Below are 279,411 nucleotides of genomic sequence, written 5' to 3'. Positions count from 1 at the left end.
CCAGCCAGGGAGGAGGGCACAGAGGGGAGTTTACCACAAGGAACCCCACTCACTCCCAGGAAGACCTAAGGATTGGATGTTCACAATCCATTTTTACCTTAAGCAGACCTCCCTACTATCCGCCTCCCCATTTTACACATGGTGAAACTGAGATTCAGGGAGCCTGGCGCACAGGGCTCCTACCCTGGGGGCCACCAGAGCTCCCCAGTCTGCAAGCTGCTCCTGCCCCTCCTGAGATCAGAGTTTTTCCCCAGGCATTTCCATTTTCAAAGTTACATTTTCAAGTCCTGTGACCAAGCGACACCAACCAGTGCTGCCTGAGTGACTGCCAGGCTGGTGCCAGGCTCTGTGGGCTGGGCTGAGAGTGCGGACAGGCAGGGCCGCTTCCCACCGGACACCTGCCTGCCCAGCCCCAGGCAGACCGGACACCTACCTGCCTGCCCAGCCCCAGGCAGACGGGGGAGCCGTGTATGCAGATGTGGGACTCAAGCAAACTGCCATGAATGTGGTTTTGCAAGTTTTGCCACATCCAGCTCTTGAGACAAACGGGCTGATTGGGGAGCTTCCTGCAGGGTGGGGCTGCCGGGGTTGGCCATTCACTCCTTAGAGGTCAACTCACATGCCCCAGGTACAGCTGAGGAAACTGAGGCCAGAGAGTGGGACCTGCTCAGAGAGCCAGAGCAGCCTCCCATCTTGTGATGTGAGGACCACCGCAGGGTTAGCAGTCCCCCTGAGATCTCTGGTAGGAAAGTGAGCAAGGATTCCCCTGGGTGGACAGGCCACTGCCTCCCCAGACTGTCCCAACCTTCGGGCAGCAATTCTGATCCCCATCCCACCCCCAGGAAGCTGAATTCCAGAGTACCCTGGCTCCCTGTCCCTCCTACGGCCCAAATACCTTCCCTGAGCTTGCTCCCCATCTAGAAACCAGGCTCTGAAGCCTGGGCTGGGCACAGACTCTACAGACTGGCTGGGGCTGTGACCTTACACTTGTGAGGGGAAGAGCTCAAGGGGCTCTGGCCTCATCCCTAGATACCATCCTGGGTTATTTCTGGGGCGGCAGAGTAGGGAAGGCCAGGTGGCCTCTTGGCAGCACAAGCCCTGGGCACTAGTGCCCTATGGGTCGGGGAGGACTGGGGAGGTGGGGGCCAGGCTGGGGCAGCCCCACCTCCTGCCCAGCTGGCTGAAAGCTAGAAGCTACTGAACCGTGTATATCATGCCATGCACTGTGCAGGTAGATTCGCCGGCCAGCACAGAGGAGAGCACCTGGACACGCCTCTGGAGCAGGGTACACAGATGCACACGTAGCTGTAGTGTGGGGCTCCGACACAACACCTGTACACGTGTGCGCACGCGAGAGCACCGTCTGCAAAACGGCGACCTGTGGTGTGGGTACACACCCCGCACCCGCGCCCCGGTGGACTGCGTGTTTACACACACGCGCGCACGCGCGCCAACATGTCCACGCGCAGCGTGGCGCGTGCGTAAATACAAATGCACATGTACGTGGACACGCGCCGCCGAGCTGTCCAGCCCACACGCAGATCCTCAGACCCTGAGACCCACCGGGCGGCTCCAACCGCGGGCTCGGGTCTCCCTCATCTTAAACCCGCAGCTCCCAAGGCGGGGGCGGCGTGGGCCCAGCTCGGCCCAGGCCTGGGGCGTCCTCCTTCCGGCCGCCCGCCAGTCTGTCCGTTTGGGCCTTGGCGCCGCCCCGCCCTGGCCGTTACCCGCACAAAAAGGGGGGCCCCCAAAACCGATCGCCCAGGAATTTGGGGGGCGGGGATTCGGGCCCGGGGGAGGCAGACTGCCCCTTCCGCCCACCCCGAGCGGGCGGCGTTTCCGGGGACCGCGTAGACGCGGCCGCGCCGCGGGCCTGACCCGCACGCCGCGTGTGTGCTCTGCGGCCCAGCCGCCGGGGCGCGCGACCGCCGGGGCTCCGGGCCGAGTGCGCGGGCCCGACCCCGGCCAAGCGCGCCGCGGCACGTGTCCACACCGGCCCGCACATGCTCCACTGCACGCGTAGCCACGCGGGACGGACACCCGCGCCCCGGCCCCAGCCCGGCCGCGCACCTCGAACTGCCAGTGGGCCGCCTGCAGCAGCTGCTTCGCCTGATCGGCTGCGCAGCCGGCCGTCAACACGAACTGGTTGATCATGACCTGGTGCTTGAGCTCGTCCATGTTCACGGACATGGCGCCTCCGCCGCCTGCCCGCTCCGGCCTCCCGCCGCCGCGCGCTCCTTCGCCTCACGCGTCCACCATTAGCGAGCCGGCTCCGGCTAATACAAATATTTACTGTGCGGCTCTGACTCACCGAGCCTCGCCTCGCTCCGGGCCGCGGGGGGCATGCTGGGAGATGTAGTCCCGCGCCGCTTCCGCCGCGCTCGGCCGGGAGCTGCGGGCCGGCCCGGGGCCAAAGGTGTGTCTGAGCGTTGGGCGCCTACTGTGTGCAGAAGCTGGACGGGCATGTACCCAGGCCCGTGACTGAACTGACGGGGGTCAGGAGACGGGGGCCATAGACACTGTGCATGGGCGCAAACGCAGCCTCAGGGTATTTACCAAGATCCCAGTATCCCGAACCCCAATGTGATTGGCATCCCTCTGTGTTGAGTAGGCGCACTATTGGGGAGGGGGATGGGCCAAGAATTTTGGCACAAATCAACAGCACTAGGGCCATAAGGCCCCGAAAGCCTGGCACACAGTAGGCGCCTACAGATACTCGTTCAGTGAATGAATTAATCTGCCCTTTAGGGTTCTGCCTAAAGTCACCGCCTCCAGGAAGCCTTCCGAGTCACCCCAACACCCAGGGCACAAGCTCGCGTCGCCCACTTGTGACACGGGTCCCTCCCCGGCCTGGCGCTCCGCCAAGCACACAGTAGACCCAAGGAACGTCAGAGGAAGGGATGGCGACCGAGACAGGTAGGCGAGACCAGCAGTCTCTGGAGCCTCTGCATACTCTCTGCGGGATGCTTGCACTTTCCCACGCAATATTTCGTGCGCTTTGCCGGAAATCTCAGCTTTTAGTAGGCGGACTCTAGGACCGCGCGGCGCCAGTTCCGGGGCGGCCCCGAACTCCCATTCCCAGAATGCCCTGGTTTATTTGCATCGCTCAGTCCTTGTGACGTCAAGTGAATGAGGCCGCGTCTCAGCCAATGGGCTGTCGGGAGGTGTTAGGACCTGGCCATATAAGGTAAACAAAGCTGGCCGCCCAATGAGGCAACAGCGGGGGCGGGCACTGGGTTGGGGCGGGCGGGGCGCGTCACGTGGAGGGCGGGGGCGGGGCTGAGGAGAGCGCTAGGTAGGGTGTTGAGGGTTGTGTTTACAGCTCCGCACGCGCCGCTTCCGGTTGACGTTGCCGCTCGGCAGTGTAGGGGCCGGGCGGATTCGGAGCTGGGGCCGGGGGCTTCGTCACTGCGGCTCAGAATGACCTTATCCCGGTTCCCCGCGCTCCCTGGACACCAGTTTCATTAGTTGAGCAACTCTTTATTGGGCCCTTACTCTGTTCCTGGCTCTGATCTGGCCAGGGATGCAGAGAACAAACTCTAGAAGGGTCGGCTGGTGCGTGGGGTGGGGGCGTGCATCAAAAATCCCAAGAACAGGGACTTCCCTGGTGGCCCAGTGGTTAAGAATCCTCCTGCCAATGCAGGGGACACGAGTTCGAACCCTGGTCCGGGAAGATCCCACATGCCACAGAGCAACTAAGCCTGTGTGCCACAACTACTGAAGCCCGTGCACCTAGAGCCTGTGCTTCGCAAGGAGAAGCCACCACAATGAGAAGCCTGCGCACTGCAACGAAGAGTAGCCCCCTCTTGCCACAGCTAGAGAAAGCCCGTGCACAGCAACGAGGACCCAATGCAGCCAAATAAATTAAAAAAAGAAAAATCCCAAGAAGAGATGTAGAATTGCAAGTGTGGAAAGTACCCTCAGGAAGCAGGCACAGGCCTTGGAGATGGTGGGCTAAAGGCCATTGAGGGGGTTTACTACATCTGATCCGTTGTGTGCATTAGGATCACTGTGGCTGAGCAGTGTGGAGACCAGATGGTGGCAGAGAGGACCAGTCCGGGTCAGGTGATGTTCTAGGTTAGTCTGGTTCCAGGGGAGTCCGTCCCTGCCCAGGGATTTGTTGCAGAATTAGATTGAATGGAGGGAACTGTCCCACCCTGGGGGGAGGAGGAGGACCTGCAGGGCTCTGGGAGGAGCCCTTCCTGGGTCCCTCAACCCTTCCAGGGGATTCTGGCTTTGACTGGTAAGAGGAGGAGGATGGAAGATGGTGGACAGGACCTGAAGGCTCCCAAGGTTATGGGGGCTCCGGGGAGGCTGGGGCATCGGGATAGCTGGGGGAAGGAGGGGAGCCTGGAGCAGTGGGACTGCTAAAAGGCCTCTGAGGGCTGGAGATGGGAGCTTGGCCCTTTGGCAGGGAGAGGACTCAGTGTCCCCTTCAGGTGGGTGCCTCAACCCTGGCAGAAGTCACCTTGGGACTTATTTCCCAAGTCCACTCAGGAAATAAGGTTTCAGCCCCTTTCTGCCACATGGGGATCACTCAGGCTGCACCATTTTTTGCAAATCTTGATGGTGCCAGGAGAGTTCTGCTCGTATTAAAAATGGCCCCTCACCTTCACAAAGCATCATAAGTGTGAATTAATGTGGACAAAGTGCTCAGCACAGCACGGGGTGGGCAGTTCTGAATGTCATTACCTCTATCACTATTACTACTGGGACAGCAACAGGGTATGGTGGAAGGTGAGCAGGTTCTGGAGCCAGACAGACCTGGCTGTTAGTCTTGACTCTGCCACTTAATGACTCTGATGTTGGGACAAGGTTCTCTGGCCCTGAGTTTCAGTTCCTTCATTTGTAGAACCCAAGGTAGCAGCTTAGAACTCTCCCAGGACTGCTCTGGGGGATTAATGCCTGTGGTGCTCAGAGCACCATTTTAGCACTCACCTCTTTGCCTCCATCTGGACCACTGTAGGGAACCCAAGCCCCATTTTACAGATAAGGAAACCGAGGCTGGAATCCAAACTTCCTTACACTCTTGACAGTGTTCAGAGCCAGTGGAAAAGAGTAGGCACCCAGTGGGCCAGCAGGGTGTGTTTCTGGCCAAGGAGGGTGGGCACTGTCCTGGCAGGGACCACTGGGGGCTTTTCTTGCTTAGGGAGGCAGGAAGTACCTTCACCCCTTCCCTCACTCTCATCTGGGCACTACTCAGTTACCTGCCTAGACTTGCTCAGCCCAGAAGGAGCTCTTCCAGGCCAGCTGGCTGGCTGGGTGGGGCAGGTGGGGCTAGCAGGAGCAAAGGTCACCCCTCTGGCCCCTATGGCCCCCCAGCCAGCTTGTTTTCCCAGGGGCAGCGGGAAGGAAAAAACAACCTTGTTTTCAGCCAGGATCAGCCTGGCTAGAGAGTGGACTTTGGATTTCTTAGCAGGCTCGGATTGGGCCTGACAGCTGGGGCCAGTAGATGGGGGGGGAATGGAGGTATAAAAGGAATTTATGGCAATGCCTTCATCTTACCTGAGGTCCAGGGAGGTTGAGGACCTTGGCAAAGTTGGCATAGCCAGTTGATGGTAGGCCCAGGACCCCGGGCTCCTCTCCCCCTCCATTCCTTCAATCACTCCACAGATGTGTTTATCAGACATCCACTGGGTGCCTGGCTCTGGGAGCACAAGAATGAATAGGCAGGGATCCTGCCCCCTCAGAAGGCTTGAGAAGCCGACTTGAGGGATTCATACTAGCCATGAAGTATGCCTAGGGTCTTTCTTCATGTTTCAAAGGACCCGATACTGGCTGACTGAGGGGCCTTGAGATCCGGCCACTGCCTCACTCCTGACCTCTGTTCCTGAACTCTCCTGCCTACTTGATTCTAGCCACACTGGCCTTTGAGCTCATTGATCTTACTCAGCTCCTCAGGGCCTTTGCACATACTGCTCTCCCTGCCTGGAACCTGGGCTGCCTACTCCCTCAGCGTTTGCCTGCTTGGCTCTTACTTGTATTTCAAGTCCTAGCTTAAATGTCACTTCCTCAGAGGAGCCTTCCCTGATTCCCCTATGAATAGTAGGTCTCTCCTAGTATTTCACTGCACCTCAGTCCATTCCCTTATAGCACCCACCACATTTTGTATTTATACACTTGTTCGCCTGTAGTGTCTGTTTCCTCACTAGATGTTTCATATCTGGTGGTTTCACCATTTAATCTCTATTTCCTGGCTCTTTGCCTGTCTCATTGCTTTTCACATTGTAGCTGCATGATAAATATTTGTTGAATAAATAAGTGAACCAGCGAAGATGTTGATAGTAGAACCAGTATCAAATCAAAAAGGGCCTGTCTCCCACCGGGGCATGGATAAGCACAGAAAAATATACCCGAAGTCCAAAGCTCTATTAAGAGGAATGTTTAATTGATCAAACATCAGCCCATGGAAATGACTGCCCTGGCCCACTATCTGTAGGGAGGACATGCTCTTAGGGTTATTTTTCAGTGGGAACATCTAGGCCCTCAGTACTCTCCTTCCCTCCCCACAAGCAGAGAGACCGATAAATTGAATGCTGTGTTGGTATACCTATTTGTGTATATATGATTCAACAGTGTTATGTGATTCAACAGAAAGAAATTTAAAGTAAGGGAAGAAAGGTCACATGGGGTGGGGATGTCTTCAGGCCCATCTGGGAGCAAGAGACAGGGAATCTGGCACTGGAGCATTCCTGTCTCTGGGGTGGTAGGGGCTGGGGGTGGCAGGGGAGTGTGGCATTAAGAGGAGTGGCCTGGTTCAAATTCCAGCTTTATTACCACTTATCTACTATGCAAGCTGAGTGGGGTACTTCACTTCTTCTGGCCTCTTTCCTCTTCTGTAAATTGGGAATGAAAGTAGAACCTACAACAGAGAATTAAAAGAGAGAATATGTGCATAGCCTTCAACACCAATGTCTGGCACATAGTAGGTGCTCAGTAAATGGGATCTTGGTTGCAGGGCAAAGAGGTTAAATCAGGCTCCAAGACCTGGACTCTCCCTTATAATAACACAAGTCCCTCACTTCTTTTATTACTTTTGGCTTCCCAGGTCCCCTGAAAATAGGAAGGTTGTATTCTGGGTTCTGGTGTCTGGAAAGTTGTAGGACTCACTTTAATGTGGACTGTGGTGAATTTACCATCTGAGACTCTTAGACAGCCTCTGCCCTCCCTAGCTCCTTTCTGGATAGACAGGCTTGTCTTGGGAAGTCACTTTCTTCCTCAGAACTGCTGTTTCTCAAATGAAAAGTAGGTAGAAACAGATCCTCACTTGGCCTTACAGAGTTTTGTGTGAGTCACAAAGCCAAGAAAGTACATTGCAATCTGCGAAGAGGCTTTAACTCTAACCCTGATTCTTGTAAACTTGAGCACCCTTATGTGTGGCCCCCTCCCTTCTTTGTGCCTCAGTTTCCCTATATGTAAAATGGGGAGAGGTCTACTGCCTCCACGGGGGACTTTAAAATTATGTCTTCAAAGAATTATTCTGGACGTGGAGCCAAAGAGATGCCTAGAGTTCCGGAAAAGTTGCTTCCCTTCCCCTGTGTGCACCGCTCCAGGTAATCTTGGGTTCCATCCCAGCTCTTTGCGGGTGGCAGGTAAGGGTCTGCCCTCTGCTGGCCGGGCCAGGAGATTAAACCCAGGGAAGTGGGGAGAACCATGCTCCGGGAGATATTTCAGAGAGGGAGTAAATGGAAGGCGTTGGTTCCTAGCAAGATCTATGTATGAACAGATTATTAAAAGGCTAAAGAGTTACAATGTTAGTCTTGTGCTTGGAATGCAAAGGAAAGGATAGTTTGCAGTGTGGTTGATGGTTCCTCCCCTCTGGACTCAGGTCCATTTGGTTTGTCCCGGACCGTTTGTCAACAACTTCAGCGAGCCCGGGCGAGGAGCTTCCTGGGAAATGTAGTTCCTAGGTGGGTATCCCGCGCCGCCGCCGGGCACCCTCGGCGGCAAGGGGACTCCATTTCCCGAGGTGCCTCGGGCCCAGGGGGCGGAGGGCTGCCGTGGCGTCTGGCCCCGAGCCGAGCCGGGGGTGGGGGCTCGGAGGCCGAGCGCCCGTGGCAGTGGGCGAGCGTCCGTGCGGCCTGGTACCGGCTATGTCCGCGTGAGGACGCCTCCGGCGCCGCCGCCGCCCCCATCCCATACTCGGCCCGGCCCGCCTTGCACCATGGGCTCCATCCTGAGTCGCCGCATCGCGGGCGTGGAGGACATCGACATCCAGGCGAACTCGGCCTATCGCTACCCCCCGAAATCCGGTGAGCGGCCGCCCCGGCCCGGGTCTCGGTCCCGGTTGCGGACAGCGAGGCGCGGGCTGGAGCGCGGGGCGGGCAGGGGGCGGCGGGGCTGGGCGCACGACCCTCCTCGGAGGGTGGGCTGGGGGCTCTGCTCGGCCCGCGGCCCTTCCTGCAGCTTCCCTGCATGGAGCTCCACGCGCCCTCCATCCGGACCCCGGGGCGTGGGTCGGTACGGCGCTGACTGCCTCGTCCCGGCTGGGTGACCTTGGGTCAGTCAGCTCACTGCTGCGCGCCTCAGCTCCCTCGTATGCACACTGGGGTATGCTCAATAGGGATCCCCCAGGGCCGGCGTGAGGTTCCGGGGCGCGACGCTTGGGAGGGCTTAGCACGGTGCCCGACGCTTTTGCTTGTGCTTACAAAGTGGTCATTGTCAAAAGGATTGACATCATTCCATCGCCGGTTTTCCCTTTCTTTGGTGGCTTTTTGTGAAGACCCGGCCAGTGGTTCTGGACACTATCCGTCCCGTCTGGACGGAGGCTTAGCTCTCCTGTGACCTGGCGCTTGTGTTTGGGGGGGGGGGGTCTGGGCCCAAGGAGGCATTACTGTCGGTGGAAGAGGAGCTGGGAGGCCGTGCTAGACAACCAGGGAATGGTTGGAGGGGACCTACCAGGTTCTCCAGTCTCCTTTTTTGTGGCTGAAAGACCTGAACCCCAGGGAGGAAGTGACTTTTCCAAGGTCTCAGAGCTGGATGGAAGCTCATCTGGGTACAGGACCATGAGTCAGACTACCAGACCAGTTGTACCCATCCACACTGTTTTTCTGCCTCTGATGAGGAGTGTGGCCTGCCCTGGAACTTTAGTTTGGGTTCCTCATGCTCCATCTCCTCGTCTGGTCACTTGCCTGGAAAGGAGAGAAGAAAGAGAACAGGGCATTTGGACATCATGGAGACTTTCAGACTGGAGCCTCTGATCCTGGCTTCTGAAATATCTGATCCCATCTTGTGGTCTTCTAGGCCTCACAGTTGGCCTGTGGGCATCCCCTGGGCCAGGTTTCCTCTGAGTATGGTCCAGCACCACCTGCTTCCAACAGTGGGGAAGCTTGTTTAACATGCATTTCCCAGGCCCTGCCTCAGACTTGTTGGGGTCTGCTGTGGCCTAGGAACCTGCATTTAAAACCCACTCCTAGGGTGAGTCAGATGTCCACTCAAGTTTGAGAACTGCTTCACGCTCATTTTGGAAGGTGAAAGAAGGCAAGTGTCTGGGACCACCAGAAATAAAGGGAGTGGAGACTAGCACAGTTCGGGGCAGTCAGAGGGGATGCAGTCAGAGCTGGGCAGAGGGCTCTGTTCCCTACTAGGCACGGGAGATATCCACGCCTGCTTTTTCCCAGGCACAAGGACAGGGCAGCCCAGCCTGGTATAGAGATCCCCTGGAGGCTGACATCCCCAGATCTGATGGAGCAGTTGTTTGAAGTCATCCTCTTCCATCTCTGATGTTCTTCCAGCCCGTCTTTGGCTGAGTCATCTTAGGCAAGCTGCTTAGCCCCCTGGGTCATGGTTTCCTCATCTGTAAAATGGGCTGATCCTCATACAGTGCTCAGAACAGTGCTTAGCGCCTAAGAGGTCCTTGAAAAATGTTAGCTGCTATAATGGCTCAAAAAATAAATTAAGTGAACAACTTAGACTCTAATAGCAGTTAGCAGTGTCTTGGAAGAGATATCAAAAAGTTTAAGGTGGTACCTCCTGTCGCCTGGGACCAGAGCAAACCTGATGTCCCTTCAGTTGGGCATTTGGACAAAATCACAAATACAAGGCACTTACAGCACTGCTTTTGGATTCTGTTTGGTAGACCTTATTAATCAGTCAGGTCAACTCTGTGGACACCCGAGTCAACCACAATCTATTGGGGCTGGCACCCAGGTGAATACCATGGGCCACCTCGATTTTGCTGCCAGTGATTAGAGTGCTCAGCCTCTCCAGTTCAAAGGCTGTCTTTTCTGCTTCCTGTCCCTCGGGCCACCTTATTCCGGGAGGCAGTCTGGAACCTAAGCAGTACTTGAGTATGTGTTCCCAAGCGTGGACTGGGGACGGAAGGGGGGTTGAGATGATTTTAGGGACCATGGACTGTACAATCAATTTATGAGACAGTTGTTATCTTTTCAGGTCTCTGTCAATTTTGTTGATTATATTAGAAAGAATCATTGGGTGCTAGTATTTTTTTAACACCTCTGTAACACTGTCCAATTTTTTTCCAGCTTTACTGAGATATAATTGACATATAACGTTGCGTAAGTTTAAGGTGTACAGTGTAATGATTTGATATGGGTATATATCGGGAAATGATTATCACAATAAGGTTATTTACACATCCATCATCTCATGGTTACCTCTGTGTGTGTGTGTGTGTGTGTGTGTGTATGTGAGGACTTTTAAAATCTGTCCAATTTTTTTTTTAATTAATTAATTTATTTAATTTATTTATTTGGCTGCGTTGGGTCTTCGTTGCTGCGCGCGGGCTTTCTCTAGTTGCAGTGAGTGGGGGCTACTCTTCGTTGCAGTGTGCGGGCTTCTCATTGCGGTGGCTTCTCTTGATGCAGAGCACGGTCTCTAGGCACACAGGCTTTAGTAGTTGTGGCTCGCGGGCTCTAGAGCGCAGGCTCGGTAGTTGTGGCGCACGGGGTCAGTTGCTCCGTGACATGTGGGATCTTCCCAGACCAGGGTTAGAACCTGTGTCCCCTGCATTGGCAGGCGGATTCTTAACCACTGTGCCACCAGGGAAGTCCCTGTCCAATTTTCTTTTACTTTGAAGTTTTCAACATGCCCTGCAACAGTACCTAGCTTGAATTTAACAGCATTTGCTTGTTTTTATTGTACTTATTTACTTTACTCATAACAGCTTTATTGAGATATCAATCGTGTGCCATACAACTCATCCTTTGTAAACCTATGATCTGGAGAATTTTAGTAAACTTATAGAATTGTGCAACCATCACCACAATCAGTTTTAGACATTTCCATCATCAGAGTTTCCTTGCCTTGTGCCTGTTTGCAGGCAGTCTCTGCTGTCACCCTCATCCCTACCCCATCACTGATCTCCTTTCTGTCGTTAAAATTTGCCCTTTCTGGACATTTCATACAACTGGAATCGTACAGCATGTAGTCTTTTTTTGTGTCTGGCTTCTTTCACTTAGCATTGTTTTTGAGGTTCATCCATGTTGTACTTTACTGTATGGTTATAGTACACTTTGTTTATCTTTTCACCAGTTAACGAATACTTGGGGTGTTTCCACCTTTTGGCTATTATGAATAATGCTGCTGAACGTTTGTTTGGTGTGTTCAGTTCTCTTTAGTATACACCTAGGAGTGGAATTGTTGGGTCATGTGTTTAACTTTTTGAGGAACTGCCAGACAGTTTTCCATAATGGCTGCACCATTTTACATTTATTCCCACCAGCAGCGTGTGTGGGTTCCAAATTCTCAGCATCCTTGTCAATACTTATTATTGCCTACCTTTTTAATTATAGTCATCCTAGTGGGTGTGAAGAGGTATCTCACTGTGGTTTTGATTTGCATTTTCCTGATGATGTTGAACATCTTTTTTTCTTTTTTTTTTTTGCGGTACACGGGCCTCTCATTGCTGCTGTGGCCTCTCCCGCTGCGGAGCACAGGCTCCAGACGCGCAGGCCCAGCGGCTGCGGCACGTGGGATCCTCCCGGACCGGGGCACCAGCCCGTGTCCCCTGCATCGGCAGGCGGACTCTCAACCACTGCGCCACCAAGGAAGCCCTTGAGCATCTTTTCATGTGCTTATTGGCCGTTGTATATTGTGTGTGTGTGTGTGTGTGTGTTGGGGGGTTGGCTCTTTTAGTCTTGTTCACTTTTTAAAAGTTGGATTGTCTTCTTTTTGAGTTGTAAGAGTTCTTTATGAATTCTGGATACAGTGATACAGTTCATTTATCAGCTCTGTGATTTGCCAATATTTTCTCACAGTCTGTGGTTTGTCTTTTCATTTTCTTAATGGTGTCTTTTGAGGAGCAAAATTTTAAGTTTTGGTGAAGTTTGATTTATCATTTTTCTTTTTTTTTTTTTTTTTGGCCACGCCACATGGCTTGTGGGATCTTAGTTCCCCAACCAGGGATTGAACCCGGGCCCTTGGTGGTGAAAGCACAGAGTCCTAACCACTGAACCACCAGGGAATTCTTATCAATTTTTTTGATGGTTAATGTTTTTGGAGTTATATCTAACAGATCTTTGCCTACCTCAAGGTCACAAAGATTTTCCCCTATTTTTTTTTCTTGAAGTTTTATAGTTTTAGCTCATACATTAAGTCTTGTGATCCATTTTGAGTTAATTTTTTAATGTGTGGTTTGAGGTAAAGATTTAGGGTTTTGTGGTTTTTTCTGCATATGGATAGTCAGTTATTTCAACATCATTTGATGAAAAGACTATTCTTTTCCCATCACATTGCCTTTTTACCTTCATTAGAGATCAGCTGACCATTAATGTGAGAGTTTATTTCTGCACTCCACTGCCCTGCAGTCCCTTGCCCGGATCACAAGGCTGGCTGGTCCCCAGCCGAGGGTCACGCAGGCATTAGGACACCTCGGTCAAGTTCTTAAAGAGAAGATGGCAGACGGAAGCCTGGAGCGCAGTAGGTCCCCACAGGAGTGCCTGGTCGTTGTTGTTGGCTGCCACGGTTGGTTGTTCCTCCTCCTGCGTTATTATTGTTACTCATGTGTCTTAAAGCCATGTGGGCTGCCCTGCCCTGGTGTTTGAGGGAGGTCATGGTAGGGACAGGTCACCCAAGAGAAGCATCAGGAGGGGCAGTCAGCCACGTGATCCACTAACCCTGGAGGTGGGGGTGAACTATGCCCCAGACCTAAACCTTTTGTATATCAGTGCATGTACTTTCAGAGCATTTTTACCTCCTTTATCTCACTGGAACTTTGCCATGTCCTTGTGACACTAGACTTTTGTCCTCTTTGGCAGAGGAACTAGAAATCAGGCTGATTTTGTCTCCTAGCACCTGGGCCTGCACACGGTAGGTGTTTAATAGATGCTTGTGCAGCAGGCCTTGCAGAAAACAACTCCCCTCTCCCTAGTGTACAAGCTGCTCAGACTGGGCTGCATCTTATCCCCTGGGGTGTCAGGCGGGGGTCCGGGGACTCCTGGGCCTGCTGCCACGCGATGAGGGGCCTGAGGTGTGTGCCAGGAGACTTTGGTGTGTACTTTTGTGCTGGTGGCAGTCTAGAGACATCTGCTCATGAGTGCTGCCGCCTGTGTTGGGTTTGCCCTTTCTGAAGTGGGGCCTTGCTGACTCTGGATAATTGATGCCTGAAGGAAAGAACCGAGGCAGGTGTTGTAAGACGAGGGAGGACTTTTTGTGTCACCGAGGGCGTCCTCTGTCACTGGGGACATTCCGGGTCCCTGGGCCCCATCACTGTCCCTAGGCAGTGAGCTTGTGCTCCGAGCCCCAGGGTCAGTGGCAGAGGGGTGGGGTGTGGGGAAAGGGCTCCACCTGCACACGGGGGTTTCACCTTCGTGCTCAGAGTCCTGCACCATCATCGCTGGCATTGTGCCACCTGTGCCCGTTCACATAGCAGAACTAGTTCTGTGCTTCTGCTCACATGAATTCGGTTTGGATTTTATCATTGTAAGAGCTGTATAAATAAGCTGTATTTTCGGAATTTCAGTTGTTACATTTTAGGTAAAAACAACAACAGCAGAACAGCAGAAACAAAAACCCTTTAAGTTGGCCATGGTGGGTGGGCGTCTGAGGACCTGTCTCCCTGAAGGAGAAGCCAGTTGCTTGGGTTTAGAAGCCTGCAGTGGGCACTTGGGCCCTGTGCCCACTGGAGCTGAGGTTTGCTGTGTCGCCTGCCCTTGGTGTTTTGAGCACCCGGAGGTCCCTGCATCCTTCTCCCAGCTCCTGGGCTTTGCTGTACTCTCCTGTTGGTCAGTAGAAGAAGCCAGGCTTGTGCTGGTTAGGCTGGCCAGCCGGCTGGCAGGCCTTTCCTCTGGTGCCAGGAGGTCGGTCGTGGTGCGGAGGGCCCAGCTGTCCAGCATCAAAGGGGGGTGTGTGCGCGTGTGTTTTCATCCGCACTGTTGAGGTGGCCTTCGCTGTGCTGACAACACACCCTTCCACCAGCAGGGTGGGCACAGGCAGAGCTTAGCTCAGCACTGTGAGAGTGAGCCTGCCTCGAGGGGTCTTCTGCCCCCACCCGCCTGTAGAGCCACGGCGGAGCACTGGATTCAGAGTTCAGCGGCCCCATGCCAGTGACTTGCCCTGTGGCCTTGAGCTGGTCGCTTGTTCCCGGGCCCCTTTCAGTCCTGACTCTGTGAGTCCACGGGAGCTGGCGGGGAGGGACCAAGCCCTGGTCCAGCCGAGCCTGTGTTTTTCAGGGGCCTGGCAGTTTCCTGGGAACGTCCTGCACTTCCTGGATGACCCTGCGGGCAGTGACCACTGCTGCCTGCCTCGCCTCCCAAGTCCGGTGCCGGCGGCCAGACGCTGGCACGGGGCCACGTCCAGTGGGCGTTTCCCATGCGTGTTTCCATGTGGTCAGGTACAGCCATCAGGCCTCACGTTTCTGTGTTGTTTCTGTGTTGTCCTGTAAAGGGCAGTGATGCCACACATGCCACCCACACAGCGTCGGACTCAGGCTCAGTGAATAACAGTGGACTTGTTCAGTTCTGCCAACTGTCCCCGCGTCTGCCCAGCTCCCCAGAGCTGGGGGAGCCAGGCCCAGCCGCCGCCTGGCCCGCACCCCTGCTGTTTGCAGACAAGCCAGTGGTGTGGAGCAGCATGGGGGGGCCACTCGCTGTCTAGAAATCATGCACGGCTCTCTCCAAGCTGGGAGGGGAGGTAGAGGCTTGGGAATGACTGACAAGGGAACATCTGTCCACCCCTGTGTGTGCAGTGCTTGCAAAGAACCCATTTTCTCATCCTTTCATCCTACTCGGCGTTGGCTTGGTTCTGGGGGCCCGGCACCCGCAGAGCAGGCCTTCTGGGGGGGTCCACTGTTCTGATAACTGCCGCATTCTGTTATCTGGGTCTCCTGCCCCTGTGATAGTCCTGAGTGACCAGATGCCCGCAGTGCTTTAGGGGTGAATCGAAAGAAGGAATTGTATTCAGTTCAGTGCTGTAGAAAACGTGTGGTGTATGCACGTATGTACGTGTACAGCCAAAGTGTAACATATTGAGGAGACGTACAGGTCAGGAGCTTCCGCTTGATGAACCATCACCAGGTGGGCGTGTTGAAGGAATAGAAGAGTAGCAGCCCCCAAAGGCCCTGGTGCCCCTCCCCAATCTCTGCCCCCTCCTCCCTGGGAGGCCCCCTCTGGACTCCAGTGGAGGTGAGTTTTGCCTGTTTCTGAACTTGATATAAACAGAAGTGGATGCTCTTGGCTGCACGTTGGGGGATGAGAGGGTGGACGCTGTCAGTGGGACTGTCTCTGCTGCGTGACATCCCAGTGTCTGCTGGCGCTACCGTGTGTTCATCCACGAGCTCACGTGGAGGGCGCTCGGGGAGTTTCCGGTTTGGTCTCTCATGAATGATGCTGGGTGGACACTCTTGTGACTGGCTTTGGTTCCCAGGAGTCTGATTTCTTTGGGTCCATTTTATTTTTTTCACTTTTAAAAGTAATTGTGGTAAATTCCACATAACAATTACCATTTTACCCATTTTAAGTGTGCAGTTCAGAGGCATTAAGTACATTTACACTGCTGTGTAGTCATCTGCACCATCATCCCCATAAGTCTTCCTCTTGTGAAACTGAAACCCTGTCCCCGTTAAACAGTAATTCCCATTGCCCTCTCCCCCAGCCCCTGGCAGCCACCACTCTACTTTCTGTGTCTCGTCTTGACAATCCCAGATACCCGTCTCTTTGGGTCTGTTTTCGTACCTGGCAGTGGGTCTGGCACCCTCGGGTGCGTGTGTGCGGAGTCCACAGCTTTTACAATGTTGTGGCGGGTTGAGCCCGTTCACGCTTCCATCAGCAGAGCAGACTACTACTCTGTCTGTAGTCTGCAGCCCGTGGTGTTCACCGAGCCCTCGTGTTACAAATGGGGACACTGAGGCTCAGAGAGGTTGGGCTGCGCTGAGTCCCCCAGCCTGAGTGTGGGGAGCAGAGAAGCTATTCTGTGCAATGTGTGAATGCGACCCAGGGGAATCGCTGAGCTGCGTGATTACGGGGGGTGGGCCCCGGGTGTCAGTCTCCTTAGACTGTTTGGGAACAGCCTCTTAGCCCAAGGGGCTGTCTCTCACCTGGCAGAGTGATCTCATGGGCCTGGAGATGCTTCCCCGAGATCGGCCCTCTCTGAGGGCAGTGACATCCTGATTCCCTGTTGTTCAGGCCCAGCTGGGGCTTAGTGGCAGCGGATGTCAGGAAGCTGGTAACCCGGAATATCTGTGCTGTGGTAAAATGAGAAGAATTTTTGGCCAGTGGAATCAATGAACTGTTCCCAGACTTCTCACCTTCCCCGCTCCCCTCCACGCAAGTGGGAATGATGGAGGCAGCTGAGCGAAGCCACACCCGGTGCCCAGGTTCCAGGGCCACCTGTGTTTCTTAGAAGGGGGCCCTAGGGTGTCTTTGTCCATATCACGGTTTACCCGGCGGGGGTATCGTGATTTATAATAAGAAATACAAATTTGGTCTTCATCCGTTTCTGGCACAGAACTCCTCAAACCCTTGGAATTTCCTAAGGGATCAGTGATAATGTGAAATGGGTGTCTTTTGATATTCTTAACAGATCCCTTTCAGCCACACCTGAGTTTATACTAATGAGGTGACTTTTGGAAAGCACCTGAGGTTGGGGGCTAGTTGCCGGTGGAGCCAGCCATGAGCTGAAGAGGGCTGGAGATTGAGATGATGGCCAGTGGCCAATGATGTAATCGGTCTTATCTATGTAATGAAGCCTCCACAAAGACTCAGAGGGGCCAGGTTTGGAGCGCTTCTCAGTTGGTGAACAATGTGGAGGTGCTGGGAGGGTGGCACACTCGGAGGGCATGGAATTTCCGCAGCCCTTCCCACGTGCCTTGCCCTGTGCATCCCTTCCATCCAGCTGTTCCTGAGTTGTATCCTTTTGTAATAAACTGATAATTTAGCAAATGAACTCTTTTCCTGAGTTCTCTGAGACACTCTAGAAAATTAATTGGACCCGAGAAGGGGGTCCTGGGAACCTTTGATTTATAGCTGGTGGGTCAGAAGCATAGGTGATCGATCACCTGAACTTGTGATTGGCGTCTGAAGTGGGGTAGGGGTTTGCAGTCATATCGGCTGAGCCCTTATCTTGTGGGATCTGACAGTGTCAACTGTGTCCAGGTACATGGTGCCAGGATTGAACTAAGTTTGTAGGCCACCCGGGCAGTGTTGGCTGAGAATTGGAAAATTGCCTGGTGGGTTGAAAACACTGGCTGGGCTGGCGTCGTTGAGGACGCAGCTCTGGGTCAGCATGGGTTGTCAATGAGGACACCACCTCTCACTGGTAGTGTGGCTTGAGCAGTTCCTTGACCTCTCTGTTCCTCAGTTTCCATGACTGTCACATAGGAATAAAGGTGTCATTCATCCACCTTCATTGGGCTCCTGCTGTGTCCAGGCCAGGGTAGTGATTACTGGGCTTGTCGGGATCAACACCATGCAGAGAGTTGGGCAGAGGCCTGCCAGGAGGGCACGGGAGGCCTCCGGGGAGTTGCAAGGCAGGAGCAACCCATTGGGCCAGAGGGGATGGAGAGAGCTCTGGGATCCGGGACAGGGCGGGGAGATGGTGCGGTGAGGTGGGCAGCGCAGAGCAGAATAAGAGTCTGCAGAGTGATGAGCCGGAGCCTAGCCCGTGGGTTGAGCAAGGCATGTTTGCCCTTGAGGATAACATCAGTGTCCCTGGTCCAGAGTGTCTGGAGTGTGAGGCGGGGAGCCTGGGTTACCTGAAACTGCGCTGGAAAGGGCACTGGGATCCCATGTTCCTGAGACAGACGACCCTTGGGCCTCGTGGGGCTTCTGGGGATGTGGGCATTCCATCTCCAAGATGCACAGTCCTGCTCCTGGGTCGAGGAGAGGTGAGGGTCATCTGCGTGGGGGTCCCTCCGTGTTCTGCATGCTGTAGGTGCTGAGCAAAGGCCTCTCTGAGCACATGGAGGTCTGAGCAATGCACGGGGTGAGCCAAGGACAGTTGGGGTGTGAAAGTGTGGGCAGAGGATCAGCCCGCAGAGACCTCGAGGCCAGAGACACTGCTGTGTAGGAAGGACTTGGAAGGAAGGTGGGCCGCTGCTGAGACTGGAGGTGGGAGGTGAGGGGCTCAGGCCTGTGAACCCCTGAGGAGTCGGGGTGCGGGTGGGAGCTCTGAAGGGGTCCCGGGTTGTGTGCAGACATCTCATTTGCGTTTTAAGGGACCACCTGGAACGGCATCTAGTCTGAGGATGTCCTGCTGCAGGAGCTCTGCCTCTGACGATGGCTCTTCACTCAGCTCTTGGGGGAAACCAGGAGTTGATGAAGCCATGGAGCTGCCCTGTGGCTGTGGTGGTCGTAGTGGTGGCTGTCCCCACAGGGATGCTGGGTGGCACCTGTCCTGCCCAGGTTCTTTCTGTTGTGGGTGTTTCAGAGGTTGGGAGATTTGGGTAAATCAGGCAGGATCACCTCCCAAAGGCCCCACCTCCTAACACCATCACATTGGGGCTTAGGTTTCAGCATGTGAATTTTGGGGGATACGAACATTCACTCTATAGCAGGGTTCCAAACTCTGGTCTCTTGATAAACTCAGGTTTTAATAGAACTCTAGGGCTTCCCTGGTGGCACAGTGGTTGAGAATCCGCCTGCCAATGCAGGGGACACGGGTTCGAGCCCTGGTCCAGGAAGATCCCATATGCCGCAGAGAAACTAAGCCCATGCACCACAACTACTGAGCCCGTGTGCCACAATTACTGAAGCCCATGCACCTAGAGCCCATGCTCTGCAACAAGAGAAGCCACTGCAATGAAAAGCCGGTGCACCGCAATGAAGAGTAGCCCCTGCTCGCCACAACTAGAGAAAAGCCCATGCACAGTAACGAAGACCCAATGCAGCCAAAAATAAAAATAAATAATAAATAAATACATTTATTTTTAAAAAAATAGAACTCTGGGTGCATAGCCAATGTTCTTGGGGAGAACATTGAGGGCATGGTTTACTGTTCCCGCTCTCTCCCCGCCTTCTCAGAGATTCCTGTCTGTTTGGCATGGATCCTGCCTGACCCTTTCTTTCCCCTAGAGTCCATCTGTGCTCTCTATGCTGACCAACACTTTGCCTTTTGACTCTGATCTCAGGGAGATCTTTGCGTGTCCTGGCACCTGGCTCTTTTAGCAGGGTTAATTCATTTAAGCAACTAGAATGTTTCCAGTTTTCATTTGTAAATGATGATCATCACACACATGCGCACAGCTAGACGTGTAAAAGTGGAACACACAAAGCAGAAAGGAACCCCAGAAGTCTGCTCGGCTCACTCTGTGGCCCGTGAGGAATGGGCAATACCTCTCTGCCTCCACCTCCACAGGCCGTCACAGAAACAGCCTTGATTTTCCTCATCCTGGAAGATGATGAACATGTGTCTGCCTTACACCTGACTTGTCCTTCCACGCCTGACTTATGTAAAGGAAAACAGCCAGTTGAGGGGACGCTGGGAGCCTCCCAGGAAGGGCACTCTTGGTCTTTGTTTTGGTGGCTGTTCATCTGTTTGTCATCCAGGTCACTGGGACACCCATAAGTAGGGCAGAGAGGAGGTGAGCTGTCTGAGCCCGAGTGTCCCTTGGCTGCGACAGCAGAGAGGGGACAGAGACATGGATTTGTTTTAGCCATAATTAAAAAAAATTAAAGTATAGTTGATGTAACAAATAACAAATGCTGGAGGTGGGTGTGGAGAAATGGGAGCCCTCCTGCACTGTTGCTGGGAATGTAAATTGGTCCAGCTACTATGGAAAGCAGTATGGAGGTTCCTTAAAAAACTAAAAATAGAGATGCCATATGATCCAGTGATCCCACTCCTGGGCATATATCCAGAGAAAACTCTAATTTGAAAAGATACATACACCCCAGTGTTCATAGCAGCACTATTTACAATACCCAAGACATGGAAGCAACCTAAATGTCTATTGACAGATGAATGGATAAAGAAGGTGTGGTACATACATACAATGGAATATTACTCAGCCATAAAAAAGAATGAAGTAATGCCATTTGCAGCAACATGGATGGACCTAGAGATTATCATATTAAGTGAGGTATAAAAACATACTAATTATCACTAATATGTGGAATCTAAAATATGACACAGATGAACTTATCTATGAAACAGAAACAGACTCACAGACATAGAAAACAAACTTATGGTTACCAAAGGGGAAATTGGTGGGGGGGATAACAGGAGTTTGGAATTGGCAAATGCAAGCTAATGTGTATAAAATAGAATAACAAGGTCCTACTGTATAACACAGGGAACTATATTCAATATCTTGTAATAAACTATAATGGAAAAGAAAAAAATAAGACAGGTGAAAGCAATATGTGTATTTATAAATATATAGATAGATAGTTGATATACAATGTTATGTTAGTTTTGTACTGTTGATACATAGTGATTTGACACTTGCACACATTATGACAAGTCTAGTAACCATCTGTTCCTGTACAAAGTTATTACAATATTATTGACCATATTCCTTATGCTGTACATTACATCACCATGACTTATTTATTTTATAACTGGAGGTTTGTACCTCTTAATCCTCTTCACCTATTTCACTCAGCCCCCTCCCTCTGCCAACCACCTGTTTGTTCTCTATATCTATGAGTCAGGTTTTGTTTTGTTTGTTTGGTTTTGTGTTTTAGATTCCACACTTAAGTGAGTTCATGTGGTATTTGTCTTTCTCTGACTCATTTCACTTAGCATAATACCCTCTAGGTCCATTCATGTTGTTGCAAATTGCAAGATTGCATTTTATTTATGGTCCAGTACTATTCCATTATATGTATATCTATCTATCTATCTATATATATATATCAATCACATCTTCTTTATCCATTCATCTATTGACAACACTTAGGTTGCCTCTATACCTTGGCTATTATAAATAATGCCGCAGTGAACATTGGGATGCATGTATCTTTTTGAATTAGTGTTTTTGTTTCCTTTGGGTACATACCCAGAAGTGGGACAGCTAGATCATATTGCAGTTCTATTTTTAATTTTTTGAGGAACCCACATACTAGCCATAAAGTTTGAGGATGGCTCCTCTGAGGCTCTGGAGTACTGGAGTGGGTTGTGCCAGGTAGCTGGGGCTTCTAGGTCAAAATCAGGACCCGTGTCCTCTGGCAGGCCGTCTGGAAGGATTTCACAATTGAGACGCCCTTCTCACGTGGCTCATTATGTGTGACCGGCAGTGACACCACTGACTGCCGTCCCCTGTCTGTCAAACCGCGCTGTGGCAAAGAGTAGCCCCCGCTCGCCACAACTAAAGAAAGCCCGTGCGCAGCTGCGAAGACCCAGCGCAGCCAAGAATAAATAAATAAATTAATTAATTAAAAAAAAAGACACACGGTAGGCTTGGTGTCGGCAGGTTTGAGCCGTGACTCCATCACTAGCTTGGTGATCTCTGACCTCAGTTTCTCACATGGAAAGTGGGGGCAGGCTCCATCCCCTCTCAATGGGTTCTGTGGGGAACCCAGGCTGGGGCACTGACTCGGGGGCATGGAAGAAGAGCCTGGGGGCTGTGGGGGTGGTTTCTCTTCTCTTCCCATCTCCAAGTCTTCCTTTTTGTTTCTCCCCCTCGGTTGTCTTGTCTTTCTCTTTCCCTCTCTCCTCTTCATAGCCCTGCCTGCTCCTCTTGGTTCCAAAGTGTGCACACACAGATGCACATGCATGCACACAACACATGTACACCGTATACATGTGTACATGACAGATGCATGCACACACAAGCACAACACATGCATGCATGTGCACATACACACACACCACACACATTTCGATATACACACACCTATCCACACATATACGTATGCACGATACACCTGTACACACACAGGCACACACCTGGGAGCTGCTGCCAGTTCCCTAGGATGCACATTCCTCCTTTAAAAGTTCCTTTCGTTAAAATGTGAGCACTTAGGGCTTCCCTGGTGGCGCAGTGGTTGAGAGTCCGCCTGCCGATGCGGTGGACACGGGTTCGTGCCCCGGTCCGGGAAGATCCCACATGCCGCGGAGCAGCTGGGCCCGTGAGCCATGGCCGCTGGGCCTGCGCGTCCGGAGCCTGTGCTCCACAACGGGAGAGGCCACAACAGTGAGAGGCCCGCGTACCGCAAAAAAAAAAAAAAAGAATCCGCCTGCCAATGCAGGGGACACACGTTTGAGCCCTGGTCCAGGAAGATCCCACATGCCGCAGAGCAACTAAGCCCGTGCACCACAACTACTGAGCCTGCACTCTAGAGCCCGCGAGCCACAACTACTGGAGCCTGCGCACCTAGAGCCTGTGCTCCACAGCAAAGAGAAGCCACTGCAATGAGAAGCCTGTGCACCGCAACGAAGAGTAGCCCCCGTTAACCGCAACTAGAGAAAGCCTGCGTGCAGCAATGAAGACCCAACACAACCAATAAATAAATAAATATTTAAAAAGTGTGAGCATCTAAAAACATACAGGAAAATAGAGAGAGGAATATAGGGAATGCCCTCCATTCAGAGTCCACAGTTTACATTTTTCATATTGTGGACTCAGGCATGTCCTCCCCACGTTGGTTTCTTCCTCCTCCAAATGTGGGGTCCCACCATCTGCGCTGTAGGGCTGCGTTGTGATATGTTTTCACGTCCTCCGTGTTTGAGTTGTGTTGGTTCTGCATCTGCTCTGTGCTGATACTCGGAGACCCCGCTCCCTCCTTTACCTGATGTTTGATTCCATCCTGTCACTGCCACGGTGTGTTGGACCATTTCCTTATCGAGCATGTGAGGTGTTTCCAACTTTTTATGCTTGAAAGTCTTTTATTGGTCCCTATATTGTATGCAACCAAAATATGTACATAAATTGAAATTAGAATCTTAAAAGGGAGAATTTTTCTCCTGATTTGAGTGGCCATTACAAATAACCAGTTGGTCAAAACATCACAAATATTACAGTTTTTTTTTTTAATGTTTATTTTTATTTATTTGGCTGCATCAGGTCTCAGTTGCGACACTCGGGATCTTTGTTGTGGCACACGGCCTCTTTTGTCGTGGTGTGCGGGCTCAGTAGTTGCGGCACGTGGGATCTTAGTTCCCTGACCAGGGATGGAACCCGCGTCCCCTGCATTGGAAGGCGGATTCTTAACCACTGGACCGCCAGGGAAGTCCCTACAGTTTTTATAAATAACAAACATAAATAGTAAAAAAAAAAAATTGAACATATATCTCTTAAGTCAGTGGATAGGCTGCTTTCCCCCCAGTTAATACATGTAGTCACAGTTGAATAGAACCTGTTGCTGGAATGAGACGACTCAACAGCACTTCTAGTTCTGTTTTTCATTTTAAGTTAAGAAACTTTGTTCACATAAATAGAGTAGATGGGAATTAACAGGGGTTTGATTTAGCAATAGCATCTAATTCCAAGTTACTTGCCAAAAAATAGAAAGATCATATAAAGATCTAATACCAAAAAAATTTGTTGATGATTTACCAGCTGACAACTGAAGTGCTTCCAGTTCATAATAACAGCCTTGTTGAGATATAATTCACATGCTACAAACTTCACCCTTTTTTTTTTTGCGGTATGCGGGCCTTTCACTGTTGTGGCCTCTCCCGTTGCGGAGCACAGGCTCCGGATGCACAGGCTCAGCGGCCATGGTTCACGGGCCCAGCCACTCCGCGGCATGTGGGATCTTCCCGGACTGGGGCACGAATCTGTGTCCCCTGCATCGGCAGGCGGACTCTCAACCACTGCGCCACCAGGGAAGCCCAAACTTCACCCTTTTAAAATGTACGATCCAGTGGTTTTTCCAGAACGCGGTTCCAGTTTTGTGATTTTTATGGTCACTGCTCTAACATCCTTGTCCCATGTCTCCAGTCTTTTTTTTTTTTTGGCTACGTTGGGTCCTCGTTGCTGCGCGTGGGCTTTCTCTAGTAGCGGCGAGTGGGGATACTCTTCGTTTCAGTGCCCGGGCTTCTCATTGCGGTGGCTTCTCTTGTTGCAGAGCACAGGCTCTAGGTGCGTGGGCTCAGTAGTTGTGGCTCATGGGCTCTAGAGTGCAGGCTCAGTAGTTGTGGTGCACGGGCTTAGTTGCTCCACGGCAGGTGGGATCTTCCCAGACCAGAGCTCGAACGCGTGTCCCCTGCATTGGCAGGCGGATTCTTAACGACTGCGCCACCAGGGAAATCCCCCTCCAGTCTTTTAAAAATAATTTTTCTTGTTTTAAAGCAATACACATTAGGGAATTCCCTGGTGGTCCAGTGGTTAGGACTCCGCCCTTTCACTGCCAAGAGTGCATGTTTGATTCCTGGTCCAGGAACTAAGATCCCACAAACCTCGAGGTGTGGCCAAACATGAAAAAAAAAAAAAGGCAATACACATTAATTTAGAAAAGAAACAGTTAAAGCCTCCCCCCAAAAAACCTAGCCCCCCCCAAAAAAAACCCTCATCCGTTGCCTCTTAATCCGGAGGTTTCCGTTTGTAGCATTTATACCTCTGAAGTTATTAACGCTTAAAACTACACTAAGACGTGCAGGCCTCCTGTGTATCGTCAGGTTGTGGGCAGAGCTGTGGAGGAGAATAAAGCAGGGAAGGGGGCTGGGAGTGGGGGGTCAGCAGGCAGGGTGGAAGGGTGGAAGTTGCAAATTTTGAAAAGAATGATCAGAAGAGGCCTTGTTGAGGAGGACACGTGAGGTCTAAAGATCAAGGCAGACTCTTGGGGAAGAACTTCATAAGCAGAGGAAACAGCAAGGACAGAGACCCTGGGGTTACGGACGAGGTTGGCAGGGTCCGCCGCAAGCCATGGGGAGGAGTCTGGGACTTGTTTTGGTGTGATTAGGGAGGCATCAGAAGGCCCCTCATTATGAGCACTGGGATGTGGGAAACAGCCTTTGGGGCTGTGGAAGTGGGGAGACCGGGGAGTGGATTGCAGGACTCCAGCAGTAGATGGTGGTGGTGTTGAACAGCGTGGTGGCCACAGAAAAATGTTATTTTCAGGAGCCCAGAGAGGGTCACTCAGACTGGATTTTGAAGCCCATCATGTTAGTTATCTCTTGCTGAGTAACAAATTCAAATTTTAGCCATTTATAACAATAAATGCTTATTATCACGGTTTCTGTGGGTCAGGAATTTGGGAGTAGCTTCGCTGGGTGGTTCTGATTCAGGGTCTCCCTTGAGGTTGCCGTCAGCTGGGCTACAAGGTCTGATTCCCACGTGGTTCCCTCGCAGGGCTGGCAGGTTGGTGCTGGCCGGTGGCTGGAGGCCTCAGTTTGTCACTACATGGACCCCTTCATGGGGCTGTTTGAGTGTCCAGCACGGCAGCCGGCTTCCTCCCCCAGAGCCTTGGAAGTCCCACTCCGTCAATTCCACAGTGTCCTGCTGGTTACACAGGTCAGCCCTGTTCAGTCTGAGAAGTCTCCCCAGAGACATGAATACCAGGAGGTGAGAACATGGGGCCTTCTTAGAGGGGAACCTCCTCACCCACTTTCTGCTTGTGGAACGGAAATTCTGGAGATTTGTTGGACATAATGTGATTGGGCCTTGGGGTCCCCCCAGGGCGAGGTTGGAGCAGGATTTTCCGGGCCAGGGGTCTGTCTATTCCTGGAGGGCTTTGCAAGGATGGCTGGGCCCCAGGCCTAGTTCCGCCTCGCCTGGAACCTTCCCTCCAGACCAGTGCTGTGCGGCCTCTGGATCCACCTCAGGGCCTGTGAGCAGTGTGGAGGTCCTGGCAGGGTGGGGCCCAGGCAGCCGCTGGGCTTTCTTGCACCCTCTGTCACATGCCACTGCGGCCCTGACTTGTCACAGAGCCTAGTGCATGTGACTTTGCTTGTCAGCTGTGCTGTGTGACATTGTCACGGCCTATCGTAGTCCTGGCGGACCAGGTGGCTCTGAGCTGGCTTCCCCCAGAGCTCCCAGCTGACACCCTTCTCAACTGCCCTGTGATTCGGGCTCAAGGTTGGGTGGGCCACAGGCCCACCTGTCCAGAGACAGGTCCAGAGACCGCCTGTGCCCCACCCCAATAGGGCCAGTGTGGGAACAACCACCATTTTAAAGCCTTTGCACATTAAAATCCACTGATGCTCTCAGTGCGGTAGACGGGACTGAGTGCAAATCCCAGGTGATTTTGGAAGGGCCCAGGTGCTTCCCTGCATCACACTTAGTCTTTTTATTCTGATAAGTGCACCACGGGTGGTTCGTGTTCAGTGAAAAGATCTAACATGGAGCAGAACGTCTGGGCTTTTGTCCATGCCGCACCTGGTCCCGACTGACTTCTCAGCAGCTTTTTGGGTGCGTCCTTTTGACCATTCTCTGTGTACTCACAACTTGCATCATGCACGCCTAAGTGTGCAGTTACCTCTCAAAAGGGGTTCTGGAATGCATCCAACAAATATTCTGTGAGCATCTTTCTGTGTCAGTATCCAGGTCTGTTTGACCCTCTTTAGCAGCTATTATATGGTGTTCCATAAAATCAGGAGTATTGTATTTATTTAACTAGTCACCACTTTATTCTTTTTCTCTCACTGCAGTTGGCTCTGTCTGGTTCCTGGTCCACGCGTGGGTTGGGGTTACGCCCTGGCCTGATATGTCCTGGCTATGTTCCCTTCAGTCAAGAGCCACCAGGCTGTACTCCTGGTTCTGGGCCTCTCGGCCTAGGCAGCCAAGGCTGTGTCCCGCGTAACTGGGGTTGTGGTTCTCAGGAAGGACACACAGATCCATGCACGGCACCCACCAAAGCTCAAGGGGCCCAGAATTCCCTCTGGTCCACAAAATTCACAGGGCCCTCTGGTTACCTGGCCTTTCTCTGTGCCAGTGAGAAGCGAGGGACAGTGGGCAAGTATCAGATCAGGAAGCTTGGGGGAGGCGGTACTTCTAGTGTTTCCCCAGCAAGGCTGTGAGCTCAGTTCTTTGAAGCTGACCCATGTCCGATGCCTTGTAGCCATCTATGTTTACAAGAAACGTGAATTTAGTGCCTAAGTGTGCCAGGGACGTATAGCCTCAGTCTTCATGGAGGGGAGCCAGATAGAAATGAAATAACTCAGGTTCACACAGTTTTAAACTGTGGTCAGCACTGAGGTGAAAAAGTTCTCAGGGCTCGGATTTGGGGCAGGGAGGCTGATTTAGTCTGGGGGTCAGAGAAAGTGTATTCGTTTCCTATGGCCACTGTAACGAAGTGCCACAGACTGGGTGATTTAAAACAACAGAATTTATTCTCACAGTTCTGGAGGCCAGAAGTCCAGGATCTAGGTGTCCACAGGGTTGGTTCCTTCTGAGGCCTCTAGGGGAGGCTTCTTCCCACCTCTCCCTGCTTCTGGAGGCTCGAGGCACTCCTTGATTGTAGCTGCGTCACTCCCATCTCTGCCTCTGTTGTCAGACAGCTTTCTTCCCTTTGTGTGTGTCTGTGTCCACATCTCCCTCTTTCTCTTATGGAGACACCAGTCACTGGGTTTAGGGGCCCCCATCCAGTCTGACTCCTGTTAACTGGATTCCATCTGCAAAGTACCTATTTCCATACAAGGTCACAGGTGCCAGGGGTGAGGACTGAGACATGTCCTTGTAGGGGACGCAGTTCAACCTGCTGCAGAAGGAAGTGATATTGGAGCGGGGGTCTGGATGAGTCCAGGAGTGGGGAGGAGAGGCCCCGGGCCAGGTGGAGGGGCCGAGGCCGTGTCTGGAGCTGGCCTTTCTCAGGCTGAGCTTCTTGGCCATGAGATGCTCCCATTGGGCTGTATTGAGCCTCATCGTCTACAGTTGTGTTTCCTTTTTTAACCAGGAAACTACTTTGCCTCCCACTTTTTCATGGGAGGTGAGAAATTCGACACCCCCCACCCTGAAGGTTACCTCTTTGGAGAGAACATGGATCTGAACTTCCTGGGCAATCGCCCAGTCCAGGTGGGTCTCGGTGGGGCTGGGCACGTGGGCAGTGGTGGCAATGCCCCTGGCTGTGAGCAGGCACCGAGTCTCCCCAAACGGGGCGGAGGTGCCATCTGGACGTGGGCATGTGATGTGTGCGTGAGGCCTGTCCCCCCTTAGAGGCTGGATGGCCGAGGGTTGGTCCCTGGGGTACAGAGCAGCTGCTACTGAACCCAGTGCATCCAGACTGTGGGGCTGAGGAAGGCTCTGGATTTCATCCCAGGCCTCTTGGATGGCTGTCTTTCAAAAGAGAAAAGAACATCCACATTCCATAGGGCAGTGGGCAAGAGATGTGATCCAAAGCAGAAACGCAAACAGCCAGGACTCTTTTTTACAAGTTCGCCCTCACTAGTCACCAGAGGAGTGCACTCCACACACTGCTGTCCCTTCGTTCAACGCACATTTGGCACCTGCTGTGTACCTAGGACTCTTCCAGGGGCTGGAAGGACAGACCCTGCCCTGTTTAGTATGTGGGGTGCAGGCAATAAAGAAGGGAATGTTTGATGGATGGAGACTAAAGAGAGAGAGAGGGCTGTGGGGGATTGCTGAGCAGGGGCCTGGGTTTTGCATCTTGAGATAATGGTCCCCTGCGTGGCCAAGGGCCCAGGCAGGAGGCCCTCTCTCTCACGAGACACTGGACTCTGTCCCCTAAGGCTGCTGAGTCCTGGGCCTGGTGGGGGTGCTATCCCCTGGACCAGGGGTCTCCAGGCTGTTTTAGCTGTAGAGCAGCTGGTTGACATGAAGTCTTGGTCCTTTAACTGGCCTGGGGCCCAGAGTGCTGGTCCCCCACCCATGGGGCCAGTGGGGCTTCCACGTTGTACTGAGCTCCCCACCCTCCTGAGTTTGTGACAGCAGGAGCAGAACCTGCCTTGCATGTCTTTGCAGCCTTGGCTCAGACCCAGGACCTGGCTCTGCAGGCCACCTGTAGATCTGTTGTCTTGTGTCACTTTCTCCTTGAGACCATCGTAGAGTCACCTGCAGTTGTGAGAAGTGATGGAGAGACCCCGGGTGTCCTTTACCCGGCTTCCCAGTGAAAACATCTGCTAAGACTCAGTGCGTTGTCACCAGCAGGAGACTGACCCCGTGCCCAAGCCTTCCAGACACCACCAGTTTTACAGCACCCGTGTGTGTGTGTGTGTGCGTGCGTGTGCGTGCGTGCGTGCCTGTGTGGGCGCAAGTCCCTTCCGAAATCTGTGTTGACTATCGTCCTTGTGTGGAGAGCCTGCCTTGTTCAGGGCAGCAGTGAGACGACAGGTCCCACCTCCAGGAACGTGGCCTGAGAGCCCCAACCCTAACCTCTGCCCCGGGGACCTAGCTGAGGGTCCTTCCTGCAACTGGGGACCCAGAATCCTCAGGGCAGTTCCAGTCCCGGCTCTCCCACGTGCTGGCCGTGTCGCCTGTGGTTTCCTTGGATGTGGATGAGGGGAGTGCTGTCCTGTGGTCAGTGCGAGGGCCCAGGATGATCAGGCAGGGTTGTGACCATTGCTCTGATGAAGCCCTGTTTTCCCTCCGCTGCCATGCCCTGGGGGTTACCTGGAATTGCTCTTTCCCTCCTAGTTTCCCTACGTCACCCCTGCCCCCCATGAGCCTGTGAAGACACTGAGGAGCCTGGTGAACATCCGCAAAGACTCCCTCCGGCTCGTGAGGTAACCCTTCCCCCCCGCCCTGTGCCGCGCTGTGGCCCCCCATGGGCCCCCTGGTGCTTGGGAGAGAGTGACCCTGGGCCCTACTCCCCCTTGTGTAGAATCAGGACTCGATTCCCTGGGGGGCGGGGGGGGAGGGGAGGGGCCCGCAGGTTCTGCCTGTGGAACTCCAGCCTTAAGCCGGGCCTCAGCCTGGCACCTGTGCCCCAGGGGTGTTGGGCCGGGTCTGGAGACAGTCTTGGTTGTCACAGCTGGGGGTGGGTGAGGGCGGTGCTACTGGCATCTGGCAGGCAGGGACCAGGGATGCCGCTCGGCACCCTACGGCGCTCAGCACACCCCCACTGCCTCGAGCAGTCCAGCCGGCGCGTCAGTGGGCTGAGAAACCGCCTCAAACCCGGAAGACTTGAGGGATCGGGGCCATTTCTAAACCCAGAGGACTAGTCTCCCTTTCTGTGAGCAGGAGACAAGGGAAGGAGGACCCTGCGTTGTTGGGCCTTGTTGTCCAAACAGGGAACGGCCTCCACGTTCCTAGGAAGGTGGGATGCAGCCAGGCAGCTGACTCTGGGGCCCCTGCGGGGGCGGGGGTGCTGTATGGGGTGGGGACACCGTCGCAGGCACAGCCCCTGACCTGCCCTGTTCCTCTGTCTCCCGGGCAGGTACAAGGACGGTGCTGACAGCCCCACTGAGGACGGCGAAAAGCCCCGAGTCCTCTACAGCCTGGAGTTCACCTTCGATGCCGACGCCCGGGTGGCCATCACCATCTACTGCCAGGCAGTGGAGGAGTTCCTGAATGGGACGGCTGCGTGAGTCCCCGTGGGGCCTGGCAGGCCCAGTGGTTCTGCTTCTGTCTGTATTGTGTATTTGAACTTTCGGAGCTTTGATTTGAAATAGGGCCCTGCTGGCCCTAAAAGTTTGAAATCTGCAACTTCAGCATGACCGTGGCAGGCCTGCCTCCAGGCTGTAAGGCCAGACCCAGGCAGGATGGGCAGAAACGCACCCACTTCCGTCCTGTCAGAGGAAACCCCTCGGAGGCCAGATTTGATCCGGGGGTGGAGTGGTGGCTGAGAGCTCGGTCTGTGAGTCCCTGTTCGTGTAAGAGCAGCCCCTCCCCCAGTGTCAGTCTCAGGCCGGACGTGCCAAGGCCCTTGAGAGTGTCCTTTGTCCTAGAGACTGAGTGAGGCCCCAGGGACAGCAGGTGTGGGGAGGTGGGTGAGGGTCTTGGGTTGGATTCCTATATAGGGAGATGCCAGAGCCTACCAGGATTGAAAATGTGTGTGCTGCTTGACTCAGCCTTTCCTTTCCTGGGAATTTATCTTGGGGACATGCTTGCATGTGTGGTTAAGATGTGTGCAGAGGAGAGTCCTGGAAGCTTTGTTTGGAATAGCAAGATGTTGGCGACCGCCTGGTGTCCACCACTGGGGGCCTGGTTGAATCAATTAGAGTAAAACCGTGGTGGAACCCATGCAGTGTCCCAAGAACACGGCACCTCCATCTGTGATGACTGTGGGACAGCTTCGGGCACACAAGTGGTCGGAGCAGATTGTAGGTGGACTGCTGTTTGAATATTAAAGAAGAAACACCTGCTCATGCAGGCATGATTATGCCTCAGCTTTCCCAGGAGTGACACACGGGTTGTGGACGGGGCAGAGAAGCAGGTGGCTGGGAGCACGCGTGAGGCCGGGGCTTGGGGTCACTTTGCACTGTGCATTTTTGTACTGTATTCATTCAAAAATGTCAGCAAACCATAAAAGCCTAGTGGAAAGTTGTAGCCAAGTCTGGAAAGGTAACAGTAATTGGGCAGGTATGGGCTCTGGGAGAATGGGATGCGGCAGAGAGTTTGTCTCACTGTCCTTTCTCTCTCGGCCCTTTCAGGTACACCCCCAAGAGCCCGGCCCTGCAGTCCGAAACTGTCCACTACAAGCGGGGAGTGAGCCAGCAGTTCTCCCTGCCCTCCTTCAAGATCGATTTCTCGGAGTGGAAGGATGATGAGGTAACAGCTTGGCTGGGCCCCCCTTTCCCCTGGCCCCTCCCCGAGTTCCTTCCCCTGGAGGGGGGCAAGCACAGTGGGGCCTGTTCACTCAGATTCCTCACATGGTTGATAAGTGTCAGGAATGGCTGCTGACCAAGGTCTGTGTGCCCAGTCGGGGTACCTGGACTGTGGATTGTGGTCGGTGCAGGCATTGGCTGGACTGGATGATCGTGGCCGGGCGGAGCAGCAGCAGTTAGAAGCTCCGTATGGGCTCTGGTATGGTTGTCAGGGCCACGGGGCTGCAGCCTGGCAGGATGCCTCCCACCCAGTGGTTCTGTAGCTAAGGACAGTGATTTACACCATGTGGAGGGTGCTCACTGCAGCTCTGTCTGTAGTAGTAAATTGGAAACAATCTACATGTCCATTACGGAGGTATCGCTTGGTTCACTGACATCATGGGAACCCCCTGTATACATAATGGGGGCACCATAGTCCAGCTCCGTTCTGGGATGTCGTGAGCCTTAGAGTAGCTGACAGAGCTTATGTCTGCTGTACGTGCTGATGTGGAAGCACCTCCTGGGCTTGGAGAAAAGCACATTACAGACAAATACCATGTAATCGCACATATGTGGCAGCCACAGATGTGCACAAGACCACTTCTGCAGGTACATGTATGTGTACATAATCCTTGAGGAAAAGCCAGAGAAGGTTCCCCGTCAAGCTTAAGACAGTAGTTATTTCTGCAAAGGAGCTTGGTATAAGGAAGACACACACAAACACACTACATGTGTACAGTGTGAGTATCAGTACTGTGTACACCCCTGAATTATTTTGTTTTTTTTAAAAAAACAGGTTATTAAGTTAGAGTTTATATATCATAAAACTCACCCATTTTAAGTGTTCAATTCAGTGATTTTTAGTAAATCTGTGATCACAGCCATGACCACAATCCAGTTTGGGGATGTTTCTATCCTCCCAGTAGGATCCCTCATGCCCTTTACAGTTGATCCCTGTTCCTGCCCCAGCCCCTGGCACTAATCTGCTTTCTGTCTCCCTGGATCTACCTGTTCTGGACATTTCATATGGATGGAACTGTACAGTATGTGGCCTTTCATGTCTGGCTTCTTTGACGTAGCTGAATTCTCTAGTTTTTTTTGACAGAGGGTAGTCCCGTCTTATGTTACTGAAATACATGAGTGGGAAGGATTGGAGGTAGCAGGGTATGGTGTGGTGTGGGAATTGCCAGGAAGGTTCTGGATCACGGGTATGTCAGACGGTGAAGGCCACGCCCTGGTAGTTACTCCCGGCCGCGTGTGCTTGCTGGTCAGAGCGCTTTGATGTCGAGCAACAGGAGCCCCCTCTGTTTTACCACGTGAGAAGGGCAGGTCTTCTGGAAGCCAGGTGGGGCCCTCGAAGTCAAAGGCCAAGCTGAATAGCAGTCCTGGGGGCCCCCTGCCCACAGCCCCGTGCCGTCAGGATGGTTCCGTCCCCGTGTGCACACATTCCCGGTTCAGATGCCCGGCAGGTGCATCTGGTCCCACCCACCCTCCTGTGAATGGGATGGGGCAGCTCCCCTAGGGCAGAGGGGCTGGGAGGGCAGGTGAGTGGGTGCCCCCACCTATGGTGACTGCGGGGCGGCTGGGCTGAGGCTGCACCTCAGCTTGGTGACCTCTGAAATAACCCAGTTTTGGCATTTTGGCCCTGAAACATCCCCTGTGCGTTTGCAGATGTCCTGTATCACCAGCGGTTTGGGTCACTTGTCCTGAGCGCACACCTGACTTGTAAGCCAGTCTTGGGTGTTCCACGAGGGCACCCCCTTGGCTCCCTCAGTGCATCAGGGAACCTGCGTCCTCGGCTTGTCAGCATGTGGCCTGGTGGGCCTGTCCAGTGTTGTTATCCTGGGACCCCGTCCTCATCTTTGCCTTTTCTGATTATCACTTCAGCTAAGATGTTCTTTTTTTTGGGGGGGGGGGGCCACACCACAAACCTTGCAGGATCTTAGTTCCCTGACCAGGGATCGAACCTGGGCCCTCGGCAGTGAAAGTGCAGATTCCTAACCCCTGGACCGAAAGAGAATTCCCACTAATATGTTGTTGAAATCAGCTCAGTTTTTCTTACAGGTGTTTTTTACTGTGATAGAATACACACAATATAAACTTACGTCAGTGACAGTGCATTCATAGTGTGTGACCACTGGGCAGTTCCAGGACGTTCTCATCACCCACAAGGAAGTCCTGCACCCATTAAGCAGTCACCCCCAATTCCTCCCTCTATTACATGTATTTTTATTTATTTTTATTTTTTTTATTTTGAATTTATTTTATTTTTGTCTGCGTTGGGTCTTCTTTGCTGCGCGCGGGCTTTCTCTAGCTATGGCGAGCGGGGGCTACTCTTGGTTACGGTGCACAGGCTTCTCACTGCGGTGGCTTCTCTCGTTGCAGAGCACGGGCTCTAGGCACGCGGGCTTCAGTAGTTGTGGCACACGGGCTCAGTAATTGTGTCTCACAAGCTCTAGAGCGCAGACTCAGTAGTTGTGGCACACAGGCTTAGCTGCTCCGCGGCATGTGGGATCTTCCCGGACCAGGGCTCGAACCCACATCCCCTGCATTGGCAGGTGGATTCCCAACCACTGCGCCACCAGGGAAGCCCTATTACATGTATTTTTAAATGGAAACTTCATCAGTCGTTACTGTAGCTAGGAAACGGCTAAGATTTGCCATAAATAGAAGGTTCTGGAAGTTAAGCTGTACGGAGAGCAGAAGGATGCTGTTACATCCTGGCATGACGTCCTTGCCAGCTGAGGGCATTGAAGCGGGTGTTGGTAGGTGTTAGAGTTGTGACAGACACTCTGGCACCAAACTCAGGTTTCTCCTTTATACCAGGGTTTCTCAGCCTCGGTGCTGTTGACATTTGGGTCCTGGGTCATTCTCTGGCAGAGACTGTCCTGTGCTCTGTGGGATGTTGAGCAGCCTCCCTGGCCCCTGCCTACCAGGTGTCAGGAATGTCCCTTGCTGCAATTGTGACAGCTGAAGATGTCTCCAGACACAGGCGTCCCTTCAGCTGCAAGCATTGTGCCATCAGAGGCCTGGCGATTCTCCCTTTTTTTTTAGCCGTTTTCCCCAGATTTGCCTATTTAAAGATTATAACAGTAATGTATGCTTATAGTAAAATGTTCTGATTACACAGAATCTGTCAAGCAAAATGTTCCCAGTTCAGTCTCCTTTTCCAGAAGTGACCACTTCTGACCATGTGGGGTGTATTTTCTAGACTTTCTCCTGTATGCATTTGTTTTTTACAAAAATGCAGTCATACTTTACAAATATTATTTTGTAGCTTGTTTTTTTTAAAACAACTTATCGAGACATAATTTGCATACTATACAACTCACCCTTTTATTTATTTTTTTGTTTCTGTTTTAATAAATTTATTTATTTTGTTTATTTATTTTTGGCTGTGTTTGGTCTTCGTTGCTGCACACGGGCTTTCTCTAGTTGTGGTGAGCGGGGGCCACTCTTCGTTGCAGTGAGCGGGCTTCTCATTGCGGTGGCTCCTCTTGTTGCTTTGGGTGCACAGGCTTCAGTAGTTGTGGGACGTGGGCTCAGTAGTTGTGGCTCACAGGCTCTAGAGCACAGGCTCAGTAGTTGTGGCGCATGGGCTTAGCTGCTCCGCGGCATGTGGGATCTTCCCGGACCAGGACTCAAACCCGTGTCCCCTGCATTGGCAGGTGGATTCTTAACCGCCGCACCACCAGGGAAGTCCCCAGCTCACCCTTTTAAAGTGTATAATTCGGTGGTATTTACTATATTCATAGAGTTGTATAGCCGTCACTACTGCCTTACCTCCAGAACTTTTTTGTCATCCCCAAGAGAAACCCTCTACCCACTAGCAATCACTCCTCATTCCTCCCCCAGCCCCTGGCCACTGCCCATCCACTTTCTGTCTCTTTGGATTTGTCTGTTCTGGATATTTCTCATAAACAGAATCAGACACTATGTGACCTTTGGTGCTGGCTTCTTTCACTCAGCATCATGTCTTCAAGGCTTGTCCAGGTTGTAGTATGTATCGGTGCTTTATTCCTTTTTATGGCTGAATAACATTCCACTGGATGGATGGGATCATATTTTGTTTAGCCCTTCATCAGCTGATGGACATGTGGGTTGTCTCCGCCTTTTGGCCATCATGAATGTTGCTGCTGTGAACATTTGTGTGCAAGTCTTTGTGTGGATGTATGTTTTCATTCCTCTTGGGTGCAGTTTGCTTTTTAATTGAATTTAAATTAATTTAATTGTAAGACTTTTTTAGAGTAGTTTAAGGTTCACAGCAAAATTAAGAGGAAGGTATAGAGGTTTCCCATATGCCCCCTGCCCCACACATGCGTCATTTTCTTTTCTTACTGCACCATGATGTGGAGTCTTTCCAGGTCAACACCTACAGATCTCCTCGTGGCTCGTGGGGCTTCTTTGCAGTTTTCCCACTAGCTCCTCATGGGCTTCCATTTATTTCAGTCAAAGCCACGTCCCCTCCTCCCCCACCCCTTGCCTTTCCCCTATTTCCCAGTGTCCATCTGACCTAGGCCTTGCAAAGACCCTCGTCCACGGCTCCTCTGTGACAGCAGAGCCTGAGGGGAGCCTGGGCGGGACTCCTGCTGCCGTCAGCTGCTGCTCTCTCTCCTGACCTGGCTGCCTTTTTCCCTAAGAAAGCCTCACTCCCTGCATTAAAAATAAGTGTCTCCTGGGACTTCCCTGGTGGTCCAGTGGTTAAGACTCCAAGCTTCCACTGCAGGGGCGCGGGTTCGATCCCTGATCAGGGAACTAAGATCCCACATGCTGCCCGGCGTGGCCAAAAACTAAAAAGCGTCTCCCTCAGACTCTCTGGGAGGGTGGAAGTCTCTGTCCTCTCCCCGCATGCTTGGCTCTGGGGCGTGACTCATGTGCCAAGCTCTGGGGAGCAGGAGTCTGGGAGGAGGTGGTCCTTGCTCCCTAGGTCCCTGTACTCCCAGGGTTTCCCCCCCACCCCTAGGCCCTGGTGTCTGGGGAGAGCGGGGGTCATGGTGCCCTGTCGTCTCCACCTCTGTCCCTGGCTCAGCACCGCGTCTTCTGTTGGGTTTGCAAGTCTGTTGGACAAATGTCACATGTAGTGTGCTGCCCTGTGGTCTGGGCACTGAATGTTCGTGGGAGGCGCCGGGAAGGCTGCTGCGGCAGAGCCTTCAAAGTGGTGTCTGTGTCAGGACTTCTTTGGTTGCAAGTGACAGAAACACCTCAGTCTGACTTAAGAAAAGAAAATCAGGAACTAATTGGCATAGATTCTGAAAAGGCTGGGTGTCTGCAGGGGCCCGTGTCATCAGGAAGGGTATGCTCCTGCTGAGCTGGCCTCGCTCTCTGCTGGCGCCCTGCAGACCAGTGAGAGGTGCGGTCCCCGCCTGCGTCCCAGAGTGCTCAGGTAGACATACCATCCTCTGGCCAGGCCACACAGTACCAGGCTAGGAGAGAAGTTGTTCCCACATTTCCTCAGGGAAAGTCGGGGTGCTGCCACCTGAAAAGTGGGACAACAGTCATTTGCACCTTTGCAGTAGGGTTTGGACAGGGCTGGACAGGAGGCCCCAGGTGGGTCAGGCTTGATAAGAGCAGAATCTCCAGGACAGAAGTACCAGCGGCATCTAGGAAGTAGTGATGGCCTTTCCCAGGAGCTGGGAGGACACAGGTGGGCGAGGCCTGGAGGCAACCCTGGCTCTGTCACTCTGTCTATGAAGCATCCAGCAAGTTATGCCACCTCTGCGAACCTTGCTTTCCCATCTGTCAGCTGGAAATAGAAACAGTCCCTCCCTCGCAGGTGGCCGCAGGGGTCCATAAAGTCGGGGTGCAGGGTGCTTACTTAGCCAGGCTGTCCATCGTGAACCCGACGGCCAGCGGGGCAGGAGCCCCCGTCACACCTCCCCAGACCAGTGTCTTTTATTCCACCCGTCAGCTGGTGCTGAGGCAGCACTCAGTGTGCAAGAGAGAAAGAAAATGCAAATCACTGGCAGCTCCTCAGAGCAACCAAGTCGCCACGTCAGCGCTGACGACTATATTTCAGCAACAGGCCGGAAGCGCGGGGGTGGCAGGGCCTGCACTGCTCCCCGTCCAGCTCTGTCACCTGAATAGCTCCCCTCCTGGGCCTGATTACAGCCTGGGAAGGGCAGTACCTGCGCATCACACCCACCTCAGCTTCGTCATCGTCGTCATCGTCATCATCGTCATCGTCGTCACCGGGGTAACTGCGGGATGGTCGTTGGCAAGATGGCTCCCTGTTCCCTGGCTCGGTGTAGGGAGGGCAGAAGCAGGCGTGTGGGAGGCCCCTGGCCCCGGGATAGCTGTAGAGGATGTGTGACTCCTGTCTCGGGCGGTCACCCCCCCACCCCGTGGGGCACCCCCGAGCAAGGCAGGAGCGGGGAAAGCGGGTCCCTCCCTCTCCCAGGTCCAAGTTTTGGTGGTGCAGCCCTTCTACCCTGAGGCTGTGGGTCCTGGGTAGGCCTGGACACCTCTCCGCGTGTGGATCCGTGCGCACACGTTCCTACCAAGCCCCGTGCCCTGGAGTCCCTACCCAACGTGGTCCTCCTGGGCCAATTCCCTCCCCGGCTCCCGCTGCCTGGACACAAGCAGCTCCAGGGGCTGGTGCTCACCGCGTGCTCTCTCGGCCGCCTGCTCGGAACTTTTGCGTTAGGACCGGGACCTGATGCTCAGGTTGTAGAGCCAGACCCGAACCTGGCAGTGCTGAGTATGCCCTGTCCCAGCACTGGCCCCGGCCCGGCCCTGCCCGCCCACCGATGGCCAGGGACCCGCTGGGCACCCTTCCCGTGGTGGGTGTGTTTGGCTGAGCGCCTCTGCCCTGCAGGCTCTGTGTGACCTCCCCACGGTCCCCACTGGGGAGAAGCCGTGGAAGCTGCACCTGAGTGGACACGTGGGGAGGAGCGTGGCCTGCAGCCAGAGGGCAGCGGAGATCCCCGGAGGACTTAAGCAGGAGGAGAAGGAAAAGTGAGAGAAGGTTTCTCCGTGAGCTCGGACAAGCCACGTGGTCTCTCCTTCACGTTGGTTCCGTCTTTGTTGCGGCCGAGCTGGGTGCCTTTCTTCACAAGGTTAGACGCGGGATCTCTGTGGGACCCGGCACTCCCGTGCCTAGGGGTCCACCCAGCAGAGTCCAGCAGAGGCAGCCCCGCTCAACACAGCCGAAGGGGGGCCTGGTGTCTGAGCAGGTGAATGGGTGACAGTGAGGTCTGGCCAGGCGGGGAGTGCTACTCGGCCTTAAGGGGGAGGCGCCTGCAGCGTGATGATTCTGCCTGAGAGACACCAGACACAAAAGACAGATACTGTGTGCATCCATTTCTGTGAATGTCCAGGGGTCGGCCCATCTACAGACGCAGCAGCATGGAGGTTCAAGGGCTGGGCTGGGCTGGGCGGCCCGCTGAGGGCTGGCGAGGACGTTCCAGGAAAGATGGTGCTGACGGTCGCGTGACCGTACGGATGTACTTAATGACACTGAGTTACACTTAGAACACAAATGTGCCCTTTTAATCTGCTTTACCACAAAGAAGAAAAGGGCGCCTGTCTGGCCTCAGCTCTGTCACCTCAACGCCTCCTACTCATCCCACCCACTCCCTCCAGCTCAGTCTGACTGTTGTCACCTCCTTTCTCTGCAGCTGAACTTTGACCTGGACCGGGGCACGTTTCCAGTGGTCATCCAGGCTGTGGTGGATGAGGGGGACGGTGAGTGGCCCTTCCCTTCGGTCTCCCTTCCAGGCGTGCACACTTGGGAAGAGGCCTTCCTCACCCTAGTCAGCCAGGTCCGGGGATCTCAGTCCAGAAACAGCGGACGACGTCGGCTCAGCCTGCTGGGCGGGCTTGGGGCCGAGGGGCTCGGGCGCCGAGCGCTCTGTCTCCTGCTGCTGGTGCCGTCCCTGCGCCCCTGTGGCAGAGCCTGGCTCTCGCGGCGCTGACAGTGGCAAGACAGGCCTCCAGTGCTGGTGTCCACCCCGCAGTGGAACGATGAAGGCTGCCAGTGCCACGCTGACCCCTCGCCGCCTGCCTCTTCCTGCCAGTCCTGCTGGCCTCTCCTTGCCCCTGCTGTGGGCTGTGGGGTCCCGGGCGAGGGTGCAGACACCGGAGCCCTGCCCGGCCTAGGCTTGTCCCCATGCCGAGTGAGACGGGAGCAGAGCCAACCGTGGGCAGCCGGCAGTGGCTGCTTTGGGGCCGGGTGAGGTGCGCGGGTCGGAGGGAGCTGCAGGCAGAGGAGGGCGAGGCAAGGACAAGACCTCAGTGGGTCCTCAGAGGACCAGGCCCTGCCTGCAGGCTGAGAGCTGGGGACGTGCCAGCTGGAAAGAGGAGGCCTGAGGCAGGGGGCCAGGGGTGGTAGAGGCCGGCTCTGACCACTCTCCTCTCTCCCGGGCAGGTGTGGAAGTGACCGGCCACGCCCACGTGCTCTTGGCCGCCTTTGAGAAGGTAAGTGCCATCTTGCTCCTGATCGTGCAGCCGACTCCTCATTTGTCATCGCATCCTGCACGCAGTGCCCAGTAATTTACTAGGTGCCCAGTAAATGCTGGTGGGGTGGACGAGGGTCTGCCACCTGCCTAGTACGGTCCTAGACGTGACATACATACTCTCCTGGGGTCCCCGAGTTGGGGGTGCCCCGCATATAAAGAGACCATTTACATGGAAGGATTCATTTACTACTACCTTTTTAGCATTATGTGTATTTGAACTTAGGTGTTTGCCCTTTTTTCCACCAGACCTGAGTCCCCAGGCCCCTGACTGTCCATGCTTTGTGGCCGTGTTTATGGTGTGTGGTGGGGGTGTTGGCTGGTGGTGAGGACAGTCAGCCCCACCACTTACTCTGCATTAGGGTGTCTCGGGTTCTAGGGATGGTCCTCTCACCGGGGTCCAGACAGTTCCATGCGTCCGTCCATGCAGCGAGCGAGGGCCAAGCTGTGTTGGGACAGGGTCCCTGGTCACCGAGAGTCCTGCCAGCGTAGTGGGGTGTGTCCCCTATTTGAAAAGGCTACGGCTGATCCCCACCTTGTAGTGTTCCTTGACGTTGGTCGGCACTGTGCAGTTGTGTTTTTAGCACCGGCCTGTGGCCCAGATGGACGAGGAGCAAGGACCTCACGAGGAAACCAGTCTCAGACCGCTTGTTCTGGACGTCCTTCCAAGCCCTGGCTTCCTCAGCCCAGGGTGTACCTGTAGCCCTGAAAGCCTTAAGTGCAGAGCCCATCTCCTCCCTGTGATCTGGGTCTTTCCAGATGCCCCAGGGGGTCCGTGGAGCTGGGCCTGAGGCCCCTCTGGCGACGTTGGGTCTGTGCTCTCCCTGGCCTCCTGGGGCCGTGGTGGAGGTGGCCCTCTCCATCTCTGGGCTCACCAGCTGTGCTCCCCAGGCCAGCCTTGTCGGAGGAGATGGTGACTATTTACCATCTGTGTGCTCTGGCAGGGCGATGGGCCGTCACTGGCAGACACTCCATTCTGTGCTTCCAGTGTAGAGTCCAGTGAGAAACTACCTTATTTTTGGAGTGCAGCATGCTAGAAACTTCTGTCAGAACCCATCAGCCTTACAGAAAGTGCCAGGTGCTGGTCTCAGTGGGCTCAGAAGGGGTATTTGGTGAGCGAGAGTTCAGATCTGGTACCGTGCTTAACTGTGTGGACTCGGAGCCGTGTGCCTCCCCAGGTACCACCAGACGCATTTGCTCTATCTTGTTCTCACGGCTCTCAGAGCTTTGGGCCTTCCTGGTACGTAAGGCAGTGACATCCTTGTGCTGTCTTCGCGATTCGACCAAGCCCTTTGAGGGCTGGAGCCGTCTGTCTTGGTTCTTGTCATCCAGGTGCTGCTTCTTGCAGCTGGGGAGGCGCCTATCCATTGTCAGAACTTGGCTGATGGTGGTGAACTTGAGTGTTCTTGAGAACGACCCAGGGAGAGTTGGGTTTTGTAGGTCAGGGTGGGACCCAGGAGGCGATATTTTTAGAAGATTTTCTGGGTAGTTTCGAAGCCAGGTCAGAGGACCACAGTTGGAGGATCCCTGGCCTGTCTCTCGAGTCTTTGTGTGGCCCCTTCTTTTTTCAGCCGTAGATGTGGGTTGACCGAGGACGGGCCTTCCGCATGGCCGAGTTAACCTCTCTGTCCTTCTTCCCTGCAGCACGTCGACGGCAGCTTCTCTGTGAAGCCTTTAAAGCAGAAGCAAATCGTAAGTCCATCAGAGGAAATACCGTGAGCCCTTTTGATTTAAAAGACAGGCGCACACATGTGACCCAGTGGTCTCTGTGGATTATTCTCCCCGGGCCACCATGGCCGCTGTGGAAGTAGCTGGTGACACCACTACTGTGGGCCCTGGGCTCTGGGAGTCAGGGTCGGGGTCACTGGGTGTGTCCGCGTGTCCTGCATACCCACCACGTACCTGCATTGACCATCGTAGCCAAACCTTGTCCAGCTTGAACCGAGTGAGTGTTCAGTAAACACTTGCCGAGTGAATGAATGGACAGATGGAGGAAGAAGGGAAGGAAGGGAGGGAGGGATGGAGGAAGGGAGGGAGGAAAGAAGGGAGAAACACTGCAGCCTCCCCTCCTCTTCACAAATTGCTGAAATCACCTCTGTGTTGGGCAAAGACTTAGATTGACTTAATCCATATTTGAGAGAAGGATGGAATATCTTGGAACCAATGGGAGCTATAGACCAGTACAGCCTTTCTTTGGGGTCCGTAATTCCATGGTCTAACACCAGGAAGAATTAGCCCTGGTGGCCTCCGACTTAGGTACGTTCTGTGAGGATTTAGCGGACAGGGTCCCCTGAAATGAGCCTGGAGACTGATTTAACAGCGGCCGTGGTGGGGTCTGTCTCCAAAGCTGTGATTATCAGATTATCCTGTGTGTAGCTGCTCAGGTGTGTCAGCCACAACCCAGGAGTGGTGTTGCTGAGTTTTTTAAAAGAGGGGTTGAGAGAACTCTGGCAGGTGCAACACCTGGAGGGGGCAGGAGGGCAGGAGACCCCAGTGATGGTCTGGGCACTTGTTTCAGGAGAGCTGACCGGCAGGGCCGTGGCTCTCAGGAGGAGTATCTGACCCCTAAACTGTGGTCAGCTCGAGGCCTGACTCTGGTCACTCTTGTGGGGCTGGTGTTTTCCTCTGGGGTTGGGCACAGTAAGGTGGGCAGAAGATGTGGTCGCCAGGTCCGGGTAGAGCTTGGCTCCACGCCCTCCGGGGCAGGCAGAACCTGGGCCCAGCCCAGTGTCCTTGATACCAGTCGGCTGGGCAGGTGACGGTTCTCCCTGCCTGTCTCCAGTAGTGCCCGCTCCCTGGGGGTGGGGCTAGACAGAATCGCCAACCACACCTGCCCCCAGGACCCGAGCCCGGCACCTGGGAGGGGTTGTCGGGAAAGGTGGGTGCAGAGGAGCCATTGAGTTGGGAGCAAGTGCCCAGACACCTCTCTGCTCTCCAGGTGGACCGGGTCAGCTATCTGCTGCAGGAGATCTACGGCATTGAGAACAAGAACAACCAGGAGACGAAGGTGCGTGCTTGTGGCACCACCGGGCCAGGCTGGCCGTGCTCCCCTGTGCTCCTCCCAGCTGCTCGGAGGCAGGCCTGTGGGTGACCTGCTTGGGGCCCCTGTCCTGGCCAGGGCCCTGCAGGTTGGTGGCAGATGAGCCAGTTCCCTGCTGAGCCTTCCCCTGGAGACCCCAGGCCCCCAGACTCCATCATTTTTCCTTAATTTCTAGAGTTAGCAGAGTCTGTGGGACATTGTCCTTTTTCCAGCAAATTCACTGGCTTGTTACCATCACTGGGCAGCTGGCCATCAGGGCAGCATGGGGATGCCGGACCCCCTCCTGCTGCCCCCTTCCCCGGTGCAGCCTTGGCCTTTCCCTTCATCAGCAGTTGAGCCCGTGCTGCACCCGTGGGCCGGCTCGCCTTCCAGTGCCTGTGACAGGAGCCTGGTGGTCCACAGAGCCAAGGTCTGGCACAGCCAGGGAATTAGTCCATGCCTTTGTCATTGTCTTAAGACACAAATGAAACTGCTGCCTTTTTTAAAAAACCTCTGGGGTCTCAGGCCAGCTTCCGTGGTGGCTGGAACTGGCTAGATGCCAAGTGCTCTCTGCCCAGGTCATGTTTCTGCATCAGAGGTCATCTGACTTCTCATAGAGGGCCTGGTAGTTAATGTTGTCGACCTCTATGGCGTCTGTCACTTCTGCTCATCTGTCTAGCACTGCCGGGATCATGCAGAAGCAGCCACAGACATACAGAAACACAGGGGCAAGGCTGTATTCTGGTAACACTTGGTTTCAGAAGCAGGCAGCAGGCTGGACTTGGCTGATCCCTGTTTAGGCTGTTGCTACCTCTTGATCCAGAAGCTAATTTTGTTTTCCAGAAGGTGCCATTACTTAAGGAAAACATTTCAACAAGTTAGACTTGCCTGATTTATTTTTGGGGGGCCGCACTGCGCAGCTTGTGGGATCTTAGTTCCCCGACCAGGAATGGAGCCCAGACCCCAGCAGAGAAAGCACAGAGTCCTAACCATTGGACTGCCCGGGAACTCCGTTGCCATGTTTTTGTTGTTGCTGTTTTAAGCAAGTAAATGGGCAGCCTTGGCAGACGCGAGTCTTCCCACATTTCCTCTTTGGTTCTGGGGAGTAGGAGACCCAAGATCTCTCGATTTGGGGAGGTGTCTTGGGCTAGGGGGGCGTCCTGCTCTTTGGTGATCTTCCTCTGCCCCTGGGGCTTCCCTTTGCCACCGCAGCCCCCAGGGGAAGTGGGAACAGGAAGGCCCCTGGAATCTGGCCTCGGGAGCCACTGACCCTGGGACCCTCGGTGTACCCACAGCCCTCAGACGAGGAGAACAGCGACAACAGCAACGAGTGTGTGGTGTGCCTGTCAGACCTACGGGACACGCTGATCCTGCCCTGCCGCCACCTGTGCCTCTGCAACTCGTGCGCCGACACGCTGCGCTACCAGGCCAGCAACTGCCCCATCTGCCGGCTGCGTGAGTGGGATGGGCGGGCGGGCGGGCGGGCAGGGAGACAGGCACGGTGGCAGACGTGGGCAGGGACATCCGTGGCGATGGGGTGGTGCCGTCTGCCTCCAGGGAAGTCAGATGCAGGGCAAGTATCCAGGAGGGGCTGCAGGGCAGTGTGTGGGGTGAGCTGCACAGAAGTGATCAGCAAGTCAGATCTTTATTTCAAAGAGTATGTGGGAAATATTTTGATAAAAAATTATAATAAAATGAAAAGTGTGGTGGGTGTAAATGATCAAGGAGTTAAATTTGGTTTCCTTGAGCATCTGGACTTTCTCAGTCAAAAGTTGTCACGTTGGGGGAATTCCCTGGAGGTCCAGTGATTAGGACTCTGCGCTTTCACTGCTGAGGGCCCAGGTTCGATCCCTGGTCAGGTAACTGAGATCCCACAAGTGGCGCACACGGCGTTAAAAAAAAGAAAGTTGTCATGTTGGGCCTAATTCTGAACAAAATATTCATCCTCCAATAGAGAGTAAACATTCTCAGGTTGTAGGTCCTGCTGGTGGGTCAGCAGTCCTGGGCCCGGTTCCTGCTGGTCCTGGCAGGGACTGGGTGTGAGCGTCAAGAGCACCCTCCTATGGGAGCTGCAGGACATTTTCTCTGAGGAGATAAATGACAGCTTTTTTTTTTTTAGCATAGACAAAGACTGTCAGATTTACTGTCACTTTCAGAAATAATGTATTGGTCGATTTAAAACTCCAAGTGTGAAAATATCTCTTTATTGCTACATTTACTTCCTAGGTTCATGACTGTTCATTATAAAACTCTCTTTTGTTGAGTAGTCTATGGCTACATTAAAATTATGCTTCACAGCAATTAATCAATATACATGGCCTTGGGAAACCCTGGGGGAGAAAAAGAAAGTGTGTTTTAAAAATAATAAAGCTTAGGGAGTTCCCTGGTGGCCTAGTGGTTAGGATTCCCGGCTTTCACTGCCGTGGCCCAGGTTCAGTCACTAGTTGGGGAACCAAGATCCCGAAAGCTGCACACCGAGGCAGAAAAAGACAAAAGAACAAAGCTTAGGTTTATCATTTTTTTAATGCAAATTGATCTTTGTAATGAAGTGTTCTTTGCCCTGTGTTTAGCATACTCAAAAACCTAACTTAGATTCAGTGAGTCTCTGTTGGTAACATGTTATTTTACTTTGTTTCTCAGTTTGATTTACTTTAGTTGTTTTTAGTGAATTGCATTCCAGGTTAAAGGTATTCCGTTGTTAGTATATACAGTAAGAGGAGATAAAGGGAGGGCATTTTGAAGGCATTTGTTCTAATTAAATCATATTTTCATTTTCAATAATAAGTTAATACTCTTTAATATCGCATGGACTCTTACTTCACAACCAACTTACTTTCACAAAGCAAACTCTTTACGCATTTGAAAACTAGAATATAATTGTGGTTATCTATTTCATCAGCTATATTTGACTGAGTAAAATTCCTTGTATCTGAGAATTACTGTCTTTAGGAAATCATTCTTACTATTTGATTCCAAGAAGGTGTCTTGCTTCCTTTGAGCTTCTGGCTTACTACCGGGAGGAATCTATTCATGTTGTTTCTGTTCTTTTTTTTTTCCCCTTTAACCTTATTTTTAGATTTTTTATTTCTTCTAGTTTTATTAAGATATAATTGACATACAGATCTGTATAAGTTTAAGATGTATAGCATACTGATTTTTTTTTTTTTTTTTTTTTTTTTTTGCGGTACGCGGGCCTCTCACTGTTGTGGTCTCTCCCGTTGCGGAGCAACAGGCTCCAAACGCGCAGGCTCAGTGGCCATGGCTCACGGGCGCAGCCGCTCCGCGGCATGTGGGATCCTCCCGGACGGGGGCACAAACCCGTGTCCCCTGCATCGGCAGGCGGACTCTCAACCACTGCGCCACCAGGGAAGCCCAGCATAATGATTTGAGTTACATACATCACAAAATGAATATCACAATAAGTTTAGTGAACATCCATCATCTGATATAAAGAAATGATAGAAATTAAAGAAATTAAAAAAAATTTGTGTGTGTGTGATGAGAACTCTTAGGGTTTTCTCCCTTAACAACTTTTATGTATAACACACAGCAATGTTAATTATAGTTATCATGTTGTACGTTACATCCCTAATACTTATTTATCTTGTAACTTGAAGTTTGTACCTTTTGATGGCCTTCATCTAATTCCCCCTCCCCCTCCCCACCTCTGGTGACCACAAATCTGATCTCTCTTTCTATGTGTGTGTGTTTGTTTTGAAGTGTAACTGACCTACAACACTGTGTTAGTTCCTGTTATACAACATAATAATTATTTTCTGTACATTTCAAAATGATCATTACAGTAAGTCTAGTTATCGTCTGTTACCATACAAAGGTATTGCATAGCTACTGACTATATTTCCCCACATTGTACATTTCATACCCATGACATTTATTTTGCAGCTGGAAGTTTGTACCTCTTCATCTCCCTCACCTATTTCTTCCTCTCCCCACCCACTCTCATCTGGTAGCCAGATGTTTGTTCTCTGTATCTATAACTCTTGTTTCTGTTTTATGTTTGTTCATTTATTTTGTTTTTTAGATTCCACATGTACGTGAAATCATACAGTATTTGTCTTTATCTGACTTACTTCATTTAGCATAATACCTTCTAGGTCCATCCATTCTTTTTTGATGGTGTATATACATATACAATAGTCCATCGTATATACACCACATCTTTATTATCCATTTGTCTATTCATGGGCACTTTGGTTGATTCCATATCTTAGCTATTGTAAATAATGCTGTAGAGAACATAGGGGGTGCATCTATCTTTTTTTTAAAAATAAATTTATTTATTTATTTTTGTATGTGTTGGGTCTTCGTTGCTGCGCGCGGGCTTTTCTCTAGTTGCGGCGAACGGGGACTGCTCTTCATTGTCGTGCTTGGGCTTCTCATTGCGGTGGCTTCTCTTGTTGCGGAGCATGGGCTCTAGGCGTGCGGGCTTCAGTAGTTGTGGCTCACAGGTTCTAGAGTGCAGGCTCAGTAGTTGTGGCGCACGCGCTTAGTTGCTCTGCAGCATGTGGGATCTTCCCGGACCAGGGCTCGAACCCATGTCGCCTGCATCGGCAGACAAATTCTTAACCACTCGCCACCAGGGAAGCCCCTCTGCCCATTTTTTAATTGGGTTGTTTGTTTTGATGTTGAGTTGTATGAGTTCTTTGAATATTTTGGATTTTAACCCTTTATCAGATATATTGTTTGCAAATATCTTCTCCCATTCAGTAGGTGGACTTTTCATTTTGTTGATAGTTTCTTTTGCTGTGCAAAAGCTTTTTAGTGTGATATAGTCTCATTTGTTTATTTTTGCTTTTGTTTCCCTTGCCTGAGGAGACATACCCCTCAAAATTTTACTGAGACTGATGTCAAAAAAAAATACTGCCTTCAACTCAGAAACGTGGCTTGTCCTGGGATTGCTGCGGGGTGGGTGGGTGGTCAGTGTCCCCGAAACTTGGAGGGTCTCAGTGGTGCTGCCCCTTGCCTCACATGACCCTGTCCTTCCGCCACAGCTTTCCGGGCCCTTCTGCAGATCCGGGCAGTGAGGAAGAAGCCAGGAGCCCTGTCCCCCATCTCCTTCAGCCCCGTTTTGGCCCAGAGCATGGACCACGATGAACATTCTGTAAGTGCCTCTTCCTTCCTGCATTGGAGGGTGTGGGGGTGGAGACAGGAGGGGCCTGGAGGAAGCCCCTGCCTACTGTGCAGGGCCCGCCTTCATGTTAGGACAGTGCCTGGCTCCTGGTGGGGCTGGTCAGGTGGGATCCAGTAGGTCAGGAAGCCCTGGAGGTATGGCCAGGAGGAGGCTGCCCAGGCTCTGCCCTCAGGGTGGTGCCAGGCCAGGACCCAGACTATCTGGCCAGCACCCCTGCCTGCCAGCTCTCTGGGCCTCTGGCTCACCTGCCTGGTCCCGACGGGCAGCTGTGAAGATGCGTGGGTGGTCCAGGCTGGGCCCAGTGAGCTCTGGCTGCCGGATGGCGTTGCTTTTGCCAATAGCAAGAGCCTAAGATGCAGGTGACCCTTCACTGAGTCTGAAGGGTCGTGGTGTCATCACCTCTGCTCCACCAAGGTGACCTTGAGAGAGAGGTGGGCAGAGACAGAGATGGGGAGGGAGAGACACAGAAATGCAGAGACATGGAGAGACAGATACAGAGAGAGAGAGAGAGAGACAGATGGGGATGAGGTTCAGAAGGGAGATGCTGAGAGATGGGCAGACAGGGAGACACAGAAAGAGATGTGGAGAGACACACAGACAGGGTGGGGTTTAGGGGGTCGCTGAGGTGGGCAGGTGGGGGCAGAAGGACCGAGGACGGACAGGAGTAGGCCCGGCTCCCGGCTCCTGGGTCCCAGCTGACTTTGAGCATTGTCAGCCAGTGAACCTATTTTCTGGGCTCTCAATTGAGGTGGTTTGGATCCAGTGATTCTTAGAGGCCCTGCCAGCTCTCTAAAAAGGAAAAAGAGGGGCTTCCCTGGTGGCGCAGTGGTTGAGAGTCCGCCTACCGATGCAGGGGACGCGGGTTCATGCCCCGGTCCGGGAAGATCCCACATGCCGCGGAGCGGGTAGGCCCGTGAGCCATGGCCGCTGAGCCTGCGCGTCCGGAGCCTGTTGCTCCGCAACGGGAGAGGCCACAACAGTGAGAGGCCCACATACCGCAAAAAAATAAATAAATAAATAAATAAAAATAAAAAAATAAAAAGGAAAAAGAGGGCTTCCCTGGTGGTGCAGTGGTTAAGAATCCGCCTGCCAATGCAGGGGACATGGGTTCAAGCCCTGGTCTGGGAAGATCCCACATGCTGCGGAGCAACTAAGCCCGTGCGCCACAACTACTGAGCCTGCACTCTAGAGCCCGCGAGCCACAATTCCTAAAGCCCGGGCGCCTAGAGCCCATGCTCTGCAACAAGAGAAGCCACCGCCATGAGAAGCCCACGCACCACAACGAAGAGCCCCCGCTCACCACAACTAGAGAAAGCCCACACACAGCAACAAAGACCCAACGCAGCCAAAAACAAATAAATAAATTTATTTTTAAAAAAATTAAAAAGGAAAAGGAAAAAGAGCCAAAGCCCTCTGGATTGGCATACCCACAGAGGGCGCCTGCCCCAGGCCAGCAGGTGTGATGTGTTCAGCCCAGCATTTCTGAAAATTGGGCCAATGTTTAAAAGTCTAGGAATTTTCCTTAAGACTCAGATTTCTGGCTTCTCTTTCAAAATCTGAAGGTGTGGTCTTGCTGCTGGATCAGGAGCAAGGCTGCCCCTCAGGTTGGGGTGCCCATCACCCCACTTCTCCCGGGCCAGCCACACTGTTTAGCCTGTGGGGCCCATAGGCATCAGGGCTTCCGGCTCTGAAACCAGGCCCTCAGCCATTTAACAGTGGACTTGTTTTCAGAACAGCGAGTACTTTCTCCAGCACCATGTTTTTGGTGGAGAGAAAAACAGTACTGAGTTGTTCCTGACCCCGAGAAAGGAGCTTTGCTCTTCCACGGAGGGTGGGCTCAGGTGGTGGGTTTTTATTGTCGCCTCTCTGGGTTTCTGCCCTGGCATCTGAGGGTCAGGCAGGATCCTCCCATGTTTATCCTTCTTGTCCTGAGAGCCGAAGTGCCTCCCACAGTGCAGGGCAGCCTGGGGCTTGGATGGTAAGCTCGCACTCCAGAGGGCCACCGCCTTCCTCTCTGGAGGTTACAGTCCCAATTAAGTGGCCCTTGTTCTCTGCCACATTCCCTGCACGAGCAATTTCCACGTAGTACTAGAGTCCAGATTGGGCATTTCCTCCAGTGAGTCTGTTAAGATCGCTGCAGAGTGGGGGTCATCGGGGGCTTTAGCCCCACCTTTAGGAGCTAGACTTGGTGATGAGTCAATGAGGCTGTGCTGGGACCTCCAGGTCCCTTCCCTGTGCCCAGCCAGGCCCGCTTGTGGGGAGCGCTTGGCCACTGTCAACACCTGCCCTGGCCAGGACCTGCTGCTCAAGGTGACCCAGACCATGAGTGGCCGCTGCGGACGGGGATGGGCTCTTCCAGAGCTGCAAGGATGTGCAGGCGCAGCCAACCCAGGCCCAAGGCAGAACCCATGCTCGGCCAGGTCCCCACGATTTACATGCACGTAGAGTTTGCGAAGCGCTGGCTCATGGCACACCTGGAGACCAGCAGACCAGGGAGACCCCAGCCAGCCAGCTCCAGCGCCGCATGGGGGGTGGCAGCGGTAAAATCTATGATTTTTATCTTGACAGTGTCCCTTTAAAAAATCAAAGTCGCACCCTGCCTCACTGGCCAGCAAGAAACCTAAAAGGGAAACAGTAAGTGTGTTTGGCCCTGTGGCTACGTCTTTGCCCTGTGCCCTGATTATTGTACCAGTGACAAGAATGGGAAGTCACTTTCACCCCAGGCTAACGTGTTCTGTTCATTTAATCTGTCAAATCCACTCTCCCCAGTCCCGGCGTCCCTGCCCAGGAAGGGAGTTTTGTGGAACAAGCAAAGCTCAAGGTCTGTCGGCAGAAAGCCCCGGGCACCCCTTCTCGCCAGCTCTGCTTCTGCCCATGGTCTCCTGATGCCCTGTTTCCCTTTTTTTTCTTGCTGGCAGTGGAATGACGGAGGCGGAACTAAGGCTGCCGCTCTTGTTGCAAACGTCCCTCGTGCTTGCTCACCCTGCATCCCTGCTCTGCAGGCCAACACTTGTATTTCTCACATTTTTCCTGCATCTCAGGGAGCAGACAGCATGTGGCTGGGCCACATGTGGCTGGGCCAGGCCTCTGCCTGGGGCCTCCGCTGAGCCCCGGGCCCCTTTGGAAAATGGTAGAGGGTTGGGGTCACTGAGGGTCAGCCTAGACAGAGAGGTTTTCTCCCTGTTTCGAGGGGCAAGGGGTGGCTTGGGACAAATGCAGACACCGTGGTCCCAGGGAACCCAGGAGGTGCTTGCTGAGGACAGAGAGCACCACCTGGCTCCTCTGCCTCCCCCTGGTCCCTAGGGTCACTCTGTCACCTCCCTGAAGGGCAGCTCCCTTCCTTCTCACAGGTCAGCCGGGCAGGCAGGAGTCCCATGTAGAGAGCGTTGCCCTTCACCTTGTTCACGAGAGTGAGGGCAGGCGGCTGCCCAACCCCCCGGCTTGGGAGGCCTAACATCTCCCTTTGCCTTTAACCCTAAAGCAAGACTCAGCCTATTGATTGGATCTACTCCCAGAGAGGGTGAGACTGGTCCTGAGGAGGTGCCTGTTAGGCTCCCCGGAGCCCATATCAGCCCTGCAGTTGCTTGTCCGGCCCAAGGAGGATCTCTAGGCTGGGCCCCCGTGTCGGGCAGGTCCTCCTGGCCTAGGCCACACACTCCCACCGGCTTCTCCCGCCTCTGCCATGGCTTTGCTCCCCTCCTGCCCCTGCCCCTGCCCCCTCCTCTCACTAACACCTCTCTCACTCTCTGCGCCCACCAGGCAGGAGCAGAAAGCCAGGTAGGGGCTGGCCAAGGCCCTCTCTTCCTCCATCCTGGGCACCGAGTGGGCCACTTGGGTGTCCGATGCTGCTCTGGAGTTCTTGGCGCCCCTCTGAGGGAGGGGGATATGAGTCTCTGGAAGGTGGAGTGGACAGGAGATGGTCAGAGAGCAGGTTCTGGGGAGCAGACCATCCCTGGGGCGCCAGGCCGGCGTCTGGGGCTCTGTGGCCATGGGCAGTGGGCAGGGTGCCTGGCCGGCCCGTCCCTCACCTGCTCCTGTCCCTGCAGAGCTCCGACAGCATCCCGCCTGGCTACGAGCCCATCTCCCTGCTCGAGGCGCTCAACGGCCTTCGGGCTGCCTCCCCAGCCATCCCCTCGGCCCCCCTTTATGAAGAGATCACCTATTCAGGCGTCTCAGACGGCCTGTCCCAAGCGAGTTGTCCACTTGCTGGGATCGATCGGATCATGGAAAGCAGCCTCCAGAAGGGCAAGCTGAGGAGCAAATCCCCCGACAGGTGAGACCACCGCCGGCAGCCCCCTGGGGAAGGTGTGCGGGACCCTCCAGGTGCACCTCATCCACCTTGTTTGTGCCCCACGAGCCAGCCCTGGCCTTGCTTGGCGATTACAGGATCATCATCACTGATGTAAGGGACTTTCGAGGGCCACATGCCCAGGGGCTGGGCAAGGGTCAGTCCTGGTCCTTTGGACACTTGGAGGTGCCAGCGAGCAGCCCTGCTGTGTTTAGTCTTTGCTCAGACGTGTGTTGGTTTTCTAGAAAAGTATAAAGAAGGCACAGGTTCTATAAAACTCCCACAGCCCGTGCGCCTTATACGTGTGACAAAACAACTCCAAAGATACAGCAGGACACGTGGGTCTCTCCTGCTGTTGCTCAGCCCTCCCCCCAAGCCTATACCATCGCGGTTCCCCTCTCCCCCGCAAACAGTGCCGTGTGCAGGCTGCAGGTGGAGGGCCACCTACTCCCCAGGCCTAGCGCACGTTTGCTGGCCCAGCTGGGGCGTTGGCTTGGGTGGGGTTGGCGTTGCTCATCCTCTGTCCTCCGCCCACTCTGTCCCCAGCACCCTGCGGTCCCCATCGTCCCCCATCCATGAAGAGGATGACTCGGAGGCCCCGCCCCCGCCGAGCGGGGCAGGGGTGGCGCTGAGCAGCTCCCCAGAGGTGAGGCCCCTGCCCGCCCTCCTCAGGCATGCCATTGCCATTTGTCCTTCCATCCCCACGCTCCACCACTCCCTCGCGCTCGCTCGTTGACCTTGGCTGCTGTGACTTCCCCCAGCCTCCGTTTCCTCATTTGTCGGGTGGGTGCTGTTGGGTGGAGTCCAGCGAGGGCCGTAGGAGGAGCTGTGTGTGACACACCCAAAGGCGCCGCCTGTCCTGGACCCGACTCACCCTGTGTCCTCCCCGGCCACCTGCAGCCTGGTGCCCAGCTGTCAGCACCAGGGTCCAGGCATGTTTTTCCTTTGTTTCCTAGAGCTTCATAACGGAGGAGGTTGACGAGACTTCATCACTAAAGCAAGGTGAGCCCTCTCCTCCCTGAGGCCCTGGTGCTCCCTGCCCGGCAGGAAGCGGGGCCTCCAAGTCTCTTCCGGAGGTTCCTCCAAGCTGTGTTAGTTGCCCTCCTGGGACCACACACTTTGGTTCCTACACGGTCTCATGGAGGACAGCCCTGGGCCGCTCCTGGTTTTCCCTCCTTATCCGTCCATTTAGTGGTAGCAGCCCTTTTTCTTCCCGCCTGGATCATTCTGCCCATGGTCGGTGCTCCATGCTCCTGGGCTTGGGCTGTGCCCCTCCCTCCAGGGCAGGGTCCCACCGGGGTCTCTGGGCCTTGCCCAGGCCTGGGGTAGCCGATGGCCGGTGGGTGCGCAGCTCAGCCAGGCCCCTCCCCGGCGTGTTCCCTGTGTAAGGGGCCTGGTGTCCCTCCTGAGCAGAGGTTTAGCACTTGGCAGCCCCCTGGGGTCCAGTCCCAGCCGCCGCTGCCGGCACTGGCTGTGAGTGGGGAGGTGACAGGAGGTGGGAAGACGCTGTTCCTCTGCAGGCCTGGTCTTTCCTCCCCGCGTCAGACAGATGAGGAGACTGAGGCTCAGGGTTGGTGTCGGGGGAGGCCCAAGGCCCTTTAGTTGAGAATGACAGAGCCAGGGGGTAGCCAAACTGTGGTCAAGGCCCCCAGAGCAACCTGCAGCCACCCTGGCACTGTGACCCCCTCCCTGCTGGGTGGCCCCTGGCCAGTGCTGCGCTGGGTGACCCATGTCTGCCTGCAGGCCGCTGGGCAGGGCCTTGGGCCTGGGAATGGTGCCAGGGTTAAGGTGTCCCCCAGGAGCATGGTGTTGTCACTTCCCACCCGGCGTGCAGGGCCAGGTCCCTCTGCCTCTCAGGCCTAAGCTTCCCTACCTTCCATGGCTGTGGCTCCTTCCCACCTGCACATAGCATGTGCCAGGACTGGGGGCCCTCCGGAGGCCCTGTCACAGGATCCAGGTCCCTCTTCTGCCTGAGGGGATGCCCCCACAAGCACAGTGCAGGTCCCGGGCTGAGAACTGATGTGTGAGAGAGAGGACACCCCCCTGTTCCCCGACATGTGAGCTCCCTGCTGCGGGCCTGGGGGTCAGAGGGCTGAGCACCCACCTGCCTGTCCAGGAAGATAGGAGACAGTCAGATCTATTACCATTCCATGTTGTCTTTTAAATGTGGCTATGTGATGTTTTTATAATAAAAACAAAATAAAGCCCCACGCTGGTGGGTAGGAGAAAAGGAAAGAGAAAGAAAATAGACGTCTACCTCTGGGTCCTGGGAGAGCAGAGGGGGAGTCAAGGGTGGGGTCTGGGCCCCAGGGTGGGGTCTGGGGTCCCAGACTCCTGCCTGCCGGTCCCGAACCTGCCCCTTCCTCTGCAGGGAGCCGAGTGCCGTCTATCGAGAACGTCCTGCAGGACGGCAGCCCCGAGCCCTGCAGCCGAGGCCAGCCCAGCGCAGCTGCAGACATCTACCTGCCAGGTAACGGCACTCGGCCGGTGGCGCTGGGAGCCTGCCAGGCCTGGGGGAAGCCCACTTCCCCATCCCTGGCTCTGAGCGCACGCTCCTTCCATTGACCCCCAAAGCACGGCCAGGCCCGGATTACACAGTCACCCTGCAGCCCCTGGTTCTTTGGGGCAGAGCCTGTGCCTGAGGCTCCTTTTCATCCCGGAGCCAGCTCAGCCTCAGGAAGGCAGAAAAGGCTTCTTGTTTAAGTCCAGGCGGGCAAATCTGGTCCCACTGCCACTGCTGTCTTCCTTCATCCCTGGGCTGTGCTGGGTGCCCCAGCAGCCGGGCCTCTGCCCAGGCAGCTGAAGACGGAAACCTCCCCGCTGGCTGCAGGCCTGGCGAGGGCCAACAGGCTCCACCACTGGCCTGGGGCTCACAGTCTCCCTGGGCCCGGGTGAAGCAGCACATCCAGGCCAGGGCAAGGGACACAGGCTGGGGCACTAGGTGCCAGCGAGGCCCAAGGGCAGCAGGAAGGGGTCTTGCGTCTCCTCGCACCCCTTCCCAGGCCCCCACCTAGGGCCCTGTGGCCTTAGCTCTGCTCGCTGCTCCTCTGGGTCAAGATCCTCAGGTTCAAGTCCTGGGCTCCAAAGACGGGACGGGAGTTGGGGTCTCTCAGACGCTTGTGCCCAGGCCTGCTGGGACACCACCTGAGGTTTCCGGAATCAAGATAAAAAACCACGTTGCCCTCAGAGCCTGGCTGCTTCCTCGTGGCTGGGAAGCCCCTTCTCCTCGCCCCTACCTGTCTCGGGAGCCACCACTGCCTGGTCCCCTGGCCTGGGCATTGGGGGAACTGTGATGTGCTTTGGTCTGGAAGGGCCTCTTGTTCCTGGGCTTCTGGACGAGCAGCGGCCTGTGCAGACAGAGGGTGTGGTTAGAGGACAGTGGGTCCCCAGGTGTGAGGAAGGAGGGCACTAGTTGGTTCGTTGACACACACGGGCCTACCCAAAGGAACCCCTGGGTGAAAGCTGTGTCTGGGACCTTAGATTAACACAGGATTCCAGAGGACTTAGTATATCATGAGGATGAAAACCTGGTCGGGGGCTGAGGGGTGGTCAGGAGAGGGACTCAGCTTCCTAGAGCCCTGAGTGAGTCCTGACCCTGCAGGCAGCCCCTGGGTGTGGGTGAGGGCACCCTGAGTGCACGCAGCCTCTGCAGTGCCACCCCTCACTTCCCACACCTCGAGTGCCCCACGGAGTGTCCAGGAGCTCAGGACAGGCCACAGCCGGCTGGCCCAGCCCACGGGTGAGAGCAGGACCTCTGGCTCTCTGGATCCCCCAGTGCATGTCTCGGGCCTTCTTTAGGTCCACACTGGGGGTGGAGGCAGTCGGCTTTGGAGGTGGTAGAGGAGAGGCCACAGAGGCCAAAAAGCTGGCTGTGGGGCCTGACTGGACAGCAGGGTGGGGCTGGTTCTCGATGCCAGAGCAGAGAGGAGGCTGCACGTGGGTGTCCTGTACCCCCTCCTCACAAGCATGGCTGCTTGTACCTGGGGGGCAGGCAGGGGTCCTCGTGGACACACACACCTCTGAGTCGTCCATTCCCACGCCTCTTCCTCTGTTTTCTCCGGGCTTTTTTGCTTAGCAGAGACCCTACACATCTTCCACATCAGTGTGTGTGTTTAAGAATGCACACACGCAGGGATCTCCATTCTTTTTAACAGCACCGCGTTCTCTGGCTGGCTGGAGCGTGATTCAGTGAATCTTAGTGTATCCCGTAGATAGGAAGAAAGGAGATGGGGGCAAATCCATAAAATGGAGAAATCCTAGATGTCCGGCATCCCAGCAGCCCTGCGGGGTGGGGGCCCTTCCTGGGCTCCACTGCGCCCAGCCTCCAGCCCTGCCCCAGCTACCTGCATCCTTCCCTGGGCTGGGTTCCTCTTCATTAGCACTGGGCCCAGAGCTGTTTCTCAGGTAGCGTTTTCAGCACGTGTCTCTTTTGTGTCAGCACATCGGTTTGTGTGGCATTTATTTCCATCATATCCCACCCCCACCCTGGCACCTTGTCCTAAAGCCAGTGCCTCTGCCCTGGAACGTGCCGGTCCCTCTGAGCGCTTTGCTAACCGAGCTTCCGTCTCTCTCCTCCTCTGCGCAGCCCTGGGGCCCGGCTCCTGCTCCGGTGGTTTAGAGAAGTAAGCTGGTACGTGACGCCTTCGCACGCGGGGCGGGGGCTCTGCGGGCGGCCTTGGCAGGGTGCTGGAGAGAGGGCCCCAGCCACCCTCCCTCTCCTGCTCCCGCTGGGGGTTCCTTCCCATTTTCCGGGCTCCTTCCACAGCCGTGTCTTCTCCGGGGCCCTGGATTCAGAATCCAGAGCGCTCCAAACACCAAAGCAGAGGTGCCCCTGAGAGGTGGTCGTGTGGGGTCTGATGCTGGCTTTTGGAACCAGAGGATTTCCCATCTGGACCAGGCAGCCCAGTCAGGCTCTTGCAGCCTTGAGGGTCCTGGGATCAGTGACTCAGCCCTAGCTGAGACCCTCCCATCGCTGACAACTAGCCTGTTCCCCCACCCACCTCTGGAACCTTCCGGAACACCAACATGCCCTGATGTCAGTCTGTGAGGCGGCTGCGTGAAGTGGTCTCCCCACCTAACAGGGAGGTGCCCTCTCCCTGGGCGACCCAAACAGACGTTTTACAGAAGACAGTTCTGCGAGCACCACTGGGAAGGGACGCGCTGGGGCCCCTGCCCCTCCCTCAGGTGACAGCAGCCTCACCAGCAAGTCTGGAGATAGAGAACCTGGCTCCTTCGGTGGCCCAGGGTTTCCAGACGAGTGTGGGTGGGGTCGCACCGCGTGCTGTGTCGGCCTTGTGGGACGCAGCCCTCCTCCCGGTCAGCCGTCTTGGACCCAGGCTGCGGGGTCCATCCACCCACTGCCTTCCCCCACAGTCCTTTCTCATCTTCCTTGATGATTCCTTGTGATGAATCTTACTCTCTGCTGAAATAGGACCTGACACCTTTATTCTCATCCGTGGGAGATGTTGAGTGTTGCCACTTAGGTAAAACTTCCGGAAGTAGGAAACGGGTCAGACCCGGCTGCTAGGAATTGTATTTGTCCTGTGTGCTGTGTGGCAGAGCTGGCTTCCCACGTGAAGCCACGGCTCCTAAGAAAACTGTCCCTCACCGAGTCCCCGAAGTCTGTCGCAGGGGGCTTCTGGGTTTGCCATTGAATCCACCCCGGGGCTCCTTGTGCGGATGGGCACGGCCCTGAGAGGTGTGCAGCTCCCCCTGCACCAGCGCCTGGGGGTGGCCTGAGCTAGGGACGGAGCCCCTCACGGCATCCTGGAGGCGCCATGTGGGGATGGCGGGAACAGCCTCCAAGGAGGGCAGGCAGGGGCTCCTGGGGCTGCTCTAGGCACCCCTCCACCGGGGGTGACCGAGTTCCAGCCAAATTCAGTGGCCTGTCGGAGCCCAGGAAGCACGGAGCAGGCACAGGCGGGGCACCTGGGAGCTGGCAGCCAAGGTGCCCCATTGCCTTCTGTTCCAGGGCGGGGGCTGGAGTCACCGGGCCCTCTGTGTGCTCTGCCGCAGACACACAGCGGGGCAGCTGGTGGGGACCCAGAGCCTGGTGGGCGAAGGGAGCGGTGAGGCGGGGCAGCTCAGCCGAACGTGACCCTCCTCCCTGTTTCCTGCCTGCAGGATGGTCCACCTCCATGGAGACGCCCCGCAGCCTCCACACCGCCGGGCCCCCCCGGCCTCCACTTGGTGGCCCCAGTCCTGACCCTGGGGCCGCTGAGCTGACCCCACTCTGAGAGCGTGGCCAGGCTGGCAGCATGGAGCCCTCAGCTCCCTAGACTTGGCCGAGGGGCTGCCCGGACTCCAGCGTGACCCCTGGCCTCTCCAGTCTGCACGCCCTGTGTGGTCACTGGCTCCGAGGGGCCATGTGACCCTTGATTGAAGAGCACAGTTGACCTTCCTCTCTGACAACCCCCTTTTTCTACGGTCGATGTATTTATAAATGGTACAGGATGAAGGATGGCGGCTTTCTGTCCTGGGCGCTGAGCTCTGGGGTTCCTCCCAGTCGTCCTATGGGCTGATCACCCAGGTGCAGCCTGGATGGGCCTCACCCAGCCCCCAAGTCTGTAGGGGGCCCGTCAATGCCCGAGAACTCAACAGAGTGCAGTCTTCACAGGAAACGTCACGGGGGCCTTGTGGGAGGAAAGGAAGTGGGGTCCGAGTGTCAGTCAATGAAGGAAACAGTGCCTGTCCCCTCCCCATGTGCGTGTACCCTTCCCCCCCTACGCGGCCCTGTGGGACCACCTCCCACAGTTTGCCCCCCGCCCCCCCCCCCGGGCGGCTAGGCAGTCAGGCCAGGTCTGGGTCTGGCCATTAACAGCGGTTGTGTCCAGGGGCCCTTCTCTGAGCCCCACACCTTCTCGGAGGCAGCCTAGCCCATGTCATCAGACCCTCCGGGTGGGGGGCTCCACTTGGCCGGTGGCGCTGCTGCCCACCCGCCCCGGGAGGGCCTGAGTGGCTTCTCTGCTCCCTCTTCACCATGTAGATGCCACTTAGCGTTTCTCTTTGATTTGTTCTGTCTGGGACTCCTGTGGTGGAACCTGCCAGGGGATGAGGGTCCCATCTGAGGTGACCTCGTCTTTTTTTAAAGATAAACTTTCTGGGTAACAGAAAGGCAGAGGGGACGCTTGGCCTTGGTGCCCCCGGGTGAGAGCTTCCCCAGCAGGACCTTGAGTCCAGTGGGTGGGTCTGCAGCTCCCGGGTGCAGACACTTACTTTCCTTGCAAGCGGGAGAGCGTCCCGCTTCCTGAGGAGCTGCCCTGGGAAGGACGGTTCTGGGGCGGCCGGCTGCACAGCCTGAGGCTCTGTTGAGTGGGGCAGTCGGGTGTGGATGACTCCTTTTCCCTCCGGTTGAGCCTGTGAACAGTGGCCACGCTTGGGGCAGCCTGCCCTGGCCCCTTGGCTCCCTGCCTCCCCTCCCCTCCTACCCACCATGTGTTCATGGGTGCACGCATGCCGATGCACACACACACACGCACACACACACAGGCAGGGCGGCCGTGTCCCTCTCCTCAGCCCTCTCCTCTCACGGCCAGCACCCCGGCCTCTCGCCATCGATATTGTGCCAGTAACTCTGAAGGACAGGGTGCAGACTGGCCTGTCTTGTACTTGCGTGTGCTACCATTTGATGTACTCTGATTGGCTAGTTTTTGTTCGTTTTTACTGTCTATTTATAGTAATAAAATCATGCAGCAATATCCCACCCGCTCCTTCCTCCGTGCACAGCACCTTAGGACTGAGGCTGTTTCTTGGGAGGCAGGACAGCTGAGTAGCTGGTGGCAGCTCTGACGCCCTCACAGCAGTGCAGGTGCCAACTTGTGGCTGCAGCCTCTGTTCCCTCATGTATAAGATGTCCGCGAACTACAACTTCCAGGAGGGCGTGAGGACTGCTGTTATTATTCTTTTGGTCATATCGTGCTGATTGTTGGGTTGGAGCAAAGGAGGGACCCTTGGGACTTGGCTCTGCCTCCTGAGCAGGTGGCAGAGCCCAAAGCCTCCAGGTGTGCAGGTTGCTTCAGCGAGTTGATTCATCCCACCGCCGTGAACTGAGTGCCTGCTCTGCCAGAAGTCAAAATGGGCAAGGCCCCTGGAGCCTGTGTTCTAGTCAGTGAGACACCACGCAAGTAATCCAAGTTTTCCCAGGTCTGGTTACTGTTAGGAAGAGAGTCAGCGGGTCACGAGATGGAGTTGATTTAACCTGTGGCTGGGGAGGGCTTCTCTGAGGAGATATTTCAGCTGAGCCTTGAATGCTGCCAAGGAGCTCTCCGCAGAAGCGCACCCCAGGCAGGCGGCCCAGCAAGTGCAAAGGCCCAGAGGCAGGAGTGGACCAAGTGTGTCCAGCAAGTGGCTGAAGCATCAGAGTTGGGGGTGTGGGGTGCAGACACCTTGTGGGGTAGTTTTAGCCAGAGGCTTCTAAGCAAGGGAGCAACTTTCTCCAGCTGTCATGTGGGGAATGGATTGGAGGGGCAGGTTTGGCTGCCAGGATGCTGGAGCCCAGCCAGGGCCCTCTGCTTGGTCTGCGCTCTCCTGCCCAGCGAGCAGCCTCCTCGTAGGGAAAGGCTGGGGCTCCAGAACACCCACTGCAGCACTGCCTGAACCACCACCCACCAGCAGGGCCCTGGCTCCTCTGTGGACACAGTTCCAAGTAGCCTCCTCTGGTCCCCTCTGACTCAGGCAGCCTGTCCCTGCCCCAAGGAAGGCTTGCCACCTCAGTTGTGCCTGGGTCTGGCATGGTCCCAGTGTGGTAGAAGGGCGCTCAGTGTCACATGGGTTCTTGCATGGGCTGCACTGGATCTCCCTCCACACTGCCCCCAAACCAACCCACCTCCTTTCTTAATGTCTGCGGCCTGGAGGTGGGGTCCTCCCTGAATTGGCCCTTCCCCTTGATAATCTCTCCCCTTCAGACACGGTTACCTGCCCTGGAATCTGGCTTCCCCTTGCCAGCTGTGGCTGCCCCACCTGAGCCCTGACCCCTGGCAGAGGGCCATGGTAGGGGAGAGCCTCTCTCTTTGGGTCCTTACTCCCCACGTCTGACAGAACACCACCGAGGACCCAACGTGAATGAGTTTCTGGCGAATCCTGCCAACCCTCGCCTGCCCTCTGCCCCTCTCCTTCTCAGCCCCGGTCAGGGCACAGAACTTGCCCTCGGCTGCATGGCTTTCCTGAGCCTGTGCCATGGCACCCATCCTGTGAGCACAGGCTGTGGTGCCTTCCCTCAGCAAATCCATGTCCATGGTGGGAGAAAAATGGAGCTTGGGCCAGCTGGTGGAGCGAGTGGCACCATAGGATCCAGGGGAGCCCCGCTACTGTCCCTCTGATGGCTGTTTCTGACGCTTCCGAGCCCTAGCAACTTCCTTCTCCAGTACAGACAGCTGGTAAGTAACTCGGGCCCCCTTTTGCTGAAGCTTCACGGTTTTCTGTTGTGTACACTGGGTAGGAGGCAGTGGGAATCTTGGGTGGGATCCTGGCTCTCACAAACTGCTGGGTGCCCTCAGGCAAGTCCCATTCATCTAAGCCCCAGGTTCCTCCTCGGAATAAAGTGGGGGAGACCTTATTTCCTCCAACAGTACCTGGCTATGGTGTCTGACAGGCAGGGTACTTGGTGCGCTGGGCTGGGAAGCTCCCTGCCCCGGGATTTAAATCACTTCTGCCCCAGCAGGCTGGGCTTAGGGAGCCCCAGAACTCCTCACCATGCACCCAGTTCAGTGCTGGGTGTGGACTTGTACTGTGAGGGCAGTTGGAGCTTTGCCAGACTCTGCTTTCCTGCTCTTCTAGTCAGGCAGACCAGCAGTGACCTTGGATTCCAGTGCTTAGCCGGCTGCAGAACGATGGGGCTGGCGTGCGTGCAGGGGAGGGTTGTGTCCTCTGATCCCAGGGCTCAGCTGAGCCCCCTGGGGGAAGCAGGAGGCGCCCTCGCGTCCAGAAGCTGGAGCCGGCCAGACCTGGAGCTGGCGGTGGGAAGCCCGCGGGGCGGTGCTCCCAGGCAGGCGCTGGGGGAGGGCCGAGGGCAAAGAGATCGCTGCGGCTTCTCCTGCCCTCTTCGGGGCGGGTAGTCTGAACCCTGACTCCGCAAGCACCGCCCCCACCCCGCAAGCGCCGCGCGGCCGAGGACCCGAAGTCCACGCCCCACTCCTGCGAGCTCGGCTGTCGCGTTGCGTCCTGGGCTCTGTGGTTTTCGAGGGCCGTGGGCGGGGCCCGCTCGGGGTGCGCGGCTATTGGGTGACGGCTGGGGCGCCCGCAGCCATTCCCTTTGTGCCCGCCCCTTCCGCCCCGCAACGGAGCGTCGGAGAGCCGTGACGGGCTCTGCCCTGGTGCGCGTCAGCGATTGGCGGAGGGGCGGGGCCCAGGGGCGCGGCTGTCCGCGGATTGCTCGGGCACGGCGGGGGCGGGCCCGCGCATGCACGTAAGGGCGGTGCACGGGTCGCGGTGGGTAGTGCCAAGATGTCGGCGGCGGCGGTTCCGGAGCTGAAGCAGATCAGCCGGGTGGAGGCGATGCGTCTGGGGCCGGGCTGGAGCCACTCGTGCCACGCCATGCTGTACGCCGCAAACCCCGGGCAACTCTTCGGCCGCATCCCCATGCGCTTCTCGGTGCTGGTGAGGACGCGGGAGGACGCGGGCGGGCGGGTACGGGACGCCACTCGGACCTGCGCCCGTGACCCGGCGCTCCCTTGCAGATGCAGATGCGCTTCGACGGACTGCTGGGCTTCCCCGGGGGCTTCGTGGACCGGCGCTTCTGGTCGCTGGAGGACGGACTGAATCGGGTGCTGGGCCTGGGCCTGGGCTGCCTGCGCCTCACGGAGGCCGACTACTTGAGCTCGCACCTGACCGAGGGCCCGCACCGCGTCGTGGCGCACCTGTACGCGCGGCAGCTGACGCTGGAGCAGCTGCATGCTGTGGAGATCAGCGCGGTGCACTCGCGGGATCACGGCCTGGAGGTGGGGGCCGCTGCTCGGGCCCCGCCCCCCGCCCCGGGGTTTGGCTCTGGCCCCGCGGAAGGCACCGATGGGTAACACGTCCCCCTGAGGGTCCCCTGGACAGTTTGGGAGGGTGTCGCTGTCTCCAGCTTCGGGGTGGGGAGAGGGACCAGGGGTCGGGTAGGGTGGGAGGGGGGCCGGGGCTGGGGCTCCCTCGGGGCTGTGTTCCATCTGCCTTGCTGCCTGCCATTGCCAATCCTGGGAGTGGGGAGTGGGATCGGTGGGAGGATGGGAAGGGGCGGTGCCTGCTCCGGGAGGTGTGAAACTGCAGAGTAAAAAGGGGATCTTGTAGGTCTGGGTTCATGGGCCGGAATCTCATGGTGTGAGGGATGAAGGCTCTACTTCTGGGTTTTATAGTCTGGAAGACTGGGAGTGGCACTTGGGGTGTTTGGGATTCACCAGGTGAAAGAGGGAGCATGGGGGTGTGGACTGTGGGGCTTCCTGCTAGTGGTTGAGGGCTGGGACTTGAGAGTGGGATGTGCATGGGGATGGCCTTGAAACTTGCTTGGGGAAGAGAGGGGCTGCACCGCACCAAGGGAACTGGCTGGCTTCTACCTCACCCAACCCTACCTGGGTCTCCCATTATGTCCTTGGCAACCTGGCTGTCCTTCCCGTGGCCTAGCTGCTCACAAGCCCCTCCTGCCAAGGCCATGCCATCCGTGTGGGGGCCTGGTCCCAATCCTGGTCTCCTCTCCATGCAGGTGCTGGGGCTCGTGCGCGTCCCACTGTACACCCAGAAGGACCGAGTCGGTGGCTTTCCCAACTTCCTGAGCAACGCTTTCATCAGCACAGCCAAGTACCAGCTCCTCTTTGCTCTCAAGGTGCTCAACATGATGCCCGAGGAAAAGCTGGCTGAAGCTTTGGCTGCGGCCACAGAAAAGCAGAAGAAGGCCCTAGAGAAGCTGCTCCCATCTTCCTCCTGAGGTTGCTCCTGTGCCTTGTGTCTGTCGCCCTCCCCCTGGCGCTCTGTACCCGTGGGCTGAGGCTGGGCCCTCCAGCCTCATTGTGGGAGTGTGTCTTATAGCATGTTCTGTGCTTGACCCATTCCGACTGTGTTGGGGAGTGGGCACCTCCTCTTCTCCACTGCCCAGAGCAGTTACTGGGTGGTGGCCTGGGTGCACCCACTCTAAAACGAGCTCTCTGCGTGCGTGTCGTGGGCTGGTGGAGCCCCAGGTGTTTCCTGATGGCTTCAGTGGATAAGTGCACATGCACTTGGACCCTGGAGAAGTTGCTTTGTTCTCGTGGCAGTTTTGTTCTTGTGGAGGCCAACTTTGGGTTGACTCCATCCTGCGTCCTGCCCCGAGCCAGCCCCAGGGTCTGGAGAAACGCCAGCCCAGGATAGGAGGTTATGTTGTTAATTTTGGTTGTTAGCTTTATTTGTGGTGAGTTTTCAAAGCAGCTTTACCTGCTCTGTCTTGGGCCCTGTCCCTGCGAACAGTCAGGGCTGTGGGGCCCAGGTGTACAGGGAGCTGCTGGAGAAAGGACAGTAAAGTTGTGCCTCCGCTGTTCTGTGTGTTCTTCAGTCCTGGCTACAGGCCTAGGGGTGGATGCACGAGGGTGTCCCCTTCCCCGCCACCCAGGGACCTGAGGGCAGGGGCCGGGCATAAGAGCGGGGCTCTGGGTACCATTCAGGTGGAGCTGATGCAGGCCTCCCCTCCCAGGTGGGGGTGCCAGCCACCTCCCCGTGTTGACTGTGGCACTGCCAGCCATGGACTCTTCTGGGCCATGGGCCTGGTCTGGTGGTTTCTTCACTGAGACTGACAGTGTGATGCCTCTCCCTGATCCTGGTGGCTCTGGTGGCACCTGGGCTGAGCCCACTGCTGCTTCCTTTGAGAGCCTCCCCTCTCTGTTCCCAGCACAGCCTGCAGGCACCTCCAGGAAGCAGTCTGGCAGCACTGGCCAAGCGTGCACAATGACAACAGGAGAGCCACCACAGGACAGGAAGGTCACCACTGGCGGTCTCCTATGGCCCTACGTCTGGAAAGACTCCTCAGTGAAGCTCACAGTTTCCACAGCGCTGGCCTGGTAAGGAAAGCAATGCTCCCGGCCCAGCCTGGGTGTCCCATCTTAGAGCCTCGACGAAGTGGCTGGCACATGTGGGCAAGGACACTCTGCTCTGTAAATAAAACACCTGTACTTGCTCCTCTCTTATTTCTGGGGCCTGCTTCGCTCTCCAGGTAGCTTTGTAGAATCATGGGGGTTCTGATGCAAAGGTGGCCCTAGCTACAGGCAACAGAGGGATGGGGCAGCAGGGATCACCCAGTTGGTCCTGCCCTGAGCATGGTGCTCTGGGCGAGGGCCCTGGCACAGCTTTCCTCTTACTGTGGTTTATCAGCCAGTACCTCAGGCCGTGGGACCAGAACTGAACCCCTCACCAGCCAATCTTAAATTTTATTTTCCAGCAAATGACATATGCTGCCCAGGCACCCCGCCCCAGTCCTCACCTGTCTGGGCGAACCTCAGTGTGGCGCCTGTGGTGTGTGGGGACACGCTCTCCCCAAGGCCCTGCCTGCTCTGGGCCCCACTCCCGGTCTGGATAACAGACCCTCGTCTTGCCTCAGTGCGGGCCTTGCTGCCCTCGCACCGGCCACAGCCCCGTCCTGTCTGCCAGCTGCTCCTGGGGCCCGATCCTCTGGCCCTGGCCACTGCAGCTGCCCGCTCGCTGGCCTCCTGTCCTCTGGGCACACAGCTTCAGGGTGGATCAGTCACCCCACGTCAGATTCTGAGAAGGGAAAGCGAAGACTGAGGGGGGCGCTCGCTCGGCTGCACAGCTGCCCTGCTCTTGGGGCCGAGGTCCTGGACGGACAGACACTCACCGTCCCCCTGGCTAAGGCTCCCGCCAGTTCTCCTTCCCGTTCAGCACTTGCAGCTTCTCCAGGCTCTGGGTCACTAAGCACAGCACTCGCCCTGAGAACGGGGGCAGAGAGTTACTGCTTCGCAGTCTGGAGGGCTCGAGGACACAGGAATGGATGACCTTGAGGGCTGGTGGGCTGTCCGGCCCCCTGGACTCACCCATCTCCCGGACTCGATCCTCCAGGGCTCCCGACAGCTGAGGGAGGCTCAGGGCCTGCAAGGCGGCCTGCCAGCCTTTGGAGTCTGCAGGGCAGAGAGCTGAGTAGGCCTGGGGTCTGTGCTCACGGGCCCTGCCTTTCCATCCTGAGCCACTGCGACCAAGGGACGCCCCCTCCCCCAACCTTTGGTGCCATACGTCCCCCTCATTATATCAGAGTGTTCTCCTCCCACTTGTGGAGCAAAGCGCTGACGCCGGTCAGGGCTCAGCCCCAGGAATGTGTGTGAGGGCCCCTGCCTACTGGGCTATGCCCTGGGGGGGCCCAGCCAGGGGCTGTAGAAGTCACTTGAGGTCTTGGACAGTGGAGGCAGCCATGGCCCAAAGGCCACCTGGAGGGACAGTGAGGACATGGGCTTGGGCACGTGAGAGGATCTGGGGTGGGGTGGTGTCAGTGTGCTAACTGCACTGAGACAAGTGGTAAAACCCAGCCTGGGGAGGTGTCCCTGCCCTCTGTCTACCTGTTCTGGGTCCAGGACACTGCTCTCCTTACCAGCTGTGGGGAGGCCTGGGCCCAGCATGGCCTCGAGCGGGGATTCATCCTGCTGCACTCGGGCGGACAGCTCAGCTTGACAGGCTCTGCCGGACACGAGAACCAATCGCTGGTGAGGGGAGAGGCCAGGCGATCGCAGACACCCTTCTCCCAGAGTGTGAGGCGGGGCTCTGCCCTGTGCGCCCTGCCAGCCTGTGCCGGTGCAGCCCGGGCAGAGAAAAGACCCACACGGGGCCCCTCTGCTGCCTGGTCTGCCCTGCAAGGAGGGACAGCCAGATGAAACTGGGGTGGCGGTGACTCCAGGAGGCCCTGAAAACAACCCATTCTTGGAAGAATCTGGAGGAAACAGTGACTTGGCCTGGCCCTGGCCCGGGGGCAGCTCGGACACCCACTTACTGCAGCTGGTCCAGGACAAGCGCAGCGTCCCGGGCCAGGGCCCAGGTCTCCTGCAACTGTGCATGGACGTCCTTGCGGGCGCCGTCCTGTTCCAGGAGGCAGCTTTCCACCACGGCCCGCAGCTCCTGTTCCTGTGACACCAGGCCCCGCATGGCCTCCACCTCCTCACAGCGCTGCAGCGGGAGAGGCAGCAGGTGCAGCAGGCTGGTTCGGGGGTGGGGAATGACCACTCGGGCAGGGTTCCCCCACCCCAGGTTCCATCTCCGCCGTCAGACTGCCTCCTCCTCTCCTGGCCTGGGGGGACCTGTCTCCACCTTGGAGCCCCCCCGGCCTGGGCCCCTTCCGGCAAGCCCTGTGGTGTGCGCTGCTGACACCCTTTCTCCCTCCTGTGCCCACCTGTGCGCCCCACTGCATCCAAGCCATGATGCTTCCTGGCCTCGCTGTCCTGTCACCCGCCCTGGCTGTTGCTCTCCGCTGATTCTGGGCATCTGCCTCCACTCTGTGTCCTCTGCACGTCCCCTACCCCAGCTCTCTACTTACTTTGTGCAGCTGGATGGCAAGCTCCTGCATCTCGGCTTCAAGCCGGTCAGCGTAGGCCAGCTCCAAGGCATCACTGGGGGGGCGGGCGCTGCTGTGCCAGCGGGCGATGGCAGAGGTCATCTTTCTCTTGGGCCCAAACAACCTACAGCAGGGAGTGAGAGGACACGGATCAGCACCTGCTCTATGTGGAGGTTCCGTGGGCCGTCCTTCTACCAAGACTGTCTGCTAGAAAGATCCCAGCTTTGAAGGGGGAGAGTAGCCCCCAGGATCCTGGGACAGAAGACAGAAAGCATCGTAAGGAGTCGTGACCTTCCCACCCTGCCTGGCTGCTGCTTTCACTAGACAGGGAGCTGGGGCTGCTGGGGATGCTCTCAAAGGTGGACAGTGGAAAATGTCAGGGTGCCCTGAGCACAGCAGTGTCTGCTGGGCCAGCTCAGGGCCTCGGGACCCAGGCTGCCTGCACCTGAGCTGGGAGCAGCTGCAGAAGTGGACAGCTGACAGCAGGGAGAAAGCTGGCCACTGGACAGGAAGGGTCTCCACCCAAATGCTGGGAGCTGCACCTCAGCTGGTTCCTGGGCATCGTAGCCAGAGGCCTTGGGACTCACGTGATGCCGATTTCCTTCAGGTCGCTCTCAGTGAGGGTCAAAAAGATGCGGAGGTCCACGTCCTGCTCCTCAAACACCTGCAGGTATTTGAGGCAGCCAATCTGCTCCAGCAGTGTGGCGAGGTCCTAGAGGGTGAGGAGCCAGGGCAGGTCAGAAGACAGGCAGGCCACGAAGACAGGGGGCAGGAAAAGGCCTGTGCTGCACACGGAGCTGCCTTTCTCCTGCTGAGCACCTGGCCTGTCCTGAGCTCTGCTGACTCCCAAGTTCGGCAGAGAGCCTGGGCTGCCCCCTGTGTGTCCTCAGGCAGGGCAGGCAGGGCGTCTCTGGACCAGTGTCTTCACTGCAGCAGCAAGCACACCCTGTGGCAGGTCTGCGGCAGCAGCTCCTCTCGGTCTCTGCTGACCCGGGACTCTTCATTTTTCCTTCACTCTGGGGGACAGTCTTTGCTGGACGCTGCACTGTTGGTTAGCATGTCGTCCATGTCTTCTGGTCCCTGTGGTTTCTGATGAGAAATACGCTGTTAATTGTCTGGAGATCCCGTTGTACGTGCTGAGTCACTTGTCTCTTGCTCCCAGATTCTTTGTTTAGTGACACTCTGATTGTGATGTGTCCAGGTGTGGCTCTGAATTTAACAAACTTAGAGCTCATTCAGCTTCTTGGATGTGCAGATTCATTTTTTGATCAAATCTGAGAAGATTTGGCTTTTTTTTTTTTTCACTGAACTTTTTTTTTTGGCCTTTTGGATAGAAATGGGAATTTATTTGCCAGGAAGGATGATCCCATGGGACCAGTGCCGGGCCTCCTCTTCGCTAATTCTGTGTTTGGTCACAATGCAGCCTGCCCTGCACTTCTTGCCTGCGATGCTGAAACCTGGCCTCCCCAGCACCACGTAGAGGTCCAGGCTGTAGGTACCAATGCCTGGTAGTTTGATCCCCAGATCGACGTGTTCTTGGATCCCCAAATCAAAATTTCCAGTATCTGAGAGATTATTTTTTCTTAACTTGCATTCTCGCACCTTTAGATGTTTCTCCAGGATTTCTTCTGCCTTGGCCCCACAGACTGTGCAGTGGACAGCAGTCTTTTCATTTCCCCTGATAAGATTTGGCTATTTTAAAACATTTTTTCTACTTTTCCCTCCCTCCTCCCCAGGAACACCATTACGTGCACGCTGTTACACTTGCTGGTGTCTCACAGGTTTCTGTTCATTTTTCCTCATTCTTCTTTATCGGATTGGATAACCTCAAGTGATCTATGTTAAGTCTTCTGGTTCTCTCTTCTGTGTGCTCAAACCTGCTGTTGAGCCCCTCTAGTAAAATTTTCATCTCAGTTATTGTACTTTCAGTTCCAGAATTTCTATTTGGTTCATTTTTATTTCTATCACTTTATTGATATTCTGTATTTAGACATGGTTTCCTTTAGCTCTTGGAACATATTTTATTCCTTTCTTTGTTTCTGTTTTACAAACCCTGTGTCAAGGGCTGACTTTCAGGAGATGGCAGTGACGGAGCTGCTCTGCTACGTAGGAAACCCCGACCCAGAAGCAGGTAGCTTCGCCCCACCGGCTCCTCTGCCAAGCACATACACCAAATCTTGGAACATATTTAAAGAAGCTGATTTAAAGGCTCCAATCGGCATGTGTTTAAGGTATGGAGAGGTCAGCTGCTCACCGAGCCTGGGAACACAGGCGCTGGAGAAAGCTCGCCAGAGGGGCTGCGAGGAGAAACCAGCAAAATCACAGGCTTTTAGTGAAGAGCAGAGCTGTGACTTTAATAAATGGCAAGTGCTGACCTCTCTTCCACCTCTGTACCACTTATGCCCGCAGAGGGTGGGAGAACACACTAGGCAGTGGCGCTGCTGTTGTACCTGTAATCCTGGACAAACTGCACAATCAGAGCAGCCACGATGAGAAAGGCAGCAATTAAGTTCTCATTAAGTCCCGACTAAGTGCCACTTTGCCTCTGCTTCCCATGCAGCTTGTCACTGTCACCTGAAAGCAGTTCTGTGATGCTGGTCCTGTGTTTCTCCTCCCCAGGCTCAGGGAGGCTGAGCTGAGCATGGAAACCAGGGGGAGAGACGGATCCCTCCATGGAAAGGAATGAACAGAAGCCCGGCAACTGGCTCCTCTCACCAATAGGAATCCTCTCAGCCCGAGTAGCTTTCTAGGTCGTGTGGAGAAAACCACCCCACTCTTTTCTCTCAACAGTGCCAGCCCCATGGGAAGTACAAATAACTGCCTCACAAATCACAAGAAGCCCCACGGTCTTACCTGGGGTCCTGAGTAGGGGGACCTGTCAGTCTGGGGGATCAATCTTGGGGCACAGGAAGTCCCGGTGCCAGGAGGCCACTGGCTGTCGCTGCTGCTGTAACGATTCTTGGTCTTCACGTAGCTTTTAGTTTGTTTGCGAACCGAGCTTTTCCGCGCATGATCCGAATCCTGTGGTGAGAGGTGTGTGTTTAAAGCAACTGCAGGGGCTGGCAGCTGACATGCTGCATCCAAGCTCTGCTCCCTGCCCCACCGCCAGTGTATGCGGCTTCCTCTGCACGCTCCCCTCACGGTGGGGAAGGTCTGAAACTTCCCGTAACTCCCCCGCCTGCCAGAGGCCTCCCCGGTGGCGGCCCCCGTGGCACTGCATGGACACGCTCACCTCAAGTGAACTGCTAGGCAGCCCCCACGACGCCGGGGGAGGGGGAGGAGGGGGGGAGGGTCACCTCGTTGCTCTCCAGGGAGGCCTCGCTGCTGAGTTCCGGGGCCCGGGCCAGGCCCTCACTGCTGCTGCTGCTCCGCGCGGCCCCGAGGTGGGCACAGAAGGCGTGCTCTTCTGACAATGGCGAAGACGAGGACGCCTGACCACAGGCCTCGCCCATGGCGACTCCCCAGAGCCCTGTCCCCGAGCGGCTTCAGCCACAGCGCTCCCCGGCCCCTCCAATCGTTCACTGTTTGCTTCTGCTTCACGCCGACTGCCAGGCCAGGCCCTTCCTCTCTAGGCTCGGCAGGGTTTGTCTGCTCTGTTCACCGATAAATGCAAGCATCTAGCCAGTGCTTGGCACACAGGACACTCGGTAAACAGCTGTGGAATGGACGATGCACATAACATACGAAGACATTTCCTAAGGACTTACCAGTCAAGAGACTAAGCCTGTCTGTCTGGACTGACTCCCAGATCTTGCTCAGAGACCCTGGGTGAGAAGTCTCCTCACCTGTCCCCACGCCAGATTATGACTCTCCTCACAACAGCCAGAACCTTCTCTAACCTTCACCCTCTCCTCTGCCGGATGGACCCATCACAGGGCCACGGCCCAGCTGGACTGGTGGCGGGGGGGGTGTGCGTACCCCGGCTGCTGCTGCTGCTGCTCTCCACATCCCGCTCATTGATGGGGGAGGTGACGTCCCTGTAGCAGAGGCCCCCCTCTTCCAGGGGGTTCTCATCGCTGCTGTTGAAGGTGACGTAGCCCCGTGGAGGCACCTGTTCTGTGGACAGAATAGGGCATGTAAATCCACACGCATGCATAAGGAAGGACGAGTTCTTCCTTCCACACACAACCACCACCTCAGAGGGATCTCGGCGAGGGGAGCCCCAGGACAGCATTCTCTACTCGCCACGGTAACCTGGACAGAGCTGTGCCGTCCGCAAATGAGGAAACAGGCTCCAAGGGGTTAGTGACCGGCTTGTGCCCAGCAGCGGGTGCACGTGGAGCCAGGCCTGGCAGTGGCGGCCTCTCTATCACGCCACGCTGTTGCTTTGCCAAGAGGACAAAGTAGGAGACAGTAAGCTGTATTTACAAATTCCTGAGCCAAAGGAAAACTATACTACAAGGTGTTCCCGCAGCTGGAAACATCTACTCTCATACACACACCGGCCTGCATGGCCCCTGCGACTTTCCAGCACAGGGGCCAGTCAACCCCAGTCAAGAAGATCCAGCTGAACAGGAAGGTAAGAGGCCCTGGCTAAACATTAACGGCAGCGACAGTGAATTATATAACCTCTGAATGTCTGCCTGCGAGAAAACAAGAAGAGGCGGAACACAAACCAGTGTTTAATTCCGCCTTTGCCCCTGCCTCTGCCCCACAGAAAGTACGTGTATTTGCATGAAAGAGCCTGGCTGGTGGGACCACAGGTAACTTATTTTCTTCTTTATACCTTTCTGAAGTTAGAGATTTTTTACATCAGCACATGCTATTTATCATTCAAAAATGTTTTTTAACTTTTGGCAAAGAGCATATATGCACTTACAGAAAATTAAACTTTCACGCAGTGTAAGAAGAAAAACAGAATCTCCTGAAAGGCCGGAGCTGAGAGGCTGGTGAACACTCCTTCCTATGCCCCGGCCACAGCTCAGGCAGGACAGATGGCCTGGGCTTCTCCAAAGGAACAGACTCTGCTACTCATCCCAGAGCCCCGAGCTCCCAGCTGCCAGACCGGACGCCCGTGTCCTCACCTTCAGCACCAGCTCACCAGTCAGCCCCCTGGATGCTGGGAGGAGGCAGGCCTGGTTACCAACCAGTGCCAGGACCCCTTCCAAGGGTCTGAGAAGGGAATCAAGTCCTCACATGGTCTCCTGGCTGGGAGGGGGTTCTGAGGGCTGCTCGCTAGACCAGCGGCCTGGCCACTGATGGGTGAGACCCACACTGGAGTCTGGTCACTCAGGCCAGCACGAGAGACAGCGTCAAGCCCAACTCACCCCAAGCACTCAGCGCCTGTGCTCCCCAAAAGCACTGCACTCAACACTCAGGAGCTGACGGTCTGACAAAAACTCAGGCCATCTGGAAACTCAGGGTCTAGGGTTCTGGCCTACCAGGTGTCTGGTGGGCAGTTCTCAAATCCACACCCTGAGAAAAGAGTGCGAGGGCAGAGTCCTCCCCAGGGGATGCGGCAGAGACAGGAAGGGGACTCAACGGTCACGTTCTCCCTGCTGGGCTGACCCACCCACGTGAGGAATGGATCCAAGCTCAGTTATCTCTCTCCTACAGGAGAGAATGTTCTATTTGTAGTTTTAACCAACAGAAAGGAAACTCAAAGGACGAACCAAAACCCAAGAGCGAGACACTGACTAATGTGTCTCCATCCCTGTGATGGATTCTGAGTCCTTGAGCTGCTGCTCCCACCCGGCAGCCCAGGCGGCCCCCACGTCAGGAGCCTGAGAGTTGCTCGTTCTCTCAGACAGAATCCTAGACTATGGTGTCAAAGCCACCGGGATCATGGGGCACTAACCATAGCAAGGCTGCTGTATCCTGCCTCCGAGTCCAATAGCTGTGAGCCTGGCCAAGGCTCGCGGCCCCTCGTGGATGCTGAGGCCCTTCTTCCGACAGGGCCTCTGTCTCTGAGGGACAGGGCAGGATTCATCTGAAGAGCTCAGATCTTCGTATTTTTCTGTGGGTCAAACACCAAAATTTAGACAGTATGTTCAGTGATGGACTAATTTACTAATCCTTATAATGAACTGAAATAAAAATCATCGTAATTGCTTTTTTCCTTTTCCTAAATTAAGAAAAGTGTTCCCAGGATGTCACCTGTAAGAAATGCCACAATGGGCGGGTCCACTGCTCAGATGGGCCACAGGGACATGGGGCAGGGGGCGGGGGGGGGGAGGAGTAAAGCTGCTAAGTATGGTGAGCAGATCCAACTCATCCCTCTCGCTGAGTTTCCAGAATTTTTTACAACATGAAAGTATGTTAACAGTTAGAAATACATTCTGTTCTAAGCTGAGGTGACAAGTAAGATCCATCTCTTCATAAACATATGGCAGCGGCAGTCACAACTTCTTAAGCCATTTTATATTCTCAACCTGAACAATCTCTTAGGAAACAAGTGCCACATGACAGCTCTGTGTGCTGTTTTACGACCCGTCTGAGCTGAAGAGCTCAGTGTGCCCACAGCTGTCAGCATTTTATAGCTTTTCATTGTTTTCCATATTTCATTACACCTAGAAGACAAAATTCAGGGGTTTATTTGTAGAAGGCACCCATTGGGTAAGATCTCACTTTGGAGTTGGTGAACTGGGGTGGAGACATGCAGAGAAGCCCCTCATTACCACTGTATCCCCTGTGTGATGGTGTCTGTTACAAAGCAGTCCTGAGGCCAAGAAGGGAGAGGCTCACTCAGACATGAACTGAAGGCCCAGCCCAGCCACTGCCCAAAAGCAAGAGTCACTGGCCCAGTTTCCAAGCCCAGGCCAGTGACGCCAAGTGGACCCCTCCCTCACACTCCAGGATCCATGCCGCCAGGAGGAGACTGGGGTCTATCCAAGCAGAAGCTGAAGGAGTCATAAAAAATAACTGTACAGGCAGGGGAACCAAGGAAAAGGTGGCTCCACAAATCTGAACCTCCTGACGTGGCCCCTTGATCCCGTACAGTTGGCAGAACAGACAGAACCACACGAACCCCACACCCCAACATGGCCCAGGTGGCAGGGAGCCCCACAGACGCCAGCATCCCTGATGCCCGGGAGGAGGCGAGCACCCGCTCCAGCAGAGACTCAGAACTCACCCCAAGAATCTGCACAGAGACTAGTGGGTCTAGGAAACACACCACACAGAAGAGAGACGTGGGTAAAGACCAGGCGCAGATGGTTTCACAGGGAATCCTTCAAAGACCACATGGGGGGCTTCCCTGGTGGTCCAGTGGTAAAGAATCCGCCTTCCAATGCAGGGGATGCGGGTTCGATCCCTGGTCAGGGAACTAAGATCCCATGTGCTGCTGGGCAGCTAAGCCCATGCGCCTCAACTACTGAACCCGCACTTGCGTGCTGCAAACTACAGAGCCTATACGCCCTGGAGCCCACGCACCCCAACTAGAGAGAAGCCCGTGTGTTGCAATGACAGATCCCACGTGACGCAACTAAGGCCCGACGCACCCCCACCAAAAAAAAAAAAAAAAAGACCACATGGGACCAATGCTACATAAATTGTTCTAGAGCACAGAAAAGAAGGGAAACTTTCCAGTTCTTTTTATGAAGTATAATATTGAGACCTATAACTGATAAAGATAGACAAAAGAAAATCACAGACCAACATCACTTATGAATATCCATACAAAATCAATCAACATTAGCAAACAGAATCTAGAACCACATTAAGAAAAGAGTACACCAAGTGGGATTTATGCCAAGAATGTAAAGTTGATTCATTATTAAGAAATTCATTAACATAATATACTGTGTTAATAGATCTAAGGAGAAAATTCACAATCATCTCCATAGATGTTGAAAACACCTTTGACAAAATTCAGCACTTATCCTATAAAAACATTCAAGAATACAGGAAATGACAAATACTTTCTTAACATGATAACATATATGCAGACTTTACTCTGCAAGCCAGCATCTTACTTTTTTAAAACAAAACATTTATTTTTTATTCTTTATTTTCATTTATATTTTTTATTTTTTGGCCGCACCACATAGCACGCGGATTCTTAGTTCCCCAAACAGGAATCGAACCCGCGCCCCCTGCAGTAGAAGTGTGGAGTCTTAACCACTGGACTGCCAGGGAAGTCCCAAGCCAGCATCATACTTAACGTGGCATTTCTGCTAAGATCAGGGCCAAAGTGAATGCCCATCACCTCACCTCATTCAACAGGGAACTAGAGGGATTAGTGAGTGCGATGAAAGCAAAGAAATCTGAGGTACAAAAATCAGGAAAAAAGTAGTAAATCTGTCTCTATTTGCAGGTTTTATGGCAGTGTACCTGGAAAACCCTAGAGAACAGATAAATAAAACGAATTCAGACAATGAAAGAATTCAATAAGGCAGGAGGCGGTAGAACTGTGGACAGACAGCAGTCGCCTTCCTCTGCACAGACAACAAGCCGTCCAAGGCTATGATGGCAGCATTAAGAGGGATAATGCGTTTACAACAGCAATGACAAAAATCAGACCCTCAGGAATAAACTTCAGGTATATGCAAAATGTATTTGAGGAAAAATTTAAAACCCTCTTGCAAGACACGGAAGTACACTTGAACAAAAGGACGTCCCTTGGTCCTAGGGCGACTCAACAACACAGCAGTTCATTTGTACATTTGCCACAGTCACAAAAATATCAGCACGCTGTTTTTAAGGAGCTAGACAAGTTGATGCTCAAGTTCACACAGAAAAGCAAGTGCCAGGAAACACTGGAGAAGGAAAGCCACGAGGAGGGCCGGCCCCACCAGGTGGCAAAACATGTCAGAGAAAGCCTCTGTCATTTACACAGTGTGGGTCTGTGTGTGCAGAGTCCAGTGGAACAGAACAGGCAGTCCAGAAACAGACCTGAATGCAAACAGAAATTCAGAATATACGGTAAAGATCACTAGGTCAAAAATAGACTTCTAAACACATGATGCTAGGACAACGGGGCAGCTGTTTGGAAAAAACCATCCGTGAAAATACATTGTGAATGGATCAGAGATCTACATGGAGAAATGAAACCATACACATACTAGAGGAAAACATGGGCAATTTGTTGTACAACCAGGGCATAGGGCAAGATTTTCTGTGACTTAGAACCCAGAGGCAATAAACGGATGAATTTGACTACATAAAATTTAAACATCTGGGGCTTCCCTGGTGGTGCAGTGGTTGAGAGTCTGCCTGCCGATGCAGGGGACACGGGTTCATGCCCCAGTCCGGGAAGATCTCACACGCCGCGGAGCGGCTGGGCCTGTGAGCCATGGTCGCTAAGCCTGCGCATCTGGAGCCTGTGCTCCGCAACGGGAGAGGCCACAACAGTGAGAGGCCCGTGTACCGCAAAAAAAAAAAAAAAAAAAAAAAAAAAGAATTAAAACATCTGCATGGCAACAAACAGCACAAGCAAAGTCAAGAAACAAAAACCAGAGCGATCCCCTCTGTGAGCTGCCCTCCTCCTCCCTGTCCTTCCCATCCTCAGCCTGGCAGTCCCACCCTACATTCTACACCCTCTCCCCTCAGCCCGGGTCCTGGCCAGGCTCCAGGAGCCAAAGGGGAGGAGGGGACGCCAGCAGAGGCCTGGCCGCAGACGCAGGTACCTGGGCTCCGGTAGAGGCTCTTAGGCAGAGAAGGTGAGTGAGCGTCTATCAGCCCCACAATCTTCATGTGTCCATACTGCTTGGCCAGCATCCGGGCTGTGGCTCCACTGTGGTCTCTTGTGTCCACTTTGACTCCCTGTGAAAGTTTGTGAAAGAAGAGTTAGGAACCTCGCCCACAAAGCAGCCTCGCTTCGGGGCTGCAGACCCTGGAGGAGAGGGAGGGCGCCGGCATCTTCCTGACAAGCCTTCCTGCGAGAAAGTGGGGAAGGCAATCTATCTATCTATCTATCATCTATCTATCTATCTATGGCTGCGTTGGGTTATCGTTGCTGCACAGGCTTTCTTTTTAGTTGCAGCGAGTGGGGGCTACTCTTTGTTGCGGTGCGCAGGCCTCTCATTAAGGTGGCTTCTCTTGCTGTGGAGCATGGGCCCTAGGTGCACAGGCTTCAGTAGTTGTGGCACATGGGCTCAGTAGTTGTGGCACATGGGCTCAGTAGTTGTGGCTCATGGGCTCTAGAGCGCCGGCTCAGTAGTTGTGGTGCACGGGGTTAGTTGCTCCGCAGCATGTGGGATCTTCCCAGACCCGGGCTCTAACCCATCTCCCCTGCATTGGTAGGCAGATTCTTAACCACTGCGCCACCAGGGCAGCCCCGGGAAGGCGCTTCTTAGTGACAAGAGTCGGAGGCACCTGGCTGGCTCTGACGCTGCAGACACACACTGAATGGGGAGCATGTGTCCCACTCACTGCACCTCTCTTCACACAGAGAAAACTGAAGACAACAGATTCACTGGAGGGCCAGCCTTTAAAAACCATAATCAGATTGGGAGCACCACCCTTCTGAAACAGAACTCGGTAACTTTTACCCAAAGCCCTAAAAAGTACTTATCGTCTTCAACACAACAGTTCCACTTCCACACCACATATCTGCAATAACAAAAACCCAGAGACAACTTAAGTGCTCAGGGGGGTGGAGAGTCAGCTACGTTACTGCCATAAGTGCTGGTATTTACAAATAACAAAATTATAACCAAGATTTAAAAAGGACCACGATACAAAACTGTATATATACATTACAACTGCGACAAAACAAAAAAGTATACAGAAAGTAATACTGGAAGGAGATATGCCCAAACTGTTAGTATTATTTTTAAGCAGTAAGATAATGGGGATTTTTCACATCTTCCTAATCTTCTATATTTTCTAAATTTACTACTATGAGCACGTTTACTTTTTTTTTTTTTTTTGCGGTAGGCGGGCCTCTCACTGTTGGGGCCTCTCCCGTTGTGGAGCACAGGCTCCGGACATGCAGGCTCAGCGGCCATGGCTCACGGGCCTAGCCGCTCCGTGGCATGTGGGATCTTCCCAGACCGGGGCACGAACTCGTGTCCCCTGCATCGGCAGGCGGACTCTCAACCACTGCGCCACCAGAGAAGCCCAGCACGTTTACTTTTGAAAACTGGAAAAGCCCAATAAGCTTTCCATTTTGAAAGCTTCAACCATGCAGCCTCGTAGTTGATGGTGGGACTATAAGCCCGTGCTCTGGAGGGCAAATCAGCAAGAGATAGTTGAAACCTGAAAAGTGTGCATGCCCTATGACCCAGAAATTCCACTTCTGGGAATTTAACCTCAGGAAATAATGAAGGATATACACTCACATTTAGGATCTTCCCTGAAGCATTTAGCATAGTGAGAACTGAAAAGAACTAGTTCACTAGGGGATTAGTGAAATAAGTGAGAACACATAAAATGGAACACCACCCACCCACTTACGTGACGGGGCCAAGTGTACGTACAAACCCAGGCAGGTGTGCACAAGACATCGTTAAGAAAAAAAAGCATATTACAAAACATTCTGTATAATGGAATTCCACTTTGACTTAAAATATTTATCCATAAAAAACTAGGATACTTGAGAATTCCCTCGCAGTCCAGTGATTAAGACTCGGGCTTTCAGTGCTGTGGACCTGGGTTCGATCCCTGGTTGAGGAACTAAGATCCCATAAGCTGCACGGTGCGGAAAAAAAAAAACAAAAAAAAAACTAAGACACTCAACAATATGTTAATGTGTGCTATCTCTGGGTGATGGTATTATGAGTGACTTTTGCTTTCGGTTTGCTTAAATATACTTTCTAATTCTTTTATAGCAAGTATATATCGCTTGTATAGTAAATATTTACATATGTACTTTTTTTACCCTATTTTAGAAAACTATGATCAACTGACAGTCTTGATTGAGCCCAGTACAGAAGGTGATTATCACACTTCCCTCTGGTAGGAAAAAAACCACATTTGTACAAGAGCCTAATTGAGCTTTACTTTCTATAATCCCCAACTTTCCAGAGCTCTGGTTAGAAATCAGCAATGAAACCTTCAGCCTTAAAAGATCATTTCAGGGGAGTGGCAGGAGGGAAAATTGGATGAAGGTGGCCAAAAGGCACAACATCCTGGGGGGAGGGGCAAAATAGGGGTAGGGGATTAAGAGGTACAAACTATTATGTAAAAATAAATAAGCTACAAGGATATATTGTACAAACAGGGAATATAACCAATATTTTATAACTATAAATGGATATAACTTTTTAGTTTTTTTTGGCTACACATCGCAGCTTGCGGGATATTAGTTCTCTGACCAGGGATTGAAGCGGGGTCCCCGGCAGTGGAAGGACGGAGTCCTAACTACTGGACTGCCAAGGAAGCCCCTAAATGCAGTATAACCTTAAAAAATTGTGAATCACTATGTTGTATACCTGTAACATATCATATTGTACACCAACTACATCTCAATGAAAAATTTTAAAAAGGCACAAACTTCCAGTTGTAAGTAGAAACTAGGGATGTAATGTACAACATTATGACCACGGTTAACACTGCTATGTGTTATATAGGAAAGTTGTTAAGAGAGTAAATCCAAAGAGTTATCATCACAAGGAGACATATGTATATAGATATTTGTATCTATATGAGATCATGGATATAAACTAAACTTATTGTGGTAAGCATTTCATGATATACAGAGATCAAATAATTATGCTGTACACCTTAAACAGTGATGTATATCAATTATATCGCAATAAAGCTGAAAAAAAGATAATTTCTAGTTTCAGTTTGATAGAAGGACCCAAAGGTTTCAACCAGAAAAACAATACCATCTTTACTGAAGGATTTTTTCTTTTTTCTGGCTACGCCATGGGGCTTGTAGGATCTTCTTAGTTCCTCGACCAGGGATCGAACCCGCACCCCCTGCATTGGAAGCATGGAGTCTTAACCACTAGACTGCCAGGGAAGTCCCTGAAGGATTTTAACTAATATCTTTTTTTTTTTTTTTTTTTGCAGTACGCGGGCCTCTCACTGTTGTGGCCTCTCCCGTTGCGGAGCACAGGCTCCAGATGCGCAGGCTTAGCAACCATGGCTCACAGGCCCAGCCGCTCCGCGGCGTGTGAGATCTTCCCGGACTGGGGCACGAACCCGTGTCCCCTGCATCAGCAGGCGGACTCTCTACCACTGCGCCACCAGGGAAGCCCCACTAATATCTATTTTTAAGCCTGGAAGACTTCAACTTCAGATTATACTAAAGGGAAAAAAGAGTAGTAACACTATTCCTTAGTGAGGAAGAAAACAGAACTGACAACAAGAAGGCTCCAAAGGAGAGGGAAGAAAATATTAGAATTTCCATCAATTTATTTATCCTTTAATTTTTTTTGTTTTTCTATTTTATAATGTACATAATATGTAACTAGAGAAGAACATGATGGAAGTTCATTTTAACTGACAGGAAGGTGGGGTCACAAAGGTGAGAGGCCGTGAACCAGTGTGATGGCGGGGGGGCACTCCCCATGTGGAGGCCATGGCACCCTCAGCTCCCTCCTAGGAGAGGCCCAGCCCACCCTACATGGTCCTACCGGAAGGAGGGACATAGGGTACAAGGGAAGTGGCTGCAGCCCCTTCCTCCCCTGGCAAAGAGCATGGGGTGCCCGGCCTCCAAGTGTGGAGCCTGGCTAAGGTCAGGGGACTAGGTGGGCTGACCCATGACTGAGCAGGAGGAAATTTGCAGGGAATGAGGAGCATCCACACGGGGCCAGCCAGACGGCCACCCTAGCAAAGGAATGACCTGGCCCATCAGCCAAAAAGCAACCACCAGAACTGACCAGCCCCTTCCACTCCTGATTAGTGCACTGGGGGAGGCTCACTGTTGATTTCCTGAGTTTGATAACTGTATGTGATAATGAAAGAGAAAATTCTTGTTTTAGGAAAAACATACTAAAGTATTTAGGAGGGGGACTTCCCTGGTGGCAAAGTGGTTAAGAATCCACCTGCCCATGCAGGGGACATGGGTTAGATCCCTGGTCCCAGGAAGATCCCACATGCCGTGGAGCAGCTAAGCCCGTGTGCCACAACTACTGAGTCTGTGCTCTAGAGCATGCGAGCCACAACTACTGAGCCCACGTGCCACAACTACTGAAGCCTGGGCGCCTAGAGCCCATGCTCCGCAACAAGAGACGCCACCACAATGAGAAGCCCCACTTGCCACAACTAGAGAAAATCCGTGTGCAGCAACAAAGACCCAATGCAGCCAAAAAATAAAGAAAAAGAAAAAAAAGAAAATGGTTTAAAAAAAAAAAAAGTATTTAGGAGGAAAAGGGCATTATGTCAGCAACTTACTTTCAAATGGTTCCAAAAAAGATAATAGGTATATAGACTGATAAAGAAAATGAAGTGAAATGCTAACATTTGGGGAATTCAGTGAAGGTACGCAAATTCTCTGTACTATTTTATAACATTTCTTTAAGTCTGAAATTGTTTCAAAGTTTAAAATTTAGAAAATTTTCCAAAATAAATCCAATACAATTTGTTTTCCCTACATACGAGTCGCCGACATACAATCTCAGACCCAGCCGGAGAGTAAAGGTACCAAGTGAGGGTGTAATCTGCACAGCACATAAATGATCAAAAGTCTGATTCTCTAACACGTTTTCCTTTTAAAAAATTATAACAGTAACTGTCCCTTATGGTCTCCACGTCTACCTTATTTAAGATCAGGCTCTAAGCTCAGAGGCAGAAGTTATGCTTTTCACAGCCAGGGCTCCCTGCCCCGCATCAATGCCTGTCCCTTTGCTACGTCTCAAGGAGGCCTAGTTCGTGTGAGTGGAACTACCTTCAAAGAATAATTATGTTCAGAAAAGGAAGCGCAGATGGCAAATAGATATATGAAAAGATGCTCAACCTCACGAGAAATCAGGGAAAGGCAAAAATCAACAGGAGACCACTCAGCTGATAGCAGGTACCAAGGGTTTTGAGGGGACAGGAGACACAAGCTATGAAACGCTGTCAGAGGTGTGCAAACTGGGACACCTACGGGGGGAAGCAAGGTACACTCTCTAGTGAAGATGCACCCAGCCTACACACCCAAAATTCTGCTTTGAAGAACATATCCTGATCTCCTAAAGAAATCCCTTCACATGTGCGCAAGAGGACAGGTAGAAAATGCTAACTGCAGCACTGATAGGAATAGCAAGGTGGACATGACTTAGGGGTCCACTGACAAGGGAATGGAAAATATACTGTATTCATACATTCAATAAATACAGAGCTGATAAAACGAGTGAACCCCGTCTACATGTACCACACTGTGTTAAATGACACAGTCATTATATAAATATATAACATATAAATAAATATATTATTTATATAAATCTTTAAAATATATAAAATAAGTCTACATGCTGCTTAAGGACACACAGCATGTGATGAGAGTATAAAGTCAGGGACAGGAAAGGTACAGACCAACATCTGGATAGTGGTTACCTCTGGATTCATGTGGATTAGTTGTATTAATATTATCTCTGTACTACTTTGAATGTTTAAACTACTTCATAAATTTTTTTATAAATTTATTATTTTTGTTTATTTATTTTTGGTTGTGTTGGTCTTCGTTGCTGCACGTGGGCTTTCTCTAGTTGCGGCGATCAGGGGCTACTCTTCATTGCAGTGCGCGGCCTTCTCATTGCAGTGGCTTCTCTCGTTGTGGAGCAGGGGTTCTAGGCACGTGGGCTTCAGTAGTTGCAGCACGTGGGCTCAGTAGTTGTAGCTCATGGGCTCTAGAGCACAGGCTCAGTAGTTGTGGCGCACGGGCTTAGTTGCTCCGTGGCATGTGGGATCTTCCCGGACCAGGGATTGAACCCTTGTCCGCTACATTGGCAGGCAGATTCTCAAACACTGCGCCACCAGGGAAACCCCAACTTCATAATTTAAGAGTCATAATGCTTATTGCTGTAGACACCGTTCAAGTTGGTACAACTTGCTCTTTGGATAGCTATTTGGCAACATCCACGTTATGGCTGTACTTAGGCTACGTCCAAAACTTCTACCTTTAGTACCGAACTGTAGAGATGTGGTCGCACAAGTGTGTGGAGAAGTATGTGTGCAGATATCCCGCACAGCACTGTGCATGATGGCAAATACAACTTGATTCTATCTGCAGACCACTGTTAGAGAAACTGATTCATCCCTACAAGGGAGTGCTATGCTGCCATACAAGAGAGAAAAGAGCTTTATATCTACTGATATAGAACAATCCAGGATAGACAAGTTTAAAAAAAAAAACCACAGGATTTCCCTGATGGCACAGTGGTTAAGAATCCACCTGCCAATGCAGGGGACGCAGGTTCACTCCCTGGTCAGGGAACTAAGATCCCACATGCCACAGGGCAACTAAGCCCACGTGCCGCAACTACTAGCCTGTGAGCCACAACTACTGAGCCTGTGTGCCACAACTAGAGAGCCCTCACACCACAGCTACTGAGCCCATGAACTCTGGAGCCCATGCGCCACAACTAGAGAGAAGCCCACGTGCCACAACTAAGACCCAACACAGCCATAAATAAATAAATAAATATGACAATTCATAAAAGAAATACAAATGGTCAATAAATATGTTTTAAAATGTTCACTCTCACTAATAAGTACAAACCAAAACAAGATGCCACTTTTCTCCTACCAAACTGGCAAAACTTTACGATGGTAACATCTAGGGCTGGTGAGGATGTGAGAAAATGGGCATCGTCATGTATTACTGGTGGGAAGGACAAGAGAGACATCTGTTTAGTGGGAATTTGTTAGAACTTACTAAATATTTCCCCCGTTGAACTTTTTAAACAACTTTATTAAGATATAATTCTTCTACCATGCAATTCATCCACTTACAGTTTACACTTCAATAGTGGACAACCACCACCACAATTTCAGAACATTTTCATCACCCTGAAAAGAAATCCTGTACCTCCTCCCAGCCCTAGGCAACCACTAATCTACTGGTCTCCACAGATACGCTTATTCTGAACATTTCATACAAAAGGAATAATACAATATTCAGCCTTTGTATCTGGCTTCTCTCACCTAGCATATTTTCAAAGTCTATTCAGGTTGTAGCACGGGGAAGTACTTCACTCCTTCTTATGGCCAATTAATATTCCATTGTATGCATGTAACAATTTTATTTATCCACTTATGGACATCTGGGTTCTTTTCACCATTTGACTATTACAAACAATACTGTTATGGACATTTATGTACAGGATTTTGCCTGGACCTGTTTTCAGTTCTCTTGGGTATATACCTAGGAGTGGTATATATCCAAGTGCTGGGTCATATGGTAACTCTATGCTTAACTGTTTGAGGAACTACCAGAATGTTTTCCAAAGAGGCTGCATCATTTTTCATTTACAGCAGTGTATGAGGGTTCCAATTTCTCCACGTCATTACCATCTCTTGTTATTGTCTTTTTTTTATTATATTATTATTTTCCTGGTTGTTTTGATTTGCCATTTTCCCTGATGACTAATGGTGTCAAGCATTTTTCCATGTGCTTATTGGCCATTTGTGTATCTTCTTTAGAGATGTATCTTTTCAGGTCCTTTGTCCATCTTTTTATTGTCTTTTAATTTAACTGCCCTGTTTTTTTTCTTAAATTAATTAATTTATTTATTTTTGGCTGCTTTGGGTCTTCATTGCCACGTATCGGCTTTCTCTAGTTGCAAAGAGTGGGGGCTACTCTTCGTTGCGGTGCACATGCTTCTCACCGCGGTGGCTTCTCTTGTTGCGGAGCACGGGCTCTAGGCACGTGGGTTTCAGTAGTTGTGGCACGTGCACTCAGTAATTGTGGCTCGCAGGCTCTAGAGCGCAGGCTCAGTAGTTGTGGTGCACGGGTTTAGTTGCTCCATGGCACGTGGGATCTTCCCAGACCAGGGCTCAAACCAGTGTCCCCTGCGTTGGCAGGCAGATTCTTATTAACCACTGCACCATCAGGGAAGCCCTAATTGCCTTTTTATTAGGACCTATTAAGTTCAAAATGTGAGCACCAGCAATCCCTCTTGTAGAAATACAGCATACAGAAATAACTGCATGCGTGCTAAAGCTGTGTGTGCCAAAATATTCCCTGGAGCACTGCTTACAATTGCAAAATGTTAGAAACCTAAATTTCTACTAATAAGGAACTGACTGAACTAACTATGGCATGGATACTGCATGGAATACCATACAAAGGTAAGATGTCTATGGCATATTATTTTTTTAGAAGCTGCAGATCAAATACACAGTAGAATCCCACTTTGCTCAAAACAAAAAGCCATGTGTTCGCAGGTGTCTACAGACATACTTTCTCAGCAGAGGAAAATCCTGGGTCTCTTTAACAACCAACTGGGCATCTTGTGGGGGAACAGGGGGCGGGTGGAAAAGGTAGGAAGATCTTTGCCTCCTTATTCTATATAAATTTTTTAAGTGATGGGATGATGAGTGCTATTTACTGTTTTAAAATTTTTTCCATACTTTTCAAATAATACTATTTTTAAAATTATTACAGGAATAGGTGTCTATAGTTGCTTACCACTGTACCCCTAATGCCTAAGCACCACTCAGCACTTGGCATCAATAGATACTCAATGAAAATGTGTTGAATAAACAGATGAAGAGCAGTTATTTCTGTGTAGGAGAAAGTTCTGTTACAGTTTATTCCTCAGTGATACGATGCCTCACTTGCTGTGACTAAATTATAAGCTAATAAACAGGGTCACTTACATGATTCAGAAAATACTGCACGATTATTTCATGGCCAGCAGCAGCCGCTTCCATCAAAGGAGTGAATCCATATACGGGCTCCCTGCAAGATCGAGACTGCAGTCAGATGATGAGCAGAGGAAGCTCTGGGGGGCAGAAGCTTGCCTGCTGCAGACAAAACGTCAGTGACGCAAAGTCACCCATCCCTAAGCCTAGAGGGCTCCCTGAACGGGGAGAGATGAGAAAGTGAGTATCAACACATCAGTCCCGTGGTTTCTACCCCAGGTCTAGTCTTTTGTTCCTAAGACAATCTGTTTCCCATCTTCACTCCTTCTTAGCTGTTTCCCCCCCTGCTATGGCCTGAATCTCTACTTAATCACAGCAAAAAGTAGCTGTCGCCCTTCACTGCTCACAGACAGCTAGCACCTCCTCTCCACCTATCCAGATATCCTACATTTTGAGATCAACATCCTCTAGGAACCCTTCCAGGAGCTCCAGGACTAACCATCTCCTGCCCTCACTACGCCTAATGCTTGCTTACGGCTAACTCAGTGCCCTCTTCAGAGTGCCACCCCCACCAAGCCCTCACTGGTTTCACCTGGGCTAGAAGACAGGAAGCAAGCTAACCACTGGTTTTCATCCGTTCGAAGACACACACTTTGCACATTTTAGCATCGCTGAAGTCAGAATGTCAGTAAATGAAATGCATTTTAATTAGGAGCATTTTTTTTCTTTCTTAATGGCCTGTAAACCTACAGTGTGTTACAACGGCTGACACCAGCCAGGGTGTGCAGTGTCAGGTGAATGTTGGGTTGAAAGAGGATTATCATGGTGACATGCTTTAGACAACAACCCTACTTCCAGCTTATATTTAAAACTCATGACTGTTTTCAAAGTATTACCTCACCTGATACATACAGAAGGCAAGAAAGCTAAAGGGATTTAGCATTTAATGCATGTCAATTCAGTGCCACACACTATGTTAGGCACCTGTTATATGACAGAACATGTAATTCTTCTAACAGTTCTATGACATGGGCATTGCCATCCTGTTTTCAGATAAAGGAAATAAGGCACAGAGAACTTAAAATGTTGCACACAATGCCACCTGACAGATGCATGAGAAAGCTAGGACGATCCCCATGCCTCCATGCCTCGGCAGGACTGTCCCCTCCGTCCCTTTGTCTTGAGCCTGTCAAACCAAGGCAGGGGCTCCCTGCACCCCAGCCTCTAGCTGCCTCGCCAGTTGCCCTACTCAGAGTCAGACATGACCACCTCCCTCCTGCGGCCACTTAAGACCTCGTAATCACCTCACATTGGCGTTCGCTCCACTGTCCAAAAGGAACTTGACCATCTGCTGGTGCCCAGCACTGGTGCAATGGAAGAGGGCAGTCCAGCCTTGAATGTCCTTCATTTCTAGCTCAGCACCTTGCTTCAAGAAAACACAGAATGCTCATTAAGGCCGCGTCTCCTCTGCGCAGGGTGGGCGCCCTCCAAGCCATCACGCTGAAAGAATCGAAGTGATTACCCGAGCACACGCACGCTACAGGGGCCTGCAGTGGTTCACGTCTCTGCAGAGCGGCCGGGGGCCCCTCAGGTTTCTGGCCTGAGGCCCTCGTAGCTCACCTGGAGGAGGAAATAGGCGATGCTCTCGTTGCCACAGCTGGAAGCCAGCATCAGCGGAGTCTGCCCTTCCGGGGTCGGCACATTCACACTCACCCCCGCCTCGAGCAGCAGGTGCACGATGGTATCGTGTCCAATGTAGGAGGCATACATCAGCGGGGTCCAGCCACCACCATTCTTCTTATTCAAATCTAACTCTCTCCTAAACAAACGCAAGACATGCTAGACACGCCAGCCATCTCATAGGTGGGGTTTACCAAAGCCGGTGGCCAGGCCAGGCCAAGAGAAAGAGCAGGAAGTGCTGACAGGAAGCAGAGTCATATGCCACCCTGGACATCACTGGCGGGGAGGGGGGGGAGTGACTACACTTGCCGGACAACTGCCTTTGCAAACTCCCTCAAGTTTGCCTCCCTCCTCTGATTTTTCATTCTCATCTGCACCCTCCTCCTACCCTAAGGCCAGCAATTCTCTTTTTTGCTACCACCAGCTACATAGATGGTTCTCAACCACGGGAGATTTTGCCCCCAGGGGACAGTTGCCAAAGTCTGGAGACATTTTTGGTTGTCACAACTGGAGAGGGAAAAGCTACTGGCATCCAGTGGCCAGGGATGCTGCTCAACATCTTACAGTGCACAGGACGCCCCTCACAACAAAGAATGAGCTGGCCCAGGTTGTCAGTAGTGCCGAGGCCGAGAAACGCTGACCTGGAGCCTTGACTACCTCCCTCCAACAGACCAGTCTGCTAGTCCAGAACTGAGGGGAGAGGAAAGAGGAGGGGACTCAGACAGTGGACAATTTCTCCTTTGTCGTCCCACCCTACAGAAACATTCCTGGAAAAATCTGTGACCAAAGAATCCTGTCTTTCTCACTGATTTTCATTACAATTCTGGAAAAGCGTTTCCCACAGGAAAAACAATGCAGGCTTCCCAACCCAGAGTTTGGGGTCGGGGGATGGAAGTAAGACCCACTTCCAGGAGCATCCTGCCTGTTTCACGCCCCAGTCTTTCCTCCTCCACAATCCTTGCCTCCAGTGGAGGTACCAAGTGACAGTCGACCCACGCAGTTCGTGCCTCTCCTAGATACACACACTAAGCTACACCAGACAATTAGTTTCCATTCACCAGCACGTTTTACTGACCCTGGCTTTGGACCCAGGCAGCCATTTCCCAGGTCCTGATCCCAGGAATGCAGGGGTAGCCACTAGCCGGGAGAGCCACCTGGAGACCAGCCCATTCTCACCACACGCCGTCCCACATGGACAGGGAGGCGCCCCCACCACCATCCCTTAGCAGAGCGGCCCTGGGGCTCTGGCAACCCCCTTCAGCCGAATCCTCCCTTCTGACCCCTCCAAATCCCCCTCGGGTCCCCAGTGTGTTTACTGTGCACCAGCCTCCATCTCAGCAGGTGTCACAACCCCAATCAGAACACAAACACTTCCTAGAGCTGTTCTGGACTGTTCATTTTAACAGCACACCCGAAGGCTTAAAGGCTGTGAATGTTAAAGGAGCAGAACTACAGGTGGGGTCGTGGTGACCCTGTCGGGGGATGTGCTGCCTGCACACCTGCCCGGTACAGAAGTACCAACTGGCCAGATGCTCATAAGTGATGGCTACGACCTGGGAGCCAGAAACGGGGCTTCCACGAGGCTCTGCTGTAACTCCCCAAGCTGGAACTGGAAAAGGCTCAGGTAGGTATGGACATAGGTTGTTTCTCTAAGTTATCAATGAGATGATAACAGTGAGCACAAAGTATGGCGGACAAAGTGGGAAGAGATGAGAAGATGGATCCCTTTCTAAAAATTACACTGAGTATCAAACCGTACTTCAAACAAGAAGGCGCTAATAAGCAGTGCTGTTTAGGGGGACCTAATATGCACATAAGATCAGTGAAAACGGCATGTGGGCAGTGAGTAAGGTGCAATCCTCCAGGTGGGGATAACCCCACCTCCTCCTCTATGGCAGAAGCTAAAGGGGAGAGGGCGGCAGGAGGGATTAAAATGAAGCTTCTGGGGAAAGAAGGCCATAGGGCATTGCTTTCAATCTTTATTTTTGTTTTGTTTGAGCATTTCTGCAATTAGTGAAAACCATAAAATTACTCTGGTTAAAGTAAGCCTGAAATGAACAATTTCTAAGCCTATGAAAAAAGTTTAAGCTGCCTTTTTCTTCCTCAGAATCAAAACTGCCTTCCTTATTGGCGTCCAGCATAAATCATCCCTGACAACAGCCCAAGAGAAGCAGCAGTTGATCCACCCAAGGATTAAATGTCTACAGCTGTGGGCAAGGCCCCCGCTAGCTCCCTGATGGCTCCACCTGAGAGCTGAACCATGGAGCTCAAAAATCCAAGAGGAAGGAACATTTTCCAAGATCTCTTACCGCTGCACACATTCCTTCACCACTTCATACTGGCCAATGGAAGCAGCTGTGTGAAGATCCAAGGGGACGGCTAGCTCCTCCCGGCTGACCTGCGCACCCAGCCCATGCCACATGGACAAGCTGCGGTTCAGCAGCTCCGGCTCACTGGCTTCATCGCTGAGCTCCGACATCGCTATGGAGGGAGGCACTGAGGTCGTTAGGTCCTTCCTTCCTGGTAGCGACACAGAGTGAAACGGCATGGTCACACTCCTGCCCACAGCAGGCGGCTAAGTCACTGCCCTGACAGACTGCTGCCCAATGTACCCAACTCCGGGGACTGACCAGACAACTTCCTTTCAATAAATATCGTATGCGGGAATTCCCTTGTGGTCCAGTGGTTAAGTTTCCACGCTCCCAATGCAGGGGGCCTGGGTTCGATCCCTGGTCAGAGATCTAAGATCCCACAAGCCCTGCAGTGCAGCCAAAAAGAAAAAAAAATTGTATGGTTCGGGCAGCTCCATCATGCTAGTACTGGTGAGTCTGTCACTAGACAGAAAAAGAGGAGCACATATTGTGTCATAAACTGTGGCATATATTTTCCTTTATGACCCCCAGGCCCCACATTCTAGAAAGGGAACTCAAGGAGCCTGACAACCTCTTGGATGGGAAGCAGAGAAATGGTAATTAGGTCAGTGGACCAAATCAACTCTCAGATGTGGTGAAAAAGAACTCTGGGGCTTCCCGGGTGGCGCAGTGGTTGAGAGTCCACCTGCCAATGTGGGGGACACAGGCTCGATCCCTGGTCTGGGAGAATCCCGCATGCCGCGGAGCAACTGAGCCCGTGAACCTGCGCTCTGGAGCCCGTGGGGCACAACTGCTGGGCCTGTGTGCCACAGCTGCTGAGGCCCATGTGCCTGGAGCCCGTGCTCCGCAGCAGGAAGGGGGGGCTCCGCCACGGTGGGAGACCCGTACACTGCAGCAGGGAGTGGGCCCCGCTCACTGCAGCTAGGAGGGGCCCGCATGCAGCGGGGAAGACCCAACGCAGCCAAAAATAAATACATAAAATTAAAAAAAATAAAGAGCCCTGGACTTGGAATTAGATCAAAATTTAGCTCTGCTACTTAGCATCTCCAACCCCTAGTTCCTTACTGTTTAATGGGGACATGATATTTCCAAGGACTGCGGTTAAAAACACATGGCAGAATGGACAAACAGTGGCACGTCCACACAGTGGAACACTACTCAGCCATAAGCAGAAGAAATAAACAGGTGATACACACAACACATGAACGAATCTCAAACGCATTATGCCAAGTGTGAGCCAGACTCAAAACGCTGCCTACTGTATGATTCCATTTACAGGACTTTCTAGAAAAGATAAAACTAAAGGGGGGACTTCCCTGGCGGTCCAGTGGTTAGGACTCCATGCTTCCAATGCAGGGGGCGCGGGTTCGATCCCTGGTAGGGGAACTAAGATCCCACATGCCATGAGGCGTGGTCAAAATAAGTAAATAAATAAACAATACAAGTGCATGAGTTAAAAAAAATTTTTTTAATAAAAAAAGGATAAAACTAAAGGAGGATAGATCAGTGGTAATAAGGGTTAGGAGTGGGGGTCCCACAAAGGGACTGCAAGAGGGAATTTGGGGACGACAGACTTGTTCTGTTTTTTGGGTTTTTTTTTTTTTTTTTGCAGTACGCGGGCCTCTCACTGTCGTGGCCTCTCCCGTTGTGGAGCACAGGCTCTGGACGCGCAGGCCCAGCGGCCATGGCCCATGGGCCCAGCCGCTCCGCGGCACGTGGGATCTTCCCGGACCGGGGCACGAACCCGTGTCCACCGCATCGGCAGGCGGACTCTCAACCACTGCGCCACCAGGGAAGCCCCTGTTCTGTATCTTGATTGATGGACATATGACTCTATACATTTATCAAAACTCATAAACCTGAACACCAAAATGAGTAAATTTACTGTATATAAATTTTAAAAACAAATTTTGAAACAAACGGAAAGAAAGCCCCAACACAGAAACCAGGATGTGACCAGTGCTAACTGACTAGGAATCTACCTATGCATCCCTTGAATGTGGGAGAGACTAGGGGGAATGGGATAGACTGGTTAATTTGTTGGGTGACACTTTCCCCAAGATGGGACAACAGCAGGATGAAGAGCCCTTCATTCTAGGAATCCTAACCCATCAAGCCCAAGTCATCAGCTTCCTAGCAGAACCCTTAGTTCTGGAGTGACAATTGTCTCCTGTTCTACTCTGGGGGGAAAGAACAAAGACCAAGGTGTAGAAAAGCAAGAGAAGGAGAAAACAAAGAAAACCCCTTCATGTTCAGATGGCCTAAAGGTACCACAGCGGTTCACAGATGCCATTAGCACATCCACCTCTACTAACAAATGCTTCCAAGCATGAGATACAGCCAAGATGGCCAAACAACAAACAAGCCACCAATCTGGGGGACAAAGAATCTGTCGGCCCCTGGCCAGAGTAAGTGTAACAAAGTTCAGGGCAAAGCCCTGCTTCCTGGAACCACCTGTCCACACTGGCAGGGCCTGAGAACAATCAGCTCTCTCAATTTTCAGGTGGGAACCCCCAAGCTGAACAGTCCAGGCCACAGAGCCTGGATAAGAATTCAAATAAGATGACTGTCAGTTCAGCACTCCTTTCAATACACCCCTCAAGCCTTCTTTGGGTGTGTTTCTTCTACTCCAAATGCCTCTTCCAGGGTGGGACCCATGTTCTCTCTCCTTCTATTGGAGGCTCACCTGTCTGACACCTTCCAGAACGCTGAGCGGCAATCAGAATCAGACCCCCACTCCAGAAGCCCATGGAGGGAGAACTCGGATGCCAAGAGACCATAAAGCTATTGGGTTGGCCAAAATGTCCGTTTGGTTTTTTTCCATAAGATGGCTCTAGTAGCACTTAGTTGTCTTTAACTTCATTTGAAACAATTTTGTTAGACTGTATTGTGACAGCTGCCATATCAGCGTGCATTTAAAAAAAACTTTATCAGGCTTCCCTGGTGGTGCAGTGGTTGAGAGCCCGCCTGCCGATGCAGGGGACACGGGTTCGTGCCCTGGTGCGGGAGGATCCCACATGCCACGGAGCGGCTGGGCCCGTGAGCCATGGCCGCTGAGCCTGCGCGTCCAGAGCCTGTGCTCCGCAATGGAAGAGGCCACAGCGGTGAGAGGCCCGCGTACCGCAAAAAAAAAAAAACACAAAACTTATCAAAATAGGTGAATTTTTGTGTAGCCATTTTAACAATGAAGATGGAAGACAAAAAAGCAACATTTTCAGCATGCTTTATTATTTCAAGAAAGGTAAAAACACAACTGAAACGTTGCAGTGTATGGAAAAGGTGCTGTGACTGATCGAACATGTCAAAAATGGTTTGAGAAGTTCCGTGCTGGAGATTTCTCACTGGATGATGCTCCAAGGTCAGGTAGACCAGTTGAAGTTGATGGTGATCAAATCGAGACATTAACTGAGAATCATCAACATTATACCACGTGGGAGATAGCCGACATACTCAAAATATCCAAATCAAGCACTGAAAATCATTTGCACCAGCTTGGTTATGTTAATTGCTTTGATGTTCCACGTAAGTTAAGCGAATAAAACCTTCTTGACTGTATTTCCACACGTGATTCTTACTTAAACATAACTAAAACGTTCCATTTTTAAAACAAATTGTGGGGACTTCCCTGGTGGTCCAGTGGTTGAGAATCTGCCTTCCAATGCAGGAGATGCAGGTTCCATCCCTGATCGGGGAACTAAGATCCCACATGCCGCACAGGGCAACGAAGCCCGTGCACCACAACTGAAGAGCCCACATGATGCAACTACAGAGCCCACGTGCCACAGTGAAAGATCCCACACGCCGCAACTAAGACCTGATGCAGCCAAAAATAAATAAACATTTTTACAAAATAAAAAAAATAAAATAAAACAAATTGTGACAGGTGATGAAAACTGGACACTGTACAATAATGTGGAATGGAAGAGATCGTGGGGCAAGCGAAATGAACCACCACCAACCACACCAAAGGCCGATATTCATCCAAAGAAGGTGATGTTGTGTATATGGTGGGATTGGAAGGGAGTCCTCTATTTGAGCTCCTTTTGGAAAACCAAACGATTAATTCCTACAAGTTCTGCTCCCAATTAGACCAACTAAAAGCAGCACTCTATGAAAAGCGTCTAGAATCAGTCAACAGAAAACGCATAATCTTCTATCAGGATACCACATGATCATGTGTTTCTTTGATGACCAGGCAAAAACTGTTACAGCTTAGCTAGGAAGTTCTGATTCATCCACCATATTCACCAGACATCGCATCTTCAGATCTCTATTTATTTCAGTCTTTACAAAATTCTCATACTGGGAAAAAAATTTCAATTCCCTGTAAGACTAAAAGGCATCTGGAACAGTTCTTTGCTCAAAAGATTAAAAGTTTTGGGAAGATGGAATAATGAAGCTACCTGAAAAATGGCAGAAAGTAGTAGAACGAAACACTGAATACGTTGTTCAATAAAGTTCTTGGTGAAAATGAAAAATGTGTCTTTTACTTTTACTTAAAACCCGAAAGAACGTTTTGGCCAACCCAATACTATTACTTCCTTTATCACCCTGCCGCATGCCAGATGCTCTACGATGATGGGGTACTCCTTACGAACAAAATTGTATTCACACATACATCACGTATACTTGTAGAAAATCTTCTGCATATCGCTTCCAGGATTTATTTCCAGGAAGTAGCACTAGGAACGCAACCCTTTGATTTTCCTTTTACCTTTGTGTTCTGTCCATTCTGTAAAATGCTAAGTATTCGTTACTTTTAAAGCAAAACAAAAAACAAACAAAAAAATTAACAACAATAACAAAAAAATGACGTTGCTGCTGACCGTGGCGTCCACAGGGAGGAGGTCTGTGAAAGCCGGAGGGCACCGCGTCCCGCACCGGGTCGTGGGCCTTCCGCTGGCCCCGGGTATCCCAACCTCATTCTCAGGCCCTTGGGAGGGTAACCTAGGGAACTACCCAAGCACTGACACCTCCTCCCAGTAACCCTACACCGCACGTGGCTTTATCGTCCCCGCTCCCCAGCGGCAAAGCGGATGCTCGGAGTCATAAACTCAAGCGGCGAGCCAGCGGCACTGCTCTGACGCCCCGAGAGTGCGCAGCAGGTGAGGACACCAGGCGGGGCAGGGCCGCCGCGGAGCCTACCTGCGCTGGACCTCGGGCCGCGGGCAGCCCTGGGGCTGCCGCTGCCGCTGCCGCCGCCGCAGCCGCCGCCGCCGCCGCAGCCGTCTACCCCTGCCCACTTTCCGCCGCGCTCCCTCAGCTGCGCCCGTCCGGGGTCCCTCCACGCCGGCCGCCGCCACAGCGCGCGGACCCAGCGGCCCCGCTCCCGCCCCGGAAGTGGTTGCGAGAGGCGCGGAGCACGCCGGGACGCTCGCGGGTCCCCCGGGCGCTGTGGAATTCGTCCGTCCCGCACCCGGACCTCCCGGTCAGCCCGCCCAGCTCGCTGTGTGACGTCGGCGGCATCCAATGAGCAGGGGGATTTCGCCCTACCGCGCCCCTCCGCTGGCCAGGGAAACCAATCGAGTTTCAGGAGAGACAGGACGCTCCAAGTCCCGAAAGAAGAGCGGGGGGTGGGAAGGAGTTGGCAGTGCCGTAGTATAATACTCTGCCGAGCGGGGATTCCGAAGGCAGCGACAGCCTCAGTAATTACGCCGCGGCCCAAAGGGGAGAACAGGACCGGAGGGACGCGCTGGAGCCTGTTTATATCCCTGTCTGGACCGCGCCAGGCGGGGAGGCTGAGGCCGAGGTGAACGGCCTCGGGCTTGCCGCAGCTGCGGAGATAAATGTTGGGAGTTGGACGGGGTGGGGGCTAGGGAAACGAGTTGGGGATCGGTGGGAGGACGCACGATGGGTTTCCTGTTTCCGACCTTTAGAATTTAAAAGCCTGACCCAGGAGGACTTTGGCGTCTAGTTGTCATAACAACCGGCTGACCGGCGGCAGGAAGGGGTGGGGGTCGGAGCTTTGGGCGGGGCTAACGGGCTGCAGCCAAGAAACGGACGTGGAGGCAGTCAGGATTCGGAGGGAGCTGCTGTTTCGTGCAGCGTTTAGCGTAAACCTCGTCTGCTGGGTGAGCCAAGCTCCTCAACTTGGCGTTCAGGACCCTTCACGGTCTTGTCCGTTTGCACCGTATATTCCAGCAACTGAAAACTTCTTCCCACACATGTTGGGCACTTTTCACTCTGAGCTCTTACGTGCTCTTCCCGCAGCCTGTAATGCCTTTTCCTCCCCTATTGCCTTGTCCTCCTGGAGAACTTAAGAGTCTCTGGTAGTCCCCTTCACCTGGGTGATTCTGTTGCCCTCTGACCTGACCTGAAGCCGGAGAACATCCCGTGACGTATATACCAGATATGTCCCCACTCTGCTGTTCCCAGGTCAGGTGCACCAAGCTCCTGCCCCACTCCTGTGAGCACAGAAGAAGTAAGAAGCCCCCACTCACCTGCTGCTTTCCTGATGGGAACCAGGGCTGGGGCAGGAGTGTTCTTTTCCCATTTTATGGTTACAGAGGGCTCTCAGGCTGCAAGTACTCTCCAGACACTGGCTCTGAAGTACCATCACCCCACATTTCTAAGCCCCCTTGACCCCTGAGGGACTGGGCCTTCTGTTAGACTCTGGGACGTGTTGCCTAAGTGCCTGGGTATAAGGGGTTAATTTGAGTGTCAACTCCAAAAAAAGTGTCCCCGGGACTCCAAAATGTCTCTAGTCTGTTCCTTTGTAAGGGGGCAGTAAAGAGTAGTGGGGCTTGAAATCCCCTCTGACTTTGATACAAATTCTGTCTTTGTCTTTACTAATGATATAATCTCAGCCTATAAAATGTAGATAATAATAGTGTCTGTTGTATGGGATATACATAGTTTACAAATATCTGTATGTCATATACATGTATCATTCTGTATATCATCCATATACCTACACATCAAGTACATATATCATTATATATCAATACATATATCTATATATTATCATAAAATATCACTATGTACATACATCTGCAGGCTCCATACTGCACTACACACACATACACACTTGCACCCACACACACACACACACACAATGCAGGGCACAGTGCCTGGCCCTCAGTAACAGGAACCTGCAGACTAGAAGGAAGAAGGGGTGGGTGGTCTCCCAATCTGTTTTCATCCCCCAAGGCAAGGGATGGTATATGCTTTGAAAAGGCAGCCCCCTGAGCTCTTGATCCTTTGCTCCTGGACCCTCTCACCTCACTCCATGTCCTCCGCAAGGTTCCTTGGATGAGGGCACACCGAGAAGCATCCCATGGCATCCCATGACAAAGATGTGGGGCCCTTACTGCCCAATCCCTGGGACGCCATCCTTGAGGCCGTCAAGGAGCAACTCCCATCTCTGGACTCAGATTCCTCCTCGGTAAGCAAGCACCTTCTTCCTACATCTTCCTAGGCCCCCAATGCCCTTTCTTCCCGTGACAAACATGATGCCGACCAAGGACCGCTTTGGAGCTTATCAGCTCAATGTCATGTAAGTGAAGCACCAAGGTTCCCTGTTGCAGGGTACGGGGAGGCCCAGACTCTGCTCTTTCAGCTGTCACCTCACTGCTCTGTTCATTTAGTGCCAGGCACTAAGTGAGCAGCTGCTGTACGCAAAGTCTTAGGGGTGGCAGGTACGTGCAGAACTGGGAGCCCTGGATCTCACCTTCACCAGGTGGTGCTGCCAAGCCCATTTCCAAGTCAGCGGCAGGAACCAGCCATGGCGAGTCCCTTCGGAAGAGAACTGGTCTGCCCAGACAGCTGGAGAGCAGCAGGGCAGGGAGGGTGGGTGGAAGCTGAGGTGCACCTGGCCCTGCCTGCTGCCATATAATCCAGAGAACTCTCATTTGTCCACAGTCAAACTGCGAGGAAGAGGAGCTGTTCATCTTCCAGCGAAATCAAACCGCCCTGATTCCAGACTTGTCAGAAGAACTGGCCGAAGACCCTGACGGGGCCTGGGTCACTTCCTCTGGGTCTCCTCCTGAGGTCTGTGGAATGCAGGATCCAGGGATCCATGAAGCCAGGACCCTTTAAGCACAATAGGGTGTGGGTGTGTGTCTGGGTGTCCATGGCCCTCGCTGGACTCTAACAGCAATGTGGGTCTAAAGAGGTTAAAGCCCCTGGTATAGCATCTCTGCACACCCAAGCCTTTCTCCAGGTATAACCCAAGGAGTTCAGACACCAAATATCTAATGGCCTTGTGCACATCATGCTCCCAGGAGCCCAGAACACTTAGAGCTGGGGGTGGGGATGAGATTTTCTATCTGATTTTGCTCCCTGCTCTTCCCTTTGACCCCTCAACACACACACACACACACACACATGCACGTGTGCACACATGCACACACACACCTCCCAGCTGTCCTATTTCCACCTGAGCTCTCTGACCATTGTCACAATTTGTTGTCATAAATGCCTCCTTTAACCCAGCTGGCTTCAGCACTATCTGGCTTCTCACAAAATCCTGCCCTCCCTAAACATTTGTTGATTGAATAAGGGCAACAGTGGGGATTCAGAGGTAAGAGGTGCCCCTCGCTGGGAAGGTAAGATGAATACAGAAAACAATTAGCAAATGCCACAGAACGCTCAGAATTAAGTATTGTAGTTGCGGTCATTGCCAAATGTCAGAGGGAATTTTCCATCCTCTTGTCTCCCCATTTCCCAGGGTCCCAGGTAAGACCAAGAACTCTTAAATCTAAAGTTAATGGCTTGATGCTTAGTTAAAGCAGTGGAAGGAGATTTTATTCGGTAACTACTGACAGCAGGGGAAAGAGCTGAGCTCCGTCTGATTTGTGCAGAGGTGACGGGTGTTTCAAAGGAAGACTGAGGGAGGGGGTGAGGAGAGCTCAGTGGAGTCAGAAAAGTGAAAAGTCACAAAGAGCCGGTCAGTGAAGCTGCAATTAGGCCAGGTGTGTCTGCTGCCTGGCAGGTGTGGGAGGCAGGAGCCTATCCTCCCACAGAGAAGGGAGGCAGAGGCCCTGTCCTTCCTGATGAGTATATTTCAAGGGAACGGCTCTCAGGTCAGTGACAGATGCTTCTGGGTTGTAAGAGACACATATTCACAATTATAAGACCTTTTTAGTAAGTGCTCTAAGAAAGGGAGGTCAGGGGCCTATCATCAGGTGTTGGCTAGAACAAATAATAAATTCTCCTGGCAGCATGGAGCTTTCTCAGGCAGGCATTTTAATGGGGCGCTGGGGTAATCCTAGGGGCACAGACTTACGCTACCAGAAGCTATGCTGGAGTTTGGTATTTGGACGGAGTGGGTACATGCCAAGACTCTGCAGTTCTGAGTGCAAGCACTGACACAGGGTCATCTTACAGAGCCAGGGCGTGTCCCCTCCCAGCACCATGACAGAAATCACCCACACCCTCAGCCATGCCTAGAAATATATCTGAAATAACCTCAAACAGGAGAATTGCCAGGGCTGCCAAGTCCCCTGATTAGTTCAATTGGAACCATGTCCATGTCACTTTATTTTGTGTTTTCTTCATTTCTACAATTACCTCGGCAACTCTTCTGGACAATTATTTTTTAACCTGGGATGGGAAAGTCTGTACCAACTCACAGGGGTTGAGGCCGTGGACTCACTCTGGAGACAAAGGGCCTGGGTCTCATCTTGTCCACCTCTAACTGCTGTGTGCCTGTTCGCAATGGCCAAAAGGGGGGAACAACCTGAGTATCCATCAACAGACAGAATGGTTAAACACAATGAGGACCATCCATACAACAGAATATTATTCATCCATGAAAAGGAATGCAGTTCTAACACATGCCGCAACATGGGTGAACCTTGGAAACACTAAGCTAAATGGAAGGACACAAGAGACAAATATTGTGTGATTCCACGCCTATGAAATATCTTGAACAGGCAAACCCATAGAGACGAGAAGTAGATGAGCATTTACCAGGGGCTGGGGGAGGGGAGGTACAAAGTTTCTGTTCAGGGTGATGAAAAAGCTTTGTAAATAGACAGTGGTGATGGCTGCACCACATTATGAATATACTCAATGCCACTGAACTGTACATTTAAAAATGGTTCACATGGGGCTTCCGTGGTGGCGCAGTGGTTGAGAGTCCGCCTACCGATGCAGGGGACACGGGTTCGTGCCCCGGTCCGGGAGGATCCCACATGCCGTGGAGCGTGAGCCATGGCCGCTGAGCCTGCGCATCCAGGGCCTGTGCTCCGCAACGGGAGAGGCCATGACAGTGAGAGGCCCGCGTACCGCAAAACAAACAAACAAACAAAACAAAAAAAAAAAACAAAAAATGGTTCACATGGCAGATTTTATGTTCTATACACATCTTACCGCACACAAAAACTCCCCGAGGTATGTTTTGAGGCTGCTAACCGAGGACGCTTGTTTCCCCTGTAGCCAGCTGTAGTGCCTGTGGAATCCGCCGGGGAACCCAGGGGAGAGTGGAACGCTGGGCCCCAGGCCCAGGAGTCAGTCTCTCTGGAAGGAAGGGCCCCTGGCAGGCCTTTGCAGAGCGGTGATGAGAGCAGCTCTCTTCTCAGGATACCTGTGGAGACCCCCACGTGGCAGGATGACGATGGGGACACAGCCTTCAACATCAGTACATCACAGAGTCCTTGCCAGGGGCCACAGGGAGAGGCCACTCTCTCCTCTCAGGAAGCAGGCCTGCAGACAGAGCCCCCAGGCGCTGCCTCATGGGCCCAGGAGGGCTCAGACTCTGCAAACCGCAGAGCCCTCCGGAGGGAGAGAAGGAAGATGATCGAGAAAGACATACTTCACAAAGTCACCTGGGATGCCCAGGACCCAGCCTGCCAAGACCTGAGTGGAGTGAAGGAGATGCCCTGTGATGCTGCGGAAACGCTGCCAGAGGGGCCCCAGCGGGGACCGCCCTTGCTCTCCCTCCAGGTAGGCGTCCCCCTAGCCCAGCCTTCCCCAGGGCGATGATCCTCCCCAGGCCAACTCGAGGGCTGGCCCACTATGCCTGTGTTAGTCTCTTTGGGCCGCAGTAACAAAAATCCCATAGACTGGGGGTCTTAAACAACAGAAATTCATTTTTCACAGTCTGGAGGCTGGAAGTCCAAGGTCAAGGCTCCATCACATTTGGTGTCTGGTGAGAGCATGCTTCCTGGTTCATTTGTAAGGGGTGAGGGAGCTCTCTGGGGTCTCCTTTTTAAGGGCACTAATCCCATTCATGAGAGTTCCACCTTCATGACCTAATCACCTCCAAATACCATCACATTGGGGTTAGGATTTCAACACATGAATTTGGAGGGACAAAGAGATTCAGTCTATAGCAACAACCTTAGGCCCATGGCACCAGGCCCATCATCAGGCAGGCAGTCCTACCTATCTGACAGACCATCCACAGAGTTAAAGTGAACAAGGAAGAGCAAGGAGACGCCAGCCTTCTTTAAACAAAGAGAAAAGAATACTAATCCCAAGCATGATCATGAAGATATATGAGATAGGTAACAGATTTGACAACGTGTAATCTCACATCAGGCCTTTGTTCTCATACAAATGGTGAGCCCCTGTATTTAGCTCATCAGCAAGGGAACCAGCAGGATGACAAAACCGGTTCAAAGAAATTATGAGAAACTGGGATTTTGTACATGGTGGGGGGGGGGAGGGGGGAGGGAACGCAGAGATTAAATTGCTACATTAAGTACAATAGGTCAGCACTTACAGGGCAACAGAACTGGTACCTTTGGGGTTAGCTGCTCCAATGGACGGAAAAGAAAACCGTCACACTTCTCAGTTTTACGAAGTTGTCAAACAGGTGAGCCCTGGTCAACTGTGCACACCAGCCCTCCCCTAGAAAGATGGGCTCCTTAGAAGATGCTCCCGCATGACACTAAAACATCACAAAACTCTTTTTTGCCTTATTTGACAAATTTTCTTAACAACTTAGAGAAAACTGGCATCAAGGTGAACATGGAGGTCACTTTCACCAATTCTATCCTATCAATTCCATTCTTTCCTTGAACCCCTTTATCTTCATTCCCCTATGGGGCTACAAGGAGCTGCAAGGCCATACACAAGACACAATAATTCCTGATTAACGTCCTCCCCCCTCATCACACCACCGCCTCCACACCCCTCTTCCAAGCCCTCCAGTCCTAGCACCTGCCTGGAACAATCTGTTTCTTAAAAGAGCAAAACGTTTTAACCTCCCAACATTCTAAACCTGCATGAACCTAAAAAGTTTTAATACGACACTGAGTTTCCTCCAAGTCAGACAACGTCTTTGTGCCAGAAATAAAACTGTTGCGTAGGAAGGTAGGTGGCCTCACCAGCCTTCACGGAGGAAGTTCATTCTGCAACCCACACGGGGTGGGTGAGCGAGCTGCCTCATCTCAGCCCTGGTTTCTGCCCAAGACATCCCAGAACTGCCTGTGTGGGTCACGGCAGCTGTGAAATCTGGCGCTCCTGTCCCTGGGACCCCACAGCAGCCTCATAATCACCACTTTACTTATTTCAGCAACTTGAAGAGTGGGATTTGGATCAAGTCCTTCAGAGTCTGACAGGGCGAGAAGAACTGGGAGATGGCGCTTCTGGAGCCGCGTGGTGGGCAGCAGACCGCCTCCAGGGCCAAGGTCTGACCTTGAACGCCGGGGCCCAAGTGCATACCCACAAGTGGCTCCTTCCAGGGCCTCCCAATAAAATAGAGCAATGGGCTGGGCACAGTCAGCCCAGCAGCTCGCCACATCTGCTGCGCCTCTCTGCTGCTCAGCCCTCGCCGTCCTGCACACCCAGGATGCAAGACTTTATCCACCCATCCATTCACTCACTGACACTCATTCATTCATCCATTACATATGTGACTGCCTGCTATGTTCCTGGGGTGGACCAAGCCTTGGGGATACGAGAGGAAGCCCTTCAGACAGGGTCCCTGCCTTTTCTTCCCCCCCACCTCCTCAGGCCTGCGTCTCTTTCTTTCTGGGAGCAAAGTAATCCTGCATTTGGTACCCCTTCAGCCCTCTTCTAAACAGAATCCTGTTTCCACCGCCTCCACGTTTACCAAACAAAGCCAGGGATGATTCCTTCATTGCACTTGTGGCCTCACTCTGGGCAGTTTCGTAAAAAAGTTCCCTGTCCCCTTCTGGCCACTCTGGCCCACAAAGGTGAGTGGAGGCAGGTCTGAGGCAAAGGTGCTGCGGGGGTTCTGGCCTCCCGTTCCAGAGCAAAGGCTCCTTTGTGGCCAAGAGCCCCTGGTGCTATTTTAAAAAGGGCTTTGTTTGGAATTTAACCCCTTAGAGCAGGATATGGAGAAACTCACTCTCCTACAAGTTGGGGCAGGGCTGGGGGGCTGTAGTTGGTGCCCCCTTTTGGCGGGCAATGTGGCAGAATCTGTTCTCCATTTAAAGGCACATAAGCCTTTGATTAAGCTATTCACTCCACTTCTAAAGGCTGTCCTAAACACACCCTCACAGATGTTCATTGCAACATTGTTCATACTTGTGAAAAACTGGAAGCAAACCACATTCAACATTCAGTAGGAGTCTAGCTAATCAGTCAACCAGAGAATTCTCTGCAGCTCAACAAATGGAATCTATCTATCTATCTATCTATTCATTTCTCTCAACACAGAAAAATGTAAAATATATTCAGTAAAAAAAAAAAATCTATAGAGGATGATCCCATTGCTTCTTAAAAAAAAAAAGAAAAGCAAATACGCAGAACTGTTATTGATGGTTCCCTCTGACAAGTGGGACCGGAGTGAGAACGTGGACTACACTGTTAACAGGATGTCACCCCTGCTTCCCGGGCTCACACACAGCTCCCTGCTCAAGAAGACAGCGCCCCTCGCCCTGCTGAGCTGGAGGGGGCGACACAAAAGCTGTGAGTGGCAGAGGGTGGGCTGGGCCTCCGCTGGCCCCCAGCACTTCTCCGAGCACAAGCCCAGGCATGTCCACACGAGGGGTCCTGAGGCTCAGGCTGCTGTGAGCCAAAGGGGGCTGCATCCCCACTAAGCTGCCTCCCCCCTCCCCACAGACCATGCCAAGCCAAGCACCCAGGACAGGCTCATGGAACAACTCACCCTCCTATGTGCCATGCAGTCCAGAACCTTTTCCTCTGCCTGGAGGGTGCCTTCTGACATGCCCCAGGACATCAAGCCGCAGGAGGCCGGAAGCAGGTGGGACCACGCATGGCCCCTGTCCTCTCTAGAATTGGCTTCTCTCAGCATTTATTGGGCCTTGATTTATGGGTGGGGCACTTGATGTGTATTTCTCTTTTATCTCAAGAATATGATCAGGTAGGTGCTACCATTACCCCCACTTTACAAACAGGGAAACTGAGGCTCAGAGAGGTTGCCTTGCCCAGGACATAAGTGGCAGAGCACACAGTGGTCACCGGGAAGTGACTCAGCCGCCCGGCTCCTCTCACCCCAGATGCGCTTCCAGGGAGCTGGGCTTCCAGGCGCTGGCCATGGACACGCAGCTAAGGAGCCCAGCAGGGCCTCCCACCGTCTTCATTGACCTGCGGCCGACAAAGCCATCAGACCATGGGCCCTCGGAAAGGTACAGGGAGCAGTGACAGCCCTGCCACAAACCTGCTCCTTCAGGTTGCCATGTTGGCCTCAGGAGGAAGGGGGACTTGGACAGGCGGGTCCTGGGGGCACTGCTCACCTGAGAAGTGCTTTTGGCCAAGAACTGAGCCTGGCCCACAGTCCCACCGGGTCCCAGCAGCAGGCTCTCCCCGCAGGTTGGGAGGAAGCTGGGGCCAAGGGTTATCTTTTCCTGGCGGAGTCCTAAGCAGACTTAGCCTAGGCTGGGGTACCTGGCCCTGGCTGCTTCCTCCACCACTTGCAGTGGCCCTTTGGTTTCGGCTGGCTGGGCTTTGGCCAGCCTGCGCATCCTCCTGCCCTGGGTCACCAGGGAGACGCGGGTGCTCCAAGTCCCTGGTGGGAACCATGCCTGGCTGGAGTGGGCTGGTTATGTCCAGAGGAACTCACCTTTCCTCTCCCCGCAGCTGCAGCTCCAGCTCCAGCTCCAGCTCCCACTCCAGCTGCAGCTCCAGCTCCTCTGACAGCGAGGAGGGGGAAGAGGAGACAGCAGCTCAGCGAGACCAGCAGGGCCCAGCCAGGCTACGGTAACCACAGGGGGACTCCCACCGCCTGAGATGCTCACCTTGGCCTCAGCAGCAAGCCCCCGCCCGCATGTTAACATCGGTGCTTTCAGCTGTCTGGCACCCACAGGGCTAGCACAGGAGGGTGTGAGCGGGTCTGGGGGGCGGGTCTGGGAGGCGGGCAGGGTAGCCCAGCAATGTCTGGCCTGGCCTGTTCTCCAGACATCCCCAAGGATGCTTAGCTTGGTCTTGAGAAGGGATTACGTTTTCTTTCTGAAAAATTGCCCCCCCCAACTTGATTTGCTCCCTACTAGTGATGGCAATAAAAGTGAAGAGAAAGTGAAGGGATGGAATAAAGTGATGGCTGTCAGCCAGAAATGAAAGGCTTGAGTCAATTAAGTGAAATGTCAAATTCAGGGAAGGTTCATGTCTCTGACATGTGGAGGCCACCTCGTGGTTGTGGGGTGAATTTGCATTATATGCTCTGGCAGTCTCCATCGTTTTTAGAATTACAGAGCCTGAAGATCCTATCCTTTGGGAACGTCAGAGTCTAACACAGCTTTTCCCCAATGTGGCGTGTAGCTAGGCATTATAGGATTAAAGAGGGAAAACAAACTTGGGTTGAGAAGTGTCCCACAGGTTTCCTCCCAGAAGCCTTTAACATGCTGACACGGCGAGGGCTGGAAGGCCGCAATCCTGACTTTTTAGTGTCTTGAGAACCAGGCACACGCCCCGGAAGCACTCCGGTTTTCCTCTGTGTCCTGTTTCGGTGGCAAAGTATTGGGAGGTTAGCTGCACTGGGTGCTGATGGCGGCTGCTTCTCTTGTGTCACAGGGACTGCACGGGGAAGAGTCGGCTCCTCCAACAGCTCCGGGCATTTCGGAAGGCATCGGCTCAGCCCAAGCTGCCAGCTGGCAAGGGTCCCAGAAGCCAGAAGGCTCAGACCCCTGGAGATACGGCTGGATCCAGCCCCGGGGGGAAGCAACATGTAACACTCTGGGATGAGACACAGAGTGCCCAGGCCAGACCCCCAGGAGGAAGTCCCAGGGCCCTGGGGGACCCTCTTGGGCCAGGGACAGCCAGGGAGGCCCTGGTGCCTCCTCTGGGCCAATTGTAGATGCCTCCAGTAACGGATCTGAAAAGGTGAATAATCTGAGGTGAATAAATGGATAATCTGACTTTCCATCAACACCCGAGGCCCTGGTGGTCCCTTCACTCTCCCGTCTCCATCAGAATGTGCCTTTGCAGCACAGGGACCCTCCAACTGAGGATCTGCTGCCAGCCCTCTGCTAGAATTCAGTCAGAACATCTTCATGCACTGAGAGCAAAGATGCCAGTGCAAACTTGTAGGCGTAGCATGACAAATCAAATGGCCCCAAATCCTCTGAAAATGGACCAGAAGGAAACACCGTGAAGACAACGGTTTTGTTCTGATAGTGAGACCACGAGGCTTTTTCACCTTTTTCCATTTCTGCGTTTTTTTCTCTTTAATGTGCATCTATTATTATTATTTCTTTTTAACTCCAAAACTTAAACCTCCTTTGGAGAATTTCAGGATTGAAAAGGTCTTGAAAAATTTAGCTTCATTTTTTGAGTCCTGGATGTTTGCTCTTTTGTGTTCCTAAATTCACAAACCACCACACACACACGGACCAAATGAACTTTTTGATCCAGAGGGGCAGATTGAAATTTGCTTCTTTTTTCTTCAACCAAGACACAAAGGCATAGTACGTACATGTTTTAGGGTGCTTCCAAAGTAAAGGTGGATGGACTTTTAAATACAGATAGAATGTGAATGTTCTAACACCTGAAACTGTCTCCGTGGACAACCAGCAAGAGCTGTGGGCCGCAGGCGGCTCTGCCGTCTACTTTCCTAGAAGTATCCCCCCGACCTCCCAACCCCGGCCCCGATTTTCAGAGTCCTTCCATAACTTGTTCTCAGCCCAGCTGCTCCCAGCAGGCTGAAGCCCTGATCTGCAGCACCTCTGTTCTCTCTCCAACTTGTGTCCAAGGTCTCAGAGTCTCAGCGCCCCTCTGCTCTGTCTGCCAATGGGAAGAACAGAGCAATCACCTCAGGTTCCCCAGGCCATGGGATCAGGCAGCCCAGCAGGGTCCTTGGCATTTGGGAACATGTTCCAGCATTTAGCTGGGGTCACCGCCAGCTGCTATGCCCTGAGGATGGGCAAGGGCCTCTTCCCATCCAACCCCACACCAGGTAAGACAGGCCCTGCCCAGCCTCAGCCAGCCACATGCAGCCAGGATCAGGGCCACAGACTCTACTTGATCTGGCCACAGGGTCCTTACCAGCAGCCCCCATTCCCCACAATGGACATTTGCATTACAGGCCAGATGTGAGGCAGTCACGGGAGGCCCAGGGGAGGCCTCTCTCCAGCAGGGACTGTGGCCAGACTACCATCACCTGGGGCCCCCGGATCCTCTCCCCCCGCGCAGGCCGCCCACCCTCCACTCTAGGGTGCACACAGCATGGTCAGGACTCAGCCGCTGGGCAGGCAGTCTGAACATGGCACACAGCCTCCACTGCAGCCACTAGCCCTCAAGAACAAAGGCTATTTTAAAAATTCCATTTCCCCCACTCTCTACCCCTTTTAATGGCAGTAAGTTCACTCAGAATGTTTCCCCAACAGTGACAGAAAATAAACTTAGTTCCAAGTTCAACTCTGCGAATTACTATCAAGGAAAGCCAGGAGGATGAGGCGTTGGGAGCTCGGACCTGGGTTGAAAGCTGGTCCTGCCACCTGGACAAGGTGCTTCAAGCTCTCGGGTCTCAGTTTCCATCTAGAGCAGTAGAATCATGAAGACCTGTTACAGGACTGTGAGAGAATGTCAGGGAACAGGCATTGGATGGGCCCAGCTCGCAGGTGGCAGAAGGCAGCCACCTCCAGCACCAGCCTGGATGTGAGAAGTGAGCCTGTAAGGGGCAGGCGGGTGGTTGGTGACACTGGCCTGGCTGGATAGTACGTGTCCCACAAGGTTAAAAACCATCCCTAAACTGGGCGGCCCCATTCTCCAGAGAATACACAGGACAGAGCACAGGGGCCAGACGGACTGACGTCGTTTATTAAGGGAACAAAGAGCAGGTCACACACCCCGGAACCTGGGTTGTATGGAAAGGTAAAAATACGTCTAGCAATTGAATGGAACATTCTGGAACCCAGTGGTTTCAGAGCTGCCCCACAACTTTACTAATGACTAAAGCAAACAAGGCCTCTTACTGCTCCCCTCAGCCACTATGAGACCATGGATGGGAACAGATCAGAGAGGCACATCCACCTCAGAAATTCAAAGTGGGGTAACCAAGGCCGGCCTGCATCCTGGGACACGGCCACTTGGGCCGGAACAAAGGCAACCCTGGCACTCTACCCTGGGGACTTCCTGATGGGCTGGGGGAGGCTGAAAGATGGGATCTCGGGGAAGCGTTCCCGTACCAGCCATCCATCCTACAGAACAGCCGTGGCTCTGCGAAGGTGACCCACCACCACTGTGATACTGGAAACCACCCCCCACCCCCCCGCAACAGGCTACATTTTGAAAGTGCAGCAAGGTTCGGGGGAAAGGCAGGAGACCAAGCCCAGATAAGGCTGGGGTACGTAAAGCTGCAAGAGACCATAGCCACTGAGGCTTCCCCCAAAGTGGGCAGAAAAGTGTCCCCCCAAATTCATATCCAGAATCTCAAAAGGTGACCTTACTTGGAAACAAGGTCTCTGCAGATGTAATCAGTTAAATCCAATGACTGCGTCCTTACAAGAGGAGACAACATATGGAGACACACACAGAAGAGGCTGTGGGGAGGTGGAGGCAGAGTGATGTGGCCACAAGCCCAGGTGCGCCAAGGACAGCTGGCAGCACCAGGAGCCAGGAGCGCCCTGGGACAGATCCTCCATCAGAGCTGCAGGAAGGAGGCAGCCCTGCAGACACCTTGATTTTAGACTCTGGCCTTCTGAACTGTGAGAGAATTCCTGCTGCTGTAAGCGGCCCAGCTGTGGTCCTCTGTGTGGCTGCCCCAGACCCTAATACACCGGCAGGGCCCAGCTTCTTCCCTCAGCCTGGGCCCCCCAAATGTCCCACCATGTATCCTCGTGCTGGGGCCTACAGGAGCAAACGGAGTCTGAAGATGCCTGAAGACCAGAGTTTCTGGCTCAGGGACAGAAATGACTCTGGCAGCTTCCTGAATCATCAGGCTCGGGCCCCTGGGGCGTCCTGGAGCCTCTGGGGTCTGTGAAGTGGCTGCTCCCCGCCATGTGTGCGCTGGTGCTTGCGGAGGTCGGTTCCCCGGCGGAAGCCCCTGCCACAGGCCGGGCAGGTGTGGGGCTTCTCGCCTGTGTGCGTCCTGCGGTGCGCGCTGAAGTGTGAGCTGTTGTTGAAGCGCTTCCCGCACTCGGTGCAGGCGTAGGGCCGCTCCCCGGTGTGTGTCCTGCGGTGGATGACCAGGCTGGAGCTCTGGCTAAAGCACTTCCCGCACTGGGTGCAGGCGTAGGGCTTCTCGCCTGTGTGCACCCGCTGGTGCGTGCTGCAGTTGGAGCGGTCGCCGAAGCGCTTCCCGCATACCTGGCACTGGTAGGGTCGTTCCCCAGTGTGCGTGCGCTGGTGCTTGGTCAAGTGGGACGTCTTACTAAAGGCCTTGCCGCACTCGGGGCACGTGTGCGGCTTCCGGACCCCAAGGGGCCGCCCTCTGTCTGGAGGCCGCTGGGGTCTGGTCAGGCCAGGCCCCTGACCCAGACCCGGGAGCGCTTGGCCCCACCGTGTTCTCACCGACGCGTCCGCCCTGGCATACTCTCCATCCTCAAACTGCCTCCCAAGCTCTGAGACAGAGAAAGCACAGTCGCTGAGGGCTCCACGGGGAGGGGGAGAGGAAGAAGGGGAGGCAGGGTGGGGCGGCCCTTGACGCAGGAAGTGCCTTCAAATTCCCCTTCCACACCCTCCGCAGGATGCCTCATTCAGAGCCTGATTCTGGGAACTAGAAACATGGCCAGACCCACAAGGCCGTGAGGTGGTACTGTGACAGTCCCATTTACACATGAGGACGCTGAGGCCCACTGACCTGACGGGGGAAGGACAGGCCCTCCCAGTGCTGGGAACTGTCCCTGCTGAGATGCTGTCCACCCCACACCCCCATGCAGCCCCCTCCTGCCTCCACACTGGCTTGTCCAGGAAGCCAAGCATGGGCTCGAGATCACATCCACCTACCTCATCTGTACAACTGAGACAGGATGGAACCACCTCCCTGGCCTTCGCCAGGAGTATTTACAAAGGAATTGATTCTGGCAGTTCCTCCAACGGTCACACAGAGTGACCACGTGACTGAGCAATTCCACCCCAGGTGTAGGCCCAAGAGAGAGTGCCGCTGGCTAGTGACACTCAGGGCATCCTGAGGACCCCGTGCCCAGCCCCTCGTGTGGCCCTCAGGACCAGCTTCCCTATGGTGTCTGCGTGCAGTGCCATGTCCCAGCTCAAGGTGGTAGGACTCTCTTGCTGCTCGAGCCCCAAACCTTTCTTAAAGCCACCTGTCTCCCCTTGCCTTTCCTTCAGGGTGGGTGAACCTGCCTTTGTAAATGAAGTTTCATGGCCACGCCCATGTCTTTTCATACTGTCTGTGGCTGCTTTTGTGGCTGCTTTTGTGCCAGGAGAGAAGAGCTGAGGCATCACCAGGGAGACCATACAGCCCATAAAACCTGAACTATTTACTATCTGGCCCTTTTCAGAAAAAATCTACCAACCCTTGCTCTAAGCCCTTGAGCTTGAACTCCACAAACACAGTCGCCGAGGTCTAAGCCCAGGAGAGGGGAGAATCTCATCTGGGACATCCGTCTCCTCCCAGACCCCCTCACCTGAGCCAGCACTGCCAGAGACTTCCCTCAGCCCCGAGGCTGCACAAGCTGGGTCCCGCAGGCCTTGCCCTGGCCCATCCTGGGCAGTCAGACAGGGCCCAGGAGCGGGGAGTCCTGCTGATGGGGAAAGAGAAGAGAGGATGTGAGTGTGGCCGGGACAGAACACAAGACTGCAACAACCTCCTCCTCGTGAGAGCAAAGGGCATCAGGAGAACCTGTGGGAAAAACTCCATGCCTCAACAGAGGTGGGAGGCGCGCTCTACTTCTGTGCAGACTGCTTCCTCAGAGAGAGAGGAAGTGAGGAAAAACAGGGCCCAAGGCTCTCCCCAGCTCTGGGAGGGAAACCAGATGCCCCGAGGAGTCAGAATTTCATCACAACAGAGATGAAGTAGCCAAGAGTTACAACACACAGCAGGACAGAGCACAGAGCAGTGGGACAGCAACAGTGCACACAGCAAGCCAGTATTCGTGGCAATAGAAAGATTTCATCTTCATTTGTTCTACAGACACTTAGTTTGGAATAAATGAAGATGTAAAAGAAAGTATGTGATCATTAATTTTCTGTGCCAACCTGGCCAGGCTACAGTGTTGTTGTTTGGTTAAATACCAGTCTTTTTTTTTTGGCTGCACTGGGTCTTCGTCGCTGCGAGCGGGCTTTCTCTAGTTGCGGAGAGCAGGGGCTACTCTTCGTTGTGGTGCATGGGCTTCTCACTGCGGTGACTTCTCTTGTTGCAGAGCACGGGCTCTAGAACGCAGGCTCAGTAGTTGTGGCACACGGGCTTAATTGCTCCGCGGCATGTGGGATCTTCCCAGACCAGGGCTCAAACCTGTGTCTCCTGCATTGGCAGGCAGATTCTTAACCACTGCACCACCAGGGAAGCCCTCAATCAATTTTTTACCTTTATTTTTTGACCATGCTGCACGGCTTGTGGGATCTTAGATTCCTGACCAGTGATTGAACCCACACCCTCAGCAGTGAAAGCATACAGTCCTAACCATGGGACCACCAGGAAATTAATTCCCTAAATACCAGTCTAGATGTTGCTGTGGAGGTTATTTTGTAGATGTAATTAACATCTACAATCAGGTGACTGTAAGGAGAGCAGATTACCCTCCACACTGGGGGGTGGACCCCACCAAATCAGTTGAAGGCCTTAAGAGAAAACTTGAGGTTTCCTGAAGAAGGAATTCTGCCTCGAGAAGGCAGCCTAGAAATCCTGCCTGGTTTCCAGCCAACTGGCTTGCTGTATGGATTTCAGACTTGCTAGCCCCCACAATCGTGAGAGCCAATTCCTTAAAATAAATATCTCTGTACACACACATCCTAAGGGTTCTTTTCCTCTGGAGAACCCCAACTGATACAAAGCAGGATCTCAACTCCTTTAAAAAACATTTCAGGGAGTGAACACGTGTCAAAAGTGGTAGGACGAGCTGAGAAGGGCCAGTGTGGGGTGGTGAGGAGAGGCGTAGATAGGCAGGGCCCTGCCAAAAGCAGCTCTGTCCATGGGGGCCAAGACGGCACAAAGGCTGCACTGACACTGGACAACCGTGTGGGTAAAGGAGCGAAAGAAGGAACTCAGGACAGCTCTGGGCATCTGCCTGGGACGTGGGCAAGCAGCCACACTGCCCCCGCTGCAGATGGGCCACTGATGGGACACTAGCAACCTTGGCAGTACAGGGCTGCCCAGCACTAGGACTCACCAGGGAATGCCCCCAGCACACTAAAGCAACCCTTGGGCACAAGGCCCACAAGTTCCTATTTTTAATATGTTGCCCGGTGATTCCTCTGGCCACTAAAGTTTGAGACCTGCTGGAGTGGCTCCTGTAGGCAGGGGGAGCCAGGGAAGGTGCTGAGCAGGGAGGTGGCCTGGGCCTCGGGTCCTGGAGGCCAGCACATACCACAGCCAGCCTGAGGGAAGCAGCCACCCTCCCTGACACTCACCCACGTCAGAGACACAACCCGGTGTCTGACAGACAACGGCCAGGGTCTCCCTGCACATACCCTCATCCTCCTGCAGCCTGCCGCAGCTGTGGTCCTGCTGAGCCAGGTCCAAGCACCCCCACTCCTCCTGGGACAGGTACACGGCCACGTCCTCCAAGGTCACCGGCACCTGCTGGAACACAGCTCACTCAGAGCCTGGTGGGCTCACCCGTCCCCTCCACTTGTGGGATGAAGGCAGGTCCTGCTTACCTCCCCTACTTCCTCCCCTCCCCAACCTTTCCCTTTCCGTATGTTGTTATCCACTCCTTCCTTCCAAGCTTGGCTCAGACACAGCTGGATCCTGCTCTTTGGGAGGACACCGTCACCACCAAGCTCTGCCCCAACTGCTGCAGGGCCAGAGACTGTGTGGACAGATGTGCTGTGTGGAACAGCTGGATCTGAGATCTCAGCCACTGGGGCCCACGTTCCTTGAGGACATGAGTTAGCATGCCCTGCCTCAGCTCAAGCCAGCCCCAGGAGCCAAATGGGGTGACCTGGAGACTTCAGGATGCCTCTATGCCAGTGGTTCCCAAATCTAGCACCAGACTGACCTGGGAGCACGATTAACACCCAAGAAAACAATATCCAGAAAAGGCAAATCCAGAGAGACAGAAAGACTGGTGACTGCCAGGGGGCTGAGGGAGGAGGAGGGGGGAGTGACTGCTAATGGGTGTGGGGTATTTTGGGGAGGTGATGAAAACGTTCTAAAATTGATTTGATTATGGTGATGACTGCACAACTCTGTAAATATATTAAACACTGTATACTTTAAATGGGAGAATTGTATGGTAAGTGCATTATACCTTAATAAAGCTGCAATTGAAACAAACAAGCAAAGGAGACTCTGCTTCCAGGCCAGGGCTGGGGGAAAAATCTATTTTTACCCAGATGCCAGAAGATTTTAACATACAGCTGGCTTTGAAGTGACTGCCCTAACTCACCATTGAGACTCCAGGATCCTCCAGGACACACCTAATACTCAGGTGGCATCTGAGAACAGGTAGGACTTCCCAGGAGGTGAAGATCCGCCTTGGAAACCCACAGACCTGACCTCGCAAGAGAAGTGTCCCCGTAACAAGGGCACGGGACACACGGGGATGCTGCAGATCAGGAATGCCACTCACCTGGGACCAGGCTGAAAGGAAGGATGTGGCCAGTGCCGCCGTCTCCTGACACTGGGAGGCCGCTGGGCCTGGGGAAAGAGCAGAGAGTCACCCACCCGTGCACATGGCAGCGAAGGCTGGACAGGTCCAGCTGCTCCCCATCAACACTCACCCGGCCGGGAGCCTGCCCACCCCACAGGCAAACAGGCCTGACCTCTGCCACACTCCTTTCCTTTCCCTTCCCTTCCCTTCCCCAGTGCAGGGCGTCTCTTTCCTCAAGAGGGACAGCTACTCACCCGTCTTTGGCCAAAGCTGGGGGCCTCTTTTTGGTCTGTGGCTCAGCTGGGCTGGGGGCTGCTGGCTGGAGTTCTGAGGCCCTTCCTCCAGAGACAGCTCTCCTGGCTGGGCCTCCACCTGGCATTTTAAGAACCACTCCCCTGTCCCGTAGGCCAGTGCGTCATCAGGGACTACCTCCGGATCCTGCATACAGATGGAGATCTGCCCACTAGCTCCCAGAAGGTCGGGAGGAAACCCACAGGGTTCCCCATGCCTCCTGTCTCGGGCACCCCGGCCACCCTGTTCCCAGGCTCTGTCTTACCACCGGGCCACCTCGTCGTGTCTGATGGCCTCTGCGACCCTCCAAGCACCCACCTCCAGCCAGACCCCAGGGAAAAGGCACGTGACCCAGGAAGAGGTCAGGCTCCCAACCTGGGGAAAGGGAGGCCGGCTCCACTCTTGAGACTCTATGGTCTCTCCCCATCACACTGTGTTGCTGTCACCGTCACACTGTCACCCTTCCTTCCTTAGTGCTCCTGAAAAACCTGGGCCAGAAGGGCCCCAAATCAGGTCTCATTTCGGAAGCCTGAGTTACTGCACTTGCTACATTTTTTGAAATCATCTACAGACCCTCTGGAATTATCTATTTCCTAATTCCAGTGAAGGTGAATCAGATAAACTTAGTCTCAGAGTTTACTGACATCTGTAACAGTACTAAGGACAAGATACATCTCCAGGGAACTGAAACCAGCACCAGGGACCCTGTCTCAGGCTCAAAATTCCACACCTCTGAGAGGAGACAGTCCCTGGAGGTTACAGGGTGCCCAGTGACAGAGCAAAGCCATGACGGGAACCCCAAACGCCAAGGCTGGCAGGGCTGAGAAGGGCTCCTGGGTTCTTGTTGGCCACCACGAAGGCAGGATGTGCTTAATGCACTCAACTCACCTTATGGTCAAGTTTTTTGGGTTTTTGAGATTTTTTTGGGGGGCGGGGGGAGTTGGGGGGGGTCTATCTTGCCGGATGCAAAAGAACAGCACTGTGTGGCCAATGACACTGCCACAGGGAGAAAGGTGACCTGCAGAATTTGCCAAATATCTAATCAGGAGGAATTAATCTGACCCAAGCAGGAGAAATCTGTAAGAGGCTTCGCACTCCCCAGATCTGGTTAGAAGGAATTGAGTTGGTCTAGGGTGGCACTCTCTGTAGAATGAATGAAGTGTCCCATATCTGCACTGTCCTTGTCCAGGTAGTAGCCACTGGCCATGTGTGATGACTGAGCCTTTGGAATGTGGTCAGTGTGACTTAAGAACTACATTTTAAATTTTATTTAATTTTAATTAAAACAAACACACATGGCTAGTAGCTACTGTATTGAATGGCGCAGCCCCAGAGAGTTTGAGAAACACCTAGGGGCTCTAACCAGGGCACCCACCAGCACCTGGTCTTTCTTCCCAGTGTTCCTCCTTCTTTGGGGATCTCTTCAACTCCCAAGGCCCTGCCTTTGAAGGTCTCCAGCCTCTCTCCCATTAAAACCTGTGTCTGGCCTACGTTGGGATGGCGTTAACAAACCAATCCACATAGCTTAGAAAGGGCTGGTGGGGCTATAATGGTTAATCAAGGGGTAGACACACGTCGGCCAACGTTGAGAAACACTCTGCAGTTGCCTTCTTCAATTCAGTGTCTGGCCAGCACCAGGTACTCCCAATGACCAAGGCTGGCCACGGCTCCAGAGCCCAAGGAAATCTACAAACACAGACCTCAGCAGCAGGGCCCCGTTTTCTCACCTCAGGGCTAAAATGCCCCCCACCTCACCCGCTGCCTTTGTCTCCTGGGCTCCCGCTGCAGCCCTTCCACGAGGACTACGGCCTCCTCACCGCTCTCTGGCTGCTGCTCCCGCACCCGGGCCTGGATCTCCCCTGGAAGCACCGTCAGGAACTGCTCCAGCACCAGCAGCTCCAGGATCTGCTCCTTGGTGCGCAGCTCAGGGCGCAGCCAGCGGCAGCAGAGCTCCCAGAGGCGGCTCAGGGCCTCCCGAGGTCCGGCCACCTCCTGGTAGCAGAAAAGACGGAAGAGCTGGCGGAAGGTCTCAGGGCTAGGGTCTTCAATCTCCAGGGAGGGCTCCTCTTCCCAGCAGCAGTCCTCTTCCACCTTCACGATCAGGATCTCATCCTGCTCCAGGGGTGGCGGGTGCTGGAAGCCGGGAGAGGTCGCCATTGCTCCTGGTGAGCCTTGTTCCTTCTCTGGCCTGGACCTCACACCTGTCTCTCTCTATACCTCTGGCCAGACACTGGGGAAGATGTTTTCAGGGCTCTGTGGAGAGACAATAAAGTCATCTAGGGTGCAGCACTGGGGCTGGATAAGCGTCTGCAACCCATAAGCCCCTGCCCTGTCCCCAAGGCCAACTTGCCCTCACCGGCAGAAAGAAACGGTTAAAGTAAATCAAACTGTCTTTGCTACTAACCCTCTAATTCCCAGAAGTACTTAATCTCTGGGCCTCAGTTCCTCACGTGAAAGAAAAAATGGTGATACCACCTACACTCAGGTTGCTGAGAGAACAAAACGGGACGTTTGAAAATAGTTTATTTTAGCACAGTGCCTGGAACGCGGTTAGAGTTCTACAAACGCTGAGTTTTCAATATTACAGTTGGCCATTTTTGGATGAGGTCCGTTTGGAAATATGATGAGAACCAGAGCCCCCTCTGCCCAGGAGGAGGCAGATTCTGTCCCAATCTGACCCCTGATTTCGGGCTTCGGAAGCCTGAAGCCCATCCGCGGGCCCCACCGAATGGATGGTCACCAAGGCCTCTCCAACTCCAGGGTCTTGGGAAGGTCAGGATTCCCCGGCTGGGCTGCTTTCCCGTCTCGTCCGCTCAGCTGGAGGGAGAGCGGTGACCGAGGCCGGGCACAAACTAGGCTCCGGCGGGCGAGGGCCGCGGACAGAAGCTCGAGCTGGGACCCTGCGCCCGCGCCCACACTTACCGGCAGCGCTGAGACCCGTGGGGCGGCTTGGGGCAGGCCCGGAGCAGCGGGCTGGGACGGGAGCGGGAGAGCGGGCGTGGAAGGCTCGGCGGGCCAGAAGCGAGGACCAAAACCCTTAGTAGGCCGACCCGGGACAGTCGGCGACGACCACTGGCTGAGCCGGCGTCGAGCTGGAGGACGAGGCCTTGTGGGCGTCCCACGGGAAGCATTGTGGGTAATGTAGTCCTCGCACCTTTGGCCGGCTGTGGAGAGTGAGAATGGGTCTGGGTGGGCGGGTCCACGGGAGCCATTGTGGGTAACTACTCACATTGTGGGTCCTCTTACCACTGGTTGAACCGACTGTCAGGCATAGAAACGAGATACGTAGCGAGTCCGCGAGATGCACTGTGGGTAACGTAGTCATCCCCTGGCTGAGCCGCGGCCTCGCGTAGATGGGTCCTGGGAGGCGTTGCGGGAGGTTGTTCCTCCAACTTCAGTGCGCATGCGCGAGGCTTCGCAGTTTCTGGGCCATTCTCCCTGCTTCTCTTCCATCCACCTTGCCAGGCCTGAGGAGCTCCACAGTGGAGGGGACCCTGGAAATTTACTTTTTTACATACATAGTACTGTGTATATGCCAGGCTCTGTTCTAAGCGATTTGCAATTATTAAATCAGTTCATCTTCGAAACAAAGGAAGTACTATTATCCCTATTTTATAGGTGAGGAAACCGAGGTGCAGAGAGGTTCAGTGACCTGCCCAAGGTCACAAACACTCAGTAAGTGCAGAACTGGGGTGAGGTTGGAACCCAGGTGTCTGTCTTGGTCCAGCTCCTTAATTTTAGAGACTGGAAAATGAAGACTCACAAAGTTCTTGCTGGGTACATCTTCGTGATCAATTGCTTATTTCTTCATTTGTTAATTTGATCAACAAATATGTATTTATTGGGCTCTGCTTTGTGCCAAGTAGGCACGATGAGCAGGAGGTGAACTGGACAGTCAGTCCTTGGTGTCCCTGTGGAGCCTGGGGGAGGGAGGTGTAGGCAGGTAGGGAGGTATGAGCAGGAAGAGGATCATGGTGAGAGCTATGTGCCTAGCAGTGAGAGCTCCATAAACATCATCACTGACTAACAACCAGACAACCCTTGAGTTTTTCAGCTTTGGCATCCTCAGGTCTAGCACCTCAATCAACCCTCCCACCGGCTTCTTTCTTTCCTTCCATTTCTGCTCTCCATTCTCTCTCGCGTTCCACTTTTCCCCCTATATCCAATATCCAGTTTTTCTTGTGAGCACATAGGCAGAACAAGAAACTGGGCTGCTCACCACTGATTTCTGGACACACACACACACACACACACACACACACACACACCCGGTGGAAGGCAGGACCTTTTAAAGGGAAGATGCCAGATTTCAGGACAGCCTTGTGGTGGGGCTTGAGGAAAGGCAGGACCACATATGCCTCATTTTCGCCTTATAATCTTGGGCTGCTGTGAAATCTCTCCTTGGAACCTGTGTTTTGGGTCCATTATTAAATTTTAGACAGACAAGAGGATACATCAGTTAACGGGTCAGGAGAGCCGGGATCTTAGAGGGAACAAAGGTGCAGAGTCATTCAGAGCACTGGCACTCAAGCCAAACACAAGAAGCCTGCCATTCCATCAGCCTCAGGAGGAGGGCGTGGAAAGGGGTAATTTGAAGAAGTCACAGATGGGTGTGTAGTGGGGGAGGAAGAAGACAGATAGACAAAAGTGGAAGAGGGAAAAGGAGGAAAACAGAAGAGACACTCTTGGCTCCGTCTGGAGGGGCAGCATTTTCAAAGCTGCCGCACAACTTCCTGTTTCTGTCTGCCTCCTGGTTAGCGGTGGGGCCCTGGCCTTGCATCTCTTATCATCTCCTCGGGGCCAGATATACACAAGTTAGCAAGTCCATGAAGTGACCTGACTAACCTAGGCCTGACTAACGTAGTCCTGGCCCTCTCCTCTCTGGGCAGTTTTCAGTGAGTAGAGCCAACAGAGATTTAAAGGTTAAACTTCTACTTTGCCCAGGATTTCTTTCTTAATCCTATCTTGAGGGGGACACGCATTCAGCCCATAACCAGCATACACCAGGATGAATTTGGGCCTACCCTGGTGTACACCCAAACCAGTGCTTCAGATCCACCACTTACTAACTGGGTAAGCCTTACCTTTGCCTCGTCTGTAAAATGAGGATTGTCATAGCTCCAACTTCTGAGAGCTGACAGACAGGCTTCGATGACGTTATGTTTGTAAAGGACCTATGATGATGTCTAGCACGCAACAGATGCTCCATAAACATCAGCTCATGACCTGTAACCACACTGGGATGAAGTCTGCAGGCCTCAAGATTTGTGGATCTTGGATGCCTGGGCCCATGGAGTTCCTGTAAGAGGTCCACAACTCATTCAGGCGCCAAGCATTGTTTACAGTATGAATTAAAAGTATTTACAGTTATATATATATAATCACATGCCACTGTTTATTCTTATAAATGTAGCTTGTTTTCATAGCGTTTATGGAGTTTACAAAAGTTTGAGTTAAAATGGCAGCCTTACACTCACAGAAGCTGGCAAACAACTGAGAGGCACACATAGATCCTCCTCTGAAGACAGAGGGGAAGATGATCTCCAGGCTGATGGTACATAATCCATAATCACTACTGGGTGTTGGTTCAGCTCACAGTTACTCTTCTACTTAATTATGGCTGGGAGGAGATGGTCTACCATCAAGCACTTTACAAGTGTGGGTCATCGTTGGTAGCAATTTCCCAAAGTCCAAATGACTGAGAACCAACAATTCAGTACAAGTCAAACAGTTTAGCTAATTCGACTAAATTATCTAGAAGAGTCATCAGTGAGCTACAGTTTTCAAAACCTGATATGTAATGGGTGTTTTTCACACTTTTTCTAAGGCATTTGCGAGCTAACAATAAAAGCTAATGTTTTTTAAGTACTTCCTAAGTCCACGGTGCTTGTGTTTTTACTGTGCTACTTAAATCCTCACAATGACTATTGTGTAGATATCATTATTATGCATGTTTTAGATGAATAAACTGAGGCTCACAGAGGGGCAGAGCCCTGCCCAAGGCCACACACTTAGGAAAGTAGAAGAGCCAAGACAGACTTGGGCAAGTATGCCCCAGAGCCTGCTGCTCAGACCACTCCCCTAAAGGCAAACTTGAATGCCAGCCAGGTAATCAGAGCTCTGTCTTGGAGTAAATATCCAAACTGTATCTCAGAAGACTCTGGTCCTGTCCCAAGATTCTCCTTTGAGGTGACCAACCAGGGCCCCTCTGGTTTTCTCGGCACAATAGGCAGATCTGCTTGGCATATAGTAGATGCTCAGTAAATATTTGCTGAACGACTGAATAAATAGTGGGGTGTAATTTGTTCTTCAGACACTGAACTCTGCTGCTCAACCTTATCACAAACTTGATTCCGACAATAATATAAATGGGGTTTAATAGTACCTATTTCCCAGAGGATACTTACTACAATTAAATGACACAGCACATTAAAATACTTTGCTCTAGGGTGAAACATAGGAGCACTCAGTAAACAGTAGTCGTTTTGTTTTGTTTTGTTTTTTATGGAAAATTAGTGTATTTGAATCATCTCAGAAGAGTAGAGAGTTTCACACTAGCAGATTTCGGCTTTTAGCACCTTTGAAAAGAAACATTCAAAGTTAAGACAAGTGGCAGGATAGGCTCCTGACTACCTTCAGTGATGATTCCTCTGACTTAGGGTGTGCAGGTCATAGAACAGTGTGGTTATTTGGTTTTTTCCTCTACATTTTGAGAGCGTCACAAAAACACACTTAAAGAGAATGAGACAGGTGATCACTGACTAGATGGCTGGTGGTTAGAAGATGGAAGAGAAATGTTGGGACAAAAGGAGAAAGATCACAGGCTGGACGAGGCGGTCAAATAGAAAGCCCGAAGGTGCTGACAATACAGTACATGGTCTTGTTCTCCCATCGCACAGTGCAGCTCCCATCAGTAGAGCTCTCCAGAAGCAGGAACTTGCCGTGTGCAATCCTGCTCCGTTCTTCTGCATGATTACACAGGTCACAATGTATTTAAATGGTTTCCCCAGCTTGGTGAGTTGGCTTAAGCTTTGCTCCACTACATTTGTGGTCCACTGATTCACTTTGCTATGCTGATAGGCGTTGCCACCAATGGCACTTTCTATGAAGTGAGCAACATTTCCTTTTACAATGTTGCTCACTTCAACAACAAAAGCAGTCTCCTCAGTAGCCTGTTAGTCTTCCATCTTTCCTTCGGCACCTCGCCTCTGCCTCCCTCTGTTATTATTTTCATCAACAGAAAGGATGAAGGGTAAGAGGGCTTGCTGTGCAATGCTGTGAAATCTCTCCTTGTAGTCTGCCTGTATTTTGGTTCCATTATTAAATTTTAGACAAGAGGATACATCAATTAACAGGGAGGCAGGAGATAGCCATTGTTTACACCTCGAACCACCCAGCATTTGAAACTTTATCTGTCTTTTCCCTGCAGCCAGCAAGTTAAATGAGAAGTAGATGGGTAGGACTTCCCTGGTGGCACAGTGGTTAAGAATCCGCCTGCCAATGCAGGGGACACAGGTTCAATTCCCTGGTCCTGGAAGATCCCATATGTCTCAGAGCAACTAAGCCCTTGTGCCACAACTACTGAGCCCACGTGCTGCAACTACTGAAGCCCATGCACCTAGAGCCCATGCTCCACAACAAGAGAAGCCACCACAATGAGAAGCCTGCGCACCGCAATGAAGAGTAGCCCCTGCTTGCCACAACTAGAGAAAGCCCACGTGCAGCAATGAAGACCCAACGCAGCCAAAAAATAAATCTTTAAAAAAAAAAAAGAAGCAGATGGGTAAGAACAGGTGTGCAAAACATGATGATTCCTTTGAGGGAGAGTTGCCTGTAGGATGAAGGCATCACAGAGAAAGCCTGGAGTGTGGAGGAAGAAGGGGAATCAAGGCCCACCAGGCATGCTCAGAAATCCTTACCCGTGGGGATGACGTATGCTAAACTCCCCTGCTCGCGGTCGGCCCAGATGTGGCTCAGAATAGGGTGAAGATTCACACCCTTCTCTTGGAAAAAACACATAGTGTCACAGTCTGCTCAGGCTGCTGTAAAAGAACATCACAAACTGGGCACTTATCCAACAGACATTTATTTCTCATGCTTCTGGAGGCAGGAAGTCCAAGATCAAGGTGCCAGCAGATTCGGTTCCTGGTGAAGACTGTCTTCCTGGCTCATAGATGGTGCCTTCTCTGTCCTCACTTGGTGGAAAGAGACAGTGATGCCTTTCTTCCTTTAATCTTAGTTACCTCCTATAGACCCTGTCTCCAGATATAGTCACGTTGGGGGTTAGGGCTTCAACATGAGTTCTGCGGGGACACAGTTCAGTCCATAGCACACAGCCAGACCCACAAACACCACCAGTCCCTGGAACGGCAAAAGATTCCCCTCAGACCACCACCCACACCTGCTCAAACACCCACAAGGGCCGGGAGGGAAGGCAAGACTGGGCTTTTGACACAGATGTGCATTTGTGCACCAAACATTCTGGAATATTCTTGTTTTCCGCAAAGACATGGGCTCTCTCCCATTTTTCTTAAAACACATGTCCCTCTTGCTCTTTCTTCTCTATTACCATGTGTGAGAGTGATGTAAATGTGGGGAATTTCTCTCTACAAGAGACACAACAGTGCCGTCGTGACAGGTGGAGCAGGTGCAAGGCCTCAGTGTCAAGGCCATGGGAAGCAGTGGGGTATGCAGGCCCCACAGTGCCTGCCAATCTGATCACTCCCCAGAAGCCAGATATCTGGATGTTTAAGTGAAAATTCCCAGTTTTGAATGTAGACTCAAACTGGGTTTAAATCTTGTGTGACATAAACCAAACCCACCGACACGTTTCTGGGCTGTGTCTGGCACAAACAAGGATGTACAGGCAGACCTCGTTTTATTGCACTTCACTTTATTGAGCTTTGCAGATATTGCATTTTTTACACATTGAAGGTTTGTGGCCACCCTGCATTGTCAGGTGATAGCATATTTTAGCAATAAAGTTTTTGTTTTTGTTTTTGTTTTGCGGTACACGGGCCCCTCAATGCTGTGGCCTCTCCCGTTGCGGAGCACAGGCTCCGGACGCGCAGGCTCAGCGGCCGTGGCTCACGGGCCCAGCCGCTCCGCGGTATGTGGGATTTTCCCGGACCGGGGCACGAACCCGTGTCCCCTGCATCGGCAGGCGGACTCTCAACCACTGCGCCACCAGGGAAGCCCCAAAGGCTTTCTTAAAAGGGGAGGATGCCAGAGCTAAGAGAAGAGAAATAGAGGTAAAATGTCCAGCTTCCTCCAAGAAATCTGCTGTGGGCTGAAGCCAACCACACAGAGGAGAGCCAGCCTGTGAGAGACAGAGACAGACACACAGAGAGAGGCACAGCTGAGGAATGGGCTTCTTTCACCACTTTTAAAGAAAAAAATTATTCATGGCACTTGTTAGGGACCACTGAGGTTACTGAGTCCAAGTTTGTACTGCTTGTTGAACAACAGGCCAATAAATCAAGAGACGAGTTGTTGGGGCAAGGAACAGCGACTTTATTCAGAAAGCTGGCAGACTGAGAAGATGATGGACTCGGGTCCCAAAGAACCATCTTGCCTGAGTTAGAATTCAGACTTCTTTTTATATTAAAAGGAGAGGGAGTAAAGTCAAAATTTCCTGGTTCTGGCTAGCCTCCGGAGAGGATGTGTTAATTTCTTTCAGTCATTCACAGGTGGGTCTGGTGAGGAATGTTTCCTGTGAGCTAAACAAAGGTATTTTAGCTTAATGCTAATTACCTGGGAGGCAGGATTCCTAGAGATGGGCCATTATGGATAATTTAAGCTTATAGGCATCATCCCTTTAGTGATTAACCTGTAATAGAATATAAAGGTTCTTGCCTGTTATACTGCAGTGGGATTTTGCAGTGAAGACAGATCAGGTTCAACTCTGAATACAACAAGGAAAGATGGGAACTTATAGCCAAGGTGCAGGGTTCAGGGGAGGCATTGGAAAATTAACAAAAGGAAGCATCAGGGTAAGAGGGGTTTCTAGCTTTAGGAAGGCCAGGGTGATCAGACATCAATCACCTGGGGAATGCGGGAGGATGAGGAACCCAATTGGGGTGGGGGCAGGTGGTTCTGGCTAAACTGGCTACAAGCGAACAATGCAGAGATGAACATGGAAGCCCAAAAGTCAGGGCCTAGTTGAGAAGAGAGTTCAAAGGAGCCTGAATAGAGTCTGGTCGAGAAAAGAATCTTTGCCACCACTTCCAGGGTAAGCCGGCTCCCTATCCCTGACAGAGAAGAGTGCTCTGGAGAAGCAGGAAGTGCCCTTTGGGGATTCCAAAGGCAGAAGTTGTCCACAATAAGACTGCAAAAGAGAGGCCAAGTGCCTTTGCCTACCCTCTGCCTGGGAGATAAAGGCCTCCCATGTCAAGGCCTAGTCCTCCCTCCTCAAAACCCCGACAACTTCTAACCCCAGTTCCTTGTCCTGCCTTCTTCTTCCTGATCAATAATGGCCATCAATTTCTGATCACCAGACAATACGCATGCGCACTCCGTTTGTTCTTAATTTAGTATGGCCAGAGGTACTATATCTTTACAGGCTAAAAAAAAAAAACCCTGAATCTCTGAGAGTTTTAGGTATTGAACCCACGGGGGGTCATATGGCTAGGAAGTGACAGCAATGGGATTGGAACACAATTTTTTAAAAAAATAAATTTATTTATTTATTTTTGGCTGCTTTGGGTCTTTGCTGCTGCGCGCGGGCTTTCTCTAGTTACGGCGAGCAGGGGCTACTCTTCGGTGCAGTGCGTGGGCTTCTCATTGCAGTGGCTTCTCTTACTGCGGAGCTCGGGCTCCAGGCACTCGGGCTTCAGTAGTTGTAGCTCGCGGGCTCTACAGCGCAGGCTCAGTAGTTGTGCCGCACGGGCTTAATCGCTCCGCGGCATGTGGGATCTTCCCGGACCAGGGATCAAACCCGTGTCCCCTGCAATGGCTGGCGGATTCTTAACCACTGCGCCATCAGAGAAGTCCCTGGAACACAAATTCTTGATTCCAGAACTACAGCTCCTTAGTCCCGGGTTAATCCACTCTGGCCAGTAATAATATCGCACACATCCTAAGGCCTGATTCAGTCGGCTACACTTGACTCTCTCCCTGCCCTTTTGGTTGAACTCGCTCTGTAGTGCGCCCGGTGACGCCACACCGAAAACAGGCCAGGAAGGGGAGGCAGCCCATATTCGAGTCCCGCCTCTGCCCCAAAGACTGCGGCCGCACGCAAGTCACCTCCCTTCCCGGAGTTTCAACCTCCGCGCCCGGGAAGGAGCCCCAGCGCACTGAAATCAGCGCACAACCAAGGACAGCGTCCGCCGCGCAGCGACCGAGACCAAGCACGGCCCGACCGCCGCGATCTCGCACGTCTTTCCCAAAGCCTCACGCGAGGACTGTGCCCGCCGGAAGCGGAAGTCGCGGGCGCCGGAATCGGGGAGCGGCCGGACTACTTTTCCAGCGTGTTGCTCGCCGCGCCTGACTGGCAGATACCCAGGGGACCCCTTGGGGCGGGGCGGGGTCACGTTACCTTGAGGGTCTCTCCTGGAGGTGGCCTTCCGAGGGGCTGAGGAGAAGCCTCTGGCCGCGACTTTGTCGTTGCCGAGGCCACGGGCCAGTCCCTTGCGTGCTCTTAGCCTCAGTTTCCACATGTGTGAATGGGGGACGTTAAGTCGTTCAAAATCCTTTCATCCGTTCATACATATATTTTTTAAAGCCACATATGAGCGATCACATCTGCCAGCTCTGCTAGGTGCTGGGGTTTCGGCGGCGGTGGTGAACAAGTGCATTCTTTCATGGAACTTACATTCTGCAAAGAGAGGCATACAGCGGACAAATAATTGCACAAATAATTGTTTAGTCACCTCTTTGGTGAATGCTGCCAAACGGATAGAGAAGAGAGGACCTGTCTCTCTTAGGATGGATGTGACAATTGAGCAGAGGAAGGAAGGTATCTTAGAGTTAGCCTGAGGAATGGGGGAAGAGGGGTCCACACAGAAGGGACCGCAGGTGTGAAGGTCCTGAGGCCCAAGAGATCGGGGTGCATTTGCGGGACAGAAAGGAGACCATTGTGGCCCCGGTGCAGGGGGCCAAGCTTGGGAGATGAGGCTGGAGAGGTGAGACCAAGCAGGAGGGCCTGGGCGGCTCCTGTGAGGATTGAGGGTTATATCCTAAGAGCAAGGGGAAACCAATAGAGTTTGGGGTTTTAAGCAGGATAGCGTCCTGACAGGAGAGGAAGCTTTGTGGAGTACAGATCTAGAGAGGAGCAGTGAGAGCAGCTGGAAGCTCCTGGGGCCCGAAGTTGAGGTAATACTAGTGATGGTGGTAGTCATAGAAGCAGGGATCTGACCCAGATTCCTAAAGCAGAAGCCACAGGGCCCTGGGGCTGATTCGGTTGGGGTGAAGGAGGGAGAAGGTAAGAATAACAGTTTAGTAAAATGAGGATAGTAACACCTGGGATAGGCGCTGTTGTGATTTAAATAGGAAATAGAATGCCTGACACATAATAAAGGCTTAATATATGCTAATTTGGTAAATAATAAAGACTTCCTCTCTGTTCAGAGCAGTGTTCTTTGTAATGATAAAACCTAAAAACAATTTCAATGTCGATCAACATAATGATGGAGGGATAAATCTCACAGAGATTGTTTTTTAATATTTATTTATTTGTGTGTGGTGGGTCTCAGTTGCGGCACACGGGATCTTTGTTGCCGCATGCAAGATCTTCGTTGCAGCATGCGGGATCTTTAGTGTAGGCATGCGGGCTTTTAGTTGCGGCATGCGGGATCTAGTTCCCTGACCAGGGATTGAACCTGGGTCCCCTGAATTGGGAGCATAGAGTCTTAACCACTGGACTATCAGTGAAGTCCCTTAATGTGCTTTTCCCCCCCTATTTATTTATTTACTTTTGGCTGCATTAAGTCTTCGTTGCTGCGTGCGGGCTTTCTCTAGTTGCGACGACTGGGGGCTACTCTTCGTTGAGGTGCGCGGGCTTCTCATTGTGGTGGCTTCTCTTGCTGTGGAGCATGGGCTCTAGGCGCACGGGCTTCAGTAGTTGTGGCACACGGGCTTAGTTGCTCCGCGGCATGTGGGATCTTCCCGGACCAGGGCTGGAACCCATGTCCCCTGCACTGGCAGGTGGATTCTTCAGCACTGCGCCACCAGGGAAGCCCCTAATGTGCATTTTTAACAGCAGCAGCAACAACAACAAAATAGCCATTATTGGGAATTTGCATTCTTGAAATATTGAAACCTAGCAAATATTCTCATAAATAATTTTAAATAACTGCAGTACTGATTTTTAAGCAGGCATTATTAGTTGTATACTGTTCCTATTTTAATATTTTAAAATTTCTCTTCACCATCTAAGATTTTTATACTTGCAGTATAACATGGCTACGGTAACGTGCACAAATCTGAAGGGTATGGCTCAAAGAATCTTACAAAGCTGTACACCTGTGTAACCTCGCCCAGATCAAAATATAGGTCATTTTCAATTCTTTGAAGGCTCCCTCATGCCCCTCCCCAGCGGCACTTCCAGCCCTTGCCCAAAAGCACAAATCTTATTTCCATCACCTTTAATTGATTTTTCCTGTTCTTGAACTCTGTAAAAGGGCATCCACAGGGTGCATTCTCTTTGCTTGCTGGCTTCTTTCACTCTCCATTAGGTCTGTGAAACTCACCCATGCTGTTGTGTTTATCAGTAGTAGGTTCATTTTTATTGCCCAGGAGTGGTCCATTGTGTGACTCTGCTATAGCTTATCCACTCTCCTGCCTGTAAGGCCAACTGGCCCGAGGCAGGGGAACACAATCAGATTCACAGGTTGCCTCAGAATGAAATTCTCCGGACCACCCAGTTCCAGAAACTGCCCTGGCGACATTCCGGACCACCCAGTTCCAGAAACTGACCTGGGGACTTTGAACCCAGCCCAGCCTTCCCGCCTTTCGAGGGGCGGGACCAACCGTCCCCCAGGATACCCGAAAGACCACCAAATAAGGAATACCCTGCGCCCTCCCAGATTCACCACACCCCTTTCCCTTCTTCCCCTATAAAATCTTGCCCAACCCTCGCCCGGGTGCGACTTCTCTGGCCCCTTTCTCTCGGACCAGTGAACCTCGCCCGGGAGCGCTCCCTAATAAAGCTCACTTGAAGCTTTCCTCTGTTTCGCGGTGCCGTTTGTTAAGATCCGACCTTACATTGCCACCCAACATTTGCAGTTTCCGGTTATAGGCTATCATAAATTAAGCTGCTATGAACATTCTCGTCCGTGAAATAGGGGGAATATTTTATTATACCAGGTACATGGGAATTCATTTTGTGATTCCCCATTTAAAAAAATGCCCACTATTGTTAATACGATGACTGTATCATTATGACATGAACCTGATTAGTGCACCACATAAAAGAAACCACCGCCCCTCGCCGTGCCTACAAAACGGAACAAAACAATCAGTAAAATGGCTCCTTATGGGACCTGGGCATCTGTGAACAGGCTTGTCTTCACACACCCTGAAGTAGGAGGTTGGTGATGCTGTCTCTGTTTTCCAAAGGAGGAAGTGGATTCTGGGATGTCAGGTGACTTGTCTAAAGTCCTGCAGTTAAAAAGCGGCAGAGCTGGAGTTGTAATCCGTGCTTGCTGGGCCTGGGGAATCCCAAGACGTGTCAGCTGAGGCCTTCACCCTCACCCAGCTGACCCAGGTCAGGAAATGCAGAAGAAATCTGTGCACGGCCGTTACTGGGTACACAACTGAGTCTGTGCCAAGCATGGGCTGCAGCATCACTGTGGGCATGAAAAGAGCTTCCAAAACTGGAGGTAAAGTCATCAGCAGAGAGCAGGACCAATACCCACCCCCCGAGAAAAAGATTGCCCCAGTGACCAGGAGCGTGCAGGCCAGCAGCTGGGATACCACTGCTGCTCCCCATGGTCACTTACTGAATGCTCACTGCCTGCCTGCGCCCTAGGGGAGCTTGGGTGGACTGTGTGGGCTTCCATGAAGTCCATTTCCTTTCGAGGGTTCCAGAGAGTCCTGGGAAGTGCTCACACCCTGTGGGCACAGCCTCTGCCCTGTACCCATGGTCTCTGCTGTTCCTGTCATCTCTGAGTGCTGTTTCTCCAGGGGTGGCAGGCACATTCCATGAATCACTCCGTTTTGTCCACACAACAACACTGTGGGACCGATAGTATCAGCCCAGTTTTACAGATGAGGACACTGAGGCCCACAAGAGTAAGTGACTCGCCCAAGGTCACATCGCACAAGGTCAATGGCAGGGCGGGGATTTTCATATCAGCTTCGCCAGACTCCAAAGTTGGAATTGTTTTCTCACCATTCTGGTCTGCCAGGGTGGGGCAAAAGGGAAGGCAGGAGTGAGGGGCACAGGGTTTGGGGAAGATGGCAAAGATGAGATTTTAAGTGTTTACGACGCCCCGTGCAGGAGGGAGGCTTTGGGACAGACGTCAGAGCCTGATACGGACAGCAGAGCATGATTTGGAACTTGACTCTGGTTCTGGGGCAGAAGGGGCTGGTCGTCCAAGGCAGGCCCTCCCAGGTCTTCAAGACTCCTGAGGACCTGAGAGTCTCACACTATTTTAGAAAGAACAATACTTTTATTTGAGGATAGCTCAAAGAAGTCATTTACAAAACACCTTTTGTTTTCAAAGCACAGCTTTTCATAAAAAGCAATGTCCACCCTTTAATACATGCTCTAGTACACAGGTGTGTGTCAGGGGGCTGCCCAGGACTTGGGGAGCCCCGCGGGCCCGGGATGTGCCGGTGCTCAGCATTCCTCATCTGAGTTGTCCTTGGCCCACCCGCTGACCTTTGAGGGGCCGGGGTTGGCCTGGGGGCCAGCGGGGGCAGGGACAGAGGCCGGGGCTGGGGCCAGGTTCACCCAGCCGGGCCCTCGGGGCAGCACGTGGCTTTCATTCAGTCTGAAGATGCGGTAGTTCTCATAGTGGACATTGTGTGTGATGTCCTTCAGGTCTTGGAGGTGGGAGCTGGGAGATAGGTGGTAGGTCAGCAGGACTTCCAGGGCATCCTCCAGGGTCCCCGCAGCCCCTCGGGCTCCCCACATACTCACCGGATGAGCAGGTCTCTCAGGAGGGGGAACTCACAGTGAGCCATGTTCTCCACTACAAGATACGGCACCAAACCCCTGAGTGCAGGCTCTGTTCCACGCCCCGCCCTCGGCCAGCACTGAGTAAGCACCTGCTGTATGCTGCACACCCCCTGCCACTGCCAGCCCTTCCCCACGTCTCCCTGTGTTAGCCCACCTCCCGTTTGTTAGTTCATTCATTCATTCACGGCTGTGTCCCAGCCCCTGGTACAGGTGGCTCCTATAAACAGCTGTTGAATCAGCAGGGCCTTCCTCTGCTCCCTCAGGTACCCCCTCCCATCCCACATTTCCTTCACTGTGCTTTTCCCACCTGTCCTTGTCTGGTCAGCTCTGTGGTACATAGTAGGCCCACAATCAATTCTAGTGAATGAATAGGGTGCCTCCTGGGTGCCAGGTATCACGCAAAGCAGAGGCTCTGCCCCCTCCAACCACCCTATGAGGTTGATGTTACAATGATACCCATTTGACTGTGAGGAAACTGAGGCCCAGGGTGTCGGGGAACTTGCCCGGGGCTTCTGAGCTGCACAAAGGAACTTGATCCCAGGTCTCTCTGTTTCCTGTGCTGGGCTCTGTGGTGGGTGTAAGGATGCCAAAGGCAACAGGGCTTTTCAACATGTTCTCCCCTGAGCCCTCGCCAGGGCCCCTGCACTGACCTTCAATGACGCCCCACTTCGTCTTCCGGCCCAGGACACACCTCCCATTCACAATGTGCTCTTGGTCAGCCCCGACCACAGCGAAGGGGATCCGTTCCTGCAGGGAAGGGACAAGATCGGAGGGTTGGCCCCACCCGGGAAGTGGAGAGAGAAGACACAGATATAGGAACCTGCAGGATGCTGTCCTTTGTGGGGAGAGAAAGTGATAGAAGGAGCACAGATATCTGAAGTCAGAAGACACAAAGTCTAATCAGTGTGCCTCAGTTTCCTCATCTGTAAAATGGGAGTCATGACAATACTGATGCAGGGCTCTGTGAATGTTTGGGAAGGATAATCTTGGGCTTAGCATAATGAAGGGGTTAGCAGAACAAGTCTTGGAAACCAAGTGTTACTCAGAGCTGCATTAGTGATATAATACTGCTCATGCCCAATTTCTTACCACCTTCAACCATTAACATGAGGGTTAAGAGATAATTTTGTACTATAATTTGAAAAGATAATGCACTTCTTAGTTCATAGCAGCACTATTTACAATAGCCAAGACATGGAAATAACCTAAATGTCCATTGACAGCTGAATGGATAAAGAAGATATGGCATATATATATATATATATATATATACACACACACACATACACACAATGGAATATTACACAGCCATAAAAAAGAATGAAATAATGCCTCTTGCAGCAACATGGATGGACCTAGAGATTATCATACTAGTTGAAGTAAATCAGAAAGAGAAAGACAGGGACTTCCCTGGTGGCGCAGTGGTTAAGAATCCGCCTGCCAATGCAGAGGACATGGGTTCAAGCCCTGGTCCAGGAAGAACCCACATGCCACAGAGCAACTAAGCCTGTGCGCCACAACTACTGAGCCTGTGCTCTTAGCCCGTGAGCCACAACTACTGAGCCTGTGTGCCTAGAGCCCGTGCTCCCCAACAAGAGAAGCCACCGCAATGAGAAGCACGTGCACCGCAACCAAGAGTAGCCCCCGCTCGCGGCAAGTAGAGAAAGCCCGCACACAGCAATGGAGACCCAAAGCAGCCAAAAATAAATAAAGTTATTAAAAAATGAAAGACAAATACTATATGATATCACTTATATGTGGGAATCTAAAATATGATACAAATGAACCTATCTACAAAACAGAAACAGATTCACAGACACAGAACAGATTTGTGGTTGCCAAGGGGGTGGGGTGGGGGAGGGATGGACTGGGAGTTTGGGATTAGCAGATACAAACTACTATATAGAGATTGGATAAAAAACAAGGTCCTACTGTATAGCACAGGGAGCTGTATTCAAAATCCTGTAATAAACCATAATGGAAAAGAATATGAAAAGGAATACATATATATATTTATAAACATGTATATATAAATATATATATACATATACATTATATATATAAAACTGAATCACTTTGCTGTATACCAGAAACTAACACAACATTGTAAATCAACTGTACTTCAATAAAAGAAATTTAAAGAGAGAGAGAGGACTTCCCTGGCTGTCCAGTGGTTAAGACTCCGCCCTTCCACTACAGGGGACATGGGTTCGATCCCTGGTCGGGGAAGATCCCACAGGCCGTGGGGCGTGGCCAAAAAATTAAAAAGAAAAAAAAAAGAAAGAGAGAATTTTGTAAACCAGGGGCTGGCAACCTATGGTTCCTGGGCCAAACCAGGCAAGTTCGTTGGCATACCGCCCCTGCCATTCATTTACTCTTGTCTATGTTGCTTTCATTCTACTACAGCAGAGTTGAGTAATTGCAACAAAGTCTAAAATACTTACCATAGTCTGGCCCTTCACAAAAAAAGTTTGCTGAGCCCTGTTGTAAATTCTGGTTGTTTACTTATTCGTGGCAGGAAGTGGAGATTAAACAGGCAAGTGCTGCATGTAGGTTTGTTTTTCTAAGAATTAGATTGTGATGGGGAATAAATTGATGCTAATAATAACTGTCTCTTGCACACTTATTATGCATCAGCCCATATTTGACCCTCAATAGATGTTATATATCTGGATGATTTATTGAGAGGTTAATTTGAATACATTCTCCTTTATTTCCCCCAGCACTGTTCCAGCTGTGAGCAGGCTGCTGTCTTTGCTGGCCTCAGGACAGAAAGCAGAAGGTCAAGGCTCTTTGAACCTTTCACAGGAAATACTGTTCATTGCTCCAATGGGGAGCGGAAAGAGGGAATGTGTGGAGAAACTGGATGCCAGACAAGAAGCAGGGCTTCCATGTACAGATGTGCAGTTTGTGCACTGCACAAAGGTAACTTACCATGAGGCTGTGTAGGGCTGAAATCCCATGCAGGCTCCCTTCTGTGAAGGAAGCTACTACCTTTCTCTTTTTCTTTTTTTTTTTTTTTTTGCGGTACGCGGGCCTCTCACTGTTGTGGCCTCTCCCATTGCAGAGCACAGGCTCCGGACGCGCAGGCTTAGCAGCCATGGCTCACGGGCCCAGCCGCTTCACGGCATGTGGGATCTTCCCGGACCGGGGCACAAACCCGTGTCCCCTGCATCAGCAGGGGGACTCTCAACCACTGTGCCACCAGGGAAGCCCCTACTGCCTTCTTCTAATTCAAGCTAAAGTGCTGTGTAGGTTAGCAGGGTCCCTGGGGGAGGGAGTGGAGGCCAGGTGTCTATGGATGAAGAATCCCAGGCCTCACCCAGGTGCTTTGCAGGATCCAGACAGACTGACATTGAATGTACCACAAGGACAGGAAGATGGGGGCTTGGAGGTGAAATTCAGTTGATTCAGAGAAAATGAAGATGTGAGCTATTTCCTTTCTTTCTCCCCCCCCTTTCTTTCTTTTTTTCTTTCTCCCTTCCTCCCTCCCTCCCTCCCTCCCTTCCTTCCTTCCTCTCTCTCTCTTTCTTCAACTTTACTGAGTATAATTTACATACCACAAAATTTGCCCTTTTAGAGGTACAGTTCAGTAGTTTCCAGTATTCTCACAAGTTGTGCAACCATCACCAAAATCTAACTCCAGAGCACTTTCATCATCCCAAAATGAAAGCCCGTACCCTTTAGCAGTCACTCCCCATTTTCCCCTAAACCTCCCGGCCCCTGGCAACCACAAGTCTATTTTCTATCTCCATAGATTTGCCTATTCTGGACATTTCATGTAATGGAATCATATAATATTTGGCCTTTTGTGTCTGGCTCCTTTCACTTAGCATCACATTTTCAAGGTTTATCCACATTGGGTTAGGGTTAGGGTAGGATCTATCAGAACTTTATTCCTTTTATGGCTAAGTAATATTCCCTTGTATGGATAGACCACATTTGTTTATCCATTCACAAGTTAATGGACATTTGGAATGTTTCCACTTTTTGGCTATTACAAATAATTCTACTATGAACATTTGTGTATGAGTTTTTATGTCAACATAGGTTTTCATTTCTTTGGGGAGTGGAATTGTTGGGTCATATAGTAACTTACTGTTCAACCTTGAAGAATTGCCAGACTGTTTTCCAAAATTGCTACACCATTTGATACTTCCACAAGAAGTGTGTGAAAGTTCCAATTTCTCCACATCCTTACTAACACTTGTCATTGTGTGTCATTTTGATACTAACTACCCTAGTGGGTGTGAGGTGGTATCTTATTGTGGTTTTGATTTGCATTTCCCTCATGACTGATGATGTTGAACAATTTTTCATATGCTTAGTGGCCATTGGTATAAATTCTTTGGGGAAATGTCTATTCAAATCCTTTGCCCATTTTTAACTTGGGGTACTTGTCTTTTATTGTTGATTTGTAAGAGTTCTTTATATATTCAGGATACAAGTCCCTTATCAGATATATCATTTGCAAACATTTTCTCCCATTCTGGGGGTTGTTGATATGACCTATTTCTTGCTCACCTTGAGTTTGTGGATGAGTGGAGATTCATACCTGCTAGAAATATATGAACTTTCCCCAAGTTGCAGAGAGAGACGAATCTTCAGATGGAAAGGATGAGTGGGAAGCACATCACCCAGCCTTGGTCCCACCAGCCTCCCCACCTCCCATGGCCTCCTACCCGGATCTTGCTATTGAGGATCTTGTCATTGATGTCCTCATCGAAGCACTGCTGTGGATACACCTCTATGCCGTGAGTCTTCAGGTTTTCCTGGATCTGGGGGCCACACACAGATGACCTCAGCCCACCTGTGCATTCTCCCCCACTCCACACCCCCACTGACCCCAGACTTGTCCCAGGTGCCCAGATTACCCTGTGCCTGAAGGCCTCTCGCTCCTCAATGGTCAGGCTGTCGGCCCGGGCGATCACAGGCACCACGTTCACAGTCCGGCAGAGCCGCCGCAGGAACTCAATGTCCAGGGGCCGCAGCCTGCTCAGGCGGGGCAGCGATGGCCGTGAGCATACGATGAGTGGGTGCCAGCCCGCAGCCCACCCCGGGGGTTCCTCCTCCTCTTCTTCTGCTCCCCACGCAGGTGGCCCTCTGCCCACTGGCTCAGCCACCTCACCAGTGCCCGGTGGGTGGCACGAAGTACACGCAGCAGTGCACTCGGGTGTCGGGGATGTGTCGCTGCCGGGTAATGAGGATCTCCTCCTGCAGGTAGTGCTCGTACTGCTCATTGATGTAGCCCAGGATGGGGTCCCAGCTGGGGTGGGAGATGGCTCAGCCTCAGAACCTCGCCAGGAGCCCCCCTCAACCTAGGTCCTCTGAGTGCTCTCCCCTTAGGATGACCAATTGCCCCGTTTGCCTGGGACACAGGAATTTCAGTCGCACACAACCTGAGGCCCTTGATCACCCAAGTACCAACCCCCGACACCCCTGCATCTTCAGAGAGACCCCTGCTTCCTCTTCCTCAGCTTCCTCTTCCGTAAAATGGGGACAGTAAGAGAGCACCTACTTTGTAGGGGAGGAGTGAGCATTAAAGGAGAGAAATTGCCGCAGCCTGGTTCAAACCACCAGGGACTCTCTCCCAATTGTTGCCAGGGTCCCTTCCCCCCACAGGGCTATTGTCAACACAGCGGCCAAAAAGATCCTTTTTCTGCTCAGCCTCCAGTGGTCAAAGAAAAGCCAAAGACCTTATGTTGCCCTACAAGTCCCTACCCCATCCCACTGCTGAGCTCTGCCTCCCCTCCCACCCCACCCCCACTTCAAGGCTTTTGCACCTGCCGCCCTCTGCCTTGATCACTCTGCTTAAAACTGCACTCCCCCACCAACTACAGCTCCATCCCCCTTTCACTCCCAGAAAGTGTCCTGTGTCGATGATAAAGAGTTCAGGTTCACCCTCCACAAAACTGATTAATTTTGTTCACTGTTTGCCTCCCCACACCCATGACAATATACATTTCATGCAGACAAAGATGTTCATCAGTTCTGTTCATTGCTGTATCCCTGTGTGTAGAACAGAGCTTGCACATACTAAGTGCTCGGTGAGGTGCTGTGTGCAGGGCTGGCTTCATGGGAGTGTGGATGGAGCCGGCACCCAGGGCTCTGAACCAAGAAGGGCCCACGCAGGGCTGAATGCTCTGCGGGTGTGGTCTTACAATTCTCAGTAATTTTTTTTTTTTTTTTTGCGGTACGCGGACCTCTCACTGTTGTGGCCTCTCCCATTGCGGAGCACAGGCTCCGGACGCGCAGGCTCAGCGGCCATGGCTCACGGGCCTAGCCGCTCCGCGGCATGTGGGATCTTCCCGGACCGGGGCGCGAACCCGTGTTCCCTGCATCGGCAGGCGGACTCTCAACCACTGCGCCACCAGGGAAGCCCCTTAGTAATTTTTGAATAAAGGCCCCCACAAGTTGTGCAGCCAGTCCCGATTGTGTGTGTGTGTGTGTGTGTGTGTTTGTGTTTCATCTCCTTGAGAGCCTAGAACAACTCTGCAAAGGGGATGTCGTCACCCCCAAGTTACGAAGAAGGAAGAGGAGGCTCAGAGAGCTTGCGTGGCCAGGCCCAGGTTATACAGCTGGGAAGTGGTCAAACCCAGGGGTCCTGACTCTGGAGTGTGGGCTTCTATCCCCCTGCCATACCATAGCCTCTATCGAGTGCTTCCAGGCAGCAAGCTAAGACCTTTACATACTTGACTCCTTTGATCTTGGGGGGAGAGTTGCACACACCCACTGTACAGACGAATAAACTGAGCCTCAAAGATGCCACAGCCAGGTGGCTCCAGGCCTGGATGTTTCCCAGAGACCGGAGGGGCAGGGGCAGGGGCAGCCAGGGCTCTGCCCTTCCCACCTCCCCGCCAGGACCTACCACTTGTCGTTGTTGATCTGGTCCCCGAAGCCGGGTGTGTCAGTCACTGTCAGCTTAAGCTTCACGCCGCTCTCCTCGATGACTGTAGGGGGAGAGCAGAGGGGCTGGGAGTGGGCCTGGGTGGGTGGGGTGGGGGTGGGGTGAGGGGGTGCTCACTCACCGTGGGTCACAGACTGCAGCTGCAGCGTCTGGGGTGTGGGCACCCCCAGGCCCGGCATGGTGGACTTCCACATCTTGGACTTGAAGAGTGTGTTCACCATGGTGGACTTGCCCAGCCCGCTCTGTCCTGTGAGTAATCACACGGCAGCAACAACTGTGGATGCGTTAGGCATGTTTCTGAAATTCTTAAATAAATGGTTTTGGAAAGTAAACTGTTTTCTAAGTATAACAAATACAGAAAAGCACGTATTATCGTAAGTCTCCAGTTCAATGCCTTCCCCCATTTTTTACTGAGGCAAAATTCATATAATAAAAAATTAACATTAACCATTGAAAGTGTACAATTCAGTGGCATTGGGTACATGCAGTGTTGTGCAACCACTACCCCTATCTAGCTCCAAAACATTTTCATCACCCCAGCAAGAAACCCTATATCCATTAGGCACTCAGTCCCCATTCCCCCTCCCCCCAACCCCTGGCAACCACTAATCTGCTTTCTATCTATGGATTTGCCTATTCTGGACATTTCCTTTTTCTTTTTGGCAGCGGCACTTGGCTTATGGGATCTTAGCTCCCCAGCCAGGGATGGAACCCGGGCCCTAGGCAGTGAAAGTGCCAAGTCCTAACTACTGGACCTCTGGGGAATTCCCTGGACATTTCATATAAATGGAATCTTGCAATAACTGTCCTTTTGTATCTGGCTGCTCCCACTCAGCATAATGCTTTCAAGGGTCAGCCACACTGTTGCATGTGCTAGAACTTCATACTTTTTCATGGCTAAATAATATTCCATCAGATGGATAGACCACACTGTGTTTATCCATTCATCTGTTGATGAGCAGGTCAATGCATTTTTACAAATTAAACCACCCATGTATGCAGCACCAGATAAAGAGACAGAACACACAGCTCCGCCCAAGACCACTCCTGCCTCCTCGCAGTAACTGTTAACACAGCTCCAGGGACAGCCACTCTTCTGACATCATCGGTAGGGAGCAGCGCTGCCCGCCCTCTACTTGGGGAATCACACAGCACGTGCTCTTTCATGTCTGGCTTCTTTTAGTGAGATTCCCCTATGCTGCCTGAGCTTGTAGATGGTCCATTCTCCCTGCTGTGCAGGCTTCTCAAACTCCGCCGACCACGCCCTGCAGTAGTAAACATCTTACATCACAGGGCAGGACACACTTTTGGGTCTAAAACTGAAACTGGGACTTCCCTGGTGGTGCAGTGGTTAAGAATCCGCCTGCCAATGCAGGCAACACGGTTTCGAGCCCTGGTTTGGGAAGATCCCACCTGCCGCAGAGCAACTAAGCCAGTGCGCCACAACTACTGAGCCTGCGCTCTAGAGCCCGCGAGCCACAACAACTGAAGCCCATGTGCCTAGAGCCCATGCTCCACAACAAAGAGAAGCCACCGCAATGAGTAGCCTGCGCACCTCAGTGAAGAGTAGTCCCTGCTCACCGCAACCAAAGAGAAAGCCCACACGCAGCAATGAGGACCCAATGTGGCCAAAAATAAATAAATTTTAAAAAATTAAAAAAGAACTGAAATTGTCCTTTGGGCTCTGCTATACAATATGGGAGCCACACCTGGCTATTGCCACTGGCAGTATGGCCATACACCAATCTGAACTGAGATGTGCTGTTGGTGTAAAAGAATAAACCATATTTTGCAGACTTGCTATGACAAAAACAACGTAAATGATCTCATGAATAATGTTTTATATGGATTACATGTCGAGATGATAGTATTTTTGGAATGTATTGGTTTAAGTAAAAAAGACGATTAAAAGTAAGTTGTCCTGTTTCTCTTTACTTTTCTAAAGGAAGCTACTAGGGAATTTAAAATTATGTATGTGGCTCCTATGACATTTCTTTTCTTTTTTTTTTTGGCCACGCTACGTGGCATGTGGGATCCTAGTTCCCTGACCAGGGATTGAACTCGGGCCTCTAGAAGTGGAAGTGCAGAGTCTTAACCACTGGACTGCCAGGGAAGTCCCCTTCTATGACATTTCTGTTGGGTACCCCCACCTTAGAATAATGCCCTTAGTTGGTGCTACACATTCTGACATTTTATGTTCCATTATATCCAGTTTATTTTGTGAGAAGTGTAGTTTTTGACCTACAACATTAATTTTGCATATATAAAAATGCAATTCCAGATAAAACTGACCCACGGGGAACTTCCTAGATGCCAGGCACTGTGCTAAGCCAGATGAGGAAACTGAGGCAGCGAGGGGTCAAAGGCCCTGTCCCAGGTCACACACTGGGGGTTGCTAAGGCCTGGGACCAGGATGAGTCTGGTGTTCCCTACTTCCTGCCACACATGGCCTCCCTTTTTATTGCTTTGTTTGCGTTTGGTTGGGGCTTCACGGTGATTTTTGTCTTTTCACAATTCAGTGTTTCCCAGATTTCCACCTACAACACTCTTGTGAGGTACGACTATCAGGCCCACTTTACAGATGGGGAGGCTGAGGCTCCGAGAGGCGATAGGTCCAGGCCCACAGGGTGGCGTCCATTGGTCTGTCCTCCTGTGAGCCCGAGGCCCCTCACTCACCAACGACCATGATGTTGAACTCAAACCCCATCTTCATGGCCTTGATCTTCAGTTGGTCCAGCACGGCCTCGATGCCCACGTAACCAAGCATCTCGCTGGGTAGGGTCCTCGGGCTGGAGGCCCGTGACGAGCTGCGGGAGGGGGACTGCCTCAGGGGGTCCATGGGGCTGAGGAACAACGATGCCTGTCATCCGGGTGGGGTGGGGAGAAGGGAGTCGCTGGGGCTCCAGAGGGGGACCACCCGAGTTCTCATTTCTGAACCCTGACTCTTGAGATCTGCTCCCAGGCACTCCCATATTTCATGCCCCCTCACCTATGCATCCCCCAAGTCCCCACTGCCCACGGGGTTTGTCGAGGGGTGCCTGGGGGAGCTGCCTCTCAGGGGAGACTGAATCCGCTTTCTGATATGCACCAGCCCCAGGGATCTGTCTCTCCCCACTCAGACTCTCCCGCAGTAGAGTGTGGCCGGCCTGGCAAAACTCAGGGGCTGGACCCATGGGGGACAGAGAGGGAGAGAAGCAGCCTCATGTGGCACCTGGTGGCCTTGGATCCCTGTGGGAGCCTTGGGGGGCTGCCCTGTCCTGGCAGACCCTGGTTATGTGCTGAGGGGGAGGGGAGAGGGTGACAGTTAACTGAAGAACCTGAGCTCCACCCCCTTCTTGTGACCCTACCTGGGGGCTCCTCTGCAACAGGGGGCTGAGAACAGGGACAGGTAAGCTACTCCACCAGGCCCTTTCGGGTCACTGCCCTATAACCCTCACAATGACCCCGCCCTAGATCTATAGACAGGAACCCCCTGCCCCCGCCCCGGGGAAGCACCTTTGCCCAAGGTCACTTAGCTGGTTAAGCGGCAGCTCTGGGCAGCAGCCAGTCCCTCTGCTTCCAAGTTCATGCCCCTTAACCACTCTGTTGGGGAAGCAAACCTGTGACCCATGGCCAGAAAGTACAACATCCATGTGTTTTCTTCGGTCTGTCCATTGTTGGCATCGTAGTGTTTTAAACTGCCAATATAGCCAGAGTTTTGTCGTGCAGAAGACTGTTTTAGGAGCCCTAGGATGTTAACTTGTTAATAATCATCAGAGTCCTGTGAAGTAAGTGCAGCTACTACCCCTCAGTTTACAGATCAGAGTCCAGTGAGTGAAAGTGGTTCAAGGTCACACAGTGAGGAAGTGGCAGGGCTGGGATCTGTGTCCACATGCTCACCCTCTGCAGCCTCTTTTCTTGTTCACACAAACCTCTAGATTTCTGGTGTATCTCAGAGATTATAAGCCTTGGCAACTCTGGGTCCAGCCTACAGCTGACACAAGCTGCCCTCTTTTCTTTTTCTTAAATTTATTTTTTGGCCACGTCACACAGCTTGCAGGATCTTAGTTTGCTGACCAGGGATTGAACCCCGGGCCCTGGCAGTGAAAGCGCCAAGTCCTAACCACTGGACCACCCGGGAACTCCCTAGCTGCCCCCTTTAGATGGGCTACGTGCTCTCCAGTTTGCCATAGCCCTCACCCCTCCCTAATGTCTCCCTAATAAGATGTTTCCTATACCAAGTTCATCTCAGTTATTTCGTTCTCACCTGTTTCCTGGCACCTGAGTTTGCAAGCCCTAAGCAATCCTCTGTTTCAGATGTTGGCAAATGTTTTCTGTAAAAGGCCAGATAGTATAGATTTTAAGTTTTGCTAATCATAAGATCTCTGTTGCAACTACTCTTCGGTTCTGCCGTTGCACTGGGAAAGCAACCAAAAGTAGATGGATGGGAGTGGCTGCGTATCAGACTATTTACAAAAGCAGGTGGTGGTTTGCCGCCCCCACTCTGCCCACCAGGACTCAGCAACTCTGCCCGATCTGCTCAGCTCAACTGTCCTGAGCCCCAGCAGCCTCTGTCCCTCCCTGCCCATGCCCTTCTGCTCCCCCACTTTCTACACATCTGAAGACAGAGGCTTAAACTTCACTTTCCAGGCTTGGAGGCCAGGAGTGGGGCTGGGCAGGACCCTGGGCAGAGACTGCCCTGAACGTGTGCCATTCCTGCTGGAGAACTCTCTCAAGCTACGCCACAGCTCTTGAGGGACATGGCAAGGCTGGCCTCCTCATCAACGCAGATGAGAACGTTCTGTGCGGATGACCAAACAGCGCTGCTGACACGGAGACCCACCTTGCACAAGAGGAGATTCCGTCTCTGGGAATGTCTCCTAAGGAAATAAGCCTCTATGCCCAGAAAACACTTTCTCCAGGAGAGGTGTCACGTGTGAGTGATGTAGGATCTGGAAACCTGGGGGGAAGATGCCCACAGGGACTGCGGACTGGAGGATCAGGTCTGCAGAAAGCAGGACCATTCAAGGCGCTCTTGGCCATGTGGACTGGGGAAAGCCAAGGGTAAAGTGAGCAGAGTGTGGATGGCAGGTGAACCCAATGTATCCAAAGAATCAAGACTGGAGGGAATCGTACCCACAGGTTGGGTGAGAGTAATACACAACCATTTAGTGCATTCATTGTGCCAAGGGAGTGTTTACATCAATTATTCCATTCAATCCTCAGCAGCCTGAGAAGGGGGAATACTCTCCATACACCCACTCTACAGATGAGGAAACTGAGGCAGAGAGGGGTCAGGGGGTGGGCCTTCGGTCACACACGGGTGGATGTTAAGGGCTGGGAGCAAGATCCAAGTCCGAGGTCTGACTGGCCTGAAATGCATCCTGCCATGGCCTCTATCCCATCATTGCTCTGCTTAGGTCCAAGGGGCTCTATGGGTGCTTTCTGTCTTTTAATGACTTGGAATATCCCAGATTTTCTTTAATGAGAATAAACAAGAAATGAGGCACCTGGGCATCTGGACAGGAAGACTGAGGGTCAGTGGGGAGAGGAAAGGACTGGCTCCTGCCCACTCGGCCAGGCCAAGGGGTGGGCAGGGGCCACAGTTGTTAAACCATCCCCCCTCCCCGCTTTTCATTTTTCAATTGAGGTAAAATTCACAGAACATGAAAATTAACTGCTAGCCATTTTAACGTGAACAGATCAGTGGCATTTAGTATTGATATATTCACAATGTTGCAAATCTGCCACTGCTACCTAGTTCCAAGACATGTTCATCACCCCTAAAGGAAATTCCATTACCACTAAGCACCCTATCCCCATCCCCCTGACCCTGGCAAACACTACTTTCTGTCTCTATCGATTTGACTATTCTGGACATTTCATATAAACGGAGTCACATACTATGTGGCCTTTTGTCCTTCTTTCACTCAGCATCATGTTTTCAAGGTTCATCCACTTTGTAGCATGTGTTAGTGCTTTGTTCCTTTTCATGGCTGAATAATATTCCACCACATGGAGAGACCATAATGTGTTTATTCATTCACCAGTTTGTGGATATTTTGGGGTGTTTTCACTTTTTGGCTATTATGAAAACTGCTGCTGTGAACATTTGTGTACAAGTTTCGGCGTGGACATGATTTAATCTCTTGGGTATATGTATCTAGGATTGGAATCGTTGGGTCTTATAATAAGACTATGCGTAACTTTTCAAGGGACCATTTTCCCCAGTGGCTGCGTCTCTACCCCCTTTTGCAATAGAAGTCATTTCAAAGTTACCCTCCCTGGGCAACAGGAATCTGAGATCTCAGAACAGGAATGGAGGGGATGGAGGGTGTAAGATGGGGATCCCAGCACAGGAGACTGTATTACATGGTGGTCAAGGGCTCTGGGAACTGACGGCTGGGTTCCAGTTCAGACTTCTCTGCTCACTAGGTGTGGTTGGAAGAATCATGGTGCCCAAAGAGTTCCCATCCGAATCCCTGGGAACCTGTGAATATGTTACCTTATGTGGCAAAAGGGACTTTGCAGATGTGATTAAGGATTCTGATGGGGAGATTATCCTGTGGGCCAGTGTAATCACTGGGGTCCTTATAAGAGGGAGGCAGGAAGAGCAGAGCCAGAGAAGGTGTGAGGATGGAAGCAGAAGTGGAAGTGATGGGGGTGGGGCATGAACGAAGGAATGTGGGTGGGTGGCCTCTAGAAGCTGGAAAAGCGGAGGAACTGGGACTTCCCTGGTGGCACAGTGGTTAAGAATCTGCCTGCCACATACATACAATGGAATATTACTCAGCCATAAAAAGAAATGAAATTGAGTTATTTGTAGTGAGATGGACGGACGGAGAACCTGTCATACAAAATGAAGTAAGTCAGAAAGAGAAAAACAAATACTGTATGCTAACATATATATGGAATCTAAAAAAAAAAAAGGTTCTGAAGAACCTAGGGGCAGGACAGGAGTAAAGACGCAGACATAGAGTAGACTTAAGGACATGGGGAGGGAGAAGGGTAAGCTGGGACAAAGTGAGAGAGTAGCACTGACATATATACACTACCAAATGTAAAAGAGATAGCTAGTGGGAAGCAGCCACATAGCACAGGGAGATCAGCTCGGTGCTTTGTTACCATCTAGAGGGGTGGGATAGGCAGGGTGGGAGGGAGACCCAAGAGGGAGGGGATATGGGGATATAAGTATACGTGTGGCTGATTCACTTTGTTGCACAGCAGAGACTAGCACAACAATGTAAAGCAATTATACTCCAATAAAGATGTTAAAAAAAAAAAGAATCTGCCTGCCAATGCAGGGGACACAGGTTCGATCCCTGGTCCGGGAAGATCTCACTTACCGTGGAGCAACTAAGCCCGTGCGCCACAACTACTGAGCCCGTGCTCTAGAGCCCGCAAGCCACGACTGCTAAGCCCGAGTGCCACAACTACTGAAGCCAGTGTGCCTAGAGCCCGTGCTCCGCAACAAGAGAAGCCACCACAATGAGAAGCCCACGTACCGCAACGAAGAGTAGCCCCCGCTTGCTGCAACTGGAGAAAGCCTGCGCGCAGCAGCGAAAACCCAACGCAGCCAAAAATAAATAAATTAAATAAATTAAAAGAAAAAAAAAGAAAGCTGAGGAATTGATTCTCCCCTAGGACTTTCAGGAGGAACACAGCCCTGCCCACTCATTTTAGACTCTGACCTCCAGAACTGTAAGATAATAAACTTGAATTGTTTTAAGCCACTAAGTTTATGGTAGTATGTTATAGCAAGAACAGGAAATGAATACATGTGTGACCTGAGCTAGTTGCTGAACTTTTCAAGGCCTCAGTTTTCACATCTGTAAAATGGGAATAGCAGTAATACCCACTTTAGGATTTCCATGAGGAATACATTAGGTACACGCATCCTTCAGGGATATTGTGGGTCCACTTCCAGACCACCACAATAAAGCGAATATTGCAAAAAAGCGAGTCACACAGCTTTCCCAGTGCATGTAAAGTTGTTTACACTATATTGTAGTCTATGAAGTGGGCAATAGCATTGTGTCTAAAAAAGACAACGTACGTACCTTGACTAAAAATTAGTTTGCTAAAAAATGCCAAAATAATTACAATGATAACATCAAAAATCACCCCTCACAGATTGCCGTAACAGATATAATAAAAATGAAAAAGTTTCCAAATGCTGTTGGAAAATGGTACCGACAGACTTGCTCAACTCAAGGTTCCACAAACCTTAAATTTATCAAAAATGCAACATCTGTGAAGTGCAGTAAAGTGTGCCTGTATAGCGTCAGGCACAGAGCCTAACATTAGCCAACATGTTTTCCCAGCGAGACCGTAAGCCCCACAAGGATAAGAAGGTGTGTCCACCTGATTTACAGCAGGTCCCCAGGGCCTGGGGGTAAGGGGGGAGGCGAGACAGCTCCAGGTGCCATGTCAGGGGCCCTGGGCTCCAAGTTCTGGGGAGAGAGCTCATTTGAGCGACCATAACCATCGTCTCACAAGCATCACTGTGAGGATTAGAATAGAGAAGGACCCCAAAGGCTGCTGCTGCTGCGCTGCCAGGAACACAGTCGCTGCCCAGGCAAGGGCGGTGGAACAGAAACATCTTCTCCCTCCCCTCCCTCCCTCCCCTCCTTTCTTTTTCACCTCCCTTCCTCCTTCCAACCTGCCACCATTTTTTTCTGTCTTTTCTTCATTCATGAAGGCAACAGCGGCTGAGTGTCTGCTGTGTTCCAGGTTGGCTGTCTGGTCTATTGAGAAAAATCTCTGGAATGAAGAGGCCGAGAGGCCTGTGGGCTCCTCCTTCCGTGCTGCACCTGCTGACTCACCTGAGCTCAGTCGGTGCCCCCATGGGCCCTGGGGGACTGGTGGGGGGCGGGGCTGGTTGCCAAGGCCTCAGGTGATGTGGACCCGGAAGCAGGAAGTAGTCTGTATTCCCAGGACCTAGCACCTGCTTGGCTGGGAGATCTCCAAGGCAGGTGGGGGCCCAGGGGTGGGGTTGCTGGGGGGAGTGGGCGGGGAGGAGCTTGCTCAGGCCAGGGCCAGGAGAGAAGTGGAAGAGAGGCTGGGGTAGGGGCTGGGGCCAAGAGGGGTGGTGTGGGAGGGCAGGGCCAGGGCTGCAGTGCAGGGGGGCAGGGATGCGGCAGCCCCAGGATTCTGAGGTGGCCCTCTGGGGGGCTGGAGCAGGCGGTGCCCAGGACCATCCAGCTGAGATGGTCTTGTTAACGGAGAATGTGGAGCAGGAGCTGAGCGCCACAGCCCAGCAAGTGCTGGGGAAACTGTGGAGCCACCAGCTGTTCCAGTCCGAGTGGGACACCGGTGCCTTCATCATCTTCCTCGTCTTCCTCGGTGAGTGTGGCTTGGCCTCTGGCCCCCGGCAGCCTCCCAGGCCGAGGGCCATATCTGGATACCCATCCTGCCCACAGGCGTCGTGGCGCTCCTGCTGCTGGTCGTTTGCATCCATTGCTGCTGCTGTGGCTGCTGCCAAAGCCACTCCTCCAGGTCCCAGAAGGTGAGCCCGGAGCACCAGGGCCAGGCCGAGAAGGTGGCGGTGGGGTGGGGTGGGGTGGGGCGGGCCGGGGGCCGAGGAGTGAAGCCACCAGCCCGTGTGCCTCTCTTGCAGAAACACGCCGGGGGATTTGATAACCTTGCCCTGGAGCCTTAATGCGGAGAGTTCTTGCTCCCCTGCCTTTGTCCTGCTGGGCAGCAATAACAATGCCTTGTTCAGCCAAAGCCTGAGTCTGGAGTGTATTCTGAGCCTCCTGTCACGGTGGGCAGTGTAGGCCCCCACTGCTTCATCCAGATGCCCCCTGTGTCCCTCACAACCTTCAGATGGCATGACTGTCACCAGGAGACCTCGGGTGATATGCTGCAGCCACCGAGCGGCTGCCCATTCACCATCCCATTCGGCCCCTTGGAGGCCAGGGGTTCAGTCACTGGGTACTCGGCCCAGCTCCTGACTATCAGGGACCCCTGGCCAGGTCCCTACTCAGACAGACAGACAGACAGAAGGGCTCCAGGCAAAGTCGGATGATCTTTATTTCTTGAAGGCCCTGCCAGGGTTGCCAAGCGAACACAGTCAAGGGCACTACAGCTCATGGTGGGCAGCTTCTGTCCTCCTTCCCCAACTCAGAGCTTAGGGCCACCACCCACTCCTCAGGCTCCAGTGGGAGGGGGTGTGTGGCTGCCCCTTGCCATCCTGGAGGACAGGCTGCGAAGAGGGGAGGAAGGAGAGCCCTGGGCCTGGCCCCAGCCTGAGTCCAAAGGTTCCTGCCTTGGGGCGAGGGCAGGGCTTGGACTATAGGCTACCTTGAAGCTCCGCCTTCCTGACCTCCCCCATTCAAAACAAAAAGCACGCCAGTGTCACTTCCTCCCAGTGGGTCCAGTGTTCAGTCCCATCTGTGCAGATGTGACAGGCAGGGCAGGGTGAAGAGGGAAATAAATAGCCCGCAGTGCCGAGCTCTGGTCGGCACTTTGTGTGTGTGGGTGCGTGCCTGTGTGTTTATGTGTGTGTGTGTGGGGGGGGGGGGGACAGGGACTCCCTGGGCAGGGGCCATTCCCAGGGGGACAGGCTCTTGGGCGCTCTGTTCAGAAAGGCCTGTAGCTCCAGTAGCTGGAGAACACAGAGATCTGGGGAAGGAGGGAGATGGGGGGACATGGTGAGTGGTGGTGCTAGGGGATCTGGCCCCTGCTGCACCCTCTGTGACCCAGGTGAGATTTGAAGGTCATCCAAGGGCCATGTGTCAGGAAGAGGATACTGTTGCCAAGCAACACCATGGCCCACCTGTTTGGGGTGTGCAGAGGGTACGACAGATCTTAAGATTAGGGGGCCCTTTAGAGGTGTGCCGCCCCAAAAAAGAAGGGGCTAAACAACCTGCTGTTTGGCTGGCCTAATCTGCGTGAGGCCCAGCCCGGCCCTGACCGCCCCCATGTCCCTACCTTATCCTTGAGCTGCTGGCAGAGCTGCAGGGAGACGGTGAAGAAGACGAGGGCATCGTTCAGCCATGGGATCACACACTCCACCTTGTGCACGTGGCTCACCTCCAGACGCTGTGCACCCCACTCGCTGTGGGGAGATGGGAGGGTCCCTGAGGGCAGTTCAGCCGGCCAGGACCCCATCCCCTGAGGTGCAGACGGGCGAGGGCGCTCCAGGGACCCCTCCCAGGCAGGGTACTTACAACATGGCCCCGGGGCTGTGAAGCAGGGCACCTCCAGCTGGGCGGAAGTTCTAGGCAGAAGAACATCAGACTGGGTCAGGCCTGGGGCCTAGGGCGGGCAGGGATGGGGTGGGTGGGGTGCTCACCTTGGTGGAATTGGGCTGCAGGGCATGCAGCTGGTACACGGTGAGGCAGAGCTTGTTGAGGCTGATGTAGACGTTGACCAGCAGGTCGGAAGGCAGGGCGGGGGCGAACATCCGCTGTGGGGAGGGGGGCCGGGCAGGCAAGGGGGATGAGGGCTGAGCAGGCACATCTCACGCCCGCCCCTCCAACCACCCCAGGGACTCCCAGTCCCCATCCCATGGACTGGGGCTTCCAGTGTCTTCTCAGGTACCACAGATAGCTTCCTGCACCACTGGGCTTGGGACCCACTGATCCAGATCAGGGGGGTACATATCTGGGGGATGCAGAATGGAAGCCAAGGACCCCATCCCAGAAAACTGCACATAGGACTCTGTCGACAATTTGGGGCTTGCAGGACCTCCTGGCACCCCTGTGTCCCTCCCGGGCGCGAGCTGGGCCCCTCTGTGGGGACCGCCTCTCCTGGAGCAGGGGCCGGCCTGAGGCACCACTGACCGTGAGGCCGCTGGCAGCGATCTCAGGCAGAGTGAGGGTAGCTGGAGTGGTGAGCCGGTTTCGGGCTCTGGTCAGCTGCAGCATCACGGCATCCATCAGCTGGGGGAAGGGGGCTGGTCACAGCCGCTGTGAGGGCAGCGGGGCCTGGTCCTGATCCCCTCCCCCTCCCCACCCCTGTGTCAGTAGCAACAAAATTATGGTAGCTCTTAGCTCCTTCCATGGAGGTCACAGTCTCTAGGGCCTGAACCCCTGCAGCACGGGGCTTGTTAAAGATGCAGGTAATTGGGCTCCAGCTGGGGGTCGGGGGCAGGACAGAAGGTTCTACTGCATGGGATCCTGGGTATTGGTCCAATGGGGAATAGAAGATACCAGAAGTTAGTCCCAGGGGCACGAGGGCGTGGTGGATGAGGGTACAGGCAATGAAGGAGCTTAGAAGAAGGGACTCTAATTCAGCTTGGGTGCAAGGGGCCATGGAGGGCTTCCTCAAGGAAGAATTGGGATGGCTAAGTTGAGGCCTTATGGTGGACACCAGCCCCATTTTCAAAGGTGAGGAAACTGAGGCTCCAAAGGGTTAAGGTCACACAGCTAGGGAACGGTGGAACCATCTGCACTCATCCCTTCCCTTTGTCAAGGAGCAAAGCTTTGGCTCGAACTCAGAGCCCCAGTTTCCACTGCTTCCAGCCATTCATCCAGCTGTTGCCATGGTGCTGGGGTCACCTGGCTCCAGGGAAAGGCACAATTACTGGGTGGAGGCATGGGGGCTGCACATTACACCCCAGAGAGTGGTCACAGTTCTGAGAAAGACCTTAGTCCATCTGGTTTCAAATTTTCATGAGGTCCAGAGAGGATAGGTGAACCACCTGAGGACACACAGCAAGTCAGGCGCAGAGCTAAAGCATGAACTCAGGGCATCTGAGCTCATCTTGTCTCTCCACACCACATGAATTCACTTTGTTAATTACAAAAGTTTTTCTGTTGCTGGTACTAAAACCTGTAGCTACTGTTTACCAAGCGTTTACTAGAGACCACTTTACCTGCATCATCACGATTGGCAGTCACTACAGCTTGTCCCCCTTTTACAGGTGAGGCTACTGAGGCACAGAATAGCTAAGTGAGTGACTTGAGGTTGCACAGCTCATAGTGGGGCCCCTGGGATCAGAGCCCAGGGCTGTTTCTGGAGCCTGGGCTGTGAGCCTTTCAACTGTGGCTGGATGGACATGTATACACTGAGAGGTGAAGGGTCAACCATTGGCTACATCTGAGAATGTGGGGGCAGAGCTCTCCAGGGGCCCAGTCAGAGGTCAGGGAACCTGGCTCTCCCATCCCTACGGGCAGCTCACCTTGAGGACCTCTGCTCCTGTCCTGAACTGGTAGCTCTCCTCCCGGTTGGCAAGGAGGTAAATAGCTTGGCTCACGTGGTTCCTGGCGTCCTGGATCTAAAAACAGCACCCAATGAGCAGTTAGTGGGCTGGGCCTCGGCAGGGAGAGGAACCAGCTTCACAGCAGCCACGTCCCTGGGGGCCCCAGCCTACGGACCCCCACCCTGAGGGCCTATCCTCCTAGGAGGGGCAGGGTGGGTGCCGCCTTCGGGCCAGGCCCTGGCTGGGTGCTGTGAGTCAGGCTTGGTCCCTGGCCTCATGTGGCTCACTTTCCAAAGGAGGACAGAGGATAATAGAGTAAAGGCACAAGGTAACAGACGGTGCAACTTGCACAAGGAAACAAACGGGGTGATGAGCGCGGTGAGGGAGAGGCTCCAGGGAAGCGACTCTTGAGCTGACACTCGTGTGATGAGAAAAGCTGAGGGAGTGGACTCCGGGCAGAGGGACAAGCCCGAGCAAAGGCCCTGAGGTGGAAACAGCTGGTGGCCAGTGAGAGGAGAGAAGGAGGGGACAGAAACCAGGCCCAATCACATAGGTGCTGTTAGGAAGCATGGACTTGGTCTCCAAGAGCCAGGGGAAGCCCCTGGAAGCTCTGGGCAGGGAGTGACTTGTTCAGGGTATCCCTGTAGTTCCCGCTGGGCTGGGGGCCTACACATAGGACAGGCTAGGAGACCAGGCACTGCCCACCACAGCTGTGCTGCTAGGAAACACCTTCCCAAGCCTGCTGTGGCTGCAGGTCCCCACAGTGGCCAGCCCAGGAGGCCTCAGCGCTGCAAGGGGCTGCCCCTGCCTGCCCTTGTGCCCCTGAGTCGTGGCTGGGGAAGGGCCCGGTTACCTGCTGCAGTTTCCACTGCTTGTCCTCCCTGAAGGCAAAGTGCAGCAGCTGGTTGTTCCTGGGCATCTTCAGGTTCACGTCCTGATGGGCAAGAGCAGGATAAGCTGGGCAGAAGGATGCCCTCCTGCTTTTGGCCACTCTGAGCCCTTGAGCCGGGGGCAGAAATGGGGTGTGTATGGTGGTTCAGGCCACAGCCACTACATGGGGCAGAGGGCCTCTCAACACCCTGGCCATTTGGGGAGTGAACAGGGAGGTCAGGAAACGAACTCAGGCCCAAGAGGAACCACGAGAAGTGAAAGGGAAAAGAGCCAAGAAAGGGGAAGGCGGCTTCGTCTGGGAGGAAGCGTGTAGCTGTGGGCAAACGGAAAACATGTGTACATGCCAAGTGACGGAACGCCCACCCGAGGAGAGGGACCTTCCTCCAGGCCTTGGCACCTGCCACAGGGTCAAGTGCAGCTGGAGCTCAGATGTTGGCTGATTGCACTTTGATCTGGGGCCAGCCTAATCCTGCCAATGCCCACGCTTCCTGGGGCCCAGAATCCAGGTAGGGCCAGGTAGCGCTGTGTGCAAAGCATTCCTCCCCCCTTCCTGCACCTGTCACTGAAGCCACACACCAATCTCATGAGCGGATTAGGGAGGGTGTCATTTTACAAACGAGAAAACTGAGGCCCAGAGAGGTCAAGGATCCTGCCCAGAGTCACACAGCTGGCTGGCGGCAGAGCTGGGATAAGCAGGAGGCCCCCACGCTCTTCCCCACTGGGTCCTGTGGCAGCATGGGAAGGGGAAGAGGGGCCGGGAGACTCACCGCCTGGCTCAGTGCATCCCCTTGCAGAGTCAGCACGCCCTTCACCTGGTCTGTGCTACAACACGTGGGAGTCAGAGCAGCGCCTGCGGCTGCCCCTCCCACCACCCCATCCTCCCAACAGGCCGTCCCTGGCTGTCACAGGATGGTCCAGCCCGTCCCACTGCATATCCTCTGGACGTTGGAGCTGAAATCAGTCTGCAGGGCAGGGCTGTGCCACCTGTCCTAGAGGGTATCCCAACCCCTCCCCAAGAACCCACCCCCAACCCAGCCCAAGCTCACCCACAGCTGCCCAGGATGAAGTTCTCCTGCTTTGTGAACCCCTCGGTGCCTGAGCCCGGCAGAGTAAAGCGGAGAGAGGCCTCCTGCAGAGGGGAGTTGGGGTAGAGCTCACCCACTCCAGCCTAGCCATGTGTCCAGGAGCCCCACTCCCAGGGCCCCTCCCCCATAGCCTGAGTTTCAGGTCCTACCTGAGCCGATACCTGCTCCTTCCACACTCCCTGGGAGCTTATTGTGTGCCCAACCCGGGGGAGAGAACCGAGAGATACCCTCCCGGCTTGGGTAAGGTTTGGAAGTGAGGAGCAAAGTCAGGGGAGACAGTAGTCATGGCAACCTACAATTTTGGCTTTACCAGGCACTGCCTGGACATTTTTTTGTGATTCTATTGGCTTTATTTTATCACAACAGCCCTGAGGCCGGTACTAGTATCTTCTTTTGGCAAAGGGGAGGCCCAGAGAGATCGAGTACTTGGCTGAGGTCAAAATGCTGGGTCCTTCAGATCTGAGGTTAAATGTCAATTCCAAAGGAGGCCTTCCCCGACCCCCGGGGCCGCGCTCACAGGGCTGCTTGTGGAATTGGGTAATTATCTGCTACTGCTTGCCTCCCGGCTAGACTCTTAAGTCCTCTGAGGGCAGGGCCTGGTCTGAATACCGCGCGTTGCGTACACAGTCGGCGCTCGGGCGGCAGCCGCGGGAGGCCGGGGAAGGAGCCGCGCTGGGGGAGGGTAGGGAGGGTGGGCGCCCGCACAGGCCCTCAAGGCGCGTTACCTTGAGGATGTCCTGCAGCTGCCTCAGCACGGCGTGCACCTCGTCGTGCAATAGCCAGCGAAACTCCTCCTCCTGCGGGGACAGGCCCGTAGTCAGCTGCCCGGGACCGCCGACCCCCGCCCCACCCCGCCCGCGAGCCTCACCAGCACCGCCCGCTCCGCCGCCGTAGCTGCCATCACGGTCGCCATCACCGCCGCTCGCTGCCCAGCGACCGTCACCGGCCCGCCGTCCGCTCGCCGCTCAGTCCTCCGTCGCGCCCGGGCCCACCCCCCGCCGCCGATTGGCTGCGCGGGCGCCCGCCCCGCCTCCAGCTCGCGACGCTGTGAGCACCCCGGAACCCGCCTGCTCCGGCTCGCCCGGCACACCGCCCGTACCAACCGCGGGCGCTGAGCACTCCGGCGCCGTATCCATCGCTACTGTCGGGCCGGAGCGCCGGGGACGCTCGTCCCGCCCCTTCTCGGCCCTGATAGGGCGCCCTGCTCCGCGCACACTCACCGATTGGCCGGCCCGATAGCTTGCTCTCGCCGCGTCCGGCGATTGGCCGACGGGGAACCTTGTTTCCGCCCGATCTCGCCTCCGGCCCACTAGTTCCGTCGGTCCGGGAGGGAATAACGCGCGGACCCTACAGTCCCGTCGCCGTGCTGAAGAGGCCGCCGCTCCGCTCCACGCCGGGCCCTACCCCTCCCACCACCGCACGGCGCTCGATGTCTGGGCGCAGACCACCGCCAAGGTCACAGTTGTGTTAACAAGAAACGTTTTTATTTTGCTTGCAGTAGCTTTTTGTTAATTGCACAAAATCATGTTTTATTTTTGCCATTTAAACATTATCACACAATCCTATTCTGAAAGACAAATGTTCATTAAAAACAAAGCAAAAATAAAAATTCACAACCTTAATTACCTAGAAGATTTGTCATTTAAAGGAGGTTTAAAGGAAAAAAAAAAGGGTGGTGGAGGAGGGGCTTTCTTACAAGCTTTTTCACAAGTGTCACATTTTTTCCTTAAAAGGGAAGGATTTCAAAACAAAGGTGAAATAGCTTAAACAAATATTCATAAAAAGGAACTTTACAGAATTGTCAACAATATTAAGACAACATTGACTAACCAGTTTCATTACAGCATCTTCCCCCACCCCCACCCCCTAGTGTCCGGCTAGGACTAGCACAGGCTTTGTGTTCAGACAGAAAAGAATTCAAAATCCCAGTGAAATTAACAACTGTGCCAAAAACCACGGGCATCTCCCCTGCCTTCCACCCATGTCTTCTGAGATCCCCTGACCTGGGTTCTGATCAGTGGAAAAGGGCCAAGGCTGTGAGGGGGAGGGGCCCCACACCAGCGTGGCCACCTCATTGTTTATCATCACATATTCACTATAATTGCTGACCTTCTGCGGTGTGACTTTGGAAAATCCAACCCATGCAGAGGGAGAAAACACTGACATCCTTTAGGTAACTTCTCCTTGTTCTTATGCCACATTCCAAGCCCCTCTGGTCCCCTATCCAAGGAGAAATGCTAGGGTCTCGAGGATGTCTTAGATCTGCCTCTGAGGGTCAGGTAGCTCTGGTTCAGTCAGGCCTAGTTCTCCTCTTCCCTCCCAACAGACCCCAGGACCCTGAAAGCACCGAAGACCAAGCTGCTGGCTGAAGTGCAGACACTCATTCCTGTTTCAAGAGCTGAGCCTAAGAAATGGTCATCGTTGGTCAGGTTGGGTCTGGACCAAAGAAGGAAGAGACAGAAAGCAATACTGTCTCCATGAGAAGAAAAGGGGGAGGGGAGGAGAATGGAGAGAGGTGGGCATGCAGGGAACTTGTGCAGGGATGGGCTGGAGAAGGTGGGACTGCTGTGAGGGGATGTGGGTCAGAGTGGCTCTTCAGAACCAGGTGAAGGGTCTGTGGCGTAATGGAAATAGGAAGGAACCCCATACCCCTCCCTCTTCAATCCTCAGTGCTGGCCCTCAGGACCCCCTTCCTAAGGACTGGAATGCAAATCCAAATACTACAACAGCCTGGTGAGGAGTGAGCACCCTTACACCAAAGCAAGGAAGTCTGATCCCAGCCCAGGCTCCACAGTGACGGTGACTTCCGGGCAGGTGCTGAACAGCAGTGAGGAGAGGGCTTCTGTGAAGCTCACCTAGGGGCGGGCTGTTTGCTGCTTTCCCTGGAAAGCCAGAGCCCTGTCTTCGCTTGACTCTGCCAATCCCTTTTCAGCTCACAAAGGCATTTATGGAGAGTTGGTTGCACATTGGTAGCTTAAACATGACAATCCTCATCAGCTGGTCACCTGAGGTTGGAGGGCCCATGGGACCCTCGGTTTACAGTCTGCTGGCTCATCTTGGCCCAGAGCCTCTCTCTGCGTGGGATCCAGTGGGGGACAGTGGACAGAACCACAGCCTCTTCGTTGTGAGGGAAGCAGTGGGAAAGCTTCCACTTCTCACTGCTGATTCTAGTTCCTCAGCTGGAAGGGGTTTGAGATAAGACAGCTTGGAAAAAGGGAAAAAAAAAAAAAGCCAGGCAGCAGTTTCTGGGCAGCTTCTATCCTGGGGCGAGAGCCAGTATGGTGGGGGGTGTGTCTGTGTGTGTGCGTGTGTGTGCGTGTGTGTGTGTGTGTGTGTGTGTGTGTGTGTGTGTACACACAGCCACCTAGTCCAAGGCCGGTGCCCAGCTCAAGAGCTTTCCCACAGGCCAATCCTGCTGACACCCCTCCCCTCTCCAGGACCTCTAGGGGAGGAGCGACGCTGTGTGCTGTGCTGATGGCAAGTCTCAAAGTCTGTAAAAAAGAAGATGGAGACAGGTGGACTGGTCCAGAGTTAAGTCCCAGGACCCCAACTCCATGTGAGGAAGAGGGGGTCAGAGGGAAGATGGGGGGGTGGGGTCAAGGGCTTAGTGTATATAGGCTCGGTACACGGCAGACATGTCATTGTCAGACTGGTCCAGTGCCTTGGCTCTTTTGTACACCTGGAAAAAAACGACATGGGCTTAGTCTGGCCACAAAGCTGACTTACAGACACAGATCTGCTTCCGAGAGGCGGTTCTCGATGTGGTTAGGTAGGTAGGTTCTGGAGTCTAGGCTGTCTGGGCATGACTCCTGGATCACCCACTGACTGGCCTAACCTTGGACAAAGTGCCTCAGTTTCTCTGTGTCTCCACCACTGCTTCTTGACTTTATGGAGAAGGTAACAGGGTTATTGTGAGGATTAATGGAGTGAGGAATATAAAGGGCTCAGAGGCAGGGCTCAGCATTGTTAGTAGTTATAATCATGTTCCTTCCTGCTCCAAGGACTTCCCATGTTATTCTCTGGGCCACTGTCCCTGTCCTTCCCTCAGCATTGGCTGGCTCCTTCCCAATCAGCTCCAAGGCCTTTCCTGACCATCCCATTTGAAGCAGCAGCTGCACCACTTTACCCAGCCACCTCCATCCCTTTACTCTGTTCCACTTTATTCATAATTCTAACCTTCTGCAATTCTTACTTGTTTAAACATTTATGTGCTTACTTTGTGCCTCCTTCCATTAAAATGTAAGCTCCATAAGGAAAAGAAGGGGCTGCACCCTGTGTCCCCAGAGCCTAGCATGGTGCTTGGCAATTAACAGCCACCCTAAAGGTACTAGACGAATATGAAAGAGTGTGAGAAAAATTAAAAAGCCATCATTTAACAAGGGCAGCACAACATCCAGTCATGTTGAAAAAATGCAGCTGGACACAGGTTCCTCCCACACAGTTGGCTGCCTGCATTTTTTTCTTTTTCTAAACATGATGTCCACTACAGCTCAGGTGTAGCTGTCAACTCAGAATGAAGACTAAATAAAGACCTTTTGAGATAAATGAGAACTAATCATTGCCAGCAAACCTGCATTCAGGAAATGCTAAAGCAAGTTCTTCCAGCTGAAAGGAAAACAATACCAGAGAGAAATTCAATTCTTCAGAAAGGAAAGGAAAGTACTGGAAATGGTAAATTAGAGAAATATGAACTTATTTTTTCTCTGAATTTCTTTAAAATACATATGACTACTTAAAGCAAGACATTCTGACAATGGTGGGTTTAAAACAAAGACAAATGTAACACATAGGACATCTGTACTCTAAAGCAGGGGTTCTCAACCCGGGATCATTTTGCTCCCCACCTGGAGTGACATTTGGTAATGTCTGGAGACACCTTCTATGAACTGAGGGGGTGCAACCGGCATCTAGTGGGTAGAGGACAGGAATGCTGCTGAACACCCTGCAGTGCACTGGAGAGCACCCACATCAAAACGTCAATAGTGCCCAGGTTGAGAAACCCTGCCTTAGAAGATGAGGGAGGGAGAGGTAAATGGATCTACATTTTATGTAAAGAGGTCTAATCTAGGATGTGAAATTAAGGATGTGTATAGCAATCCTTAGAGCAAAGACAAAAATGATGCACTGTTAAAAAGCCAATAGATAAAATGGAATTAAAAATATATATATTTATTTATTTGGCTGCGCTGGGTCTTAGTTGTGGCACACAGGATCTCGGGATCTTCACTGTGGCATGTGGGATCTAGTTCCCTGACCAGGGATTGAACCCGGGCCTCCTGCATTGGGAGGGCGGAGTCTTAACCACTGGACCGCAAGGGAAGTCCCAATAAAATGGAATTCTAAAATATATTCAAATATCCCAAAAAAGGGATATCCCAAAAGAAAGGAGGAACAGACAAACAAAAGCCAGAGTGGACAAATGGCAATCAAATGATAAAAGAGTAGCTCTAAATCCAACCACATATCAACAGACTTCAAGACAAAGACTAAATGTTAATGGACCAGTTAACCTCAAGATCCTGAACTCCAAACAGTGGCCAGAAAGTGCCGTGCTCCATCAAGAAATTAACCAAAATGTCTGTTTCCAAGCCAACGAATCCTGTAGTCAAGGGAGAGGCAAGTGGAAATCACCTCACAGAGAAGTGCTCCCAACACAAGCCACCATGGAACCCTTCAGAAGTAACCACAGTTACAAACTCATCAACGAAAAATTATACAACACACGAGGAATTCCACTACCAAGAGAGAACCTGAAGGTAAGAAAGGAGGAACCTGAAATTGTACTTCAAACTGGAAGAGTGAAACAAGTACTGTGAGATGTTCAGACACATGAAGGAAGGACAGAGACACAGAATTCAAGGACAGAAGATTATAAACTATGAAAAGGCAGGTCTGAAAAGAACAGTACTGTGTATTTATTTATTTATTTATTTATTTATTTTTGGCTGCGCTGTGCGGCTTGCAGGATCTTAGTTCCCCAACCAGGGATGGAACCTGGGCCTCCAGCAGTGGAAGCAAGGAGTCCTAACCACTGGACAGCCAGGGAATTCCCCAGTACTGTGTATTTTTACTTCTTCTTTGTCTCTATAGAACAAGCTACTTGAAACCTCTATTTAACTTGAATAAAAATGCATATAGTTTATAGCACTTGGAAGACAGAGTCTCTAAAATAAATGAATCTGTGTGATTCATGTATGTACGTGTTTCACAAAATGTAGATTTTTAAAAATTTATTTTATTATTTTATGTTTTGGCTGCGTTGGGTCTTCGTTGCTGTGCGCGGGCTTTTCTCTGGCTGCGGCGAGCGGGGACAACTCTTCGTTGCGGTGCGCGGGCTTCTCATTGCAGTGGCTTCTCTTGTTGCAGAGCACAGGCTCTAGGCTTGCGGGCTTCAGTAGTTGTGGCTTGCAGGCTCTAGAGCACAGGCTCAGTAGTTGTGGCGCACGGGCTTAGAGGCTCCGCGGCATGTGGGATCTTCCCGGACCAGGGCTCGAACCTGTGTCCCCTGCATTGGCAGGCAGATTCTTAACAACTGCACCACCAGGGAAGCCCAAAATGTTGTTTTTATTGTAATTCTATAGTAAAGACAAATATTGCTCAGCTGTTTTTTTTTTTTAAGCTTATACTTCTATCAGATTGAGATAAGAAAACTGAACTTCTAAAAAACTGTTTCCAAAAAGTGCCTATGTAGGTGCTTAATAGATATCATTCAAAAAAAATGTTAAGGACTAAACAATCCAATTAATAGGCAGACAGTGTCAGAATGGATAAAAATGCAAGCCCCAATTATAGACTGTCTACAACAGACACAATTTTAAAACAAAGGTTGAAAGTAAATGGATGGAAAAAAATACATCACATGGAAATCGTAAGCATAAGAAGGCTACAGCAGCCATATGAAAATCAGACAACAGACTTCAAGACAAAGATCAAGGTGGACATTTCTTAATAACGAAAGAGCAAATTCATCAGGAAGACATAACAAGCATAAATGGCTAAGAGCCCAATAACAAAGACATCAAGCAAAATGGACAGAATTAAAGGGAGAAACATGATCCCACAATCACAGCTTGAGATTTTAACATCCCTTTCTTAGCAATTGAAAGAACTAGAGAAAAAAGTCAGTAAAGATAATCTGAAAAAATACTACCAACCATCTCAACCTAATTGATATGTGCAGAACACAGCACCCAACTGCAGAACACGCAGTCTTCTTAAGTGAACATGGCACACCCACCAAGACAGATCATCTGCTGAGCCACAAAACAAGTCTGAATCAATGTAAAGAGTTAAAATCCATATGTAGTATATTTTTTTAGATCACAGAGATACATTAGAAATCAATAACCATTAGGTATCTAGGAAACCCTTCAGGGTTTTTATTTGTATTTGACAAATAATCCACAGGTCAAAGAAGAACTCCCAGGGAAGTAAGCATGGCTCGGAGGAAATATACTTAGAAAAGGAAGGTCTAAAATCAGCAACCTAAGATTCCACCTTGAGAGGTTAGACACAGAGCCAAGCCAAGCCAAAGTAAGCAGAGGGAGGAGTGCAAGGGAAACAAAGGAGGGCTGCTGGGACTAGCACCGCGGCCTCCTGCTGTTACCTCATTGGCTGCAGCTGCCATAGGGGTCGGATGGTTGACGGCATCACCCAGCGCAATGGCTAGACGGAGATCCTTCTGAATGTATTTCAGGTAGAAATCAGGCTTAAAGTTTCCTTGTAGGATATCTGAGGAGGGAAAGTCATTCATCAGAAGATCTGAAAGGATTCTAAATAAGAAACCACCTGGAGTCCTGTCAGAGGTCAATACCTAGCATTTCCTCCCCCTTGGACACCCAAGAGACAAGTTCCCAGCCTGTAGCCCCAAATCCTATCTACCATGTCTCCGGATGCTCTCTGACTGGGGGCCTGGACTGACTGGAGTGGGTGCATCATTCACACACAATGAGCCCCTGAAGAAGACACTGTTCTGTGACATCTGCCTGACCCAGTTCCCAGCTTCAACCAAAACTAAAACGCAAAAGAGAGGCCAAAGGCAACTTACTTTGGCACTTCTGGTCCAGGAAGATGCTGGCCAACTGTCCCTGATTGAGGATGTCCAAGAGTGTCTGCTGGGACTGGCCTGTCACTTGGGCCAGGGTGAGCCCCTCAGCGATGGTGGCCATGAAGCTCCCCTGGACCATGTTCACGATCAGCATCATCTTAGCTGCGTTGCCAACCTCACCTGCCCAGGGCAAAGAATCGTGGTCACATCCCAAGAATCCTGTGGGGAGGGACTTTCTGCCCACCCTCACCCCTGCTTGGACCCACCTCTACACCCAGGGGAGGCCCCATTCACCTGCCCCTGACAGAACTGGCTCTGACCCTTCTGGCTCTTCCTCCTTCCAGGCACTGACTGTGCAAGTCAAAGGAAACCTTCCCACGGGGGCCCCAGGCAGAGAGGCCATGCGGGACTGACGGTGTCATCAGGGCGGTCTAGAGGGGATGTGGCCCACCCAGCCTCCAGGCCTGAAGTGGCCCGACAGGTGGGCAGGCATGTTACCTAGAAAGAAGGAAGTCTTCCCCATTGCCTGGAAGCAGCTGCTGCAGTCCTCATATAAGCCCCTGTCTCCGGCCGCTAAGATCACCAACATCCCATCATTAGATAGCTGCTGATTGCCTGAGACTGGGGCTTCCAGAAAGCGGCCCCCCCTGGACACAATCACCTGGAAAGGAAAGTCACAGCTTCTGGAGGCCTTGCCTCTCATGAAGGTCTTGGGCAGGAAGCAAGGAGCATACTGGGGCAGGAGCACTTGACCCTCCACGCCGAGGCCCCAAAGCTGATGCCCGTACCAAGGTGCTGGACTGACAATGGGAGGGTCAGCAGACTGTCCTCCACCAGGTGCCTGAATCACATGCAGTAGACAGAGAGAAGCTGGGGTGTCCTCATAGGCTCCCATTTACTCGGAATTTCTCACAAAGACCAAAGACTATAACCAACATGACAATGCCAATGGCGTGGTTGACCACACTTCCTAAAGACACTGTCCTACCTTGATTTTAGCCACCCGTAGAATGCACATGGGCCACAAATCACCACCCCCTCACTTGGGCCCACTGGCTCAGCGTGGTGGAATACTCTGCTAGTATCTGTAGAAAGCTGCTTAACTCAAAAAGGCCCTGCTGGCAGCCTAGATTTGCTTCTGAGAGGCTGGCAGCTATAGGACCCAATGCCCATCCCAGCCAGGAAACAAGTCTCCTTTCACAGCCACTCAGACTAGCTGTAGATCTGAAGGCAGAGAGTGAAGACAGGCTAGTCCCAAAGTCTCTGGCTTTGGCTCTAGAGTAACTAAGTTGCCCACTCTTCGGCATGGTTAGCCTGGGTCTTGGGCTCCAACTGAAAGGATGCTGGAGGGCCAGCCCGAATGAGGCCGCTACCTGGGCCAGCTCGGTGACTGTGTCAGCATCCACCGTTGACATGTCCACGTAGCACTTCCCGGGGCGGATCCCTTGCAGCACACCACTGGGGCCCAGCACCAGCTGTGGGGACACAAGGGAGAAGCAATAGCCCAGGCTCCCAGCCAGACACCCAGGAGTCCCTTAGACCTAAGGTCAGCGTCCTGCTGATTTTTTGGCTCATTTCCCCAATAGAAGCTAAATATTAAGGCTCAAAAGGGAAGAGCATGTAATTAAGCAAGGGAAAGAGGAGAATTTATGGTATGCTCCCATTTATCTTCAAAAAGAACATGTGTGTTTCTTTTTATTAAAAACCTCCCATTGAAAAGATGGAACCTCACTATTTATTTTTTTTGGCTTCTTTGGATTTACTTGGATTAGTCCAGTCATGAGTTTAACAAGATGACTACTGCACTTGAACTTTTAAAGCATACAAATACAGCGATAGCTAAACATAGGAACTTGTCACATGGACCACAGGCACACCAAAGCTTCCAGCTCAACAGGAATACATTAGCCTGTCAGGAACCATTTCACATTTCAGCACAGACCTCAGGGACCCTCATCAGTTTCATTCTTTGTTCTGAATTAAAGGAAGTCTGTATTCAATCTATGCAAACACCCTTCACAATGGGAGACGGCCCCCAAATGGGAAATCCACCGCCCCACCCCTCCCCCAATGCAAACACTCACTCAGTGCTCAGGGGAGAAGGGGAGGAGGCCAGCCAGTTTTCCCGGCCACAACCTGAGACGCTGAGGGGAGGGAGGGGATCCTTACGTCCTTGGCTGCCTTTGGATCCGACACGCAGGCAAACGTGATGTCACAAGTTGAAACGACTTCAGCGGGGGTTCTTCCTAGGCGGGCCCCCTCCTGGATGAACAAATCACACTGCAAAAGTCACAGATCCTAATGTGAGCTGCAGGCAGTGCACAACACACACACCAGCCAGGCCAGAGATGCAGTGCTCAGTCCTCCGGAGTGGCCTTCCAAGGCAAGAGGCTGAGACTGTGAGCCAGGGACCCCAGCGGGCAGTCTGACTGCTCAGGAAAGTGGACGGAAGCCCCTTAAGCACAGTCTTGTGGTTTTTTTTTTTTGGCCACACTCATGTGAGACCTTAGTTCCCTGACCAGGGATTGAACCCACGCCCCTACAGTGGAAGCGCAGAGTCTTAACCACTGGACTGCCAGGGAAGTCCCCAGTCTTGCCTAGGAGGATGTTCCATGTTCTACTTCACAGGAGGCACAAAACAAACGTCTGCTGAAGGTTTTCTGAATGAAGAACAGGATGTGAATAGTACTTGTCTGCCGCTCTTTGTGGCTGTCGCTGTCTTGGCTGTGGTGAAATCTACCCAGTGCCCTGTGAGCTGGGGAAGCAGGGCTTGGGCTAACAGGTTGCCATTCCGTACTGAATTGTTTCTGGCGGGGGGGTCTACAGGCACTAATTTTTCTTTTCTGAAAATTAAAATCACTAGAACATCTCATAACAAAATACATCATTAACATTTTGCTGTATTTCCTTTTTCTTTCTTTTCTTTTTTTTTGCGGTACACGGGCCTCTCATTGTTGTGGCCTCTCCCGTTGCGGAGCACAGGCTCTGGACGCACAGGCTCAGCGGCCATGGCTCACGGGCCCAGCCGCTCTGCGGCATATGAGATCCTCCCGGAGCGGGGCACAAACCCGTGTCCCCTGCATCGGCAGGCAGACTCTCAACCACTGCGCCACCAGAGAAGCCCTGTATTTCCTTTTTCTAAAGGCATTTCAAAAAATTATTTAGAATAATTTGGACCTATTATTTTGCATCTAATTTTTAACATTTTATATGATTACATCTATCAATATTATAGAGTTTCATAATTACTGTTTATAACGCATGGCTGCAGGATACTCCACTGAGATATATACCTGAGTTTACCTAATGGATCTCCTGCAGTTCAATATCTGGCCTGATTTTAATTATAAATGAGCCCAACAAATATCCATCTCTTCTATTTTTTGAATTTAGATCTCTGTAAGTAGAATATAACAGGCTCCAAAAATGGTTTTAAAAAATGTAGACAAATGGCTTTCGAATAAGGCTGTGTCCATTTATAACGATCTCTGGCAAAGTCTCAAATCACCAACACAGAGCACATTTTTTAAAAACAACAAATAAGTACACATAAATACATTAAAAACTTGTCCTACTAGATGATTTAACAAGCCAAAAATGGCCACTTTCTGCTTGATATATTCTGATTACTCCTGATTACTGAATCTCTTTAATACCTCTGTTTATTAATTGTTTCCTCTTTGTGAGCTATTTAAAAATCTTTAAATCATTACTATACTATTTGTTTAACAAGAAATTCCACTCCTGGTTTTATACCTAAAGAAAACAAAAACACTAATTTGAAAAGATACACACACCCCAAATGTTCATAGCAGCATTACAATAGCCAAAATATGGAAGCAACCTAAGTGTCCATCAACAGATGAATGAATAAAGAAGATGTGGTACACACACAGACACACACACGGAAGAATATTACTCAGTCATAAAAAGAATGAAATTCTGCCATTTGTAACAACATGGATGGACCTAGAGGGTATTATGCTTAGTGAAATAAGTCAGACAGAGAAAGACAAATACGCTACACTATCACTTATATATGGAACCTAAAAAACAAACAAATAGATGAATATAAATAAAAGAAACAGACTCATAGAACAAATTAGTGGTTACCAGTGAGGAGAGGGAATCGGAGAGGGGCAAAATAGGAGTAGGGGACAGTACAAACTGCTATATATAAACTAAATAAGCTACAAGGATATATTGTGCAGCATAGAAAAATATAGCCATCATTTTATAATAACTTTAAATGAAATATAACCCATAAAAATACTGAATCACTATGCTGTACACCTGAAACTAACCTACCAATGTAAATCAACTATACTTCAAAAAAACCAAAACCAAACAAACAAAACCCCCAAAACCCCCCACAAAAACTAGGGAAAAATACATAAAAATTGTTAGGGTAGTGGGAAATTTTTAGAAATACAAAATTTTTAAATTCCAAAAAATAAAAAAAAAACGAGTTGGCATACTTTTCAATTTTTTTTCGTTTATTTTTTGTTGTGAGGAGTATTATCAAAAACTATTCATGGGGTGGCTGGGATGAATTGGGAGAATGGGACTAACATATATACACTACTATGTATAAAACAAACAGCTAATGAGAACCTACTGTATAGCACAGGGAACTATACTCAATGCTCTGTGGTGACCTAAATGGGAAAGAAATCCGAAAAGAGAGGATATATGTATAGGTACAGCTGATTCACTTTGCTGTACAGCAGAAACTAATACAACATTGTAAAACAACTATACTCCAATAAAAACTAATTAAAAAAAATATTCATCTTGGGTTTCCCTGGTGGTGCAGTGGTTAAGAATCCACCTGCCAATGTAGGAGACAGCGGTTCAAGCCCTGGTCGGGGAAGATCCCACATGCCACAGAGCAACTAAGCCTGTTCACCACAACTACTGCGCCTACGCTCTAGAGCCTGTGAGCCACAACTACTGAAGCCCGCATGCCTAGAGCCCATGCTCCGCAACAAGAGAAGCCACCGCAATGAGAAGCCCGCGCACCACAACAAAGAGTAGCCCCTGTTCGCCATAACTAGAGAAAGCCTGCATGTAGTAACAAAGACCCAACTCAGCCAAAAATAAATAAATAAATAAATAATAAAAAGAATCTGCCCGCCAATGCAGGGGACATGGGTCTGAGCCCTGGTCCGGGAAGATCCTCCATACCACGGAGCAACTAAGCCCATGCACCACAACTACTGAGCCTGAGCTCTAGAGCACGTGAGCCACAACTACTGAAGCCTGTGCACCTAGAGCCTGTGCTCCGTAACAAGAGAAGCCACTGCAAAGAGAAGTCTGCGCACTGCAATGAAGAGTAGCCCCCGCTCACTGCAACTAAAAGAAAGCCTGTGTGCAGCAATGAAAACCCAACGCAGCCAAAAATAAAAAAAAATAAATTTATTAAAAAAAAATTCACCTTTTTCCTTAAAAAGACAGACTTAAAAAGATCTATGTTAATAATTTTGTTTTCTTCTGGTTTTTCCTTTTGAAAGAAATGAGGGTAAGCAGCAGAGCTGTCTGATTCCAAGCCCAAGTTCATAATTGCTTTGCTCTACTGTCTTCCCATAAATTAATCTGGAAAGAATGGCCACGTTTATAACAATTAAGCTTTCCAATCAAGAAAACAGGATGACCCGAGGCACTTCTATCAAATGGGAACATACTTATAATGCAAACCCTTAGATTCTACCGATGTTCTGCAAGTATGCATGTCTAGATTTCCTGGTTACCCTGGCCTTGAATCAGAAATATCTGCTGAAAGGGCCTCTGAGATCTCACTCCTGACTCAGGGCCCCACAGCACCTACCCAATGCCCAGCACCTGAAGCCCACATCTCTTAGCATGGCTTTCAGTGCCCTTTCTCCCAGGCTCCCTCAACTCTCCAACCAGTTCCTTATTATTCTTGAAAAGGGCGGTTTTAACAAAGTGAACTTCTTACTTTGCCTAGAACATTTTTGTTTATTCAAATCCACCAGCTCTACTACCTCCCTTCATTCCAGCTCTCACCTTGCTACACACATGGGATGCTCACCCCATCATTTCACAAATATATGCTTAGCCACACCTTGTTCCTCAAGAGGCTGGTTCTTTCTTGGTCTCTTCGTTCCTGGCAAATACACTGCTTTAATTTTCTGGTACTTAGACTATGGTTCTTTATTTCTTTAATTTTATTTATTTATTTATTAATTATTTTATTTGGCTGTGTTGGGTCTTCATTGCTGCGCGTGGGCTTTCTCTAGTTGCGTCGAGTGGGGGCTACTCTTCGTTGTGGTGCACGGGCTTCTCATTGTGGTAGCTTCCCTTGTTGCAGAGCACGGGCTCCAGGCACACAGGCTTCGGTAGTTGTGGCTCGTGGGCTCCAGAGCACAGGCTCAGTAGTTGTGGCGCATGGGCTTAGTTGTTCCGCAGCATGTGGGATCTTCCCGGACCAGGGATTGAACCTAGGTCCCTTGTGTTGGCAGGTGGTTTCTTAACCACTGCGCCACCAGGTAAGTCCTAGACTACGGTTCTTTACCTTTTCCTGGATGGGAACTTGATGGGAGCCTGGCCTCTTTCCATTACAAAAGACTTGGAATTCCATTTCAGGGCATGCACAGACCCCTTGAATCCATGGACCACCTGAGGTTAAGAACTTCTAAACCTGTCCTGTCCCATATGGTAGCCACTAGCCACAGGAGACTGTTTATTTTTAAGTGAAACAAAATTTAAAATTCTTCAGTCTACTAGCCATGAATCAAGTGTTCAAGAGTCACATGTGGCCAGTGGCTACCACACAGGCCAGTGCAGATATAGGACATCTCTTTCACCACAGAATGTTCTACGGCACGGTGCTGTTAATACAATCCAAACACAGAACATAGTGCAGCCATTAACAAGGACGAAGCAGATCTGTTGATACACACTCTCCATATCAATGATTACACACACACACACACACACACACACACACACACACACACACACACACACACACACACACACACACACACACTCTTGCATGTGCATGGAAAAACCTGACAGGTTTTTTTCCTATTACTTATTTCAGGTAATGGCAGAGAGGGAAAATTTCCACTTCATTTTATATCCCTGGGTGTTTTAAATGTTCAGTTTTTATGATAACGTCCTACACTGGTGTATCTACACCCCCACCTGCCTGAACTAAGAGCTTGGCTTCTACTCCATGGCATGCAGAACGATGAAGAGAGACAGGAGGGAGAGTCCTATCCTTAGTTACCCCAAGGGTCAAGGCTCTGTCCCACCCCACCCAACAAGCACCACTATGAATGCTTACTTTCTCTGCAGTCCGGTTCCAGACAGTCACCGTGTGACCCATTTTTAGCAAGTTGGAGACGATGCCACTTCCCATGAGGCCAAGGCCCAAAAATCCTATCCTGAAAAAGAGAGAGACTGATCAGTTCAAGGTGGGGGGTGGGGTGGGGGAGGACAGGGTGAGATCCTGAATGCCACACAGGCTCTGCTTCCTCATAAACCTGGGGAGCCTCACCTCAGACCACCAGGAACGCTGCTCTGTGGTGTGCTGACACCACCACTGCAGAGCCAGCGGTAGTGCAGGCAAAGCGTGCCTTTTCTTATCATGCCACTGTTCAAAAGTGTTCATAAGTTTAAACAGGCATTTTAAAATCCTCAACTGCCACTGCAAGAAGTATGACTCATATGGTTTATGGCAAATCTTCCAAATCATTTCCTTGTTGCTTTGATAGAAGGTCTGAGCTTACAATTCCATTACAGTGAGAAGGCAGACATTTATCTTCAGATCCTGCAACAGTTCCTGATCAGCCACCTCGAGTCATAGGTCTTGAGATGCCAATTTAAAGCACCTTGGGATCCATGACAAGTTAACAGGAGAAGTAAGTACGGAGCCAGCCACCTTCCTCAACTGCAGGAGTCAGCATCCTGGTGCTCACCTCCCCTTCCCAGCTCCACGCCCTGCACCACCTTTGCACTCTTCGTGCCGTCAGCAGGGACAGGCCTTGCCTCGCTTCTTCAAAGCCTCACCTGAGCTTTGGAACCAATCTTTCTTTCCCAGTGCATGGATTCTTCTCCTGAACCTCTTTCCTCCTGTTGCTTCTCTACCCTGGCCTGTCCTTCTCTCCACCACGCCTTCTAACTGCAGGCCCATTATGATCCTTCTGAATCTGAAGTACTCAGGTGGACAGTATGTTTGGCTTACCTTCACTTCCTACAGCTTGCTCCTTCCTACAACCCCTAGAACTTGGGAGCTACAAGCTGCTACATGCTTTTATAGATGATTTTACCTTGCCCAAATGTCTCTTCTTGGTTCTTGCACTTCTGTAACTCTCCTTGCATGAGACATGGCTAAACAATGCCTCTTTCTTCATTTAATTAATTTTTTGGCTGCGTTGGGACTTCGTTGCTGCACGTGGGCTTTCTCTAGTTGCTTTGAGCCAGGGCTACTCTTTGTTGCAGCGCGGGCTTCTCACTGCGGTGGCTTCTCTTGTGGAGCATGGGCTCTAGGTGCGTGGGCTTCAGTAGTTGCAGCACATGGGCTCAGTAGTTGCAGCACGTGGGCCCTAGAGGGCGCAGGCTTCAGTAGTTGTGGCACGTGGGCTCAGTAGTTGTGGCTCGCGGGCTCTAAGGCGCACGGGCTCAGTTGCTCCACGGCATGTAGGATCTCCCCGGACCAGGGCTTGAACCCGTGTCCCCTGCATTGGCAGGCGGATTCTTAACCACTGCGCCACCAGGGAAGTCCTCTTTCTTCATTTATTACCTCATGTTCTTGTTTTCAGCTTGTGTTTCTCTCAGCTCTAAGATCCTCTGCAGCTTCTTCACTTTGACCTGTGTTATCCTTTCAGTATTTTCAGTCTCCTGCAAGTCATATCTGCAGCCACCTTTTCAAACTGGCTCAGAGGTTCCGCTATCATTGCTGGAATATGCACTCTCATACTCTCTGTCCCAGCCTGCTCTCAGTCATTTGAATCAAATGCTGAAAATGGAACCCACCACCACCTTCCTCACCAAATGGCACCCTTGACCATTAAGTTTCAAGCCAAAGCTTAAAAACAAGGAGGTATCTTTTGTCATTCACAGCTATCTGGGTAGTACAAGTTTTCCCTATGATTCTAAATCATGACATACTAATTCTCTTTCCTTTTCTTGGTGTTTCAGGACACCTAGAGGACCTGGGGATAAAGTTTATGCATTTTAAACACAGCAACTGACAGTCCCTCATGGTGTCCCTGAGGCAAGATGGAAAATGTGGACCAGGTGGACTGGGTACGAGGCAGCTGGTCTGCTCTGTAGTTGGCTTTACACTCATGTTAAAAAAGGGTTTGACTGATGGGAGAAAACACTGGACTCTGTCCTTGGCCTAGAGCTGGATTTTTTAAAAAAGCCAACAAAATCCTCATTAATTTAATGGGCAATACCCATTCCTCTTTTTATTAGCATATAACATGCCTCTAGCTCCTTCACTCCACTAAGGAAGTTCACTAAATATAACTGACAGAACAAGTGACTTTAACAGTACAAAAAGTGATGAATAATGTAAAAGACACTGTTTTTAGTCTGAGAAAGAACCCTATAGAAGACTCAGATGGGAGATTCAGACTTAGCTACGTACTTCAAGAGAATGCTCCTTCTTCAAGAACCCTTTCCAACAATACAACTAGCTGTCAGAATTGAGGCAAAGGCAAGTGTGGATGCAAGCTAAGGCCTGGGGACCACAGTCAAGTCCCCCACCTGTCTGGGTGGGGCGGAGAGCAGCAGGCAGGTGCACAGGAAGGACAGGGAGGCGACAGCAGGGAGAGCCAGGGAAGGCAGGACAACGGGCTGCCTTCATCTTTTGCCCCCACCAGGGCCAAGGACAGTGGTTCTTAAAGCATGGTCTCCTGATGAGCACCAGCAGCTATCTGGGAATTTGTCCACCCCAGACCTACTGATCAAGAAACCCTACGGGTGGAGTCAAGCAATCGGTGCTTTACGAGAGGCCTTCCAGGTGATTCTTTTTTTTTTTTTAAGTTAGCTGTTTTATTTATTTATTTTTTTGGCCACGCTGCAAGGCTTGTGGGATCTTACTTGCCCGACTAGGGATCAAACCTGGGTCCCTGACAGTGAGAGCTCGGAGTCCTAACCACTGGACCACCAGGGAATTCCCCAAGGTGATTCTGAGACACAGGAAAGTCTAAGAACCACTGATCCAAGCGTTCCCTGCTTGGAGACTCACCGGTGAGCACGAAGCCAAATCCACAGTACATTTATAGGGCAGCTTCTGTCTCCCACAAGTCAAATTACTCCTAGGCAAGTCGTAAGAATTACAACTTTCCCTTTCTCTTTCCATTTAGTCCCAGCAACGGTTGGGACACAACCCTTAACAAGCCACCTTGAGGTCACCCTCTGGCCCCAGCAGAACCAGAGGCACAGGAAGCCTCTTCATCAAAGGTCCTACTTTTTGTCTGTGGGTGTGATGCTGCCATTCACAGCCGTGCTGTCTGCTGCCTGGATGGAGGTGGACCCAGTCTCCTAGGGAAAGGAAGCACAAGTCGTCAGGTCAGCCTGCCCATGTGAGGCCCCAATGAAAATAAAAATGAGGAGGCATGGAACATACATACCTCTTCACATATTTTCAATTTCTTTGTGATTGCCTGGTAACAGACAGCTGGCTAATAAAGAAGAAATGAGAAAACCACTTATTAAACTGAACATTTAACCAGTCTTCATTACGATTTCCCTATTAAGGTTAGGCCCAAAGCGGGAAGTTAACATCAAAAACTTATTTGGTGTCCAACCTTACTGAATTCCAAACCACACATGAAAAGTTAACTTGCGTCACTTCATTCAGCTCTCACGCAGCTCTACAAGATGCTTTTGCTGATCATGACGTTGAAAATCAGAGGTGTTAGGTCATGTGCCCAGAATTACAGACCTGGTCAGTATAACTAGGCTTGGAATACAGATCTGTCCAACTCCAAGGTCACATACCATCAGCAGATCCTATCAGGGCTCAGCCTAACCGACAGCCCTGTAGACACTTGGGGAAACTACCCCCACACTCCCAGGGCTCATGGAGACTGCCTTCATCCAGCAGCACTGGCTACCTTGTGGGTGGTCGACAGCTCCTGAAATTTCAATTCCATCCTAGACTCTGAAGGCAACTGCAAATATCTCAACCACACAGCCACTAAGTTTTAAAAGCTTTTTTGGGTTCATTTTTAATATTTTTTTTTTTGCGATACACAGGCCTCTCACTGTTGTGGCCTCTCTCGTTGCGGAGCACAGGCTCCGGACGCGCAGGCTCAGCAGCCATGGCTCACGGGCCCAGCCGCTCCGCGGCATGTGGGATCTTCCCAGATTGGGGCACGAACCCGTGTCCCCTGCATCGGCAGGCAGACTCTCAACCACTGCGCCACCAGGGAAGCCCCATTTTTAATCTTAACAGTGCCTGATTCACGAGTGGTCCTCTATGTAACTTTTAAACTTAACTAGTTGCTCTGGGCAGCAGTACAGGTACAGACTAACTTTTCAGACTAGCGTGAGGTTCCAAAGGAGCAGGACTCTCCCCTCAGGCCAGCTCCTGACCAAGGATGAAGAACCTCAAAGAACAACTTACCTTCTCGGTTTGGCTGAGCAGGAAGTGATGGAAATGAGGGTCTGCATCTTTAACAGGCTGAAACCAGAAAATGATTTAATAAAACAAGTTATCTTCCAACACAGGTCACCTCCTTCTACCTGAGAACCAGCTTCTCCTCTGGCTGAAACACCTCTGGGAGCTGGGCTCATTCTCACAACTGCCTGGAAACTCTTCTCCCACTGCTGGTCTAAGCCTTTCATAAACGATGCCCATTCTACCTGGAGGAAAACTGGTTTCAAGTGGAAAAGAATGAACGTTTCTGCCAGGTTGGTGGATAAATTATTCCCAAACACTGGAATAATATTTTAAAAGCATACTATTTTTTAAATCCAGCATTCACCAGTCACTTCGGATGACCCAGCAGACCAAACCAAGTTCTCAAACTTTTCTGATCTTAGGATTTTGGCCCACTTGTGCCTGGTGCCAGACCCTTGAGTGTCTTGACTCACTGAGGACCAGTATTAAAAGAAATGAGGAGGCAACAACTGCAGGACCGTCAAGGCTTTTCCTAAGTAGGCCCAGCAACAGCGGGACGGTGCATCCACCCCAAGGATAAGGTAGTGTGCAGCTACCAAACATCAAAGCTGTATATACAGTGAAAGGGTGTTTATAAAGTACCAAGTGGAAAAAATCTGCAGAATGATCCCACTTTTGTGAAAACCAACACTACTCCCGAAAGTAAAAACTGTAACATGGGTATGTGATTATGTAAATGATGGTTAAGTGGGTGCACCAAAGGGTTTGGAGTGAGTTACATCAAGCTTAACAGTCAGGATGCCCCAGGGTGGAGACCTGTGCTTTTTAACTCATTCACTTCTGTACTGTTTGGCAATTAGAAAAAAAAAAGTCTCATACACAAGAAAAGTGGGGGAAAGGAAGAGCACATCACACAGTCAGGCCAGGAAACCAGCTCTGAGGCCGGGCTTCTCCTGGTCCACGGGAGAGGTTATTACCTCGCTCACGGTTGGTTGCCATTTAAACGCAGCCATGGGTCCGGCCATCATCCCCTTCACAGTACTAGACTCGGGGATGGTGAGGTCCTACAGAGGGAAAGGCAGATCGTCAAAATGCCGTGGCACCTCAGGAGCAGGTGTCTTCCTGCCTAACTCTGGGAGCACCTCTTCACTGTTTTGCTCCCTTTAGTCACACTCCACCCCGAACTAGCCCTGCCAGCTCCGCGGTCTCCCCCCAGGCATGGCTCTGATGACTGTTCATCGGGAGAAACAGGTCAAGTTCCTGTCAACACAGAGGGAGCCTTTCTTCTTCTCTGTTCTAGAAGTAACAAATGTGTTCCTGTGCCAAAATTTCATAAGGATGGAGGTAACGGGAAAGCCCGATTGTGGTCTGTAGTGTGGTCAGCAGGTCACAGAGAAAATTCCTTATGGCAAATAATGAACATTAAGATAACAATACTGGCTTCAGAAGGAATCCACCATATCTCAAAAAAAACTAAGAAAGCCACATGGAGCAGTGAGAAGATCTGCCCAACTTTTTACAGCTGCTAAGTGACAAAGCCAGAATTAGAACCGGGATGTTGAGGAGCCAGGAGCCTGCTCTCTCCCCAGACAGAAGGTAGGAACCATTTGGGTCGGGGAGTCAAGAGTTCAGTGGGGCATGTTGAGATCTCCACTAGACAGCCGAGGGGAAAATGCAAGGAGGGCCACCGAGGCTGGAAGACAGCAAATGGGGAGATGGACATGAGGTCAAATCTGTGGTGGAGGGGCAAGAGCAGATCAGCTGTAGAGCTTTATCCCTTGACACCTGGCCCGCAGTGGAGACGCTCAAAAAAACAAAAAACAAAAAAAAAAAAATAAGAGGCCCAGCGCAGTACTGTCCCAGAGAAGTTTCTGTCATGATGGACATGTTCTGACTCCGCTGTATCTAGTGCAGTAGCCACAAGTCACATGTCACTATGGAGCACCTGCTAGTGTGACTAAGAAACTGGATTTTAATTTGGGTTTAATGTAAATTAATTTAAATGTAAACGGTCACCAGCCTAGTGACTTGTCTAAGGCCACAACAGAAGGGAGTAAGGCGAGAACACAGCTCTCTGTCCAGCACTGACCAAAGGCCTCAACTCCTGACTCCTTGCTCTCTGCACAAGTCTGGATTTTAGGAGAACCACGGACAGTTCTGTCCTGTCCGGATGGTTTGTGCCCGGAGTTGCAGTTCTCAGCTCAGGACTCAGAAATAAGAGCCCCCGAGAGAGGGTGAATGTGCACCCCTCACATGGCTCCCACACAGAGTCTAGACACAAACACAGCCTTCGCCTTCCCACACATAATCGACACCCCTGCCATCAAGGTCAGGCTTTTCAGTTAATCCTCATGGGACAGAGAATTATGGGCCAGAATGGCAATCATCTGGGGCTCTGCCCAGTTATCAGCTAGGCTACTGTGCTGTTTCAGAGAGGAGCTCGCCAGCCAAATAACAATTACTATAGCAACACACACTCTTTTGTGAGGAGTAAGCCTGGCAGCAGCCCCTGGGGTTGCACTAAAACAACCACACTCTCACTGCACAACAGGCTACTGCTAAAAAATAATAAATAAATAGATGTACAATGTTCATCGAATGTATAGTGTCACAGGCGCTAAGTACTTGGCTTCTGTTACTCATTTAATTCTTAAACCTAAGAGGCTTTATTATTTTCAATAAGCAGACAAGGAAACTGAGGCAAAGGCAGTTGGCCAAGGTTGCACAGCTGTAACAAGTCACGGAGTCATGATTCAAACTCTAGGTCCTCCTCCTAACCTCTCCTTTATACCTCCCTTTATCCAAAAAGAAGTTTCTCTCCAGGGCGAGCACAGGAGTTGGTGAGATCCATGGCTTAAGATACCAGACAGCATGAATTTGGAGAACAGTATAAAACCTGACAGCCCAGATTTCTGTGGGTCCCCAGGAAATCAATTTAATTGGATCAAATCAGATCATACCCCCTGAAAAGTTCATGCACTGCTCCTGGCAATTTCTAAACTTTTTCCACCTTTGGCTGGAGGTTCCCTGCACTCATGGTCACCTTGGCTGTCCCCACCGCTACAGCTGCTCTCATCTACTCTCTGTCTTAGGTCATCTAACAGCGAGAAGGACCTTCTCTAATGCAGAGATGGCACAGTGGCAGCTGACAGGCTGAATCTAGTCCAGAGAGATGTTCCTTTGGACCTAAAAGTGTTTTAAAAATTTGAGTTAGCTTCTAACATTTAAAACTGGAACATTTCACTTAAAAAAAAAAAAATCTGTATTTCCAGCTTCTCTTGAGAAAAACCAGACGATTTGGCAAAAGTTGGCTGTAACCCTGAGGGGGGGCCTTGGCCTCCCCAGACAGCAGCCACTGCCACCCCTAATGCTCTCGGCCCAACCTCCTGCTTGAGCATTCTCTCCCTTCCCTGCCTGGTCTCACTGGTGTCTGAACTTGCAAGTTTTGATCTCACGTTCAGCGTTTCATCACGGCCTCATAACCCGTCTGTCTGTGCCAGCCATCTGGCTTCTAACCCCTTGATCCTGCTCTAACAATCTTCCCCTGTGTTTTGACAGACTACCCCCTTCACCTCAAATTCTCCTCCCTTGGCTTCTAAGACTCATACAAATCTTTTTGGGAAGAAGGTGAGAGGTATATTATTTCTGCTTTACTTTACTTTGCCGGCTCTGCCCACTTCTTCCAACCCTGAGCTATGTGCATCCTGTCTGCAAAGCCAATTTCTGCCCTTCACTCTTCTCTCTCCTTGCTTCCCCCTAAGACAATCCCCATCTGGTCTCATGGATCCAATGTCCTCTCTAGATATTCGCTCCTCCACACCTACATTTCCATCCTATGTTATTGGAAGCCTCCCTGGCAGTCTAGACATCACTCCAAATGCATCACACTCAAAACAGAACTGGTCCTCTTGCCCCATAAACCAGCTCCTCTCCTTACTCCTCTGCTCAGAAAAAAGGCATCATCATTTCCCCAAGCACAGACTTGAAATCATCTCCCTTCCCTTTTTTCCATCATCCCCTATATGTAACCAGTTACCAAATCTTATGAACTCTTCCTCTGAAGTGCCTCTCACACAGTTCCTTTCAATATTTGCTATCCCACCCACCGCCCACCCCCGCCAAGGAAAGCTCCTTATGAACGCACACCTGAAGTTACCCTTCTCGTTGGCTTTGAGCCTTTCTTCTCTGCCCGCCATGATCCCTAACACACAGCTGGGAGCACACTGCCACCTCCACATCCAGCTCAAACACCGTGTTCACGGCCCCCTACTGACTCCATGACAGTATAACACTGCTTAGACCTCAAGGCTCTCCACAATCGGGTGACAACCTGTCTTTACCTGTCAGGTCTCCTTCCTGTCCTCTACCAGTACTGAGACTCTGCATGCTAACATCGAGCCCACGTGGGCTGCGCCCTTCGTGTATGGAAGGCCTTCCCTTCTTTCCTGCTCAGCCCTTTCCAGTGCCAGCCCTTGCACGCTGGCTCAGGTGGACCCTTCTCCTCCCTCGACCATCTGGTCCACCCGTGCATCCAGGCCGTGACCCTCCCCTGGTCTGCAGAATTCTTTAGGGCAGCACATAGCAGAGGACTCTACGTCCATTCAGGGAGCTGAAGCATACCGTAGAGCTCAGCTCTCCGGTATACAAAAGAAAGTCACTAATCCCAGAAGCTACAGAGATAAAACAAACCTTCTCATCCTTTGGGGGCCGACCCCGCTTCCGGGGACTTTGCTCTTGGGCTCTTTTCAGAGGGGACTTGGAGCCTCTCTCTGAGGAGCCTGAAGACACCCTCTTCTTTCCTTCTCCCATGTTCTTCTTCACCTTCCCTTCAGACAGGCTAAGCTTGCGCTTCTCATCACCTGAGTTTGGCCTACTTCTCTCCTCACTGGAATTACGCCGATTCTTGTCATCAGCAGAACTGTGGGACGATGTCTGAAAGTTTAATAATAATAATGATAACCACCACAACAGCCACCACCATCACTACCATGATTTACAGGAGCCACACCCTGTGATAAGTGCTTTACGTGTGTTATCCACACAACAACCCTATGAAGTAGGCTCTGCTGTCAACTCCACTTATATCTGGGGAAGTGGATTGAAAAAGAAATTCAAGTCACTTGCCCACAGTCCCCAAACTGGATTTACACCCAGGGAGTGGATATAGCCCAGAGGCCGTGCTCCTAACCTCCATGCTATAAAAGGGAGAAGGCCTGTGCTATACTCAAAAGCTGAGATACTTCTCCTGGGTCCAAGAGACTTTCCTAAGAGCAACAATCTATTCCAGAAAGGTCAGCCACATGCATGGAGTTTCAAGTTGATTAGCAAAACACTGATACCTTAGATTTGAAGTAGCTCTCTCTCCAATGGCATTGCATTAAGAATAGTTTTGGGTTCGGGCGATATTTAATCTGTCAGTTACTATGCAAAAATAACCAGTCTGGAGTCAGCATAAAGTGAGAATCGTGAAGCCTCTCACCTGGTCTTTTCCCTTGGCTCTCCTGAGGAACTCTTCTACGGCATCCACAGCTTGCTGGAATCGTTTTCCCTTGTTAATCTTTATCATTTCCTCCTTATGTGCATGATACGGCTTGAGCTGTTCCACTTTGATCCAGGCACTGGCAGAAAACAGAGAGAAAGGATATGTATGATCCGCACTGCCTATGCCCAAAACTATCAAAGACCTCACCCCAGCAGAATGCAAATACCTGTTTGGTTTAACTGGATTTTGAAACAGGCCTTCCATCTTTTTCCAAAACATGCTATTGACCACCCCAAACTCTTGAGCCTAAAAGTATGTTTTCTTGAAACAAGTCAAACAACCACCACCAAAATCAGCATCCTCCAAATAAAATCACTGCACTGCAGGTTATTTCCACTCTTATTCACCAGCCTTCCACACTGAAACACACATACTCTGCCACTAGCTCAGGGCAGAGGAAACCTATAGATGCGCTCCCATTCTCACTACATAGTACAAATGGCCCCACGTGGATCCCAGGGAATCAGGGCTCTTGGAAGCGTTATCAACCATAGCAGCATCACTGTCCATCAAGAGCCTGAGCCAGAATGATGACCTGTCAATCCACTGAGAATGTGGGATGCTACGAGGGCTAAAGAAAGGCAACACCTTCAAAAATCTGCTGCTTCTACAAATGTCTGCAGCCTTGGAGCCTCTATTTGTTCATAAATGATTGTACCCAGGGCTACTAAACCACACAAAACTTGTGACACATTGGAACAAGGGCAGTAGTCACAAAAGGAGGCTTTTAAAAACAAGATTCTACTTGAGATTAGAGGAAAGGGAACATACTCTTCCGATTTTTAATTCCTACCACCAATGCAAAACACATGAAAATGAAAAAAGCCATCAACTCTGGAATAACTGGCCTACCATACTAACCTGCATAAATCTGCCCCAGCTGGCTTTTGTGGTTTCCCTAAATGACATTCAGTTTCCAGAACACCAGTAATAATGGAGAGAATTTTATAGGCTTGGCAAGGTAAGAGTTGATTTACATATTTTACCATGCAATACTCAGAGGTTTCATAGCATAACCTTCAGAAAAAGTGGGTCAAGTCAAGGATATAGAAACTAGGCTACCGCACTAACTTAGGATTCTTTCCTTTAGAGAAAGCTAGAGAATATTCACTAATAACAGTAAAAGTGCTAACCTCTGCACATAAAAATAGAGCTACCAACCCAGCAACAGCCACCTGTGCTTTGAGTGGTTGTGCTAATGGCTGTGATGATGGGTCTGCACAAACACAATCTCTGGAACATCAGTCTGCAAACTAGGACTAGGCATGTTATCTATGGGTAAACAAGACTAGAGAGAATAAAACAGTGAACGGGCACTCAGACGCTGGTCTTATTGCACAGGGCTCCAATGAGATGAAGTAAGCAGGTACCCTTCTAGTGACCAACTCATCTTGAGGTTTGAAATTGGACACAACAGACCCAATGGGTCTGATCTACAAGGAGGAAAAATGGAATTAAATTTTGACCCTACATTATTTAGCAAGTGCATTTACAGCATTTCTAAGGACAAACCACCAGCACAGTCAGAAGAAAAGCCAGACACACCCTGAAAAGCAAGTCAAACTTTCAGATTAAATAGCAGCTCTAAGGTGACACAAGTATCAGTGATGAAGCTTAAAGACCCACAGTCCTCAGGAGAAGCCTCCTCCCTCTCCGAGCTTCAGGTCAGAAGCTGAGACCTGCCCAAGTTCCTAGCATAAGAAAGACTGGGTGGTTTTCATCGAGCCCCTTGAGATGGGACAAGAGACTCTAAGAATCCCTAACTCCCTCTTCCTCAACCCCCTCACATGAACCTCTGATTCAAGTGGAAAGGTGAGAACATCTGTGGAGGAAGCACTAATAAATCCATGCCCATCTGTTAGTTGAAGCATTTTAAGTGCATTACTGACTTCTGCCAGGAGAACAGTACAATCAGTATTCACTCATCCTGGGGCTTCCCTGGTGGCGCAGTGGTTGAGAGTCTGCCTGCCGATGCAGGGGACACGGGTTCGTGCCCCGGTCCGGGAGGATCCCACATGCCGCAGAGTGGCTGGGCCCGTGAGCCATGGCCGCTGAGCCTGTGCGTCCAGAACCTGTGCTCCGCAACGGGAGAGGCCACAACGAGAGGCCCGTGTACCGCATTAAAAAAACAAAACAAAACAAAAAAACACTCATCCTAAATAAAGACTGGCATTTGAGATACTAAAATTTTCCTCTTATGACCATCTTTGAAAAGTGAAAATAATTTGCTAAAAGAACTGACAGTATAAATATGACTTCAACACGATAAATGCAAGAAATGTTAACCTACTTAAGAAATCAACCTCTTGTTGGAGAAACATCCTGTCACGTCAGAAAAACAGTAAATAAAAAGCCAGCCCACTGGAGCCCTAGGAAGATTATCTCTTGAAAGCAAGATGAATTGAAATTCACTTTGGCCATCTCAATAATTTTCTCTCCGAAGGCTATATTGCAAAACTCTGTCTCCTTAAAAAGGGCAAGCTTGAATTTCAGCTGGAGCTTCAATAAGCCCCACTCTCTATCCACTGAGGTCCATCAGGCGGGGCGTGGCATGCAACTGGTGCTCAATAATCACCCAGTAAATGACAACTCCTAGGCACCTTCAGAGGGGCTGGATTGCTGACCTCTGGGTTAAATAATGTATGGTTGTGGAGGCTTTTTGTAGTTTTTGCTGTTGTTTGTATGTTTTTAAAGTGACTGTTCTGTTTCTTTGCTTGATATAAGCTGTAACTTGTGATTTCCCTCTTAACGAGCTCCCAATGCCTAGATGGAGCTATACCTTTTCCAACCAATTTGCTGTGGGCTGGGAAGTCAAAAAAATCAGGCTTAGTCAAGTTGTGCCTAACAAACCGGCCTTGCTTCTATATACAAGGAAGTTAATTACACATTGTTTGTAGAAGTAAATGCCCGAAAACAAGCTAACTGGCAATCAGTGAGATCATTACAAAGAATGAAATGGAAGGTCCCTTAAGATACTTGGCTAAGTGAAAAACAGCAAGATACAGAACAGTGTGTGTAGTATGCAAGCACTTGTGTAAAGACGAGGAAAAAGGAGCATGTAACTTCATGATGATGTGCAGTGTCTCTGGAGGGACTCGCCATAAGAAACTAGTATAATTGGATGCCTATGGGCCAGAAACTGGGTGGCTGAGGGATGAGGATGAATGAAATTGTTTCAACGGTTTACAGCTTGATTTGCAGGGAAACCATGAATATCTATTATTCCTAAAAAACAACATATCAACGATAAAGGCCTTTGCTCTAGCACATGGGCTACCCTGACTGCCCAGAGGGTTCTCCCCCATGACTTCCTTGTGTAGGTCTGCTCAGGTGGGTAGCTACTGCCTGGCTGACTGTGTAACAGCACCTGTAACATGGCCAAGAGCAGCAAACGTACGCTGGTATTCTGATACACCTCCCACAAATGCCTTCCATTTGAGAATATAAAACTTCCACTAAGCCACCTTCCGATTATACACTCAAAATAAATTTAAAAATTTCACATTTTCAAACACTTCCATAATTCTGGCCTGCTTTCCCCTTAAATTAAAACTAAACTATGATATCATAGTAAAGAAGCCAGTCTATGAACAATCTCAAGCACCCTCGTCTATGTGTCTCAGACTTCACAGCAACAATAACCTGAGCGGGAGAGAGAGAGTACACACACGCAAGCATAGCCCACAGGTGAGAACAAGGATGTGGTCAGAGATGTGTGTTCACCTCTCCATCCGGATTTGGGGAGTACTGTAGTACTTCACAAATAATTTCTATGCTTGTCCCATACCCCCTTAAACCAATGAAAGAGGCTGAGGATTACTGAGGTGTTACAGGTCCAAGTCTAAGCTATTCAGAAATCAAGACACCCAAAAAAATGCAAATCAAAAAACAAAACAACCAAAAAAGCCATAAAACAAATAACTAACAATTTCAGTTAATTTCAAGCAACTGATTATCATACAGACATCAACAAAGACTTGCAGGGACTTCCCTGGTGGTGCAGTGGTTAAGAATCCGCCTGCCAATGCAGGGGACACGGGTTCGATCCCTGGTCCGAGAAGATCCCACATGCCACAGAGCAACTAAGCCCGTGCACCACAACTACTGAGCCTGCGTGCTGCAACTACTGAAGCCTGTGCGCCTAGAGCCTGTGCTCTGCAACAAGAGAAGCCACAGCAATAAGCCCACTTGCCACAACTAGAGAAAGCCCACATGTAGCAATGAAGACCCAACGCAGCCAAAATAAATTTAAAAAGTTTTAAAAAAACCCCCAAAAAACAAAGACTAGCAGAGAAAACAGAATCAGAAGATTTTTGTTTCCAAAACTTGAAAACATTCCCAAATGCTGCATGAGGCTCTCAAGCTGCACTGCCAATACCAACATGGCCAGCCACTTCTTTTCATGCATGACACCTGTTCCTGGGGTCCACTGCCTCAGCCACGAAGGGAGGCACCTGTAGGACAGGAGCTGCTGTTGGCGCTGGGAGGGGAGAACCTGCTCAGAGCTCTCTAGGATAACTACTGTCCAGCTCTGGCAGAGGGACACTGCTGGCTCACTCCAAATACTGGAGCAGTGGCTCTCACTATCTGCTTGGCTCAATTCTCCAACCACTGCATGTGTTGGATGCAGGGAAAGTGGGTCAATCAGGTGCCAGGTGAAAAGAAAAGGGGATGCTCAGATGGTTCCAATCTGCTATGCTTCTAATTATGAGCCACAAACTTTTCTAGAAGTTACTTCATTTATTATTTGAAAAATTTTTTTGGCCACACCTCAAGGCTTGTGGGATTTTAGGTCCCCGACCAGGGATTGAACCCAGGCCCTCGGCAGTGAGAGCGAGGAGTCCTAACCACTGGACCGCCAGGGCATTCCCTCTAGAAGTTACTTTAGCACTCACTCAGACACCTCACAACCAGGCTGTCCCACCTTATATCTAGCTTGATGTAAAAAGTACCTCAGGCTGGGACCTTGGACATCTTATCACTTAAATCCTTGTTTCCTGACTGCCACAGAAACTCTTGTTTGGGATTTACCCATTGTTTGCCCACGGTATTCTTTGAACTGGTTTGTTTCTGGTGGTTTTTTGAGCACCTGCAAACTAAATGAACTCCCTCTATTCTGCCATTCACGGCCACTGATGAAACTTTTAAACCCTGAGCTCAGTTTCTACCCTGATGAGCAGCCACCTGTTCGAAGTGGGCCATCATGTACCTGAGACTTAATCTTTTGATGTGGTCATGTGGTGGAGTTGGCAAAATTACACTGAAGTTATTTTCCCCTCTGAATTTTTGCGAAATAGAAAAGGACTGTGGGCAATTCCCATGTAGCCACCTAGGCTCAGCTGAATCCAGCTATCTTATATTAAGTCCTTCCCCTCACAGGGGAGGCTGGTTGGGAAGGTCTATTCCTCGCTTCCTTTTTGTGAGGGGGAGCGAAGTCAGGAACGAACTATGTCGCCATGCTGGTGACATCACCCCCGGCCCTCTCTTCCTGGTTCCCTCTTCCAGTGGGAAGTCAACATAATTTGCTAGATGTTTTGGAAGAGGAAGAGAGAAAATCAAGTTTCTAAAAGATTGAAATCACCATTTATCTTAAGGAGCTGCCCTTTTTACTCTTTAATAAAAGTCCCTGCTTAATATAAAAAAATCACATCTCTCTATATTTTCATTAAATAGCATGTCAGTTTTGAAACTGAACATCCCTGACTGAATCCTATGTTCCTCAGGAATACAAGAACAGCCTCACTGGGTCAGAACATGTCCACCGAGGTCAGGGCCCAGTGACCAACGGAGCCCCTAGAACATGCCAGGAGCACACGCCCCTCTCCCTGGCATCAAGCATTAAATGTGAGGTAGAGTCCAGCCTCTGCTGTAGCCACTTACAGCTTTGCTCGTAAAAAGTCATTCTCATCCCTAAAAGGTCCACTTGCATTTCCTGTCTAAACCACGTCTCACATAGTTCTCCTTATATATGTCCTAAACACAGTCACACAACATTTATTCTACTCACGGTGCCCCTTGTCAAAACACCTGAGGATTTATGAACAAGTCAGTGTTTATCTCTTTAAGGCCGCTCATTATTTCACCAGTTCTGATGGTGTTCTTTTCTTGGTCTTTGCTTTTTCACATTAAAGAGTCCTCTCTTTCACCTGATTCAGTCCCCTTTCCCGATGTTAACTAGTTCCATCAGATCCCATTAGAATGATAGACTAGACAGCACATAGTACTCCTGGTGAGGCACGATACAGTTTTTACATAAAGGAGGAACGATGTAAAAATAAGAAAAAGAGTAACAAGAACAAAACAAAACCAACCAAACAGAAAAAGGTGGAACAATGTACTGTTTTGTGTTCAATGCCTTTATGGTCAAAACAACAGGCCTGGCTGACATCCTTAGGAATCTCCTACTCTCAGATGCCTTTCTTTTCAAACACAGATCCTCCCCACTCTGCCCTACCATGGGCAGGGTCTGTCTCTCTCTCTCTCACATTTTCCTTACTTAAAGCCACCTGCTTCTAATCAGCTTTTTCTTTTGTAACAGATCTATACCCCGACCTGATGTTTGTTGAACACCTGCTCTTGCCAACCAATATTATGAGTAAGTGATGCTACTTCTTCGTAACTACAAGGTAGGGGGTGTTATCCCCACATGTGGACGAGGACAAAGAGTCTTAGAAAAGTGAAGCAGCCCGAATCACAGAGCAGGCAAAAGTGGTATCTGAATATACATTAGGCTGGTAACAAGCCAGAGCTCTTTCCCCAAAGTAATTCACTGCTACCAAACAATCTGGAGATTTTGCCTTCAGTTAATACAAAGATTCTAAATAAAGTCTGCCTAACACTGATCACTAAGAACCCTTCTCCCTTTAGAGACGTACTGTAGATCCTTAACCTTTGTTTCCTTTCATGAAGGCAACCGCTTAGCCACAAAAAGTTAACATGTTCCCTGATAGCTTAATTTTTAAATGGTTTTTTACAAACACTATCAAGGAGGTTTAGAAGACTAAAGATATTATACCTAGCCACAGCTGTGTATCCACTTGCTTATGAATCTCCTCAAAGAACTTTAGTTAGAAATCACATCATCACCACCACCAACACGTTATTTTTGTTCCAGGAAACTCATCCTTTTCACTGGCTTCAAAGGTTTGCCTGGTTGAGTGCTTGAGTGCTGAGATTCCCTCAGGTCCAATTTCCTGTGTCCTATTTGTAGTATTTTGTATACATAGGGACGACAGTTTATTCTTCTAGCCTTCTAGCATTTAAAAAATTATCATAAAAACACAATAGCTTTCAGGTCTCCTGTAAGCTGATTAACTCCCCACTTTCTATGAGGTCCCATTTGTGTTTCAGACTTGCGTACTTCTTCATTTAGCTAACCAAGCTGGGCCAACCACGTTGCCCCTGTTCTCCCCAAGCACAAGTTCTTTACCTCACGCAGGAAGGCTCTCTCTGTCCACACATCCAACTTAACTCCCAGGGGTTTACAGTAGCCCCACTGCCTGGAATGCCTTTACTATTCTTGCCTGTCCAAATTCTAGACATCCTCCAGAGTTTGACCTAAATCCCATCTCTCCAGCAACCTTCTTTGACCTAGCTGTTCTCTGCTGATCTCTTCTTGTTCTAGAACCCTTTAACAATAATTCTACACATCGCTCATTCTGCACTTAATCCCATGTAAAATGTTTACGTCTTGTCACCTGAGTTTATGTCTTGTCCTGAGTCCCTGGAAGACGGGGACCACAGTATTTGCTTTTCTGGAAGTTCCCTTTGGTGTCCAGCAATGTGGAGTGTGGCTCCACTTGTCTGCATCCAGACAATCTTTGCTGTAAATTCAAGGCATTACCAGAACATTCCCTCTTCCAGATTGTCTCTTGCTCTCACAGCTCTGGGTCAGTGACTCCCTTGAAATATTGCCACCAAAAGGCTGCTGAGTTAGCTTGTGACAAGAACTGGGGCTGGGTATGTCTGTATATGTTTTTGGTGAAGGTAGACATGCCATGCAAACTCTAAACCAGGGTAAGCACTCTGACACATAAGCTTGCCAGTGAAAAATACTGTTGTAAGAGATTTTCCTATGGAATATTATATATCGCTTTCTAGAAATGTATATTTTAAATGTTGGTATTAGATATATCAGGAAAGTCACAGACATTTTTCAAACCCAAAGCTACGTTTTCCTGTAAGAATCATAAATAGAAACACAACTACTTAAATCAAACCATCTAGCTAGACCCAGGCAATCAACTTGATGGAGTGATGAGAAAGCTAAACAAGTCGCTGGAAACTCAAATACACATTCTTTGCTTCACTGTGACTTCTTATATGGCCTATTGAAGAATCTCAAATTAATAGTCCTGATTTCAATTCTAAAACAGATCTGGTTAAAAAGCTTTACTGTTACAAAAGACCCCGAACAGCCAAAGCAATCCTGAGACAGAAAAATGGAGTTGGAGGAATCAGGCTCCCCGACTTCAAACTATACCACAAAGCTACACTAATCAAGACAGTATGGTACTGGCACAAAAACAGAAACATAGATCAATGGCACAGGATAGAAGGCTCAGAGATAAACCCATGCACATATGGTCACCTAATTTATGACAATGGAGGTGAGAACATACAACAGAGAAAAGACAGCCTCTTCAGTAAGTGGTGCTGGGAAAACTGGACAGCTACATGTAAAAGAATGAAATTAGAACACTACCTAACACCATACACAAAAATAAACTCCAAATGGATTAAAGACCTAAATGTAAGACCAGACACTATAAACCTCTTAAGGATTAATCTCCAAAATATACAAACAGCTCATGGAGCTCAATAACAAAAGAACAATCCAGTTAAAAAATGGGCAGAAGACCTAAATAGACATTTCACCAAGGAAGACATACAGATGGCCAAGAGGCACATGAAAAGATGCTCAACATCACTAATTATTAAAGAAATGCAAATCAAAACTACAATGAGGTATCACCTCACGCTGGTGAGAATGGCTGTTATCAAAAAATCTAGAAACAATAAATGCTGGAAAGGGTGTGGTGAAAAGGGCACCCTCCTGCACTGTTGGTGGGAATGTAAACTGATACAGCCACTATGGAGAACAGTATGGAGGTTCCTTAAAAAACTAAAAATAGCACTACCGTATGACCCAGCAATCCCACTACTGGGCATATACCCTGAGAAAGCCATAATTCAAAAAGAGACATGTACCACAAACGTTCACTGCAGCACTATTTACAATAGCCAGGACATGGAACCAACTTAAATGTCCATCAACAGATGAATGGATAAAGAAGATGTGTCACATATATACAATGGAATATTACTCAGCCATAAAAAGGAACGAAATTGAGTTATTTGTAGTGAGGTGGATGGACCTAGAGTCTGTCATACAGAGTAAAGTAAGTCAGAAAAAGAAAAACAAATACCGTATGCTAACGCATATATATAGAACCAAAAAAAAAAAAAAAAGGTACTGATGAATCTAGTTGCAGGGCAGGAATAAAGAGGCAGACATAGAGAATGGACTTGAGGACATGGGGTGGAAGGGGAAGCTGGGGCAAAGTGAGAGTAGCATCGACATATATACACTATTGAATGTAAAACAGTTGGCTGGTGGGAACCAGCAGCATAGCACAGGGAGATGGGCTCAGTGCTTTCCCATGACCTAGAGGGGTGTGATAGGGAGGATGAGAGGGAGGCTCAAGAGGGAGGGGATACTGGGACATATGTATGCATATGGCTGATTCACTTTGGTGTACAACAGAAACTAACACGTATTGTGAAGCAATTATACTCCAATGAAGATTAAAAAAAAAAGGCTTTACCGTTAGAACACTAGATCAAATCATCTAGTTTTACAAGAACAAGACTAAGCAATTACTTTAAGATGAATGAAATTTTAGCTTTCACTGCATACCTCATGCCTGAGCTACGATGATAAACAGCCATTAAAAGAGAACCAAACATGGCCCTGATAAAAGGAACTGCCTGTGGGGTTGGGTAAAGAGACGTGAGAACTGATCTCAATGAGGTTATCATATTTGCAAGGTGGCACCCCACTTCCCACCTGACTGACATTGTCACTGGTCCCAGGACAGCTGCCCAGGACAATTTCTGGGAGATAAGAATAGCACCTTTTACTTAGGTATGAAGCCAGAATGATATGCCATTCTTACAGACTACAATGAGACTGAACTAGGATCCATAGAATATTCACAAAGCAGCTTCAACCCAGGGCAACTCCCAAACGTAGGGAAAGTGAAACTGTTGGTGAGCACTACTCACTGATCTTCTGTTCCAAAAAACTTTACAAAGAAGCATTTCTTCCCACGCGGTTTCTTTAAGTCCTTGGGTGGGTTAACAATCTAGGGGATGAAAGGGAAGAAAAAGGCTTTTTTCCACAGGTATAAGTTGGTAAGAAAAAAAATAAAACAAAAGAAGTACATCTTAAAAAACAAAACCAAACACAGGGCCTAGTTTCTGTCCAAATCTGTCACTTTTCTACTGAGATATGTGGAAATGTGCAAATATGCCAGGAGTTCCCTACATCTACTATGATCTACAGTGTTCAGCAGATACAATATACCTTTCACTAAAATGACCCTGTTTTTTTTTTGTGTGTGTGGGGTACGCAGGCCTCTCACTGTTGTGGCCTCTCCCATTGCGGAGCACAGGATCCGGACGCACAGGCTCAGCGGCCATGGCTCACGGGCCCAGCCGCTCTGTGGCATGTGGGATCTTCCCGGATCGGGGCACGAACCCGTGTCCCCTGCATCGGCAGGCGGACTCTCAACCACTGCGCCACCAGGGAAGCCCGGCCCTGTTTTAAAAGCAGTTAAAACTAAGGCCAACGTCATTACCCCCTGCAATGTGAGCCTGTCATCACTGAAGAAATATAGAGAATACTCTTAAAAATACTTCTGTGCAGGAAGAGTTGAGACAGGTAACAGCGACAATGAAGAACAACTGAGGCACTGAAAATGCCATATTGCAAAGAGACAGTCTAAAGACATTTCCTGGGCTCCTAGCAAGAATATAAAAACAGAACATTTGGAAAGCTATGAGGGATCGCCTCATGCAAAATGTGGAATGCCAACTTCTGCAAAGATGCACTGGAGTAGCACATATGGTAAAATGGAAAAAAGATTTAAACTTAGTTGGGACAAAAATACTTTGACTTTTCACTAACCTACATTTAGATTTTTCTTCCTGGAAAATTTATTTGCTTCTCCTTTTGTTAGATTTAACTGCAAAGCTAAATTCAAGTTAGAATGGATTTTCAGGATTAAAAGACTTTATCACAAACCACCTCTGATTCAAAAAATAATAACTTACTACAGATTAAAGGATCTGGTTTATATTATACTGCCGTTTCTAAATAAACTGATACTAAAGAGAAAAAAATTCCGAGTGTTATTTAAATAAGCCCAGTTTAACTCAATGCTAGAAACTGAGGGGGAATACATCTTACATTCTCCCCTTCCTCAAACCCAACTTTAGACGTCTTAGTAGCAAGACACTCACCTTTCCCGGCCAAGGAGGATACCGGCCAAGTTTCCCCCTAGAGAAAACAAAGAGAGTCAGCATTTGCCCTGGAAAAGCCAGTCCATCTTCAACTCACTCAACATGCAATTTATTTCCCTAAATCTCCACTTCCACCCTCAAGTGCCAGAAGAAAAGATGGCAACCCGGAGTTCTTAACGTGACTTCCACAGCTGGGCCCAAGAGGCCCAAGTCCCTCAGAAGTGCAATGCAAAATTGTAGACTTATGTGCGTAGGTATGGGCATTCTGCTGGTGAGAAGAAACACAAAAACACAAAACCACCAAGAGTCGTTTGTCTAGAGCCTCTCCGTGACGTGACGGGGGTGGGGGGCAGTTCGCTCTGTAAACACAGACTTCCCCTTACAAAGTCTGGTTTAATTCACCAGCCCGGCTTTGACAAATGCTTATGGAAGCCCTTCCTCTGGGTCGAGAAACGAGCTACGCAGCTCGAGGGAGGCGGCGACAGTCAGTCTCGGTTCGGGCGGTTGTCTGGGACACAGAAGCAGACCACGAGAGGCACCCAAGAAGGTACTGGTCACTGCCAACCCTTCGGTTGTAAAGGAAAAGTCCCCCTTCCATTTCTTCACAGGGCAGCGCCAGCAGGCCGGTTTCGACACCCCCGGCTGAGCCGCCGGCACAGGTCAGTTTCATCGCAACGCAGGTTTCGACGGGCTTGCCCAGACGAGATGGCCCCGCGGGCTCTCCGGCTTTCCTCCTTTCCCGGGAGCCCCAGCCAGACCCCGAGGCGAGGACCGGGCGTCCCCCGGAGCCGCGCGGCGCCGGGCATTCCCCGCCGCCAGCGTCCGGGTCCGGAACGCAGCCCTACCCCGGCAGCCTTGGGGCTCAGAGCCGGGCCCGCTGCGGCCACCCTCAGGCTCAGTCCCCCGGGGCCAGGCTGCCCCTTCCGCCCGGCTTCGTTCCCAGCGCCGGCATCTGTCTCGCCCTCTCTCCACGACCTGGAGCGCATAGAAAAGCAGCCTCGAGGCGGGCCGTGCACCTCACGCCTAGGGAAGCAGCTCCCCGCGAACCTCGCTTGGCCCTGGCAGCCCGGACTCACCACACCAAATCGCCGAGCCGCAGACTCACAGCCGCCATCTTACCACCCAACCACCGCCGACGCACGGGCCGTCGGGAACATCAGGTCGCCCCGGTGCCGCCCATTGGAGTGAGCCCGGTCACATGACGGGGGCCGGCCGTAACCGGCCACGCCGCTGCCTTGACGTTACCGCGCCCGTAGGGGCTTATTGGTCGGTCTAGCAGCACGTGACCCGGGAGCAGCGGTCTCCGCGCGCCGGATCCCGGAGACTCCCGGCTCCTTCCCCCTCCCTCCGGCTTGTGACAACGAAGCGCCGCGGTCTGAGGCGGCGGCGACGGTGCGGCCGGCCAAACGAGATAGGAAGCCGGCCCTGCGGGCGCCCCGCCCCCGGGCCCTGGCCTCCAGCCCTCTCCCCCTCGGCGCTTCCGTTACGGCCGTTACTCCCTCGCCGGCCCCCGGGCGGGCCGTGTTGCCGCGCCGGCAGCTGCCCTGACGGACTTCAACGCGGCCTGGAAGACAGCCTCCGCCCGCGTCCGGGGCCCCGCACCTGGCGGGCTCTGCGTGGTCGCCCCCGGGCGGCGGAGCGCGCTTTCTAAAGGCCGGCGTCGGGGGAGTCGCTCCCAGCCTGCGTCCGCGCCGCAAGTTCTCCAGGGGCGAAGTGCTGCCCGCCCCGAGGTTCCGAGTTGCCTGGCCGGCGTGGAGCCGGCGTCTCTCCGCTTCCTCTTGGGTCGGCGCGGCGGCACGGCCGGCGAAGCTCCCCCCGGGCGCGCGGGGACCTGACCATGGGCCGCGGCGCAGGGCGGCCGCCCGCCGGGAGGCATGGCTAGGGGGCCGGCCGCTAGCGGCGCCGCAGACCAGGCTCCCGGGCCGGCATGAGGACGGCCGCGGGGGGACGAGTGCGGCCCGTGGGGGTGTAGCCTACGTTGCGCCGGTGACAAAGGTGCGTGTGTTTGTCGGGACCGGGCTCTCACGTAAGCCTTGTTGTAGTTTGACACTTTTAGGGAAGTTGGGAGCAGGCAGTTGTGACAGCAGGAAGGCAGATGCTAGGCGTAGTTTCAGTACGTTAAAACTAAACCATTGAATGGGGAACTGTGAACAGCAGTTCAACACAGCGTCTGCCTGAACGTCAACATCCTAGGGAGAAAATAAAAAAAATTTAAAGGTCCCAATCCCAGTTCCAGAACCCAAACAGTTAAGTCAGGTGTTGACTTAACTTAGAACCGGACTTTTCTTGAGTCACCGCCTGCTTGAAAAGGTGGCAGGTCCACACGCCGTTTCCTATGGGCGTTTTGTTATACGGAGACTGGTTGTAAGCGGGTTTTTAGCGAACTGGCTTGTCCGCAGTCTGGTTTCTCTTTGGAGTTCGGTTTCCCTGAAGTACCGTCAGCTGTTTTCAGGAACTGTCATTTACTGTTAACTATTTTGTGTTTTTTTAAAGACGAGTTGATCATTTAAAGCGTATTTAAGTTTCCAGGATATACCTTAATAAAATTCAACACACTCTCTTAGTTTAAAAATTATTAAATTTTGAGGAAGGATACTTGAATGACCTCATAAAATACATGAATCTTAAATCAACTTCACACTGGATCTAGAGACATTTCCGTTAAGAGTCAGGAACATGGTAAAGAATATATTGTCTGATATCCTGGCAGTTCTAGCCAATGCAATAAGACATGAAACAAAAATAAAACATAATTTTTCAGAAAGGAGAAGACAAAATTCTCATTTTTGTGGATGATGGGACGGCCTGTTTTTAAAAACAAAGTTAAGGGAAAACCATTAAAATAAATAAGAGTTCCTTGAACAGACTAATTACAAAATCAGCATAAAATTCAGTTTTTCTACATTTCACCAATAATCATTTTGAATATATGATTAAGAGGATATGTAACAACAACAAAAAGTACTATTCCTGGGAATAATCTGAGATGGAAAAGGAGGCTAGTATTTCTTGGATAACATCAGTTGAAGGTTTTTAAGAGGGATGCTTTTGTTTGTAGAATACTGTACTTTTATTTAGAATTAATGGGGACTTCCCTGGTGGTGCAGCGGTTAAGAATCTGCCTGCCAATGCAGGGCACATGGGTTCGAGCCCTGGTCCAGGAAGATCCCACATGCCGCGGAGCAACTAAGCCCGTGTGCCACGACTACTGAGCCTGCACTCTAGAGCCTGTGAGCCACAACTACTGAAGCCTGTACACCGCAATTACTGAAGCCTGCACGCCTAGTCCTGTGCTCTGCAACAAAGAGAAGCCACCGTAATGAGAAGCCCGTGCACCGCAATGAAGAGTAGCCCCCACTTGCTGCAACTAGGGAAAGCCTGCACACAGCAACGAAGACCCAACGCAGCCAACAATAAATAAATAAATATTTAGAATTAATGGTCAACTCATTAAAATCGAGTATTTAAATGCTTAGCTTTTTTAAAGCCTTTTAAGCTTTGTCGACAAATCTTTTATTTGTAAATCTAATGTTTACATAAAAATAAATGTTTGATTTTTGACAAAGTTTCAATTAAGGCAACAGTTTAATAGATTAAATTCCCGTAAACAATGAGCTCTTTTTTACGAAATTAAATTCCCTTAAATGTTTTACACAGCATTTAAAGCTTTATATGCTTGTTCTCTCAAATACTTCAAAATTCTAAAACAGTGAACTTGTAAATCTAGAAGTTAAATCTTTCCAAGGACTTAACTCTTTTAAGTCTAATAAACGTGTAAATGTAAGTCAAGTCTTTTAAAAGCACACTTTCAAATTTAGTCTAATAAACGTGTAAATGTAAGTCAGATCTTTTAAAAGCACACTTTCAAATTTAGTTATATTACTTTAAGCATTTCAAATTAAAATTGTAAGTCTAACATCATTCATTAAAATGTCTGATTCTCTTAAATGTTTGAAATGACTTAGTAACAAGCAACAGCGATTATCACGATGACTGTAAAACTTAAATGAAAATCTAAGTGTTAATATGCTGTAGGTTTGATTTACTTTATTTTCTAGTCTTATTTCTGTATTTTCGCAGGCCTGCAAAGTCACTTACACAACCAAGAGATGAATTTTTACCGTCTGGGTTGATTGAAGTTACACTATCTAAAATTTGGGATGAAATAAGGTTACATTTTTAAATTACTGCCTAGTCAAGGGCAGGGACCTAGTTCCCACTTCTAAGATGACCTTTCTGCATCCCATCAGTTAACATGCAGATTCTCTTCTTACAGTGAGAGTTTGCCGGCATTTATGAGTAGGGGACCTTTATGCCTTCACATTCACCTTCACTTTGCCTGCTTTTATGAGTGGGGGGACCTTTATGAAATCCCTTTCAGCTGGGATTTATTTCCACAATTCAGAGAATGACGACTGTTGTGGGGGCCTTGAAAGTTTCTTTTAGGGGAATTTCTTTTGACATCTTAGTGCATGATGGTCTTTTGCATCACCAACCTGTTTTGCTGCCAGTTGCTTTGTTTTCTATTTCAAATTATTTTAACTCTTCATTTTTAGATATTTTACTCCCTTACCTGGTCTTATAGATCACAATTTTATGGTCATGATAGAAGAAGTGAATATTGCATGTATACAGATACACATGATGTATATGGATATGTAAGATATATATAAATCTTCCTGAACTAATTCACATTTATGATTCATTTACATTCAAAATGCAGTGAGCTTTTTGGGGAAACTTATCAAAGTGATTTTTAAATTGATCTGAAATAATTAATAGGCTAGAATAGCCAAGTATTACTTTTAAAAGAATAATAAAAATGAATCTTTAAGTTGTTGAAATATACCATCGAATTTTTCAAATCAGTGCTGTACTGGTTCAGGAATCTAGATACTAGATGGATATAACAGGATGCATTTCAGAAATAGACCTTAAGATATTAAAGACATATGATATATGCCAAATCAGCAGGGAAAAGAGGAATTATTTGGTGATTGATGCTGGGGAGAAACCAGGTTAGGGCCTCACCTCTCACCTTATAGTAAATTCAACTTGGATTAAAGAGTTCAATGTGAAAAATACATCTATAAAACAAGAATGGGTAAATTCTTCTACAAGTATTATTTGGTTGGAGGAGGACATTATAGGCATAAAAGAAATAGAAGAAGCCATAAGCGAAAAGAGCCTAGTTTTAACTGCATAAAAAGCTAAAATTTCTTTCAACATACCTCACTCTATGCAAAGTTAAACAGTAAATAGCAAAGCAGGAGAAAATATGAGAGCTATGACAGGCATTACGTATTTATTATTTATATATCTATAACAAGTCAAAAGCCCTTACAAATCAATAAAAAAGCTGCGATTTTTTCAACCATTCCCTTAATGCTGGATACTCAGGTTGCTTCTGTCATTTTTCATATACAAACAAGGCTACAATGAATATTCTTATTTATTGGTGTGGTGGAATGTGGGTTTTAAAAGGTAGGACACAAAATTACACATAAAGCACACACACAATATATAGTGTGATTTACATGTTTATATTCTGTAAATCCTTGGAATTCTGTAGTTCACAATATACTTTGATCATTTCCAAGCAACTTTGAAGGTCTTTGGCCTGTGATAATTTGTCACTTTGCTGAGGCCCAAGTTTGGGTGGTGAGAGGCTGGTGTTCAGAAGTGAGCCTAGCCACACTACTTCTGAGACAGTGGTCTTACTTATCCTGGGGTAGGCAGCACTTCTCTGAACTGATAAAAACTGTCATTGTGAAGAATGGCCCTACATGAAAGTAAACTGCTGGTGATGAAAATAAAGAGGTTTTAAGACAGAGGTTATTCTCAGCCAGAAGTAAAAAAAAAATGTATTGGATAAATTAAATGAAAACCAGTTTTGTCTAGGATTCTTTGCAATTCTGAGGATTCTTTAAGGCTCTATCAGCATGGGTTCTCTAGTGTCAAGAATCTAGTGAATATGCATAGAAAAAAAAGACTGGAAGGAAGTATGCTAAACTGATTATCTCTGAATGATAGGATTTGGGGTGCTTTTCATATCTATATGAAATTTTTTATGTTTAAAATAAATAGTATTTAAGAAGAAAAAAGCAGCAAATGGTAGTTAAGATAAATTTAACAGTCATTCTTCTTGACAGTGAAATTTTTTTTTTAAACTTAAATCTGTATAACTGAACAAGAAAAATCACCATTTTTATCATCTCGGTTTGACCTGGCTCTTCTTTTCAATGTTAACAGAAGCCATGCAGTGACACCTGTTAAGACTTGTTGGTAGCCATGTCGGAGCCCCACAGGGTCCAGTTCACCTCTCTCCCAGGTTCTTTGAATCCTGCATTTTTGAAGAAATCCCGGAAAGAGGAGGTTGGGGGAGCAGAACAGCATCAGGACTCTGAGCCCGCTGCAGCAGCTGTTCGGATCACACTTACCCTCTTTGAGCCAGATCACAAGCGCTGCCCAGAGTTCTTCTACCCAGAGCTGGTGAAGAACTTACGAGGGAAGGTGAAAGGACCTCAGCCTGCAGACAAGGTATACCCCAGTGACCCCAGCTCACTCTGCAAATCTAATGCTCTGGGCAGCGTGTGTGGATGGGGCTTCCAGAGGGTGGAAGCAGCACTAGAGAGGCTTTGGGCTCCCCCACAAAGCAAGCACAAGGTCTGCTGGTTTTTCCTCTGGTAGGAACGGATAGAATTCTTTCTAGAACCATTCTCCTGATTTATGCTAGAGAAAATGTATGGCACATCCAAGGCTAATTTGAATTATGGCTAACTAATATGAATAAATAACCAGATTTTTTCATACCAAGTCTATAAATGTTACATGTAAGTGTGACCAGTCCCTGGCTTTTCCAGTGCTGGAATTTCATGCTAGACATTTCTCTTTTCCAAGGGAATCTCACTGTGCCTAATATTAGGGCAAGCAAAAGACACAGCCTGCTTATCTCTTTTGAAAAGTAATATTCTGAATAGTTTCTTTACCTGGATGGATAGAAACCTATTTTTGTGGGTTTTGTTTTTGTTGGGATTTCTTATCCCCCACTCCCCACTGGAATTGGGCAGCCTTTAGGGCTTTTGAGAATCAGTTTGATTTTTAAATAATTAATTAATTAATTTATTTATTTATTTTTGGCTGAGCTGGGGCTTTGTTGCTGCGCACGGGCTTTTGCTAGTTGCAGCGAGTGGGGGCTACTCTTCGTTGCGGTGCGCGGGCTTCTCATTGCGGTGGCTTCTCTTGTTGCGGAGCACGGGCTCTAGGCATGCGGACTTCAGTAGCTGAGGCTCTCGGGCTCTAGAGTTCAGGCTCAGTAGTTGTGGCGCACGGGCTTAGTTGCTCCGCAGCATGTGGGATCTTCCTGGACCAGGACTTGAGCCTGTGTTCCCTGCATTGGCAGACGGATTCCCAACCACTGCGCCACCAGGGAAGTCCCAGTTTGATTTCTTAAATGTTTTTTAAACGATCTGTTTATTTTCTTGGTAGACTTGTTTTACTTTTTTAGTATGGAATGTTTCAAACATGTACAGTGTAGAGAGCATATTATATTATATTATACTATTGTATAATAACCCCCATGTACCCATTACCCAGCTTCAGTTATTACTGATACTTTGGCAATTCGTTAACATTGTAAAAATTTTTTATAAACTTTTTAACTGAATTATGTACATGAGAAAAGTGCATATATGATAAACATACAGTTTGATGGATTTTCACAAACACCCATGTAATCTGCACCTGGATTACAAAATGTAACATTTTCCAGGACACTAGAAACCCTCCTTCTGCCCTCCCAAAATACTGCCTCAGCCCTCAAGGGTAACAACTGTTCTCATTTCTAACAGCTGAGATCAGTTTTGCATGTTTTTGTATTTCATATAAATGGAATCATACAGTTTGAGTAGGAGCTAGGTCAAGAGCATTTATTTATAAGCACCTACTGTATACCTGTGTGCTAGGCTGGCCTCTGAGGGAAAGGTGAGTAGGGTCCTGCATTTGCAGCATTTGGATCTCTAGAGTGGCTCTCAGTGAAATGGGGATTAGGGTAGTACCTGGCTCACAGTGTGTCTGCGGGGTGGGGGTGGTGTGGTGTGTGTGGATGAGATCATGCAGGTGCATGATTTCTAGCAGATTGCCTCAGAGCCAGTGCTCCAGCAGTCTAATCCATGGTTGTGCTGTTTGGGGTGAGTGCCTTTGGTTAGGATTATCCACTTTTCTTTACTCAGATAAAAATGTGTTTCCTTGGTAAAGATCTGATTGGCTGAATGGAAGCCAATTCAGTCTGTGCCAGAGGTCAGCCTGTTGTATGAGGGCCAGTGGTCAGGATGAGAAAAAGTAATTTCAAATCCATTCATGAACTCTTTTCCAAAGTAGGAACAGGATTTTCTTCCTTGAGAGGAATAAAAAGTAGCAGGGATTGGTTAAGGTATTTATTTACGGGCTCAAACCAAGTTAGTAGGTCAACTGAAATTAGAACTCCAGTGCTCTGATTTCACCTTTTTGGGGGTTCAGATGCCCTCCTCAATTGCAGAAAAATGCATGGGGCTTACACAGAGAACTTTGGATCCAATTTCAGGGGATTCACTCCTGGCCTTCAGATTCAGAACTCCTGAATTACAGTGTCTACTCTGCAGTGTTTAAAGCACAATGTAATCTGACACATTCATGTATTAACTCACTTAGCATGTATATCTTAGAATGTGAAGGCACTGTGCTGGATGCTGAGGACTATGTAAATGTGGGAAAGTTGCTGTCCCAGCCTCACAGGAACTTTGCGCTCTTGTAGATGTTTTAGGAGAATTACACCAGCACAGGTAGCAGAAGTCACAATGTGGTAATGGTTTAAGTCTGGTACAAATACAGGCCCCGGAGGGCTTAGACAGAGAGGAGCTTACATTCCAGATGCTGTGTTGAGACAGAGCTGGACCTTCATGCATTCAGGAAATAGTGGATGACTGCTGTTTGCAGGGCATTAAGGAGTATGCATTAAATCCAGCACTGCTCCAGGTGGGTAGGTTTTCTTAAAAATTATTTGAACCACTTAGGTTACATATGATCAGTGTAGAAAAATTAGAAGATACAGACAAGCGGTTTTAAAGACCACCCATTTATGATACGTACATGTTCTGTAATGTCCCATTGTACGTGTGTGTCCTAAATCGTTTAACTGATCCTTTATGGGTAAGTGGAGTTTCAGTAGGCAGAGATGGGAGAGTGAGATGGGAGAATTTTGTTTTCAAACAAGCATCTGATCTTTAGTGCTTTTGGACTCCAAAGTCTTAAGTGTATTTGGTACAGGAGTTTTTTATTAAAATTAAGATCCTTACCATGGAAGCTTAAGGTCCAACTCTGAAAAATTTTCTCAAGAAAAATGTAAGAGTAAGTTTATGGAATATAAATAAACTTTGGAAAACCGCATGAAAGTATCTGGAGGGAGTATTAAGATTGGGAGGGAAGGGAGATTATTGATCCTTCAAGATAAGCTTCCAAGGAAAGGTAATGCCATGAACTTGGGTTTGACTCTTCGTAGCTCTGAGAGAAGTGCAAGTTCATACCACTCTTCTAACCAGTAAGACTGAATAGCTGTCAAGAGCTTGTCCTATGCTCAGTGGGTTCTTAACCTTTTTGAGCCATTGACTTCTTTGGAAGTCTGGTGAAGCCTATGGACCCCTTCTTAGAATAATGTTTTTAAATGCATAAAATAATTTTTAGGATTACAAAGGAAATCAGTTATATTGGAACACAGTTCTACATGGGTTGAGCATCCCCTGACTAAAGTCCCTTTGCCATATTTGGAGCCCTTACAGGACCTAGTGCTGCGTGCAATGGGCGATTGTAGGCATTTAGTCAGGTTCTCTTGAATCTCGTGAATGGAAATTTCACTTTCTTAAACAGCTAAGGTAAACACTTATGGGAAGGTAACATGTATTCTACCTTGTCTTTTCTGAAAAACAGTTGTTTTTATTATGCAGTTTATATGTGTTGAGTCAGTGCAGGCACTAGGAATAGCATTGTGGGAATTTTTTTGTGACTCCTATTTTTGTGGAATGGTCTCTTTACAGAAGAAAGATCTCTCGGATCCTTTCAATGATGAAGAAAAGGAAAGGCATAAAGTAGAGGCCCTTGCCCGGAAATTTGAAGAAAAATATGTAAGATTTCTCTATTGGACAACAAAACAACCTTGTTGGATGGGAGAGGTTTTCAGACATTTCCATATTCCTTTAGTGGTTTATCATCTAATCAACACTGATGTGGAAACAAGTGTAGACCTTGGAGAGAACAGAATGAAGTTATTAAACAAATGCATTAAGATAAGAAAACATACGGCAGGAACTCGTGTGGAGCTAAACGGATGAATAAGAAGGGGCTTTTACCCTTAGAATTTATCCTGAGAATAAACGTTTTGGTGCAAAGCATATGATGCCATTTAGTTCTTTCTTCTGTCTTAGGCCACTCTATGCATTTACAAATCTGTCCTATTTTGTAAGGTCTTCAGGGAATGAGGTTTTGGAGTGTGTGTGTATGAGACTGTTCCAGTGCTTTATAACCTTTAGTCATTAGCTGATGGGGTTCAAGGCAACAATTAATTCTGTGTATTAAAAAAAACCCTGTGACCCTAGACCTAGAAATTTGTTAAAAGGGTAGATCTCATGTTATGTGTTCTTACCACAAGTACAAAAAAGCATGTGATCAATTTTAAATTTTAGGGTGGAAAGAAACGTAGAAAAGACCGAATACAGGACTTGATTGATATGGGTTATGGTTATGATGAATCTGATTCCTTCATCGATAACTCTGAGGCGGTAAGTACTTAATGAAACCTCTGAGACTACCAGAACCACTGCACCCTAGCATCTACCGACGGCGCCTGGAGGCTGGGGGTGGAGTCAGAGTGGATGTACCCTTAGCACGAGGAAAGAGCTGCACTGAAGGGAGAGGAAGTGACACCTTGATCTGGGCCTTGGTTTCCTTTATGAAAATGGTGATCAGAGATGTCCAAAACACCTTCTAACTTGGACATTGGTGATTGACCAGAAACATTTCTTAGCATGCTGTCTGAAATGTGACAGAGAAACATAGTCACATCTGCTCTGTCAAGACGCGCTCTGCACCTTTGGACTGTAGTACAGAACTTGGAGCTGACCGTTTGTTTTCCCCCCTTCAGTATGATGAGCTTGTTCCTGCTTCTTTGACTACAAAGTATGGAGGATTTTACATTAACTCGGGAACGCTGCAGTTTAGACAAGCATCAGAATCTGAGGATGACTTCATTAAAGAAAAGAAGAAAAAATCTCCAAAGGTTAGAACGTTGCTCGCTTTTGGATTTCAGAAGTGCTTTTTTACATGACCTTATGAGATCAGTAGGTGACTTGCCAGAATACGTGCTGGTTTAGGATGACTCAGGACATTGGCGGAAAGGCACCAGCTGTGCCGAGGTTGGCGGTTCCCTTCTCACATGTGTGCTGTGGCGAGGTGCTGTGAACCTGGAGGTCTCGGTCATTGTATCCATGCCTGTGTCCTTGCAGGCTCGGCAGGGATTCATTCGTCGAGGTGGTCCCAGGGTGGGGACGAGGGCAGTGAAGGGTGTGGAGTGAGGGGAGTTTGCACCAGCTTGCTGTGTCTCTTCTGTGGACATGTAGAGGACTTCAGTTCCCAGGGCTGTCACCCCAACGAGAACAAGTCAGCCCTATGATAAATTTATTTTGAAAGCTATCTACCATTGCCTGTGTGTTTAAAATGCAAGGTAGGCCCACACATAGCTCATTTTAAACCAGAAGCTGTTCAGGCTGCACAATGGCCTCTGTTGCCTCAGGCCCGGGTTTCCCAGAAGCCGCTGTCAGTGGGAATGCTGTCCTGACCTGCGGGTCTGTGGTCCAAGGACTGAGCGGAAAGCTTTTGTTCGTGAAGGAAGTAAGACAGCTCTCAGGATGTACCCTGGGCGGAGCAAGGCCGGTGCTGTGTAGTGCACTTGCTCCCAGAGTTAGGGAGCCGTGTAACTGTGCCTTGTCTTTAATTCTCAGAAGCGGAAGTTGAAGGAAGGTGGTGAGAAGATAAAGAAGAAGAAAAAAGATGACACTTATGACAAGGAGAAGAAATCGAAAAAGTCCAAGTTTTCCAAAGCCGGGTGAGAGGCAGCAGCTTCTTTGCTAGGATGACGTCTGAACTGTTAGGGCAGGACACCTGGGAGCTGACTCGCCCTCCTCCTCACAGCTTCAGAAGAGGCAGCAAGGCCTGGCCGTCTTCCCCCCTCATGCCTCCCACGGTGCCATGTGGGCATAGTCTGTACTCTCACATCTCTGTGTGTCAGACATCAGAGTTCTCTCTGTCCCACTGTCAGTGTTGGCAGCTATTTCTGTCACTGTATGATTGCTGATGTTTCCTGTTCTTTTGGGCACCCCTCCTCTGCCCCAGTTCTCCTGTCTGTGTTCCCCCTTTGTCTTCTCCAGTCCTGCTTCCTTTGCCTCACTTGGTCTCACCCCAGTCGCCCTTCAAGTTGCTGCTGCTCTCTGCTGCTCCTGCTTTCTTCCTTTAAATATCTTTCTTACCCCTCCCTTTTTTGCAACCTTTTATTTCAGCCTGGCAGTGGTTTTTAAAAACCCATCGGATATGTAGCATTTTGTGATACTGTTTTGCTAACCTATATTAAATCTCAAGCTTTGGTCCCAGCAAGAAGGAGCTCCATATGCCAAGAGGAGGGAGGAGGAGTAACAGGGTGGACTTGTGACTGAGGTTCCTGGAGACCATTGCGCTGGGAGCAGGGCTGAAGCCCCTCTGTGAATTTCCCTTTTGAGGTGTACTGCAGCCTTAGTAACTGACTTCCCCCTTGCTTGCAGCTTCACAGCCCTCAATGCCAGTAAGGAGAAGAAGAAAAAGAAGTATTCTGGGGCTTTGAGCGTTAAAGAGATGCTGAAGAAATTTCAGAAGGAGAAAGAGGCTCAGAGAAAGAGGGACGAAGAGCATAAGCCCGTAGCAGTCTCATCGGTGGAAGCTCAGGGCCTGCGGGAATTGGAGGGCGCCTCTGACCCTTTGCTCTCGCTCTTCGGCTCCACTTCTGACAACGACTTGCTGCAGGCAGCCACAGCCATGGACTCGCTGACTGATTTGGACTTGGAGCAGCTGCTCAGTGAGTCTCCAGAAGGAAGCCCCTTCCGCGATATGGATGATGAAAGCGATTCCCTTGGGGTGGGACTGGACCAGGAATTCAGGCAGCCCTCTTCCCTTCCCGAAGGCCTGCCTGCGCCCCTGGAGAAGCGCGTTAAGGAGCTGGCTCAGGTATGGTGACATGGAATGGCCGGGCTCTCCTGGAAGTAGTTTGGGCAGTTGATGCTGGTCCCGAACCACTCAAAGCTCGTGGCCTAGAGCAACCCTTAGTCAGTGGGCAGTCCCAGTGTCAGCTCTTCCAAGCTTTCTTCTCATCCCAAGTGAGGGAACAGTGGACTCTCTGCCTGTCAGGCATCATTTCTCAGCCTTTCATGGTTCCTTCACTCCTGGAGAATTTACTGTCTTCTGGAGAGATTTTCTCTTTTCCTACTTTATGCCTGTCAGAGTATCTTTCCTTTTGTATGATAGACACTAATGTTGGCAGCAGGCAGCTGAGGCAGAGATCCATCTTTTTAGTAATCTTCTGAAGGTTTTGAAAATTCACAGAAGTTTGCCGTCATATGTTAGACATGGGGCAATGCTTAGTTGCCACTGGGTTTAATTGCTCCCTGGACTTGCATGTCACCTGTGTTAGGTAGTGATTACAGGAATTCTAAATTGTGCTAAATAAGAAGGAGCTGAACCATAAATGCTGTCCATGCCCCATGTTAAAAACAATAACAGTCTTCAGAAAATAGCAGACACTGCTCCTGTTTTCCTCCTGGTGATTGGGAATTGATCCCTAGAGCACTAAGGACTGACAATTCGGTGATACATGAATTCTGACTATAAACCAAGCACGGGTTGTTAGTTATGATGACTTTTAGTTAAAATACCGTTTTACCGTAGACATCATGACTTGTGACACAACTCTGGTGGCACTTACATTCTATAGCTTAAGTTTTAAACCAGTGATTCAGCATCTCTGCTGTGTATAATATCCCTTGTGTTTTAGGGCAGGGTGAAATGTTAACCACTGCTACAAATGATTTTCTCACTTCCAAAAAACACTTGAACACAACATGTGAAATAATTCAAACGTCTGATTCAGAGCTCTAGTTCATCCTTGTAGAACATGCACAGTATTCTGTTGGAACATAACCATTTAAATGAATTATGCCATGTCAGGATTCAGAGTATATTTTAACAGGATGTTAAGGTGGAAATAGTTGAGTCTGAACTTGGCATGTTTGAGCATGTCCTGTGCTCTCTCTCAGAATTTATGTTAAAAAACATTATTCCTTATTCTTTTCAATCCTCTGGTTTGTAATCAAATTATTTTGTAGTTTCTGAAATTCTTGTTGAGTGAGCTGAGTAAGATCTGTGTGGCAGTAGCCAGTCATTTTTTAGAGAAAAGTAAAAATGGCTCTTGGTTGTGTCCCTATTCCCACCAAAGACTGTGTTCTAGTCTGATAACTTAGACTCATTATTTCATTTTCTTGGGAAAGATAGACAAATCTAGTGGAAACAGTGGTTTAACGTGAAATGGCATTGGGTTGTGATTTGAGAAAACCTCGCTTTCTGGAGTCTCTTGGGGGGACAGTGAGCAAGTTGTCTTCCTTGGTGACTGCCAAGTCTCAGTTGTCTCTTGGGCACGGTGGAGACACAGGGTTCAGAATCCCATAGGTAGGGTAGGCTCGGGTCCTGGTGAGGAGGTGGTGACCAGGAGGCATACTGGCTTGAAAATATGTTCAGATGTGAAATTGATACTTCAGTCATCACCTGCCCCTTCTCCTATAACAGCATTAAGAAATTTGGGAAATGGAGTGGTAAATGGGTATTACCCACCATCCCGCCAATCTGAAAACTATTTTCAATTTACATATCCTTTTCTAGCCTCTGTATATATGTATTTATGCAGTTGTAATTATAGTTGTGAATAATTTCCTGGTTTTTTCACTTAATAAATATTATTTATAAAGATCTCATTACTTTTAATGGTTGCATGAAAAAGAAGGCTTAATTTAGAAAGTTACTTAATGCCACTCTAAAGGATCCCCAGCTGCTCTGTTCCCACCAGGGCCCTGCGCTTGGGGCACTTGGAGCCTCCTGCATGTGTGCACAAGTGCTCTAGACCCAGACCCTGTTGAGAGTCTTCTGGCAGAGATTCCTCCCAGGGAAAAAACGCCTATGTACACAAAAAATGCATATAATTTCAAAAGCCATGCATGGATATTTGGATCCTTAATAAGAGGCCCTGTCATTGCATTTTAAAAATTTAAATTAAACTTGATGTATATAACTATAACATTAGTAGTGTTTATGTGTTTCTCACTTTATTTTTCACTCCCCTTCTTTTTCTTTTTTACCCTCTTCTTTTATTTTTGTAATAGTTTGTTTAGATTTTAAATCTTGGCCCTAGAGGATACATGTATCAGTTTCTACCGCTGTCTAAAAATCTACCCTGCCACCCCCAAACTCGGTGGCTTCAAACAGTGACTCATTTCTCCTGACTGTGGCCAGCGGTTCGTCTTCTGGTCCTGCCTGGACTCGCTCTCGGGGCTGTGTTCATCGGGCAAGATGGTGGCTGGCGCTGGGACAGCCAGGATGGCAGGACCTCTCTCTCCTCCCTTCTTTCATCCTGGGCTTTTTCAGGGCATGACAGTCTCAGGGCAGCATTTCAGGAGGGAGCTGTAAGGTGGAAGCTGTAAGGCCCTCATGATCTAGCCTTAGAAGTGGTATGCACCACATCTCTTCTGCCACAGTGTATTGGTAAAGCAAGTCACCAACTAGGGGCCACCTCTCCGTGGGGGAATGCATGTACTAGGAGGCGAGGAATCTGTGGTCCTGTTTGCAGTCCACCACTGTACTTAAGCAGATTCTATTCTTACATGTATCAGTTTCCCTGGGAAAAGTTTTTGCTGTTGGAAGCAGAAATTAGATTTGACTTCTAACTAGATGTGATACTTAAAACTTTTAAAAAAACATTTGAAAATTTATGTATGTTAAAGAGGTACTCCAAGAGGGCGACCTTGGATACTCCAGAATTGTTACTGTTTTCTTCTCATGTTAGCTCATTTTCCACTTCTTACTTCCTTGTACTGTACATTTTTATGGGCCCCAGGGAACCCAGTGGTTTGATTTGATGTCCTTACCCCTGTCTTCTCTTAATATGTATTGGTTGTGTCATTTGTCTTGATTGTTGAAAAGTTCAGGTATGTTGCGCCTTCAGTTTACTGTCGTGATGTGGTTTGGCAGCTACTCAGCCTGCTCCATACAGATGACCAGCTCTGTTTTGGTCCTCTTCAATCCAGCATAAAATGGAAATGATACCGATACTAAAAATAGAAAAGAAACAGAGACCCCCATGTCACCCACCATTCTACCTGCTCACTGCTTACCCTCCTATACAGTTAGAACCCTTGCATTGCAAAACCAGGGAGACGTAGATCCAAGGAGAATAAGGTAGAAAAAAAATAACAACCTGTTTGGTCTTTGTAAAAAAGAAAATCATGCCAGATTTCATTCTATTCAGCAAAAACAGGTACAGTATATAAGGTGGTGATCTCAGTGCTGAAAGGCTACAAGTGGCTCTTCTTATAATGAATAAAAGAACTCATTAAAAGGCTATTGGAACTATTGTAAATCAGCATGATCTGGCTGTTTGGTTTAACTTCATTTCCTAGTTAATCTAGGACTGACTGATTCATACAATTCCTTGGGCAAGGTTGTCTGTCTTTATGGTTGAGGGATGTCACTTCTTTCTGGCAGACTATCAAACATATATCCAACTGCTCTTTTAATTAGATTTATTTTAAATTTTATCTCTGAGGATTTTGTTTTATACTTGACTAATTATCTTCAGTATAAAACCAAATCCTCAGAGATACTGGTCTACAGGATTCAAAAGACATCAGAAAAAAAAAAAACACATTTCAAAAGGCATCAGGAAAAAGAAACTTTAAAAAATTTTATAGCCAGAAAGCTTCTGAAATGGCTGATATGTAAAGATAAAATTTGATTGGCGGGAATGCCCTGGAGGTCCAGTGGTTAGGACTCTTCGCTTTCACTGCCAAGGGCCTGGGTTCAATCCCTGGTCAGGGAACCAGGATCCCAAAAGCCAAACAGTGTGGCCAAAAAAAAATTGATTGGAAACCTGAGCTGTTGATGGCTCTGACAAACAGGCATTTGAAATACGTGTTAATTAGGCTGAATTAACATGAAGGTGCTTCTGCATCTTATAACTAGCAGTGTATAAGCTACAGCAACAGAATGACTCAGTTTTGTTTTCTCTCAAACTGAAGTCATAATCCCAGTACATTAAAGGTGCCACAGTGGATTCCGAATCCTCTGACAGTATAAGAAATGGCAAGTGAATGGGTTACAGTGACGCCCTTTCTTTCTTCCCTTTCCACCTGCTATCTCAGACCTCTGTGCTCTCCTCTAGCCATGCTTGAGTTTTGCATATCCTCTGCAAGTTTTGTTTGGTTCTAAGCTTTTCTTCCTCGAGTTTTCATTCTTTCAGTGATAATCTGTTCATTTGTTTGTTCATTCATCCACTCAGCTGACATTTACTAAGTAGCTATTATGTGATAGGCAGCTGTAGGAAATATATTGAGTTAGATTCAGTTCTCCTTCTCCATGAGCTTGTTATACAGATGGACTGGTAGCCATGTAAACAATGGGCTATGGGACAGAGCAGGATGAAATAAGCTCTGTCATGTTTGGATGGCCAACTAGATGGTCAGGTGAACAGCCAGACTTGAGGAAGTGAAAAAGGAGCTCCTGGGGGTACATAGGAATCGGACTGGAGGCAGCAGTCTTGGCCAGCCTCATGAGAGAGAAGGCCTTATAGTAAGCCAGGGCACAGGGCTGAGGATGGGCAAGTTGTTGGATAATGAAGACTCCTGGTATGTGGTGGGAGGGGCTGGAGTGGATGGCTGGGGCCAGATCCTAAAGGACCCTAAATGCCAGGTGGAGGAGTTTGGGTTTGATTCTAGGCTTGGGAAGGGCTGCCAAAGGGTTCTAAAGAAGAGTGGAAGGATTTAAGAAGGGTGGAGTGCTGTTATTAGAAGTAGGGACACAGGAGGAGGAAGAGCAGAAACTAGTAGGTTAGGTTTTGGACAAGTCAAGTTTGTATACCAGAGGGTCGTTCATTCATAGAAGTAATTTAAGATTCTGGTCCAGAGCTTAGAAAAAAGTGTATAGAGTAGGTTTAGATTTGAGAGACCTGTGTGTGTTTATGTTATTTTGAAGCTGAGGGGGAGACATTATCAGGTGAAGAGGGTTCTAGATAGAACCTGGGAGCCCATCTGCAGCTAAGGAGCTAGTGGAGGAGACAGGATGTAGTCAAGAGGTCAGGAGAGGACCCAGAGGATGCAGTGAGAGGAAGGCCAGTGGGGCCAGAGGAAGGTGGGTGTTTCAGAGGGTTGATCAGGATTGATCATTTCATTTAAGACAATCACCTTATTGTCGTTGTTTGCCATCATTGTTATATATCAAGCCTGAAATTTTATTTTGCTTAAAGACTTTGGACCAGCGACTCTTGGGTTTAGATCAGTGCTTCTCGACCCTCTGCATGCTAGTCACCAGAGTTACTTTTAAAAAAGTACTGACGCTTAGGCCTCTTTTAAGGAATACATTATTCCCCAGAGATTCTAATGTGATGGGTCTAGGGTGGGGAAAGCTGCCAGGTACTTCCAGTGTGCAGCCAAACAGAGAACCACTGGTTCAGGCTTTTGCAGTTTGCTTTCCTCACTTGTGCATTTGGTGTCCTTGTTGCCCACTGTGGTTGCTTCAGGAGTCTCCAGGCTTGCCATCCAGGGCATTATTAACTGTGTACTCACGGGAAGCAAAACACTGTATAGCAACCAGCTCTGTCTTGTGTTAATGGGTAGTCAAGTGTGTTAGTCATTCCAGCGGTCTGAGTAATAGAGTTCATGATATACCCTAATTAGATTATGAATTTTCAAAGAATTATAGCCCTTAAATGCTAAAGCAGCATGTTATTATTGTTGCTATTATTACTATTATTATTATTTTGTTTGCTAAAGACCTTCAAATACTGCAGGTTTGTTAAAATTCTTGATTGTTTTGTACTGTAGATGTATGGAGATTCCAGCTCACAGTTTAGATGATAGAGTGCTGGGCACAGGAGTTAGCTTGCTGGCTGAATCAGATGCTTCATGATTCCCTTGACTCTGATTTTCTTTTATGTGCCTGTTGTTTCAAGTCCTGGGAAGAAGGGACAGTCCGTAGATGCTTCAGGAGCATGTGAAAAGAGCTGGATGTACCACTTCTGGAGCATACAGAGATCATAGGTGAACTTAATCTGGGATTAGGGCTGAGTAGGGAAGGGCATGGTGAGGATTTTATCATCAGGTGTTCTGTAGGCCTGTGGGTGAGTGTGAGGGCCTTGCAGGGAAAGTGCACTAACGGATGTTACTGTCTACTGTGAACCAGGCTGCCAGAGCTGCTGAGGGAGAGAGCAGACAGAAGTTCTTCACCCAGGATATTAATGGCATCCTTTTAGAGTGAGTATGTTGTTTCTTTGTATCTGCTGTTACCATGCGTGGGTTCAGCAGGCTGGGGGAAATTGGGAGTACAATTCAGCTATGTATGGGATAGGAAAGCACTGATGAGATTTTTAAAAATTGGTTTTTATTTATTGTTATTCTTTTAAAAAAGGTCAGGGGGGAATTCCCTGGCAGTCCAGTGATTAGGGCTCTGAGCTTCTACTGCAGAGGGCATGGGTTCGATCCTTGGTTGGGGAACTAAAATCCCGCATGCCGCTAGGCAAGACCAAAAAATACATACATACATACATACATACATAAATACAAAAATAAAAAAGGTCAGGGGTGGGGGACATCAAATGTTTGTCTCTAGGAAATGGTAGACCATACTAATCTTAGGCAGCAGACATTATTAGAACATTGTAATAGTCATGGCGTGCTGGAAGAGGATTTTGTGCTAAGCGTGAGATGAGAGGAGGGAGAAGGCGTTGCTTGCCCATCTCTGGGAAAAGTAAGAGACAGCTTGGTGCAGGCAAGGACCTGACCTCCTGGGGCACTCCTCAGCATACCTGGTCATTCTCCTCTTATTCTCACTCTTGCTCCCAAGGCCATTGCTCATCATCCCGTAGCCCGTCTAACAAACACCCGAACCTCTGAGACATCACACTATATGAATTGGATTAAAAAGCAAAAAAAAAAAAAAAAACCCCAAAAAACGCCACGTGTATAAATCCAAACCAGATTCTTTGTACCTGGCCTGCCAGCTTTGCCACCTTCTCTCCTGGTTGCATCATGTAGCAGAGGAAGCTTATTGCTCAACAGCTGAGGATTTTGCACATGTAAGAACAGTTGTGAAGACTAGGAAATATTCTAGCAAAGGACCTTGCCTGGCCAGGATGGAGACTGGCCACTTGGGTCAGGGAGCACCTGAGAGTCAGCACAGATGAGGGGTTTGTCTCCTGGAGCGTGCCAGATACAGAGAACTCAAGGGATTGAAGACAGACTGTGTTCTGCTCATCTAGATGGGGACGCTGGAGGGTTGAGGATTTCCCTGACCACCCTAGTCAAGGGAAAATCTGCTGGAAAGTATTTCCTGTTGACCCCAAGTAACTCAATTACCTTCCAGTTTGAAAGCATTTATGTTTGCTTTGTTTATGAAACTCAGAAATTCAGACCTTGTTCTTTTGGGCTCTGTTTTCTTGACACCTTTGACTTGGTCTTGTCTTTGACCTGAGAGCCTTGACCCAAGTTTATTGGGTCTGGCCAAGTTTATTGGGTCTGGTGACTGCTGGAGGTCTGTTGTGCTGGCTGCTCAGTTACACTGTGACAGGCAAGTTAAGGCTTGGCCTGCTCTTGGCTCCTGCAGACGAAAGGAGCTGTGGTGAGTAACTCTGCTCTGTTCTTCAGCATAGAGGCGCAGACCCGGGAGCTGAGCAGCCAGACCCGTTCTGGGGTATATGCCTACCTTGCTTCCTTCCTGCCCTGCAGCAAAGACACCTTGGTCAAGCGCGCACGAAAACTTCACCTCTGTGAACAGGTGGGTGACTTTGCAGTGGAGCCCCTTGGCTTCGGAGCGCAGCGGAGTGGGTGATGGAGTCTTTATAGATGCCACATCTGCTGCTGCGCTGCCTCCGTGCGATTATTCCTATAGTGTGTGCTCAGTGTAAGAAGTGATGCATAAACCAGACTTATGTCCTGCTCTCTGCAGGGGGGGCGTCTGAAGGAGCCTATCCAGAAGCTTAAGGAAGCCATTGGCAGGGCAATGGCAGAACAGATGGCCAAGTACCAGGATGAATGCCAGGCACACACGCAAGCCAAGGTCGCTAAGTAAGTGTGTCCCATCACTCCCTTCAGCATTCTGACCTCCTTTTCTTAGAAGTCCTGGGGGGTGGGGGGAGATGGTGGGCAGAAGGAAGCAGTTCTGCAGTGACCTTAGAGTCCCACCTAATTCTTTCTACCTCCTAGGATGCTGGAAGAGGAGAAAGACAAGGAGCAGAGAGAACGGGTTTGTTCTGATGAGGAAGAAGATGAAGAAAAGGGGGGCAGGAGGATAATGGGACCCCGGAAGAAATTCCAGTGGAATGATGAAATCAGGTGTGCCCAAACTGGGACCTTGCCTCAGTGGAGGGTTTGTGGGGCCAGTGTCTGAGCATGTTCCCGTATTTCTAATGAAGGTTAGAATCATTTACTTTAATCAGGGCTGCTGAAAGCACATGATTGAAACCTTGAAGAAGCATTTGGGGTAGTTTAAAGGTTCTGACTTCTGCCTACTCTTCAGGGAGCTACTCTGTCAGGTGGTGAAGATCAAACTGGAGAGCTATGACCTGGAGAGGAACAAGGCCCAATCCTGGGAGGACTACGTGAAGGCGTTTCTGGATGCTGAGGTCAAACCTCTCTGGCCCAAAGGCTGGATGCAGGCCAGGTGAGGGCCCGCGAGCAGCCAGTGTGGTCAGTGTGATCATAGGGTGGAGCGTTCTTGCGATAAAGAGATGTCTGAGTGATTCTTTTGCACCAGGCTCCAGAGCCCCACCCTCAGAGAGTCACCGGCTAGTGAACTCGACTCTGATTTCACCTGAGTGACTGGGGGCTTCTCTGTCTCCCTTAGAAGAGGGACGTTATCTGTGGGGTTTTGTCTTTGTCATTCTTTATCCCACTTCAGTTCAAAGTTGGCTGTATGCTCATCCCACTTCAATCTGCCCTTTCCTGAGATAATGGCTCCTACTAGAAGAAGTTGAAAGACAGATTCGTGTTGGGAACATTTTAATGTTCTGAACAGAATTCTTATTTGCAACTGGCAGGGGTGACTACTTCTTAGAGTTAAGTGCCAGACTTTCCTCACAGGCTACTTTGTGTTATATAGCTTCCCACGAATGGACTATGTCTGCAATACACAGAGAAATTTACCTGGAACTAGTGTTCTTTAGAAAAAAAAATTTTTTTTTTTTGGTGGTAAAATACACTTAATGTAAGTTTAGAATCTTTTTTTTTTTTTTTGCGGTACGCGGGGCCACTATTGTGGCCTCTCCCGTTGCGGAGCACAGGCTCCAGACGCGCAAGCTCAGCGGCCATGGCTCACGGGCCCAGCTGCTCCGCGGCATGTGGGATCTTCCCGGACTGGGGCACGAACCCGTGTTCCCTGCATTTGCAGGCAGACTCTCAACCACTGCGCCACCAGGGAAGCCCAAGTTTAGCATCTTTAAGTGCACAGTTCAGTGGTATTAAATACACTCACATTGGTATGCAACCATCACCACCATCATCTCCATCACTTTTTTCATCTTGTAAAACTGAAACTGTACCCATTAAACACTAACTCCACATTTCCCTCTCCCCACAGACGCTGGCAGCCACCATTCTTCTGTTTTTATGATTTTGACTACTTTAAGTACCTCATATAAGTGGAATTATACAAAGTGTTTGTCTTTGTGTCTGGCTTACTCCACTTAGCATAATGTCCTCAGAGTTCATCCATATTACAGCATGTGTCAGAATGTTCTTCCTTTTTAAAGCTGAATAATGTTCTACTGTATGTATATGCTTTGCTTATCCATTCATCTGTTGATAGTACTTGTGTTGCTGCCACATTTAAGCTATTATGAATAATGCTGCTATGAACATGGGCATACAAATATCTCTTCGAGACCCTGCTTTCAGTTCTTTTACATATATACCCAGAACTGGAATTACTGGATCATGTGGTGATGTTGTGTTTAATTTTTTGAGGCCTCACCATAATGTTTTTCATAGCAGCTGTTATCTTTTTACATTCCCACCACCAGTGCACAGGGTTCCAATTTCTCCACATCCTCACCAACACTTTTTTCTGTTTTTTTGGTAGTAGCCATCCTAATGGGTATGAGGTGGTGTCTTGTAGTTTTGATTTGCGCTTTGCTAATGATTAGTGATGTTGAGCATCTTTTCATGTACTTACTGGATATTTGTATATCTTCTTTGGAGAAATGTGTATTCAAGTCCTTTGCCCATTTTCTAATTGGTTTGCTTGTTTTTTTGTTGTTCAGTTTTAGGAGTTCACTATATATTCTGGATATTAATTCCTTATCAGATACATAAGTTACCAAATATTTCTCTGTTCTGTGGGTTGCATTTTTACTCAGTGGATAGTGTCTTTAAACCTAGATGAAATGGACAGGTTCCTAGAAACACAAAACTTACCAAGACTAAATCACAAAGAAATAGCAAATCTGAATAGACCTATAACTATGTTTATTGTTTATTCTCTATTTTGCTTATTTCTGCTTTAATCGTTATTATATCCTTCATTCTGCTAGCTTTAGGTTTAGTTCTTCTTTTTCCACTTCCTTAAGTTGTAAGTTAGGTTGTTGATTTGAGACCTTTCTCGTTTCTTTTTTTTTCTTTTTAAAATTAATTAATTTTTGGCTGCATTGGGTCTTCGTTGCTGCACATGGGCTTTTTCTCTAATTGTGGCGAGCAGGGCCTACTCTTCATTGCAGTGCGTGGGCTTCTCATTGCGGTGGCTTCTATTGTTGTGGAGCACAGGCTCTAGGTGTGCGGACTTCAGTAGTTGTGGCATGTGGGCTCAGTAGTTGTGGCACACAGGCTTAGTTGCTCCGTGGCATATGGGATCTTCCTGGACCAGGGCTTGAACCTGTGTCCCCTGCATTGGCAGGCGGATTCTTAACCACTGTGCCACCAGGGAAGTTCCTAAATTTCCCCTTGTCACCACTTTTCACTTTGTCCCATAGGTTTTAGTATGTTGTGTTCTCATTTTCATTTGTCTTTTAAGTATTTTCTAATTTTCCTTGTGATTTCTTTGATCCATTGATTATTTAAAAGTGTGTTCTTAAAAGTTGTTTTTGTCTAGTGTATCTGCCACTTGTTTTTTTCTCACAATTTTGTTAGTTTTCCAGTTTTCCTTTTGTTATTGATTTCTAACTTCATCCCATTGTGTACAGAGAAGATACTTTTTATGATAGCTGTCTTTTATTTGTTTATTTTTTTAGCATCTTTATTGGAGTATAATTGCTTTACAATGTTGTGTTAGTGTCTGCTGCATAACAAAGGGAATCAGCTATATGTATACACATATCCCCATGTCCTCTCCTTCTTGTGTCTCCCTCCCACCCTCCCTGTCCCACCCCTCTAGGTGGTCACAAAGCACCAAGCTGATTTCCCTGTGGATAGCTATCTTTTAAAATCTACTGAGAGTTCATTTGTGGCCTCACATATGGTTTATGCTGGGAAATGTCCCATGTGCACTTGAGAATGTGTGTGCTGTTGTTGTTGGGTAGAATGTTCTGTATCTGTTGTTGGGTAGAATGTTCTGTATCTGTATCTGTCCAGCTTTTATTGTAGAACTGTTTATTTCTCCCTTCAGTTCCGTCAGTTTTTGCTTCATATATTGTATTTTAATGGTCTGTCAGGTGCATGAATGTTTATAATTGTTATATCTTCTTGCTGTATTGAACTTTTTATTAACATATAATATTTTTCTTTATCTTTTGTAACCTTTCTTGATTTAAAGTCTACTTTGTCTGATATTAAGATAGCCACCTTTGCTCTCTTGGTTATTACTTGCATGGAGTATCTTTTTCCATCCTTTTACTTTTAATCTGTTCTTGTCTTTGGATCTCAGGTCTTTGGCTCTTTTTTTTTTTTTTTTTTTGGGCTGCGTTGGGTCTTTGTTGCTGCACATAGGCTTTCTCTAGTTGTGGTGAGCAGGGGCTACTCTTGGTTGCAGTGTGCAGGTTTCTCACTGCAGTGGCTTCTCTTGTGAGGTGCGTGGGCTTCAGTAGTTGCAGCATGTGGGCTTAGTGGTTGCGGCTTGCAGGCTTATTAGTTGCGGCACACGGGCCCTAGATTGTGTGGGCTTCAGTAGTTGTGGCGTGTGGGCTCTAGGGCGCGCAGGCTCAGTAGTTGTGGCTCGCAGGCTCTAGAGTGCAGGCTCAGTAGTTGTGGCACACAGGCTTAGTCACTCCATGGCATGTGGAATCTTCCCGGACTAGGGATCGAACCCATGTTCCCTGCATTGGCAGGTGGATTTTTAACCACTGCGCCACCAGGGAAGTCCCAGGTCTTTGGCTCTTGTAGATAGCATATAGTTAGATCATGCGTTTTATCTTTTCTGCCAGTCCCTGTCTTTTGATTGGAGTGTTGAATCATTTACATTTAAAGTAATCACTGGTAAGAAGGGACTTACTTCTGTAAGTTGATCAACATAACAAAAAACTCTGCCCCCTTAACAGCTCTGCTGCTGTCACAAAAGTACATTTTTATACATTGTGTGCCCCAAAATATAAACTAATAGTTTTTTAAATGCCTCCTAAGTTTTGTAGAAGACAAGATGTGGAGTTACAAACCAAAGTTACAGTAATAATAGCTTTTAAACTGATTTTTTTAAAAAAATATTTTATTTATTGGCTGCATCGGGTCTTAGTTGCAGCACACTGGATCCTCGTGGCACGCGGGCTGTTTGTTGCAGCACGAGGGCATTTCTCTAGTTGTGGCGTGTGGGCTTCTCTCTAGTTGTGGCACGCAGGCTCCAGAGCACGTGGGCTTTGTAGTTTGTGGCACGCGGGCTGTCTAGTTGAGGCGCACGGGCTCAGTAGTTGCAGCATGCTGGCTTAGTTGCCCTGTGGCATGTGGGATCTTAGTTCCCCCACTAGGGATCGAACCTGTGTCCCCTCCATTGGAAGGTAGATTCTTAACCACTGTACCACCAGGGAAGTCCCTTAAATGAATTTTTTTCTTGAAATGTATTATTCTCTTAAATGATGTAGAAAACAAAAAGTGTGGTTACAAACTATTGTTGTTATAACACTAGCTTTTCTAATGGTCATGTATTCACCTTTTTGAGATCTTTATTTGTGCATGTAGCTTTGAGGTGCTGTCTGGTGTCCTTTCATTTCACCTTTAGGACCTTTGAGCATTTCTTACAGGGTAAGTTTTTTTTTTTTATAAATTTATTTATTTTATTTATTTTTACTTTTGGCTGTGTTGGTCTTTGTTGCTGCACGCAGGCTTTCTCTAGTTGTGGTGAGTGGGGGCTACTCTTCCTTGCGGTGTGCGGGCTCCTGATTGTGGTCGCTTCTCTTGTTGCGGAGCATGGGCTCTAGGCACGCGGGCTTCAATAGATGTGGCACGCGGGCTCAGTAGTTGTGGCTTGCGGGCTCTAGAGCACAGGCTCAGTAGTTGTGGCGCGTGGGCATAGTTGCTCCATGGCATGTGGGATCTTCCCGGACCAAGGCTTAAACCCCTGTCCCCTGCATTGGCAGGCAGATTCTTAACCACTGTGCCACCAGGGAAGCCCTACAGGGTAAGTTTTTGATCATGAACTCCTTCAGCTTTTATCTATCTGGGAATGTCTTAATTTGTCCCCCATTTTTTTTTAATTGAAGTATAGTTGATTTTATCTCCCCCACTCTTGAAGGTCAGTTTTGTCAGATATAGGATTCTTGGTTGACAGTATTTTTCTTTTAGTACTTTGAATATATCAGCCCACTGTCTTCTGGTCTTCAGAGTTTCTGATGAGAAATCTGCTGATAATCTTGTTGAGGATCCCTGTGTGTGATGATTCAATAATATCTGGGTGCTTTCAATATTCTCTCTTTGCCTCTGGCTTTTGAAAGTTTGATTATCATGTGTTTTGGTGTGGGTCTTTTTGAGTTCATCTTACTTGGAGTTTTTTAAGCTTCTTGGATGTTTATATTCATGTATTTACACTTACATTGTTTGTTTTCACATTTGGAAAGTTTTCAGCCATTATTTCTTCACTATTCTCTGTGCCCCTTTCTCTGTCTTCCTTCTGGGATGTCCATGCTGTGCTGGTGTGTGCTTGTCTGCTTGATGCTGTCCCACAGTTCCCTTGACTCTGTTCACTTCTCTTCAGTCTTTTCTTTCTGTTTCTCAAACTCGATAATCTTCATTGTCCTGTTTCACGTTCACTGTTTCTTTTTTCTGCCTGCTCAAAACTGCCTTTGAATCCCTCTACTGAATTTTTTTTGTTAATTAATTTATTTATTTATTTTTGGCTGCGTTGGGTCTTCGTTGCTGTGTGTGGGCTTTCTCTAGTTGTGGTGAGCGGGGGCTACTCTTTTGTTGCGGTGTGCAGGCTTCTCACTGCAGTGGTTCCTCTTGTTGCGGAGCACAGGCTCTAGGCGTGTGGGCTCAGTAGTTGTGGCTCACGGGCTCTAGAGTGCAGGCTCAGTAGTTGTGGTGCATGGGCTTAGTTGCTCTGTGGCATGTGGGATCTTCCCGGACCAGGGCTCGAACCTGTGTCCCTTGCATTGGTAGGCGGATTCTTAACCACTGCGCCACCAGGGAAGCCCTGAATTTTTTTTTTTAATATTTATTTGTTTTATTTATTTTATTTTTGGCTGCATTGGGTCTTAGTTGCAGCACGTGGGATGTTCTTTGAGGTACACAAGATCTTTGATGCACCATGGGCTTCTCTCTAGTTGTGGCGAGCAGGCTCAGTAGTTGCAGCACACAGGCTCTCTATTTGTGGCGCACAGGCTCCAGAGCACGTGGGCTCTGTAGTTGTGGCATGCGGGCTCTCTAGTTGCGGCTTGCATGCTCATTAGTTGTGGCACGTGGCCTTAGTTGCCCTGTGGCATGTGGGATCTTAGTTCCCCAATCAGGGATCAAACCTGCATCCCCTGCATTGGAAGGTGGATTCTTTACCACTGGACCACCAGGGAAGTACCCTCTACTGAATTTTTCACTTCAGTTACTATACTTTTCAGCTCCAGAATTTCTTTTTGGTTTCTTTTCAGGTTTCCTGTCTCTTTATGGATATTTCCATTTTGTTCACATGTTATTTTCTTGACTTTCTCCACATCTTTCTTTAGTTCTTTGAGCATCTTTAATACAGTTGTTTTTGTCTAGTGTATCTGCCATTTGGTCTTTTTTTAAAAAATTAATTTTATTTATTTATTTTTGGCTGCATTGGGTCTTCGTTGCTGTGCAAGGGCTTTCTATAGTTGTGGCGAGTGGGGGCTACTCTTCATTGTGGTGTGTGGGCTTCTCGTTGCTGGGGCTTCTCTCATTGCAGAGCATGGGCTCTAAGTGCGTGGGCTTCAGTAGTTGCAGCACGCAGGCTCTGTAGTGTGGCTCACGGGCTCTAGAGCGCAGGCTCAGCAGTTGTAGCACACGGGCTTAGTTGCTCCGTGCTGCCATTTGGTCTTTTTCAGGGACAATTTCTGTTGATTTGTTTTTTCTCCTTTGAACAGGCCATATTTCCTGTTTGTTTGTATGCCTTGTGAGTTTTTGTTGAACACCAGACATTTGAATCTAATATTGTGTTAACTCTGGAAATCAGATTCTCCCACTTACATAGGGATTGCTTTTTTTTATATACTGTTTTTGCTTATTGGTGGTTGTTGTTGTTGTAGGCTGTCGCTGTGTTGAGGATCAGCCTGATGTGTGAACTTAATGTGTTACTCTTAGGTCATTTCTGAGCTTTTTGCTGGTACACGCAGTCACTTTCTAATTTTTCCCATGTAGGTAGGTTTTTTTTTTTTTTTTTTTTTTTTTTAATGTCTGACACCAGAAAGGGGAAAATCAGAAAAAGAAGGAGGTTAAAAGGTGGTGCCAGCCCTTTAAATCCCCTGGCAGTCACTTCAGCCTGAGGTGCAACAACAGCTGTGTGCACCTCCCACCTCTGTGATCAGAAGCAGTGATCAGCCATCAGAGCACAGATCCCTCATCTCTGGAGACCAGGGTCCTTTTTGCCCACGCTTGTTTCCACAAGCTGTGTGCAAGCTGCTCCAGGAATACCTGCACAGGCCGCTGGGTGGGGGATGGGCAGCTGCTACTATGTTGAGACCTGAAATTAACCACAGTTTACTCATCTAAGTCTTCCCCTGGAAGTTGTAAGCTTTGAACAGCCTCTAGAGTTACCGAATAGTTCCGTCAGATGGATTCTGCCAGTGTAATGTTGTCCAGGTGGGCAGACCATTCCTGGTGCTTCCTAATCAGCCGTGTTCCCAGGACCCTCCCCTTGGAGCTAGTGAGTGTTCTTGGTTGGGCAGGCCTTTTCTTGTCTCAGTGTCCCTTTAAATAGAATTGCTCTTGTCACTTACAGATTGGACTCCTGAAGGTACATAGGGGAGGGCATAAAGAAATTTTTGTTGTTTCTCTGGGAAAAGATAATGCCATGGGTCACTTCACATTTTTACTTTTGGAGAGAGATGAGAATAGGCAGTAAGGAAAGTGCTCGTGACTTTAGGGAAAAATCACTGTGAGAGGTTTGGGGGCAGACCCATAGCTTGTTTTGGTGAATTCTAGCTCCTTGGCTTTCAGGTGGCCAGTGCAGCTACTAAGGCCCTTTCACCAGCCCACTGACATTTAATGAGTGACAGCCACTGAGTACCAGGGAGGTGACGAGGCTCTGGAAGCAGAGTCTGCTTTCAGGGGGCTTGTGCAGACTTCCCAGTGTTCTCTGTTTGTTCCAGGACTCTGTTTAAGGAGAGCAGACGAGGCCACGGGCACCTGACGTCAATCCTGTGAGTGTCTCAGTGTTTTCACTTGTCAGGACTACTGGCATTTTTATCTCCTTCGTGGATCTCCTCTGAACCTTTCCTGTGTTCATTCCTTTGAACAGGGCCAAGAAGAAAGTAATGGCCTCTTCCAAAATGAAGATGAAGGTGAGTCAGCCTGCCCAGGTCACATGTCATCTTTTCTCATCTCTCTGCAGCCATGCTTCTGGCAGCTCATTGAACTTTGCTGGTCTTGTAGATAGCTCTTTGGGATTAGGTTGTACCAAGAGGCAGCCTGGCCCACAGGAGTGGCCTGGGGTCGACAGGGCAGAGACCCGAGTCGGGCCACTAGTGCCCTTCAGCCCCAGTTCTAGGAAACAGCACCCACCTGGTCAGTTCCTGGGGTCGTTGCAGGGTCATGTGAGGTCCTCCTGACAGCCCTCTGAGGAGTGATGAGCTCTTGCAAATGTGAAAGTGTCACATTGTGAATTTTCCTAACCTCTTATGGAAGAGCACCATCCTAGTGAAGAGCAGGTGAGCCTGGATCTGCACCAGGCAGGGCGGGAGGCTTTGTCCAGTTGACTAGCAGACGCGGAGGGGAGTGTGACGGTTGGAAACTAGAGACTGTGAGATGACTTTGATGTGGCAGAGATCTCAATGTAGTAAAAATTGCCATTTCACCAAAATTCTTGCCAGTTCCTGAGGCTTTGTAGTGCACTTCACCATACCTGAACAGTCCGAGGGAACAAGCATGCAGATCAGTTATTCCTAAGAGTCTGTTGAGCTCCTCCAACATCCTTAAGACACACTGCACCAAGTGCTTGGGAGGCGGGAGTGACAGGACAGACGCCGTTCCTGAGCCCACGGAGGAGACAGGTGCCAGGGAAACCAAGGAGGGAAAGAAAACTAAGGCAGTTCCCCTGCCCCATGTCATTCTCTGATTGTGGCTAGGAGCATTGAGGTAGTGTGAGGGCCAATAGGGAGAACATCTCTTTGCTCGAGTCTTGTAGTTTTTCAGAAACAGAGCGAAGAGTTTCCCTGTGGAGGTGTGTGTGCATGCCTGGGTCAGCCCAGCCCCAGCCCCAGGCGTGGGCAGAGGGTGGCGGGGTTGCGGCATTTCCAAGTTCACGCATGCCTGGCACCTGCTCCTTTCTTCCCTGGCTTTGTGATCACACAGGAAAGCCCACTGCTTTGTCTTGTATTCTCATGCGTATGTCCTGTCAGCAGGGCCAGTGTTGGCATCTTTGGACATTTGTAAACATCAGCCTTTCTGCTTTCCTTTAGGAATCATCGACTAAGCCTGATAAAAAGGTTTCCGTCCCATCAGGCCAGATTGGCAGCCCCCTTGCTTTGCCTTCAGAACACCTGGGAGGAGGCCTGAGCATTGGGGCTGCAAACAGGGAGCTCTCATCCCAGGCATCTGGCAGCCTTGCTAATCCTGCTTCTATCAACGTGGAGGACTCGTTGGATGGAGACTTGATCCGTAATTCGGCCTCCTCATTGGAGGCTGTGTCCAAGGAACTGGCTGCACTGAATAGCAGAGCCAGCGGGAGCTCTGAGTTCACACTGCCTGCACCCTCAAAAGTGCCTGCAGAGAAAGTCGCAGGTGTTTTATGTACAGAAGAAAAAAGGAACTTTCCGAAGCCCAACCCTTCTTCTGCCCCACCACCCTCTAGCTCTCTGCAGTCACCCCTCAATTTTCTGGCTGAACAGGCTCTGGCACTGGGGCAGTCCTCTCAGGAGAAAAAACCGGAGAGTTCTGGCTACAAAGAACTGTCCTGTCAGGCTACCCTCAGCAAGGGCCTGCCAGAAGTGCAGCAGTCCAAAGCAAAGCACCATAGTTTGCCACGGACGTCTCACGCACCCCAGGCAGGGGCTCCTGTGCCCAGCCCCCAGGTCAAAGTCTTTCATGCAGGCACTCAACAGCAGAAGAGCTTCACCCCCCCAGCTCCGTTTGTCAGTAAGCTTCAGGGCCCAAAGCCTGCCTCCCCTCAGTGTCACCGTTCCCTCCTCCAGCTCGTCAAGACAGCTACCAAAAGCCAGAGCTTCCATCCTTCCACGCCAGTGTCTTCAGGAGGCACACCAGCCTCCAGCAGCAGCTCTCATAAGACCCCAGCCTCGTCCTCCACTGCCCTGAGCCATCCAGCAAAACAGCACTCAGCCAGCTCTTCAGGGCCGTCTTACAAGAACAGTCCCTTTGCTGGCTCTATCTCCAAGCACGGGGTTTCTTCTGGCAGCTCTTCCTCTGGAGGAGCACCAGTCCAGAGCTCTGCTTCTGGGAACTTGCTCCCTGCTGTGCAGCCTCCTTCCACAGGACAGTCCGCCAGCCGACCCATCCCAAGCTCTGCAGTGAAAAAACCACCTATTTCCCAGAAGTTGACCCTGGTGGCCCCTCCAGGTGGTCCAAATGGAGATTCTAGTGGGGGGACCCAGGGAGTGGCCAAGTTACTCACCTCCTCCCTGAAGCCCAGTGCGGTGAGCAGCGTGACATCGTCTACCTCCTTGCCAGTGAGTACCTTGAAGCAGCCCTCCCCTCGTGGGCCTTGTGGGCAGGGCTGCTGGCCTTGCTGTGGTCAGAGACTGAGATCTGACACTGAAGGTCAGGTAGGAACAGAGCCCGGAAATTGGAAGGAGGACTGGGCTTTCTGTTTCCAGGTTTCTACTTTTCTGGTGGCAGGACTCCCAGGCAGAGCCTGAAACTTCTCCTTGGGAGGACGAATGGAGGGAAAGGACTTTGTCAGCACCATGTTTGCAGGGAGGCTATGGATCTGGATGGCATAGAATGAGCTAGAAAACTTTCCTTTCATAGCCTCCTGCCTGTCCATCTCTCCAAACAAGTAAATGAAATGCATAGTGTCTCTCAGATCATTAGTTATGTGGAGATATTCATGCCCTAGGAAGATCAGTACCTTCTAAGAATGATCCTTTGATTGGGTTGGGAAAGACTCTGTAGGTCAGACAAAGGCGATTTGACAGAGTCCAGTGGTTTATGAGGTTTGCCTGTAGGTGATTACAAGAAGTTTGGATGCAGGTTGGGAAAATGAGAGCGAGCTTATTTTTTTCTCCATTTTTCCAATATATAAGACAACCATGTGGTTGCAAAGGACAAAACTATAGAAAGGTGTGTTGAGCAAAGTTTCGCTGACCTGTGCCCTCCTCCTACACACCCCCTGTAACTGTTCCTTAGTTTCCAGGTTTTTCCTGTTTCTTTCTAAAAACAAAGATTAATACTTACAAATGTGTGTGTGTATGTTTTATGGATATAAGTATACACGTACACATATTCCTATATACTTATATTTGTGGGTATCCTTCCTTTTCTTTCTTGCACAAGGAAGGCATATTTAACACCTGCATTTTAAAATGAACTCTGTTCTGGGAGCCCTTCCATGCCAGTTCACAGAGACTGTCTTCCTCCTCCCTTTGGGGCCGCAGTGGAGGGTGTTCCTTCACAAGGGGTGGCTTACGTGCATGTGTCCCCCCAGGTATGCTAACAGGTTTGGTTTGTGAGTGAGCTCTGTATGGGGCTGGAGTGCTGATCCCTTTGTGTGCTTCCTCCCCAGAAAGGAACGAGTGGGGCTGTGCTGCTGACCAGCTCCTCACCCTTAAATCTACTGTCTTCATCCTACAAGGCAGGCAGCCCAAAGCTGCCTGGGGCCTTGAACTCGAACCCCTTGGGAATTATCTCCCAGCTCCCCCTCCACGTAATCTCCTTTAGCGCTGACTCCTCTGCTAAAGCAGGGGTCTCCAAGGATGCCATCGTCACAGGCCCTGCCCCTGGGACGTTCCACCACGGCCTCGGCCACAGTAAGTGTCTCCTTCCTCCCCACACTGGAGGTAAAGAAGGTGCCCCAGTGCCTCTGTGTGACCCACAGGTTCTGTTGTTATGTGCTGGGTTCCTGTGTTTGTCTGGTGTGTAATCGTGGGCAGCCTTCCCGGGGACCCTGCTGAGCCACCCCCTTGGGGTTTCCATCCAGAACCAGTGCAGTAGGTCGCCTGGGGCTCTGGAGCACCGAGGCTGCTTTCCACTCCTGTCTTCAATGTGTGTGCTTTGTTCTTCTCTCCCTTCCTGTTTCCTCTCAGGTCTCCTGGCTGGCTTGCACTCCAGCCCGCCCCGCGGAGCACCTCTCCCACACGCTGCCGTGTCTACCCACATCCCACAGAGTCTGCCAGGTAATTTCCAGGTGGTCAGAGGGCCACACGCACTGTGGGCCATTCCCCTCCCCCATCAGAGGCCTTGTCTGCTGCCAAGGACGTAAGTGTCTGCCTCTCGTTGTCATGTTGTGTGGGTTTGTCCTCTGAGGCTCGGCTCTGTGGGTACTCAGACTGAGGGACACAGGCTCTGTCTACCGCTGTGACATCTCCCGGGTCAGCCTTGCCCTCTGTGATCACAGAGGAAGTCATGATGGCCACAGGCATCATGGCTGAGGAGTTCCCCACCCATAGCTCAGCATTTTCTCTTTAATTAACAAAAACTAGAGGGGTAATGGTGCTGATTTCCCAAGGGCTAGTTGGGGCACTACCGGCCTTTAGGTTCACACTGCTACCCCTTCTAGGGGGTACCAGCTAACAGAAGACTCTAAATTTAGTTTAAGTAAAAGGGAAAGTCCAAGTAGCAGCAGCGGGTGACAGTGGCAAGGCTTCGGGAGGGACCCTTTTCCCTGATGTCAGCATGTGTCCAGGAGAGGAGCAGCTTTCTCTTCAGTCCAGGTGTCAACGCAGAGATTTGGGATCACGACGTGACTGAGGCAGCATTCCCTGGGTCTCCTCTCCATAGAGCAGTGCCTTTCAGAAAGGGACTGGCCTACGGCCCTAGGTTCATAGCTGTGAGAAGATGGCCCTGAGCCAGCACCTGCACAGTGAGTGGTCTGCCTTGCCCTGTCCTGGGACCTTGGCCCTTAGGCACACGTAATGCAGTACTGCTGGGAACCCTCACGGGATCTCTGTTTTGGCCTGCTGCTCTTCTTACTGCTCTAGACCTGTTCCAGAAACGACCTGGGGGCTACATTGCTCAAGGGAGAGCCATTCTTGAGGAAGCCGAGCCTGGGTAGCCCTGGTGGACGGGTCCTGGGTAGATGTAAGGCGGGGAGCTGCCCAGCTGGATGTGCCTGGGACCTGCCGTGCTGAGAGCTTTGGTCCCGTGTCCGCCTCCAGATGTGCCGTGGGTCCCTGGCCCTGTGTCCTGAGGCTGACACGTTCATAGTGACTGCCAGAGGCCAGCTGGGTGCAAGAATGGACTGTAAATCCCCAAGATGGAAATGTTGCTTTCTCAGAGAAAGAAACGGGGGTGCTAAGCCTGTATCAGCAGTTACTCCGTTTTCCTCTGGAGAAGCAGTCAGATGCAGGGACTCATTCCGCAAGCTGGTGGTCACAGAGCCGTCCAGGCGAGAGCTTGTGGCTGCTGAAAGATTGCACTTTCTCTGCTTTCCGGAACACTCTTTCAAACAGAAAATAATTGAAGAGCCATTGAAAACGTGACCATTGATCTGTGGTATTTTCAGCAAAAAAGGGAAAAGCGTTTTCTTGTACCATTTCCTACCTGTTTTTCCGCTGGGTGTTGAAATGCTATCTGAAAAGCATCTATGCTAAAACAGGCTATTTGAATATCTCTCTTTTAGACATTCTTTGCGTTGTAGGATTACACTGAGTGATTGTCAGTGAAAAGCTGTCTGCTTGTTCCAGCTGTGACTTGTATCTGCTTTGCTTTCTTTCCCACGTGGACTCAGAATGCTAGTGCCTTTGAGCTTGTCCTTTTAGGACCTGAGTGTCTTTGATGGTGTGGATGCTCACTGTGCTTTTCAGTCCTCACTATGGAGTCCGGCTCTGCCTGGGGATGACAGCTGTGGCTGAGAACTGGAGTGGCCCGTGTTGCACAGCAGAGCCGCGGTTCTGTGAACACGGTGCTCAGCCAGCAGCTGCCCTCCCAGTGCGCAGCACTCTGCACCACTGCAAGGAGCAGCACACTCAGATAACCTGCCAGCGTGTCTGGCTCCTTTGAGCCTTAGAACATTCAGTGTTCAGGGGCTTTTGCTATTTAAGAAGTGATCCCCTTGAGGTTTGGTTACTGCTGCCTTAAGGGAATCAGAGATCCTGAAAATCTTACGCTCTGTTTTTGCTTACTCTTTTTCAGATGCTTCTCAGCTTCATGGGAAAGGGCCCAGTGTGCCACGGAAATTGTGACTTTCAAGGGAAAGGCTGGAAGCTGAACGAGTAGGTCTCGGAAGTCGGATAATAACTATGCTCTTTCTGCCATTGATTTTCTTCTGGAGAAGGCGTGAGTGCTAAGTGGAGCGTCTCTTGGCATGTGTGATGTGCCTTCAGTTAGGCGAGCAGCCCCGTGCTTCTCTGGAGGCCCTGACCAGCCTGGTGCTCCAGGCCTCTCGCTCTGTTGCAGACAATCGTCGGAGGGGCAGCGCTAGGCTGGGGAGCGCGCCGGGTCGTGTTCAGAGCTCTGGTGGCGGGGCAGAGCAGGTGGCGCGGCGCACCTGTGCTTCACATCTGCCCGACCCCCTCACATTTGGTCAGAGTACCTCATGGCACCCTACTGGTCGGGGCTCCTTCTGGCCACAGTGGGCTCCCTGGATGGTCACGGTGTCCGTCCATCCTCAGGCTGTGTGCTCAACAGGACAAACCCAGGTAACATCACAGCTGGGAGATGTACCTTGTTCTTTGAAAAATACACCCAATGTGTGCTCATCGTGGGGGCCCGTCTCTCCACTGAACATGACAATGAAACTCTTTTAGAGAAAAGACCTTTGTAGATTCAACAATTGTGGTAGGATTTTTAAAGACACTTATTTTTGGCTCAGTTTTCATCCTTACCATTAAATGCATTGGATAGAATGGGACTATTCTTCGCAAGTCATGTTGTTCCTAGGAAAACATAATTCCAGTGCCTTTATGGTGGAGCAGAATTAGACACACATCCATTCAGCCCTCTGAGTGGATCTCAGATGAAGACCTTTTTTAAAGATATGTCTGTATTTAAGACATAGTTTGAGTTTTTTATGGTTGCACATCATAATCTGTGCCGTCCTGACTTGAAGGTCATCTGGGCCCACAAATCCCAGGTCCCAGTTCAGCCAGGGCCCCCACTTTGTTTTTCCAGAGTTCATACAGGTGGACTGCAGAGCCCCAGAGCCCTTCATCATCTCTTCGAGGGCCAAGGATATGAGGGGTTCTAAGTCGCAGGTAGACATTCCAGTTTATTTAAAAACTATTCTCAGGCAGAGCTGCAGGAACAGGCCTCTGTGAAGCATCTGCCATGTAGAAGCAGGCCTGGAGGTCCTGGCTTTCCAGGCAGCAGGGCTATGCATTGACTTCAGGGTGACATGCTGACGAGCTTGGAGAGCACGTCAGAGACAGATTGGGACAGTTACCCGGAGCTCAAGTCATCCCACTGTTCCCACTCACCCAGTGGCTGCTTCACAAAGATTTTTACGGCACTTGCCTGTCCTGTGAAGTCTGAACTGACTGCTCTAGCTAAGTGATTTCTGATACGTTGAGAGTAAACAGCCTCCTCAGAATGTACGCCTGTGTGGAGACACGGGCAGCTCTCTTGGTTCCTGACTCCCAGGTTACAATGCTTGGTAACTCACGATTCACACAGAGTTTGCTTGGTTTCCAGGGGGAGCAAGACCTCTGCCAGCTAGTCGGCCAGGCCTGTGCTCTTTTTTACATAAAAACCAACATGTGTTTCACATTGGGCTAAGTGGATTCCTTATCCCTTTATTATATCTATTTTTTGCAACTTGGGTTTCCAGTTTACAGAATAGTCTTAGGTAGTAGCAAAAGAGCCAAAGAAGAGATTTGTATTGCTGAGCTCAGAGCCGCGCAGAGGCCGTCCGTGAACGCTGAGCAGCAGGAGAACACCCTGGTTCCCTTCCCTGCAATGCTCCCTCCTCCCCGAGCACCACTGAGTGTGCGGCTGGAGCAGGATACCCTCATTCTTAGGAATCTAGTGATGCCTCTTGCCTCAGGGAAACGTTTCTTTGATGGGGAGTTTATGAGGTTTCTTTTCCTTGTTGTTGCTTTATTTGTGGTAACGAAAGAGTGAATGACTTAAAGAGCCACGGCAAGGCAGGTCTGTTGGCGGAGCGGGCTCGTGGGCCACGGCGCTGCAGGGCTTTTCTTGCCGGCGTTTCTTGGGTGTGAAAGGGCTGTGGCTTTCATGCAGCGACTATGTTGGTGTTGGGGGTGGTGTGGAAATTGTTAATCTTGTATAAAACCACCCAATAAATTGTTTCAAGGTTTCCAAAACATCATTTCTCATTTATTTCCTTTTACCATATTTGCAAGTAATTCTTTCTCCCATAGGAGCTGGTATGTAGGGAACATTCATTTTGGCTAAAAGCCAAGAGGGTGTTGGAGACTAAGCCTCACATGCAAAAGAGGAAGAAACACACCATGATATTAGAATCAAGCCACCAGGTGTTTATTTTTGCACTATAAATAGAGTTCCCTATTACTTCCCATTTTCTTACATAATACGTGAGATACAGAGGACCCGAAATTTGTTTGGTAGAAAATCAGCTGTGGAGTTTACTAATGGCAGTGAGATAATAAGCAGGACTAGGCACCGAATCTAAGGCTAACAGCAACACAGTCCACTAGGAAAGTACTTTAATTTCAAAATGTGAAACATTCCCCGATGGTGCGTTTTCTTGGGACAGTATGGCTTGACAGTTAAGCTTCATTCGAGCACCAGGGTCAGATGCTGTTCTGGTTTCTTTGCGCCTTTTCTGGCATAGAGCCCAGATCCGTCTCCCCAGAAGGCCTCTGATGAAGAGTCGGCTGAGCCAGAATCCCGAGGGGTGTGAATGCAGGTTGCAGGCCTGGGGAGCTGTTGCTTTGCTGAAGCAGGGAGGCCTTTCTGCCCTAGAGTTTCCCGTGCTGGGGTGTGGAGGTCAGTGCTGCATGGAGTGGGCTTGTCCACCCCAGTTGTTGGTCGTCGTGTGCTTTCGCAGTTTTCAGTTGCTTCCAGGTATCACACCTGGAAGGAGTCTGTTTATGGGACTGTGTGGGAAAAGGAGAAGGACGAAGGGCACTGCGGGTTTGAATCATCGGGAGATGAAGCAGGTCACTCACCTGGTTGGATGACGGTTCAGCAGGTGCCTGTCCCGCTTGTGGTTGAGCTGTGCTCTGAGCAGCTGGGGGGACACACGGGGTTCTGCACGGATTAGGAGCTACACGGGGCCAGGGAGAAAAGATACCAAGGAGAGTACTGGGCAGGAGAGAGCCAGCATCTGCTTCCAGGAAGGTGAAGGTGGGGCCGTGCCTACTTCTCCCCGGACACTAGGACGGCCAGCTCCTGGATGGACATATCCTTGTTGATGTAGCGGTCGTACTGGGCAGGGGTCAGTCTTCCGTTCTGTAGGGCCTCTTCGATGGAGAACTTCTTGCCAGACTTCCTGTCATGGATCACAGAGGACTCCCCGTTGGGACCCTTGACGGAGATTTCCTCCCAGTCGCACTCCTGGCTCCTGAGTTTCACAAACATGTTCCAGTCGATGAGGCCAGCCCGGTGGGCTTCCTCTGGGGACAGCTCGCGGCCCGAGTCGGGGTCGATGACCACGATGGAGCGCCGCAGGTGGTTCTCCCTTTGTTCCCGCTTGATGGCCACAGAGCCCAGGCGTCGCTGCAGCTCGTCGATCTCCAGGTCTTTGTCTCTAGAGAGCTGCCTGAGGTCATCCAGCTCCTGCTCCAGGGACCGGAGGCGGCAGTCGAGCTGCGCCCCAGGGTCTGCCGCCACCGGCATGCTCCTTAGGCCCTGCGTCTCCGCCACCGCCATCTCGATTTCGGACTGGAGCCTGCGGGCCTCGAGCTGCAGGCTCTGCCGCTCCAGCTGCAGTTTGTGGTTCTCTTCCCTCAAGAAATCCAGCTCCTTGGATGACTTGGAGTTACAGAACTCCAGCTCCGACAGCTTGGCCTCCAGCTGGCTCACCTCCGCGTCCAGCTCCCTCTTGCTCTGGCTCTCCGCCTCCAGGCTGCTCTTTAGCCTCTGAATCTCCTGCTCGGTGTCACCTCTCTCCACCTGGATGCTCTTGGAGAGGACCACCTTCTCCTTGACCTCCATCTTCTCTAGGTGCTCCAGCTTTTTCTTCAGGGTCTTGAGCTCATGCTCCAGGACCTGCCGCCGGTGCCGCTCTTCCTCCAGCTGCAGCGCGAGCAGGGTGTGCTCCCGGGCCTGCTGGGGGTCCTGCTGCAGCACCACCTTCTGCTTGAGGGTCACCTTTTCCCGGGCCTCCCCCTCCTCCAGCTGGGCCAGCCGCTGCTTCAGGTGCTGTACCTCCAGCTCGGCCTCCCTGCGTGTCTGCCGCTCGCGCTCCAGCTCCTCCAGCTGGCACTCCAGCTCCGCTCGCCTGCGCTGTAGCTGCTGCAGCTCCCCGCGGAGGCCATCGATCTGCTGCAGCTCCGCGTTGATGCTCTCGGTGAAGGCGTTCACCTCGGCCTGCAGGCCCGGCTCCTCCTCGTACCTGACGACCTCCTGCTGGACCATCTTCTCCTTCACCTGGGAAAGCTCCTCCTCCTTCTGTTTGATTTTTTCCTCCTGGGACGCCCTCTCTATTTCCAGATCCACTTGCTTCTTCTGCTCCTGTGACAGCTGGGCCCTCAGAGACTCCACTTCCTCTTTGGTCTGGGGGTCTTCCTGGAACTGCAGGAGCTCCTGGACCACCTCCTTGGTCTGCACCTGGGGTTTGGCCTCTTTCAGGGACTGGATCTCCTGCTTCAGCTGGTAGATCTCCAGGTCACACCTTTCGATGAGTCTGGTCTTGTCGATGATCTCCTCCCTGAGCCTCTGAAGCTCTTTCTCCATCTCGGGGTCAGTCTTGTACTTGATGATCTCCTTCGTCACTTCCTTGACCTCCACCTGGGGGCCCCGCCTCCGGAGCACCTCCAGCTCGCTCTGGTAGCTCTTCAGCTGCTCCTCGGCCCCCCGGTACTTGCACTCCTGCTCGACCAGCTCCAGGCGGAGGTTGGCCACCTCACTCTCTGCCTTGGGGTCTGGCCGGACGATCTCCCGCACTTTTTCCTGCACGACCACTTTGGCATTTTCCTCCTCCAAGGCCCAGATCTTTCGGAGCAGCCCCGTTTTCTCCCTCTTGTTGGCACGAGCCTTGGCGGCCTCGTCCTCATACTGGTGTTTGAGGTCACCCACCTCCCTCTCGGTTGCCACATCCTTTTCCACCTTGAGCACCTCCTTGATGATGATCTTGCTCTCAGCCATGGCCCGCTCCTTCTCCAGCCTCTTCAGCTTGTCCTGGAGGAAGCTCAGCTCCTCCTCCTGCTTCTCCCTGAGCTGATGCTCCCGTTGCTGGTCCTCCTGCAGCTTCCGGAACTCTGCCTCCAGCTGGGGGTCATTCTGCAGTTTCACCACATCCTTCTCGGTGACCTTCTCCCGCACCTGGTTCTTCTCCTGGGCCAGGGCTGCGATGCGCTGCTGCAGGAGGAGCACCTCTGCCTCCCGGGTGCCCTTCTGCCGCCGCAGCTCCTCCAGCTCCTCCCGCAGCCTCAGGACCTCGTTGGCCTGGGTTTGGTCCGGCTCGATGCGCAGAACCTCCTTGACCATGTACTCCTGCCCGCCATCCCTGGCCTCCTGCTCCAGGGCGCACAGCCGCAGCTGCAGCGCCTCCAGCTCCTTCTGCAGCAGCTGGTTCTTGCACTGCTCCTCCACCAGGGTCTGCTGCGTCTGCCGGAAGCTCTCCTCCAGCGTGGGGTCTGGCACCTTCTTGAGCACCTTCCTCACCACTGCTTCCTGTGGGCTCTGGTTCTGCAGGGTCCGGATCTCCTCCTGGGCGCTCCTGACCTCATTCTCCAGCTGCTGCCTCCGCTCCGCCTCCTCGTCCAGCTCCCTCTGAATCTTCCACGTCTCCTCTACTTCGGAGCCCGGCTTGCCCCTGGGCAGGGCCTCATGGCTCATGCCTGCCTCAGCCTGCTGGGAAGGAGAAGATAGCGCAGGGTTAATGCCGGACTTTGCATGGCCCGACCCCACCTGGCCACCCACCAGAGGTCAGACTGCTTGTCCTGTGGTCCCTAGGGGACCCCCTCAGTGCCGGGTTCACTAGAGTCCTAGGCCTCCTTTTGAAAATGGTAAAACAACTAGTTTAAATGCATCTGGGAAAATATTTTAAAACCACAGAAGAGTGTGAAGCAGAGGCTGTCTGTCACCGCTGGTCCTGTTCGTACAGGATACTGTCACCTTTGAGACACGTATATTTTTGCATGTGACACATATTTATTTTTTCCACACTAACGGTGTTGCCTGTTCTGTTCCCTGCTTGTTGCACTTATGAGAGAATCTGCAGTGGCACAGAGAGTGCTACCTCGTCGTGTGACAGCTTCGTCATTTTCCATTGTGTGGACAGACCCTGGCTCAGTTGCACACCCATTGCTGGTGAATACTGAGTTGCTTCCACTTTCTTAACTATTACAATGTTGTCGTTAACGTTTTGGGCTTTTAAAAATAAGTTACCTTTTTCTGGGTACTCAGCAAACGTTTGAGGGATGGGACATGTAGGTTGGACTCACGTCCACAGGGGCACAGGCGTGGGCTGGCGTCTGCACTGGCGCCACCCAACCCTGTTCGCAGGGGGACATGCCCACTGGTTCACAGACTGTTTCTCTGAGGCACAATGAGTCTTATTTCGCAGCTCTCGGGAAAGTTTTGAGTAGAATGCCTTACTGAGATCCATTACCTGTCTCAGGAGATTCAGAGCAAACTCCAGATTCTGCAGCCTCTGTCTGTTGATGGCATTAACTTCCGTGAACTTGGCAGCAAGAGCCGTTTCCTACAGGAGAGCAGATAGGAGTCAACAGGCTAAGCGAAGGTAAGCTGGATGGTGTTTGCAAAGTCTGGCATTTGGGGAGAGAGGGAACCTTCTTGCCCCTTCCTACCTGGAGTTCTACTACAGTCTCATCTATAGGAGAGAAAACTGGATTTTGAGTCAGAAGCCTAAACCCCCAGCAAGTGACCTTGAGCAGGTCTGTCTCTGAGCCTTAACGTGTTCGTGTATGGAAGGAGCTGATAACATCGGCCCTCTGTGTGTGTGTACTTACTTAGGGGGAGCAGGGGGAGTCCGTGGCTCTGGCTCAGATAAACCCAGCAGGCTGTCTTTCTAGGCATATCCATGTCACCACCCCAGAATAAGTTATCTCCTCTTACTGAACCTGTTGGCACCCAGGAGGGCTCTTGGGCCAGTTTCCCTATTGTGTGTGCGTCTCTGAGGCCTGCATGCCGTGCTCTCTGGAGCGAGGGAACCCCGAGAAGGCCTGGCCTGCAGAGCTCACCTCTTCCCTCACTTTGGTGGCAGGGGACTGGAGCCTGGCCCTCTTGCTCATGTGGCTGCTTCTTCCATTCTCCAAGTCAAGGAGGGACCTGAGTTTCTCTGCTTCCAACTCGTAGTCCTGCGTGAGACAGACGTGGCAGAGGGCAGACAAGAGCAGGTGAGACCAAAATGTTCTTGTGCCCCTTCCAGCTGACTGCAAAGGTCTTCTGCTCAGCCACACCCTGTTCTGCCTGCCAGGAGATTTTGATAACCATAGATCCATCAGTGGTACGTACCTACGTCCCTGAATAACATGTGCGACGAGAAAAAGTAGGCCCACAATCCCCCTCCGTCCCCAGAGCATGCTCCTTCCAGGCCTTCCCTGGCCTAGAGACTACGGCATTCTGCTTTCTTCATTGAACTCTGTACCATTAGAGTTATGGCTTTTCTCATGTTGCCTCCTCCTAATTCTCCTGTGGATCAGTTTGATGACTTTAACATCCATTGTGTGGTCAGGTGATAATTTACTAGCTGTTCCTCTGCTGTTGGACATTTAGGTTATTTCTAGTTTGTCTGTTTTGCTATTGTAAATAATTCTGTTGTACAATGATTTTGTTAATCCCACATTATTATTATTTCATATTATTTCCTTTAGGATAAATTCCCCCAGTTACTGCTTTACAGTAGAAAATCCTTTTCTGGTATTCGATGCCCAGTACCATCTTGTTTCCCAAAGGCCTGTGCCGGTTTGCGTGGCCGCCAGCAGTGCCTGAGGACACCCCGCCAGACCAGCTGGTGGGAAGAGGCCCTGCTGCTTTACACTCTGGGCAGGGTGTCACGTCTCACCTTGACAGCTTGCTGGTACTGCTGGGAGTGCGCGTAGACTTTCTGTACTTCCTCTTCCCTTCTTGCTATCTCATCTAGCAGGTTCTGTAAAACAACAGAGACTTTGAAAACCAAAAATTAAAAAAAAAATCCAAAACCTAGATAGAGTAGCTGGATTCCTTGGAGTCTGGAATTCTTCCATAGCACAAAGTATAAGGAATGGCTTCCCTGTTTACATTTGTTTGTTACAAAAGGCAATTCTAAGGCCCTGTGAAGAAGGGCCAAGAAGATAATCATCTTTGGCAGGAAAGTTGTGTTTACTGAGTGCATCGAAATGTCAGGCACTGTTCTAGTATCTTTCTTAGATTATCTCACTGAATCTCCCAACATCCTGTGAGGTAGGCACCGTCCTCACCTCCTGTTTATGAACGGGGAAACCCAGGCACAGTGCTGTGCAGTGACTGGCCCGTGGGCACATGGCTAATGGGGATGGGAGCAGGATTTGAGACCAGGCTGTTGGGCTTCCTGTTCCTCGTCCTTCACCCCAAGGCCCTGCTGCCTTCTGGGGAGCCAGCACTCTGGGCTTTGGAAATGGGTTTTTCCCCGAGGGCTCCCCTGTGTCCCTGTAGCTATTTGCTTATTTAGCTGGCTTGCACGGAGTGTCCACTCTGGGCCAGGCCCTGTGCTGGGCACTGAGGACGGAGAGGTGAGGGAGACCCCGTCCTTGTCGTCAGAGACTCGGGTGCTGGGAGCCCGCCTGGCCAGGACCGCTGCCAGGCCCCCGTCCATGAAGGGGCTTGCTAACCTCAGACCCGCCTTGTGACCATCCTCCTGTGAACGCGGAAGTGGCCTTCTCACCTTCTGGTTGTTCAGTTTGGTCTCCATCTGGCCGAGGCCGTCTGTCTCCTGGGGCTCGTAGCTGGGGATGTGGGACAGGAACTGCAGCAGGCGGTCGCGGCCACTATAGAAGGCGTCGTGAGCAGCCCGGGTGCTCTGCAGGCTCTGGACCCTGTGGGGCAAAGCCCGTCAGGCCTTTGAGCTCTCAGGTCTCACTGAGAGCTGCCTGCCGTCCCTTTTTAAAGAGGTCATCAAAAGTAATTTAACTGGAAATAACCTAAACGTTCACCAGGAAGGGAGTAGTTAGATAAATTATGGAATATTGTGTTGGAATACTGTGAGGCCTCTGTAAAGCGCAGGAAGGCCCGCCTGTGTGGACTCACAGGGATGCCCACTGTGAATTCTAGGACCTAAATAACTCATGGATCCAAGGGGAAATCACAAGGGAGGTGAGGAAATCTTTTGAACTCACTGAAAATAAAAACATCAAAATTTGTGGGACACAACAAAAGCAGTGCTTAGTGGGAAGTATGTAGTTTTAAATGCTTAGATAAGAAAAAAAAGAAAGCTTTCAAATCAACAATCTAAGCTTCTACCTTAAGAAAGAAAAAGAAGAGCAAATTGGACTTAATGTAAGCAGCAGTAGGAAATAATAATGAGCAGGTGTCAGTGAAACAGGAAACAGGAAAACAGGAGAAAGATCACTGCAACCAAAGCTGGTTTATTGAAACCATCAATAACGTGATAAACCTCAAACATAATGATTAGGGGGACAAGAAGAATAAACAGATACAACAGAAGAAAATACAACATCAAGAATGAGAGAGAGGACATTCCCTCAGATCCTGCAGATAGTCAAGGATAAGAGAATATTATGAACAATTTTATGCCAATAAACTCAACAACTTGATGAGATGGACAATGTGTCCTTGAAAGACACAAACTTCTGAAGTTGCTCAAGCATTAGATGACCCAAATGGTCCAATATCTATTAAAGAGGTTGAATTTGTAGTTAAAAAACCCTCTTACACACAAAAAAACAAACTGCAGGCCCAGATGGCTTCAGTGGTGAATTCTTCCAAGCATTTAAGGAATTAATACCCAGTCTACACAAACTCTTCCAGAAAACAGAAGAGGGGGTAACACTTACTGACTCATCAGGCTGGGAAAATATACAACAGGGAAAATAGCAAGACACACTGTATGTGGTGTGTTGTCATTCGTACATTAATTACCTACCCCAGCTCATACAGAATGTTTTTGGAAGGACACACAAGAAACTGGTAGCAGTGCTGATCTTGGGGGAAGGGTTTGGTCATTATAATCCCTTTGTGTATTTTATCTTGTATATATACTGTTTTCAGAAAGAGGAAATTATTTAGAAATCAAACAGCCTTCACTGCTGTCTGCAGAAATCCCACTTTGGTGCCTTAAGGCAGACTAAGCCAAGGGCCCCCGCGGTCCCCTCACCTGAGCTCCACCTGCTGGCAGAGGTTGTCAAAGCGCTGGCGCAGCTTGTGCACCTCAGCCTCCTGGCGCTCCAGGTCCGGGCAGTGCTCCTGGAAGCGGCTGGCCAGCGAGCCAGAGCACTGCTTGGCGGCCTGCAGATTCTGCTCCACCTCGCTGAGGAGGGCCTGCCGGGCCTGCAGCTCGGAGGCCATGGCCTGCCGGGGCAGAGGCAGATGGCAGGTGCTGTGGCCAGAGCTCTAGGGCCCGGGATGGTGCTACCCAGAGCTCTTGGGGCTGCCTGCTTTTAGCGGGTGGCAGGCCTGGACCTGGGCGGGGACCGGTGGTTTGCCTCTTGAGTTTCTCCTCAAACCCGTGGTCATTTCTGCAGTTTCCATTTTGTTACAATGACCAATACTCTGGGAAAACTAGCTTCTAAAACCCTGCGGCACACGGCACGTGCCTGTGACCCCGTGCCCGGGACTGGAGTGGCCTTCGTGAAGGCTCTGGTCTCTGAGCCTGTTTCCTGGGCTCTGAGGTGAGGCCCTCACCACAAGGGCAAGGGTTTTGTGAGGTGGTTTGTGAATAAGGGGCCTCCCACGGGCTCACAGACCCCAATGCTTAGAGCGGGCCCAGCGGCAATGGTGAAGAGGGCAGATGCTGGGCTGGGGCAGAGGCTCCTGTGCTCAGCTGATGCGCCGTGCAGGCATGTGGGTCCAGGTGACCAGATCTGCTTGTCCAGAGACACTGGGAATCTGGGGGGATTATGTGGACATTCGATTTTAAGATACCAGCACCTGATTTCCACAGGCCACAGAAACCCCGTGTGCAGCTGGGACTCCAAACCTGGAGAGAGTTGCTGCCCTGGGCCTCGGGCCCCTTGACTGTCCACAGGTGGGGTGGCAGGGGCGCCTGGAGCCCATGCCCAACTGAGAGAAAGGCTCCTGAAGCCCAGGGTCCCCAGACTCACCGCCAGCTCCTGCCTCTTGCTGTCCAGGGCATGGCCACTCTTGGGCACTGTGTCCTCCTGGGCCAGCTGGTTTTCATATGAGGCCAGCACCTCCCGGCCCTGCTGCAGGCTCTTCTCCAGGCGGTTGGCGATGTCAACCCTGAGGACATGAGTCAGGAGTTGGGGGGCGGTGCTGGACCTTGACCCCGCCCGGCCTCCCCACTGCCCACCTGCACCCACTTCTCCTGGGCCGCGTCCAGCAGCTGCACCAGGCGCTCGTATCTGCGCTGGGTGTCCTCCACCCGCGTCCTCAGCAGGGCCGCACTGCCACTGTCCGGGAGGGCCTGCATGAATGCCTCGCCCTCGGCCGTGCTGCTCGCCTTCTCGGGCTCGATGCGCAGCAGCTCGTTGGTGATGTTCTGTGGGGACCAGAGCCCCTCACGTTGACCACAGCCGGCAGCCACCCCCACACAGGGATGTCCTCCCCGGGGGGCGTGACTGGGGATCTGGGACGCTGGCCTAGGAGTCCGTGTTTGTAATGAGCATCCCTGGGAATTCTGACACAGTGGATGGTGACTCACGAGTGATGAATATTAATAGGTTCCTGTTCCCACTACTTCACACGGCTTTACTCATCTTTGGGGACAACTCCAATGAGGTGGGTACGACTCCAAGCAGCTTAGGAGGGGACATGGTGGGGCCTAGCCCCAACCCTACCCCTGTATCAGGCGTCCTCTGGCCTTGGCTCGGCCCCAACCAGACCAGCCCTGGTGTGAGCCCCGTCACGGGCCACGGCACTTCTCTGAGCCCCGTTCCTCTCCTGTAAACCGGGAACGGTGACGCCCATCGTGGAGGGCGCCGAGGACCCGGGAAACTGTGTGTGTGTGTAAAAGAGGTGAGGAGTAGATGGTGTTCATGCGGCTCATCTTACCCCATCCTGTCGAGGCCCCCTGAGTGGGGATCAGCCCATTTTACTGAAGACACTGAGGTTTGGGCTTGAATGGTGTCTGTGGTCAAGGCGAGTGAGCTGGCCCTGTTGCCCCAGAGCCCGTGTGCTGCCGGGCACCGCGGCCTCTCACTCAGCTCAGTGCTGATCTGCTCAGATTGCAGTCCTGCTGTTGTCAGCTCTGCCACGAGCCCTTTTTCCTAGGGGTGTGTCTTGGGGGCACCAGGCCTCAGGCACCTCCTCAATCTTTGGCCTAGAGCAGCCCCCCTCCCCACGACCCACGACTTCCTGTTACACATGGCAAGTGGTCCCTTTTGAGCGCCAAGACACCCCATGGGGATAAGACCTTGAGCAGGGGCCCCGGGGAGCCAGTGGGCCAGCCTCTGCCCCCAACCTGGGGTACCTTGAGGTCCTTGGCCCGCTCAGCACTGTCCTGCACGGCCCGGCCCTGCTCCAGCGGCGGCCGCAGGATCCCTGTGATGGCCTTCTCCTGCCGGTCCAGGTCGCTGGCCACCTTGTCCAAGCCGGCCAGCAGCTGCCGGCCCTGCAGGTCAGAGACATCTGCCGGAGGGAAATCAGAGTCGGGTGGCAGTGGGGATCGTGAGGCCCAGGGAGGGGGCGTAGGAGGGCCAGCCTCCCCACCTCCACTGTCCCATCTGCAGCACAGACCCTGGGCCCAGCCCTGCCTCCCTGTCCCCCCAGAGCCTCAGGCAGCGTCTGGTACCCACCTCCAGAGTTCTCTGCCTTCAGCACCTCATGCCGCTGCTGGAGCGCCCTTCTGCTCCCAGCTGCCTTCTGCCGCAGGCTCTGGTACTGGCTGCCCAGGCTGTGACAGCAAAAATGGGCTGGGGACCTGGGGCAGCCCACTGCCCCTACTGCCCACTGACACAGGACCCTGGACTCTGGCTGGACAGACAGCCTCGAGGAGTCGGAAAGCTCATCAAAATGCTTTGAAAAGTTAACACGACACACGTAGAAAGGATTTGCTGAAACGCTGGTCTTTCTTTGCTCTTGGGTTCAACGGACCCCTTCTTTCCCTCCTTCCTTTCTTTGTCTCTCTTTTCTTCAATAGCAAGTCTTACTATCTAAAATTATCTTGGGCTTCCCTGGTGGCACAGTGGTTAAGAATCTGCCTGCCAATGCAGGGGACACGGGTTCGATCCTTTGCCCGGGAAGATCCCACATGCTGCGGAGCAACTAAGCCCGTGCGCCACAACTACTGAGCCTGTGCTCTAGAGCCCACGAGCCACAACTATTGAGCCCATGTGCCACAACTCCTGAAGCCCGCGGGTCTAGAGCACGTGCTCTGCAACAAGAGAAGCCACGACGACAAGAAGCCCACGCACCACAACAAAGAGTAGCCCCCACTCGCCGCAACTAGAGAAAGCCTGCGCACAGCAACAAAGACCTAATACAGCCAAAAATAAAAGCAAATAAATAAATTTATAAAATAATCTTGTTTGCTCATTTGTTTTCCCCACCAAGATGTTACCCCTGAGGAAGCAGTACACAGTAGGTGCTCAATACATATTTGCTGAATGAATAAATTAAGGAATTCCTTGAATCACTCATTCAACAAAGAGTTCTTGGGTACTTGCTTTGTACCAGGTACTGAACAAGGCCCTGAAAATAGTAAGTCTCAAGGAGCCTCTGCCCAATGAGACTGACACAGACACAAAGCACCCTAATGAGAGCAGCACGAGCAGTGGGAGAAGGTGCTTGAGAAAGAGGCGGCAGCCCTTTTCCTGGAGCCAGGGTGGAGGATGAGGGGGCAATCAGGGAAGGCTTCACAGAAGAGGTGACCCCCAGGCTGGGTCTTCAAACCAAGAGGGCTGAGCCAACAGGTGGTGGGTTGGTGTGCAGGTAGAGGGAGCAGTATGTGCAAAGGCCCAGAGGCCCTTGCAGAAAAACCACTCCCTGATGTGTGCCCAGAGCCAGAGGTTCACACACAAGTCAGCTCAGCCAACAGGATCTGCTGCTGTCCCACTTGAGCCACCAAGGGGTGCAGGTGTGGGGATGTTAGTGGCATCCTGAGGTTGAGTTGGGGTGCCCAGGGCTGTGAACGTGGCCTGAGGGGCCCAGGGGGTGCGGCCAGTCCACGCTGGCTCCTTCCTTTACCCCTGTACCTGTCGGCCAGAGCCAGGGCCTCGGGGTCGGTGGGAGGGATCATGAAGCAGACAGCTGGGGCAGTCAGCTCATTCCCTGCACTGTCCGTGAGGTCCCAGCTCTCCCCGTTGTTCCTCTGCAGGGTGTAGCTGTAGCCCCGAGAGATTAGGCCCTGGTGGGGACAGGCCAGTCAGAACACATGGAGAGACCTGCCCCCCTGGTGGCCAGGAGCCCAGTCACCATCTCAGCCCCACCCCTAACTCTGGGACCTGGGGAGTCTTAGCCTGTTTCTCAGATCCTCCCCAAGAGGTTCCATCATAGAGAGTTGAGAGGGGCCAGCACCAAGAGAACATGTGCTGGGTCTGCCGGCCTAGCACCCACCTGGATTTCCCTTTGGGGAGCCCCTGTGCAGTCCCAGCCCATGTGTTCTCATCCCTCCATTCCCTGACTTCTGGGGGTGGACATGTGACTCAGGTCCGGCCAATGAGAGAATGGCATCCCTGGCCACAGTGATTGGTTTAGGCTGGACACATGACTCAGAGCAGGCCAATGAGAACCTTCCCTGGGACTTCTGCTGGAATGACTGGGGCCACTAAGCTGGTAGGACAGAAAAGGCCAGGGCAGCAGGTGGGGTGATGCAGGGGCATTGGCAGAGAGGACCCCATGATGGAGATAAACACAGGCTCCTGAAATATTTGAGATCCTGCATCCAGCCATGTCACTCCTAAGGCCTTTCAGTGACATAAGAGGAGGCAGATCTGGGCCCAGCTTGCCTGGGGCACCTGGAGCACCAGGCAGGGGCTCACCTGGTCACTCTCAAAGTCACAGAGCGCCTCCACGGGGATGGGCTTGAATGGTGTCTCCCGGCGGTACCTGAGGGGTACCACCTGCTGCCCTCGCTTCTGCAGGCCCCGCACCTCGTGCTCGTACTTGTCCAGAGCCTTCTCCTGGTCCTAAACATGGGGGGGAGTGCCCAGGTGAGATCACGCAGCCTTCCCTGGTCAGCAGGCAAGGAGCTGGGGAGGGGCCTGCTCAGGCATCACTCACGTCCAGCTCCCGCAGCATCAACTCAATCTGGTATTGGTCTTTGAAGTCGGGACTGTATTTCTGGTTCAGGTCTGAGTCCACCTTGCGCAGCAGCTCCTGGGCATCCTTCACGTCTTTGTGGAACTAGAGGAGACCGGGGGGCCCTGTCACGGACAGGACAGTGCTAGGACACCTGGGGCTAATCCTGGCTGTGACTTTAAGCCCATTCCCAGGTAGGGCTGGGCCTCCCACTCACCCTGAATCCATGGGCTCTGCCACCTGGGGACACCCACAACCCTCCCCAGCCCAGCTTCCTGGGGGGCTTCACAGGGAGAAACCAGGTCCCTTCCCACCAATCCATGCAATGCCACCTCTATGACATATTGTTTTCATGTGTATACACCAGTAAGCTTAGGGTTCTTCTCTATTCCACTCTTCTCTTTGTGCTAGGGACACCCTGACTTATTCTAAGTCTTAGTACATGGAAGATAAGCGTCCCCACTTGGTTCTAGGAAACTTTCTTGCCCATTCTTCAGCCCATTAGCTCTGGAATCATTCATTGTCAGCTGTCCCCTGGGCTGCAGCTATGAACATGACTTTGGGATCCCTGTGAAGCTCATAGCCCAGAAGGGCTGACACTGAACCAGGAGTTAGTTACAATAGTATCATCTGAGTTCAAGTGTCCCCAAATCACCTACTCATAAGAATCACCTGCAGCTCTCTTGTTAAAAACACATTCCTGTGGAAACAATGCAGCATCCATCAACAGGTAAATGGATAAACACAACGTGGTCCATGCATACAATGGAATATTATTCAGCCACGAAAAGGAATGAAATTCTGGTTCATGCTACAACATGATGAACCTTGAAAACATTATGTTCAGTGAAAGAGCCAGATACAAAAGGCCACATATCATGTGATTCCACTTCTATGAAATATCGAAAACAGGCAAATCCAAAGAGACAGAAAGTAGATGAGAGGTTACCAGGGGTTGGAATGGGGAGTGATTGTTCATTAGGTACAGAATTCCTATTTGGGGTGATGAAAAAGTTTTGGAAAGACAGTGGCAATGGTTGCACAACATTGTGAATGTAATGAATGCACTGGATTGTACACTTAAAAATGCCTAAAATGGCAAATTTCATATTGTATATTTTTTACCAAAATTAAAACTCCACACACCTACTCCTGTGCCTACACTATCCTGGTGAGTCAGACTCTCCAGTCCCAGCCCCCAGGGAAGGCAGACAAGGGCCCAGCAAGCTTGGGGCACGCCCACGTCATCAGAAGTGTAAGTACTGGGAGGCCTGGGCAGGCAGCCCTGCAAGGCTCCTGGAGGAAGTAGCACTGAGGCCATGAGTGAGCCAAGCAGGCACTGGGTGCTCCCACCAACGGGGCCCTGGGCTGGCAGGTACCTGGTGGTAGTCTTCCATGTACTTCAGATGGCTCTCCTCACAGATGAGCAGGTTCAGGTACTCCTTCCAATCTGCATGCACAGCCTCCATGTGAGCCTGCCAGGAGAAAGGAGGCAGATTGCTGCTGGCCAAGCACTGGGGACACGAAGGGAGGGATGGCAGGATTCCAGACCAGGAAAGGATAGAGGAGGGGGTATCTGGCCTCTGCATGTGTGTGGCTCCCAGCCACCTCCCGCCCAGGGGTGGGAGGAGGAGTGAGGGGAACGTGTTGAGGCGCCAAGCAGGGCTGCTGTGTATGGGTGCTCAGGTTGTATACTGCACAAGGGACAAGTAGGGGCTGTGTCTGCCCAAAGTGGTGCTTTTAAAAAAATCTCACAAAGGTACTCCCCAGATTCAAGTCCACCAGAGCTCAGAATGTGACTTTATTTGGAAATAGGGTCTTTGCAGATATAATTGGTTAAGGATCTCAAGATGAAATCATCCTGGATTTAAGGTGGGCCTGAAATCCAATGACTGGTGTCCTCATAAGAAGAGGAGATGACACACAGGTGAGAAGGCCATGTGACGACACAGAGGCAGATACAGGAGTGATGCAGCCCCAAACCAAGGAATGCCAAGGGTTGCCAGCAACTACCAGAAGCAAGGAGAGATGAGGAAGGATTCTCCCCTAGAGACCTGGAGGAAACAAGCCTGCCAAAACCCTGATTTCGAATTTCTGGGCTTCAAAGCTATGAGAGAATAACTTTCCTTTGTTTAAAGCCACCCAGTTTGTGGTCATTTGTTACAGCAGCAATAGGAAACTAATACGGGCACCACATGGGCTTCAGAAGTCCAGGGACTGAGGGCAGGGCATTGAGATAAGGAGAGGACGCAGGGTCAGACAGAGCAAGAGGAGGCAGCAAAATGGAGAGACAGACAGATGGACACAGGACACCCACCTTGGGGCCTGCCTGAGTGTAGGTGGCCCAGAGCAGAGGCCACCCGGAGGGCAGGCTGGAGGAGGCGTCCCTTCCCGGGGCTCACGTACCTCAATGGATTTCCTTCCGGGGTGCTTGGCGGCAAGCAGCTGGTCACCCTCACTGTGCAGCTTGTTAATTCTCTCCTCTTTGGCCTCCAGGTTCCGGTTGATGAAATTCTGCAGCACGGGCAGTGGAGGGGCTCATTGACCAGCCAGGCAGTCCCGTGCTCCTTCCCAGCCCCCTGGCCCGCACCCCCAGAGCCTAGTGCCCACCTCATACTGGCGCCGGCGGCTGGGGTAGTCGAGGTTGCAGTCGCTCCAGTCGTACTGCATACGACTCTGGGCCTGCTGGTCCAGCCAGTACAGCTCATTGGTGCAGCGCTGCATGTAGTCCTGCAGCGAGCTCAGGTGCTGCTGCCGTGCCTGAGACGCCGCCTGTGGGTGGGCAAGGACAGGGCTGTGGCCTTGCCGGCAACAGCCTCCCTCCACGCCTCCTGCTCCACTGCACTCCCTTGGATAAGTCACCTGACCGCCTCCCACCCTTCGAAACCCCTTCATTTGTTCAGCAAATGTTTTCTGAGAATCTACTAAGTGCTGGGCACGGCTCCACGCCCTGCGGATACAGCAGTGAGCAAAACAGACAAAACCCTCACAGAATTGACATATTTGTGGAACGTTAGTTTACTCGTCTGCAAAATGGGAATAACGACAGCACTGATCTCATAGGGCACCAACCCTGGCATACAGCTGGTGCTCAAAAAACATCAGCAGCTACACTTCCACTTTTTTCTTTAACATGTCATGGTGCTGGGGGATCGTAGCAAACTACCACAGGGCAAGGAGGAGGGGAAGGAGGACGGATGTCTGCGTTCCACTCTGCAAATGAGAACAGTAGTGAACACGTGTGGGGCCCACCACGTGCCAGGACTGTGCTAAGGACTTCTCCAACATCAACTCATGCAATCCTCAAAGCATCCTATGAGCCAGGGACTGGACGTGATTGTTTTACAGATGAGGAAACTGAGGCTCCCAGAGGCTCAGCAGCTTGTGCTCAAGGTTTCCCCACCAAAAGGGGTGGAGGCAGCCCAGCTCCAGAGCCTCCTACCGGCTATACTATCACCCCCTCTGCATTCTCACGTCTGAGGCGTCTGTAACGTCCATAATGAGTGTCTGTAATGTCCACAACATTTATGTATCACTTGTGCGGTTTTAAAAAGAAGACATTCTTGGGGCTTCCCTGGTGGCGCAGTGGTTGAGAGTCTGCCTGCCAATGCAGGGGACACGGGTTCGAGCCCTGGTATGGGAAGATCCCACATGCCGCGGAGCAGCTGGGCCCGTGAGCCACAACTACTGAGCCTGTGTGTCTGGAGCCTGTGCTCCGCAATGAGAGAGGCAGCGATAGTGAGAGGCCCGCGCACCGCGATGAAGAGTGGCCCCCGCTCGCTGCAAATAGAGAAGGCCCTCACACAGAAACGAAAACCCAACATAGCCAAAAATAAAAATAAATTAATAAATTAATTAAAAATTTAAAAAAGAAGACATTCTTTAAAGGTTTTGAAAAAGGAAATAGAAAAACCTCCGTTTATTAAGCAGGTGGCATTGTATCTGGCACACAGTAGGTGCTCAATAAAGAATTAAGAAGCAAGTAGTAAGATGAACTGTATCCATGGGGTCTCTTGGGGTTTTCCACGAGCACAGGGCAAACAGGGGTGCCTCTCAGGTAGGGGCTCGGGGTACTGCCTCTTCCCACTTCATCCCCCTCCGTCCTGTTTGAAGTGTTTACTGCACACACTTCTGTCCCCATGGCCCGGCTTCCCAGCCCCTCCCATCCCGTTCCCGGGGCGTCTCACCAGCAGTTTCTGGTACTTGGCCTGGAGTTCGCTGTTCTGCTCCTGAGGACGGAGCCGAGGGCATGGGTTAGGGCGGGAGTGCAGGTGGGAGCCCCTCCTCCCCGGGGCCCCCCCCACCCCTGTGCACATACCTTGCCCCCGTCCTTGGTCAGGTGGGGCCTGATGGCCTTGACTTCATTGTGGAAGATGTTGTGCTGCTCCACCTGGTGGTCCACCAGCGGCAGGTCCGACCCGAAGCTCTGGCTGCTCAGCTTGTCCTGGCCGGGCGGGCGGAGGGACAACATGCATGAGGGTGGGCCAGGGACTCAGGACTCACAGCCCACCCAGTACTCGCAGCCCACCCAGTACCCCATACCCTGGGAGCCTCGGCTCTCCTCCTCACGGTGCCGGCCAAGGAGTGAGTGAAGTGGCCCCGGAGGGACGCAGAGAGAGGCTGTCACATCCTATCTCATTTAATCTCACAGCAAACTCAGAGGCCCTCACGGTTACTGTTTCCATTTCACAGATGGGGAAACAGAGGCTCGGCCGGGGGAGTCACTTGTTTGGGGTCACCCAGTGCCCGGGGTTCTCCATGGTGGAGATGGGCTGATGAGGGCAAAGGAAGGGCAGTGGCCGGCCAGAAATCTGGCCACTGCCCCCAGCCTGCCAGGACTCCAACGAGCCCGGGAGGGTCCCAATCTCCACCACTTCTGCTGTGTGACCCTGAGCTAGGCACTGCACCTCTCTGAGCCTTGCTCATCTCATTGACACAAACATCAGGAAACACCGGGAACACAACTCCCTCCCTGACAAGACTGTGGTGCCCATTCAACGGTAGGGGCCCCCCCGGCCCACACACAGCCCCACCCCAGCTGAACCCCGGGCCATACCAGCTTTTCCTCCACCAGCGCCTCCCAGTTGACCTGCGGATCCACCTCCTTCACTGCCAGGTTGTAGACCTGCTTGTGTTTCCCGCGGAGGTTGGTCACACGCTCCTTCAGCTGACAGATGCTAAGCGGGGAGAGTGGCCACCCTGGTTAGCGGGGCTGGTTGGTGGGTGCACTGCCCATGCCACGAGGGGGGCGGCCTCCCACCCCAGCCCCTGGCCTCAGCTTTCTGCTCAGTGGCCTGGTAGGACAGGGTGACTGTGGCCTTGGGTCCAGGCAATCACTCCCACCCTGCTCCTGTCCACTTTCCTTCATTCTACCTTCCCCCACCAATGTTTCCTGAGAGCCCTACTGTGCACCCAGACCCACAGGAGGTTCCAGAAGAAACAGGCAGATCTGCTGCTCTCTGGAGCCCACCATCCAGCAGGGCTACAGGGTGGTGGGGGCCATGACAGTGAGAGTGCTTTGTCCACATCTAAGCTGAGGCGAGAGCCAGGCGCTCAGGAAGCCAGCTGGGCATTAGGCAGGAAAGAATGTGTTCGCAAGCTTGGAGGTCAGGGGGCTGTAGTCACACTCTGAGCAGGACAGGAGAGAGACACCAGCGCTCCGAGCCTCAGTTTCCCCAACTGCAAAATGGGTTGTCGTGAGGATAACATAAAGTGTTTGGCTCGTGCTGGCATCCAGTTAACCCTCAACAAACCCCAACTCAGGTTCCTGAATGCTGAGTGGCTGCAGCCCCCCTGCCCTGGTCCCGAGCAGGTCCCTCAGGACCCGAAGCGGAGGGGACCTACTCCTCAGCGATCATGTCCGCCTGGGAGTGCTTCATGTGCTTGGCGATGGCCGCGTCCGCCTCCAGCACATACAGCAGCTTCTCTGAGTCTGAAACCTTCTGCAGGGCTGAGTCCCGGTGCTCCGGCTGTCGGCCCTCCTGCAGCCGGGCCAGGTCCTGTGAGAGTCACAAGAAAGGGGCGGGGAGAGAGAGTGGGCAGGGACTCAGTGGGCACAGGTGGGATGGGAGGGACGGGAGGAGAGGGGCGAGCGATGGCTTCCCCCAGCCCTGCCCAGCCTTTGCTCAAATGCCTGCTGTGGCCGGCTCGGGACACAGCTGTGCACAAAGAGACATGGCCCCCGCCCAGCCCAGGGGAGAGGAAGACCCCCAGAAAGGCAAGTCATAGATAAACCTCACAAAGGTAACTGCAAGTTCCTACAAGTTGGTGTTTACCAAGGAAACACAGCAGAGGTGGAACATGGGGGACCTGCTTGAGCTCTGGGGGTCAGTGAGGCCCCTCTGAGGTGGTGACACAGGCTAAGAAGGAAGGAAGAAAGGGAATAGTGTTCTAGGCAGAGGGAACAGTCTGTGCAAAGGTCCTGTGGGAGGAAAGGATGGCTGTGATTGAGGCTGGAAGGAGGGACAGGGGAGGAAGTGGGAGACAGGGCCCCACCTATCCTTAAAGGCAATTCCTCCAGGGGCTCTGCAGGGAACAGGGTACAAGCTGGGAGCACAGTCGGGGGTTGTGACAGAGCCTGGGTGAGAGCTGAGGGTGGCCCACGCTGGGGTGTCACCAGTGAAATGGCGAGAATGAACAAAGTCGGTGGGCATCTGGGAGGTACAATGGATAAGTCGCTGATGAGTCCAGGGTCTCTGCTTATTTACGGAAGAACAATGAATGAGCAGCGGGTACAGCAGGTTTCTAAACACAGTCCATTAATCCACTTAGTGGACTTTCAGGGAGCATGGCTGGGCACTGTTCCAGGCCCGGGGGACCCCAGGCCCAGGGGGGATGAGTCAGAGACGGGATTGGGGGTCCAGAGACTGGACGGGGGTCACATGGGGGAACTTGCGAGGCCAGTCCCCTCCCCTCGCTGGGTCTCGGCGTCCCCATCTCTGCAATGGGAGTAAGAGAAACCCCTGCTCCAGAAGAGGTATCCAAGTGACCCAAGGACTCTCCCTTGGCAGCGAGAAGGTGGGAGCACAGATGCGGGCTCGTCAGGGACGAGCCTCAAAACCATGCAAGTGAGAGGAGCCAGACACAGAAGGCCACACTGCACGGGACCGATTTATGGGAACTGCCCTGAGTCGGCTAATTCACAGGCAGAAAGTAGATGAGTGGCTGCCAAGGGCTGGATGGGAGGGGAATCTGCAGTCAATGGACACAGGAGCTCTTATGAAGGGATGAAGAAAAGTTCTGAAACCAATCTACAGAAATGACTGCACCACTTGGTGATGTTACTAGAAACCATTGCATTGTACGTTTAAAGGGGGTGCATTTTTCTGATCTGTAAAACATGCTTCAATAAAGATGTTGAAAAAGAAAAAGGAAGAAATGGCAAAAGAAGTGAACAGAAGTGATGTGGTGCCTGGTACGGTGTCAAATGACTCAACTTCCTCTCGGAGGAAGAGAAGGTATCCAGCCCGTTCTTCCAGGTCTTTCCTGGGCCGGGAGGGCTGAGCAGCAAGTGGGCCCAGCGCCCTGAGGGGCTTGGGGGTGAGGTCCACGTGGCAGAAGTCCAATGGCGCTGGGCCATCACCCCACCATGGGTGGGTCTGGCGAGTTAAAAAGTTGCAACAAAATGTCATGGTTCTTGGCTTGGGTGGAATTTTATCAGCTCCACCATCAGCAGCTGATCTGAAGCTCTGCTGGGCAGTTATAGTGTCAAAGATTAATTTTGCAAAAGGAGGAAGTAAATTAATCATTTCCTATTTCACACAGGTGCAGGTGCTGTGTGGGAATGCAAGCCCTCTCCAGCCGAGACAATAAAGAACATCTAGTGGGGAGATATGCCATGTGGGTGTTCAATAGTCAACAGTTGGACAAGACTGATCAATGGGAACAGAGGTCAGCACAGTGGTTACCTCTGGGGGATACTGATTGGGAAGGTCCCTTGGGACCTTTTGGGAAATTCCTCTATCTTGACCTGAGTAATGGTTTCATGGGTACCTACTGATGCAAAAACTCACAAGGGTGAGCTCTTAAAACTTGGACACTTTCCATAGAGAAGTTTTTTAAAGTAAAAAAAAAAAAATTATAGGGACTGACATATCTTGTAAATGACACACACACTGATGGACAGATGAGGGATACAGCAAATCCAGGAGATGCGGTGAGGATATGGATGTTCTCCAATTCTTCCAACTTTTCTGGCATTTAAAAATTGGGATCGACACAAAAGGTCACATGCTGTATGATTCTATTTATATGAAATATCCAGAATAAGTATATCCAAAGAGACAGAAAGCAGATTAGCGGTTGTCGGGGGCTGTGGGGAGGGGATGGGGAATGACTGCTGATGGGCGTGGAGTTTCCCTTTGGGGCGATGAAAGTGCCTTGGAACCAGATAGAGGCAGTGGTTGCACAACATCGTAAATGTACAAAATGCCACGGAATTGTACACTTTAAGTGGTTAATTATATCTTATGTGAATCTCACTTCCATAAAAAAATAGGAAAGTTCAAGAGAACGTTTGGGTAGTAAGATTAATAATGATGTTTTCTTCCGAAAAAAGGAAGGAAGGAAGGAAGAGAAAAGACAGAAAGATTATCCCATGCAGTCTTCAAAGCGTGGTTTCTTTTCTTAAGTTTGTTCATTTGAATGAAAAGAAAATAGTTCAAAATTATCTCCCTAAAACATCCTTGTTACTTTGAGTCATCACTCTAAGCAAATACAATGAGAGAGCTGGACGCTATTCACACACACAAGCAAAGGTCACAGAGACACCAGAAGGTTAACGGATGATCGTTCTCTCTGGTGGTGGAATCATACGCCATCTTAATTTGCTTCGTTATACTTGTTTATCGGTCCTGAAATGTTTGTAACGAACACATATTACTTTTATTAGGAGGAAAAAAGGACACACTCCAAAAAGCTGTTTTCATTTAGGAAAGCACACACCACCATGGCAGTCACAAGAGAGGGGACAAAAAAACTGCCAAAGGGGCTGGGTACCAGGGCAAGGCCATGGCCAGAGGGAAGGATGCTGGCAGGGCCGGCTGAGGCCGGAAAGAAAAGTGGGAGGTGGAGTCAGGAAAGGAATGAGAGAGGGGAGGGGGGACCCTGAGGGAGGGGGGGGCCCTCTTGCCTTTCCTGCCCCACTCTCCCCATGCCCCCACTTCTCACCCCCAGCTGTGCCATCCCCAGCCCACCCTTGTCCCTCAGGTCTCAGGGGGACTGGCCCTCAGGTGGGTGGATCCCTTGGCTCTCAGAGGAGTGGCAGCCACGTCTGGGCCTGGGGACAGCAGTGGGGCCAGCCGGACCTTGACCTCTCTCGTGACCTGTCCACCCTCAGCCACCCACTCCTCTGGACCCTCGTCTTAGTCATGCCTGGAATGCAGATGAAATACAGACGCCCAGTTAAATTCAAATTTCAGATAAACAAGGGATAATTTTATAATATTATTATATCCCAAGTAGTACATGGGATATAATTATACAAAAAAAATATTTGTGTTCTAAAATTCAAACTTAACTGGATACCCTATATTTTTATTTGCTAAATCTGGCAACCCCACCTGTGGGATGCCTCTGGGGTCAGCTCTGTCACTGACATAGTCCGCCCTGGCCCTCTCTGAACCTCAGTTTCTCCAGCTACAAAAACACATATAAACTCAACCGCACTGGGCTGTGGAGGGTTCAGAGAAGAGGGGGTCATCTTAGCAGCTCACAGGAGTGAGCACGGCTCCAGCGTGGCCCATGGTGCAGGATCCCCAGGAGAACCTTTGGGCTCAGGTCGGTTGTTATCCCCATGTTACAGGAGAGGAAACTGAGGCACAGAGAGGGAAAGTGATCTGCCCAGCCTGCATCTGAGTAGTGGCAATGGTAGGAGAAGTAAGGATGATGATGTTGATAATAATAGTGAACCCTGCACTGCAGCTGCATAATCTCATCGAATCTTTACAGCAGCCCAGCAGGTGGGGACAATCGCTCTTATCCTTTCAGAGGGAATCGCATGAACAGAGAGGTAAGGTGACTTGCTCAAGGTCACACAGTAAGTGGCAAAGCTGGGATCCTAACCAGAGCCTGGATCCTGAGTCTGTGGTTCTCCTCCAGATGGGGCCCATAAGCTGCAGCAACTTTGTACCCGGGGTGGAGGAGCTGGTACTACCAGCAATAAGGAGGTTCCTCTTCAGTGCATCTCCACCTGGGCACTTTGACATTTGAGGCTGGATCATTCCGTGTACGGGGCTGTTCTCTGCACTGTAGGGTGTATAGCAGCATCCCTGGACTCCACCACTAGATACCCGCCCACTGCATTCCCCAAGCTGTGACGGCTAAAAATGTCTCCAGATGTGACCACATGTCCCCTGGGGGCAGAATCACGCCCAGGTGAGAACCACGGGGTCAGACAAGCCCCTGGTCCTGCGCAGGGCTGGTGGCACAGGGGGCACCAGGGTGGGAGATGGGGCACTCACGCTCTGCAGCTTGGCCTCCGTGTCCACGATGTTCCTCTCCACCTCGTCGGCATTCTTCTGCAGCTGCTCAATCAGCTCTGACAGCTCCTTGTTAGAGACGCTGCAGGCGGAAGAAGGGAGGTAGGCCGAGGGCCAGAGGGCAAGGGCCGGGTCCCCACCAGCACCCAGCCTCCCAGGCTGTCCCCAGCCCCAGGCTTGGAGCAGAAGCTGTCCAGTGAGCCTCAGATGGAGCTTGGCTGTCCCCCCAGGGCAACGTCACTAAAGGCACAGAAAGGAGGCAGCACCTGGCAGGGAGTCAGCCCTCGCTCTGGCCATCGCTCTAATGCTTCTGTTTTACCATGCTGGTAGAGCACACTTACCCTTTTTTTCCACATTTTTTACTGAGATGTAAAATTCACCCTTTTAAAGTGTATAATTCAGTGGTTTTTAGTGTATTCACAAGGTTGTATAACCATCATCACTATGTAATTCCAGAATGTTTTCATCACCCCCAAAAAGAAACCCCGCATCGTTTAGTACTCACTCCTCACCATCCCGCCCTACGGCCCCTGGCGACCACGAATCCACTTTCTGTCTCTATGGATTTGCCTACTCCGGACATTTCATAGAAGTGGAATCCTACAATACGAGCGAGGCCTTTCATGTCTAACTTCTTTCACTTAACAATATTTTTGAGGGTCATCCATGTTATAGCATGTGTCAGTGCTTCACTCCTTTTTATGGCTGCATAATACTCCACAGCTTGACTATCTCACATTTTACATATCCAGTCATCCACTGATAGACATTTGGGTTGTTTCCACCTATTGGTCATTACGGATCAGGCTGCTATGAACATTCGGGTACAAGTTTTTGTGTAAGCAGCATTATTAAATACCTGACACTTTTAATCTACTCACTCTCTATATTTAAATAAATTTACTAAAAAAAGGAAATTGCTCTTCCCATTGCAAACATAAAACCAGAAGTCCTTGCCATCAATGGAGGTAACCACCAAAATAAATTCCACAGAAATAAAAGGATGGCATTAAGTTCTAGCCTGACACTAGGCCGCCTGCACACGTTGAAACTGAGCCTTGCCCTCACCTGCTTAAAAGCAGAGCTTGGCACATACTGCAGCCAAGTTAGAGCTGTGCTGGCACCAGGCTGAGACCTCCTGGGTGTTCTCAGAGCATGTGAGAGAGACCTGAGATCAGAACGGCTTTCTCACTTGGTGTTTCTGTGTTTCCTCCTGTCACATCTGTCTGCCTCCCCCGAAATCACACCACACACCACTCTGGCAAACACTACTGTGGGAGTGAAGACCTTGGCTTTGGACTCAGATGTGGGTTCTCGCTGTGCGACTTGGCCAAGCTGCTGTCCCTCTCTGTACCTCTGCTTCCCGCTGTCAGATGGACCTTTCCCAGTGGGGTGTTAGGGATGGGAGTGAGGTTATGCAGGCAAAGGGCTGGGCACCCAATAAATCTCACAAAGGTTCAAAGGTTCATGATTATAGTCGTTAAGGAGCCTTACTGATCCACCTCTGACTTTGTTTTCTTTAAACAAAGGAAGGAACAAAGACCAGAGAGGGAAAGCAACTTGGTTAATGTCACACAGCCAGCCAGCCAGCTGGCCAGCAACGGTCAAGATTAGTACTTAGATTAGATTAGTCCTCTAATCTCCATCAGAGACCTTTTATACTGGCTCCACAGTGCGGCCTGAGAAGCTAAGCACCCAGAAGCATCATTCTGCCCACACTCAAGCACTTACTATGTGCCAGGCCCAGTAATGCACACAGGCACAGCCACCCCCAGACTGGGAGGAAATCAGCATTTATAGAAATAGTCATGAGACTGAGGCAGGCATGACCAGGCAAGCTTCCTGACTAGCTTGGTAGGAATGGGGATGGTCAGTGAAGGCTTCCTAGAGGAGGTGGTGGTGGCTGGGTTCTGAAGGATGAAGAGGAGTTGGGGTTTGTGGGCAGAAGGCTCCGATGAAGAGAGGCCATAAAAGAGGCAGGTCCTGGGTGTGTCCCTTGGGGTGGGCCAGGGCAGGGCTCTTGACCGTTAAGCAGAGCGGGCAGCCAGCTCTTCAGAGTGGAATTCCTCAAATCAAGCCCTGGGACCCACCTATTGTGGCACGAAACATTCAGATTCCCAGGCACTAACCCAGAGCCTCTGAATCTGGATCTCCAGAGCTGGACCCAGGAAGCTATATTATTATTGCTACTGTTTTTACAGGTTCCCCAGGGGACCCTGATACCCTCCAGGGTTTGAGGTCCAACACCGCAGGTACTGCTGGCATGGGGGGAAGCTGGAGGGGGGTGGAAACAGGCATACAAACAGGAGCTGTGAGTCTGTCCAGCCACGTCCCAAACCTTGCCTGAGGGCCTGCTCTGTGCCAGGTCTGGACACACAGGAACTAGGGGGAAGAGGGGAGGGTCTTAGGGAATAAGACCCAGGCCACACTCTCTGCAAAGTCAACCGAGGAGGCAGCCTTTCCCAAAGTGGGGCCCCAGGAACCCCAGTCCTGTAAATCACTCCTGGAATGAAGGCTTTGTCAGTCTAGGCAGTTAGGAAAACCCAACTCCTCAATAAGTTCAGGAGCCAGTAAAGGCTCTGAGAAGTCCTGCAGTGGAGAAAGCTGGTATTCAGTGGAGCATCCAGGAAGGCTCAGAAGAGGGGACTGTGGGTGGAGGATCTGGGTAAGGAGGAATAACGCTGCCAGGTCATGGGCTGACCCCCACTGCCCCCCACCCTGGCTGCACTTCTGCCCTCAGCCCTACCCCAGCCACTGACCCCAGCCTGGCCTCAGCACTCAGACGTGTTGAGTCTCAACCCAATATTTAACCCATGACAGTTGGGGCCACCACTGGGAACCTGCAGTGTAGGTTAGGTGGAGGCCTCATCCCTGTCAGGTCCAACACAGCTCCACCTCCGGGCATGGGGCCAGCTCTCAACCAGCCCCTTCACTGGCTTGGGCAGGTTCGAGGAAAGTGCCTCCTGGACCCCACCCTGGCCAGCCCATTACTCCAGCTGAAGCCCAGCACTGGAAGGGGACACAGGGTGGGGGTGGGGGGGACAGCCAGCCCCAGGGACCTGGTGCTCCTGGTGGAGAACAAAGGACAGCTCAGTGGGAGCTGTGGTCAGACAGGCATGGGTTCCAAGTCCTGTTGGACCACTTACTGCTTGGACCATCCCAGGTAAGCACCTTACCCTCGAGGCGCCTCAGTCTCTCCATCTGTTGACTGGGGATGACCACAGAGTCACCATGGTAATTGGACACTTAGTGCACACGCTTCACCAGACATCAGACACGTTCACAGCATCCTCACCCTAAGCCCCTGGGGGAGGTTTGTGTGCCCCTTTACAGGTGAGGAAACCAGCAATTTTACTTGATAGATATCAAGAGAAATGAAAACATAGGTCCACACAAAAACTTGTACACAAATGTTCATAGCAGCACTATTCACAATAGGCAGAAAGTGGAAATAACACAAATGTTCAACTAATGAATAGATAAATGAAATGCAGGATATCCATACAACGGAATACAGCTCAGCCAAAAAAGGAATGAAACGCTAATACAGGCTACGGTATGGAGAAACCTGGAAACCATTAGGCTAAGTGAAAGAAGCCAGAATCAAACAGTCACAAAAGATCCACTTATATGAAATGTCTAGAATAGCTAGATTCCTCGAAGCAGAAAGTAGAGTAGTAGTCGCGAGGGGCTGGGATGGGGAGGAAGGAGAGCAAGTGCTAAAGGGTGTGGGTTTCTTTTTAAGGTGATGAAATGCTCTAAAATTGATTATGGTGATGGTTGTATAATTCTGTGAATATACTCAGAACGGCTGAATTGTACATTTTAAATGAGTGAATTATATGATATGTGAGTTATATCTCAATAAAGCTGTTATCGAAAACATTTGTAAGTGATAGGGGCTTGTTTCTTCTTCCCTCAACACCTCGAGTGCTCCCTGCCTTTTTATCCTGTTTTCCATGGAGGCTGGGCCAGCTCCGGGTTATGCCCAGCTGCCTGGAAGACGCTAGTTAAACACTCACAGAGGGATGACCACGTGCCCGGCTGGTGCTAAGCAAATCACATATAGTTAGCTCATTAATCCTACCACCCCCTGAAGTAGCACTGTTCTGAGTGCACAGAGCCATTAGATAACTTGACCACAGTCTCACTGCCAGAAAGCAGGGTGGAGCTGGGATTCCAATCCAGGCCTCTGGAGAACAGTCTCAGCACTTTTGCCTTTTGGGTTTGGAGTCCTGAATGAGTGGCCCCAAAGGGTCCTGCATTCCTCCTGCCATCTAGCTGGCCATGGGAGCAAACGTGTGTCCTCTTGAGAGCTGCAGAGCCGCACACCAGGAGTAGAGGAATGTGGGCGGGTTGGGAACCCGCAGAGAGGGGGTGCAGATCCCAAGAGGGCTGGGAACTGGCTGGGCAGGTCCAGCTTTTCATCTGGCTAATGAGCCGCACCAGGGTGCTGTCAGCCCGCCCGACTGATGGAGGCCCAGATACAGCCCTTCCCTAGCAACCTCTTCTGAGCCTGGTCCCACCCACGGAGATGAAAATCTCCTGGCTGAGCCAGGAGAGCCGAGGTGCCCCCAGCCACCCAGAGAAGGGACGGGACCAGGGAAGCGGCTCTAAGTGACAGGCTGAGAGAGGGACATGCCCAGCCTCTCTCCACTTACTCAGAAGTTTAACATGGACACAGGGGCTGCGGGCAGTGACCATGGGCACTGGTAGTTGCATCCGAAGTCATCCAGCCCCACCTGCTCATTACATATGTGAGCAAACTGAGGCCCTCAGAAGCGAACGCACCCACCCAAGGTCACACGGTGGGCAGCCAGTGTCCTTAGTCAGACAGGGTTCAAATCCATTTGTGTAACCTTAGAGGAGGTACTTTACATTTCTGGGCCTCGGTTTTACCATCTGTCAAATGGGCAAGATACATCCTATCTAGGTAAGTGAGGTGGGCAGGGAGGGTCAGGGTCACTTCTGGAAACACCAGAATCTCAAGCTTCAAAGACCACTTTGGGGTTCAAGGACTGAGCTGGAGGTTGGGAGCAGCCTCTGGGGGCCCATAAGCAGATTAGACATCATGTAAGCTCAAGAGTGGAGTGTCACCGGTTTTACCAGCGCCTAAAACAGTGCCTGGCACACAGGAGACACTCAACAAATACTTATGCTGTACAGCAGAAACTAACAACATGGTAAATCAACTACACTCCAATAAAAAATAAGAAAACAAAACCAAATATCCATTCTAATCACCTAGCGCAGGGGCCCCATAAATGGTGACAAAGACTATTCATGAAACACCTATTCATTGCACTTTTACTCCCTGCAGGGCTTGCCATTCAAATGAGACTGAGCTCTTACATTGCTCCCTGATCTGTGCATGGGGCTCTGCCTGTGGACCCCCTTTCTCTTCTGGGAACCCCTTCTTGCCAGTGGCGCCTGGTCCTGTAAAATAGGTTCCTTCTAAAAAAACAGTAACTTGGGGGCTTCCCCGGTGGTGCAGTGGTTAAGAATCCACCTGCCAATGCAGGGGACACGGGTTCAATCCCTGGTCTGGGAAGATCCCACATGCCGCGGAGCAACTAAGCCCGTTGTGCCACAACTACTGAGCCTGCGCTCTAGAGCCCGTGTGCCACACCTACTGAAGCCCGTGCACCACAACAAAGAGTAGCCCCTGCTCGCCGCAGCTAGAGAAAGCCTGCAAGCAGCAATGAAGACCCAACACAGCCATAAATAAATAAATAAAATTTTTTTAAATAAATAAAAATTTTAAAATAGAAGTAAATGTTAAAAAAATTCTTATAAAAATAAATAAAAATAAAAATCAGTAACTTCACAGCGCTGGGGACGGCAAGGTGAACAATGCCAGGGAGAAGGTGCGTCTACATGGAGGACACGGCACTCTCTCGGAATCCTCCTCAATAACGCAAAACCTCCATGTCATCGCTGGGAGCCAGCAGACAAACGCAAATTGAGGGACGGTCTACAAAACACCTGACCAGACCTCTTCAAAAGTATCAAGGTCACAAAAGACCAGACTAAGGGTTAGATGACAGACCTGACGACTAAATGCAACCTGGGGTCCTGGAACAGAAAGAGGGCATCGGGGGGAACTGGGGAGGCAGAACAAAGTTCATAGCTCAGTTTTCTACAAAAAGGTTCCTTCTAGATTTCCAGGTTTTCCAGCAAAATCCTATAGGAATGGATGCTTCTGGGTGATGGTGTGTCCAGGATGCCCACCCGGACAAGTAGGGCAGTGGGTGCTGTGGCCTGACACCCCATCTGGTAAAAGCTGACGGGGACCCAAGACTAGGCTGTCCCCAGAAACAGCCCTCTCAGCCCAGCCCAGTCTGCAGTCAGGGGATGCGAGTGGGTTTCAAAAGCCAGGTATGGTCACACCCAGCAGACTGGGTCTGTTTCTCCAGAGAACCTGCCTTTGTTTTCTTTTCCAGGGCTGAGGAAGTTGGAGTCTGGCGAGGGTCCAGGTCCCATCTAAGGCACAACAAGGGGTCCCATTTACTTGGCCTGGTCTGCGTATGAGACTCCTGGTAAGAGGAGGGAAAACGGGGTGCAGGCCACCCGGGGGGCTGCCTCAGAGCCCCGGGGTGGGTTTGAGGACACTCGGGGACAAACAGTTGCTTTCTGGGTCTGAGCCCACAGGCACCAGCCTGGAACAGACGTCTCTTTGTATCTCAGGATGTACTCTGAGTGTTGGAACTGTGGGGAGACGGCCTGGGAGCCTCAAGTGGCATCGGGTATGCTCTCTCCGTCACCGGGAGTTAGAAACTCAATAACCACAGCCCGACCTGCTTTGCAGGTGGCCACTCACAGCCCAAAAGGTCAGCTGCAGAGTGGGGAGCTGGGGCTGGAACCCAGTGCTGTGATGTCCAGGGGGCAGCCCAGGACAGCCTGTGGTCTGGTCAGCGGGCCAGCAGGGATGCCAACTAGAGAAGTGAGGACAGAGGTGGCACTCCAGGTCACCCAGACTCTGCAGATGCTCCATATGGAGCAAAAAGAAAGAGAATACAGGCGTCTCAGAGGACCCTCAGCCCCACCCACCACTAGTCACTTCTTCTTGCTATAGTTTGTGTGGGGAGCCCCTGGCCCTTTCCCACGATATAGCTGTACTGCAGTATAACCTAGTGGTTAAGCACCCAGACCAATGGCAGGCAGCCTAGATTCAGATCCTGACACAGTCCTTGTTAAACTGTCAGTTACTTAGCCTTTCTGAGCCTCAGGTTCCCCATCTGTCACTGGGGGTCATGGCAGTCCACACCCCTCAGGGCTGGGGCAGTTAATTGAGAGAGCAGATAGAGGACTTCCCTAGTGGCAGAGTAGTTAAGAATCCACCTGCCAATGCAGGGGACATGCGTTCGAGCCCTGGTCTGGGAAGATCCCACAGCAACTAAGCCTGTGCTGAGCCTGCGCTCTAGAGCCCATGAGCCACAACTACTGAGCCTGCATGCCACAACTACTGAAGCCCGTGCGCCTAGAGCCCGAGCTCTGCAACAAGAGAAGCCACTGCAATGAGAAGCCCGCGCATCGCGACAAAGAGTAGCCCCAGTTCGCCGTAACTAGAGAAAGCCTGAATGTAGCAACGAAGACCCAACACAGCCAAAAATAAATAAATACATTTATTAAAAAAAAGAGAGAGAAAGAGGGGATACAAAGTGCTGCCTTGGAGGGAGCCCGGGGTTCTCTGCTTCCACCCCGAGTCACCACCCAGGGATTTGGGCTCCTTTTAAGGAGCAGATAAAGGCCAGCAGCTAAGGCTCCATGTGAGAACCCACGGGTACGGAGAGCTAAAAAAAGACCCCGGGCCACCCACACCATCCACACCGATGCTTGTGCAAGCCCAGACGCACTCTGCTTCCACCTTGTGGATGTCACCTCACCCGGGCGTGGAGAATTCACAAGTAACCTCAATATTTGGATATGTCTCCTCCGACTCCTGCAGGGAGAGGCCATGCACGTATACGGGTAATGAGGCTGCAAGGAGGATGCGGCTCCCAGGCCCAACCACCTTGAGTTTGGACTAAGGATCAGGTCACTAGGTTTGGGGATTTGAGAGGTTCAGGGTGTTTCTACCATGAGTTTTGCTGCTCTGAGAACTCTCCCCTGTCTGCATCCGGGAAACCACAGGACGGAAGGGTGGGGAGGCCTCATCTACCAGGTCGTTTAAGCAGAACCCCAAGAACCACCCCAGATCCCTGCCTCTCCCTCTCCTGCTTCCACCTAGGAACAGAGCCCTGTGCTCCCATCCTCTCTCGGGCCCTAAGGTCTTCACCTTGATCAAGCGCATCACCTCTCACCTGGACCAATGCCAATAGCCACACCCAACCATCTCCTTGCACCCTGACTCTCGCTGCCCCCAGCCAGCTTCGGCGCATTTATCAGAGATCTTTCAACGATGCAACCAGATCTCGCCGTTGTCCGGCCTCAAACTTGCCAATGCTCCCAAACACTCTCAGAAGAGAGCTCGCTCTCCTGCCCAGGACCTGCCTCTCCCGCCCCAACCTTTGCTGCCTTTAGCTCTCCCTCTCCTGGTCACCCTGCACCAACTGGCCCATTCCTCTCCATCCTGCCTGCAGGGAGGGAAACTGAGTCAGCCTGGACCAGGGAAAGAACGTAGACTGAGTTTGGGCTCGGGCAGGTTCCTTAGTCTCTCTGTGCCCCGGTTTTCTCATCTGCAAAAGAATCAGCCCCACCCAGAGGGTTGAGACAATTCAAGGAGATGATTCTTGTAAAGCACTCTGGACCTTGGACGTGGCTGTCACACCACAAGGATTCAGGTTTGTTTCACCTGCCTACCCTTAATTTCCTCGTCCGCGCAATCAGGTTATTGCATCTACTGACCGGGTAGCAAACAGAAGCGGGTGGGGTCGGCACTATGTTACTTTGCTTTCAAGGCCATCGCTGCCCAATAAAAACAGAATATGAGTATATTTGTAGTTAAGTCTTCCTAGTAGCCACATGAAAAACATAAAAAGAAACAGATGAACTTAACTTTTATACACTATTTTATTTAACCACATATAGCTAAAATGTTATTTTGACAGCTAGTGAATAGAACATTATTAGTGAGATAGTTTACATTCTTTTTTTCATAGTAAGTTCCTCAATGTCTGGCATGTGGTGTACACTTGCAGGACATCTCAGTTTGTTCTAAGCACATCTCATGTGGCTGGTGGTTAACAAATAGGACAGCACAGTTCTGGGTGGTTCTGGGGCCTCTGGACCGCTTTGCTCTAAGCCCATAGTGACTGCAGCCCATCAGTTCTGCCATAATGAAGCTGATAGATGCTCAGAGCATCTATCCACTTCACTTAGTGCCTGGTACCTAGGGACATGTAATAAAAGGTCCTTTCCTGCCACTCTCCCACCAGACCCACACAGGCTGGCCAGACACCTGCCCAAGGCCAGGTCTCATCTATGGGTCTCTGGCTGCCTGACTTCAAAACAATCCAGGGCTCCCAGCTGTGCCCATCAGAGCATGGTGCCTGGTTGTGCAGTGCCAAGGCACACAGACCACAGCCCCACACCCTTCCCCAGGCCACTGGAGCTGTAGCATCCTTGCCCATGGCCATGGGGCAGAGCCAGGGGCACGTGACCTGCTCCAGCCATCCCTCCCTCCTGCCTGAGAGAACAGCCTCTTTCCTGACCTGCCACTCCAGGGAACAGCTCACACCCCAGACACCACGGAGAGGCCACAGCTCTGCCATAACCCCCACCCCGTCGGTCACAGCCCAACTTGCTTTCTCTTTCCAGGTGTCGAGATGGGAACTGGCAGGTTAAGAGTGTGTCTGATGGGGACGGCCCTTCCTCCCTGGCCAGGGCCACCTCACCTTCCAGGCCTGAGTCAATCCCCATGTTCTGGCCCTTGATCATGTCCATGGTTCCTCCCTTTTGGGGTTAATTCTGTCTCTGTAGGTGCCAGCGGGGAGGATCAGTCTCGGAATGCCTGGAATGCACAGGAGCCCACACCTCTCCCAGGAACCAGCCTCCCCAGCCTCGCCCCTCCTAGAGCCCAGAGAAGGGGTCTGGCCTCCTACTTGCCATGTAGGCAGGCTGCCTCCAGGGCCAGCCAGGCCCTAAGCGGCTCCCAGGCAACTTCCAAGCTCATCTTGGGGGCTAGGTGGCTCCCAGCCTCCACCTCCCTTAAACACTGCCTGGCTGAGAGAGCGAAGGCTATCACTCCAGGACACCTGCCCTGCCCCTGCCACAAAGGCACACACAGTAGGTGCAAGAAATGATCGCTGAATATGAACAACCAAACACTGAGAGGACGCACTAGATGCCCATCACCCACTCAGCCCTTTCCTGCAACATCTGCTGAAATCTCGCAGCCCTGGGAGAAGGGCACCCTTATAGTAATTGGGGCGCTTTTCTTAATTCCGTGTATTACGTTATAAACTTTTGGACGAAAAGGATTTACTCATCTCTTGGGTTGGCCCTTCTGTAGCCTTTAATTCGAGGCCTTGCACAGGCTTGGGGCTCAATAAATAGGTATTGAATTGAGCAGACATTTTATAGCACGTAAACAATTCTTATCTCTCCATTTTCCAGATGAAGATAATTGAGGCTCAAACGGGTTAAGAAAACTGCCCAAGGTCACACAGTTGAAAAGTGATAACGCCAAGATTTGAACAGGTGCCAGAGCCATCTCCTCAGAACATGGGGGATGTCAATACTATTCCACAAAGTGACAGGAGATACTGGGGAGGCGGGACAAAGCAGCAAGGCGTGCACCACCCAGGGGAGCGTGATGATTTACATTTTGTTGGCATCTTTATCAGTATAATTAAACCCAGTGGTTGAGTAACAATCAGTGGTGGTAGCTGAGGGTGAGTCATTCTCCTAAGATGTCACCACAAGGGGCTCCCAGCCTGTCCCTCTGAACGGGCCATTGCGGGGAAGGAAATGGTATGAAGAAACGACACGCAGTCCTGCTTTGATCCTAACAGCCCATCGTCAAGGCTGGTACTATTATTGCTTGCAGTGCAGATAAAGAAGCTGAGCCTGGGGAGGAAGGGAGAATTCCCTGGAGCCAGAAGGTCAGCGTTTATGCTGGTGACTGCTGCCACCCCCCGCCAGTTTTTCAGATCGTCAATATTTCTAGATATTCAGTAATTGCTGAATAAATTTTCACCCCCACCCCCAAATCCTTGTCCTCTCTCTGCCCCTCTTACAGGCCCTGGGGAATAAGTCCTTCTCCATTACCAAGTCATGCCACAACTACTGAAGCCTGTGTGCCTAGAGCCCATGTTCCGCAACAAGAAAAGTCACTGCAATGAGAAGCCCGCGCACCGTAACGAAGAGTAGACTCCACTCACTGCAACTAGAGAAAAGCCCGCATGTGGCAACAAAGACCCAATGCAGCCAAAAATAAATAAATAAATAAATAAAATGTTTGCTCAATTCAACACCTATTTACTGAGCCCCAAGCCTATGCAAGGCCTGGAATTAAGGGCTATGAAAGAGCCCCCACCAAAAGATAAGTAAGTCCTTATTGTCCAGAAGTTTATGGTCTAATAGGCAGGATTAAGAAAAGCACCCCAATAACTGTAATTCTAAAGATTCAGATTGCCTGGGTCAGGGTATTTTCATCCATTCTGCCCCATTTAGGCCTTGTATCCTAACTTGATTGTGAAAATACAGCTCAGTCCAATAAAATGCAGGGAAAGAGCAGAAGGAAACAAAGAGAAAGCATGATAATAGGAAATACAAAATAATATGGCAGGAGTAGGTCCAAACACATCATTCATTACAATAAATGTGCATGAGTTAAATTCACCTGCTAAAAGATAAGACTCTCAGGTGAGAACAGGAAGACAAAAAAAAAAGCCAGCTCTATGCTATTTTATAAGGCATGTACCTAAAACAAAATAACACAGGAAGGTTGAGAATAAAAGAAGAGAGTGCGACAGACTAGGCAACTGCTGCTTTAGCTCTTTTAAAGGAAGAGCAAGGTGCATATAACTCTATGGACAAGTTATATTGCTCATATACTTAAGGCAATCAGTGAAAACATGGGATTTGATGGCTGCACATCAAAAGACTGAAGTCTGGGCCCTGCTTCACTGATTCTGACTTAACTGGTCTGCAACAGGACCTGGGCATCACCTTCAAAGCTCAGATGATTCTAACGTGCAGGCAGGGCTGGGAACAAGGGAATGAACCACAGTCTTGTGTTACAGGGTTAGGGGAGCAGATTGAGGAAGAATCCCCAGGTCTCTGCAGGAAGGAAGTCTTGTAGAAAGCAATACCAGGAAGCACCCAACAAATACCAGATTGACTGGTCAACTGACTGATAGGCTCCCTACTAGAAACTTCCATGGTAATTAGCTGGGTGTGGAGGAATTTACTGTCTATAAATCCTGGGGAAGTAGGTTCTAAAGTGAGAGGGCTGCTGGTGTAGTAACTCCGGCTCCGTTTCATGGCCCAATCTGTTTCTGCCCAGGGAAGACCTCCCCAAAAGTGTGTGCTTTGGGGCTTTCATTACAGACACACACACAGAAGTTCAAGCCACTTTGGGTAACACCAAGGCGTGTCTTGGAGATTTCTGCAAGGTTTAAATGGGGCTCAAGCCAATCTCAACACTCCCGGTTGTTACGACGTCATTCCAGGTTTGAGACCAGTGGACAAGGAGTACTGGCCTTGGTTTATGAAGCACCTACAATGTGCCTGATGCTTCACACATGTCACATCCAGTTCTCTCCATTATCCTACACACCTCTGATTTGCAGATTCAAAACAGACCTCCCACCACTGCTTACTGAGCACCTGCTGTGTGCTAGGCATTGTTCCAGGGATGTGGCAGTGACCACACAGCCTGCAAAGCCCCTGCCTTCATGAAGCCCAGAGTGGGGCAGGAATGTGGCCAGCAGCACAGCTGACAAGAGGCACAGCTGGACCTGGAAGTCAGGTCTGCATCTCCCAAACCCAGGCTGTTTCTATTCTACCCACCAAGCCCTCCATCCCTGCCTTTAGCTTCAGCTTCCCTCTCAGTAACATGGGGGTTTTGTTGCCCAGTTTACAGTTGAGAAGAGTCAAGCTCCTTATCCGGAGCAGCAGGACTGCAGCCCTCTCTGTTCTTGGTGGCATAAACTCAGAATCCTTCCTCAACCTTCAACTAGAACCAAAAAGTCTCCACGCCCAGGATGGAGAAGTGAAAACCTTAAAAGCCATGAGTCTGAAATCTGAGCCCAGGCTGCTGGCGCAGCAAAGAATTCTGCACGTGACTGTTTTACTGCAGCTGCTCAGCCTTCCAGGGTCAGCAGGCCTTGATGGGGTGGAGCTACTGGCCAGCGAGCAGCCCATTGTGCATTTATCATATAAGACCTGACAAACCCTCTGCCCAGGAAAGGATGGGCTGGCGACCAGCTGGGACACCCTACCAGCCAGCTCGCCTGCTCCCAGCTCATAGCAGCTGAGACTCTGAAACTCTGAGCCTCACCTGGAAAAGACAGATGAGGGTAATATATTCTAAGAAAGACAATACAGTCATAATTTAGGGAGGTTGTTCCAAGCTAGGACTCAACCTCAGAGGCTGTCATGTGTTCACACCTTTCCCAGTTCCCATCCTGTTGTCCCCTCCCCCACTTCTGAGACTCTCGCTTTGTGTCTCTCCATCCAGAAACCTCTGGCTTGTCCTCCATTTTTTAAAAAGATAAATAAATAAATTTATTTATTTATTTAATTTTTGGCTGTGCTGGGTCTTCACTGCTGCACATAGGCTTTCTCTAGCTGCGGTGAGCAGGGGCCACTCTTTGTTGTGGTTTATGGGCTTCTCATTGCAGTGGCTTCTCTTGTTGCGGAGCACGGGCTCTAGGTGCACGGGCGTCAGTAGTTGTGGCACGCGGGCTCAGTAGTTGTGGCACATGGGCTCTAGAGCGCAGGCTCAGTAGTTGTGGTGCACGGGCTTAGTCGCTCCGCGGCATGTGGGATCTTCCCAGACCAGGGCTTGAACCCGTGTCCCTTGAATTGGCAGGCGGATTCTTAACCACCGTGCCAAGGAAGCCCTTGCAGCCTGTTTATGGAGCACACAGAAAATGGGGGATGGGACAGGGGACTCTCTGCTCAGGCCCTCCCATGCAGGAAAGGGAAGGGCTCCACCTGCCTGGAGGCAGGAAGGGGCACCTGGGGCCTCCCTCCCCAGGCTTAGGAGGATGGAAGACAGAAGACCCATCAAAAGCAGAGAGAACAAAGACCAAGGACCATTTCTGTCTTCGCACTCCTGAGACAGGCTGGGGCAGGAAGGCTGGGGCAGGCAGGCTGGGAGAGTGGCAGGTGGCACTGGCAACACCCCGCACAGCCCTGCCTAGAGCAGAGAGGAGCTGGGACTCCTGGGTCCTCCTCCCTTGACAAAGAGCCTTGGAAACGCTCCCAAAGGCAGCTTCTCCCCCAGCCCCCAGGGCCCTCCAGAGGTCCCTCACCCTCCTTAGAGTGTTGCCTAAAAGGTATGAATTGAGCTCAGCCTCTCCCCACAAAACTCCCTGCTCCCAGATGAGTGCCCTGACCATGCCTGAAATGCCACCATTAGCAGCCATTGTTCTGTTCTGAATCTAATTTACTAGGTCTCGTTCCTTCTGCCAAGCGAACTGGGCAAGTGAGGGCAAAGCCAGAGAGAGGAGAGGCAGAAAGGGCTGCTGGGCGGAGTCAGGGATACAAAACCCAATGACTCCACCATCTGGCCTGCAGCAGTCCCAGAGACAGCTGCCACCAGCCCCAAGTACAGGTGGGGAGACCTAGTTTCCCTCCCCAGGGGCCCTGAGCCCCCCGCATCAGCCATTTGTGAGCTGTGAGCCCAAGGTGAGTGCCTTTACTATTGGCCTCAGTGTTACCCTCTGTGAAATGGGACACCACCACCAGCCTGGCAGGCTTGGTGTCAGAATGAGATGCTATAACGTCCATGGCCATGCTGGGAGCACAGTAGGTGTTGAGAAATGGCTGCGTGGACCACTCGGTCCTGGTCACCCACATGGTGGGAGGTGGGCTTTGCTGACAGGGCCCTCCCCCAAACTGTTCAAGCTTTCCAGCTTCACTGATCAGTGCATGAGTGTCTCTCCATGTGTCTTCTTTTTTTTTTTGGCTGTGCTGCGCGGCATGTGGGAGATTAGTTCCGTGACCAGGGATTGAACCCATGCCCCCTGAATTGGAAGCCCAGAGTCTTAACCATTGGACCGCCAGGGAAGTTTCTCCATGTATCTTCTTTTTTTAAAAAATATTTTATTTATTTATTTGGTTGCATCAGGTCTTAGTTGTGACACAGGGGCTCCTTTGTTACGGCTCGCTGGCTCCTTAGTTGTGGCATGCGAACTCTTAGTTGCGGCATGCATGTGGGCTCTAGTTCCCTGACCAGGGATCGAACCCAGGTACCCTGCATTGGGAGCTCAGAGTCTTAACCGCTGCGCCACCAGGGAAGTCCCCCTCCATGTGTCTTCTTAAGTGGGGGTCCATGTGAATGCTGGGGTGATTTGAATGAGAGTCAGCTGACCTCCTGCCCCACTTGGGCTGTAGCCTCCACAGCTGGAAGAAGACCAGCTGCCTGGTCACCTCTGGTCTTAGCACCATTCTCATCTTTAACAGCAGTGTGTGATTACCAGTATTGGCTGCCATGATTTACTGAGCACTCACTGTAAGCCCTGGTCTGGGGCTGGGCCCATCACATGCATTATCTTGCTTGATCCACTAGTGACCTCACCAGCTCGGTGTTCCTGCATCACTCCCATTTCACAGATGAGGAAACTGAGACTCAGAGGTGTTACCTGATCTGCCCAAGGTCACACAGCTTAGGAGAGACAGAGCTGGGGCTTCAACTCAAACCTGGATGGCATCAGACTCTATGCTTTTAACCACCGAGAGGCCCAGGGTACCCCAGCTGGCTTCCAGGAGGACACGCAGCTCTTTCACCAGTCTCCAAAGCCTTGGGCCCTGCCTCCCACATAGGGCACCCCCCCCCCATTAGGACTGGGCCATTCTTGCAGGACTGTGCCCAGGTGAGGTCAGGAAGCGAGCCGAGGCTGTTGGGTGCTTAGTGGGGCCCAGGCCTGTGTGGAGGGGCAAAATTAGCCCCATTTTACAGATAGGGAAGCTGAAGCTCACCGTGAGGCCAAATTTGTTTGCCAAAATCAAACACAGGCAGAATTCAGTCTAACTCCAGAACTGGATCTAACCACTCCATTTCTCCCAATGACAGGGCAGACACCTCCCCAGGAAGTCCTCCCTGATAGCCCAGGTCTCCCCGTAACCCTGACAGCCCTCACTTCAGACCAGTCAGGGAGCACCAGAGCCATCGGGCTGGAGACCTCATCTGTCCATCTCTACATCCTCCCGCACCAGGCTCCCATCACCACCACGACACAGTCCTGTAACCATACTAGTAATTAAGCAAAATTCCATCAAGTGCAGAGAGACTGTCAATGTCTCTTCCACATCCACCCCCACCGCCTGGGAATGGTACCCCCTGAGTTGTGCAGTGCACTGCGTGTCCATCATGGCATCCAGCCCAATCCCAGACACATAGTAGGTGCCTATTCGAATTTATTCAATAGTTATAATCATCATAGCTGCCGTGGACTGAGGCTTCCTATAATTCTCAACCCTTCCCTGCATTATTTCATTTAATCCTCATGCCAATATCACCAGGCAGGTACTACTTTTATGCCCATTCTACAGGTGAGAAAACAGAGGCTCAGAGAGGCCAAGCAGCTCTCTCTAGGTCGCACAGCCGGGAAGCAGGGGCTGGCTGGAGCTGTACTCTCAGCCACAAAGCAGGGCGGTAGGACCAGGGCCCCTGCTGAGCTGGATACTATCCTCAGTGACCTGCACCATCAGGCCTGACCCTGTCATTAGTTCAGGTGTGCACACCAGTTCCCATACCTGTCATTAGGAACCAGGGCAATGAGAGCAGCTGAGTTCACACCCAGTTTCAGCTGCTAAAAGGCTGACAAACAGGGAGGGGTGGTTTTCTCCAAGGGGGCTCTCCATTCACTAATTTCTGTTCACTTGCGCAGTCCAAAGCCCGTGACTGCTGGGTGTGAAGGTCGCAAGTCCTGGTTCCTGGATCTCCTTTGCTGGGGACAGGGATGCTGACCCTCAGGCTGGGTAATTCCTATGTGCTGGGGGCATTCTCTCCATTGTTACATGTGCTCCTCCCAGCAACTCTATGCAGAAGATATTAGCACCATCCCTGCTTTGCAGACAAGGAAACTGAGGCTCAGAGAGGTTTCTGCCCACAGCAGATGTAGCAGAGCTGGGACCAGAGGTGAGGAGCTCCTAGCCTCCTCAATGCTGAATCTCACTGGCAACCCCGCCCGCCTTCCCCCAGACAGAGGAGGAGGGCCCCAGAAAACTCAGGGTGCAAGAATAACTTGGGGGTCAGCACCCTGTGACCAGCAACCACATCTTAGAGTTACAGGTACAGGGCTATGCACTCGGTAACACTCAAGAGATTCTTGTTGACAGAATTGGGCAAGAGGCAACCCCCCACCCCACAATCTGGTCCATGAACTTGTCCCCACCAAGGGGAAGGGGCAGAGGGACATGCTGGGCTTGTACGACCATGGGCACCTGGCTCCTACCCAGGGCTGTGACTGTGTGGGGCCACGGGGGTGTGATGGAAGAGTCTCTCACCCCATCTTGGGGAGAGAATCAGAAAGGCTTCCTGGAGAAAGAGATCTCTAAGCTGAGATCAGTCATTCAGCCAGGGGCAGAGGGTGGCTGCTTTGGGCCAGGAGTATTGAGAGGGGCAGGACCTGTGTCCTTGCCACCCTGAGTCCCTGAAGCTGTAAAGGATGGGAATTCCTTCCTTCCTACCCTCTGCTGGGAAGGCCAAGACCCTCCCAGCTTGTCTGGATTCATTATAACTTTTGTTAGGTCCAAGCCCAGCCCTTGGGGAACTGGATGGATGGAGAGCTGGAGGAAGGGGGAGCTTGAGGGATGGGGGAGGCAGAGGGCAGGGCGAGGCTGGCCCATCTCCTGGTGCGTGGGTGTGTGCGTGTGTGAAGGACTGGAGGGGCCCCAGTCTTGGTGGGGGGAGAACAGAATAGTCCTCCGTGCCTGGCACGGAGCATTTGATTGTGCAACGTCTGAAAGAACATTTCAGGGACTGGACGGGACCCCAGCTGGGTTTGAGAGCCAGCTGGACTCAGCCACAGAGGAACAGCACGCAGGGCCATGCCCATTCCCTGGGGATGTGAAAGACCAGGGAGGCTTGTGTGTACGTGTATGTGTGTGTGTGGGGGGGCGGGAATCTTGGGAGGGGAGGGGAAGAAATGTCTTTGAGCTTGAAACAATGCAAAGGAGAGAGGGGGCAGTGGGGTCACAGGACAGGGGAGTTTCTGAAAGGACTGGAACTCAAAGAAATGGAAGGCTCACACTCCCCATGCCAGTGCCCAGGCCGCCTGCACCTGTCAGACAGGTCTGCCCGGACTGGACCACAGGGGCAGGGTGGGAGCCCAGGCCAGAGTGTCCTCACTTTCATCTGGGGCCTGGGAGGGAGTGAGGGACAGCTTTCGGTGGAGGGGGTGTCTCAGGTGAGGGCACTTTGGCGTGGATACTCCCAGGCAGGTGGGCTATGCAATTGCTGAGTTCCCCACCTGCCTGAAGCCCCTTGTCGAGAGAAGTCTGGTAAAGGCTCCCTCCCAGCTAGGAGGCCCCGCCCCATTTTCCTTAGAGAGAGGACAAGGCAGGGTCTGATTCTGCCCCCACTCTCGATCTTAGCATCTCCAGTTATGAAGTGAATACATTAGGCTTAAAACCGACGTGGGCTGCCGTTTCAAAGCAAACACATTGAGACACGTTATTCCCTTCCCAGGCAGCCCTGAGAACCCGAGGCTTAGAGACGCCACCAGTTTCGGGGCTTTGTGATTTTTCAGGGGGCAGCCACGCCCCTAAGAAATCACGGAGGGAGAAGGCCCCATCGTCTCTCAGCCGATGCGCAGACCCCGGGGCGGGTGGTGGACAAGGGGTGCCTCAGCCCAGGTTCCCCCAACCCGACCCCACACCCACCGGTTCCCCTGCACCAGGTTCTGGAGCGCAGGATGGCAGGTGCTGGGAAGTGCTGCCGCAGGTGGCACAACCCCATCAGGCGCCCCCCCCATCCCCGCCTGCCTGACGCCAGGAGCACCTGCGCGCTCTCCAAGAAGCACTGGTGAACGCCCGCCACTCAACGCCTCACGCTCCAGCTATATTTCACGGCCCGGGTGCGCCCCTAGACGATGCTTAGGTCCCCTGCGCACCCCACTCCCCGGCCTTGGGTGTAGCATCCTCCAGAGGACACACCACTCTCCACCCTGGCTGTGCTTCCTGGCCCAGGAGGACCCCTGGCGCAAGGGCGACCCCGCAACACCGAGGTCCCCTGTACCTCCAGCTAAGTTCCTCGCCCTCTAAGCACCCAAGCCAGTGCTCTCTGGGCTCCTAGAACTCTCCGGTGCCAAATAGCGTGTTTTCCTTCGGCGCTCCCAGCCCATCCGCATCCCCACCTTGGCGGTGCTTCCCAGCTCAAGGGTGGCCCTCGGGCCCCGCGTTCCCGCGAGTCGCGCACTCCTGGCTGGGTTCCCAGCCCCCTGGGCCTCCCAGGGCAGTGCTTCCTGCGCACCCCCCCATCCCCTCAGCCCTCGAGGCTCGGCTGTGCCCCCCACGACCTGGGCGGTGCATCCCGGCCCAGCGCGCCGCGAAGCGCGCTGCGCATAGGCGCCTCCTCACCTGCGGGTCCGAACCGTGGGGCTGTATTTGCCTTTGTTTCTCTTCTTGAAGAGCGAGTTCATGGTGGTGCTTGGGGTGGGCGGGTGGGACGTCGGGTCGCGGCGCCGGTCTGGGCACTGGGCTGCGGAGGCCCCGGCGCGCACCAAAGGGCGGGCAGCGAGCACAGGTGAGCGAGCGGCGGCGCTGGAGCCCCGAGTGCTGCGCGGCGGCGGCGCGCGGTCACTACTCGCGGGGGGCGGGGCTCTCGCAGGCCACTGGCTCTCCCAGCCGCTCCCGAGAAGGTGGTGCTTACCTTCCCGGAGGAGGGGCACCAGGCGGGCGGGGCTTCCAGGCTCGTGCGGCGCCGGGCCAGATCGAGTGGGGCGTCCGCTCTGGACTGGGGGTGGGGACACCGGGTCTTGTCAGGACACAGCCCACCGCCCAGCACGGACATTCGAGATGCTGGGCAGGCGGGCGGGGGCTCACTGGCCACTTTCCCGAGCGTGCTCAGTATCCCCCTCACCCCCGCGCTCCGGGCCTGGCTCCCCCGTGACTGAGGGCCCCATCTGGCTCTCTGCTGCCCCTCTTGGGCATCAGCTCTCCCTTCTCGTTGGCTGAACCCAGGTGGGTGCCCACCTCCCAGGTGTGGCAGACACTGGATGGGTCTCTATGCCTCGGATAGCTAGCGAATTACATTCAGGTGGTAGCAGTGTCGATGGTAATTGAGAGAAGGGAGCTCTGGAGTGCGCCCGCCTGAGTTCAAATCCTGCCGCTACAGTCAGCTGACTCCTTGGCAAGGCTTCTTGCCGTTCCCAACCTCAGTTTCCTTATTTGTCAAACAGTGATAACAACTGTCCTCCATCCCATAGGAGGTTCCTGTAGTTAATTCACACAAAGCACTTAGCACAGCGCCGGAAGTGCCAAGTTAGACTCTGTGCCAGCACGAGTCCAGGTTAGACCGTGGCCCTGTTGCGCCGTGTGCCAGTAGAGAAGGCTGCAGTTAGCAGACAGTGAACTGAGTCTGGAGGTGAGCCAGAGTGGGGCCCTGGCAGCGGGGAGGGTTCAGCACCACTCTGGAGGGCGCTGGGGGTTCTGAGCTCAGCTGGGAAGGAGGAACACACATTCCCCCGGGAGATGCCAGAAGGCATTGGAGATAAGCTATGGCCAAAGGGCTCAAATGGGGAGCAATGAGGTCTGAGAGGCAGAGAAAAAGGGGCCCCCATTGGGTATCCAGAGTCCTCAGGGCAGTCCCTTCCCCAGCTGTTTTTTATTTTAAAAATAAGGAGGTGGGGCTTCCCTGGTGGCGCAGTGTTTGAGAGTCCGCCTGCCGATGCAGGGGACACGGATTCGTGTCCCAGTCCGGGAAGATCCCACATGCAGCGGAGCGGCTAGGCCCGTGAGCCATGGCCGCTGAGCCTGCGCGTCCGGAGCCTGTGCTCCGCAACGGGAGAGGCCACAACAGTGAGAGGCCCGTGTACCGCCAAAAAAATAAATAAATAAAAAATAAAAATAAAATAAAAATAAGGAGGTTGGTGGGGAAGTTGATGCCTACAGGCTTTTCCTGTCCCAGACCCCAGAGCATCTGAGAATAATGTCCTTTAGGCCACTGGTGTCCCTGCCACCAAAGGACTTCAGTTTTGAAGCGTTACAGAGACTTTAGGAAAACCTTATTCCTAAGGGGGCATCTGCAGATGGGCTTAAGCGGGTCTGTGGATCCTCCTACAGTTGCTTTCAAAATGTGTGTGTCCAAATGTGCATTTTTGGGGGGAGGGTCTATCTCTTTCAACGGGTTCATTCATTGACTCATTCAACAGACATGAACACTCTCGCAGCCTTGGCTGCCTGGTTCTTCTGCGTTGATGAGGAAAGGGAAAAACCAAAAAAACAGCAAAGAGCCTTTCTCTTAAGGGAGGGGGAATGACACATATTAATAATAATAATAAATTGATGACCTCAAATTGTTAACCTTTCAAAAGGAGGGGGAACGACACATATTAATAATGATAGTAATAATAATAATAAATTGATGACCTCAAATTGTTAACTTTTCAAAGGGGTCTGGGGACCTAAAAAGGATAAAGGACCCTGGGGGGTGCCGCAGCTCAGGATCTCCAGGGGAGTTTGTAAAATGCAGATTCCAGGGCCTTGACACACCCCCAGCTCCTGACTGGGGAGCACAGGAAGGGTCCCAGGAATCTGAACTTTTAGCAAGTGCCCCTGGTGGTCCCTGGCCTCTTATGAGAAGTCAGGAGTGAGGGATCCTGCCTGCAGCTCCCCACCTGCTCAGGTGGAGAAACCTGAACAGACCTTCCAGTCAAACCTAACCTTTCTTTCCCCTCTGAACTTGGCTCTGCCTGGCTCCTCTCTCAGACGCCCGTCCTAGATAGGGAGTTCCTATCTAGGCAGCCGAGGGCTTGAGCAATTCCCTCCATCCTGAAGGGACTTCCCTTCCCAAGTCTGAGGTTAGGACAGGGCTTGGCCGGCACCTAGAGACTGCAAGTCCAGCCAGCCGACATTGGGAGCAGGTGTCAGGGAGGAGCCAAGGCTTCAGCACACAGGCTGGGCAGGCGCAGGGACCCGGGGTCTACAGAAGCCCGAACTGTGGACAAAGCTTGCTCACCCAGGACCCCTTCCTGCACCCCAGGTGAGCCAAAGGGCTCAGGAAGGAACACTGTCCATCACCCTGCTTTATGGCACAACCCTGCGTGGAAACCCTTTTCCTTCCTTCTCCTGACTACCTTTCCCTTGGAGGCTAAACCTACCTTAGGGAACGTTCATGGCAGTAGTGTTGCCAGGGAGGAGGCCCTGGAAACAACCTGCTGGCCACTGGGATCAGGGTCAGGTGGTTAAATAACCCAGGGCATATCTACACCGGGAAGACCATGCAGCTGGAAAAGAATGAGATGTCAATATATGTAGTCAGGCACCAGCAGCAAAGTGTGAGGGAGAAGCAGGGAATGTATGTGCATATACACACAGAAAACTTCTGGAAGGTTCCACAACAAACTGCTAGCCATGAGTCCCCTCAGGAGAGAAATCTGAATTTTCATTATACGCTCTTTTATAGTGTTTGGATTTTATTTTATTTTTTAAAATTTCCTTTGGATATTATTTTTATATGTACTTAGATTGCTTTTCCAATGGCTTTTTTCAGCTACTCTTTAAAAACTCATTTCAAAATGACCCAAGCCTGGCATTCCCTCTTCCCAGAGCCTTCCCTGCCGCCCTCTCCCCTGCCCCCTCCCCACTTTGTGCCCCTCTGTCAGTGCCCACTCAGTACCACACTCTATGGTACTAACCTCCTTCCTTGTAGGACATTCTGACTGGACTGAAAGATACTGGTTGATAAGGATTTTGGAAGATATAACACTTGGGCAAAATAGAACCCATGCTGAGGAAAGAAGCCTCTCTACCTTCAAGTTGCTGATAGTCTAAGGTCAGAGACAAAGATACAACAACTACAAAGCCAGACTTCCCTGGTGGTCCAGTGGTTAAGAATCCGCCTTCCAATGCAGGGGACGTGGGTTCGATCCCTGGTCAGGGAACTAAGATCCCACATGCCGTGGAGCAACTAAGTCCACGCGCCACAACTAGAGAGCCTGTGCACCGCAACGAAGGACCCTGCAGGCCGCAGAGAAGATCCCACATGCCACAACTAAGACCCGATGCAGCCAAATTAATTAATTAATCAATTAATTAATTAAAAACAAATACAAAGCCAACTGGGATGAGTCTGGGGAGAAGAGCGTTATCAGAGCTCTGAAGATGGGGAGGAGGGGGAGCAGCCTGGGGAGTCCTGGGGTGGAGTCCTCGCTCAGTCCTTTTCAGTTATGTGAACAGCTTGTGGGCAGGTCATTTTGTCTCTCTGAGCCTCAGTTTTCCTCATCTGTGGAATGGGCACAACTATAGCATCCACCTCCTAGGGTGAGATCCCATGTGTTAAGCACTTGGTATGCCCCCTGGCACTGAGTGAGGGCTCCACAAATGGGAGGGGATTACCTCTGCAGCTGGAGGCTCGTGCTCATGGGGTTGAGGGTTACAAGCAATTACAGGAACTCCTCCAAAATGTGTCAGAACTCTGGACTTCTCCAAACTTTCATATCTTCCTTCTCCACACCTCCTAGAAAAGTGAAATTTGGCTTTTGAGAGGGAACCTAAGTAGAGACCTCCAGGTTAGCAGGCTTGTAGCTCAGCTGCTGAGTGACACCTGTGACACATGATTTAATGCCATTTCTCGTTTATTGAGGACCAACTCCGTGCCAGGCAACATGGCATGTGGCCAACATGCTTCAGCTGATTGACTCTCCCCAAAGACCTGTACCGGTGAAGCCTTCCCAGTCCTCCCCCGCAGGAGGAAGCTCTCTTATCTCATGTTCCAGGGAAGAGTACTGAGAGGCCCCGTGCCCAGCTGGGCTGGTTCCTGGGTTAGCCTGCTCTGGCCCCGCGCCCTCAGACCCCCACCCGCCTCCACCCTCCTGGGCTCGGGCATAGGGGCCAGGCTTCCGCTGACTAGGCTGGGCCCAGGCCAGGTGCTTCAGGGAGAATTAGCAGATTGAGGGAGGAATTTGAGTTGTGCTGCACCATCCCTCCTCCCTCCAGTCTCTAAAATCTGGTTTCTGAGCTGGTGCTGCTGTGTATGTGTGTGTATGTGTGTGTGCACATGTGTACACGCGTGTGCACGCTGCTCTGTGGGCAGGCCGGACGGGATGGGAGCTGTGACCTGGCCCTGTGAGTTCTCCTCTGGGCAGATGGGATTTGTTTGCTTCCATGGAGCCCTCTTATGCCAAGTGACTCATCTGCTCTGCCTGTGCCGTGGGGTGGGGTCTCAGGGAGAGTGTTTGCTTTCCTGCGGTTTATGTGACGGTTAACCTCACGGAGATAGTACCCGTAGGGCCATCCTGTTCCCTGGCAACCAGGCCCCTGAACTCTGTCCCCTCCCTACAGCTGGGCCAGGCTGCCGGCTCCCAGGAGGACCACCACCTTCTGAAGGGTCACCCACACCCTCCCTATTTGCTGTCAATGTTTCCCCAGCAGCTGGAGAGGTGCTCACTCACTCCCTGGCTGGCTCGGGTGTTTCTGTGAACCAGTTTGAAACAAGAAGGGCAGCATTGCCCCAGTCCTGGAGAGAGGGGTGTGCAGGTTCCTTACCACAGAGCCTTTTCCTCCTAGGGCGGAGGCTCAGCCCATTCTTCTGCAGACAGTCATTCTCCCATCTCCAATGGTATGGCCTCACCCCAATCTGGGGAGCATTTAAAAATACAGATTCCAAGGTCCCTCTTCTGAGATTACAGGTGGGTGGGTCTTGGTACAGCCCAGGAATCTGCATGTTAACAAACACATACTCCCTGGGATGCTGAAGCGTGTGGGTTCCTGGGCCACCCTGAGAAACACAGCTGTGAACAGAAAGAGATGCAGCCCATGCTCAGGCCCTGGTCTATACCTGCCTGGGAAGAACCCACAGGCTGTAGCTTGAGGCCAACCTCTGTTTGAATCCTGGCTCTGCCATACAACCAGCTGTGTGACCTTGGGTATGTGGCTTAACTTCTCTGAACCGGGTTTCCCCATCTGTAAAATGGGGATGAGCCAGCGCTTGGTGATGTGTGCAGAGCACCTGGCATGGAGGTCCCTCTCCTCCCTGCCCTCCAAGGGGACAGGAGGGGGCTGACCCAGCTTCACCCTGAGTTTTGTAACATGTATTTACTTTTCTTGCAAAACAATGCAGGGGATGGAAAATCATGTTGGCCCTCCAGCCCACATGGGCTGACACACTCAGCCCTGGGCTGGGGGCCTCGTGAGCTCCCCACAGCCCCCCTGGGACCAGAGGGGAGGCTGGGCCCTGGCAGCAGGGACAGGAGAAGGTACATGGTGAGTCACCCACTCGGCCTGCCCCTGAGTCATCCCCCAAGAATGTGATTCAGGCCCCCACCGGCCCAGGGCCCCTGGAAGGCTGCCCCATCCTGGCCACCTATTTACTGCCTGCCAGGCAGCCCCACTCTGCTGCTCCCCAAGGGAGCCACTGCTCAGATGACCTTCCTGCTGGCCCTCTCTGGATGCAGGTGTGCACCTGTACACCTATGTCTGCTGTCAAAGTATTCAAACAGCTCCTGACCAGCGGTTGAATAGGGGCTGGAGGTCCTGGCCACCCTGGCCCTTGCCCCAGGACCCAGCCACTGAGGGGTTAACCCTCTGCTCAGCAGGGGAACTCTTGGACCTGGCCTCACCCACAGGCTGGCATCCACTCTGGCCCAGCCAGACTGCCCCATCATCGCATCTTGTAGATCCAGGCTTCATCTTGAACTCTGGGTGGCTTTCCAGCACAACCTACCCCACATCTCTGGACACCTCTTTTCAAGCCCATCCCTGGGCCTCTTAGATCAAGCTGTGAGGGCCACTCAGTGAGGAGGTCACGCTGTCAGGGCAGTGAGTGGAGCTGGGTGGGGCCATGGGGCCAGACAGGCTCTGCCAGGCCTGGGATCCTCGCAGGACAGGTTATCCAACCCAACCCCAAAACTCCCCTCCCCACGACCAAGCTTACTTCCTCCTGCCCTGCCTGCCAGGGCTCATGCTGCCCAGACCGGTGGGGCTACATTTCTGGGGCCAGTGTGTTACAGCCCCTGGGAATGGCCTAGGTCAGGAGGGCAGGACCCCATTCCCTCCTGTGCCTGGGGGCCTGAGTAATGGCCAGGCCAGGCCACAGGGGAGAGAATATGGAATCAAATCAGGTTTTAGCTTGAAGCCAACCTGGATTTGAATCCTGGCTCTGCCATGCGCCCAGCTGTGTGATCTTAGGCAGGGGGCTTAACCTCACTGAACCTCAATTTCTCCATCTGTAAAATGGGGAAGAGCCAGGGAGCTAAGATGTCAAATCCCAGCTCCTTCATTTCCTAGCCATGTGACCCTGGGGAAATGTCTTCAACTCTCCGAACTTGGGTTTCTCCATCTGCAAAATGGGGACTCTCTGGCACCTGCTCCATAGAGTCTTAAAAGGATTCAGTGAAGTAAGACAGATAACAATGACACACAATAACAACATCTGTTGAGTGTTTACTATATGCCAGGCCCTGTGCTAAGTGCTTGGCTCAGAGGGTCGGCACTGTGTTTTCTAGCTTCGTTGAGGTGTGATGGGCGTACAACAGAGTGTATATATTTAAAGTGTACCATCTGATGAGTTTTGACACAAGCACACAATGGTGAAACCATCGCCACAACAAAGATGACAAACTGGCCCTCTTCCTCTCCCCATTTTTCAGATGTGGAAACTGAAGCTCCAAGGCATTCAGTGCCTGCTCAGGAAGGTCAGGAGGGGCCTCAGGATTTAAACCCTGCGGTCTGAGCCAGCACCCTTGTCTCCACCTCCACCACCATTCAGCAGGTGCCAGGCACAGAGTAGGTGCCCAGTGTCATGTTGAATGAATGAATGAGTGAGTGAATGAGAGGGTCACTGCACCATGGTCCTGGGGAAGATCCCCAGAGGAGGACCAACCAAGGGCTAGTAGGTCCTGAGTCAGGACCATGGTGGAAGAGAAGGGAGTTATTCG

General features: G+C 51.2%; 12 protein-coding genes across 22 annotated transcripts in view; 5 read left to right on the top strand and 7 right to left on the bottom strand.

Annotated features, from left to right (window-relative positions):
* UBALD1 (UBA like domain containing 1) overlaps positions 1 to 2,268 on the bottom strand; it is a 5,048-nt gene extending 2,780 nt beyond the window's left edge. Inside the window, exon 1 of one of the 2 annotated variants that reach the window (XM_082670539.1) lies at positions 2,071 to 2,268. In XM_082670539.1, coding sequence (XP_082526665.1) covers positions 2,071 to 2,190 — 120 coding nt within the window. In that variant the 5' untranslated portion in view covers positions 2,191 to 2,268. The remainder of the gene's footprint in view (positions 1 to 2,070) is intronic. The other variant, XM_082670540.1, reaches the window with a different exon arrangement.
* Positions 2,269 to 8,034: 5,766 nt separating this feature from the next.
* MGRN1 (mahogunin ring finger 1) lies at positions 8,035 to 60,589 on the top strand. The gene is given in 19 exon segments (XM_082670020.1): positions 8,035 to 8,252; positions 28,173 to 28,291; positions 29,870 to 29,958; positions 30,612 to 30,758; positions 31,828 to 31,945; positions 39,597 to 39,663; positions 40,346 to 40,395; positions 42,078 to 42,125; positions 43,372 to 43,440; positions 44,748 to 44,907; positions 48,465 to 48,574; positions 51,173 to 51,238; positions 52,651 to 52,877; positions 53,439 to 53,538; positions 53,849 to 53,894; positions 55,264 to 55,362; positions 59,016 to 59,074; positions 59,076 to 59,111; positions 59,113 to 60,589. Coding segments are annotated over 19 exon segments (1,860 nt in total). The 5' UTR covers positions 8,035 to 8,164; the 3' UTR covers positions 59,275 to 60,589.
* A 2,716-nt stretch (positions 60,590 to 63,305) lies between these two features.
* NUDT16L1 (nudix hydrolase 16 like 1) lies at positions 63,306 to 66,000 on the top strand. Its single transcript, XM_082669535.1, has 4 exons — positions 63,306 to 63,485; positions 63,566 to 63,826; positions 64,567 to 64,789; positions 65,722 to 66,000. Exons 1-3 carry the CDS (start codon positions 63,333 to 63,335, stop codon positions 64,786 to 64,788), a joined length of 636 nt encoding a protein of 211 aa, XP_082525661.1. The 5' UTR covers positions 63,306 to 63,332; the 3' UTR covers position 64,789; positions 65,722 to 66,000.
* A 179-nt stretch (positions 66,001 to 66,179) lies between these two features.
* Positions 66,180 to 91,159, bottom strand: ANKS3 (ankyrin repeat and sterile alpha motif domain containing 3; the record flags this gene model as incomplete). 6 transcript variants are annotated; one of them, XM_082669532.1, is made up of 16 exons in its annotated part: positions 66,219 to 66,587; positions 66,682 to 66,772; positions 66,878 to 66,961; positions 67,426 to 67,511; positions 67,822 to 67,994; positions 68,362 to 68,503; positions 68,967 to 69,091; positions 71,233 to 71,400; positions 71,676 to 71,785; positions 72,298 to 72,435; positions 74,177 to 74,335; positions 77,946 to 78,081; positions 87,016 to 87,097; positions 88,305 to 88,426; positions 88,621 to 88,819; positions 90,990 to 91,159. In XM_082669532.1, 15 exons carry the CDS (start codon positions 91,157 to 91,159, stop codon positions 66,693 to 66,695), a joined length of 1,974 nt encoding a protein of 657 aa, XP_082525658.1. In that variant the 3' UTR covers positions 66,219 to 66,587; positions 66,682 to 66,692. The 6 variants fall into 6 exon arrangements, with proteins under 6 accessions (XP_082525656.1, XP_082525658.1, XP_082525657.1 ...); XM_082669531.1 differs by having other exon boundaries at positions 66,221 to 66,607; XM_082669530.1 differs by having other exon boundaries at positions 66,180 to 66,587; positions 66,682 to 66,961.
* Positions 91,160 to 98,328: 7,169 nt separating this feature from the next.
* DNAAF8 (dynein axonemal assembly factor 8) lies at positions 98,329 to 107,220 on the top strand (the record flags this gene model as incomplete). The annotated part of the gene is made up of 8 exons (XM_082671540.1): positions 98,329 to 98,436; positions 98,913 to 99,041; positions 101,433 to 101,939; positions 103,516 to 103,630; positions 105,030 to 105,171; positions 105,428 to 105,556; positions 106,008 to 106,127; positions 106,938 to 107,220. The coding sequence occupies 8 exons, from the start codon at positions 98,329 to 98,331 to the stop codon at positions 107,218 to 107,220; spliced, it is 1,533 nt and encodes a 510-aa protein (XP_082527666.1).
* A 1,948-nt stretch (positions 107,221 to 109,168) lies between these two features.
* Positions 109,169 to 118,442, bottom strand: ZNF500 (zinc finger protein 500). Its single transcript, XM_082671438.1, has 7 exons — positions 118,289 to 118,442; positions 117,122 to 117,619; positions 115,330 to 115,513; positions 115,055 to 115,122; positions 113,952 to 114,063; positions 111,950 to 112,066; positions 109,169 to 110,923 (listed from the first exon to the last, which is right to left on the bottom strand). The coding sequence occupies exons 2-7, from the start codon at positions 117,521 to 117,523 to the stop codon at positions 110,298 to 110,300; spliced, it is 1,509 nt and encodes a 502-aa protein (XP_082527564.1). The 5' UTR covers positions 117,524 to 117,619; positions 118,289 to 118,442; the 3' UTR covers positions 109,169 to 110,297.
* Positions 118,443 to 131,066: 12,624 nt separating this feature from the next.
* SEPTIN12 (septin 12) lies at positions 131,067 to 142,685 on the bottom strand. The gene is made up of 11 exons (XM_082671044.1): positions 142,643 to 142,685; positions 141,892 to 141,978; positions 141,073 to 141,239; positions 138,518 to 138,643; positions 138,358 to 138,439; positions 136,618 to 136,755; positions 136,364 to 136,481; positions 136,172 to 136,267; positions 132,140 to 132,236; positions 131,451 to 131,502; positions 131,067 to 131,367 (listed from the first exon to the last, which is right to left on the bottom strand). Exons 3-11 carry the CDS (start codon positions 141,233 to 141,235, stop codon positions 131,148 to 131,150), a joined length of 1,092 nt encoding a protein of 363 aa, XP_082527170.1. The 5' UTR covers positions 141,236 to 141,239; positions 141,892 to 141,978; positions 142,643 to 142,685; the 3' UTR covers positions 131,067 to 131,147.
* A 4,339-nt stretch (positions 142,686 to 147,024) lies between these two features.
* SMIM22 (small integral membrane protein 22) lies at positions 147,025 to 148,091 on the top strand. Its single transcript, XM_082670815.1, has 4 exons — positions 147,025 to 147,350; positions 147,559 to 147,720; positions 147,798 to 147,883; positions 147,995 to 148,091. Exons 2-4 carry the CDS (start codon positions 147,585 to 147,587, stop codon positions 148,034 to 148,036), a joined length of 264 nt encoding a protein of 87 aa, XP_082526941.1. The 5' UTR covers positions 147,025 to 147,350; positions 147,559 to 147,584; the 3' UTR covers positions 148,037 to 148,091.
* A 799-nt stretch (positions 148,092 to 148,890) lies between these two features.
* Positions 148,891 to 154,486, bottom strand: ROGDI (rogdi atypical leucine zipper). 3 transcript variants are annotated; one of them, XM_082670617.1, is made up of 11 exons: positions 154,370 to 154,486; positions 154,227 to 154,298; positions 153,463 to 153,545; positions 153,184 to 153,238; positions 152,379 to 152,459; positions 151,505 to 151,600; positions 150,165 to 150,263; positions 149,675 to 149,788; positions 149,550 to 149,599; positions 149,311 to 149,437; positions 148,891 to 149,001 (listed from the first exon to the last, which is right to left on the bottom strand). In XM_082670617.1, exons 1-11 carry the CDS (start codon positions 154,412 to 154,414, stop codon positions 148,960 to 148,962), a joined length of 864 nt encoding a protein of 287 aa, XP_082526743.1. In that variant the 5' UTR covers positions 154,415 to 154,486; the 3' UTR covers positions 148,891 to 148,959. The 3 variants fall into 3 exon arrangements, with proteins under 3 accessions (XP_082526743.1, XP_082526744.1, XP_082526745.1); XM_082670618.1 differs by lacking the exon at positions 150,165 to 150,263; XM_082670619.1 differs by lacking the exon at positions 150,165 to 150,263 and having other exon boundaries at positions 153,184 to 153,233.
* A 477-nt stretch (positions 154,487 to 154,963) lies between these two features.
* GLYR1 (glyoxylate reductase 1 homolog) lies at positions 154,964 to 191,384 on the bottom strand. 2 transcript variants are annotated; one of them, XM_082671691.1, is made up of 16 exons: positions 191,298 to 191,384; positions 190,222 to 190,258; positions 188,983 to 189,062; positions 178,633 to 178,771; positions 177,843 to 178,085; positions 174,131 to 174,217; positions 173,157 to 173,213; positions 172,159 to 172,209; positions 171,996 to 172,069; positions 168,861 to 168,960; positions 163,718 to 163,828; positions 162,922 to 163,023; positions 162,047 to 162,209; positions 161,549 to 161,728; positions 161,108 to 161,232; positions 154,964 to 157,180 (listed from the first exon to the last, which is right to left on the bottom strand). In XM_082671691.1, exons 1-16 carry the CDS (start codon positions 191,333 to 191,335, stop codon positions 157,106 to 157,108), a joined length of 1,662 nt encoding a protein of 553 aa, XP_082527817.1. In that variant the 5' UTR covers positions 191,336 to 191,384; the 3' UTR covers positions 154,964 to 157,105. The 2 variants fall into 2 exon arrangements, with proteins under 2 accessions (XP_082527817.1, XP_082527818.1); XM_082671692.1 differs by having other exon boundaries at positions 163,718 to 163,810.
* A 703-nt stretch (positions 191,385 to 192,087) lies between these two features.
* On the top strand, positions 192,088 to 228,541 carry UBN1 (ubinuclein 1; the record flags this gene model as incomplete). 2 transcript variants are annotated; one of them, XM_082669923.1, is made up of 18 exons in its annotated part: positions 192,088 to 192,216; positions 196,474 to 196,761; positions 200,289 to 200,375; positions 200,934 to 201,029; positions 201,392 to 201,526; positions 202,248 to 202,351; positions 203,061 to 203,499; positions 209,770 to 209,840; positions 211,230 to 211,359; positions 211,531 to 211,649; positions 211,788 to 211,916; positions 212,101 to 212,244; positions 220,256 to 220,306; positions 220,405 to 220,447; positions 221,564 to 222,787; positions 223,843 to 224,086; positions 224,363 to 224,452; positions 226,410 to 228,541. In XM_082669923.1, the coding sequence occupies exons 2-18, from the start codon at positions 196,513 to 196,515 to the stop codon at positions 226,457 to 226,459; spliced, it is 3,405 nt and encodes a 1,134-aa protein (XP_082526049.1). In that variant the 5' UTR covers positions 192,088 to 192,216; positions 196,474 to 196,512. The 2 variants fall into 2 exon arrangements, with proteins under 2 accessions (XP_082526049.1, XP_082526048.1); XM_082669922.1 differs by lacking the exon at positions 226,410 to 228,541 and having other exon boundaries at positions 224,363 to 224,538.
* Positions 228,542 to 229,554: 1,013 nt separating this feature from the next.
* Positions 229,555 to 271,962, bottom strand: PPL (periplakin). Its single transcript, XM_082669924.1, has 22 exons — positions 271,895 to 271,962; positions 252,179 to 252,278; positions 247,563 to 247,717; positions 246,775 to 246,895; positions 246,037 to 246,162; positions 245,906 to 245,947; positions 244,329 to 244,490; positions 244,125 to 244,232; positions 243,098 to 243,193; positions 241,701 to 241,823; positions 241,460 to 241,606; positions 240,674 to 240,825; positions 239,276 to 239,373; positions 238,951 to 239,108; positions 237,842 to 238,020; positions 237,623 to 237,761; positions 236,677 to 236,870; positions 235,228 to 235,378; positions 234,391 to 234,474; positions 233,567 to 233,683; positions 232,975 to 233,067; positions 229,555 to 232,214 (listed from the first exon to the last, which is right to left on the bottom strand). The coding sequence occupies exons 1-22, from the start codon at positions 271,954 to 271,956 to the stop codon at positions 229,557 to 229,559; spliced, it is 5,265 nt and encodes a 1,754-aa protein (XP_082526050.1). The 5' UTR covers positions 271,957 to 271,962; the 3' UTR covers positions 229,555 to 229,556.
* Positions 271,963 to 279,411: the final 7,449 nt, after the last annotated feature.

This window comes from Grampus griseus (genome assembly GCF_964374135.1).
Source record: "Grampus griseus genome assembly, chromosome: 14".
Classification (NCBI taxonomy): domain Eukaryota; kingdom Metazoa; phylum Chordata; class Mammalia; order Artiodactyla; family Delphinidae; genus Grampus; species Grampus griseus.
The sequence above is the reverse complement of the archived record's forward strand: the minus strand, read 5'-3'. Positions and strand labels throughout refer to the sequence as shown.

Excerpts from the sequence above, each read along its gene's own strand:
- SEPTIN12 (XM_082671044.1), bottom strand. The coding sequence starts at position 141,235 with ATGGACCCCCTGAGGCAGTCCCCCTCCCGCAGCTCGTCACGGGCCTCC. Across the intron at positions 138,440-138,517 it reads GCTGCAGTCTGTGACCCACG|TCATCGAGGAGAGCGGCGTG; the intron begins GTGAGTGAGCAC and ends CTCCCCCTACAG. Across the intron at positions 136,482-136,617 it reads GTGCCACCCACCGGGCACTG|GCTGCGGCCCCTGGACATTG; the intron begins GTGAGGTGGCTG and ends CCGCCTGAGCAG.
- ZNF500 (XM_082671438.1), bottom strand. The coding sequence starts at position 117,523 with ATGGCGACCTCTCCCGGCTTCCAGCACCCGCCACCCCTGGAGCAGGAT. Across the intron at positions 115,514-117,121 it reads CCAGGAGACAAAGGCAGCGG|GATCCGGAGGTAGTCCCTGA; the intron begins GTGAGGTGGGGG and ends ATCTGTATGCAG. Across the intron at positions 110,924-111,949 it reads CTCTGGCAGTGCTGGCTCAG|AGCTTGGGAGGCAGTTTGAG; the intron begins GTGAGGGGGTCT and ends TCTCTGTCTCAG.
- GLYR1 (XM_082671691.1), bottom strand. The coding sequence starts at position 191,335 with ATGGCGGCTGTGAGTCTGCGGCTCGGCGATTTGGTGTG. Across the intron at positions 172,070-172,158 it reads AATTGAAAATATGTGAAGAG|GAGACTGGGTCCACCTCCAT; the intron begins GTATGTATGTTC and ends TCCTTTCCCTAG. Across the intron at positions 168,961-171,995 it reads ATCACACCCACAGACAAAAA|GATAGGATTTTTGGGCCTTG; the intron begins GTAGGACCTTTG and ends TCTCTTTTTCAG.
- ROGDI (XM_082670617.1), bottom strand. The coding sequence starts at position 154,414 with ATGGCGACCGTGATGGCAGCTACGGCGGCGGAGCGGGCGGTGCTG. Across the intron at positions 149,600-149,674 it reads TGCAGCCCAATTCCACCAAG|AACTTCCGCCCAGCTGGAGG; the intron begins GTGAGCACCCCA and ends TCTTCTGCCTAG. Across the intron at positions 149,002-149,310 it reads GCCAGCAGCTCAAGGATAAG|ATCTCTGTGTTCTCCAGCTA; the intron begins GTAGGGACATGG and ends CTCCTTCCCCAG.
- NUDT16L1 (XM_082669535.1), top strand. The coding sequence starts at position 63,333 with ATGTCGGCGGCGGCGGTTCCGGAGCTGAAGCAGATCAGCCGGGTGGAG. Across the intron at positions 63,486-63,565 it reads CCATGCGCTTCTCGGTGCTG|ATGCAGATGCGCTTCGACGG; the intron begins GTGAGGACGCGG and ends GCTCCCTTGCAG. Across the intron at positions 63,827-64,566 it reads CGCGGGATCACGGCCTGGAG|GTGCTGGGGCTCGTGCGCGT; the intron begins GTGGGGGCCGCT and ends CTCTCCATGCAG.
- PPL (XM_082669924.1), bottom strand. The coding sequence starts at position 271,956 with ATGAACTCGCTCTTCAAGAAGAGAAACAAAGGCAAATACAGCCCCACG. Across the intron at positions 246,163-246,774 it reads CGCTGGTGGAGGAAAAGCTG|GACAAGCTGAGCAGCCAGAG; the intron begins GTATGGCCCGGG and ends CCGCCCGGCCAG. Across the intron at positions 239,109-239,275 it reads GAAGGCAGAGAACTCTGGAG|ATGTCTCTGACCTGCAGGGC; the intron begins GTGGGTACCAGA and ends TCCCTCCGGCAG.
- SMIM22 (XM_082670815.1), top strand. The coding sequence starts at position 147,585 with ATGGTCTTGTTAACGGAGAATGTGGAGCAGGAGCTGAGCGCCACAGCC. Across the intron at positions 147,721-147,797 it reads CATCTTCCTCGTCTTCCTCG|GCGTCGTGGCGCTCCTGCTG; the intron begins GTGAGTGTGGCT and ends TCCTGCCCACAG. Across the intron at positions 147,884-147,994 it reads ACTCCTCCAGGTCCCAGAAG|AAACACGCCGGGGGATTTGA; the intron begins GTGAGCCCGGAG and ends CCTCTCTTGCAG.